Source organism: Drosophila montana, unplaced genomic scaffold, assembly GCF_035044405.1.
Source record: "Drosophila montana isolate Dmon_TW-CO22-7 unplaced genomic scaffold, ASM3504440v1 contig_1688_1, whole genome shotgun sequence".
Taxonomy (NCBI): Eukaryota; Metazoa; Arthropoda; class Insecta; order Diptera; family Drosophilidae; genus Drosophila; species Drosophila montana.
This window is the reverse complement of record NW_026996617.1, coordinates 6,259-273,605: the sequence shown is the minus strand read 5'-3', so window position 1 is coordinate 273,605 and position 267,347 is coordinate 6,259. Positions and strand designations below refer to the sequence as shown.

Here is a 267,347-nt window from a genome sequence, read left to right as displayed (position 1 = left end):
GGCTCAGGTTAACTTCGGCTTGGCTCTCGGCTACTCTTGTTATGATTGCGCCAGACAGTTGATCAGACGGCGAGGGAGACGGAGGAGGTGAGGGAGACGGAGGGTGTGAGGGAGACGGCAAAAGAAAACTCAACTTATAAATTCCGAAATTTTTGCCTACTTTTGGGCGCGTTCAGGCAGCTTCTGTGTGTGCGTGTGTGTGTGTGTGTGTGTGTGGCCCCAGGCCGTTGTTTTTCGCTTTCCTTGGAGTGCAAAGAGAGGGGAGAGGGGAGGCGGGAGGGGGTTGAAAAGCAGGGTACTGACATTTACCTTTTGTTATGCGATATCCTTGCGTCGGTTGCGATTTAAGCATTAATACCTGGCCCAAAAAAACAGAATCCAACAACGACAAAGGGTAAAATTATTCGCAGAATAAATATATTGCTTGGCACAGCAACTGGGAGTGTGCGTGTGTGTGTGTGTGTGTGTATTGGACTGTGTCTGCAATCGAGGCATTTTAATACCCTCAATCCATTGGGTTAAAAAGGGTATATTTGGTTTTGTGCAAAGCCAGAAGAAAGCATCTCCGAGCTAGGAGAGTATTTCTTTTCTGGCTCTGCATTAAGAACCGGGTGGATCAGGCCATGTCTACCCGTTCCTTCCTTCTGGTACGAGGCCTAATCAGAGGCCTGATGTTTTTGGTCTAACACCCAAATGCGGGCAGAGCAACGCTCGTCGTGAATCGGAATAGGTATGAGATGGGCCTCCTGCCCAACCAAGGTAGAAGACACAACCAAACCAAATCGTTTCTTCAATTGCTGCCCGCGAAATCGATCTTCAATTAATCCTTATGTAGGAACCGATCCCAAAGAGCTAGACAAAGAGCAATTGTTAAAGAAGATCCTGCTGTAGAATGTTTGATTGTTTCAAATTATCGATAACTTGCCCCGTTTCCAACAAATCATAACTCAAAATGTTTAAGAGATAGAAAGTCCAACTTTGGAAAGTGACAGAGTTTGGCTCTTAGGAATGAAGCAGCATAGCCGCTGCATAATACAGGGTATCTCCCAGTTGGTCACACCCGAGCAGAGCGCTTAATCGATATCGCCTAGTTTAAGTCTGCGAGAATAAATGAAATTCTCCAAATATTAATTGTTTCAATCCGAAGCACGCAAATGCCGGAAGCACAAGAATCTTTTGGGTTGAGAAAAATTTATTGAACAAGCAATTATATGGGAAAGAGTTGTTAGAGAAAGGCCGCAGATTAAATACCCTAACTCGCGAGTCGAGTTGTCGGCAACTAGGGCAGGGGATGACTAAGTATTTCGACGACTGGCTAAGATAATTTGATAAACGAAGACGATTGTTCATAAAGAACAACTGAAAATTCCAAACCAGCTTGCTGGTTCAAACCGTGAACTGAACCAGCGACCAAACCAGCTTGCTGGTTCGAACCGTGAACTGAACCAGCGACCATTTAGATAAAGATATGTATAAAGTTTGCCTGTTGGGCAACTGAACTAACCAGCTTGCTGGTTCAAACCGTACACTGAACCAGCGACCAAACCAGCTTGCTGGTTCAAACCGTATGGTGAACCAGCGACCAAACCAGCTTGCTGGTTCGAACCGTGAACTGAACCAGCGACCATTTAGATAAAGATATATATTAAGTGAACTAACTAAGAGCAGACAGGAATACATATACTTTACTGGCATAATCATATTAGCCCCGCCCCCTTCATAAGGGCAAAAGAATACACTGCATTTAATTGTTCGTATGCCAGAGCTGAATGATTATGACCTTAAATTAAACAACTAGTTTTAGTGCTTGCCTAAAGCGTTCTAATACGCATGCAAGGCAAATATTTGAAGTGGCAACAACTGTAAACATGAGTGCCGCTTGCCCCTTTGCCACAGCTGGCGGCGCATCGGACAACTGTTTCGCTGATAGATAACGACTTTTTCGACTGATATGAGTTTGATTTTGTATGACACAAACAAATCGCCAAAACGGGGTATATTGGCTATGGGCAAGTTGATGTAACAGGAGGAAGCAATAGACATATATTAAGTCGATCTGTTTCTGAGACCTGAAAATTTCACTGTGATCGGACTATGAAGACCGAAGTTATTTAAGGAAGTATCAGGAAAATAACAAGTCCTAAATATAGAAAAGAACGAAAGCTACAGTTTTGCGCCTTACTACACACACAACCTTTAAGGCCCTAGCTAAGACCTGAAAATTTCATTGTGATCGGACTATGAAGACCGAAGTTAACTAGGATTGCGCTTAGCAATAGAGTATGTGCCAGTCTCGTGTCCATGTTCCTTTTTCATGTTGACTAGTTTTTTGCTTTTTTGCTGATATCTTTTATTCCTTTGCGCCGACCCAGTGCCGAGTGCAGAGTGTAAACAAAATCAAAAATGCCAGCCATGTCCTTTGGCGCTTTTGACGTTATTTTCTATTTTATTTTTTTTTTGTCGGAAGCAGCGCACTTTTTGTCCGCGCTGTTCATTTCAATTGAAGACGGATTGTGGCAAAAATGTGGCAAAAATCATGAAAACAAATATTCAAGAAACATGGACATGTTAAGTTCTCCAGCGCGGAGCTAATGGCCTTGCTTCCTAGAAAGCAAAATGACATAGCTTGTGTCTGCAGGCAGCTTGTTTATAAAATGTGTCCTTTCTACGCGTCAAAGGAACAGGCTGAACAAAGATTCTCCCAGAGAGTTTATATACGAGCCGAGTCGACCGCAAACTAGACAAACTAGAGACTTTTATTTTGACAGCTTTCAGGTTTCTTTCGTATTTAGACTCTCGTCTGGTAAATGCAGACTAAAAGTATTTAATAATGCCCAAAATTGAAGATGGAAAACTCAGTTCAAATGATAGACTCTAACACTTTGGTGTATATGAATGCCACACTTGGGCCTCGAAAACTTCATGAAGATCGGACTACAGAATCCGATGTTATTGAAGAATGCATTTCTTATAAATCGGACAATTGCAACTCTTGCTCGCCTTGGATGCTCGGACTCTTGCCCAGAGTCTTATTTTAGATAATATTTCATTTAGATCGGACTACAGAATCCGATGTTATTGAAGAATGCATTTCTTATATATCGTGTGGCACTAAGAGTTCCAACTCTTGCTTGACAGTTCCAGCTCTTGCTTGCCTTGGATGCTCGGACTCTTGCCCAGAGTCTTGTTTTAGATAATATTTCATTTAGATCGGACTATAGAATCCGAAGTTATTCAAATATGCAAGAGAAATCGCGTGTAAGATTGTGGCCGCAGCTCGGACAGCTCCAAGTTGGACAGCTCCAGCTCTTGGATGCTCGGACTTTTGCCCAGGGCCAAAAGAGACGCATAATGCAGGGTATATTCTCATATCATATCATATTCTCACCTCATCAGGTTTATAGCCCGTTTATGCCCGTTTGGGGCCAGGTCCGATAAATCTGCCGGCCAAAAAATATGTTATTAAGAAAAAGAAAAAAAGCAAAGTTTATTTTCCTGCCGTGCCGATAGATTTACAATGTTTGCGCTTCAATTTTCAATTTTCACTTACATTTTCGTGTTTTTTTTCTCTCTTCTTCTTCTTCGTTTTTCTTACCATGTTTTTGTTTGTTCGGTTTGTTTGCCGCCTCTTGTTGATTTTTCATTATTGAAAGTACTTAGTACAATGCGAATTTTGTTGCTGCCGTTCAAATACTTACATATAGTCCACATATAATTGATATAGTTGTTATTTTTCTTCTTCTTGTTGTTGTTGTTTGGCTTCTTTTTCTGTTTTTGGCTACGTTCTGTTGCATATTTAACATTTGGCCAAAAGGCAATGAAATCAAACTTAAGTATATTGCTATTTTTTTGCTTTTGCTTTTATTTCTTTGCTCCTGGTAGTTTTTATTGAATATGTTCCAACACACACACGCACACATACAGACATATGTAAATCTAAGATGTGTGTGACATGTTTTTTTTTAAATTGAATTTTATGTATATTTATCTGGAGTCCAGATCCATTTTCGTAAGTGTAAGAGTCTCTAAAGAACATTCACAAAAATGACAAACAAGAAAGTTCTTTACTAAATTTCCAACTTTGCATTCCAAATTCTCTAAATAATATAAAATAAAATAAAATATTCCGAATCTGTGCATAATATGCAAGCAGCTGCATCTGCCGAGCTCTGCGAATATTCGAGACAATTCGATTCCAAGGCTGAAAATCGATCTTTAGCTAAACCCTGAAAATGGGAGGAGATATCGAATATTCTCGACATAGGTCGAAATTTCCCACACCCAGAACTCGGCCAAATCGCAACCGATTTTTGTCAGATTTGTCTTTTTCTTCATGGTTTGGCCTCTAGATTAATCTGGCATTTAAATCTGAACACGTATTTTTTAGTCGAAATTCTTGTCAAAATCTTACCCCAAGATTCGTACATAGACATAGGTCGAAATTTCCATAACTCGGTCAAATCTCAACCAATTTTCATAAGGTTTGGCTTTTTCTTCATGGTTTGGCCTCTAAATCAAATTGGCATCTAAATCGGTCAACCTTACTTTTGGTCGTAATTCAAGTATAAATTGTACCCCCAAATATCTTATAGGTCGAAATTTCCCACACCCCTAAACACGGTTAAATCTCAACCGATTTTCATAAGGCTTTGCTTTTCCTCCTCGGTTCTAGATCCATTTGTCATCCAAATCTGGCAACAGTCAGAAATTCTATCTGAATGCGCTCTGCTTACAAGTTTCAAGACTTTTTCAATGCTTCGAGCACATGAACAGATCAACCAATTTTGTCCTGGTCACAGGCATTTAAGCCCTTAAGCATACTAGAGGGCAGAAGGTCCAAAGTCGTCGAACTGTTGCTAATTGTGCAACAGCGCGCTTTTCGTCCGGCACTCGCAATGTAATCCTTCGCCTGGCCTGCAAACTCAAATCTTGTTCAATGTTCTTGGGGCTTAGGCTACGACGTGACCCAAAATCGAATGGCAACAAAACAATTACGACCAGATTCGGCCTCGGCGTTTCAAGGATTCAAAATCCTCGCTCTGGACGTATTTATTAAATTTCTGCCTTGACCAGAAGCAACAAAAAAAGTAGAACCAAAACAGCGCAGTGTGATTAGATTAGGACAATATCAATGCAATTTCTCTGTGGCTAATCTAAATGCATTGCATTACTAATAACAATATGGCAAATATATATATTTGCATATTTATCGATATAATAATCGATAACAGGCCTGAATACATTCCTGCATATTAATAGCTAATGTATCTATAGCTCGAAGGGGTCTGATTGGGATTATGTAAATCCAATTTGCCTGTGGCTAATGTCAATTGAACTATGCATTGCGATTGTAATAATTATATGACAAATATATATATTTGCATATTAATCGACTTAAGAATCGACAACATGCCTGAGGCATGAATATGTTTGTGCATATTAATAGATAATGTATCTATAGCTCGGGGGGCCTTGTGACTTTTGGCCGACTCTGTTAATCAAGCGCGTGTCCCTGATCATGTGTGTGTGTGCGTGGGTGTGCGTGTGTGTGCGTGTGTGTGCGTGTGTGTGCGTGGGTGTGTGCTCGACTATCCATAAACAGCATACGAAATGAGGTTAAGGATGCTCGGGCAAGTGCATAAGGACAAATCGCAGCACGCGTGGCTGCAGCAAATGCAGCCAATGCCACAGGCAAAGTCAATGCAGGCCACCGGAAAAACAGCTCAAGTCGAAATCCGACAAAGGTGACAAAGCTGTGCCACATGTTGCATAATCAAGGATAAGTTCAGGCTGTGCCTGAAGCCAGTTCAGTCAAAGTGTTCTACATCAAAAATGAGCCAAGTCATACGTCAAGCGTTTGCCCTGCTAAAGCTGTCTGAGCGTCGGACTAGCAAGCAGCAGGTCGCCGGTTCAAATTACCATAGCCACTGTCAATTTGCTCATGTTTCAAATTTACAGTCTCTATCTCGTGTATTTGCCCAAATCGAGACGCGATTAGGAGGAATATATCGTTGTTTGATACGAAAAGTATGTACAATATTTGTATGTTAAGCATTTCAGTTAAAGATGAACTTGTGTGAGCATGTACACACGCATGTGTGTGTGTATCTGAGTGTGTCTGTGTGCGTGTGTGTGTTGCAAGTCACTTTACCGACACTTTACAGGGTATTTCCGGTTTTGGCACTCTCGACTGGAGCGCTCTTGGGTTGTTATTGTTTTGTGTGCTCGAGTAGCTGCCGTATGGGTATGAGTGTATGCAATATTGCTGCCTGTTGTTTGCAAGTAAAATGAAAATTGCTGCACCCTCGCACACACACACACACACACACACACACACACACACGCACACACACAGACAGCGAGACATTTGGACGCACAGCTCTGTCTGTTGTTTGTTTGTGCAACTTGTTGTGGTGAGAATTCATTCGCTTGACGCTTGTCTGAAGCGACAGCTCCCATCCTACCCCACTGCTGGTACGTTGAGGGGGTGGAGGGGAGGGGGGGGGGATTGGGCCTGGGTACAGGCGGTATTTTATATGCTAATGCGTTTAAAATCATTCAAATCGTATATGCGTATTTCATGCCATACGTACTTTTCAACTTTTTCGGCGAGCTGTCAAAAAAAGTGTCTCTGTGTGTGTGTGTGTGTGTGTGCGTGTGTGTGTATAAATATTTATGACTGCGACTGTGCGTGAATTTGTTTTAAAGCCGAACAGAAGCTGCCAAAACGCCACAAAAACACAAATCGTTTGCCGACAACTTCTCCTTAAGCTGCTCTGCGCCCTCTGTCCTCTGGCTTTTATTTTTCCTTTTTGAAATGGGTAAGAAAAGTGAAATAAGATAAATGAGCCAATTTGACTTTATGTATATATATACATATGTGTATGCACACGAAAGTGTGGCGGGGCTGAGCTGGCGCATTAAGTTGTGGCGCGCACAAAAGTAGGCAACACTTTTTGTCTGCCCTGCAGATTGATCAACAGTGGGCATTATCTTGGCATCCCGACGCTAAAAAATCCAATCTACAGTGGGTCTATTCGATGCGAGATTAGCTCGATTAATACTAATCAAACACATGCCCCTCTCTCTCTCTCTCTCGCTCTCTCGCTCTGCATATTGCCTTGTCTAAGCGTCTTCTTCTGATAGAAATTAAAGAATATTATTGTCAAATCAATAGCTAAATATTAACTATTATTGTCAAAGCAATTGTTAAATATTAACTATTATTGTCAAATCAAGAGTTAAATATTAACTATTGTTAACTTTTATACAAGTATTACCCAATTCTTTTCTGCTCTTCTTCCTGCTTGTAAATCATTCTATTGATTTCGGAATTACTTTATTTTCGTTTTGCGATTGCAGCTCAATTGCTGACACCTCTGCCAAATAATGGGGCATTGTCGTCTAGTTATGTAGCTTTCTTCTTTTGTTGTTTTGTTGCTTCCTGCTTATGTTGCTTCTTCTTATTTCTGCCAGGGTTGTCATCTCTATTGTGTTGGGCCATCATCATCATCATCATGTAGGTCCATTTCCGACGGCTTAAAGCAGATGTTTGTTGATTTTTTGTACAACTGTCTACCAGCTGCTTGCTCCGCGCATTTGTCTGGCAGTCTATATTGTGAGCGTGTGTGTGTGTGTGTATGTGTGTGTGCGTGTGTGTTGTCTATTGTTTAGCTTGTCTCAGCGGCGCGTTCATGTGTGCCCTAGTGTGAATGGGATTAGGTGTGCGTGTGTGCGTGTGTGTGTGTGCGTGTGTGCGTGTGTGTGTGTGTCTGATTGACTGACTGACTGTGCAATGTTGCAAATTCAGCTATTTTCTAGCTAGACTCAGCTTTTTTCATAGCTCGTCAGCCGTTAACTGCAATTCTGACTACTCTTAAATGGATATAGAATTTTATTTATCATAAATTTAGCTTTTTTTCGAAAAATTGCCAACACTTTCTTTACTATGTGGCAAGTCTGGCAACACTGTTTATCGTTTATCGATAACAAAACTTAACGCTTTTGTCCCCACTAGCGACATGTTTTAAGGGAATTGCTGCGTATGCCCGATTTAAAGTCTGATTCCATTGTGCTCAAAATATGTTACATTTACAAAGTTCACATTCTGCGATTCCATTGGCAAAAGTATGAATGTGAATTGAAAAAGTAAAATAGGGGCTCCATTTAATGGACACTTGGCCAACTCAAAATGTTAAGAACTGTGGAATACAGGCAACATATTTAACATTCGCCAAAAAATGTAAGAAATGTTGACAGTGGAATTGGGCTATCAAACTGTCTTATAGAGCGCGAAGAAAGCAGAAGCTTTGCGATGCTTGGCTGGATATAGATTTCGACTTCAAGGTGTATTTTAGCTAAATATTTTAGCTATTGCTTATAGCTTTTTTTAGCTGCATTTTTGAAGCGCCCGTCGACAGCACTGACGAGTAGAAAGGGCGAGTTTGTGTTCGAGTCTGGCCAAGAGTTGGCCGCAAAATAAAACAAAAACTCGCACGAAAAGCCATTAAGGCGTCGAAGTCAATGCACTGCCACGGCTACGGCTCGCAGTTGGAATTGGAGTTGGAGTCGGAGTCGGAATTGGTTCAGTTCAGTTGGGCTTGGATATTTATTGACATTTAAATTGACTGCCAGCTGGTTGTTGTCGGCCTGCCAGCATCTGTCTGGCCCTGTCAGGGACAATGTCCCCCAATCAATGCAAAAGTGATTTGCAGCGCCGCTTAAAAGTTAGCTACACTCTTTTGTTGTCTTCGCTTGCTTCCCATTTGAATCCAAAATTACAATATAATCTAAGCTTGCAAAACAAAAAACAAAAACAATCGATGCTAAACTTGAGCTGTTTTACCTTTTCCTCATTCAGATGCATTCAAGAAGTAAAATGTTCCTTTTCTCCATCTGGAGAATCTCTAAAATAATTTATTGCTCTCGTCGTTTTCTGCTTATAACTCAAAATCGATATTTATCGATGGAAGCATATTTCGAAAATCATTTTCGTGATTAAAACCGAAGGCAAGGCTTTAAGCCTCGAATGCGAGAATCTCTATAATATTATATTGCTCTCGTAATTTTCTGCTAATAAGTCAAAATCGATATTTATCGATGGAAGTTTATATCGAAAATCAGTTTCGCGCTCCTAAACTAAACCATAATAACAGAATCTCTAATGGGAGAATCTCTTTAATAATTTATTGCTTTCTTCATTTTCTGCTAATAACCCAATATCGATATTTATCGATGGAAGTTTATATCGAAAATCGTTTTCCGTGATTAAAACCGAAGGCAAGGCTTTAAGCCTCGAATGCGAGAATCTCTATAATATTATATTGCTTTCTTCATTTGCTGCTAATAACCCAATATCGATATTTATCGATTATCAGTTTCGCGCTGCCAAACCAAGTGCACGACACAGCTTCAAGCCTCAAACTAAACCATAACTTGCTCTTTTTCCGGTTTAGTCTGTCGCTCGTTCATTCATCAAATTTAATTACGACAATCAATAGCTGGCAAATATGATGTCTTATCGGACACATTTCCTGCCCCAGGCAAAAGCAGCGCTCATTATCATTGTTTCCACTTGTTGCTGTTGCTTTTGCTTTTGCTGTTGCTCTTGCCTCTGTTCAGAATTAATCAAGTGCGGCATTTGTAGTTAATAAACCTAATCAGTATTCCGTACACTCGCACATGCGTTTCAAGTTTACCCGTTTAGCCGTTTACCCGTTTACCCGTTCAGTTAATCATTAGCTCATTTAGACATTTTCGTTTACTAATCGCCGACAACAATGGACGGCTAAAATTAAACGTATGGATATTGTTCAAACTAATTATGAAGTCCACTGGACGCACGCATTGAGCTGTGCCGGATTATGGACTAGAGATGGAAATGGGAAATGGGAAATAGAAAAGTGAAATGGAGAGCGGACATTGAGCTGGACAGATACAATGAATTCAAAGCAGATGCCAACATTTACAACTTTAGACTTCTCTTAAAGACTTTTAGACCTTGCTTTCCAACTAGCTCTGGCTCTCAAGCTCCGTAGCCAACTAAGCTAAATACTCGATAAGTTTAAGTCTTACGAATAATTCTTGAAAAATTATCGTAGTTCTCGATCGTCTTGGGCTTTTCTTTGCAACTAGCGAGCGGCTCTTGCAATGACATATTGGATTCGAACCCTCAACCTCATGCTCAGTCCGTAGCCAACTAAGCTAAAAACTCGATAAGTTTAAGTCTTACGAAAAACTCGTATTGCTCGATCTGAATCGTGTTTCGTGTGCTCGTGCTCCATAAATGCGGCCCGTGGCCATCTCTAGACCAGGACACAGGCCCAGCACGCCGTGCGTTGGCTCTCAGTATATGCGGTATCTTATCTGGCAGCCAGCAGGCGCAAGTATTTTATCTAAACGCGCCCATTGAGGAGACGATGCTCTGCTCGCTCGTCTATGCTAAATTCCATATGTTGTTGTTGTTGCTGTTTCAGTTGTTGTTTAGTAAACAAAACTCGCGCTGCGTTCAACTTGTTAGCGGCCAAAGGACAAAGGCAGTTCAAGCCAATCATAGTACAGAGGTGCGTGTGTGTGTGTGTGTGTGGTTGTGGGTGTGTGGGTGTAAGTGTGTCATGCAAATACAATATTCAACTAATTGTGAGCCATAAAAATCAAAATACACATGCGTACATAAAGACGTCGACAGGCAATTGATCGATATTACACATACGAACCGTAATGCACATTTAGCACATTTGAGCATATTTTAGCGTGACTGTTGCTTTAATATTGATAATACTTATTGGAAATAACAATATTTCGACCTCCGCATGGGTATTATTTTTCGACGATATGCATTGTAGGAAATGTATCTATAACTTAGTTGCATAAACTCTGCGTAAGCATAAGGTCTTTCCTTCATTTTCCTTCAATTTATCTTATTATTTTTTGTTGATAATAGGAGGAAATGTAGAAATGTAGGAAATGTATCTATAACTTAGTTGCATAAGTTTTGCGTAAGCATACGATTTTCCATAATTTTCCTCAATTTTTCTTCATATCATTTTATTTATTTATTGTTGAGAATATTATCAATAACTATATTTCGACCCCTGCATGGGGTATTATTTTACCAAGATATTTATCCGCAAGTTAGTTGCATAAGCTTTGCGTAAGCATACGATTTTCCATAATTTACCTCAATTTTTCTTCATATCATTTTATTTATTTATTGTTGAGAATATTATCAATAACTATATTTTGACCCCTGAATGGGGTATTATTTTACCAAGATATGCATAACGCATTGCAGGAAATGTATCGATAACGTAGTTGCATAAGCTCTGCGTAAGCATATGATTTTCCCCCATTTTCCTTCATTTTATTTTATTTTATTTTATTTTTCAATAATTTCTGACCCCTGCATGGGGTATTATTTTCCGCCGACATGCATAACGCATTGTAGGAAATGTATCCATAATGTGGTGGTTGCATAAACTCTGCGAGGGCATAAGATTTTCCCTCATTTTATTTTATTATTTTTTTATATAAGAAGATGCGTTCATAATCATTCCATATAGAACTTGCGTGTGAGTTGCAAGCGAGCGCAACGCAAGACTTTCGACGGGGGTCAGGGGTCAGGTTATGGGGACTGCAATGCCTGCTGATGTCAGCGCGAGATGGCGACATTCGCTGATCCTTCTAAGGTGTTCGGTTTCACGTGGCCTAGCTGGAAGACACGTGCCAGGTTGATTGTACAACGGGCAGTTGTTGAGATTGTCCAAGCTGAATATCGCTTTACCTTTGGCAAGGCCAACATGAGCTCTTAGGCAACAGCTAAGACAGGGCCGGGCATTACCATTTCAGCTCGTCTCCAAAGTTTAAGTTATATCATGCAAGTCGCAAATATGAAAGTGCATAAGCCGAGTCGATCTAGTCTGTCTGTCTGTCCGCCCGTCTGTCTGTCCGTGTGTATGAACGCAAGGATCTCGTAACCTATAAAAGCTAGAGACTTGAAACTTTGGCTGTAGGTCCTCCTAGTGCACGCGCAGATCGAGTTTGTTTCCGATATGCGATAACTTGCCCCGTTTGCAAGTAATCGATAAAAATATCGATATCGATATCCAGTTTTTCGAGCAATTTCGGCAAATAATATGAGCTAGAGTCACCAAACTTGACAGGTAGCTTCTAGAATATATATCGAGTATCTTTCATTTTATAGCTATCGCCTGTCGGAAGAAGAAGAAGAGGGTTCAGGGTATCCCCTAGTCGTGGGCTCCCCTAGACTAGAACCTCGTACTTGTTTTTGCTAGCTTTATTGCGCTTAAGTTTTTGATTATCACTCGAATAATGCAACTATTGTGCTTGAATATAATTCTCATTGTTCTCGCATAATAATTATTGCTCATACGCCACGTTGCTGCAATATGTAGATAATTATAATTGTAATTATTGCTTCAGTCTCTGTATGCAAAATTATATGATGGCGTTTGTGCGCAACATCTTTGGTAATCCGGCCTTAGAATTAATTGCAATTATCTTACCGAAAATGCACTTTGTGGGCTGTTTTAATCTATTCTGTACAGCTATTGCTTCTTGGTAGCAACGGGGCTCAAAGCTCAAGGCTGGCTGAAGTTTCGAATTCAAATGAATATATAAATTATAAATTTCGATAAATATTCTTTGAGACGTGCTTCACACAAATTTCCTACTCAAAGAGAGCTGGGCAAGGTTATCATATTGCGCATACGACCCGTGCAACCTATTGGTAATTTATTTATTAAAAATTGTCAGCTACAATTAAATGTACTTTGATGCACAATTAATTATTATTTTATTCGCTTGGCCACACGCTCGTGGAATGTCCTTTCGCTGAATTGTTGGGGGACAAAAAACAACTGAACTTTCGATGAATGTGCAGCTGTTTTTTTTGTCTCGATTTTTGATTCGCTGCACTCATGAGCTGCGACAACTCAACTCAAATAGAATGTGTGTGTTTATTGAGTCTCAGCTCGGGCGGCTGTCAGAATCATTTTGGCGTCTCCTTTTGCACATTTAGCGCTAGCGTAAATTCAATTGACAGTTGCGTCCGCACGGAAAATCCGCAAATTGCCAGCTAAAATAATAGAAAGGAATATAACAAAGCTAGCGAATCGGAAACTATACTATATCAGCTAATGCATGGACAATTACGCGCAGCTCGCCTCACAGCGTCATTCGAGCGCATCTGAAGCTGTTCTCCGTTTTCTATTTTGATTGTTATTCCTGTTGATATTGCCACAAAATTCCTGTGAATTTTAATTACAATTTATTAACAATAACAAGCTGCGTTTATTTGCTAGAAAAACGCAACCTTCACATTTATTGCTGAATTGTGCAGTCATCTGTTGTTAATGCTTTTTGCGCTAACATCAATTCAAATAGATTGTAATACTAGGTACTTTGAGCAGGACTTGGAAAATTTCAGCTTTCAATAACCTTGCCCTCTTCCATAATGAAAATAATGTCAACTCTTTCTCGCCTTGCACCTTGATATGAACACCGATATTAAGCACATTTGCCTTGCTCATATGCAGAGTGAAGCAAGAAGCGAAGAAGAAGCACATGTATGTGAAGAATGTAGCTAGAATGTAGCTAGAATGTCTGTATGTGAAGAATGTGGCTAAAATGTTTGTATAGGCAGCTCCGGGCTGGGCTCGGGGCAAGTTCTCTCGACTGGCGACCTCTAACTTGCTTTTTTTGGCATTAAATGTGAGATATGTGCCAAATGTGAGATATGTGCTTCCATATGCTTCCAGTAATTGCAAATAAAAACTTCTGCCCAGGCCAGGGTTATCTATAAGTTACTGACAATATGCAGATATGATCTATATTAATAAAGCTAATCAGCATTATCGCAGATCAAACACACACACATACGCGTGCGTGTGCGTGTGTGTGCGTGCGTGTGTGTGTGTGTGTGCGTGTGTGTGCGTGTGCGTCTTTAAATGTAATCCCATTTAAATGGTGCACACTTTTGCAACCGCGCAATTCTATTAATTCCAGAATAATTTTTGCGGTGTGTGCTGGCACATAGACATAAATAACAACAGAATGTTGAGTCTAGCTGAAAGTGCTCGACCCGAAGATACCCTGTAACCAGGCAGACAACAGGCAGTCGCATGCTTAGTGAACCAGAAATAAGTAAAGTCGTCTTGATGCAAGTTAACCTACAACAAGTCAACTTTGGTGTGCCTATATCTGCGATACACTCATAAGAAATCGATGCTGCTGATCGATATTTATCGATTTCCGGATAGCCAATAAACTTATCGATCATTGCGAAACAAGTGCGCGCGCTATTTGTGGCCAGACAGGCAGCTTATTATTCCATTTATGCTTTAGAGAATCGTTTCAGTCTGCAAAATACTTTTCGCTAACTGCAATAAGCCTCCCCTTTAACCCCTTTGCACAGGGTATAGGGTATAGAAAGAACAAGAACAACAACAACCACAGAGCCCGTAAAGCGTATAAACTAATCAACGACAACATTTCGGATGGTGTATTTAAATATACATGAGCATTACTCGACGCGTGTGTGTGTGTGGTTGGGTGTTAACCGACCGAGTCGAGCGTGTGTGTGTGGTGTGTTTGTGTGTGCGTGGTGTGTGCATAAATTAGTCACATGTTGCTGCGCTTAAAATGGAAAACTTGTCGGTTGGCACCTGCACAACTTACATATTGCCCGTCTGAGACAGCAACAACAAAAAAAAATATCGATTAAATATACTTGGACGTGTTTTCGTAATTAAATGATGAAAAATGTCGCAAATGTCGCACGCACACTTAACGCCCTAAATAGCGGCCAGTGGGCGTGGCTACACTCAAATAATCAATATTTCGCCCAAAAGCGTCCAAACGAACCCAAAACGAGTCGAGAGCAGACTTTCACAAATAAAAGCTGCAATAGAATTCATATTAATGTGCCCGAATTGTGCTTAAGTTGAGGAAATTACCCGGCGTTGAATGAAATGATTGTAGCTGCAAATGGTACCACAAAATTCGCATCAACTTGAGCTGGAATTATTTCCATTCTTTCCTTTACGGGGGACAGCTCGAAAACCTGCTCGGAGCGAAGTTGTAATGTTTTTATACCCTGAACCCATTGAAAATGCCTAAAAAGTGTATAATGTATTTGTGCAAATGTATGTAACAGGCAGAAGGAAGCATCTCCGACCCCATAAAGTATATATATTCCTGATCAGCATCAACAGCCGAGTCAATCTAGCTTTGTCCGTCTGTCTGTCCGTCCGTCTGTCCGTCCGTATGTATGAATGCAAGGATCTCGTAACCTATAAGAGCTAGGGACTTGAAATTTTAGCTGTAGGTCCTCCTAGTGCACGCGCAGATCGAGTTTGTTTTCGATATTCGATAACTTGCCCCGTTTCTAAGTTTTCGATAAAAATCGATATCGAAATCCTGTTTTTTGAGCAATTTCGGCAAATAATATGAGCTAGAGTCACCAAACTTGACATGTAGCTTCTAGAATAGTATATATATATCGAATATCTTTCATTTTGTACCTATCGTCTGTTGGAAGAAGGAGAAGAGGGTTCAGGGTATCTCCTAGTCGGGAGCTTGTTTTCCTAGTGGACTTGAACCAGTGACCTGCCAGCACACTTCTTTGGACATTTTAGGATTAAATAAGTGCAAGTGTTTCCTTTTGTGAATTTTGGCATTAAATCTTTATATATATGCTTACTTAGATACTTGGGCTGGTTTGTGCTTGGGCTTTTCTCTGAATGTAACAGCTTGTGGCAACTTAGAGGAAACAGCTGCACCTGCTGAAAAGTATAGTTAAGAGGGGACTCACTTGAACTTGGGCACACACACACACACACACACACACACACACACACACACACACACACGCACATTTCAATGTATATAGATAGACAGACGCGTTTACCAGAAAGTTCGTGTCAAAACACGTTCGCCTTCGGTGGCTTAGTTTGAGCCCCGGCAAATGCTGCTCCTGGGATTTGGGGGCCGTGCTGTTTACCTGATGGCGGCAAACCGTGTCTAATGCAGCCATATAATTTATGCAAGTCCGCCGTAAATTAGTTGATCCAATCGCATATAGTCCGAATAGTCGGAAATATCACGAATTTTGTTTTAAATAAATAAATAAATAAATTTGTTTTGTCAGAACCCATAATTGGATTTGTGTGCATTTTTAATGCGCGCTGCAAAAAGCCTTCCTTATTTTTTTTTTTTTTTTAAATAGAAAAGTAAAATAAATAGTCTTTTTCGCATAATTTGCAATTATATTCGAAAAAGCGCGCACGTCACAATAATGTTCGTCTATCACAATATAAATGTCAACGATAATAAACCGAGCCATATGCAAAATCATTTAATAATGCAATTTAAATTAGCCGCCACGCGCTTTTCCCCTTTTCTTTTTTCTTTTTTGTAGTCGAGTATCCCATTATCGCAATAAATTCATATTAACTGGCAGACATTTCTGCACCGTGGCATGTTTTTCAGTTTGAGTTCGAGTTGCGTTTTCGGTTCGTGGAAAATGTAATTGGCATCTGAACTAACTCAAGCCATGCCTGACAAATTAGTAGTATAAACTGTGACGAGCCGGAAAACAGGACTTTCGCTTAACAACAATTGCACCTGACTTTGAAAAAAAATGTGAAACACGTATCAAATGCATTTCCACAAACTTCTTTGAGCAAAAAAGTTGCATTCCGCCAAATTGGCGAATTTTCAAAATTCGTTCAGAGACGTTCGTTCGTTGAAAGCAATTTCCTACAAAGGATGTTGAGTTTTTCGAAAAGCGTGATACAGGTCTTCAATTTACTTTGCTAAAGATCTTTGTCATTGAACAAGCGACCCTTTGGTCCACATTATCCGTTCGTTCAGTTACTTTCCACCCCTTTGGGTGGAATTTTTACGAAATGCGACAGCTTTCCAGCTCTAACGCGTTCGACTAGTCAGTCAGTCAATCAGTCAGTCAGTCAATCAGGTAGTCAATCAATCAGTCAGCTAGTCCGATGCATCGCCCGTTGATCCGCATGTTCAACTAATTCACTTACTTTCCACCCTTGTGGGTGGAATCTATCGAAATCTCGCATGAGTATTCATACGCTAGTCAGTCAGTCAGTCAATCAGTTCATCAGTTAGTCAATCAATCATTCAGCTAGGCCGAACAAAAAGCTCTATAGATTTGCTTAGTTATAGGTCGCCCGTTAACAAGTCTCCTCTGAATTTCCACTGACATCTCAGTCTAGCTCCTACGGATTTGAATGAGTGTCGATCATCAATCATCAGTTGGTCAATCAGCTGGTAAAAACATCTGTGTACATATTTAAAGACAGATATTTATGTATTGGTCTTATCGAAAAGCTTTAATTAAGTTGTTCAATTGAGATTTGTGTACACAGTGTGGCATTGAACGTATTTCTGATGCTGATTGATGACGATTGACGACGTCCAACATTGGCGACAGCCCCAACAATCAAATTTGTCATAGAAAACAGCAAAACGAAAAATCCTTTCAAGTCTCTCTATATAATATGCTTACATTTGATTTGTGTATTGATAAACTCTGTCAGTCAGTCAGTCAATCAGTCAATCAGTCGGGTCTGGCAGTCAGGCTCTCATCAGTGAAGGAGTCCTTGTTGGCTGGCTGCCTTCTGAGTATGCTGTGCCGCATCGTTGCCGCGTTTTGTGCAAGATTGTGAATGCGAATTTTTGTGCCAAAGCTGGGGGGAGTTCTGCCTTTCCTGCTGCTTGTTATTTAAATGCAATGCAGCGCGAGGCGGCAGCAACTACAAATGAAGTGGCACAGATGCCTGACAGACGTCGCTCCAAACGTTCCGTTTCCGGCTGCAGCCAACAGGAAGGGGGACAGAGCAAATATCAGGTGCCTAGCCTGGCGGCTCGTCTCGTCTCGTCCCGTCCCGTCCGCACTTGACTCGTCTTTCCGGCACTTGCTTGCACTTTATTATATGGAATTAATTTATATTAAAATTATATTTCGCATTTTCAAAATGCGCTAGGCTTACAAGCTGCTTTACCTGTACGTAATGACATTATTTCAAGGGGACTAAGCACTGGCCGGCTCTGCTCTGCTTTCAATAAAGCACATTCCGCAGAAAACAAGTAAGAGCTATATTTTCGTGAATGCTCGACTAGAAGATTCCCTGAGCCCAACACTGAGTTGACGATGCAAGCAAAAAGAATTTCGATATCGATTCTTATCGATCTCAACCAAATGGGTTAGGTTATCGATGATTTGAAGGAAACAGCAAGCTTTTCGGGTTATCGCAGTTTTGAATCTCTCGCTCTTATAGTTTCTGAGATTTCGATATCGATTCTCATCGACCTCATCGAAACGGGTTAGGTTATCGATGATTTGAAGGAAACTCAAGCTTTTCAGGCTTAGTTTCTGAGATTTCGATATCGATTTATATCGATCTCCCAATCTTTTCGTGTAAGAAAATGAGCTATGGTAAAAATATAAGTCTCTAGCTGTTGTAGGCTCTGAGATTTCAACATCGATGTTTCTGCTCAAAACCAATATACCCTTTTACCCATTTTGAGTAAGTGGAGGGTACAAAATTATTTCCTGGTAGAAAGCAAAGAATGAAAATATTGTTCTACAAACTATGCCTCGCATAGTTGATTACTGTGAATCGCCTACATTGTTAGCATGTAAATAATGTTAGTCTAAAGTCATAATCTGTATTCGTTGCGAGTTCGTGTCGCACGCTTTATGACTTCGTGGGCGGTGAGACGCAGCACGTTGAATTGTGATTCGCGCAAAAAACGTTGTCATACTTAATAGTAATTAAAATAAAGAACTTTTCTTATTAACATTCTTTTAAATACACCAGACGGCTGCAATGCTGGTTAAATGAGTTGCCGTAAGTGAGCCAGTTAGTCGGGCAACTGAACAACGAGCTACGCTAGTTTATGGTGGCTATTTACAGTTTAAGAACTTAAATTGGATAATGAATAACGAACGATAGGGCTCATTCGGAGTCCGAATCATATGTGTATGTGGGGGATTTGTACTGCAATGAGTTGAACAATTAACCAGAAACTGTTAGAACAACAGCTGTTACATGCTGATAATAACATCAAACTGTTCCAGACAAAACATGTAAGCTAGAAAGATAGAAACGTTATTTAAATATCCAGAAAATGTTAGAGCAACAGCTGTTACATGCTGATATGAACATCAAACTGTTCGAGACAAAACATGTTAACTAGAAAAATAGTAATGTTTTCTAAATATCCAGAAAATGTTAGAGCAACAGCTGTTACCTGCTGATAATAATATGAAAAGAAAAAATGTTAACTCGATGACCAGAAAATGTTGACATAGAAATGTTATATAAATTAGTAGAAACTGTTAGAACAACAGCTGTTACATGCTGATATGAACTTCAAAACTGTTCGAGACAAAACATGTTAACTAGAAAAACAGAATTGTTATCTCAATTAGTAGAAAATGTTAGAGTAACAGATGTTAAAGAGAGCTCCTGCAAACATGTTCTTCCTCAAAAGCTGACTTTTTGGTACAGTGCAATTGCTTCAACCTAAAAGCAAAACGAACAAAACAATTTGTATATACCAGCTACTGCATGTTCTCTTTAACTGCAGATTGCATAAACTGAGCACAACTTTCTCTGCCAGAGGCTCATAAATTCGTGTTGTTCTTGGAATCAACGCCTGTTCGTAGTATATGAATAAGTTTACTAATTAGATTATCGGTGCTTATGTTGCAGATGAGTCCGACTAAAAAGTTGTCTGGCAAAAACAAAATGCAAACATCCGAGTTTGTTTAATACAAAAAAGTTGTGCGCTTTTCCCAAATGTGCATGAGGGCTTAAATACGAATTAGCTCGTTTATTTTACATATCAATTATTTCCGTGATAATTGCATAGAAGCCGTTCGAAAAATAGTTCGGCAACAAACAATTTAATTAGTATGCGCCAGGATGTGTGGTTTTAGTTTAAAACTGAGCCGCAAAAATGCAACAAGTTTCGGTACCTGGCTCGGATTTCAGCACGGCGCGCGTGCAGAAATTAATTAATGCATCAGCTGTGCGCCTATTAATTACCGTTAGCTGCTTAACCTTCACACATTGCGTTAATTAATACGTTAAATTCCTTGCATATCAATTATCTATACTAATAACTGTTTCGTTTCGTTGGAAACACATTTCGCCAATTATTAGGTTATTCGATGTGTGTTGAATTTAAAACTTTTCGCATCTGAGAAATTATGGACCGGAATTTGCAAATTGCTAAACAGAGTGCAGAGAGTCGGGCGTGCACGACTTAAAGATATCCTAAGCTTGGATATCTTTCATCTTCCATCTTCGTGATCGGTATTTAAAGTCCGATCAGGGTCTAAATAAGGCACAAGTTTGTATTTTTAGTGGTCATCTTTAGTCACGAAGCTCTTCGAAGTATTCTTGATTTGTGTATACGAATACGTACATACAAAATTAGTTGCATGTAGATTAAATACTTCTCGAGTTATGCTTAAAAAGTATAGCTCAAAATCGGCTGACGACCCCTCTAAATGTAGCTAGAAAATAGCTAAATTCAAGCAGCGAATCGGCTCTTCATGCATACAAAAGCTGACCGCATAAAGAGTGTAGCATACTTTTTGGCATACGAAACCCAGGCGAAATGGCGTCGAAAGTGATTTAAGTGAATTGGAGGCAGGCAGAGGGAACTGTGAGTGTACCGTTATGCTTGGCCCCCCAGGTGGGGCTTTAATTTTGAGGAGTGGGAATGGAAGTGGGAGTGGGAATGGGAGTGGGAATGGCAGTGGGAATGGGAGTGGGAAAGGGCTTGCCAAGGGCGTCAGTCAATCAACTTGGCGTGTAAATTTCAATGTGAATGAAAAGTGAGTGTGGTTTGTTAACGGTTGAGCGCGCGGGCAGGGGGGAAGGCAGTTTGAGGGGCACGGGGCATGGGAGCGCAGTCTAGACCAAGAACAATTTACTGAGCCGTGGACTGAGGTCTGAGCTCTGAGCGGGTTCAATGAGCTTCAGCTCCAGCTCCAGCTCCATCTCTCCAGCTCCTGATGGATCGGATTTGTCAGTCAGTTAAACCGTTGCCGATTTCCGTTTCCGTTGCCGCTCTCGCTTCCGCTTACCGTTACCGTTCCCGTTGCCGTTGCCGTTGCCGTTACCGTTAGCAGCACTCTCCTTGGCCCGGAGCAGCAATTCAACTATACTATATGACAAACTTGGCCACATTTGCAAATTGGCAGCATTGAATGGGCCAAAACAGTTGGGACAATTGTTGCGCGAGAATAGCTTGGGGCCAATCAATGGTCGCTACGGGCAGCGGCGGCGGCGCCTCGGGAAGCCTCTCAAAATTGGCCCACAGCTACGCAGGACACGCATGTCCTTTCGTCTAATTACAAGTACGCTTCGCAACGGGTTGCTGGTTTGCTGCTGTTGTTGTACATATCAATTAATACCGCCCATGGGCGCTAATTAGTGGCAGCTTAATTGCAGCCCAAGCACTGGGCGCATGCCAATAGGTTCAGGGGGGGGCCAGGGCGTAGGGGCTGCTGCTCATCTACTTGAATATCCGATTGCAACGTGTGCCAAATCTATTTGGTTTCCAGTTATTTGAGGGAGAAAACAACCACACATTATTATCATGATTACAAGGTGTTGCCTGGGCTTTGCCTGGGCCAAACATACAATTGATATTTTCTGATTTGATGCAAAGCATAGGAGTTTCATGCAATAGTTGTGCTTCATATATCTTACGGTTTGGGCTGTGCGATGAACATCAATCAGGTCGGTCAATCAGTCAGTCATTTCAACAGCCAGTGCGTCAGTCAGGTAAGACATTCAGTCGTTAAGTAAGTCAGCTAGTCTACCAGCTTGCTAGTCAATTAGTGAGTCAGTTAGTTAAGTTAATCAGTCAGTTAGACAATTGGTCAATCAGCTTGTCAATCAATCAGTCAGCCATTTTAACAGGCAGTGCGTCAGTCGGGTCAGACATTCAGTCGTCAGTCAGTCAGCCTGCTAGTCCAACAGTTAGTAAGTCAGTTCAGTTATTCAGTCGTCAGTCAGTTAATCAATCAGTTAGTCAATCAGCTAGTCAATCAATCAGTCAGTCATTTTAACAGCCAGTGAGTCAGTCGTTTTGTAAGTCAGCCAGCCATGGACTAGCACATCAGTAAGTCAGTCAGTTCCGTTATTCAGTCAGTCATTTAGCTAGTCAATCGGCTAGTCAATCAGTTAGTCAATCAATCAGTCAGTCAGGCAAAACAGTGTTTTATCCTTTCACTTCGGAATTAGTTTACAAAAATCTTAGTTAACAGTCCAACAGTTCAGAGTGGTCAACCTTTATCTTGCTGAGCCAGACGCCATTCGTTGGCTGTTTCCTGCCTCACCTGAGGATGTCAGGTGCTCGAGTGTGGCAAGGCTGCTGCTGCTGCTGTTGCTGCTGTTGTTGCTGCTGTCAACGATGAGACTACGTTTTGTAAAGGTTTTGTTATTGCACTGGGGCTTTTTGTCATCCAACTTTATCTCTGTCATTACAACGCCTTAACATCTAAATCAACATGCCGCAAGTGGCCATTCGAAATGTTTCATGTCCAAAGTCCGATGTCATCATCCGCCCAGTCCGAGGCTGAGTCCCAGCCCAGCTTATATTGTGGACAACAATGCGAAGTGAATGTAAAACACAAACAAACAAACAAACAAAAGACTCGGCATATATGTACACCAAGCCAAAGGCTAGTATAAATGCAGACACATGCGAATCGAGCTGCTTTTTTGTCAAGCAAAATCTGCAAAAAGACTGAACGACCTGATTAAATGACTGACTGCCCGACTGACAGACTGATTGAGTGAGAGTCAGTGACTGAATGGCTAGCTGGCTGCCTGATTAAATGACTGACTGCCTGACTGATTGACTGTCCATCAATGACTGAACGACTGACTGACTGACTGACTGAAAGACTGATTGACTGATAGTCAGTAACTGACTGACTGACTAGCTAAATGATTGAATGACGGAGTGACTGACCGCCCGAATGACTGATCGATTAATTAAGTGCCTGCTTGATTGACGGACTAACTGATTGAGCGACTGACTGATTGATTGAATGAACGATTGATCATCATACAGCACAAATCGAAAGATGTAAATAAACACTAAAGCGCAGTTAAGAAAAAAAACGCCTCACACCTAGACTAAGATTGCTCAGAAACTCGTGAAAATGTTGTTTTCTTAGTTCTTAGTGAAAATTCGTTCGGGTTTCGCATATTTCCTTTTATAGTGTTGAAAAATGTCACTCGCTAGGGTGAAAGATGAGCGAAAAACCGAACTGAACTGAATTCTTAACTTGCTTCAAATTCGTTTTAAGTGTTTAGCGATTTCTGAAAATCCACTTAGCTGCGCGTAAAACGGGTGGAAATGCAGAAGCCTATTTGCTTGCGATAAGCTCCTGTTTCTCTTCTGTTGGCAGGACATTTATGCCGTCAATAGAAAAGCGTAGCGCAACTAAGAAGCTTTTCATCAGCAAACGTGTGTTTGTGTCTCGGAGTGTGTGTGTGTGTTTCGGCAGCTTGGCTGTGTGTTGCCTTTGGGTTATTGCTTTATTCGCCTGCTCATTCATTTCTCTTCATTCATTTGGCTAGGTCATTCAGAGCCTGCTGGACGCTGCGCTTCGCTTCGCTTAACTTTCGTCCTGTCATGTCCTGTGTGCAAATCCAATTTCATTTGCCTTTTTGCAGCTGTTGCTTTTGCCGTTGTTAGTTGCCCCTCGCAACATGCCTCAAGTGGCATTCACTTTCAGTTTCAGTTTCAGTTGCGATTTTGCTTCTTTTTTGGGCGGAGCCCAGCGTGGCATATATTATTATGGGCGAGCTGCTGTTGGTCTGCGGCCTATGCAAACAATTGGCTCCAAATGAAATACCGAAATGTAAATGCTAGCTGCTAACAAAAACAAGTAAGAGGTTGCCGACTAGGGGATACCCTGAACCCTCTTCTGCTTCTTCCGACAGGCGATAGGTATAAAATGAAAGATACTTGATATATCTATACTATTCTAGAAGTTACATCTCAATTTTGGTGACTCTAGCTCTTATAATTTACCAAAATTGCTCAAAAAACAGGATTTCGATATCGATTTTTATCGAATACTCGGAAACGGGGCAAGTTATCGAATATCGGAAACAAACTCGATCTGCGCGTGCACTAGGAGAACCTACAGCTAAAATTTCAAGTCCCTAGCTCTTATAGGTTACGAGATCCTTGCGTTCATACATACGGACAGACAGACGGACATGGACATAGATCGACTCTGCTGTTAATGCTGATCAAGAATATATATACTTTATGGGGTCGGAGATGCCTCCCCTTTGTCTGTTACATACATTTGCACAAATACATTATACCCGTTTTACCCATTTTCAATGGGTTCAGGGTATAAATAAAAACAAATACAAATACATATTTATACAGACACCGAATGGCAAGTGCTCTTGCTCGAAATTAAAGCGTGTTGGGCATGCTAATTAAATATATATTATTATTATTATGTGCATTACGTGCATGAAGTTGCCCGGCAACGCTCGGCTCAATGAATGCAACACCAATTGTGACTGTCCTGCCGCCTTGTTAGCCAGCAGCAACTCGTAGAATTGTGATAAGTTGCAGTTGTCTAATAAGAATACTCGCACTTATGTGTGCTGGTTATGGCCCCGTTGAGGCCAACTTGAGTGTGGCTTGCTTTGTTGGACTCTGTTTCGCATTTGGCTTGCTTTATTTGCTTTCCAGTTGACTGCATTTGTCGAAAGTGGATTTCGCTTCGTCAATCCAATTCTCTCGCTCTCTCTCTTTCTCTCTATCTCTCTTTCAAAGGGAACTGTGTGTGTGCGTGGATTTGTTTGCCAAATCTTTGCCTTCTAATATGCACAAAGCACGCCCCCTCGTAACCAACACAATGTGCATATTCTCACTAATGGGCAGATAGCGTGTGCTACCTATAACTAGCAGGACAACTACTACTTCTCCCCAACAATTCACGCTTCTCCCTTTCGATTCAAACGGACCGCAATGTCTCTTAAAGTATGGTCCAATTTGAGCTGGCATTTACTTAATTTGCCAGCGCTCAACTATTCTGTTTTACAAAGCGTACGCATGAAAGCGAAGCTCGAATTCCGCAGCCAATTAAGTAAAATAAACTTATCTTTGTTGTGACTTTGATTAAATGTACATATGCGACATATTTCCATAATTAAGAGTTTTTTTTTAGACATTTGTTTTCATGTTAACTAAATGTTGGGAGCATATTAAATGTCGCGACATTGTCAGCTTGAGTTTAGATATATTCAACTAGAACATTCAGTCGGACAAATTTATTATTCTTTCAACTCTTTGTTCAAAATTGGCACGTTTTGCTGGAGTTGAGCTGGCGACTTTTTGGCTTGTTGGTCCGACGCTTTTTCTTCATTTATTTAACAATTTATTATTCATTCCATATAATTTTTGCGGCTTGAGTTGAACCAGCGACTTTTCGACCGACTTCTATTTATTTAACAATTTGGTTTGTTTCCAATTTATTATTCTTTCAACTCTTTGTTCAAAATTAGCAACTTTTGCTGGAGTTGAACCGGCGACTTTTTGGCTTGTTAGTCCGACGCTTTTTCTTCATTTATTTAACAATTTATTATTCATTCCATATAATTTTTGCTGCTTGAGTTGAACCAGCGACTTTTTGACCGACTTCCATTTATTTAACTATTTTGTTTGTTTCCAATTTATTATTCTTTCAACTCTTTCCTCAAAATTAGCAAGTGCTGCTCGAGTTGAACCGGCGACTTTTTGGCTTGCTAGTTCGACGCTCGGACACATAAGCTAATTTTTTTAAATCAAATGAAAGCCGCGGAAAGTTTAGATATTAATATTTGCAGATTATTTATCTAGCTCAAGTTTTTGTCGATATGAATTCAAGTGAGTGTTGATTAAATGAATGTCACTTAGTTGCTGTAAATGGCACAGGCACCCATATGGATATGAGTGTGTGCTTGTTTTATTTTCAGTCACTTTTTGGCATTGGCCTACAATTGCTTGTTATGATTGTTCATTCGTTTTTTTGGCTCACAATTCATTTGTCTCATGCATGGCGAGGACCCCGTGCGAGGACCCTTGTACTTAACCTCCAGCTGCTGTGGCAGCTACTTCTACTTATTCTTATTTCAATTCTTGCCTTCGCACAGCTTTTTATATACCCTGCAGCTACAATGGGTCAAAGGGTGCGATGTTTTTGCATAGGCAACAAGCTCTGAGGCGGATCGTTCATATGGTAGAGCTATATAGAGAGGCAGGAAGACAATTGAGGCCAGTTGATTCTGACAAAGAATCTAAGGAATATATGCTAAGCAGAAAACCATCGCTGAGTACAGGGTATCTGCTAGTCAGACATCGTCGAATAGAGCACTGTTGCTGCTATTTCATGGCAATTGCAGAATACCCTCTAAGAGGCCCATTTTGTGGGTCTGACGTTTGTCAAGCAGCCGGGTTCGCTGAGTACAGGGTAGCTGCTAGTCAGGCACTGGCTTAGAGAACACTTCTGCTGTACAGGGTAGCTGCTAGTCGGGCTCTAGCTGGCTCCAGGCTGTTGTCTGCTTTCGAGTGGTTGCCCTTCAGTCGCTGCAGGCTGTCTGTGGCTCACTTATTTGTTGCCTACTTATTTGGGCATGTTCATATGTGTGTGTCTGAGTGTGTGACTGAGTGTGTGTGTGTGTGTGTGTGTGTGACTGAGTGTGTGTGTGGATCATAGAAAGCAATGAGCTGCAATTCTTATAAAATGGGCCAAGTTGTTTTTCTGCCTTTGCCATTTGGCTTTAACATAAAAGGAAAGAACTGGAGCATATCTATTCGATATAGCCTCCTCTCCCTCCTACCCCTTCCCTTAACACCCCCCCCCCCCCTCTTCATCCTGTTGCTGCTCTTAATTACCGCTAATTAAAAAAAATTAGGCATAAATGAGAAAATTTTGCGCATAACTTTTTAGATGCTTCTCGCCCAGACTTGACACGGCAATTGAGGTTAGTTCTGGATGAGAGATGGTCTGTGTGTGTGTGTGTGTGTGTGTGTGTGTGTGTGTCTGTAGAAGGAGTGGGGGTTTTTTAGGAGGGGGGGGGGTGGCACCTGCTGCTCCCCTTTCAAGCTGTACGTAATCAGCGTGAGTGCGCTAAACGCGCCTAAAACACTTGGCGAATCGTTTCTATGGTCTCTGGCCATATATTAAGTTTCCACTCGAGTGTTGCCACGCCCACCAACGCCCACTCTTGTAACGTTTTTCGTTGTTGTTGTTGTTGCTGTTGTTTTTTTAATAAGCTTGGGCCAGGACCAAAAGCGGAGCACTCACACTTGACATCGTTCGTTCCAGCCGTCGACAGCCAGCGAATGTTTCACACACACACGCACACACATACACACACACACACACACACCCGCACAGCCACTTGTAAAAACTTCCGGCAACGCCTTTGAAAATGGCCCCGCCCGGAAAGTTACTGCAAATTGGCGTCAAATGTTGCAAAATTTGCAACATTGCAAAATTAGTGCACATTATTTTCATTACAATTTTTCTAGTTTCCTTTTTTTATTTTTTCCCGGCGTGCCGTTGACCTTTGGCCCCCATTCGAGCAGCTTTGTTGCGACCTTATTGTCGGAATGCCAGACGGGAAGTACGACGAACGCGTCGAAGAACGCGTCGAAGACCAAAACCAGAGCCAAAACTAATTTCCAAAATGCAAAAAAAAATCAAATTTGAGCTCTGAATTGAATTTGCGGTTGCGGCTGTCTGACGCTCTGACAATTCCACGGTTCGACCAGCCGTCCTTCCGTCCCTCCCTCCTTCCGTCTGTCCGTCCTTCTGTCTGTCCCTCCGTCCGTCCGTCCTTCCGTCGGTCCCTCCGTCCGTCCTTACGTCCGTCCAGAGGCAAAGCTTCTGTCTCTTGACTGTTGACAGCTGCGTCTTACTCTTTGCTGCTGCTCATACTTTCGTCAAGTCTCTAGCTATAAAATGGCTAAAAAAAAAAAAAGAAATGCTGAAAATTTATTCGCCGGCATTGCTCGAACTTAGGTCAACACTTTTCCAACCCAAAACCTTCAACTCTCGTCTCAAAAAATCTGTTTAAAAAAAAATTCAAGCATTTATCTACAATTTCGAAACTGAAATTTAGAGCTGTTTCCTATAAAAACTTGTGACTCTCATTTGGGATGAATTTTTTAGAGAAATGTTGAACACATCTTAAAGATTCGCAGAGCTTTAAAATTTAGTCCAAAGTTGATGGAACATTCGAATTGAAATTCAATAAGTTTCGAAAACTGATTTGAACAGCAACAAAAAAAATGCTGTACCAAGCTGAAGATCATTTTGAGTAACTTCTCTGAAATATAGCTATCTTTTGCTAACTGGACTCTAATTTCTGTATTACTTTCGTGCTATGTTTATTGTTTGGAGAGCATTTGTTAGTTGTGCGAATATAAAATTCAATTAAGTGGCCCAAAGTGAATTTGAATTTATTAATTGTGTACTTAATTCAGCTTGAACCGGCGACCTTCAGCCTCTGGCCAGCCTCTCAACAAGTTGACAAGTCCCGACTTTCTAGTGCTTAGTTCGCACTTCTCACTACTCAGTTCGCACTTCTCGCTTCTCAGTTCTCACTTCTCAGTTCTCAGTTCGTCATAAACTGTGTTCGCGCCGCTTGGTTGACAGCCCAAAATAACCGCCGCCCGTCCATTTGCAGTGCATAAAAGTTGTGTAGTGATTCCTCGACCAGGAAACCGCCATTCAAATAACTTTTCAACTTTCCAGGTGAGCATGGGCGTGGCGGGGGCGGGGTCGGGTTGCGGGGACGGGTTGCGGGCGCGACTGAGTGTCTCCCGGTTTAAACCTGGCACTGAGTCGCGCTCTGTATGGCCCGAGGGCGTGGCAACTTTTCAAATTTAGCCGCTTGGAAAGAACTCGACGCGAAAAACACCAAAGTTCCCCCTCCCCCCACCCAACTCTCCCACAGCCGCCGGACTGCCTCAGCTCCATACAAAATGCTCGGCGCGCTTTTGTTCCATTTGCTGCTGTTGTTGTTGTTGTTGTTGTTGCAATCAAGTTAGAGTGCTGTGTCAGACTTGAAGATACCCTGGACTATCTTCTACCATCAGACGAGCCTGACTCTATCGAGAATATGTTTATTTTTATTTGCACAAAATCATTTGACCCTCGTTTGTCCATTTCAAATGGGCAAAGACGCTTCCTCTGGTTAGATACAGGGTATCTGGCAGTCGAGTGTCTTTCAGAGTTGAACTTGTTACCTCTAAACGACGGTTCAATTTGTGTATTCGCTTCTTTTGTTTTGTCAACTTTTATAGCTGACAGGCAGAAAATTGCTGTCAATTTTCTCCAGTCTATGTTAGCTACAGGGTATCTGCCGGTCGGGTGTCTTTCAGAGTTGAACTTTTTTGGTTTTAATCGCCGGTTCAACGGTAAATTTCAATATTTAAAAGCTGACACACAGCATAATGTAGACGGTTCGCAAGACAATGTATGTTTGTTACAGGGTATCTGCCGGTCGGGTGTCTTGCAGAGTTGAAACCTGTTGACTTTAATCAATTTGACAGTTGTTTCTAGCGAAGAGAGGAACTCATTGTTCGAATTCTTAGGCCATTCAACAGTTGAGCGTCGTAATTGTAAAGTGAGCGCACACACACCAACACACACCAACACACACACACACACCAACACACACACACACCCATTAAAACAGTTTGGCGACTTGCGCTGAAAACTTGATACACTTTTTCTCCATTAAGTTCTTTGAATTTCATTCATTTATCTCGCTTTTCTCTCATTTTTGCTTTTGCTTTTCGTTTTGTTTTGCGCTTGTTGTTGCCTGCCGTTAGCTCTAATTACTTGATGTACGTCTTCTATTGCATGTGTTACGTGGGTTAGTTAAAAAAAAAAAACAAAAAACAAAAACCCAAAAACAAAAAGAAAACGAAAACGAAAAATGGATGCCAAAATGGATGCGCGTGGGCAATTTCCGGCCTCGTTTCCGGATACGTTTAAGAATTTCTTTGAAATGATGAACGAAGACGAGGATCACTGCGAACTCTTTGCCAATCTGCTGGAGGATAAGGTATATAACCAATGCCTCAGCCGATCCACCGATCCACCGATCCACCGATCTAACGACCCCCCCGCTCCGCTCCGCTCGTTGTGTCAATATGTACCTTGGTATTGAAACTCTTTGCCCTTCTCTATCTCTCTCTTTCTCTCGCTGTGCGACTGCGTCTTGCAGGTAATACCAAGGAACAGCAAACCGATGAATTCCCAGCGCCAACGCTGCGGCGGCAGCCTTCGGAGCCACCACGGTGGCCACTTGCCACGTGCTTTGAATTCTCATTTTCAGCTATTGCAGCAGGCGCCAGCGCAGCGTCGTCAACAGATTCTTCTACAAGGGGCACCTCCTCGCAGTCGCAGTGGCAGCAGCGGCGACATGACATTAACGATGACCATGACCATGGCAGATGGTCTGGCATTGTCAAGTGTCAGCCCTGTTAATAGCCATAGGATCATTGAGTGCAGCGGTGGTCGTTCCTCTTGTAGATTAAATCGTTCACGGCGCAGCTCCCTGAGCTCAAGCACAACGGGCATTAATCATGTCGGTTTCTGTGGACTCCACAACAACTCAACCAGCTGCTCGAGCAGCAGCAACAGCTTAATTAACATGGATTTGGACGACGAGCCAGCGCATCGCGTCCGCAGCCATCATCATCATCGGCATCGTCATCAGCACAGATGCCGCAGCTGCAGCGGTTCGCTGCAGAATTGCAACCATGGCCACTGCACGCATTCGCGCAGATCGTCGACACATTTGGGCACGGATTCCCAGCAGGAATCCGCCAGCAATCTGGGCGACCCGACTAACGCCAGTCTTAGTCAGCAACAGCTGCAACAGCAGCAAATGCAGCAGCAGCTGCAACAGCAGCAACAGCAGCAGCAACAGCAACAGCAATTGCAGCAACAGCAGCTGCAACAGCAGCAACAGCAGCTGCAACAGCAACAATTGCAACAGCAGCAACAGCAGCAACAGCAACAGCAACAGCAGCAACAGCAACAGGAACTGGACATCCAGCAGCAGCTGCAACACTTGCGTATCGGCCCCGACGGTGAGGACAACACCGTCGGCCTTTTGCCAAGCAACTTTATCATACCTAGACGTTCGTCCGACGGCGCCAGGCAGCTGCCGCGCCACTCGGTCATCCGGGCCTTTGATATTGGTAAGTGTCTTCATAATAACTCTACAAGTAAAACGGTTGATTGATTGATAGATTTCGTTATCACAACAACAATGATATAGCATGCACATGGGGTCTTTGATTTTTTGAAAATCGCATAGAACGGCGACATTTAAAAGCGGCAGACAGATCTTCCTTGAGCGGGCCTTTGATTTATGGAAGTGTCCAAAACTAGGCACAAAGTCAGAGGCTTAATGTATTAGTGTTGATTGATTAAAAAGTTGCTCTTGTCCTGACTGATTGACTGACCGATTGACTGATTGATGAGCATCCTCTTGGTTAGATAAAAGATTTCGTTATCAAGCCATAACGAAATAGCATGCACATAACCAAACACAAAGGCCTGTGATTTTTTGAAAATCGCATAGAAAGGCGCTGGAGAGGCAAACAGAAGTTGTAACTTAGGAACGAGAGAGAGAGAGAGAGAAAGAGTAAGAGAGGAGATAGAGGGAGAGAGAAACATAGAGTGTAATCACGAGGTGTACTATGGTTCCGTTTTTACATTATCGACAAGACAAAAAACAATTTGTAAGCTTTGTTGCACATGATTTAAAACAAAGGCCTTTGATTTTGTGAAAATCGCATAGAAAGGCGTTGTAGCGAGAGACAGAAGGTATGAAAGTGAGAATGGGAGAGAAAGAGGACAGAAGGTAAGCGTAAGAACAAGGAAAGAGAGAGAAGAGAGAGAAGAGAGAGAGGAGAGAGAAGAGAGAGAAGAGAGAGAAGAGAGAGAAGAGAGAGAAGAGAGATAAGAGAGAGAGAAGAGAGAGAGAAGAGAGAGAGAAGAGAGAGAGAAGAGAGAGAGAAGAGAGAGAGAAGAGAGAGAGAAGAGAGAGAGAAGAGAAGAGAGAGAGAAGAGAAGAGAGAGAGAGAGGGAGAGAGAGAAGATAGATAAGAGAGCCATGAAAGGGAAGAGAGAGTGAAAAATATGATGTACTGGCGAAATATGCTGTGGGTCAGTTTTTATATTGTTATAAAGACAAACCACAATTTGTAAGCCTTGTTAGCCTTGTTGAGAGAAAAGAGAGAGAGAGAGAGAGGGAGGGAGGGAGAGGGAGAGAGGGATAGAGAGGGAGAGAGGGAGGCAGAGGGAAGGCATAGGGATAGCTATAAATAGAGACTGAAAGCGAGATATGATGAGGGTCAGTTTGGCGTTGCACATTTCAAAGGCGTTGCAACGGAAAAGGGAGATTGTTGCACGGTTGCGCTTTTTGGGGATTAGGAGTTAGTTAGGACCGAGAACATAAAACGACTATTCCAGCTGCACCCGTGACTTTTTTTTTTACAGTATTTGCATTGGGCTTAGGGTTAATTAGGCAGCGGGATGCCCTTTTTTTAGTTTTTTTGCCTAGTGGATTAGCTCCCATTGCGCTGACTTCCTGCCACGTTCCAGCTAAGAGGCACATGTGGTGTGGATTTTTATATATTGCTGACTGTGCGTGCGTGTGTGTGTGGGAGTGTGTGTGTGTGTGTGTGTGTGTGTGTGTGTGTGTGTGTGTGTGTGGGACTATGACGTGCGACATGCAGCCATAACATTGCGGCTTGGTGCAAGAAAACCTGCCAAACGGACTTACTTTACGAGTTAAGCACACACACACACACACACACACACACACACACACACACACACACACACACACACACACACACACACACACACACACACACACACACACACACACACACACGCACACATTTATATATATATATATATATAATGGTTAGTGGTCTGAGGCTGTTTGGGGAGCATCGCTTGAGCGGATTCTTTGCATGGAACTAAGGGCAGGTCATATCCATATTTCAATTAAAATACACCAATATGCACACACACATACACACACGCACACGCACACGACTACACACAGGTGAATTGCCAGCATGTTTTTTTTTGTTTTGGCATTTCGTGTTTAGCTGCTTTGAGGCGCGCTCGTTAACAGGAATGGCGCCCGTCTTGGTGCTCATCAAAAAAGCATAATGCGCATTAAGTTTTTATATGTACATACACATACTCTCTTGAATGAAATAAAAGCCTGCACACACACACACACAGGGAAGTGGGGCCAAAGCGAAAGTTAAACATCAACTTAAAAAAGTGCCAAATGAACAGCGAACAAAAAAACCGCCAAACAACAAGAAACATGAAAAGCTTAGAACAGCCCAGCCAAGAGCTAAACCCGAACTGAATCGAACCGTTTTTCCCTTTTTTTGGCCGCGTTTAAAACCGGCCCCAAACAACTGCCAACAATGAAACCGGCCAAACGGCTAAAAGAAACACAAGTAAGGAGCACGAGCTCGACCAGGAGATACCCTGTTTCCAGGGAAATGAGGGGGAGGTCATTTCAAAATTGAACTTCATCTGTGGCTAGTAAAACGAGAATCCGCCTACCGAATTTAGTCTCCAAGATATGCTAGTCTGAACATCGATAGTTATCGATTTTAACAGAATACTTATCGAATAGAAAACATAAGTTCGCCTGCTTAGAGTATTTGCTGCTAGTCGTAGCTGTAGTCTACAGTATATGCCTAAGAAATCTACTCTGAACATCGATAATTATCGATTTTTAAGGAATTTTTAGTTATCGAATAGAAAGCATAAGGCAAATGCCTGCTTACAAAATTTGCTACCAGCCGCTTCTTTAGTTTCCAAGATATGCCTAGGAAATCTATTCCGAATATCGATAATTATCGATTTTAATGGAATACTTAGTTATCGAATAGAAAACATAAATTGCCTGCTTAGAGTTTTTGCTGCTAGCCGCAGCTATAGTCACCAAGATATGAAAAATCCTCACTGACCATCGATAATTATCGATTTTAACAGAATGTATTGTTATCGAATAGAAAGCATAAATTTGCCTGCTTTCAAAATTTGCTACTAACCGCAGCTATAGTCACCAAGAAATGAGTTAAAAATCCTGTCTGAACATCGATAATTATCGATATTTAAAGAAAGTGATGTTATCGAATAGAAGGCGTTAATTTGTCCGACTCAGCCTGTTGTCCTGCATTTTTTGAGGACGGAAATGTAACATAGACAAAGAAAAGCAAGCATTTACTCCTTCTAGTCAATTTTCACTGGGTATTAAAAGAACCTTCGAAATGGACCCCGGCTACGTGGGCGAATTCCGGGCTGTCGCAGTCGAACTTAAACATCGTGTAATCGGATCAAAAGGGGAGACGAGAAAAACATCAATTCCTATTAGGAAATATGAACAGATCATTAAATCCACGTAATTCCGTAGATGCCCTCAATAAGCTCTTTAATTATATTATGCTGAAATGAACAGAATACGGCAGTTATATAATTTTGAGCATAAATCGATTATCTTTTAGCTGGAATCAAATTAATTGTATTAACTGTAATTTTCTGGAATTTGCATTCGTCAAAAGGGCCATTGTCATTGTGATTTGTGCTTCTGCGAAGCAGAATTGCCGTCGCAATAATCTAGAATCCAATCAAAAGTTAAATAATGGACAGAACATGCTTAGTTAATGCACATAATATGCGACAGCTCTCAAAAGTGAAAACCCAGAAATGCCTTTGACAGTTATGAAATGATGAGTACATTCAAATCCCATTTACCAAGGCCTCAACGAAACAACAACAACAAAGAGCTACTCAATTGGGCATGCTCGACCAAGGCACACCCTGTTCGCATATACCTGCGGGACTAGGGGACAATTATCGAGCTTATACGAGAATATAAACTCATTATACCTGAACCCATTGAAAATGGGTAAAACGGGCATAATGTATTTGTGCAAATGTATGTCGATCTAGCCATGTCCGTCTGTCTGTCCGTCCGTATGTATGAACGCAAGGATCTCGTAACCTATTAGAGCTAGAGACTTGAAATTTTAGCTGTAGGTTCTCCTAGTGCACGCGCAGGTCGAGTTTGTTTCCGATATTCGATAGCTTGCCCCGTTTCCAAGTATTCGATAAAAATCGATATCGATATCCAGTTTTTCGAGCAATTTCGGCAATTAATATGAGCTAGAGTCGCCAAAATTGACATGTAGCTTCTAGAATAGTTTAAATATATCAAGTATCTTTCATTTTATACCTATCGCCTGTCGGAAGAAAAGGGGTCCAGGGTATCCCCTAATCGGCAGCTCCCGACTAGAACCTCTTACTTGTTGTTATATATTCTGGTCCTTTCCTACAACATAATATATAGAAACTTTCTGCTGATAGAAAGATTTAGTTATATATACTTATAAGGTTCCACCAGTTCTCTATGAGTTCTATTTGTTCAAACTGTTTTCTATTTCATTTAGAATCAGTTTCTCGGTTTGCAGGGTGAGCAGCAACAGCAAGGAAAAACCTCCCGTGAAAATTATTGGGAAATCTCTCAAGTTTTTCCCAGAAACAAGACAGATTAAGCAAGTTTTAATTGATTTGATGGTTGGGTCCGCCATTCACTTCATCCGCCGCCCTTTTGTCTGCTTCCAAGGATTAGGATTTCAATTGGTTTCAGCCTTTTCAAATGCATTAAATACTTATTAATTCAATTTCGAGTCGACTGAGTGTAAAAGTTACCTTTTGAGTACTTGCCAGAAATTTAAATCGATTTAAGCCCAAATCGCGTTAATCTATTGAATGAGCACAATAAAAGACTATTCATATGCCCGGAATTCATTGAAAGTGAATTAAAAAGAGATTATTATGGTTTTGTGCGAATGCATATTGAAGATAGAAGTATATATATCTCCGATTATCATAGCTCTCTGTCTGTATCTCTCCCTCTTTCTGTCCATCTGTCGCGTTGTCTCTCCGTCTGTCTGTCTGACTGTCTAGTTGCTTGGGCGCGTCCATCTCAGAGCCTATAAGAACTAGATGCTTGAAGTATTAAAGAAAGCTTCTCCTAGTCTCCCAGATTGAGTTTATTCTAAATCATCGATAAATCGATCCGCTGCACGATAAACGATAATTATCGTTACGCTATTCCATTTTTGATCCTAGCTCGGCACACACAATTTGGTGTGCAGGCTCTCAGATTTGGAATAAAGCACTTCTGGTCTATCTCCTCCCATTCCTCCAAAAACAAATTTTTCTGGCTACCACAGCCTGGGGCCTCAGTATATATGCACATTTGTATGCTGCGACAATAAACATCGAAGTTGATGAAGAATACATTTTCCATATATATGGGGAGGGGGGGGGGGGGGTGTATGAAAAGAAGAAGCATTGACGCTGTATGTCTGTGTGTGTTTCTTGGTGATATAGAATAACAAATTACAACAGCAGCTCGGTGCTAGGATATTTCCCAGTCGGGCACACCCGACTAGAGCACTCCCCTCTTAGAAGGAAGCTAGAATAAGAGCTAATTACAACAGCAGCTCAGAGCTGGGTGCTGCGTTCTAGGGTATTCCCCAGTCGGGCACACCCGACTAGAGCACTCCCACTTAGAAGGAAGCTAGAATAAGAGCTAATTACAACAGCAGCTCGGTGCTAGGGTATCCCCCAACTAGACCCGACTAGAGCATTCCCACCTAAATAAAACAGCAGCTCAGTAATGAGTTCTAGGGTATCCACCAGTCGGGCACACCCCACTAGAGTACTCCCACTTAGAAAAAAGCTAAAATACGAGCTGATTACAACAGCAGCTCAGAGCTGGGTGCTGCGTTCTAGGGTATCCCCTAGTCGGTCACTCCCACTTATTTCAAATATATCCCCTATTTTTTATGTGATAAAATTTGTATTTTAGACATTTGCTTTTCTTTGGACACTTTAACAGTTCCACAGTTCCGCTAGTCTCTGGGGTTGCCCCAAAATGTAATCGAAAATAAATAAATAAATAAATGGTATTCTGAGGGTATTATGGGGTATTTTCGAATCCACAAGTGAAAGCGATTCACTCGTTCCATCGGATATGGATTTTCTAGAAATAAACCAAATGTGCTCACATTGGGTTAAAATCGTTTGAGAATTACAAGATTAAAGTAACTGCAAAAAATTATAATAAAATATTCACTTTGTTTATGCAGGCAAATGCAAATCATATAATTAGGGTATTTTAGTAAGGGTATTCGGCAGTCGCCAGCTCGAAAAAAAAAAACAAAAAACGTTTTGCTATCTCGTCTTGTTTTGATGTTATTTCTTTAGCTGGCTTGCTCGTTCAAAGCTCTCTAAGATTATTACATTTTGTGTCTACCTAATGTGTTTGATTAGCAGATACCCTATAGAAAATGCTGCTTTAAATTTGCTGTCCACCCAAAATGTTTGACTAGCACATACCCTATACAAAATGCTGCTTTAGGTACAAAAAGCAATTTGCAGCTAAATCTAGTTAACCAAAATTGTGATCGGCTATTTTCTCTGTTCTTTTGCGATGTGTACAGGGTATACAATAACGTTTTGTTTACAAGTTGTGAGTTGTGCCGTAAACAGAACTCGCAAGAAAGCCTTTGGAAAAATGAAGGCTGCAAACTTTTCGACTGAACACACATTCTCATATTTGACTTTGACTTCAACTTGGGAAGCATATTTCTCAAACAAAGGCTCACATGGAATGCGAGTGTGTGTGTGTGTCTGTCTGTCTGTCTGTGTGTGTGTGTGTGTGTGTGTGTGTGTATTTCAGGTGTATTTTGGGCAAACGCAACGCCCACAACATGCACAACAAACTGTCAGGCTGGCCAATAACTGCGCCCAAAGGCCATAGAATACACTCAAAACAGTTGATTTTCCCCAATTTGGGAAAATTGCCATCAAGTTTTTTCTAAATTTTCTTTTCCAAAAAACAAAAAAAAATGACTAGCATGCATATTCTTGGAAATATTTGCGGCATTTATGGCAATTTTTAAAATGCGGCAAATTGTTTATTTAAAATATATTTTCGGAGTGCAGCAAAGTCAGCCGCAGTTGTTCCTTCGACTGGTCGCCGTCTATGTGTGCGTGTGTGTGTATGTGTGTGTGTGTGTGTGTGTGTGTGCGTGTGTATTTGGCTTTTGTCATCCTGAAAGCTGTCATATGAAAACTCTGTTTTGGGCAGTTTCTATTCGAACTCTTTGACAAAGCGTACAGAGAATAGCCATAGTCCCAATATCAAATGTTATTTTTATTGTCTCGAATGTGTCAGATATTTTCGACCCTGGCTGCTTTCAAGCCGCAAATTGAAAGTAGGCTCATCTTTTAATACCCTGAACCCATTGAAAATGGGTGGAAAGGGTATAATGTATTTGTGCAAATGTATGTAATAGGCAGAAGGAAGCCATAAAGTATATATATTCTTGATCTGCATCAATAGCCGAGTCGATCTAGCCTTGTCCGTCCGTATGTATGAACACAAGGATCTCGTAACCTATAAGAGCTAGAGACTTGAAATTTTAGCTGTAGGTTCTCCTAGTGCACGCGCAGATCGAGTTTGTTTCCGATATGCGATAACTTGCCCCGTTTCTAAGTAATCGATAAAAATCGATATCGAAATCCAGTTTTTTGAGCAGTTTTGGTAAATAATACGAGCTAGAGTCGCCAAACTTGACATGTAGCTTCTAGAATAGTATATGTATATATATATCAAGTATCTTTCATTTAATATATATCGCCTGTTGGAAGAAGAGGGTTCAGGGTATCCCCTGATCGGGATCCCATGTTCATATGCATATGTGCTTGCATGCATGTTTGTTTTCTAATATCAAACGCAGGCGAAGACTAATTGTCGCTGTGCCGCAAATTTAAATAAAACGAATTTCTATCAAGTGCTCTACTCCTCGATTCTCAAGAATTCAAGTAGGCTCTGCACTTTTCCATGCTTGGCTGGTAGTGTAGCGCTTTTTTTTTTTGGTATTTTTTTGGCTTTTTTTTTTGTATATATGTATGTAGGTATGTATGTATGTAAGTATGTATGTATGTATGTATGTGTGTATGTATGGATGTATGTGTGGATGTATGTGTGGATGTATGTGTGGATGTATGTGTGGATGTATGTATGTATGTATGTGTGTATGTATATATGTATGTATTCGTGTATGTATGTATGTATGTATGTATGTATGTATGTGTACATATATGTGCAACTATGTATATATAGGTATTCATTCATGGCATGTATGAATTACATGTACGCATACATGCACGTTTACATATATCAAAAAACAAACATGCATACATGTATGTACAAACATGCATATATGCCTGTTACTTAAACTTAAAACTTGGCCTAAAAAATCTTTGAATCGCATTTTCCACCAAGTGGCAATGCATTTTGCGAGAAGTGTAAAACGCCCCTAAAATATATTTTGAACAAAGATCTTCGAAATTGTTTTTGAGGGCGATCGGATGGTAAACAAACAAGTTTTTCGCGATTTTTCCAAACATGCGGCTGGAATTTGCCGCAATGCCGTCTTAACGTGCACCTTTATCTTGTAAGATAATAACAGTGAACATTTCAGCTTCCTAGCTGCAGTCAATCTGTCAAGCAGTCAGTCAGTCAGTCGGTCAGTCGGTCAGTCAGTCGGTCAGTCGGTCAGTCGTTCAGTCAGTCAGTCGGTCAGTCAGGACAAACATAGAGATAGACATTTTATACGTAGCACAGGCAAGGTAAGGGGTATATATATATAACATTTCAGCTTCCTAGCTGCAGTCAATCTGTCAAGCAGTCAGTCAGTCAGACAGTCAGTCGGTCAGTCGGTCAGTCAGTCAGTCAGTCAGGACAAACATAGAGATAGACATTTTATACGTAGCACAGGCAAGGTAAGGGGTATATATATATTTACTCTATATATACATATATATATATGAAGAGGCATCATTCTTTTGCCCCGGCAGTTGGTATATTAATATTGATTTTGTCAATAGCAGACATCAGCTGTGACGAGAGCGACATAGCCAGCTGCAGCACGCCAGGGCCTGTGCCCTCGCCTGCACCGCATCAGTCGGCCTACAATGTGCTCAAGCCCATACTGAAGCAACCGCAGCAACCGCAGCAGCAGCAGCATCTACATCAGCAGCAGCAGCATCTACAGCAGATGCATCCAATGCAGCAGCAGCAACAACAACAGTATCCGCAGCATTCGCGGCATTCGCAGCATTTGCAGTATTCGCAACATTCGCAGCTACCGCAGCCTCCGCAGCTGCCGCAGCTGCCACAGCAGCAGCATTCGCTGCAGCAGCAGTTAATGCCGCAGCATCCGAGTGCATCGGGACATGGACACGTACATCGGATTTTGCCAACGACGCCGACACACGGCGGATTGGGCGCCTATCATTCACGGGACGCGTCGATGCAGCGCATCCAGCAGCAGAGCGGCATTGCGAGTCGCGCCAATTTGTACGGGGAGAATGCGAGCTGCTCGCGCAGCAACAGCCCCGTGCCCGCCTACAACTATAATGTGCAGCAGCGGCAGGAGCAGCAGCAGGAGCAGCAGCAGGAGCAGCAGCAGGTGCAGCAGCATTTGACAGTTGGTGGCGGCTATAGTGCGCCATATGATTGGGATCGGGAACGGGAACGGGTGCTGGAACGGGCGCTGGAACCGGAGCTGGGGCAGGAGCAGGAGCAGGAGCAGGAATGGACCGACGAGCCGAGCACATCGACCCAACCAACACTCAACAGCTATAGCGATTATCTGAATGCCAGTTTCGCGCCAGTTTCTAGTCGTGTAAGCAGCGAGAGGCCCGGCAACTTCACCTCACCCAACAAGCACTAACAACAACCAATCTATAAACTTGTAGCCGAGCTCGTGGGCACCACCGAGGTCACCCATATTGAATAGACGTCGCGGCTCATCGATCGCCTCCAACAGCATGATGCATGCCGCCGATCCTGGCTACGGTCAATACGACGACCAATACGACGACGATCAACAACAACAGCAGCAGCAGCAGCAACAGCAGCAGCAGCAGCAGCAGCAGCGCGGCGGCCGCAGCGGTGCCAGGTAGGAGCCAGATATGGTATTATTCATAATTGCACCATTCCCGAAAATTAGATAGCATATTACCCATATCCCCATTCAGAGTACCGCAACTAAGTTTACCGTCAGCCCTTCTGAAACAATGGCGGTGTAAACAACAGTAACAACAATAACAACAATTACCACAACAACAATAACCACAACTATACAGCTACAGCTACAGCGACAACTACAGCGACAACTACAGCCACGCCTACGACCACGCCTACGATTATATTCACGATCACGACCACGCCCATGCCCACGCCCACGCCCACGCCCACAAGCACATGCACACGCCTGCCAACAGATGTGCAACAATTTGTGATCGCCTCGAAAGTTGGGCTGCGAAAATCGATTCAACGTTTCATAGCACAGAAATGCGAAGCAACCTCTCATCGATTGCTACACACAATGAATTTGGCATTCGAGCTGTGTTCGTATTACATGTATTTTGGCAAAGAATTCTTTGTATACAAATCTAGTGCGATTTTTCAAAATTTCAATTTTCCATTTGATCTCGATTTCTCGATTCTTAACATTTGAAACGGAATTGATTTCACCAAATTATCGATTGTTTTTTCCATCGATTCAATTGGCCTTAAAGTTGTCTCTGTATTATATTGTTTCGCAAAGAATTCTTGTTATCGAAATAAAATCAATTTTCAATGTTTTATCGATTACTTAATTTTAATTAAGTTAATCGATATCGATGTTCGTGATATTTTAACAGAGATCGATTGTTTCTATCGATTCAATTGGCCTTCAAGTTGTGTCTGTATTTTATTTTCGCAAAGAATTCTTGTTATCGAAAAAAAAAATCAATTTTCAAAATTTTATCGATTTCCTATAGGGGGTCGACTTGCTCGAATTATCGATTGTTTTTCCATCGATTCAATTGGCCTTAAAGTTGTCTCTGTATTATATTTTCGCAAAGAATTCTTGTTATCGAAAAAAATCAATTTTCAATGTTTTATCGATTACTTAATTTTAATTAAGTTAATCGATATCGATGTTCGTAATTTGTTAAAGAAGATCGATATGCTCAAATTATCGATTGTTTCTATCAATTCAATTGGCCTTAATGTTGTTTCTGTATTTTATTTTCGCAAAGAATTCGTCTTATCGAAAAAAAAGTCAATTATTAATATTCTATCGATTTCTTATAGGTGCTCGTGATATTTTAACAGAGATCGATTGTTTCTATCGATTTAATTGGCCTTATTTTCGCAAAAAATTCTCGTTATCGAAAACAAAAAATAATTTTTAATATTTTATCGATTTCTTATAGGAGATCGATATGCTCAAATTATCGATTGTTTCTATCAATTCAATTGGCCTCAATGTTGTGTCTGTATTTTATTTTCGCAATTTCTTGTTATCGATTACTCAACTTAAATTATGCAGAATACTTTAATCGATATCGATGTTCGTAATATTTTACAGGGGATCGATATGCTGAAATTACCGAATAATTGGCTGTCGGCTTGTGTCTAATTACATGTTTTATGGAAATCCAAAAATATTCAATCAATTAGCGATTGCATTAATCGATTCACTTATCAATTATACCAATTATACCAATCGGTATCTAATTAACTCTAAAGTTGTGTCGTCCAACACGACTGAGAAGCCAGCAAAAAGGATGTTATTAATTCTGAATGTTATTAATTCATTTAATATGCTTTTCGAAAGCTATTTGAATGTTGGGCAGGCTGCCAACGCTTTTCCTTTTGCCCCTTGGCAAATCAACAATTAAATGCACTAAGCTAGTCGAATTGTTGGCCACAAAAAGGCCAAAACGTTGCGGACATCATGTAGCTTAGATCGAATCGAACCACGTAGCACATGTAGCAAATGTAGCACACCTAACCCTTGCTAGCCTGCTTACACGCGATTTTAGTTAATTGCACGGAATGCGATCGCATATTGAATGAGCTCCATATATACATATAATCGGCGAGTGCTGCCTGCCTGCCTGCCCACCTATTATGAATGCAAACGCAATTCAATATTAACCACCAACTGTCCGACCATCGACTATCAACCGTGGGTCGTCGACTATGTGTGCTCTGCTTTCTAATTGCAGGGAGCGCGTCTGCCTAACCAAATCGCCGCTTGGACGTGCCGGCATCGAAAGCTGCACCTTGCGCACCTTCCAGCAGGCAGCAGCAGCAGCAGCAGGAGTAGCAGGAGGGGGAGCTGCGCCCAATGGGCAGTTGCCAGTCAATGAACTGGACAAATGCCTGTTGGGCTCCAGCGGCGCGCTGGCGGCTGTCGCCGAGGACACAACAACTAGTGGCCCCGATGCCACCGACTCGCCGACAGCCGATTCCAGCGACTACCCGCGCTCATCTGTGCCAAAAACAAAGTTTTCGCAGCAACAACAACATCAGCAACAACATCAGCAACAACAACAACAACATCACAGCAGTCATCACCGAGAACGGGGCGTCGGAGAATCTGCAGCCGGACTTACGGCTGGAGCCGGCGCCACAGGACATCATCAACATGGTAGTTCCGTCAACATTGCGGCCGCCCAGTACGGCAACCGCATGGCGGAACGCCAGCGTCTAAGAACCTCCAGCATGCCAGCGGAGGGTCGCAAGGTAAGGTTATCCAGCTAGCGGTAGAGATTAGATGCGACGCACGCCCAATGCTGGACTCTGCCAGTAGATAATCCACGCTTAATTACTTTAATTACTCGTGCAATTACTAAATGTAATTCATTTCATTACCCAATCATCAGCTACATTTGACTTTTCGTTCAGTTACCTGTCTTTGCCCTTCAATCCCTTCAATTACCAACTTGTGTTAAGTAATTAAGTAATTCCTTATCAAGCTTAATTACTTTAATTACTCGTGCAATTGCTCAATTTAATTCATTTATTTACCCAATTACCAACTATTATTAAGTGACTCTGACTATCCGTTCAGTTAAATCTCTTGCCCAATCTCTTCAATTACCAACTTCTAATTGAGTAATTACTTTAATTACTCGTGCAATTACTCAATTTAATTCATTTATTTACCCAATCACCAACATGACTATCCGGTTCAGTTACCTTTCTTTGCCCAATCTCTTCAATTACCAACTTGTGTTAAGTAATTAAGTAATTCCTTATCAAGCTTAATTACTTTAATTACTCGTGCAATTGCTCAATTTAATTCATTTATTTACCCAATTACCAACTATTATTAAGTGACTCTGACTATCCGTTCAGTTAAATCTCTTGCCCAATCTCTTCAATTACCAACTTCTAATTGAGTAATTACTTTAATTACTCGTGCAATTACTCAATTTAATTCATTTATTTACCCAATCACCAACATGACTATCCGGTTCAGTTACCTTTCTTTGCCCAATCTCTTCAATTACCAACTTGTGTTAAGTAATTAAGTAATTCCTTATCAAGCTTAATTACTTTAATTACTCGTGCAATTGCTCAATTTAATTCATTTATTTACCCAATTACCAACTATTATTAAGTAACTATCCGTTCAGTTACCGCTCTTGCCCAATCTCTTCAATTACCAACTTGTGTTAAGTAATTAAGTAATTCCTTAATTACATCACAGTTCTGCCACTTTTGAGGGATTATCGCTGGATTTAGCGGGCGCAGAACGAGTTCCTGCGGCATTTTCGACAAGAATGTCGCCTTCTGTTTTATTTTGGGACACACACAAAGCTCCAGGGAACAAACCACAAAAGTACTAAGGAACATACTTGTCTATCTTCCTAATCCCAAAGAGCACTCACACACTCACACACACACACACACACACACACACTCAGACACACACACACTCGCACTCAGACGCACACGCACACGTATCTGAACATACAACATTTCCTGGGGATTTCTCTGGCTGTTTGCACTTGGATTCACTTCAACCTATTGCCAAAAAGAAATATAAGTAAAGCAAGAGTGCTCTAGTTGGGAGTGCTCGACTTGGATATACCCTGTTTCTAACCTGTAATCATTCTTCTTCTTCTTTTTTGCTTCTTCTTCCCAGCCCCGTGCATTCTCGGTGTGCGATCTTTATAAGATTTCAACGAGCACTCAAAACTGGCAAAAAGGTTCTAGCTTCGAGCTATGCTCTAAAATCGATATTTATCGATATACCGAAAATTTGAGAATATATCGAGAAATAGTTCTAAAACTCGAACTCGAAGATACTTTCCACTGCCTGTTACAAACAGTTGAACAAAACCAGTCGACCCCCTTTTGAATGGGTGCTGGGTATATGAATCTAACCCAAACCGAATGCCGCATTCAATCCCAGTTGCTTCGTTACCCTTGCGCGTGCCCAGCCTCAATTGAGGATTCCGCCTTCTTGTGTGTGCACAAAAGTGAGACGCCTCCAGGGTGCACTGCAGCCGCAGGGCGTCGGTCGTCGGGCGTCGGGCGCCGGCAGCTCGTTGCAATAGACAAGTTTTTGGCAGCCAGTGCCACAGTTGTTGCCACAGTCCTTTAATACCTTTGTGCCACACACACTCTTGACATTCTTCTGGCTTCAACTTGTGCAATTTATATGGTACTACGCTGGCTGCCAGTGGCATTCGCTCGCTACGTGTTTGCCATTGATTCCACTTTCGGCCCCACCAAAAATGTTGCGAGAGGCAAGAGACACTCAAACTGCGGTCCCATCTGTCGTTTGTCGTTTGTCCGGTTGCCATTTTGCCAGTTGTCAGCTTCAATGGAAAGTGTTGCATGCATTTTGCTGCAGCCACCGAATTTCATATGCGCATCACAAATCAATTTTGATGCTCTGCCCAAAAAGAGTCAACTCCCTGACTGCCTGCCTGCCCGCCTGCTTGCCTGCCTGCCTGCCCCTCCGCGTTTGGCAGGTCAATGTGCCAGTTACCCCTGTTGCCCACTCTCTCAACACAAAACCCATCCATACTAATCCCCCAGCTGCTGCTGCTGCTGCTGCACTCACCATGGGAAGTCAGTTTCGTTTTTCTGGCAATAACATATAATTTTTCAAATATTTTTTTGATGAAAAACTTTGTTAAACTGAAACTTAACCCAATTTTGCTGAGATATCACCTGTAAAGCACATCAAATTTTAATGTAACATGCATTAAATGTTAACATAAAACTAACCTGTTAAGATAACAGCTCTTAATCACTTTAAACTTTAATGTTACATACATGAAATTACATCATAACTCTATCCTGTTATGATAACAGCTCTGAAGCACTTCAAACTTTAATGTTAACATAACTCTAAACTTTTAAGATAACAGCTCTGAAACACAACAAACTCTAATGTTACATGCATGAAATGTTATCAGAACACTATACTGTTAAGATAACAGCTGTTAAAAACAGATCATCTACAGATAGGCCCCTGAATGAATTGATGGTACTTTTTTTTTGGAGTTTATCAATTGTTTTACATTGAATAAATTAAATCTTCTGAAATCTAAGCACACTGTGCTATAAAAAGGAGACGATGAACGTGGAAGACAGAAAGAAACTTAGGGAAGTTATTATATAAAATCTTCCAAATCATTCTGGTAAATCTGGCCGAATCAATCAATAGCTATTACGACTTCAGATTAGTTTAGACATTTTCAAATATTTTAATATATATAATTAGCTGCTTCGCTGACAACAATTTGTGTTCACACGGCAAGAATATAATATTTTCCAAACGAACGATCCGGAAGGATTCTAAAGTTCGGCGCCCTCGAGAGCTGCCCTAATCTTTGAGTTATTAGCTTCTTTTTTTTTTTGCTGCAAAAAACATGTCGAATTCCCCATGGTGCCAGCAACTCCGCATTCCTGTTTGCCAGCTGCTGTGCTTGCACTTTGTGTTGCCTACTTTTGTGCGCCGGCTGCAGTTTTCAGCTTCACACGCGACGCGACGCGAGGCGACGCGACGCACACGCTGCACAATTTGCACTCGAGCAATTTCACAAACTAATTACATTAGCTGCAGCGACCAGATAAGTGCATGCCAGATAGACAATCGAGGGGGGGATTACCCCCTTTCCGCCCCCTAGGAGATGATGTGTGTGGAAGTCGCCGCCGAATAATTATGTGTGGGCACTTGGGGCGTTAGCTGCCATAGTCCTAGCATAAGTTCAAGCGAACTCACACACACATAACTAATATATACATATATATATATATATATATATATATATATATATATATATTGCTTGAGTGTAACTCACCTGGTCGGCCCCGTTTGGCCCGGCTTCAAAGAAGGCAAACGACCGCACTGAAAGCCGAGACGACCCGAGACTGTTGACAGTTGCGCTTAGTCATTGCCAAATGGTTGCCACACACAGTTGCCCTAACGACGCCCCATTAGTAATCTACCCCGCCGACTCTAGCTCCAGCCCCGCCAGCTCTGTCTCTGTTTCGCGTCTTTTCGTATCTCATTTGTTCCTTTCATATTTGGCAGCATGCACTCAATTTGCTCACAGTTGAGTGAATTGTTAAAATAGTCGCCTCACAGACGCCCTCTAACTAAATATATAGAAAATTAGAGCTGCATATCGATATTTATCGATTATTTTGGAAAAATTGTAACAATTATCGAGCGAGTTTTTGAGACTCTCAAGTAAAGCCAGCTCTTTGTATTATTATTCTCGTGCCAATCACATTTGAGTGGAATATCTGTTGTCTTTTTGGTTGGTTCAAATCCCAAACTTCGGTCAGGCAACCATTATAGCCCGCCTCCTCAAATGGGTGGAAATGCTCAACTGCTCGGGTTCACAGGCGCTACAAAGGGTTTAAGTGCGCAAATAAAAAAATATGTCTAAGAGCCGTAAAAACGTAATGAGTAATAACGGGCTGGCAGGCAGGCAGGCAGGTGGATTAGACCTAAGCACTTGCTTTCTGTTGGTCATCTCCTGGATACGAATGTATTCCGTGCAATAACTAAGCACCAACTATTTGTGTCCCAATTGGACAGCACTGACTACACTCTGGCCAAATGAATAGGCTTATCGTTGCTATTAGCAATAATTGAATTCAATTTTATTTATTTGAGAGTGTACGCAAGCTTGAACACGGCTCCTTCAATGACACAAATATCTCTGGCTTACTTCATATCAACAATAACTACCGAAATCCTACTGAAATTGAACTATCTGTTTTTTTAGAGAGTATCTTGTTAAATTTTAAAGAGGGGTCGACTAGAGTACTCTCGTTAACTACCTTTGACTTGCTGAAATCCAACTGATATCCAAGAGCAAGGTCGACCAGAGTACTCTAGGTCGTTTTTGGGAATCCCCTTTTTTTCGACTATATAGCTGGCTTATTTCATATCAACGATAACTACTTTTGACTCGCTAATATCCAACTGATATCCAACTTAAATCCAACTATCTGATTTCATATCAACGATAACTACCTTTGACTCGGTGAAATCCAACGGAAACCCAAGAGCAAGGTCGACCAGAGTACTCTAGGTCGTTTTTGGGAATCCCTTTTTTTTTCGACTATATAGCTGGCCTATTTCATATCAACGATAACTAATTTGGACTCGCTAATATCCAACTTAAATCCAACTATCTGATTTCATATCAACGATAACGACCTTTGACTCGGTGAAATCCAACGGAAACCCAAGAGCATGGTCGACCAGTGTACTCTAGGTCGTTTTTGGAAATCCCTTTTTTTCGGCTAAATTTTCGGCCAGTTTTAGTTCGACTGATTATCAGCGAATCTGAAAGCAGATGGCTAAAAGCTGTATATGGAATTTGAAAAGTAGTTCATGCTCGGGATATGCCTGTTAGTTTGGTATACGTTTTTTTTTTCGTACTGCGAGTGCGCTCACGGCCGAGTCCGGCGAATGTGTTTTATAATCGGCTTTTGTTGCATGTTGGATGTTGGATGCTGCAGCCACGATTAGCTGAGATGCGTCGATCGGTCATCCACTGTGGCGAAGATGAAGATGTGGACTATTATCGGCTTCGCAGCTTTAGCATCACTTCGCATGGCGTTTGCAACCTGGGCGATTCTTTACGGTAAGTGGGCGTGGCATCGCTCTTATACCCTAAATTTATTTATGCAAATGTATATAACTGGCAGAAGGAAGCATCTCCAACCCCATAAAGTATATATATATTCTTGATCAGCATCAATAGCCGAGTCGATCTAGCCGTGTCCGTCTGTCCGTCCGTCTGTCCGTCCGTATGTATGAACGCAAGGATCTCATAACCTGTAAGAGCTAGAGACTTGAAATCTAAGCTGTAGGTTCTCCTAGTGCCCGCGCAGATCGAGTTTGTTTTCGATATTCGATAACTTGCCCCGTTTCCAAGTAATCGATAAGAATCGATATTGAAATCCTGTTTTTTGAGCAATTTCGGCAAATAATATGAACTAGAGTCACCAAACTTGACATGTAGCTTCTAGAATAGTATATAATCATTTTATACCTATCGCCTGTCGGAAGAAGAAGGTTTTGGGTATCTCCTAGTCGGGGGCTCCCGACTAGAACCTCGTACTTTTCTAAGGCTGCATTCCATCTGCTAATCCAAATTCCTCTGCTTTGCCTCGCCTCGCCCAACAACAGCAGTCGCAGGTCACGTTCGATCAATTCCGTGACATCGACGGGAACCGGCGCCACCCACAGCAACGTGGATCGTCACAACAGGTGAGTGCGAAATATGAGTGCGAAATATGAGTGGGAATGCGAGTGTGAATGCGAGTCCGAATGCGAGTTATTCAGAAAGTCGTTGCAATAAATTGTTTATAGAATGACAATAAAGCAGCGCAGAGACGCGCACAAGGCGCAGGGCAAAGTTTATAAGCAGCGACAACAATGGCACGCACACACACACACACAGATAGACACATACCGACACACACACACACACACACACACACACACACACACACGCACAGAGAGACTAATTTCATACATTTTCCACACAAAACAATTTCCGCCAGCTGCAGAGAAGCTTTTCCTGGTTTTTGTTGCGAGGACTCCGTGTTGCATTGTCAAAGGAATTCTTCGCTTTTTATTGTTATTTGCTTCCCACCTGACAATTTTATCATTTTCATTCCTTCGCCTCCGCCCATCAAATCGTAAAATCAAATTCCTTAAATAGGCGGACACATCTCCGACAACAATAAATACATTCGCATTAAATGTCCGACGGTATTTACAATAGTCTGTCCATAAATACATGCACGGTGGGGCTTACTTTAAGCTGGCTAACTGAGCGTATACTTAACCGATTCTCACAGTGAATAAATGCGCAGGCAGAAGCAAGCATTCCCATCAAGTATATGGATTCCCTATCAGGTTTAGTTGATATAGTCATGTCTATTCGGACTTTCGTCTCGCCATCTCAATTCTGAGATACTTCCTCCTTAATTTGTCTAATATCGATAAATATCGATATTGAGATATAATTTCCTATTTCAAGGCATATAAAAGCTAGTTATGCCTAATTTGAAATCAGTTTATATAAGAATGCCAATTCTTCCTTTCGTCTCTCCATCTCAATTCGGAGATACTTTCGCTCGCAATCGAATTACGCGCTTACCGATAACTTCCTCCATTTTCAGAAGATCGATAAATATCGATATTTAGAGATTATTTTCTAGCTCAAAGATTATAAAAGCTAGTTGGCATCATTTTCTATAGCCACGTCTATTTGGCCTTTCGTCTCGCCATCTAAATTCTGAGATACTTACCGATAACTCAATAAGATCGATAAATATCGATATTTAAACATAATTTCCTAACTCAAGGATAGGCTCCCGAATAGTTAATACAGTTGGCAAATATTTCATTTCTTTGATTTACATTTCGCTTCAAATTGAGGTAAACCTTATTTTCAAAAGGTAAGGGAAAAATAGAGAATTCTGGAGGTCGAGTATATAAAGCGCTGAGCATTTCATTAAGATCTGATTATAAATAAAGTTCATCAAGACAAAGTGTGGGACTGGCAGGAGAAGAGCAGAGAGAGAATGGAAATGGATGTTTTTGTGTGTGCGAGAGTATTTTCTAGTCGGATATACGCTCGCCTGTCAGCAAGATTGATGGCATTTGATTGAATTTTTTTGCGGAGTCCTCGCCTTGCCTCGGCTTGCCTTCAGCCTTATTAGATTTGTAAATTATTGATTATAGGCTTTTAATTATTTTTCCTTGTTTCGCTTTTCATGTGTAGCAATGCTTCGGGCAACCCTTCGCACGCTCCGCACCAACATGCCTACAACCAACAGCAACAACAGCAACAACAGCAACAACAACAACCACAACAACAGCAACAACAACAACAACAACAACAACAACAGCCGCAGAAGCCTAAGGAGGAGATTCCGGTCTTTAAAATCGCCATGCTAGGCGGGCCCGGTGTGGGCAAGACAACGCTGACATATCAGTTCACAACATCGGACTACATATGCGCCTACGATTTGAGTCTGGGTAAGTTTGACACGTGCCAAAACTTACATCATTATACCCTGAATGTATTTGTGCAAATGTATGTAACAGGCAGAAGGAAGCATCAGCATCAAGCTTTGTCCGTCTGTCTGTCAGTCCGTCCGCCTGTCCGTCTGTCCGTCCGTATGTATGAACGCAAGGATCTCGTAACCTATAAGAGCTAGAGACTTGAAATTTTAGCTGTAGGTTCTCCTAGTGCCCGCGCAGATCAAGTTTGTTTCCGATATTCGATAACTTGCCCCGTTTCCAAGTAATCAATAAAAATTGATTTCGGCAAATAATATGAGCTAGAATCGCCAAACTTGACATGTAGCTTCTAGAATAGTATATATATATAAAGTATCTTTCATTTTATACCCATCGCCTGTTGGAAGAAGATGGTTTAGGGTATCCCCTAGTCGGGAGCTCCCGACCAGAACCGCTTACTTGTTTAGACTAAAGCTCCCGACTAGAACCTCTTACTTGTTTAGACAAAAGCTGGAGCTTTGCGTGCTCCCCAGCATGGACTTGGACGTGGGTTTGGCCTTGAATTCGGTTGCGGGTTGCGGGTTCGGGTTCGGTTTGTGTCTGTGGCTTTTAATCAGGCGCATTTGCATTTTAATTGCGCCGCAAACTCATAAAATATGAAAAGCGTCTCGCTGCTAATTTCATTAACTTTGCCAACTTAGCAACGCCCCACAGTGGGCGGGGTCAAACAAAAAAACAAGAGTGTCGCTCGGGAGGTGAATGGGTGGTGTGGTGTGGGGATTAGGTCAGCTAATGCTCGTGCAACGCAGAGAGAGCTACTTAAGTCGGGCCACTGTTAATACCATCCGAACCGGAAACCGGTTAAAAAACTGTTTCAGCTATTTGTGCGCTGCAATCGCATGACTTGCGACCCATTATTAAAAGGATTACATTCATTTATAAATAGATGCGGAATAAAAGCATGCTTCATTTCTGACCGTGGCGCAACAAATTGCGCAGTTCGTGCCATCGAATCGCCTCTAAAGTGCAGTCCGGCTTTAAACTCGTTTCGGCTTGAAGCCTTCAGATATATTCCCGTCCTGTCTTCACGGGAATTCAATTCATAGACTTCCTAGACCTCTAAGAGATACATATGAGAAGCCTTTTGGTTGACTATCTAAACTAGATTTAGGAGTTTTAATTCTGTTTCCGTTTCGGCTTGAAGCCTTCAGATATATTCCCGTCCTGTCTGCACGGGAATTCGATTCCTAGCCATCCTAGACCGCCAAGAGATACATATGAGAAGGTTTGACTGACTATACAAAGGAGGAGCTTTAATATTGATAGGCAGCTTCCCATTTATGTTTCCGTTTCGACTTGACGCCTTCAGATATATTCCTGTCTTGGACTTCCTAGACATCCCAGAGATACATATTCCCGTCCTGTCTTCCTGGGAATCCGATTCATAGACTTCCTAGACCTTCAAGAGATACATATGGGAAGCCTTTTGGTTGACTATCTAAACTAGATTTAGAAGGAGTTTTAATTCTGTTTTCGTTTCGGCTTGAAGCCTTCAGATATATTCCCTTCCTGTCTTCACGGGAATTCGATCCCAAGACTTCCTAGACTCTCATATGTATTGAGAAGGTTTGTAGTTGACTATCCAAACAAGATATAAGGAGAGCTTTACCTATCATGGACAGTTTCCCATTTATGTTTCCGTTTCGACTTGAAGTCTTCAGATATATAGAATTCCTCTCCTGTCTTCCTGGGAATTCGATTCCTAGACTTCCTAGACCTCCAAGAGATAGATATGGGAAGCCTTTTGGTTAACTATCTAAACTAGATTTAGGAGGGGCTTTAATCAACATAGTCATATGTTTTTTTTTTTTCAAATTTATTTCTATTACTTTTTCTAACTGCGTAATAACTAATTAGGCACACTGGACTTGAACTGGCCACCTGCAGGCTGCCGTGTGCCGCAACTTTTTTTTGTTGTTGTTTTTGTCAAAGGACCTGCTCTCCTTTGAGGCGAAACAAAGAAATCGCAACCGTTTGGGTCAGTCGGCGGGACAAGCTCTTTTAATGTATTAGGATTAGTTGTTTTTATTTAGTTTTTTTTGCTCGTTTTATTAAGCTGATTAGTTGGCTTTGGTCAGTGCTTGACTGCAATTAGTTAGTCGCTGGCACTTGGCTAATGCATGCACCACGCACACGTGTCCCGGCTTGGCCTGACCCAAAAGCCCGCAGCCCGCAGCCCGTCGCATGTCGGATGTCGGATGTCGGAAGTGCATGCAAGGAGCCGGGACTGCCGTCCTGTCCGTCCTGCGGGCCAAATCGCGCCCGCCCACCGAATGATGTATGACTAAGGGAATAAAAAAAACCGGTGAGAACGTGGACAGGGACCTGGATGTGGATGTGGCTGGGAGCTGGGAGCTGGGAGCTGCAAATGGCACTGGGGCATGCGAAATGTTAGCACGTTGCAAATGTTGCCAGCCGCATTGTTGGCCCAGATCCAAAGCCAAAACCAAAGCCAAAGCCAAAGCCTCAACAGCATGCGGGATGCAGCCAAGCCAAGAATGAAATTCCCCCAACTTTTAATTAGCACTTGAGTCAAAGAGGCAGCTGCATCAGCTGCAGCAGCAGCAACAAAGCAACTTTATGCCACACGCAACGTTCATTGTCCTGCTTGCATTTGTCTGAGTGTGTGTCTGCGTGTGTGTGCGTGTGTGTGTGTGGCACCAGGGGCTATTGTTGGTGTACGTTTAACGCACATAAACTGAACAAGCTGCAAATACGACAGTTGCTGAGCTACTGCTCGGCTCTTATACCCTGTAATCGCTGAGCAGCTGGCAACTCCAGTCGTGATTCTTGGACAAGATTTTCTCTTGACTACTCGATTTATTCCTTGGAAATCGATTGATATCGGTTTGTAGGCTAGATTTGGGAATAAAGGAATATTTTTTGGGAATATTCGGAAAGGCAACTCCTGTCGCCATTGTTAGTCAAAAAGGCTCTCGCATATCCTTCGCAGGAATTTTCAAAAATTTCTCTTCACTACTCGAACTATTCCTTTGAAATCGAATGTCATCGGTTTGTAGGCTAGATTTTTGAATAGAGCTTCGTCCGAGTAAAGGCAAAGGCAAAGGCAAAGGCAAAGGCATCACCTGTCCTCATATCCTTCGCATGAAATTTGCAGAATTATTCCTTTGAAATCGAATGATATTGTTTTGTAGGCTAGCTTTTTGAATAGAGCCTCGCTCGCACAATGCAGAGAGTGCAGGAATATTTGTTTGGGAATATTCGGATAGTCGAACTGAATACAGGCAAAAGGCATTCTTGGCCAAAATGGCAAAAGCCTCTCGCGCATATCCTCTTCGCCTGAATTTTGAACAATTTCGATTTTGTATAGGAGCCTGGCCAGATTTAGCAGGAAGGCTCGCGCAGGCAACAACGCTCCGGCCAGGAATATTTCCTAGTATAATTGCGGGAGAGTTGCATTGAATTCATCTTAGTGCTGGGTATAAGCAATTGTTTTTCTTGCTATTCGCAAGAAATGGCACCACAGCTCAGAGTTCCGGCAAATCCTATAGAAAAGTTGTCACCAAAAATGTTTATTCATTTAGCTTCTGTTTCTGCCCCAAAAACTTGATTAGGGTCCGTTTTGCAATGGCTGCGTGTCAAACTTGAAAATTATTGCAAACTTTCTGCAGTTTATTAGCTTGCACCAGTTAACAATTAAATGCATTCCGAGAACTGCCTTTCCATTGAAGACCCATTTGCCCCAAGTCGCCCGAGTCCGAGTCCGTGTGGAATTACGTTTTGGTTGTCACATCGAATGCTCTTCGCTTCAGTTCCAATGAAGAGCTTATGCAGCTTATGGAGCACCTGCATTAGCGTATTTTTTTTTCCCCCCTTTTTTTTTCTTTTCTTGTTGTTGTTGTTGTCTTGCCCTGGTTACGGTTCGTTTGCTGTGGTGCTTTTGGAGCGCAAAATATACCCTCGACAAATGACAGCTCTAAAGGCGGCAATATTCGGCCACAGCTTTGGACAGGAGCTGCAACTGCAGCTGCAGCTGGACCTGGACCAGGACTTGCCAACTTTCTCGCCACAGTTGGAGAGTCACTGCTGACAGTTTTGGAGTCACCCAAATCGATCTAATTTTCGGCAATCTTTTAGACCCTAAGCTTATGGACATTTTGCCAACTTTCTCGCCACAGTTGGAAAGCCACTGCTTACCGTTTTAGAAGCTATCTAATTTTCGGTAATTTTTAGGCATTATTGAACTTGAAACAGAGTATTGTGTAATCGGTTCACATTCGAGTCAACTCTCGAACATTTTATCAAGTTTATTCGTTCTGCAATATGTCAGTTTTTGTGTTAAGCGGCGGTCACGAAACCGAGAGAGTGAGAGTGAGAGGGAGAGAGGGCGCTGGTTCTAACCCTGAATTCGACACGGCCATTGCATGCTCGGGGCTGGCCACTAATGCACATAGACTAACTGTCGTTTCAAGTGCGCGTCTGTGGGCGTGGCGTGAGGGGTTATGGGGGGGGGGGGGGGATCATGTCTGTCCACCTGTTTGTCTACCTGTTTGTCCACCTGTTTGTCCGCGCGTTTTGTCCGCGTGTGTGCGCACGTGTTTGAAAGCTGCATTGACGTCTTAAGAGCTGCGCGCAAAAAAATCGAAAGCAAATAGAGGAAAAAATGCGAATGTGAATGTCAATGTGAATGTGAATATGAATTTTTCTCCCCCCAATACAATACACACAATATCTGCGTATCCTTCTGCGAATATAAATGACATCAATGGGGCGAGCATCTGCGCCAGCTTCTGTGCCAGGTATCATTGTGCACACATCGCGTATTTGCGTCAATAAATATATGTGAACCTTGACATTTTGAGGCAACTGGAGTTGGCAGCGCGATTTGCAATTAGCATTGTGTTTCATATCTATTAGTTTCGTAACGAGAAAATGGGATTTCTTTAAATAGCGTCATCCGCAATCCGATACCTGTTCACAGTTTTGTCCCCATCCCCATCCTCCAATCCTCCCCCCAAATCCTGTTATCCCCAACAATTTCCGCACTCACACATATGCTTCAATGGTTAGATTATAAGCTTAGATTTATTATTTGCCCTGGTTTGCGGGTAATTGCACTCGAATGCGAGTCCAGCTCCTTTTAGCTGCATGACTAATCGCATAAACAAGCTACACAACGAATATCTCCCAATTAAATACTCTTCCCGACCGAGTAAAGCAATCGAGTTCTCATTGGTTGGCTTATAAGGTCTTAGGTATAATTTTCTGATCCGGCCGACTTCAACGGATTTTTCGGATTGAGTTGGGCTCAGAGATATCTCAGCGAATAGATCTGATCAGAAGAAGAAGTTACCTGGCGTTGCACGGCTCAAATCATTCCCATAGCTAGTCCTAATGATTGTTTCTTCGTGCATAACAACACAAAACAGAAAGTTGAACCGGCGACTTCTCGCTAGCTAATCCGATGCTCCGTTACCTAAGCCACAAACTTTCTTCGATTGGTCAGTTAGTCTAGGTCTACTACTTGCTCCTTCGATAAGTACAGGGTATAACATAGAAAACAATTGAGTTGAACTGGCGACTTCTCTCTACCTAATCCAATGCTCAGATAACTAAGCCGCACCCCTTCTCCTTCTAGTCTAGCTCTACTAGCTGAAAGGCCTATTGCTCTTTCGCTAAGTACAGGGTATAACAAAGAAAACAATTGAGTTGAACCGGTGACTTCTCGCTAGCGAATCCAATGCTCAGATAACTAAGCCAGAAACCCTTTCCGATTGGTCAGTTAGTCAAATCCAATGCTCAGCTACCTAAGCCACAAACCTTCTCCTGCAAGTCTAGCTCCCCCATTGCTGCTTCGTTAAGTACAGGGTATAACAAAGAGACAAATTGCAGCATGCTTTTTTGGGAGCCGCCAACAAAATGCCGCTTTAGTGTTTGCCATTCAATTTGTGTGCAAATTGCTTGCGACATGCAAAAAGGGGAAGGACGAAGCTGCGGCCGCCGCAGCTGAAAAAAACGTTTGATCTAGAGTCCTGCATTGCTTGGCCCCAAAAGGACCTGCAGTGTCTGTTATCTGTTGCAGCGGGCGGTCTACGTGTGGTGGCAAGTGAACGGGGGGGAGCTGGAGCTGGGTGACTTGCACATATATTTTGATTGCAGCACTTTACGACGCCTTTTTTTTTTTGATGCGGTATTTAACCCCCCTGGCGAAATGAAATCACATTGATTACGCGCGCGCCTTTTTATGTGGTCACGCCCAACTCTCAATACTCCACCTGCGATAAAAAGCAAAAAAAAAAGGGGAAAAAATAACCGCGCCGCATTGCAGCTTTGATCGATTCCATTTGCCATTTTTACCAGGCAACTGGCCCGCGCTTCTCTCGACGGGAGCTTAACAGACAATGAAGTGTCCTTACACAGAAAGCCAACATTTGTTCGCCGGAATTCCAATATTACTGGACTTGGCGAAACAATGGGCTCCCATGTGGCTGAGCATATTAATTGCTAGGCATTAAGCTTTAATGCGCCTTTGCGCAGCCAATTCGATAATTAACTCAATTTGAGCCAAGTATCAAGCCAAAGGCTTGCCAATCAATTGTTGGCATCTAATCAAATGCAAGACTTTCAATTCGCGACTCACAGCTTAACGAATCATAATTGGCCATTAAAGTGTTTTGTATTGTGAATATTCATTTGAAGTACTCTCACAACACTGAGACAACGCGCAGTGTTGGCTAGCGCAATAATGAGCTACACTCGAGTGCAGTTTTCGCCGAATCAGCTGCCACTCAAAGGCGGCTTTTGTTGAAACCGAACTGATTGCACAATCTGAATAGAATAATATATAATATAAATGCACAGAAATGAGAATATCGGGCAAAGGCTTGCCAAGCGCAATTGGCATCAAATGCAAGACTTTCAATTCGCGTGCACGAATCGCATGGCTCGCAGCTAAACGAATCATAATTGGCCATTAAAGTGTTTTGTATTGCGAATATCCATATTCATTCATTTTGCGTACTTGTCAAGGATTTTCATAGGCGAGCTGCAAGCTTGAAGTACTAACACAACACTGAGACAACGCGCAGTGTTGGCTAGCGCCGTAATGAGCTACACTCGAGTGCAGTTTTCGCCGAATTAGCTGCCACTCGAAGGCGGCTTTTGTTGAAACCGAACTGATTGCACAATCTGAGTGCGCACTTGTCGAATAGAATCAGATATAATAGATATGCACAGAAATGAGAATAAATTGAGTGTGCACACTTTAATCCGCACAAACAAGTGCCTAGTTGTGCTTGAGCTGGAATGAATCAGGGCAAACCACTCGAGCTGAGAACTTGACTTGAGTTGAAATTGCGATGAAATGCGCTAATTTGCTGTAATCTGTTCGTTTGCTTCTTCTTCCCTCAAAACAGATGATGACTACGGCCGGAAAACGGTCTCCGTGCTGGTCGACAACATTGAGACGGACCTCGAAATGATTGATCATCCGGCCTGTGAAATGTCGGTGAGTATACGGCCAGCTCCGAGGCTCTGAGGATGACTGGGTCAAACATCGACGCTTTCTCGGCTAAGAGCTCCCTCTAGACACACACACACACACACACACACACTAGACACACACACACGCAGACACGCAGACACATATGGGAGTTGTTGGCCGACACTTTTGTCAAATGTCATTAACACTTTTTTTTTATACCAGCTGCTAAAAGGCCAACGCGCATTACATTCTTATAAACGTCTTTTCACACTGGCATGCCGTGTGCGTGTGTGTGTGCGTGTGCGTGCGTGTGTGTGCGTGTGTGTGTGCGCTTTGTCGCCAAATTGCATTGACAATTTCTGTTGCCTACTTTTGCGCGCAGCCCCACAGACCACGACCCCACTCGTGTTTAGTGTAGCAAAACGTTGAGTATTGCCGCTTAAGTGTTGAGTAGCGCAATTTGCTGCTAAATAATGTCAACATCTATTTGTGTATATGTCTAGCTGGGGACTAGCTAATTGTAGAATTTAATGCTCTTCGACCGATTGTCATATAATGACAGCTATATAATGAAGTTTTCCGATTCGACCTCACCTCGTTTAGTGTAGCAAAACGTTGAGGATTGCCGCTTAAGTGTTGAGTAGCGCATTGATTTATTAATGTGTCTAGCTAAGCTTTAAAACAGATGAAGTCTTTTGCATAGAAACAGGGCTTGACTTGGCTTCAGATGCTTTTCAAGTATATATAAAGTATATATTATGTCGGAAATGTTTCGATTCAAGCATTGCATTTGCTATGAGAAAACTATAATTACTTTTACAGGAGTATAATACGAGGATTTCGACGATATGAGTAAAGCTCCTAAACGGAGCAAAATCTTGAAAAATTGAATATAAAAATATAAATACTTCAACTAGATTTTAAGCCCATGATTTCTATGACATCTAGATGATATAGCAGACCTACCCGGTTGATCAAGTCGCATCTACTGCAACAAATAGATGAGTTCTATTAGGATAACAGTAGCGCAGAGAGATTATAGAGGGATACAAATGAAAGTAGCGATGTATGCTTAACTTCTTTAATTATTTTCTACCAATCGGAATCGTAATCGAAATTGTTATCGTTCTCCAATTTAAGACCGAGGCTTTCTATATTATATATAGCTAAAGATGAAAATTGGATGTTTGCTTTACTTCTTTTATTATTTTCTTCCAATCGTTATCGTTATCGTTCTCCAATTTAAGACCGAGGCTTTTTATATTATATATAGCTAAAAATGAAAATTGGATGTTTGCTTTACTTCTTTTATTGTTTTATTCCAATCGGAATCGTAATCGTTATCGTTCTTTAATTCGAGACTGAGGCTTTCTTTTTCTTTTATTATTTTCTTCCAATCGTTATCGTAATCGTTATCGTTATCGTTATCGTAATCGTAATCGTTCTCCATTTGAAGACTGAGGCTTTCTGCGCCACATACAACATTGATCTGTTTGTGGTTGTCTATTCGGTTGTGGATCGGGGCTCTTTCAAGGCAGCCGAAAAGGTGCTGGCCTACCTGAAGGAGAACGACATGCTGTTGGCCCGTGGCGCCATTCTCGTCGGCAACAAGACGGATCTGGAGCGTCATCGCGAGGTGTCGCGCCAAGGTGAGTGAGGCAATCCTTAAACTAAATCCCAGACAGGCTCTTGTCATGTCAGCTTTTCCAGTCGGCCGCAAGCTGGCCAAGGAAATTCCATGCAAATTCATCGAGACATCGTCGGGCATCGATCACAATGTCGACGAGCTGCTCGTGGGCGTTGTCGCCCAGGTGAAGCTCAATCCGCAGCGAATCCGTCTGCTCAGCGACGTGGAACTGCAGCGTCTAAATCTGCAGAGCACAATACAGAATCATCGGCACATGCATTTGCCGGCCCGGCGCATGGTGCGACAGGGCCAGGGCGAGGATGAGGACCTTGGCAGCGATGAGGAGCTTGGCATGGAGCCGAGCACCTCTGCCGCGGCGGCGGCGGCGGCGGCGGCACGCAGCCAACAGGTGCGACGGGCAAACCGACGCGCCCTCAAACTGGAGAACATCCTGCGGATGGGCGAGAGCGAGCTGGATGAGGATGAGGACATGGGCAGCGACTCGCGGCATGGCTACACCAGCGCACTCGGCAAATTCGAGCAGCTCGCCGCGAACATCCGCAAGCGTCGGGCTCGGTCCAACTTCAACGAAAACGGGCCATCCACCTCGGCAGCGGCCGCGGCAGCCGCATCCTCCGCATCCGCCAGGCGCCACTCGAGCGGAGCTCTCGACTTTGACATTGGCCTGCACGACTACGACGACGACGACGACGGCGACGACGACGACGACGACGACGATGATGATGATGATGATGATGATGATGATGATGACTCCAATGCGGCGCCGACCGATTGCAACCGGAAGGTGGTGACCAAGCTGACGGCTAGGACTAGGATCTTTCTGGCCACTGTGTTGCGCTTCAAGAGGAACCTGAAGAGACGCAACTCCTCCAGCTGCAGCGATTTGTTTGTCATCTAAGCGAGAGTGAGGCTAACCTGAGGTAAAGACTGACTATGTATATTGATTCAGCTGGAGGAGTTACGCGGAGGTGCGCGCTTAGGGGGGGGGCTATGGGCCAGGTCAAATTCAAATCGGAATGTGGCTTAGTCACGCTGATATATATATCCTACATCCAACAAATACTAAAAACTAACTAAATACCAAGCATATTGGGTAGATTAAGCTATATAATAGGTTTTTTTTTTTTAGTATAAATAGCATTAGGTGGGGAAACATGAACACTATATACTCACTGGTTCGTTTTGACAGTGTGTCTCAATTGAATCAAATTGAGCATTTTGCATAGAACCATCAGAGATTCTATGTCCATTCGGCGTGCCGATATTTCGAATCCTATAGATTGTTTACAAAATCGAACAAAACTACAGGGAATATATTTGTCTGCTATCCGTTAGTCCAAGCAAATCAAAAACCATCGCTGTTTTTTTATCGTTTCTCTAGTTTGCAATTAATCGATAACATTATCGATATTTTATGCCCCACCCTCTGCCTATGTCATAAACCAAATCAATTCAAATCCAAAATCCGTTTCGTTGCATTACAATTTAAGCTGCTGGTGTTCTCGTATCGTTTCTCTGGTTTCCAATTAATCGATTAGTTTATCGATTTCGATAAAATTCAAATTACATTTTAAATTCATTTTGACCAAATTAGTACAAATATCCGAAAACGTTGCATAAAAATTAAAGGCTGTTGTTCTCGTATCGTTTCTCTGGTTTCCAATTAATCGATTAGTTTATCGATTTCGATAAAATTCAAATTACATTTTAAATTCATTTTGACCAAATTAGTACAAATATCCGAAAACGTTGCATAAAAATTAAAGGCTGTTGTTCTCGTATCGTTTCTCTGGTTTCCAATTAATCGATTAGTTTATCGATTTCGATAAAATTCAAATTACATTTTAAATTCATTTTGACCAAATTAGTAAAAATATCCGAAAACGTTGCATAAAAATTAAAGGCTGTTGTTCTCGTATCGTTTCTCTAGTTTTCAATTATACGATTAGTTTATCGATTTCGATAAAATTCAAATTACATTTTAAATTCATTTCGACCAAATTAGTACAAATATCCGAAAACGTTGCATAACAATTATAGGCTGTTGTTCTCGTATCGTTTCTCTGGTTTCCAATTAATCGATTAGTTTATCGATTTCGATAAAATTCAAATTAAATCTTAAATTCGTTTCGACCAAATTAGTACAAATATCCGAAAACGTTGCATACAAATTAAAGGCTGTTGTTCTCGTATCGTTTCTCTAGTTTTCAATTAATCGATTAGTTTATCGATTTCGATAAAATTCAAATTACATTTTAAATTCATTTCGACCAAATTAGTACAAATATCCGAAAACGTTGCATAACAATTATAGGCTGTTGTTCTCGTATCGTTTCTCTGGTTTCCAATTAATCGATTAGTTTATCGATTTCGATAAAATTCAAATTAAATCTTAAATTCGTTTCGACCAAATTAGTACAAATATCCGAAAACGTTGCATACAAATTAAAGGCTGTTGTTCTCGTATCGTTTCTCTAGTTTTCAATTAATCGATTAGTTTATCGATTTCGATAAAATTCAAATTACATTTTAAATCCGTTTCGACCAAATTAGTACAAATATCTAAAAACGTTGCATAAAAATTAAAGGCTGTTGTTCTCGTATCGTTTCTCTAGTTTTCAATTAATCGATTAGTTTATCGATTTCGATAAAATTCAAATTAAATCTTAAATCCGTTTCGACCAAATACAAATACCCAAAAACGTTGCATAAAAATTAAAGGCTGTTGTTCTCGTATCGTTTCTCTGGTTTCCAATTAATCGATTAGTTTACCGATTTCGATAAAATTCAAATTACATTTTAAATTCATTTTGACCAAATTAGTACAAATATCCGAAAACGTTGCATAAAAATTAAAGGCTGTTGTTCTCGTATCGTTTCTCTGGTTTCCAATTAATCGATTAGTTTATCGATTTCGATAAAATTCAAATTAAATCTTAAATTCGTTTCGACCAAATACAAATACCCAAAAACGTTGCATAAAAATTAAAGGCTGTTGTTCTCGTATCGTTTCTCTGGTTTCCAATTAATCGATTAGTTTATCGATTTCGATAAAATTCAAATTACATTGTAAATTCATTTTGACCAAATTAGTACAAATATCCGAAAACGTTGCATAAAAATTAAAGGCTGTTGTTCTCGTATCGTTTCTCTGGTTTCCAATTAATCGATTAGTTTATCGATTTCGATAAAATTCAAATTAAATCTTAAATTCGTTTCGACCAAATTAGTACAAATATCTGAAAACGTTGCATAAAAATTAAAGGCTGTTGTTCTCGTATCGTTTCTCTAGTTTTCAATTAATCGATTAGTTTATCGATTTCGATCAAATTCAAATTACATTTTAAATCCTTTTCGACCAAATTAGTACAAATATCCGAAAACGTTGCATAAAAATTAAAGGCTGTTCTCGTATCGTTTCTCTAGTTTCCAGTTAATCGATTAGTTTATCGATTTCGATAAAATTCAAATTACATTTTAAATCCTTTTCGACCAAATTAGTACAAATATCCGAAAACGTTGCATAAAAATTAAAGGCTGTTCTCGTATCGTTTCTCTGGTTTACCATTAATCGATTAGTTTATCGATTTCGGTAAAATTCAAATTACATTTTAAATCCTTTTCGACCAAATTAGTACAAATATCCGAAAACGTTGCATAAAAATTAAAGGCTGTTGTTCTCGTATCGTTTCTCTGGTTTGCCATTAATCGATTAGTTTTGTCGATAGTTTATGCCCCACCTATGTTCAAATCTTCATGAAAGTCCCTATCGCGGCGGGACGGCGCTGTCGCTGCCAGCTACTTAAAAAAACGGACAATAATTTTTCAATGAAAACCTTTTGAAATGAAATTAAACAAAACAAAATTCCAAAATTTATCGATATACGATAAGCACACCAAATATCAATGTGAAAACATGCTGGCTGTCTGGCAACGCCGTCAACAACAACAGCAACAAACACAACAGCAACAAAAAGAACAGCAACAACAACAGCAGCAACAAAAACAACAGCAACAACAACAACAGCAGCAACAAAAACAACAACAGCAACAAAAACAACAGCAGCAACAAAAACAACAGCAACAACAAAAACAGCAGCAGCAACAAAATGTTTTTATTTGCATTCTTGATTGTTTAGCATTATATCAGGGTTATAATTTGATTTATATTTCTTTTATTATAATATTTTTGTAATATCTGGCATCAAAATAACCCATTTGGCGGGCAAAAACAGGGTATACGAATAGAAAAGCCCAACGTATACCTTTGCTCGCATTGAACATCATTCAATTATTGGGCACATTTTGTTTAAACAAATTAAATCAAAAAGAAAATGAACGAATATATTCGGCAGGCCGACTATTTAATACCCTTGTAGCACGATTGATGGATATAAACTTGGTAAACCGAAAAAACTTTCTCAGATAAAAACACATTTTTCGACCGATTCCGATGTCAATAGGTTACCCTCTCCTTCAAAGGAATATATTCATATCCTTTTTACTATCTCTCTCTCTCTCTCTCTCTCTCTCTGAGATTGATGGAAATAAGCTTGGTAAACAGATGAAATCATTGAACCGATTCTTCCAACTATTCTCTCTCTCTCTCTCTGAGATTGATGGAAATAAGCTTGGTAAACAGGTGAAATGATTGAACCGATTCTTCCAACTATGCTCTCTCTCTCTCTGAGATTGAAGGAAATAAGCTTGGTAAACAGATGAAATGATTGAACCGATTCTTCCTATACAACAATATGTTATAGTCGTCCGATTTGAATACTTGGGTTTCCCACTCCTTCAAAAGAATATTTTCCATATCCTCTACAAAGGTATAAACAAAAATTGGATTTGGATTGGTTTCGAATGACGAACTCCATTTGTGTGTGCTTGGGGTAGAACCGACTACGGCAATACCCTGCACGGAGTTCGGCAAAGGCGCGTCAGAGCAAACTGACCTAGCGAGACAAGTTTTTAGTCTCATTTTGATTTTTGGAAGATGAGCTTAGCACTCATCCACACTTAACACACTTAACACACCCATGGCTTAATAATAAAAAGAAATATTCTAATATAATTGAAGATAATTGATATGTTTGCACATAAAAGTTACTTTAAGCATAAATATCGCTTACAATTGCTTGTACCGCTGTATTACGGAAATATGAAACTGGATACAGGGATTAGGCCAAGAGCAGGCACATCAAATGAGTCGAGCCCAGGGAACTGTCGAATGTTGGTTAGACTTTAAAGCCTTTAAGCTGGGCCAGCCAGGGCTGCGAAACGTATAACGCAGTTTGTCCCTGGTTTGGTTCACGATTCACGAACCAGACTAGAACCGTGAAAGACGTTTCCCACATAACCGATTCGCCCGATTCGCAGCCCCGGCTGAAGCTCAGCTCATTGCGCAGTTCCCTATTTTGTTTGCAGCCTGCTCTAGCCACATATTAGTATTAAATATGATTGATTAACCTATTGATGTATAATCAAAACAATTATCCATTAACTAAATGTCTAGAGTCGGGCGCATGCTTCGAATTAATGCGCTTGTGCTCAGTACTGTAAACTGTTCAATTACCGATTATAAAATTAATCCTACACTACACCAACAGACGACATACATTCATGCATATATGTACATCACCATCATTGCAACGCAGCCCATCAATCAATCAATCACAACATAGGACGCAAACCGACTGGCAGAGTGCGGCAAGAGGAGATTGGCTGGCTTAGCGGGCATAACGGGATCTTGAGATAATCCTCAGAGATACATACAAGAAGAAGAAGAATGTGATCGAAGAATATGTGACCAGAGCATGGCAAGAAATGGAGACATCTTTCAGAGACACACCGACATACATACATGTATGTATGTAACCCTAAGCCGCCACAAAGAACTGCAAAAGATTGACAGGGGAGTATATACTATATAGATATAGATATATATATGTATATATATGTATATGCCCCGACGCGTGATGGTTGCGATCGTATAATGTTTTTTGAGGTAGCAGCAAAAATTGAAATTTTAATTAGGTCTTATCTGAGGAAGGAATATTGCTCTCGCATGTGCTCGCCTATATATACTATATAGTTCTGGTATAGATATATATATATGTATAATGGGCACAACGAACGAGAGCAGGAAGTGTTTTTTATCGCAAAATATTTGCCAGAGAATTGTCAAGGTGCGTTTTAGAGCTGCGCCATAAAATTAAACAACAACAACAAAAAAAAACTAAAATGGAACTAGAGTAGATTATCCATCGCAGCACTTCGGAGCTGCGTGTGAGTGAGAGAGAGACAGACAGGGTTGGAGCATGACAGCGAGAGGGGGGAGAAGTGAAAGGGGGAATTTTAGCTATTGAGCAAATGAGCGAAGCTCCGGCACAAAGCGCACACGAAACATGAAGAAGCAGAGGAGGAAGAGGAGGAGGAGGAGGAGGAGGAGGAGAGGCGGAGAGGCGGAGAGAAGCAATTGCAAGAAAAGAATGGAAAACATGGCCAATAGGTGAACCGGTCAAGTGAACCGGTCAAGTGAACCGGTTGAATGCACAACGAAGCAAGCGAAACGCTTAGCATGCGTGAGAAGAAGACAACCGCAAAATGGAGATTAGACTAATACAGTTGCAACAGCTGGCACACACACACACACAAAAACACACATGCTTAACACGCGTGAAAAGAGGCCCAACGAGAGTATTGAGGAGACAACGGAAAGTTGGAGAGTAGACTAATACAGTTGCAGCAGCTGGCACAGAGGCACACGCACGCACACACACACACACACAAACACACACGCACACAAACACATATGCTTAACACGCGTGAAAAGAGGCCGAAAAAGAGAGGAGACAACGGAAAGTTGGAGAGTAGACTAATACAGTTGCAGCAGCTGGCACAGAGGCACACGCACGCAAACATATCTAGAAGCCAGACACACACACACACACACACGCACACACACACGCACGCACACTCACACATACAGAGCATATCAGGAAGCCACACGACTCAGCGAATGCATTGGGATTGCTATTTGTAAGGGTATTTAGAGGGCACAAATTTATCATTAAGCCTGGGGATATGGCCATGTTGGCTGTTTCTATAGCGCACGGACTTTGGGAAATAGGAACTAACGACAACAGCACATAAATGCACATCTGCACATCTGCACCTGCACCCGCACCCGCACCCGCACGCACCTGTAAACTTTTTACGGAACTTTTTACAAAATCGAGACTGATTAAAAGGCCACAGTAACTAACCAACTAACTAACTAACAGGAACTTGGATTTGGTATACCTTTTTCGACGAATTTCCATCTCGATCAAACTTTCCCCGACGCATTTCACCAAACCCATTTCGTAGGGGATTACATATGCATACATATTTACACATATATTTACAAATATATTTATACAATATTTATATTATAATATTTATATTCATATGTCGATGGAGATACATATGATAACCGATACAAACACATATACAAAAGAAATATATATGTATATCTATATAAATGTATACAATTTAAGATTATACAAATTTATATACTATATATAAGCTATATATATACATACATAAATCGATCAAATCCTATGAGATTGACATTTTTTTGCTCTTTATACTAACTATAATGTTAAATTAGAAATTAACTTAAGTTTCATATTTGTTGTTTTGACAACAAATCGAAAGAGTGCAAATGAAAAATGTTGACCCTAATGCGTGCTATAGCTGCGAGTTGTGACGCAAACGAAATTATATGAAAACCCGAATTTCGAAATCGAAAATCGTAAGCGAAAGTCGAAAATCGAAAATCGATATCGAAAATCGAAAATCGAAAATCCAAAATCCAAAATATTTACCATATTGAAACTTAATTACGCTCTAGGCGCGGGTTTTAAATGCCCTTTTCGGTGTCTCTTACAAATACTTACAAATATATATATATATACACATATACTTATATTATATACACTTATACATGTTAATTAACCAAATATATTAAATTATTATATATATATATATATATGCGCACTATGGATACCCTGCCGGTCGCTTGAGTATCAGGAAACCGTGGAAAATGTACCCTTTGCCATAGAAGCAAAGTTGCCGCCATATACTAACTAACTAATAATACCTATAATAATACTATATCGGATCGAATCGAGTGAAAATGATAAATACCAATTGTCCATTTTGAGAAAACACTTTTTGAGATCAACCCGTAAGTCGGCTAGCTTCATTTCAAAAGGGTATTTACGAATGCGAATGTGACCGAATTCGAATTCGAATTTTCCACCGTTGCCGAGACGAGAGGACGGGCAGTGTAGACATAGGCAATAAGCATAACGAATACAGTATACACTAAAATCTACAACTTTGGATATGTGAACAATATTATATATGCGATAACCGAAACTCACATTTTTGAACTTTATAAAAGCATACATATATACCACACACACACGCACACGCCCACACAGATATACACAGATACAGATATATGTTCTCCTTCTTCGAAAGCGTATTCAGAGTTCGGCTATGTATGTAGAATGTTAGTGGTTTTTTTTTATATTTTTGTATGGCGCAAGCCAGACCAAAAATCGCACAACGGAATCAATAGGAACGTGTCACACTTGATCGGAAATTGTCGGGGGAAATGGGACCCCAAATGGGGCTCAAATCCACAGCTTGAAAATTAAAAAAAACGGACGGAATTTGCATGGGCATAAAAATTAATGAATTAATTCATAATTGTAAAGAGAGAAAGGCATTTTTGTTCATTCAATCAAATTGAATGCAAAGTTTAGCACAAAAATACACAAACAGACACAAACGCACATACAAAATATTTTACTCAAATGTGTACAATTAAAATGTTTCAATAAAAATTTATATATGTATGAAAATGCAAAAAAAAGTACAAAAAACAAAAACCACAAAAAATAATCTTGTTATACTTTATTGGAATGTCTACTGAAAAAGCGGCTGCCAAGTATGTGGAAATATCAGCACCGAGGGGGGGGGACGATCTGGAGCTGGAGCTGGCCGAGGAGCTGCCATTTATCAGGACTTACTCGCAACTAGCACGCATAGTTTCTAATTAAAAGTTGGCCCATCGCCTCGGAGGCGTCTGCGTCTGCGGCTGCCTTGGCGGCATTTTGACAAATGGTGCGGCACTTAATCTCAGCGCCCGGCTTGGAGCGCCTCCCCATTGCCCGGCCATTGCCCTAGGAACAGGTCAGAGCTGCTCCCAAGGCGTCTTTTAGCTGCCAGCCCCCTGTTCCGACCAGGTCTGGAGTACATAGAGATTACAAGTCGGCGAGGAATGGCAAATGAAAATAGTCCCAGTCGATTTGTGAAGAGCTTGATGTCAATTAGGAGCCTATCAATTCTCTTTTATCGATAACTCCACTTGCACAATATCGATAAGTATCGAAATAGAAAGTAAAAGTAGTCGAAGTCGATTTGTTTAGAGCTTGATGTGACACAAGTTCATACGCGGAAGCCTATCAATTCTTATTATCGATAACTCCACTTGCACAATATCGATAAGTATCGAAATAGAAAGTAAAAGTAGTCGAAGTCGATTTGTTTAGAGCTTGATGTGACACAAGTTCATACGCGGAAGCCTATCAATTCTTATTATCGATAACTCCACTTGCACAATATCGATAAGTATCGAAATAGAAAGTAAAAGTAGTCGAAGTCGATTTGTTTAGAGCTTGATGTGACACAAGTTCATACGTGGATGCCTATCAATTCTCTTTATCGATAACTCCACTTGCACAATATCGATAAGTATTGAAATAGAAAGTAAAAGTAGTCGAAGTCGATTTATTTAGAGCTTGATGTGACACAAGTTCATACGCAAGAGCCTATCAATTACTTTTATCGATAACTCTACTTGCACAATATCGATAAGTATCGAAATAGAAAGTAAAACTCGCCGTGGAATGGTAATTAAAAGTAGTCGAAGTTGATTTGTGAAGAGATTGATGTCAATTAGGAGCCTATCAATTCTCTTTTATCGATAACTCCACTTGCACAATATCGATAAGTATCGAAATAGAAAGTAAAAGTAGTCGAAGTCGATTTGTTTAGAGCTTGATGTGACACAAGTTCATACGCGGAAGCCTATCAATTCTCTTTATCGATAACTCCACTTGCACAATATCGATAAGTATCGAAATAGAAAGTAAAAGTAGTCAAAGTCGATTTGTTTAGAGCTTGATGTGACACAAGTTCATACGCGGAACCCTATCAATTCTGTTTATCGATAACTCCACTTGCACAATATCGATAAGTATCGAAATAGAAAGTAAAAGTAGTCGAAGTCGATTTGTGAAGAACTTGATGTGACACAAGTTCATACGCAAGAGCCTATCAATTACTTTTATCGATAACTCTACTTGCACAATATCGATAAGTATCGAAATAGAAAGTAAAAGTAGTCGAAGTCGATTTGTTTAGAGCTTGATGTGACACAAGTTCATACGCGGAAGCCTATCAATTCTCTTTATCGATAACTCCACTTGCACAATATCGATAAGTATCGAAATAGAAAGTTAAACTCGCCGTGGAATGGTAATTAAAAGTAGTCGAAGTCGATTTGTGAAGAGCTTGATGTCAATTAGGAGCCTATCAATTCTCTTTTATCGATAACTCCACTTGCACAATATCGATAAGTATCGAAATAGAAAGTAAAAGTAGTCGAAGTCGATTTGTTTAGAGCTTGATGTGACACAAGTTCATACGCGGAAGCCTATCAATTCTCTTTATCGATAACTCCACTTGCACAATATCGATAAGTATCGAAATAGAAAGTTAAATTCACCGTGGAATGGTAATTAAAAGTAGTCGAAGTCGATTTGTGAAGAGCTTGATGTCAATTAGGAGCCTATCAATTCTCTTTTATCGATAACTCCACTTGCACAATATCGATAAGTATCGAAATAGAAAGTAAAAGTAGTCGAAGTCGATTTGTTTAGAGCTTGATGTGACACAAGTTCATACGCGGAAGCCTATCAATTCTCTTTTATCGATAACTCCACTTGCACAATATCGATAAGTATCGAAATAGAAAGTAAAAGTAGTCGAAGTCGATTTGTTTAGAGCTTGATGTGACACAAGTTCATACGCGGAAGCCTATCAATTCTTATTATTGATAACGCCACTTGCACAATATCGATAAGTATCGAAATAGAAAGTAAAACTCGCCGTGGAATGGGAATTAAAAGTAGTCGAAGTTGATTTGTGAAGAGATTGATGTCAATTAGGAGCCTATCAATTCTCTTTTATCGATAACTCCACTTGCACAATATCAATAAGTATCGAAATAGAAAGTAAAAGTAGTCGAAGTCGATTTGTGAAGAGCTTGATGTGACACAAGTTCATACGCGAAAGCCTATCAATTACTTTTATCGATAGCTCTACTTGCACAATATCGATAAGTATCGAAATAGAAAGTAAAAGTAGTCGAAGTCGATTTGTTTAGAGCTTGATATGACACAAGTTCATACGCGGAAGCCTATCAATTTTTCTTTTATCGATAACTCCACTTGCACAATATCGATAAGTATCGAAATAGAAAGTAAAAGTAGTCGAAGTCGATTTGTTTAGAGCTTGATGTGACACAAGTTCATACGCGGAAGCCTATCAATTCTTATTATTGATAACTCCACTCGCACAATATCGATAAGTATCGAAATAGAAAGTTAAACTCGCCGTGGAATGGTAATTAAAAGTAGTCGAAGTCGATTTGTGAAGAGCTTGTTGTCAATTAGGAGCCTATCAATTCTCTTTTATCGATAACTCCACTTGCACAATATCGATAAGTATCGAAATAGAAAGTAAAAGTAGTCGAAGTCGATTTGTTTAGAGCTTGATGTGACACAAGTTCATACGCAAGAGCCTATCAATTACTTTTATCGATAACTCCACTTGCACAATATCGATAAGTATCGAAGCAGCTGCCTATCGGATGCGACTATGTTTTTAATAGATGCTGCCGCCCCCTGCTCCGACCAAGTGTGGAGTGCACAGCAAGTAAGAATCGCCGAGGAATGGTAAATGAAAATAGTCCAAGTCGATGTGTGAAGGGCTTGATGTCACACACGTTCATTCGCAGGAGCTTGTCAGTTCTTCTTCTATCGATTTTCATAATATCGATCAGTATCGAGGAACTATGTCTATCGTTTTGCATGATATCGATAAGTATCGAATGACTATGTCTATCGATTTTCATAATATCGATAAGTATCGAGGAACTACATATGTCTTTCGATTTTCATAAGATCGATAAGTATCGAGGAACTATGTCGATCGTTTTTCATAAGATCGATAAGTAACGAGGAACTATGTCTATCGATTTTCATAAGATCGATAAATATCGTAGAACTGTGCCTATCGATTTGCATAAGATCGATAAGTATCGAAAGACTGTGCCTATGTTTTTACTTGACCAGGCATTACAGGAAAATAAAACGAAATGGCCGTGGGCACAAATGTGTGTACGTACGTTTTGAGCATTATTTAATTCGTTATTAATTTAAATAAATTAAATGTTGGATGAGTACAATTTGGGATGATGTCGTGCTCGGGTTCGGGGTATTGCCAGATGGGTCGAATAAATACGTACGTATATATATAAGTATAAATAAATAAGTTAGCAAAATTAGAAACTAACTACTCGGCATTATTCTCTCTCTCGCTCTCACTCGTTCTCTCGCTCTCTCTCTCTTTTGTCGTTCTCGCTGTCTCTCTTTCGCGCTCTGTCCGTAAACGCAGCTCAACGTCGATATAGGGTATTTACAGTGTTGCCAAGCATGTTGGCGAATTCGCGCTGGCCGCTCAGTTGAAAAAATCCAGAATGCCGTTGAGCAGCTCGTAGGCGAAGTCGCCCCCGCCCCCGCCTCCGGCCGTATCGTTGGCTGCCTTCTTCTTCTTCTTCTTGTTCTTTTTCGCCTTCTTGGACTTGGTCACCTTGGCCGTGGTGGCCTCGACGGGCGACGCAGTCACAGCTGCCGCTGCCGGCGCCTCCTCAACCACGGGAGGCGCTTCGCCGGCGGCGACGGGAGTTCCGGCCTCATCCTTGCTCTGGGCCGTATCCGTTTCGACGTGCTCGCGCGTCGTCTGGTCGACGACGGCCGGGCTGGCGGCCGCCGGGCTGGCGGCTACGGCCGGCTTCTTGCTGGGCTTGTCGTCCTCGTCGTCGTCGAGCTCGTCGAGCAGGCCGCCCAGGCTGAAGCCGCCGTAGTCGGCATCTTCGGGCGCCTCAGTGTCGTCATCCTCCGCATAGTCGTCGGCGTCGGCGTCGTCGTCCTCCGCCGAGGGCTCGGCATTGCCATCGCCATCGTCGTAGTCGTCCTCGTCCTCGTCTTCGTCGTCGTCGTCGCCACCAGCTAAAAAAGAGTCGGTCAGGATCGAGATCGGATGCAGGCCTCATCGACTTACCGCCAAAGCCGAAGATGTCGTCATCGTCGTCGTCCTCCTCCTGCTTGATTTTGGTGGGCAGCGGCTCCGCCTCGGCGACGCGCAGTCCCTCGGCGCCGAACTTGAAGCAGGAGATGGGCAGCTGGGCCTCCACCTCGTCCTCGGCGCGCAGCTCGAACGCCAGGCACGCCTTGAAGTTCTCCTTGGCCCGCGACAGACCGTAGACCCGGCCGCAGAATTTCGAATAGCCGCCGGGCATGCCCACGCATATGGGACGCGCCCGCTTGCTGGAGATGCGCCGCGAGGCGAGCGTAATCTCGCCGAACTTGAGCGAGACGCTCATCTCGTCGTTGCCCAGATACGAGATCTTGGCGCAGCCCGGCCCGCTCGGCAGCAGCGGCAGTCCGAACTTCCGGCAGCAGTCGCAATGCGATTCCGAGCACTTGCAGTAACGGCTAATCGGATTCTTCTCCCCATCCTCCTGCGGCTTCGTCGTCGTCGTCGTCGTCGTCGGCTTCGGCTTGGCCGTGGTTATCTCTGCGACGGCGGCGGCGGCGGCAGCTGGTGCCGCATCCACGCTGGCAATCTCGTTGGCGCTCTCATCCACAATTGCATCCACCACGGACGCAGTCTCCGGCGCTGGCAGATCTGCGGCGGCTGGCTTCTGTGGCTCCGTCTCGGGCGGCGCTACATTCGGATCGATTTCCTCGGGCGGCAAATCGAGCTGCTTAAAGTTCTCGGATATCTTGTCCGTGCGCCGATGCACGGTCTTGCCGTCCACGGAAAGCAGCGCGCCGCTTCCCAGCAGCAGCAGCAGCACCAGCAAAAGGGGCGAGCGGCCGAGGGCGTGGCTCATCTTGGAACTGCAACGGAAAGTGGAGAAGTGGAGAATTGGCATTAGGACTCGGTTGGCATTAGGACTCGGTTTGCCCAGTTCCTCTCCCTCTCTCCACCCTATCCGTAAACGTGGAAAAGTGTTGGCAGTGCTGCCAATCAAATTGGCGGTCCCAGAAGCGGGGTTGAGATAAGGCTGAGATGGGGCTGAGAAGGAGTCTAAGCTGTCTCTACCCATTTGCCACTCTCTCTCTCTCTCTCCCCCCTCCATCTCTCTCTCTTTCCACCCTATTCGCAAACGTGGGAATGTGTTTAGAGTGCTGCCAATCAAATTGGTGAGTTCGACCCTGTACTTCTCCCTCTGGACTTTGGAGATGGGAATTAGGAAAAGACTTGAACTCGGATTGAAGCGGCGAATTGGGAAGCGGGCTTGAGCTGTCTCTCCTCCCTCGCCCTCCCTCTCTCTCCCTCCCTCTCTCACCATTCTATACGTAAGCGCAGTTCAATTCAAGTACAAGTAATATGTTTACAGTGCTGCCAATCATATTAAGGAGCTCGTCCTGACCAACACTGGCTACTCTCTTCTTCTTCTACTCCCTCCTTTTCGCCTTTTGGACTTGGAATTTGGAATTGGGAATTGGGAAGAGTTTGTCAGAGGCGACGGCTGAGACGGAAGCTGGGCAAGCTGTGGGCACTTCGTTTTATTTAGCACTAAATCGGCGTCGAGGTTTCACCCAAAAAAGTATTCCAAATGCAAACAAAAAGCCCAACAAAAAATCACTTTCAGAGGCGCGCGATTAAATTTCACCGTTTCGGTTGTTTTTTTTTTCATTTGTTGTTTTTTTTTCGCGTGAACTAAAGAAAGAAATGAATTTAAATAAATATTGACATAATTTCTTCTTCCACTTGCCATGCGCTTCTCCTTCTTCCCCTCTTTCTTTCTTTCTCCCTCAACGAGCCGTGCGAAATAATAAGAGCGTAGCTGGGTAAACGGTGTGCGGGGGGGGGGGGGGCGGAGGGGGAGTATTGCACGAATTTCAAAGTAAACAAATTAGCAGCGCCATCTAGCGGGCAGAGCATGGGCAGCGCATATCGAAATTCGAAAATGCGTAAATATTGTGTCAAATGCGAATGCAAACACACAAAAGAGGCCGCAACAAAAGACAAAAGAGCCCAAGCCCAAGTCCAAGACAAAGGCCAAACGAGACAAAAGCAAAGCTAAGCAAAAGCGAGAGTGAAATCTTAAATGACCAGCAACAGCGAGCAGAAGGAGGTGGAGGTGGGGTTGGGGGAGGAGGGGGAGGAGGAGATGAGACAGCAACGAAGTTATTTAATTGACTATTGATTTGGGCAACGGCTTGTAAGAATGTACCCGCTCCCCCCCCCCCCTACCCCTCCCCCCCTCTCCCCTACCGATGGTCTGCGGCAGCAGCCAAAAAGCTGGAATTAAATTTCCAGCTTGAAGCACGACTCTTTCTGGGCAAAGTGAAATTTTAGACATTGACTCATTGAACCACTTGGGTGTAGCGCCCCCCGCCGGCCAGAAGCGGCATAGTGAGCCCCGCTTGAGAGCTAGAGCATCGTTTTTTCGATCTCGCTTTCAACAGCTTAGACAACTGTCCGCAAGTGCGGCGGAGCGGCAGAGCGGCAGAGCGAAGGAGAGGGAGAGAAAGCTCAACATGCATATTAGCTGTTAAATAAGATTCGAATATTTCGAATCTGGAATCCGGGCGTGAATGTGGAATGCGCACAGTGGTTATCATCCATAACATTTGCTCACTTAAAAAACAATATGTGTATACATTGTATATGTATTCATCAATATATTTCTCAGGTGGGTGCATTATGCGTGTGTAGTAGTGTGTATTACAAGGCTTTTTTCGCACCAAGTATTTTTCTTTCAAAATATTTTCTCCTCCTTATTGCGCGCCTGCACCACAATATGGCGCACCACGGTGCGTTCAGTCAAGCAGGCAGCTTTTCAGAACAAATCCCGAAAATGCACGCGCGAAAGAAGAGCCTGCTGCTGGATGGGTGGAGGGGGGAGGGGTTTGCAGTGTCATAATATTTGTGCAGCTCTTATGGTCAAGCGAGAGAGAGCAAGCGAAATAAAACGAGGGACAGAGACAGGGAGATGCACGCGTGTAATTAGTACAGCTTTGTTTCACAGAATGACCTACCACCACTGGACAACAACAAGAAACGAAACGAAAACCGCAAAAAACAGTAATTTGTAACCCAATTGTTGATGCCGTTGTTGATTTCGTAGTTGTTGTTGTTGTTATTGCTGCTGCTGCTGTTGTCAGCCTATTAGTGGAAAGAAAGTATGTGACCAAATGCGAAAACAAGTCGCGGCAAGTGGCAACAGCAGCAGCAGCAGGAGCCAGAAGCAGAATTGTCCAAGCCGCAATAACAGTAAACATTCAAATGGCCATGGCCATGGAATTCAAAGTGGGACTTTGAATTCAAATTGGAATTGGAATCACATTCATATCGGAATTGATGCGCATATTGTCCGGCACATGCGTGGGTGGTTGGGTGGTTGGGTGATTGGCTGCACTAACTGTGAACAGATTGAAGAACACATATTTGTTTACTGCATTCGGCTAACGAATTTGGGCAGCGGTCAGCGTGTTGTTCAATTGGGCCAATTGGCAGCGGTTCGACATGTGCGCTGCTTCTACCTCCTCCTCCTCCTCCTCTTCTTCTTCTTCTTGTTTACTGCTTCACATAATTTCACTGGCATTCCAATACGTAACAGCCTTATGAGGTTCATATTCGTATTCATAATCAGATTCATTTGCATTTGACGCATTTGGAACACAACCAAAAACATCAACAACAGCAGCACGTGTGTCTGTGTGAGTGCGCGTGTGCATGTGTGTGTGTGTGAGTTTTTTTTCTGTTTGTTTGTTTGATTTGATTTGTGTTGTGTTGTCAGGGCGCATATTTTCTATTTTTGTCAATAAATTATAACGGTTGTGAAAAGTTATTAGCATTAATTAATTATTAAACGCATAGGAAAATAGAAAGTAAGCAGCAACAGCAACAGCAACAGCAACAACAACATTAGCTTTAATCAAAATTATCATAAGACATGCGCCGAGGAGCCGGAGGCGGTGGCTGAGGCGGAGGCGGGGCCACAGGCTTGTTTATCATCGAACTCGAAATCGAAACCGAAAACTGTTAATTATGCGTCGTCTGCAGCGCTTAAGCCAAAGGCGCCTGGATTATCGAAATCAGACTCGAAATCGAAACCGAAAAACGGTCCACGCAGCGAAAGTGTTCACTTTTTGCTTTGCTTTTGTTTGATTTTCGGTTTAAAACACATGCATTTAAAAAAAATAATATATTAATTTTGTTGATTATGCCAAAATCTTATTTTCATATTGCTTCGGACTGCTACGATTATGCTAAACAGCCGCCTTACCGACTTTTACATCCTGCAATGGCTTACATAACTCACACACACACGCACACACACACATCTGGGCAATTTGCATAATTTGCGTGTCACTTTCTTGAACAAGCCCGGCGCTGGATGTGATTCCGCATTGTGGGTGAAAATTGGACTCGATGTGAGCTATCGTAATACCAGAAATTACGATATCAAGTCGAATAGGCCGATTATCGGCACACGGCTAAGTAGCCGCATTCAATGCCGCCAGAGAGATGAAATTGCAAGATTGATGAATGGGCGAGACGGCTTGGACGGCGGCGTGCGAGGTGCGGAACATGGGAATAAGCCAATGCAATGCGGCTGTGCGCCATTTCAAAGGCCCAGCTTAAATGCACTGGCCACACGCACACACGCGCATTTGCGTATTCACAATGGAATAGCAGGTTTTTGTGCATGTTCTGTGACTGGCTGCAGGCAAAAGTTCATTGTGAATGGACTTACATGGATCCGATTTAGCGTGACAGGCAAAGAGAGAGAGAGAGAGAGAAAGAGACAGAGAGAGAGAGAGAGAGAGAGGAAGTTTCTTGGCATAGCTGCGAATGGGGGAGGACAGGCAAGAAACACAAATAAAATATCCTCAAGATGATCAATGCTAGAAAGTAAAACGAGTGCAAAATTCAAATAAATTGCGAAAACAACAACAACAACAACGACGACATTATGAAGAACACCAAACAGAAGCGGACGCTGGCAGCAAACGCGACGTCGACTGCGACTGCGACAGCGACGGCGACGGCGACAGCAACACGCAAACAAACTGGTTGACACAATTTCTCGGCGACTTTTACGTGCATTTGGACATTGCTGGTTTTTGCTTGTGGGTTTCCTGGTCATCGTTAGCTGCGACGTCGACGTCGACGTCGTCATTGTTGTTGCTTTTGGCCAAGGTAAGTGTTCTGCTGGCCGCATTTCACACTTCAATAGCCAAAATTTTAAAATTCTGAATTAAATATTTTTCGAAATTCTTCCAATTTACCTATTTACACGTGTTTTTTTTTTTTATCCTGGCGCCTCAGCAGCAGCAACAACAAGCACTGTTATACTTATTAGTAAAGCAAAAAAAAAAATAGTTCACAGCAATATAACGGCAAAGAATTTGAAAAAAAAAAATATCTTTATAATTTAGATCGGCGCGCGCGCAGAGCTTATCCGTTGGGTGTCGTCGGGTGCCAGGTGAAAAACTTCTTTTTTTTTGGAGTGAACTCAACGTTTGGAGACGCGAAACAGAACTGCGCTGAGAAAACGACATCGAGTCGAGTTATTGGCAATTCGAACCGAACCGAACGAACCGAACTTGCGCCGAAGCTCGACTCGAAGACTCCAAGACAAGGTTGCGGCTCAGCTGAGCGCGGCTTTCTTTTTGATTCGAACGTGTTGCCACCTGCTCGGCCTAACGGAGACGCACGTACGCACACAAGCCTGCAAATGTGTGCGTGCGTGTGTTCGTGTGTGTGTGTGTGTGTGCGTGTGACTTCGGCGCCCTCTGGCTAACGGGCGCAACATGCGAGATGGACATGTTCGGCCGCTTTGCATAATTAACTTTGGATCGAACAGACGGCTGTAATTCGTGCCACTTGGACAATAAGTCAACTCTCTTCCTCTTCCTCTTCCTCCTTCTCTTCTTCTTCTGCTTCTTCTTCTTCATCGACTAGCCAATGGTAATGAGTCGTTGTTGTGGCTTGTGATTTTCTTATTTGATCGTGGAATACGGACAAGGGGCTGCCATTGTCTAGCCACGAGCTCCTTGTGACTCAAACAGCCGCACCCTGGCAGCCTTGAGTCACCCGGCTAGAGAACGCTCTGAACTCTGTTCCCACACAAAGAAGCGACGCTACGTGACCAAAAGGAAATCACATTACTCACACAGGTAAAGTGCGCATTGGCTTCAAAAGACCTTGAGTTTTCGCTGCTGCAATCGCAGTTTCAATGAGCTGCAATTCGTGGCTGGCCAAAGCGATTAATATCTAAAATCATTCTATTATTTTCGCAGAGAATTCCCATTAATATAAGCACTAAGCCAGAATTTCCAGAATTACCGTCTGCTTTTAAATGGCTTAAATCATAGCGCATTAAGATTTATCACGAAATTCGTGGAAAAAGAAATATTTCCGATGCTTAAATTCATTTTTCGCGGGATTCAACCTGAAGAGTTATACAATGCAAGCCTTTTGTACGAAGGATTATAAGTTTTATATATATGTATATGTGTGTGTGTGTGTGTGTGTTTGTGTGTGTGTTTGTGTGTGTGTATGTATGTTTGCATGTTCGTTTTCTAATACCAAACGCAGACGAAGCTTATTTATCGCTGTGCCGCAAATTCAAATGAAACGAATTTCCACCAAGTGCTCTCCTCCTCGATTCTCAAGAATTCAAGTAGGCTTTGCTGAAATTCAACAAGGCAGGAATCGTTGGCTCCAACGGCCTGTGCAGGAGGCCTTGGCGGTGGAGCAGGAGGAGGCAGGGCGGGTATGTAGATATGTATGTAGATGTATGTAGATGTATGCCAATGTATGTAAGTAGATGTATGTATTTATGTATGTATGTATATATGCATGCATGTATGTATGTTTGTATGTATGCATGCATGCATGCATGTATGTATGTATATATGCATGCATGCTAGCATGCATGTATGTATGTATATATGTGAATGTGGGTGTATCTACGTATGTATGTATATATGTGCATATGTATGTATATATGCATGTATATTTTAATGTACGTAAGTATGTACATATATTTGTATGTACACATGTAAATATGCATTTTTGCATATATACAAACAAACATATATACATACATATATTCAAACATGCCTACATTTGCATATGCAGCATGCACACAAACATATATGTACATATGCATGCATATATAGATATGCACATACATGCATGTATATATGTGCGTGTATGTACATATGTATGTGTGCATGTATGCAGGTTTGCGGACATGTATACATATATGTACATGCGGTGGAGCAGGAGGAGGCAGGGCGGGTATGTAGATATGTATGTAGATGTATGTATGTATGTAGATGTATGTATGTATGTAGATGTATGCCAATGTATGTAAGTATATGTATGTATTTATGTATGTATGTATATATGTATGTATGTGTGTATGTATGCATGCATGCATGCATGTATGTAATTTTGTATGTATGCATGCATGCATGCATGTATGTATGTATATATGCATGCATGCTAGCCTGCATGTATGTATGTATATATGTGAATGTGTGTGTATCTACGTATGTATGTATATATGTGCATATGTATGTATATATGTATGTACATTTTAATGTACGTTTGTATGTACATATGTTTGTATGTTTACATGTATATATGCATTTTTGCATATATACAAACAAACATATATACATACATATATTCAAACATGCCTACATTTGCATATGCAGCATGCACACAAACATATATGTACATATGCATGCATATATAGATATGCACATACATGCATGTATATATGTGCATGTATGTACATATGTATGTGTGCATGTATGCAGGTTTGCGGACATGTATACATACATGTACGCATGCATGTTTGTACAAACAGGCATACATGTACATATATGCAAATCAACAAATCTTTGATTCCCGATTTCTTTACACTTGCGAGTGGAAATTCCCGAATTCCCGTCTTAATCACATAAGGTAACTATAGTGAAAATTTCAGCTTCCTAGCTCTTACGGTTTGGGCTGTGCGTTGATCAACAATCAGTCAGTCAATCAGTCAGTCAGTCAGTCATTCAGTCATTCAGTCAGGACAAACAGTTTTATTTATAGAGATAGTAGTCGAATAGATTTGGCTGGAGTAGGATTTGGAATGGAGCATGAAAAACTCATGTTTCCATCATTCGAATGGCATCTAAATCATATCCGTACTCCAATTGCAACCGATTGTTTCTAGAGGTTCTATCTAAAGTTTTCCCATATTAAGAAATGCATACGTGAAAGTTTGGTTGAGATCTTGAGAAACAGAAAAGTTTGCACAAAAAGATTAAAAGAAATAGGAATTGAACATCAACTTGAAATAAAAGGTCGATGCTGACGTTGTGTAAATAGGTTGAGAGCATAATTAAATAATTGTTCATATCATTGGATTGTTTATCTTGGAGCGTTAAGATATGGTGGACTGATTATGATAAGGCTACATCATGTTTCGTCAAGACATATTCCATATTGAGACAGTCTATCTCACATAGGAGTCAGCTCTTTTTTAAATATATATACTTTTAAATGTGTAGAACTCAGCAATGTTTTCATTTTTTATAAGTACATACACTGAAATATACTAAAACAGATTGGTTTATTTTCACAATATGATATATGGATATATATTTTTATTTATATTTATATTTATATTTAATGCGCAGCTGCATGTTCGAAAGAGTTAACAATTGTTTTATAGTAGATGTAATGTCCGAAATCGGAATCGGAATGGGAATGGGAATCTGACGCCCTTTGGAGCTGCGTTGCACCTAACAAGACTTTCGTGCAGCAACAGATTGTTGGAATAATACTCGAAACAAGAATACATATACAATAGTATCATATTATAATAATAATATACATACGTACACATTAACAATTGCATAACAGGGAAACAAACAGAAAAAAAAACAAAAAAAAATTGTATGTTCAACGACACGAAAGAAAAATTGCTTTTAAAAAATATGTTGTATGTGGTGTGGGGGGCCGCAGATCGGATCGGATCGAGGGCAGCTTAGAATATGGGTATATAGTTGTCGATCTTGGCGCGATGCTTCTGGGCGACGCACTCGGCGATCCAGACAATGTTGCGGCACTCCTGCTCCTTGAGCTTTAGGTACGCGTAGAAGACACCAAAGTGGAATTGCTGCAAGAACGCGAACACGTTCAGCTTCACCTCGTGCTCGAAGAACTTGTCCTCGAGCGTCTTGTCGCCCGGATTGTTGCCGGAGCCGTCAAACAGCGCCGCATACTCTGCATAGTACTCGGCGACGGTCTTCACCTGCTCGTAGTCGTCGGCGCGCGCCAACGCTGCCAATCCATCGGGATACATCTTGCCGCAGTTGGGGTACAGCTTGGCGCGATCGTCCTTCGAGAGCTCCGTGCCGAACGAATTGATCGTTATGATGATCGCGCGACGATCAGCCTCGAACTAAAGAAGTACAAGAATTAGCATAGAAATATATAATGGACATCATTTAGACTAGAGCCCGGCATCGTTTAATTGATTTGCAAACTCAGATACTCAATCGAGCCGAACAAATTCACTTAAAGTCAGTTCAACCTGTTCGAGTCAGCAATGTATATGTTCGGGCTTGTTTGTTCGAGTGCGATTGGGTTGACTCGATGCCGGACTTTGTAATGTACAAACTTACGGCCAGAATCTCGCACATGACATCGGCGGTGGAGCCGCCCATGTTCTTGCAGAAGTTGTAGAATGCCTCCAGGTAGGCTTTGTACAGGGTGTTGCGAATGATCTCAATGTTCATCTCGTCCAGATCCTGCTCGGAGATGCAATCAACAAAGAACGGCGCCAGCGGCGTATCCACCAGGACAGCATTGTAGAGCTCAGCGGGCGTCGATGCCACATGTATCGCCTCCATCTGCTCGAAGCTGCCCAGCGGATGGCATTTGGGTATCAGCTCCGAAATGGGACGCTGGTGCAGCGTGCCCGTAATCAGCAATATGATATTATCGATCATATAGCCGTACGTGATGAAGTCCAGGAAGTTGGACAGCGGCTCAACCGCATGGTTGCGCATATGCTGGAACTCAATTACCAGCTTCTCGCGCAGCTTGTCATCGATCACGGACACCGACAGCGGCGACGGCTCGTTGGCCAAAAAGCTGCCGTAGTCCGTGCCCTGCAGATGCAGCTTCAGATCTGAAAGTTCAAGAATAGGTAAATTATGTGTGAAATGTGGCCGCAATCATTTTAGTGGGCGTTATCGACGGATTAAAGCAATATTCTCGCTTTTCGGCATATGAACAGGGTAGTATGACAACAAATCACAAGGCAAGCTTACGCACACAATCAAACACACACACACACACGCATACACGCATACATAGACGAGCTGATAGCAGTGCTTGATTTAGTCATGTGACTGGGCAAACGGAGGCCACTGGAATTGGAATTGGAATTGGAACTTACCCTCCAAGGTCTCGCACTGGACCAGATTCAGGTAGTCCGCCTGCTTAAGTATGCCGCACTTGAAGCCGCGGCACAGGCCCTCCAGATAGCCATTGTCAACGTTGAACATGAATCCCGAGCTGTCCATTATTGTGACTTACACACACGCACGCAGAGGAGGGAGAGAGAGAGTGTGAGTGAGATGGTTGGAAATGCGCTTCAACTGTTGTTGTGGTTGGTGGAGTTGGCTGCTGGTCACAGTTTGGCACTCGTTCGGCTGTTTGAGTTAAATGGAAATTAACTTTTCCAACGTAGCAGCGTTCACGAAATTGCAACCTTTATTATTTCTCTATCGATCGACAAGTCATATGATTGCAACTGTTCTTCTTCTTGTTCGTTTTTTTCACCGTCAGCGAAAAAAGTGCTAAAAATGCCCAACGTCAAATGACCAACAGCCCTGCCAACTTGTGTGCGCGCAGCTCGCGGCGCAGCGTTGGCCAGCCCTGGCAATGTGCATGTGCTCGAAATCATATTTTGACTACGGTCACTTTGAAATGGCGCCAAATTTGAATTGTAAGCGAAAAAGTGTATATATATATCAGTTTTATTTATATGAACATAGATTGAATACTTTTAAGGTTTGAAATGCAATCATACACGATATTTGTATACTTAACTCAATATATATATATATGTGTTGAATCATATGACATTTTAATGGCAAAGTGTGTGTGTGTCTAAAGTATTTTTTCTCCTTAGCTCTCCTCTGCTCTGGTCACACCTAAGTGGCGGTAAATTTGAATTGTAAACTGCACAAACTGCTGTTTAGATTTCAATATTGAATAAATAATTGTAGATAAATAAATTTAAAAAAAATATAATATGTTGCATCTAATGACATTTTAGATTTTTTCGCTGTTTGGATCTGCGTTGGCTCTGCTCCAGAGCCGCTGCCTCATCGTAGCTGATGTAGTAGAAGGCGAACCACATAAAGATGAGCATGTCGACAAACATGAGGCCCGCGAACAGGAAGAACTCACTCGCCTGCGACTCAAAGAACTTGAGCTCGGCAATTACCACAACGATGACATTGCCAAAGGCCACGGTGAGCAGCCAGAAGGCCTGCAGCAGGGATTTCATGCTGGGCGGCGCCTGCGAGTAGGAGAACTCCAGCCCCGTTACGGAGAACATGACCTCGCCCAATGTCATGACCACATACTGCGGTATTAGCCACAACATGCTCATCGAGTTGGACGCCGTCACCTCGAACATGCGCGATACGTAGCCCTCGCTGGCCTGGCCAATGACCAGGGCGTAGACGCCGCCGGGGCGCAGCAGCTGCCGATGGAGCAGCACCTCGCCCGTTAGCACCTCGTACTCAATGGTGCTCAGCTCGTGCAGATCGTGGCCGCGTGCCTGCATATCCAGCGCCGTATTGCCAGTTTTCACCTCCCTCCACTGGATCCGGGTGCTGGCCGGCAAGTTGGCCAGCGTGCGAGCCAGCGCCAGGGACTTGTTCGACTTCTGCAGCTCGTCCACGTACCAGAGCTTGGTCACGGTCTGCGCGGAGCGCAGGAAGAGCGTGTGCGCCGTCGCCTCGTACAGGAGCTGGGTGCCACCGTCCAGCCTGGGACAGCCTGCAAGCAATGCCACCCTGCCATGGATCACTTCCGCTCAATTCGACCCCTCCATTTTGGCCAACTCACCTGCCGTCAGATTTTCAATGCCGTAGCTGAGCGTAAAGCTGCCATTGCCGGTGGCCACGTTGCCGCTGGCGTAAAAGTCGATCCCAATTAGGGTGATGTTGCTCCCGGCTGCCAGGTTGCTGCTCACCCGGTAATCGCAGCCGGGTATCCCGTTGAAGATGCGCAGCTGGGTGCTGCCAGCGCCTGGTACAATCGGATAGGTGCGCTGCAAAATCGGACTAGCTACAGTAAACACTCGCTTGAGCGAAGCCCTTCCACAGCCAGCAAATCCACCTCGAGTCTTAAGATAATTGTCATTGACATTGGATACCATTGGAACGTCTTACCAGGCACTTACATCACACAAGGTGGAACACCATTCAGTCAGTCAGTCAATCAATCAATCAATCAGTCAGTCAGTCAATCGGTCAATCAGTCAGTCAATCAGTCAGTCAGTCAGTCAGTCAATCGGTCAATCAGTCAGTCAGTCATTCAGTTAGTCAGCCAGTCACTCAGTCAGTTAGTCAATCAGTCAGTCAATCAATCAGTCAGTCTGTCAATCAATCGGCCAATCAATCAATCAATCAGTCAGTCAGTCTGTCAATCAATCGGCCAATCAATCAATCAATCAATCAGTCAGTCAGTCAATCAATCAATTGGTCAGTCAATCAATCAGTCAGTCAATCAAGCAGTCAGTCAGTCAGTCAGTCAATCAGTCCGTTAGTCAGTCAATCCGTTAGTCAGCCAGGCAATCAGTCACTCTTTATGCCAGTCAATGAGTCTGTCAATCAATCAGTCAGTCAGTTAGTCAATCAGTCTGTCAGTCAATCAGTCAGTCTGTCAATCAATCAATCAATCAATCGATCAATCAATGAATCAGTCAGTCAGTCAGTCACTACAAACAGCTTCATATATAGAGATATACGAAGATACAAATATGTATTCCCGTACATATTCTTTTATGCGGACAGTAGATAGAGTAGAGCCGTGGCTGTCCGCTCAAGCGTGCATTCACTGTACACCTACCTTGTCTACGCATTGGAAGCTTGAGGGATTTGGAAAACTGTAATCTTGGGCGCTGGGCCAGGGTGCAGATAGGAAAGGGGAGATAGGAAATGGGAGATAGGAGAGAGGTGCAGATAAGATAGAGAAGAGGCATAGAATGGCAGCGAGAGAGAGAGAGAGAGAGAGCAAGAGAGAGATAAAGACAAACACAGAGAGAGACAACTATGATTACAATTTTTGATTTATTTATATAAGATTAGTTTAGTTAAAATTTATGTCTTGGCATATTCAACAACGCCCGACCCGTCCGATCTGCGTGGATCGTTGACCCGGGCAGAGCTTTACACTTACATTGTAAATTGGACACAAAGTACATATATGAATTATCATAGGAAGGGGGAAGGGAGGGTTTTTCGTTTTTATATATATATAATACACAACATTAGAGGAGGGGTGGGGCGTGGCCTAGCCATCGATCTCCTTGCCCTTGTTGTCGACGCCCGTCTCGAGAGCCTTGATCTGGCGATTGTCGCCGTTGGTCAGCGGCTCGGCCTCCTCGACCCTGTTGGGGTCATTTGGCTTGTAGTTGTAGGCCATGAACATGAAGAGCAGCATGTCGACGAACATGAGGCCCGCGAACAGGAAGAACTCGCTGGCCTGCGAATCGAAGAGCGCCGCCTCCGCAATGATCACCACAATCACATTGCCGAAGGCGACCGTAAGCAGCCAGCAGGCCTGCAGTACGGACTTCATGCTGGGCGGTGCCTGCGCGTACGAGAACTCCAGGCCCGTTACAGAGAACATGACCTCGCCCAATGTCATGACCACATATTGCGGTATTAGCCAGAGTATGTTCATCGAGTTGGGCTCCGTGACCTCGACAAGCTTGTAGCTATACCCGCCGGAGGTCAGCTCGTTGAGCAGCAGGGTATAGACGCCGCCGGTGTGCGCGTGGACCGTACCGAGTGTCTGGCTGTCGATGGAGATCTCGTAATTGCCGGAGGAGACGCGCAGTCGGTACGTCTCGTTGGCATTGTACTCGTAGCTCTCCTTGCTGCTCTTCAATACAATCTGTCGCTGTTGCTGGACGTTGCCGACGATGCGGATCAGCGGATAGCTGTCGGACGGTTTGTTCACAAAGTCCTCCTCCCAGAAGGATTCGCCGGTAATGTTGCGCCTGTTCAGGAACAGAGACCAGGCCTTCTTATCTGTTAGGGTACGGCTGCCGCCTGCATAGGCATGGCAAGCGGGATCCGGGCTGCTGATCGTATACTCAAAAAGAAAGGTGTCGGGCACAAATACATCCTTGTCCGTGAACATGCTGTACGGCTCCACGGTGAAGGTCTTCAGCGAGTCGCTGTTGCTGGCAAAGTTGTAGGTGCAGTCCTCGGTGTTGAAGACGCGCAGCTGCGCATTCCAGCTGTAGGGTAATGCGGGATAGGTTTTCTACAGCGACACCAAGTCGTGCAAGGAGCAGAGAGCGGAAGGGTGTGGAAGAGGAAGAGAGAGAAAGAGAGAGAGCGGAAGGTAGAGTAGAACAGTTGGTGCTTTGGTGCAATCAAAGTTGAACAAGAAGCTGACAACGACAACGACAACTGGGCCCCAGTTAACTCACCTCGAGATTGAGCTCCACAATGCCCGAAATGATGAACGCAATGCCGGCCAGGATGCCGCCCATGGTGAGCTTCTGCAGCGGACGCCGTATGCCGACCAGTCGCAGCACCGGATAGAACGCGACATCGTAAAGGGGAATAAAGACCAGAATGAGCAGCGGATTGAGCACTTGCAGCTGATCCGGCTTCAGATCCCAGGAGCCCATATCGCCGTCCATGCGTGTCGCCTGGAACGTCCAGCGGGAGCCCTGCTGATCGAACAGTGCCCAGAATATGGGCAGCGGCAGATAGAGGAACAGAACACGCATCAGGACTTTAACGTCGTCGATCATCTGGCGATCGTACTTGCTGTCCGCATAATCGAGCCAGTGTTCGCGCGGATTGGTCTTCTTCTCCTTGCACTTGGTGGTCAGGGCCGTCCAGATGGTGCTGCTCACCAGCACCACCATATTGCCGGCGGGTGGCTTGATCTTGTAGAGCGGTCGTCCCAGCACAAAGATCACCACCGAGACAATCATGAGGACGGCGGGCACACCGAACGCCAGCGGATAGCAATTGATGTCGTCGAAGCAGTGGACATCCTCGCGCAAAATGGGCGTCACGCTGGTCGAGATCAGCGATCCGGCATTGATGGAGAAGTAGAAGAGCGAGAAGAAAGAGGTTATCTGCTTCAGCTGCTCCGGCACCTTGAACTGATCACCGCCAAAGGCCGACACGCACGGCTTTATGCCGCCCGAGCCGAGGGCAATTAGCGCCAAGCCCAGTATGGTGAATGTTTCCAGCGGCAAGTTGAGCGGTCCAATGGCGCCGAGGGTCAACAGAATCGATCCGCATATATAAACCAACGACAGATACAAAATTGTCTTGAACTTGCCCAGCCACGAGTCCGAAATGATCGCACCAAACACGCACAGAAAGTAGACGAACATCGTGAAGACATGGAACACCACGGTGGCGGTGTCATCCGAGTAGCCCAGCTTTCGGCTCAGATAGAGCACCAGCACAGCTGCAAGAGGTTGGAAAGGAATCAACAGGAATTAGCAAGGTTGTCGCCGGCTTCGGCCCGGCTTCTACTCACTGCGCATGCCGTAATAGTTGAAGCGCTCGCAGAACTCGTTGCTGATGATGAAGAACACCGACTTTGGATAGGGCAGTTTCTGGAAGAAGAAGAAGAAGAAGAAGAAGAACACGCGAATGGGAGTCGATTAGATGTAAACCGAGCTAGGTTTGCGCTTGAGGCAATGCGCCTACCTTTAGCTGTCCTTCCGCCTCGGACACATTGCCGAAATCCTTGCTCTCGTCTGGATCGATGCCATTCTTCTTGGGCTCAACAAAATCGGCCAGAGCCTTGCCATTGCTCGCCGGCTCCTCCTGATCTGGCACAGATCTTGCTGCGGCTGGAACAAGACTTGACTCTACTGCGGGAGCTGTGGCCGTTTCGCCTGACGCTTCGACCGGAAGAGCTCTGGACTCGGACTCGGACTCGGCGCCGACAGTGTCCACAGGATCGCCGCCTGCCTCGGCGGGCTTGATATCTGCAACGACAGCTTGACGGAATTAGTCGGCTTCCAGGCTTGGTTTTCGCGACAGCAGAGCCCACCCAAAAGCGGCACTATCTCCTGAGGCGTTGCCATTGCGAACTGTCGCTGATTTCATCAGCATGGGCAACCCAACTAAATGTACTATGCATACTCTCTATTGGGATGGGGCGGATCGCAGACGTTCATAAACAAGCATTAGACCTGTCAGCAGACATAGCTGAGCGGGCTCCATATATGTATGTACGTCGGGGTATCCAGATAACGTACTCGAACTTGTCTGTTTCTCATATCATAAATGGCCAACACGTATCAACTATCTACGGAAGCGATTTCACAAGCGACATCTATCCATATCTCAATGCAAACAAGCATTGCTGTGAGTAGAGCAAATGCAACTCTGCTCTGCGAGTTTCATAGCAGTCAGCTGCTAGTCAGGAGCAGAAGAAGAAGAAGAAGCTGAGAAGTGGACAGCCATTGCAAGGAAAGGCTTGTTGGAAGGGAAGTTGATAGAACCCGACCAATAAATGTATCTCAATGCAAACAGGATTTGCTGTGAGAAGAGCGAATGCAACTCTGCTCTGCGAGTTTCATAGCTGTCAGCTGCAAGTCAAGTAGCTGGAAAGTGAACAGTCATTGGAAGGAAAGGCTTATTGGAAGGGAAGTTGATAGAACCCGACCAATAAATGTATCTAAATGTATCTCAATGCAAACAAGCATTGCTGTGAGTAGAGCGAATGCAACTCTGCTCTGCGAGTTTCATAGCTGTCAGCTGCAAGTCAAGCTAGTCAAGTAGCTGGAAAGTGGACAGTCATTGGAAGGAAAGGCTTGCTGCAAGGGAAGTTGATAGAGGCCGACCAATAAAGACGACGATTAGCCGCTGTAATCGAGTGCTCGCTAATCGCCTGCACTCGATAAACATTTTTATGTTGGCTTTATGACTGGCATTAGCCAATAATAATGTGCCGAGTTTTACGCACATCCGTCGCCGCGTCACATCGCGGCCATAAAGCGCCGCAGACTTGAGGCCAGGCAATTGCTCTGGAATTTATGCGGCTTGGCTCCTATTCGATTTTCGTGTATATCAGAGCGCTTATCAAAGTCAGGTATCGCGGCGCGGCAATTGTTTGAAGTCGGGCAATCGCAATGTCAATCGCAATGCCAGCCCATTGGAACTATCTCAAACTAATTTGGCCAAAATTAAAAATGCCCATCGACATGTCTCCATGGATACTCAATTGCCGATTGTTAAATGGAAATTAGACCTAGCTAGCTTTACCCGAGCATAACTCGCAGATTATAAGCTTAGCAGCTTTGGGCTTTGGTTTATACACACTTTGGCATGCCATATTTAGGAATTGAGAGTTTCATTAAGATCGGACCATAAAAACCGAAGTTAATGTCCCCTTTATAGTGGGTCGCCAAGGCAAGAGGACGGAAAAGGGGCGAAGAGTGGCGAAAGGCACTGTGCAAATGTCTGTAACAGGCAGAAGGAATTAGATCAGATCCCATAAGCCAGATGCATTTGAAATGTTGAATATAAATAGCCAAAAAGCTAATCTTTTTTTTATCGGTATATATCTAGGAGAATCTCTTTAAACAATATCGATTTTGGGACATGATTTCTTAGGGATATAAATATAGAAATCTTTCTACTTAGGTTCTCGTATATACATATATAAACAGATGGAAAATATTTCAAATTTTGGTTATCTTCAGCATACGCCACAAAAATAAAATTAAAAATAACAATCAAGATTTCCCTTTTGCAGCTTGAACCTTTTGCTTAAGTAAAATGAAGTTAAAATTGCATTTTGATCGGACTATAAGCACCGAAGTTAATCAAGAATGCATTTCCCTTAGGCTGGGGTATTTTAACTTAATTTAAATTCAATTTAATTTAGAACAAGTTTTTCTTTTTTAATTTAAATTTAATTTAATTTAAAACAGTTTCTCTTTTCTAGTTTAAATTTAATTTAATTTAGAACAGTTTTTCTTTTCTAATTTAAATTTAATTTAATTTAAAACAGTTTTTCTTTTCTAATTTAAATTTAATTTAATTTAAAACAGTTTTTCTTTTCTAATTTAAATTGAATTGAATTTAGAACAGTTTTCATTTTCTAATTTAAATTTAATTTAATTTAAAACAGTTTTCATTTTCTAATTTAAATTGAATTTGATTTAGATAAGTTTTCATTTTCAATATTTGTTTTCTTGTCATTCGAATGATTTCATGATTTTCAGCTAGAATAATCTTCTAATTCAGAGTAGAGAGAGAATGTGTCTATGTCTTGGACGGACATTTTCCCAGTTTCCGACACTTTTTGTTGCATAGATATTGAGTTAGAAAAATATCAAACGGGCGACGAAACATTCCCAATCTAAGATTATCCAAAGTAAGCGAATAATTTAAGAGCTCTATTTCGAGCGAGTTGCTAAAATATATACTAATATATATATATATATATATATATATATATTATTTTAATTGATATGTACGGGCTTATTGGTTTTGGCCCATATTTCCTACTTTATGGCCGCACTTGGCTGGGTAATCGCTTTTGCCGGCTGCACGTGCAAATTTGCTTAAGTTTTTATGGCACACGTACTTTTTTTTTGTTTGTTTTTTAAGCCCATTTGGACACATTTTAATGGAGCCTTAAAAACTCAATTTGCCAAAAGGTCACCCAATTTAAGCCAGACAGATGTCTGGCTAATTGATTACGCCCAAATTGCCAGCTGCTTTAATCTTTACCCCTTTCCTCCCCCTCCCCCTCAGGGTAAGCTTTAGAGAGCGTAGAGGAAATATGAACAAGAGCAGAAGTTTATCCGACTAGCAGATACCCTAATAAATGCAGAATGGAATTGTTGCTGACACTCTAAAAAAAAGAGAAAAGCTCGCTCTATATAGAAGGATAGACAAGTTCTCTGGAGAAGATCTAGATCTAGATCTGCGAGAGATATCGAGTTGGATTGGAACTTGGAAGGAAGAGCAGAGTGAGCTCCGCCAGGAGAGTGCCACGTTCTTCTAGTTATTTATTAATTCACTTGTTTATTTCCCATTCCTTTTAATCCCGATAGATATCGAGAGATATCGAGTTGGATTGGGCTATATTTCTTGGAGCTTGGAAGGAAGACTGCCGGTAAGTTATATTATATATGTGTATATATTTATATTTCTTGATTAAATTGTTTATTTGCCGTCATCTAAACTAATCGTATTCTTCTTTATCTTGTTTACAAGCTCATAATGAACATTTTTCAATTTAAGTTCAACAGAATTTTCTTTTGTAGTTCAATTTTCATTGAATTTCCTGATAAAGCCAGTTGCCTGTGCGAACTAAGGATACAAATTAAGTGCGAACTTTTGTAGTTAAAAGTTGGTTCGTCTGCGGTGTGTTCACTGTACATTAATCGATGCATAACAGATGCACGAAATCCTTGAGCTGTGCTTGATAAAAAGTAGGGGTAAAGCCATGTGGAATACTATCTAAAACTCCGGACAGTCGGGACGGTCGGGATTGTCGGGATTGTCGGAAAGGCAAGTCGTAAATTAGAGCTGGGCCAAAATGGGAATACCAAAAGTGGTTAGCATTCGATTTGGCTTATCATTATATGGACGGGCCTTATCGGCGATCTATCTGCGGGGCTATATCGCTTGTTTGTTTGGCTGTGTTGTGAACAGCGAACTAACTGATTTACAAGCGATTAAGCCGGCACTTTGTGGTTACTGACTGGCCATGTTTATGGGTCCTTTGTGCCAGCGATAACGCCAAAGAATTGGCTTGAACTGGCACTAGCCAACGGCACGTACTTTCCCACGCAGCAAACCAAAGGCAGAGCATGGCCCAAGCTTGTGCGTGGCGCATTCCTTAGACAACTCTAACACGTTCCGGATACCCGGTATCTATCGTACATACTCGCAGATACTCGTACATACACGTAGATACTCGTAGATACTCGCCCATACTCGTGCTCGAACATGCGGCTGTGATTGACTTGTTTGCCGTTAATTAACGGTTGGCAAGATGTATTACCAAACTGTGCTCTCGCCTTAATTGCCGGCTTATCAGCAACATTTTGGCAACTTCTGGCTAAAACAATTACTCGAACCTAGCAACCCGCTCCGGCCAGGCAGCAGCTCAGCTGAGCTCAGCTCGAGTCAGTGATTCAGTCGATCCGTTTAGATTGCAGCCAATTAGTCATGCGGCAACAAATGAAATTTAGTCGGGTGCCCAACGCCGGGGAGTACCGATTTCGACTAGAACACAATACTATATGCAAACAGACGACGACAGGCACAATGGGAAAGTGTCTAAGGTAATGCCCAGATGCACTCTGGCAAAATCGAATACAACAAATGCTCCTCAATTGACTTGAACATGACTTTCACACACAAAATACTCTATTTATACTCATTCCCGATCGAAGCTCGGTCCAAGAGACTCAAAGCGAGTACTCATATCCTGGTATGAGACAGAGAGAGAGAGAGAGAGAGAGAGAGAGAGAGAGAGAGAGAGAGAGAGGGAGAGAGAGAGAGTATGCAAATGACTTTAGTTTGACATTGAATGTGAGGCTGTTCGATGCCAATTTTGCGCTGTGCTTATTAGCCAAGTTTGGCATTTGGCATTGTCTTTCGAACCGAACTCAAATCGAGCCAGACCCGAAAACGGAACGAAGCGAACTACAGTGAAGACCCGCTATGAGGCCAGGGCTGGCGCACTTGAGTGCTTATCGGCCAGATAAGATTGGCTCGAATATGATTTAGTGCAGAGTTCTTGGAAACGTGCGACGCGACGGCTCAAACTCAACCTGACTAAAGAAATAACGCCTAATCGCCTATTATATGATAAGACCTATCTGCAATGTATACAGATTATTTATGGGAGAATTACTTAACCTTTTGTTGACAACAAATCAAATCAAATCAATGCAAGCAAAATATAGGGCATGACTCGGAGTTGTTTTTGTCCAGATCTATTCGATCTGTTTGACAGCTTCGTAAATTCTCTCTTTGAGTATTTCATAGTTTATTACTTTGGAGATTACCGTGCATAACTCGAAGATTATAAGCTTAGTTGCCTTGGGATTTGGTATATACACACTTTGGTATGCCATATTTAAGTCTTGAAAGTTTCATCAAGATCGGACCACAAATAGCCGAGTTAATAGAGACTGTATTTTTCCCATATATGGTGGGTAGCCAAGGCAAGAAGAAGCACAGCCGCAGCTTCGACTTCGAATAGCGTCGACTATTTGTCAACTACTTTTTTTTTGTTCTCGCCTTTGTTTGGGGAACCCTTAAGAATTTCTTTGAATTCGAGTTCTTATCGTGCATATAGATGGAATTAATCCTATTTTCAATTAGAATTTCTTTACTTAGAGTTCTTATCGTGCATATAGTTTAAAAAAGTACCGTTTGCATGATCCGTCATGTTGTTACTGGCTTGTAATCACTTCACATCCGTTAGGCAACACTTGAAATCAGAAGAGAGACAATGAGAGAGAGAGAGAGAGAGAAATCAGAACACGATATTTAATTCGGAAAGTTCAAAAAAACACTAAAATTAATTATTTAGGTTTAAGTTGTAAGCAAAAAAAATTGAAAAAAAAAAAACAAACAAACAAAAATTAAATCATTAATTTGCCGCCGAACTGAACTTGAATAATTTATTTCGTTATTGTAATTAGCACGTAAAGCGTTCGCCCGCAGCGAAGCACGCGAAGCAAAACAAAAATGCAATAAAATTAAAATGCAAAAAGTACAACAACAACAGCAAAAAGAAAAAAAAATGAATGTAAATAAACAAAAAGTCAATAAGAGTTGAATTGAGAGCGCGCCTCGACAATATAAAACATGATTTTAATTATATTCGTCATTGCAGCAAGTCGAATAACTCACATCAGAAGCATTTATGGTAACGGAAAACAACAACAAAAACAAAAACCAAAAAAAAAATAACGAAAAAGAACAAACAGTTAAACGCAACAGTTACAAACGCGAAGTGGAAACAATTGTAAGCTGGATGCGCGCGGATTCGTTTGATCGATGCGCGTCCAATTCCGCCAACGGCAATCGACTGACTGATGTCCGATGCGTGTAAGTCAACTAAGAAGCCGTCGGATGACGGACGTCGGCGTCGACGTCAGCGTCGGTGACAACTTCGAGCTTGACGTCGACTGCGCGCGTGCCCTGTGAAGGCGTCGGCGACTACTTCGAGCTTGACGTTGGCTGCGACGCCGACGGCGACTGCGCGCGGTCCCTGTGAAGGCGTCCGTATCGGCGACAATTTTCTGCTTGACGTCGACTGCGACTGCGACTGCGCGCGTGCCCTGTGGCGGCGTCGCTGCAGTCTGTTTTCGGGCACCGTTAAATATGCCGCTAATCGCTTTTTTTTTGTTAGAGAGCTTGGCCAAAAGCTTATCAGCGAAAAAAAAGCTTATCGCTGCAGCTGAAGTATTTACGAGCAGAAAGTGCGCGCGTCCTTCGCAGCTCGCAGGTAATTTACAGCCAGATATCGCAACGATCAGAAGTCCGATATAGTATGTATCTATGTATCTACAACTGCATGCATCGAGTTGGGCTCTATCTCAATGCTTGTTTGGCCAGGGGCATCCGATACCGTTAGCGGCGCCTTATCTGGCAAACAGCAGCCCTTGTCGGAGTCGTGTCTGCGGCGTCATTAATTAAGCTTTTTTTTTGTGTCAATTCATTTCTTATCGCCGCCCGGCAGATAACTTTAACTAGTTGCCAGTTGAGGGTATCTACAAGTACCGTTACTTTTCAATTACAACCCAGATACACACATATACATACATATATTCTTGTCAGACAAAAGGCAAGATATCCTTGCTTCCTTCCTTCCTTCCTTTCTTCCTTCCTTCCTTTCGTTTTCTATTGGCCACAATGTCCCGTTAATGGGCTTAAAGGCCTATCACCAGTTTCTCGCTGAGATCCATCCATTGATCTTATCTAAGGCGAGCGCTGACTTGGCTCTGTTTTATATGCCTAATCGTTCCGGCGATAGCCGATAATCGACGGCCAATACCCGATGGCTGATAACTGTGCATGGAGCGCACATTTACGATTACCCATAATTACGGGCACAAAGATTAGCACATTCATGTGTAAGTACAGGTATGTATATCGTAAACATGACTATTGCATTGTACGACCGAGTGTTATTGGTGTTGTTATTCCAATCGGCGATTTATGGACTTTTTTTTTATACCCTTGCAGAGGGTATTATAATTTTGTCTCGAGAACGAGACATCTCCGAATCCATTAGGTATATATATTCTTGATCAGTATCAACAGCCGAGTCGATATAGCCAGGTGCGTCCGTCCGTCCGTCTGTCTGTCCGTCTGCTTCCATGCGAGCTTGAAGAAGTCCCTCTTCCTGCTGCACGCATTGCATATGTCGGAACCGGCTGGATCGGAGCACTATATCATATAGCTACCATAGGAACGATCGGTCGAAAAGAAGGTGATTGTATGAAAAACTTTTTTGTTTATCAAGATATTTTGACCAAACTCGACATTTATTTGTTTCACTATGCTCCCTATATATATGCAAAATTCTATCAAGATCGAACGACTTTATCATATAGCTCCCATTGGAACGATCGGTCGAAAATTATGTTGTTCTATAGAAAACTTTTTTGTTTTTCAAGATATTTTGACCAAACTCGACAGTTATTAGTTTTACTATACACCTCATATATATGCAATATCCTATCAACATCGGCTCACTATATCATATAGCTGTCATAGGAACGATCGGTCGAAAATAAGGTTATTGTATATCTTAACCATATAATAACTGTTTTCCCTGTGCTTCTTAGATACGAGCTAAGCATTATGTAAAGGTTTGGTCGGCAAGGGTATTAAATCTTCGGCGTGCCTTCTTTCTCGTTTCTCTTTTGTTTTGTTTCTATTGTCATTTGCTGGGCCCAGCGACAAAAGCCAAAAGCGACTTGAATTATTATGAAGTACCCGATCCAGTGTACGTATTCAGGTATATATATGTATATATATATTATATATGTGCATATATGCCATTATGAATGGATTGAGTAACACTTTATTGAAGCTATTAAGAGCAGCGCATGGGCCATATCTAGAATACTCGCACTTGAGCTGCAACTACGGACGTAGATATAGACTTTATATAGAGTGTCGACGGGGTCGTGGAACATCTACATATATTAATATGGATTGCAGCAGAAGACGATGGGCCTGCGCCTCTTGAGAAACGTTTCGATTATCTCTGTACGGCAATCGGTATGGGAGGACTTACATCATGTTGGATCCGATCACATTTTCTGATCTAGCGCGGGCAATACAAGAATCCGCCTTTGTTTCACTCAGTGAATTGGAACAAAGCCGAGTCAGTGTTGTCCCCACCCTATAAAATGATGACATATTAAATAGTATAGTATTTGTGAATAATTTCCCAATAAAGTATACAGCTCTTAACTTTTATAGGCAACCCACTTGAAGAGCTAACCTAGCACGCGTCCCGATCGCGGTCAGCTGACAACGTTTGTCCGATTAGATTGCAATCCATGTGTAAGTAATGCTCGTGGTTAGATTAGCTTAGCGGAAAATCTAGTCTAAAGCTCACTTTGGACTCACTTTGGGCCAGAAGATCCCCTGTGACTGCCCTTTAAGGAGGGTAGCTTGGAAGGAATGGGAACTGTGCTCACAGCTAGCCAGGAGTCTGCTGTCAAGATCCGAGTATTCGCATCTCATTCAAAGTCATATTCATATTTTCAATGTTTCGAAAACTGCGCGAGCGCATGGCCACCCCTCCGCTGAGCGAATCCTCGGCCTGTTGCTGCGGATCCGACAGCTCTCTGCGTAAGTCAGCGATCCTCCCTCTCTCTCTCTCTCTCTGTCACTCAACCCTCTCTCCTGTTCGCTCTCTTTTGTTGGCAGAGCTGCGGTCTGGCGGCGGCGTTGATCATCTGGGCGAAGAGAGCGCCGGCGTCTCCACGGCCCGCACTCGCTACTACGAATCGGAGTTCGATACCAACGAGTCCGAAAGCCAATCCGATACCAACGACAGCACGGACTGGCGCCGAGAATCGTGCGCAGAGGTAAGATATTATCCAACAAAAAACAAATGATAATATGCATAAATCAAATTAGTCGAATGTATGTTAATTCTCTCTAGAGTAGAATGTACACCCTATCGCAATCGGGAGGTATTTTAGCGTGTACATATAGATTCTTGATCAGATATATATTCGTGATCTTAGTTGTTAAAGAAAGTTTAATGCAAGCCCTATATCATTTGTGTGTCAGGAACTGAGCTGTTATTTTTTTTTTAAAGACATTTTTACTAAACTAATCAAATTCGAGCTGCAACTTTGAAAGGGTATTCAATCTGTCGCATTGCATAAATAACTGCGCTCTCTTTAACAACCCTCGACCCGGACAGAAGGGCTAACAGCATAAAAGACAGACACACACACACACATATCTCGCTTTTATCAGCATTGAACTTGCCTAAGCTAGAAGAAGGCGCCGCCGATGCCGACGGCGACTGCGCTGCTTGCCTGCGCTGCGCTGCGCTGCACCAAGCAGCTGACGAACTTACAGAGACGGCGAGCGACAAAAAGAGCGCGCAATCGCGAGAGTAAATCTTGATCTCAGTTAATTGGCGCAGCGATGCCGCTGTCATGCTTATCCCCCCCCTCGCCTCCACCTCCTTCCACTAGCACACAGTTTATTTAAAATTCTCGTTTGATCGCCCTTTTTTTTCTTTTTTTTTTGGCGAGGGTGTCTGCAGGCTTTCGCTTAAAAGCGCAGCTTGCACGGCTCGCACTTCATTCGCACATTTGTCGCTCTGAAGGCGTCGCGTCTCGGTCCGCTGTCGCCTGTCCTCGTCTTCTTCGTTTTGTGGCGCAAACGTGACTGCGCGTCGACGCCTGCGCTGCCCGCACCCGCACCCAACCCCCCGCCAGAGATTAATAATTGCAAGTCGGGCGTGCGTTTTTCGGCAGTTGCGGTAAATTCCAAGCCGTAAATTGAACTTGAGATTAGCCATTTGTTCGTTTTGTGTTCGTTTTCGGCTGTTTTGTTATGTTATGCATTACATTTCGTTGTGGATAGAGCAACAAATCACAAATGAAATCGTCGGACGTGGAGGCAGCAGAGTCTGCTGCCAACGGCAGAGCAAAGGAGTTGGAAGCTAGCGAGAAACAAGAGAAAGAGGTGAGCTTAATGTACCGCTACGTTAAACGATTTACCGCACAATTATGGTGCGCTTGACAGTTCCACATATGTATGTATGCATGTGTGTGTGTACATATGTAAGTAGAAATATGTACATGCCAATTGCAAACATATGTACAATCGTACATTTTTTAGTCGCCGAGCCCTACCTGAAATAAAAATAAACCAGTCACAAATGTCAGCATCAGCAGCAGCAGCCGCATCAGCGTCAGCGTTGACTGCGACTGCGATTGCGACTGCGACTGAGGCAGCGCTGAAGCGTCTGCGTAGCGTCTGCTTATTGTCACTTTCAGTTGACGATTGAGAAAGTGTAATACATACAAGCACTCACATACATACATATATCAAAGCACGCACGTGCAGCATTTCTGAAAGCACTCGCACACGAATGTACTCACATGCATATATGTATGTATGTTTGTGTGTACTTATAAGAGATAAAAACCAGAGATCGCTTGCCAAAGTGGACAAAGCCACTGACCGCTTTTGTCTATATATGTATGTGAGCATGTGTGTATGTGTGCATGTGTGCAATATGCTTGTGTGCGTGTATGCATGCAAGTCGCAATTGCAGCTTAAACCGTTTATACCTTTAAAAGGGTACAAAGTAAATTCCCAAGTAAATACTTTCGAATAACAGAAATGCCCTGTTGGAGTTAGGGAAATATAACGAATATGTCAAGCAAAGAAGGACAATTATTTTCGGGATAGGAGATTTCGAATGTTTCTTCTTTTTTTTATCCATTAGGAGCAATATGATATTGTCACCCAATTTTGATGACATTGTACAGAAACACCCTGTTGCAGTTAGTGCAGGGTATTATATCGAAAATGTCAAGCAAAGAAGAACAGTTATTTTCGGCATGCAAGCACGTAGAAGATTTCGAATGTTTCTTATTGGAGCACTATGATATTGTGACCCAATTTTGATCAAATATTTGCGCATCATATGGTGGAAACATAATTCGACTCGCAAATTGATAAGGATTTATCGAAAAACAAAAGAGGTTAATCGTAAGAAAAACTATGCTCGCTTTTAAGAAAACCCTGTGATATATGATATAGTGGCTCGAGAGATTTATCACTAATTCCAGATCGAATCGGATCTTGATTAAGATCAGCAATCTATATACTTTAAGGGGCAGGAGATGTGTTCGTGGCATTTCGATCGGCTGTCAGCTGTTGATGCTGGTCAGGAATAGCTTCGGAGGCTGGGTGATGCCCACTTTTGTTCGCATACTGACCTTGGATGCCCGCCGATCGCGGCGATCAATCCTTTTATTGCCCGCAAATTGATTGAATTAATCAGCGAAATGGAATCGATATCGATGTCGAGATTCGAATCAAAACAATAGACCCCTCGCTCCGCTGATGCCGATGACCCACTTTACTCAACTCAAGCAAGTTGAATAACCCATTCAGCTGGAGTTACGGGTATCTTGGTTTACCGGACTTGCCTGGCATATCTATATACATACATAGTTTACCTATGGTATTTGTTTTCTAGCCATGCGAGCGATTTGTGTCTAGTCGAACGTTGAACAACAACTAAGCTAAGATATCAGCAACAATTATCGTCGGCTCTGCAATTAGTCGCAGTTTGAATCATCAGGTGGTTGGATATGCATTCCATATTACAACCTATAATTACCGTTCAACCGACTGAGCGTAAAAATACAATAAATTTATAGCGAGAACGTGACGTCACCATTTCATAACATAACCTCTATTTCGGATAGTTGAATTTGTGAGGGTGCGATCAAAAGTGTACGACGTATCAAATAAATTCCCTCAAAAATACAAACGTTTTTCGTTTCCACACTTGCGGGTGGAATTTCCCGATACCCCTTCTTAACGTGCACCTTCATCACATAAGGTAACTACACTGAAAGTTTCAGCTTCCTAGCAATCAATCAATCAGTCAGTCAGTCAGTCAGAAAGTCACTCAGAACAAACAGTTTTATATATAGACATCAGCATCGTTAGTCGAATCAAATAATGCCTTGACACAAATAATCTATCATATATGTATATTAATATTTAACGTTTTTATTGATTGTCAGTCTGACTGATTGACTGATTGATTGATGATCAACTTATATCCCAATCTGTGAGCGATAGAAAGAATTTTACAGTAGTTACCTAATGGTATGATATTGAGAACGGGGCTTAACAAAAATAAATACATGTTGGATAATCTACGTCAAGATTGTATTAACAATACTTTGGCCGGGCAAAGCCGCCTTTTTTTGCAAATGTTTCAACCTTAACTAGACTCAACATTTGAAATGTTGTCTATGTCTTGGACCAGTTAGACGGGCTCACAATTTATAATAGTATATATATATATATAGAGAGAACAACAATTTGATTGGAGCGCAAAGCTTTAATGCAAGTGCGGAGTCCAGAGAGAAAAAGGGAGAGAGAGGCAAAGAGAGAGAGAGAGAGGAAAACTCAGCGAAGCTTGATTCTATTCTATTGTTTTTTCAAAACTATTTGCCAATGTCAAACACTCGGGAGGGGGGGATAAGAAGGGGAATTTTCTAGGTCTGGGTCTGAGAAGCAGCACTTCGTGCTAACAAATACCTTTTTTTTTTTTACATGTTTCGATCGAGTCGTAACTCGTTTTACAGAATGTAAAATTTCCAGCCAAATCGCATTTGAATAAATCAACTTGTGGCTAAAGCTGAAGCCAAATGGCGCTCGAATACCCTGTAAATGGAGTTGGGCTCGGACTTGACTTTGGGTCGGGCATTGCGCGCATGCAGAATTCGCAATTTGATTGGCTTTGGGCCAACAGCTGTTGGCTCAAACCCGTTTATCGTTTACCTTGGCTAAAAGCAAACCAAAACAAAACGAAAGACGAAAAAAAAACGAAACGAAACGAAAATGAAATCGACAAGAGTCCACAGCCAAATACATTCATAACAACAGTAGGTCAGTCTTACTATCTGGCGAATACATAATTATCTGTAGATATTTGTATACCCTGGACAATTGACAATGTGTGCAAAGGGTAGTTTGTTCTTGTGACAAACTATGTAACAGGCAGAAGAAAACATCTCCGAGTCCATAAACTAATCGATCTTCGGATCTGCAATAGCTATAGTATTAATATTTGGGATATATATATTATCAATTACCAAACGCAGAACGAGTTTATTTTCTTTTCTGCTTCCATTTTCATAATATCAAAAGATATACCTGCTACGATAAACACGTAGGTACAGGGTATCTCATAGTCGCTAATTTCCGATTAGAGCACTCTCATTTAAAGGCTTCCCGAGTGCTTAACGTGAACATACCCTGTAATTAAATTAACGAACATGACTGCGAACCCAACAAATAGTTAGAGGGGGATGGAGAAGAAGAGAGAGGGAAAGAGAGAGAAGGTTTGAAAAAGAAGTATTATCTCTTTTGGTATTTCGTAAAACTCATAAATATAGTTTAATAACTCGATTACGCTCGAATGCTCTTCAAATGAAAACGAGAAAGAAGGGCTATTTTCGGCACGCCGAAGATTTAATACCCTTGCAGACCAAACTTTTTCTAAATGCTCATAATTCATTGCTCGCATCTAAGAAGCACAGGGGAAAATAGTTAATGCTCAGTATGTTTAGGATATCTTGAAAAAACAAAAAGTTTTTCATACAATAACTTAATTTTCGACCGATCGTTCCTATGCCAGCTGTATGATATAGTTGTCCGATATGGGTAGGATTTAGTCTATATATTAGGAGCTTAGTGAAACAAATAAATGTCTAGTTTGGTCAAAATATCTTGATAAACAAAAAAGTTGTTCATAGAAGAACCTCTTTTTCGACCGATCGTTCCTATGGCAGCTATATGATATAGTGCGCCGATCCAGCCGGTTCCGACATATGCACTGCGTGCAACAGAAAGAGGGACTTCTGCAACCTTAGCTTTAAGTTCGCATAGATACAGACTTAGGGACGGACGGACATAACTATAACGACTCGTCTGTTGATGCTGATCAAGAATATATATACTTAATGGAGTCGGAGATGTTTCCTTCTATGCGCTGCGCACAGCTCGAGACAAGATTATAATACCCTCTGCAAGGGCATAAAAAAGATTTGTCAGGCATAGACAGGGCCTATCTTCAGTTACGTATATAAAGATACTCGTACTACACACACACACACACGCACACACACACACACACAGATATAGTTGTAGTAATTGGCAGTTGTCGGATTCGACAAGTCAGCAAATGATGCGGCACTTTGCGGTTCCCATTTGATTTGTCGGGCGTAGATAATGACGGGGACAGCTCCAATAAATCGTGCGGCGAAAATAGTTGCAATAATTACGAGTCATCTTACTTGACTATATAATTGGGCTAAATCGGATAACAAGACGCCGATGTCTTCAAAATAAAGATTGTTGTCTAATCTCCGGCTCGTCTTCTTCTTCTTCTTCTTGTTCCGTTTGACAGGGTCCGGAATATCCGAAGTCGGTGGCCTTCATCATTAGCAATGAGTTCTGCGAGCGTTTCAACTATTATGGCATGCGTGGTAAGTACTCCCCGGGATATCTCTATGATCCCCATCTCCTCCTCCTTCGTAGTAGCTGTCCCTGAACTCCGCTCCCAAGTGGGAAGTCCTCCCCGATCTCCGATCTCTATGGCCCCTCCTCCTCCCACACGTGATAAGTACTCTTCGATCTCTATGTCCCCTTCTCCCACCGATCTCTAAGTAACTCCTCCCCGATCTCGATGACCCCTCCTCCCATCGATCTCTATGTCTCCTCCTCCTCTCTCACGGGGTAGTTAGTCTCCGATCTCTATGCCCCCTCCTCCTTCCACACGTGATAAGTACTCCTCGATCTCTATGTCACCTTCTCCCACCGATCTCTATGCCCTTCCTCCTGCCGCACATATAGTAATCCCCGCAATTATTGTCGCCCGCAGCCATTCTGGTGCTGTATCTGACGCACAAGCTGGGCTACGACGAGGAGACGGCAACGGTGCTCTTCCACGTGTTCACCATGCTGGTGTACATCTTCCCCCTGGTCGGAGCACTAATCGCGGATGGCTGGCTGGGCAAGTACAGCACGATATTGTATCTGTCTGTGGTATATAGCTTGGGCGCGATGATAGTCGCCTTTGGGGCCATACCCATAGCCGGCATGCCCGTGAAGTGAGTATCTATCCATCTATGTTCCGTATATGTAACCGTAAGCGTAACCAGCTCGGATTCAGTATGAGTTGTGCTCTTGGTTTGGCAGGGTGGTGACCATTGTGGGCCTGCTGCTGATAGCCGTGGGCACCGGCGGCATCAAGCCGTGCGTCTCGGCCTTCGGTGGGGATCAGTTCCAGCTGCCGGCGCAGGCGGTCGACCTGGCCAAGTTCTTCTCGCTCTTCTACTTTGCGATCAATGCCGGCTCGATGATCTCGACAACGGTGACGCCCATCTTGCGGGCGGATGTGTATTGCTTCGGCGAGGAGGACTGCTACTCGCTGGCCTTTGGGGTGCCCGCCGTCCTGATGATCGTCTCGATGGTGATCTTTGTGGCCGGCAAGAGGCGCTACAAGCTGCATCCGCCGTCGGGCAACATGATCTTCGGCGTGTCGCAGTGCATCACGAACGCGTACAAGGGCTGGCGCCACAATCGCATGGACAAGCCGATGGTGCACTTCCTCGACTATGCCACGCCCGTCGTCGGCCAGCAGATGGTCTACGAGACGAAATGCCTGACCAAGATCCTGCTGCTCTATGTGCCGTTCCCCATCTTCTGGGCGCTGTCCGATCAGCAGGGCTCGCGCTGGACCTTCCAGGCGACGCACATGGACGGCTCGATTCTGGGCTACCAGATCAAGCCCGATCAGATGCAGGTGGTCAATCCGCTGCTGATACTCGCCTTCATTCCGCTCTTCGACTATCTCATCTATCCGCTGCTCGCCCGCGTCGGCATCAAGCGTCCGTTGCAGAAGCTCAGCATTGGCCTCCTGCTCGCCGCCTTCGGATTCTTTCTGTCCGCCGCCGTTGAGCTGCGCCTCGAACAGCTCGAGCCGGCCGCGACGCCCTCCGCCCCGGACATGGCCCATCTCCGGCTCTACAATGGGATGCCCTGCCGCTACGATTTCACCAGCGACCTAGTGTCGGAGTCCAAGTCGGAGTTGGAGTTGGAGTCGGCGCACAGCATCGAGCCGCTGGGCATGTGGTCGAATCTGGGCCTGCATGTGCCCCAGCCCAAGGAGTACGCGTTTGTGGCCCGCTCGCCGACCAAGCAATGCCCCAGCATCGAGGGCAGCATTCGTTTGGAGCCGGGCAAGTCGGTCAGCTATTTTCTGGCCAATGCTGCGCTCCGGGAGTTTCCCGACGGCCTGACCAGTGCCCAGCGCATCAACAGGCCCCCGCTGCTGCGCGCCCTGGTCAACACACCCGCGGACGAGGGCCCCATCCTGCTGAGGGCGCCCGTTTCGGGTGTGCCCGGCGTCCGGCTGGACATCGGCAATCTGACGGCGCTGCACCAGATCTCGCTCGGCTACGGCGAGCTGGACATCAACGGGAAGCGCGCGGCCAGCTTCGAGGCCAAGAACGGCGGACTCTACAGCCTGCTGGTGCAGGGCAATGCCCGCGACGGCTACGTAAGTTCATGGCATTAAGATCTGGGATAGCATCTAATGTAATCTTCTCCTGCTTTAGCAATACAACATGCTGGAGGTGGTGCCGCCGACATCGCTGTCGATACTGTGGCAGCTGCCGCAGATTGTGGTGATGACCGCCGCCGAGATAATGTTCTCGGTGACGGGGCTCGAGTTCTCCTTTACCCAGGCGCCGGTCAGCATGAAGTCCGTGCTGCAGGCCTGCTGGCTCCTCTCGGTGGCCATTGGCAATATGATTGTCGTGGTCATAGCCGAGGTCAAGTTCGTCAGCACCCAGTCGGCGGAGTTTGCTCTCTTCGCCAGCATCATGCTGGTCAATCTCTTGATCTTCCTCTTTCTCGCGCGCAACTACAAGTATATGGAACTGCCGAAGGTCATCAAGGATGAGGAATTCAAGAAGATTACGCTCCACAACATCGAGGGTCACCACAAGCATCTGCCGAATGTGAAGCGCAGCTCAGCTGGCGGCGGCGGCGGCGGCAGCGACGGCGGCAGCGACGTCGGCATAGACACGCCAGGACACGGCAGCTATCGCAATCAGGCCTACGATACTTACCTGGAGCCCTAAACCTCTCAATCTGTGTTAGCTGAGACTGATTCTCGAATATGCTTTTAGCAACCATGTTTTGTTTTATATTTATTTTATGCTCTTGTTATTGTTTTTGTACCATTTTTTTACCTTAGTCAAATTAAGTCTAAGTGTTCGCCAAGTCTGTTTTATGTTTGTTTTTACAAATGTGCTTTTTTTTTTGATGCATGTAAAATATTTAATTAATATATAAGCACATATATCTCTGCAATACCTTTTAATTCGTTAAACTCCAAGTTTCAATATTCCTTTGCAAACTATTTAAATTTCCCGCGCAAGACTTTAAATTTCCCATTCAGACAATTTCAATTACCCGCCCAAAAGTATTTAAATTTCCCATTCAGACTTTCGGAATTTCCCGCGCAAAACATATTATTTATGCATATTTATTTTGAATTTCCCTTGCAAACAATTTATATTTCGCATTTAGGCAATTTGAATTTCCCTCGCACAACGTTTAAGTAAGCAACAATTTTTTTATATTTAGTTTTTGCTTTTGGTATTATTTTTGTACCATTTTGCAAATTAGTCAAATTAAGCCTATGTTATAAGCAACTTTTTTTTTTATATTTATTTTATGCTCTTGTTATTATTTTTGCAACTGTTTTTCAATTAGTCGAAGTACGTATATCTCTGCAATACTATTTAGTTTATTTATGCCTTTGCAAACTATTTAAATTTCCCATACAGACAATTTGACAATTTCCCTTGCACAACGTTTCGAATTCAAATTCAAACGGTTACTGTGGCGCGTCAATTCTTGAGCCTGCCAGGGCTGCATGCCCAGCGCTGCCACCTGGCGTACAGACTGTGCGGCCACACCGGACGTTTGCGTGTGGCAGGTTCTCATAGCGATTGGCAGCACTTGGTTGGTTGGCTGGTTGGCTGCGGCTGTGTTTAGTGCGCAGTGCGCGCGATCGCCCACATTAAAAAGTGAAAAAGGTTGTGGAAATCCAAGTTAAACGAAAATGTGTATTGAATAAATGTGAAAGGTGAATTTCTGTGCAGCTGGAGGCCCCCGTATATTTGCCGAGGCGTCGCCCACGCTCTCTGTGCCTGGAATAGTCCGGCGAGAAAATCGAACTATCGCAGAGTTCTCTATTCAATAAAAAACAAAGTGTGTCTCATGCGAGAAATGGCAGCATTTATTAATTGCAAAAAAATAGAAAGAAAGAAGAGAGAGTGAGTTTATGCAACAAACTGCAAAGTGAGGCGAGTTTTTGCGGCATTGCCAACAGCAAAGGGGAAATTAGCCAGAGCCGAAGCCGAAGCCGAAGGCTGTTTGTCTGTCCATAAAGAAGGAGAAGAAGAAGAAGAAGGGTGGGCTACCTGGAAAGCGTGTGTGTATACCTGAAGAGGAATAAAGCAAAGAAAGGGAAGGAAGGGAAGGAAGGGGCGCAGAAGTATCTGGAAAAACAGGACATGCAGCTGCTGCAGGCGCCTAAAAATAGCCGCCTGTTGCCAGCCGGCTCGAATCCCGAACCCCTCGCGAGGGACAACGACGACGACGAGCTGTTTGTACCTGGCGTATCCTGGCCGAGGCTAGCTCGTTGCCATCCACAGAAGCTCGGGCACAGTCGAGTGAGAACTCTGGAGCCAGCGACACGGTCTTCGTTCCAAATATTTTATTTCAATTTTCAACTAGTTTAGCAAAAAGTGCAAAAAGTATTTTATTGAATTTTCACAGTTTCTTTTATTCAATTTGCAAGTGACATTTATTTTTTTTGTTTTGCTGCTGCTGTTTCTGTCCGAGTTCTTCCGCTTAACAAAGTTACTTGATTGATGTTTTGTTTTTTCCGCGCAACTGTACCCAGATCTTCGCCAGGCCAGGCCAGGCCAGGTCAGGTCAGGTCAGGTCGTCGTTTGCCAGCTGCAAAGTGCGCAATATTCGATGTATAATCCGTGCCAGGCTCATCTATCCCTTTGCCCCCCTCCGCCCGGCCATGTGTCATCGTATCCATCAATTGTCCATCAAACCGATAAACGGAAAAGCTGGAAAAAGCGATGAAAGAAGCATTAAAGCAAACCAAGGCGCGGGTGCCGCGGGTGAGTATGTCTCGGTTTGGGGCTTGTGGTGCCTCTTCCCTCTGCTCCTCCTCCTCCTCCTCGAGAGAGAGAGAGAGAGAGAGAGAGAGGGGAGGAGGCGCGTGCGGGGCGTGTGCGGCTGCTGCGGGCTCAGATCAATCACACTCAGCTCTTGCGGGCGGGTAGCCAGACCGAAGGGGGAAAATGGGGGAACTAGGCACGCTCTTGGCGGAAAGGCGCGCCCTGCGAGCTGGACAAATGGAACAGAAACCGAAATGGGAAAAAGTACATCGAATCGTTTCAGTTTGGTGCCGCACACACGAGATACGAGACGAAGCGTAACCACATACTTCTATCGCGAGTGTGCGCGGCATCACACGGATGCGACTGAGATGGCAATACGAGCAAAAAGCAGAGAGAGCGCGTTCCTCTCGAACACCGCATACACACACAGTACACATATGTCCATCTCGCTCGGCGCGTACCTGCCCCAAGGAGCGTCAGAGAGGGACGACGGTCGCCGCATGCTTATCTATACCCAAGCGCAAGAGCAGAGACTAATCGCAATATAGAATCGAATAGAACGTGAAAGCAATACAAACCACATAAACGATTAACAGTTACACACGCTGCAAAGTGTGTATAACAACATCCATAACTAACGGGTCGAGTACCCCCCCACGCCGCACGCTGCCCCCGCCAACACAGGCCCCGTCCCCCCGGCGCATAACCGAGGCATTCGCACAGCTCGGCGCCAGGTCGCCTTGCGGGCGCTTCCCTAAAAGCCAGCCGAGCACGACTCGCACTCAAATACAATTGAATATATATATGTATATAGTCTAACAAAATGGCGGCCATTTGTGCCGTTAATTAACGTATCCGATCAATTATTAAACGCATAAGCAGCAAAGTGTCATCGTAATATTCAGCCACGACAAATCCATCAAGCCGCATTTCCCTTCGGCACGACTACGTCCAAGAATATTGTGCAGCAACATTGCGTCCGATCCACAGTCCGTTTAGCTAGGGTATTCCTTTAGTTGGTTTTCTTCTTCTTCCTTCTTTTTTTCTTTTTCGTTTAGGCCGTGTCGCTCCGGCGACTGTCACAAGGAGGCGCAGGCAGAGAGCCAAAGAAGAGAGAGAGAGAGCGCGAGAGTGAGAGAGAAGAGTGCACAGAAAGAAGTTGCCAGTCTTAAAATGCCTTCAAATCGCAGCTGCAAGCGTCTTGAAGAAGAACATAGAAGAGAGAGAGAGAAGAGTGCAAAAGCGAGTAGTTGACTAAAATTGCTGCAAACGTGTTGAAGAAGAACATAAAAGAGAGAGAGAAGAGTGCAAAGAAAGAAGTGGTCTAAAATTCATTAAAAATCGCAGCTGCAAACGTGTTAAAGCAGAACTTAAAAGATAAAGTGAAAGAGAAAGAGAAAGAGAGAGAGAAGAGTGAAAAGAAAGAAGTTGCCAGTGCAGGAGTCCTACAATTCATTAAAAATCGCAGCTGCAAGCGTGCTGAAGAACATAAAAGAGAAAGGGAGATAGAGAGAGAGTGGAAGAGGGAGAAGAGTGCAAAGAAAGAAGTTGTATGAAATTCATTAAAAATCGCAGCTGCAAGCGTGCTGAAGCAGAACACAAAAAAGAGAGCGCGAGTGAGAGAGAGAGAGAGAGAGGCGAAAAGTGGACTTCATGGAGCCGGGCGCAGCTTCAATCGTGATGTACCGTAATGTAACGGAGCACAGCACAGAACAGTTTGCCGAGCATAACCTCAAAAATAGTTGTAAATTGTTTGGCTTTGAAATCGCAGCTGGCTGCGTTTGTCCTTTGATTTGATTGCATCAACTCTTGATTTTGCTCCCATATGTACATATGCCATTTGCCACTTGCCATTCCATCCCAACTACATACATAACATACATATGTGCCATATAATATGTACATTGCTTGCAGTTGAGCTTCCGAGTTCCGAGTTCCAAGTACAATGCCTTTTTCAAAGCTGCTTCCGGGTGAGTTTGTCGACTTCGAGACGGAACGTCAGGCCGATTTCTCTTTGGGCCAATTGCAGCGTCGCCTTTGCCAAAGCCCAACTAAATCAATAAACCCGTCAAACAATAATCTAAAATGGAACAAAAATTGTCCACGTTATACGTGGTCTGTACAATTAGCGCTAGGAGCTTAACAGACAAAAATAAAAAAAAAAAAAAAATATATATATATATATATAATAAAAAAAAAATATGCATGCAAAAAAAAAAAAAAAAAAAATTAAAATCAAGTGTGAGGAGAGTTTTCGTCGCGTTTTCGAACGCGCCGTAAACGAAGAATTATTAAAAAAAAAAGAGAAAAATGAGCAGAAAATTGAAATTGAAATCGAAAAAACGGCAAACCAATTGCTCGCGACACGTGTGAGTCGCGCAGTTGGTTTGCCAAGTCAATTTGTAATCGTCAAAAGCGTTGCTTTCGATAGATCGATAACAAGAACAAGAACGAAATACAAAATGGCGCTCAATTGTGCACATCATGATAAACAAGTGGAATTAACGCGGATTAGGGAGGCAGCCTGAAGAACGGGCGGAAAGGAGAGACGCCTGCAATTGGGTCCGGATGCAATCGGCGCGACGTCTTCCCTCGCCTTCTGGGCGAAACCCCCCCCCCCCCCCCCCCCCCCCCCATTTGGAGATCGTGCTATTAACCTATTTGCATGCTGTGTTCTTTCAGATGAGCTTCACTCTCAAGATGAAACTGCCAGCCCAATGGGAGCCAAAGTTTTCATTTTTCTCTCCTTATTTTCCATCCCATTCCATTCCATTTTTTTGTATGCCAAAAGCCAGCGCGATTTCAAAGTCCCCCCCCCCCTCGAATAATTGTCCGAATTCGAACTTGATTCTTGCTCCTCGGCAAACTGTGCTCCTTCTCCTCTCTGATCTGGTCTGGTCCGGTTCACATTCGCTTGCTGCGTCCCTCTGTGGGCTCTCGAGATGCCAGACTATACAAATAATATACATATATAAAATACAAACTAAGTATATGGCCAAAAGGTGTCGCCCTTTTGCAAGTCAAGAAATGTTGCCATATTCGCGAAAGATTTCCACTGCCAAATACTGTAATTTACCATGAAGATGCAATGAGGATTGCCAGCTACTTTGCGCCAGGAGGCGTTGCCATATCAGCGAATGGCTTTTCGCCAAGAAGCGTTGCCGTATATCCATGAAGATTGTGAATTAACTGCCGCCAAGAAGCGTTGCCAGATCCAAGAGAAGATACTTTGATTGATTTACTAACTAATTCATTTTCTATTTACAGCATTTCGATTCTGGTTCCTGGAGCTCAACAATTTTCCCATTTTATTTGTTTATCCGTTTCAACTGTTCACAGTCTCTGTTCCATTCCGTTCCGTTTCGTTTCGTTTCGTTCCGTTTCGTTCGTAGTTTGTGTCTTAACCCGTTCAGTTGCGCGCACTTTTCATTCACACAAGAACGCCAAGCACTATATGTTTTCATAATATATCCTATACACATTATATGTCTGAAATTCTCCTTCTTCTTCTTCTGTTTCTGTTTCCGTTTCTGTTTCTGTTTCCGTTTCTGTTTCCATGTGCCACACAGAACACGCCACATAATCCCATCCACATCCACAGACACCTCACATTCTCAGTCTCACAATCTCACATTCTCACAATCTCACAATCTCACATCCTCTTATCGTCGCCGTCGTTAGGCACCGCGTCCGTTTTTGTTCTCGAAATCCTGTGAATCGTGTCTGCACGCAGATTGTCGAGTAAAAAGTAGTTTTGAATTGCGTAAAATGTTCGTGAGCCGTGCACGAAGCATTCTATAAAATGATGCTTGGAGCTCGGTTCGTATAAACAATAAAAGTATTCAAGTAAATACTGCCGGATGAACGTTTTACGCAGCTCGAAAAAAGAGAGCGAATATGAAAAATGCACAAAAAAAATATGTTGTGTGGAAGCGTTATACGCGACCACACCAAATCGCGATAAAAAAAAATATTGAAAAAATATGGAAACGTTATACGTCCGAGTCGAATCTCGCCAAAAAGCAAAATGTGTATTCAGAGTATTTACTTGAGTGCGAATATCTGAGGCTCGACGCAGGACGACAAACTCCTTTCAATTCCACATTCAAACACACACAAGCATTTTTTTCTTTTTTCTTTTCCTTTTTTTCTTTTTTCTTTTTTGCAAATTAAAAACTTTGATCTGAGCATAAATTTATCTGCGTCTTTTACTGATTGGGAAACACACAAAACAAAACAAAACAATAAACTTTTCTTGCAGAGCTTTAAATAACAGTTATCTAGGATGTAGAAGATGAACAACTGTCGCGATGTCCTTTTGCCAGGCCAGGACACGTGCTCGAAGGGATAAAGGCCATGCCAGATAATGGACATTTTTAAAAATTGTTTAACGCTCTAATCCTTATCTTTCATGTCCTTGCAAGTCAATCGATTGTGTTGGTCCCGAAAATGCAAGGCCATTTGTCTACACACAACCATAACTCGGCCGAAGAAGAGGTCCTCTGGAGTCCTGTCAACTAATACACAGCTTCAAGGAGCCTAAGCTGCCCGAAGAACATCCAAAATAGTTTCTGAATTATAAGCGTTTAGTTTTTTGGATAGCCCTATAATTCTGTAATGCAACAAGGACATCCTTGCCTTGACAGTGCTATTTCTGTTAAGTAATTGGGCTCATCCCAAAACTATACTTTATATTTATAAGAATTTTGAGCAGAGCTGCTTTAACGATTTAGCCTGAAAGTATGTGTATTTTTAAATGATTTGTAATTAATAGTTACCGCTCCTCTTATACTACTCATCCTGAAAGTAGGCTGCGCAATAATTGATTTGCGTGGTACTTTTATTGATTTTGATTGGTTTGTACCTTTGCTTTTGATTCCATGCGGTAACCGATTCGAGTGGTACATATAGTTATATCAGGTAAGGTTTGTGCATTTGCTATTGATACTGCGCACTAATCAATTCGCGTGGTACTTTTATTTATATCAGTTACGCTTAGTGCGTTTGCTATTGATTCTGCGCAGTAATCAATTGGCGTGGTACTATTATTTATATCAGGTAAGGTTTGTGCCTTTGCTTTCAACGCTCATCCTGAAAGTATGCTGTAAAATAAACGACGGGTGGTATTTTATTGTCAAGGACTTAGGATATATACTTTCAAATTCATCCTGAAAGTATGCTGTCCAATAATTGATTTACGTGGCATGCATATTGATTGTCAGGTAAGGTATATTATTTCATACATAATTCACTTTGTGGTAGGCTTAAAAATGACTTCGAGTTTCATTGTAATTCTTAGTCCTATTGAGTTTGTAGACTATTTACCACATTGGCTTAGGTATGAGCCCCCATTGTTAACCCTGTTTTATAAGAATTTTGAGCAGAGCTGCTTTAACGATTTAGCCTGAAAGTATGTGTATTTTTAAATGATTTGTAATTAATAGTTACCGCTCTTCTTATACTACTCATCCTGAAAGTAGGCTACGCAATAATTGATTTGCGTGGTACTTTTATTGATGTTGATTGGTTAGTACCTTTGCTTTTGATTCCATGCGGTAACCGATTCGCGTGGTACTTTTATTTATATCAGGTACGGTTTGTGCCTTTGCTATTGATACTGCGCACTAATCAATTCGCGTGGTACTTTTATTTATATCAGTTACGCTTAGTGCGTTTGCTATTGATTCTGCGCAGTAATCAATTGGCGTGGTACTATTATTTATATCAGGTAAGGTTTGTGCCTTTGCTTTCAACGCTCATCCTGAAAGTATGCTGTAAAATAAACGACGGGTGGTATTTTATTGTCAAGGACTTAGGATACATACTTTCAAATTCATCCTGAAAGTATGCTGTCCAATAATTGATTTACGTGGCATGCATATTGTTTGTCAGGTAAGGTATATTATTTCATAAATAATTCACTTTGTGGTATGCTTAAAAATGATTTCGAGTTTCATTGTAATTCTTAGTCCTATTGAGTTTGTAGACTATTTACCACATTGGCTTAGGTATGAGCCCCCATTGTTAACCCTGTTTAATAAGAATTTTGAGCAGAGCTGCTTTAACGATTTAGCCTGAAAGTATGTGTATTTTTAAATGATTTGTAATTAATAGTTACCGCTCTTCTTATACTACTCATCCTGAAAGTAGGCTGCGCAATAATTGATTTGCATGGTACTTTTATTGATGTTGATTGGTTAGTACCTTTGCTTTTGATTCCATGCGGTAACCGATTCGCGTGGTACTTTTATTTATATCAGGTACGGTTTGTGCCTTTGCTATTGATACTGCGCACTAATCAATTCGCGTGGTACTTTTATTTGTATCAGGTACGGTTTGTGCGTTTGCTATTGATTCTGCGCAGTAATCAATTGGCGTGGTACTATTACTTATATCAGGTAAGCTTTGTGCCTTTGCTTTCAACGCTCATCCTGAAAGTATGCTGTAAAATAAACGTCTTGTGTGGTTATTTATTGTCGAGGACTTAGGATGATATACTTTCAAATTCATCCTTTTGGAATTTCTCGGCCAAATAATGTCCGATTTTGGAATTTTATACCAAATTGACCAAAACTTAGATTTTCATTTTTTTGATGCCAATCGATAGTACTGATCCTTACGAGTCCAAAATGGTATAAAATTCCAAAATCTGACATTATTTGGCCGAGAAATTCCAAAAAAACATCAAAAAAGGTTGACTTTACAAACGAATCGTTTTATGGTCCACCAATTTTTTTAACCCATCGATTTTTAATTTCTTTGAATGCCAATTTATAGTAGGGATCCGTACGAATTTAAAAAGGTATAACATTTCGAAATCGGACGATATATACCCGAGATATTCAAAAAAAATCATCAAAAAAGTTAGGATTTTCGAACCGACCCCGATTTTGAAAAAAAACGTGATGTAACCCCTTGCCATTTTGGTCAATTTGGGCCAAAATTTAGATTTTCATTTTTTTGATGCCAATCGATAGTACTGATCCTTACGAGTCCAAAATGGTATAAAATTCCAAAATCTGACATTATTTGGCCGAGAAATTCCAAAAAAACATCAAAAAAGGTTGACTTTACAAACGAATCGTTTTATGGTCCACCAATTTTTTTAACCCATCGATTTTTAATTTCTTTGAATGCCAATTTATAGTAGGGATCCGTACGAATTTAAAAAGGTATAACATTTCGAAATCGGACGATATATACCCGAGATATTCAAAAAAAATCATCAAAAAAGTTAGGATTTTCGAACCGACCCCGATTTTGAAAAATAACGTGATGTAACCCCTTGCCATTTTGGTCAATTTGGGCCAAAATTTAGATTTTCATTTTTTTGATGCCAATCGATAGTACTGATCCTTACGAGTCCAAAATGGTATAAAATTCCAAAATCTGACATTATTTGGCCGAGAAATTCCAAAAAAACATCAAAAAAGGTTGACTTTACAAACGAATCGTTTTATGGTCCACCCATTTTTTTAACCCATCGATTTTTAATTTCTTTGAATGCCAATTTATAGTAGGGATCCGTACGAATTTAAAAAGGTATAACATTTCGAAATCGGACGATATATACCCGAGATATTCAAAAAAAATCATCAAAAAAGTTAGGATTTTCGAACCGACCCCGATTTTGAAAAAAAACGTGATGTAACCCCTTGCCATTTTGGTCAATTTGGGCCAAAATTTAGATTTTCATTTTTTTGATGCCAATCGATAGTACTGATCCTTACGAGTCCAAAATGGTATAAAATTCCAAAATCTGACATTATTTGGCCGAGAAATTCCAAAAAAACATCAAAAAAGGTTGACTTTACAAACGAATCGTTTTATGGTCCACCAATTTTTTTAACCCATCGATTTTTAATTTCTTTGAATGCCAATTTATAGTAGGGATCCGTACGAATTTAAAAAGGTATAACATTTCGAAATCGGACGATATATACCCGAGATATTCAAAAAAAATCATCAAAAAAGTTAGGATTTTCGAACCGAAGAAAAGAATTGTTTAACGTATATAGCATACTTTTCAGCTGTATTCCAATTCTAAGGAAGTTTATGGTATACATATGTATATATATTATTTAATTAGCGGGTATAGCCCAGCCTTGCCCGTGGCACGTATGTTATAAAATCAATGTTTTCAAATAGCTTTGAAAATGATTTTGAAACTGATCCGACGGGAATCAAACAACTTTTATGCAAATCAGACAAAATTAAAATTCGCCAAAAAAAATCTTTGAAATGAATTTTCCACCGAAGGAGTTTAGATTTTGCGAAATCTGTGAAACCCGTCTCAAATGATTTTTCTTATAGATCTTTGGAAATAAATTTGAACACAAATCGTCATCCACCAAATCTTTGACCTCCATTTCCACCAAGGAGGAACGGATTTTTCGAAAAGTGTGAAACACCCCTCAAATTAATTTGAACAAAGATCTTTGAAAATAAGTTTAAGGCCGATCGGATGGTAAACATAAAAGTTACATCCAAGCGTTTTTCGCGATTTTTCACACTTGCGGGTGGAATTTTTAGAAACCCCTTCTTAACGTGCACCTTAATCACATAAGGTAACTACAGTGAAAATTGCAGCTTCCTAGCTCTTACGGTTTGGCCTGTGCGTTGATCAGTCAATCAATCAGTCAGTCAGTCAGTCAATCAGTCAGTCAATCAGTCAGTCAGTCAGTCAGTCAGTCAGTCAGTCAGTCAGTCAGTCAATCAGTCAGTCAATCAGTCAGTCAGTCAGTCAGTCAGTCAGTCAGTCAGTCAATCAGTCAGTCAATCAGTCAGTCAGTCAGTCAGTCAGTCAATCAGTCAGTCAATCAGTCAGTCAGTCAGTCAGGACAAACAGTTTTATATATAGAGATAATTTGTTCAACATTTATTGTATTTGATTGCATTTCAATTAATTTTACATTCATTGAATCAGACTTGACCAGAGCTAAACCTAAACATGAGGCTGACATTTTTAAATACAAATTTCCAGCTATGCGGAATAGGAATATATATAATAGTTATGTATGTGTGTGAGTTTCATATATATGTATTTAAAGAATTTGTATAATTATTGTATGTGTTTAGATAATGCATATTTGTTAATTTAAAGGCCGTTCCATGGGCGTTTCCGGAAGCTGTTTAGAAGTCGCTGGCTCAATCTCAAGGCGCGTATGCTGTTGCCCAGGGCTGGGCTGCTGTTCAACCAAAAATAAACGAAAACTTCATGTACGAAGTCTGAAACAGGATTGAATGGAGTCAAGAAAACAAACAGTGCTATCTGCGGCACGCCGAAGACTAAATACCCTTGCACACAAAGGTTTTGGACAAAAACTTCAATTTCGACTAATTGGATAGAATTGAATTGAATTTAATTTAATATATCAAATTTTTAGGAGCATTAAATAAATAAGTAGATGAATATGTCGGATCTTTAAAAATAAGCCAGGACTACCAACTGGCCAAATTTCATTTAGATCGTCCTTGTAGTTTAGGAAATATTCAAGGAAATGTGTTTTTAGCCAATTTCCGTGCGCTCCGCGAATCAAATTTTACAAGTCAAACTACAAGTCCTGGGATTCTTAGATCCTAACGCGCCATGTCCTTTGAAAATCTGCAAGGACATGACCGAGTTATGGCCTTTTTCCCTTTCATAAAATGCCTTCATATATTTTTTGCCTTGTTTAAATGTGTTTTTTTATCTTTTCAGACTGACAAATTAGGGACTACAATGAGCTCTAAGGACCTTCACGAGTGGCAAAGCACATTTTTCCAGGATCGGATATAGATATAGTTATTTTAAGTTTAAATAAGCTACAATTTTAATTTATGCTCGATTTGTAGAATTTTAAGAGAAATAATTCAGAAAATACAACATAAATAAATCAATTATTGAAAAAAAACACTGAAATTCCTGTTTTTTTATTTAAAAATTCAAAAATCAACACGGTCTATTTATTGCACACCCGTGCCGAGATTTTTCTTCAAATCTGCCAAAATACCAGGCGAACAGGGGCTTTATTTAGCCATTTATAGCCGTTTGTAGCGGTTTTTAGCTGTCTACCATAATACGTTTGAGACCTTATTTTTGAAATTAAAATTAAAATTGAAATATCTCGGATACCATAATGTCCGATTTCGAAATGATATACCTTTTTTCTTCTCGTACGGATCCCGACTATCGATTGACACCAAATAATCGGAATTCTAAGAAATGGCCCAATTTGAGAAAAACTATCTATGTTTTTTGCAAAAATTACGATGTTGGCTGAAAATGGATGTGACCACGAGTCGAACGAGACCAATCTTTCCAAGATCGGGGCTTATTTGGCCGAGATACAGCAATTTTTTCGTTTTTTTGCGATAATTTGGCTAAAAATGGAAATTTATACCTTTTTGAACTCGTATCCATCTCTGGAATCGACTTGCATACCACGTTTTTTGATTTGGTTTGTTAAACAACAGCTGCAGCTGCAGCTGCAGCGATTGAGTAATAAAGAGAGTCTCTTATTTTGAAATGTTATACCTTTTTAAATTCGTACGGATCCCAACTATCAATTGGCATTCAAAGAAATTAAAAATCGATGGGTTAACAAAAGTTGTTGTATTTTGTATTTTTACTCATTGCCAGTTTGAGCTGCATAACAGAGGAAAAAAATAGATAAATGTAATTAAATTTCAATTTTCAAGTAAATACACATGCTTCTTTACGTTAAACTCTTTCAATCTGGCTGCAGTTTGAACAGCACTGTAATTGGCTTAGTGCATTACAGTTTGAGCAGCACGCGTCCAGCTCTAGTGTGTGCAAGGGAGATAGCAATATGCAAGTGCTAGCAATTGAAGCACAATTTTACAATTTACAGTTTTTTGGTTGTCTGCAGTTTGAGCAGCATTGCAAAGCAGTGTTCGAAAGCGACAGAGAGAGAGAGAGAGAGAGAGAGAGAGAGAGAGGTAGATCTGTGTACATTTACATTTAACTACATATATATTTACTAATACGTATTCATTTTTGCTTTTGTTTGCTTTCAATTAAATTTCCACATTTAAAATATTTTCTTTTTTTTTTTTTTGTTATTTTCTTTTTTATTTGTTTTGCTTCCTTTTTGTTGTTCGGTTGGTTTTCCCTACAGCTTTTTGTGTGGCGTCTGCAAGAAAACAATTAAATAATTGTACATATATTTAACGAAATTTGCCTGTCAGCCGCAACTAGAAACTAAATCGTATTTATATAAATTATAAACTTAAAGTGGCTTCAAGTGTTTGCAGAGCTACTCGTGGAGAGCTTTACTCGTTACTTTATAAATTTAAACTTAAGGCAATTGGGGTTTTAGTTTTCATTTGTTTTGAAAATAAGTTTCAACATATCTTTTAGCCCATTTTTAACGAATTTTTTCCAGCGAGTAGTTTTAGGCGCTTGCAGAGCTGCTCGTTGGAAGTTTTACTCGTTACATTATAAACATTAAACTTAAAGCGGCTTGGATTTTATTAATGTTTGTTTTTTAAATAATTTTCAAAATATTTAGTTCGCCCATTTTCAACGTATTTATCCAGCGAGTAGCTTCAAGTGTGTGCAGAGCTACTCGTTGAAAGCGTTACTCGTTAATTTACATTTTTATAAACTTAAAGCTGTTTGGGTTATAGGTTTAATTTATTTTAAAAAGAAGTTTCAACACATTTTTTAGCCCATTTTTAACACATTTTTTTCGAGCGAGTAGTTTTAAGCATTTTTAGAGCTGTTCCTCGGAAACGTTACTCGTTACTTTAAAAAATATATACTTAAAGCTTTTGGATTATATTTTCAGTTTTTTTTTAAATAAGTTTCAACATATTTTTGTTACACATTTTTTCCAGCGAGTGACTAAGTGCTGGCAGAGCAGCTTATTGGAAGCTTTACTCGTTTTACTTGACAAATTATAAACTTAAAGCAGTTGGGGGTTTAATTTTATTTTGCTTTTAAATAGATATATTTTTTTAAAGCCCGCTTTTCAACACATTTTTAATTTACTCGCTGAAGTTGGTAGCTACTCGTCGGTAGCTCTACTCGTCACTTGAGCGCTGCTGCACTGGGTAAAATGTTACAACATGAAATGCGTTCAAAATATGGCTTTTTAGGAAAACAACTTAGGTGTACAAAATGATAACTGGCTTTTGTGGTATTTGGAATTCTCTGCGTGCGCCCGTATGAGCGTATGTGTGTGTGTGTGTGTGTGTGTGAGAGAGAGGGGGCAGGGCAGGCAATCTAGTTTAGATGATACATATGATATATTATGATAGATATACGTGTATATATATATAGATATATGTACAGACAGCAGTTAAAATGTGACTTAAACAAAGAATTGCCTCCGATTTTTCTCGTTTTCTTTTGTTTAGTTTATTATTATTATTATTATGTTGTTTGTTATTATATTATATTATTATTGTGTAAACTAATACCAAATACAGCTAATTGTGTATTTTACATTTAACAAGGTGCTTGTGTTCTGCAACTAATGCTCCCCTCGTTGTGTACAAGCTCGTGTTTATGTTCAAAGGAATTTACTTGCTGATTTGTTTGCTATAATTGCCTGCTGCCAGTTGTTGTTGCTTGTTTGTTGTTGTTGAATTGTTTGTTTGTTGTTTTCTTTTTGGAATTTAGCACATTTTTTGACCATTGCAATTTCATTTTTGAGTGTCAAATTATCAAAAATCGATTCGGAATAAAAACAAATTGAACAAATGCATATATATATGGGTATATATATATATATATATATGCTATGCTTGCTGCAGTTGTGTGTGTGTGTGTGTGTATGAGGTGTATGTGTGTGTGTGTGTGTGTATGATAAACGACTACAATAATGATTTTGTTGATAATTCCATGTCTACGATCTGTATCTCTGAATTTTTCTGTTTCTGCGACTGTTTGATGTGTTGTTGTTGTTGTTGTTGTTGTTGTTGCTGGTGCTGTTGTTGTTGTTGTTGTTGTTGTTGTTGTTGTTGTGTTGAGGCTTAACCAATCATCAGTCCGCAGCCAAGCTTAAAGTTATTCTTCACATGATTCATGCGTCCGCTCAGCGCAAAGGAGAAGGGCAGCGGCTGCAGGCGCTTTTCCAGCACGCCCGAAATGTGCCAATTTGAGTCGATGGAGCCTGCAAGAAATTGAATATATTATAATATGTTCATACAAATCAAATTTACCAAAAAAAGAAAACCTAGCCTTGTTTCGTGTCTGCGTCTCCAGTTTCATTCTATGTAAGTTTCGATCTATGCAAATGAATTTCTGTTCGCAACGCTTGAAAAGCACGCCGAACTCGAAATACACTTTGCACATAACTGAGAGAAGTGTGAAGCTCGCAATTGCAGAGTTTGGTGCACACATTTTGTAAAACATCAATGTTTGACACATTAAAACTTATTCTACAAGCGTATCTTTTATAGAACCATATGCTAATATTTTATATAACTAGATATAGTGCTTCGATATTGATAAGATCTAGCTTATATAAATAAAAAGCACTCGCAAATGCCAAGTTTGCTTAAGACAACCAGAAAAACGAGAAGTTTCGTTAGACAAGAACACAATTTGCATTCAACAAGTTTTTGCGCATTTTCCGCCAGCTGGCGTGAATTTGCCAAAAACGCTGCGTGCAAAAAGTTTGGCTTACAATTCGCTCGAGCGATATTTAAACTTTCGAATAAACAAACTAAGTCAAAGAGAAACAGAAATTATACGAAGAGTAAATGTTTAGCTAGAATGAATGGAAAACAAGAAAGTTGCGTACACACGATTTTCTCACTATTTTCCAATTAAGTGAGCTTAAAGCTGAAAATGAAACTTTTCCGCGCATCTTTCAGCCAAGGGGCGTGGAATTTGCGAAACGTGTGAAACCCATCTCGCGTGAATTGTCACAATGATCTTTTGGAAGATGTATTGAAAGCTGATCTAAACAATGACTTGAATAAAAACGTTTTCCGCTCATTTTCCGCTATTGTGCGTGGAATGTGCAAGAGCCACGTAACTACAGTAAAAATTGCCTAGCTCTTAGAGCATTTCAGTTTGTCAGCGAGAAGAGTTTTAGATATGGAAGCTATAAGATTCAAATGGCTAACCTCTGAACACCAAATCCGCCTTGGGCAAATCAATTTGATAGGCTATGGTCGCGACGGACTCCTGCATGCGAAGACTTGTTTCCACCTCGACGCCAATTTGCAGCTGCTCGCTGGCCTTTTGATAGTAGCACAAATGCAGACCGCTTGGTCCGAGGGTGCCGGACCAAATGGAGTCGCCATTGGAATAGCGGCCCAGGGCGGAGACAATCGCAATCTGGCGTCCGGGCACATTGGGGCCATACTGATAGGCCACCTCGGCGCCGAGGGCCATGCGCTGCGTAACCGACTGTAGATATTGGCCAACAACAACGCCGGAATTGGTAAATATGCTGGGATTGCCCAGCGTGATCGAGGCGGTAAAATCATTGCCTCGATAGTCTGTGCTCAGCTGTGTGGCCATCATTTTGGACTCCTGAATCTGTAAGAGAGGCACAATTAGCAAATGGAAGTGGAAGTAAAAGCTGCCACTTACCTGGGAGGCGAATTTGCAGCGCAAACGTGATGAGAACTGATGTATGACATTCGCATTCAGATTGCCCGATGGATCAATGTCGCCCAGCAGCACGGGAAACGCCTCGGTGGGGCTGTACTGTTTGGTGCCCACGTAGGTGGCACCAAAGCGATAACCACTGGGCACTGTGGTGCTCATGTTGATCGTGTGCGATACCTGAAAGTGATTGCTCAGGCCCTTGTTCAGCATGATCTTGGCGCCCTCGAACGTGATGGCCTGCACATCTGCGTGAGAATAAAGGTGAGTCGGTTAGAGAAGAATCACAAAGGTTATCCATATCGAAGCAAGTTCCACACACAGATTGAAAGTTCGACTCAGAAACAAGAATTGCATTTCGTTTGTTTACGTTTCGAGCCGGCTTCCTGCCTGTGTATCAGTTCGTCAGCCTCGGTGTCTTCCATGCTCTCAAGGGCTGGTTGCAGTTCGAGCTTGTCATATTTAGCGCAATATTATGAAATTGTAATTGATAATTGCACTTTTTCCTAATTGTTTAATAATTGTGCAACTCGAAGAGAGTATTTGAACTGTACCAGAATGCATGTGTCTCTCATAAGCGGACATCTAACCGAACACCGCAAAGGTGTGTGTCCGTTTATGGGAGCTTTCGCTGTATATGCACTGATAATACATAATCAGAACCCAACGCACACGCACGCACGCACGCACACGCACTCACAAGCACACGTACAGGGGCCGCAGTATGACCCCCCTCCGCCCCCTTCACATGGTTGTAGGTTATGTCATCAGTGCGAAACATTTGCTATTGTGTATTGAATTTACTGAATGACATTGCATACCTTTGCATTTTTTATGCAACTCCTCAACGGTGCCGGGATTTTCCAATTGATGGTCCTTGGCCGCAACGCTGGCATCGGCGGCAGTCGCTGCCGATGGTGTTGGCTCTGTTGGAATTGCGGCTGGTTCCGGCAAACCCAGGCTGGCAGCCACACTGTTGCTGCGCGCCGCCGTTGTATCGAGGCCGGATGATGCCGCTAGCACGTTACCCATATTGGTTATTTTGTCAGTACAAGTTTATTGTGTGTGTGATATTTTTTTTTTTTTGTGTGTGGCCGTCGAAATTAAAAGTGGCACGCGCTAATCTGGAGTATCTGTGTGTTAGACACACTACAAAAAAAAGACTGTTTTTTTGACAGCAAACTCGATAGTGATATGTATATCGATAGCTAAACTGGCATCGATATTTAGCACTTGCCACACGGCCAATGTTGTTTTTTAATTTCAAATTTCACTACAGCCTGACAGCAACAAATCGTTGAGTGCTTATAAACTTATAACTAATTCAATAATTACAAAACATTGCAAATTTTGCATAAAAATCGCTAAATCAGCTGCCGAACAAAAAGTACTCGATGCCCAGGCATTAACAGCTGAGCTGCCACTGTAATACAGCTGGTCAGGGCAAGCGCGTTGCCAGACTGTGCGCCATTAGGCGGCAGCTTTAAAATGTTTGCTGCCTTTAACAGTTATTAATCAATTAAAACGCTGATTAATCAATAAAAACGTTTATATTTCAAGTTCAAGTATATGCATCCTTGCTTTTTATATGTGTATATATATATAAGTATTTCTTGTATAAGTTAATTAGTAGAGCACAAATCTCTGCTACGTATAAAGCTGAAAAAGTTTTTAATCAGAAAAAGAGTTTTGTGAATGACGCTTGGCTGTTTTTTCGCTTTCGGTTAGATTTAGTTTGGTTTTGGGTAAAAGGCAAATAACATATTGTACTTAAATGAGTCATCTAATCGGCCGAATGGTCATCGTCAACGATGCAAATGTTTGTGTTAAAATATTTGGATTAACTTAAGAACGAAACTAAAAATATCTGCAATACATATATATATATATATATTTGTACAATACGCTTGCACTTCCTTATTTTGATTTCTATATTCTTAGTTCTTTTTGGTGCGCTATTAAAAACGAGTCAACAAAAAAAATGTTACAAATCGCCATCAATGCACGTAATATGAGGACAAAGATCAACAAAGTGCACGATCAATTAAAATTCCGATTACAAAAAAAAATAATAATAATATATATATACATTGCATATAATGTATATGTATGGAAACTTGGAAACAAAACAAATCAAATTAAACACACGCCGTCGGTTTAATTTAATCAACAGCAGGAGGATTTTTCGGGCTCAGCCATAACCAGATTAAAGTCCAGACTATTGGGCCGCGCAAATCCCGACTTGATGCCATCCCAGCCGTCCTCGGCCTTGTATTCGCCGGAACGTATGCGGGCATAGACCTCCTGTGTGACCATGCGGAAAGCCTCCTCAACGTTGGCGCCGGTGCGCGCCGATGTCTCCACAAAATGCAAGCCATGCTGTTTGGCAAATGTTTGCGCCTCCTCGGTGGACACCTCGCGATGCCCGCCCGCATTCACCAGATCCAGCTTACAGCCGACTAACGCAAACACGGGCCGATGCGGCTCGATGTGACGCTGCGCCTCCATCATCCAGAGGGGTATATGCTCAAAGCTGGCATGATTCGATATATCGTAGACGAGCAGCACGCCGACCGAATTGCGATAGTAGGACTTTGTAATTGAACGGAAACGCTCCTGCCCGGCCGTATCCCACAGCTGCAGTTTGATCTGTTTGCCGTCCTTCATTTCGATTAGGCGGGCGAAAAAGTCAACGCCCACTGTGGGATCTGATAGCTGCAAAAATGCATATATTAATGAAAATTGGGTTTATCAACAAAAACAAATCACAAAATATGTAGAGTATCAACAATTAAGGGTTTTAGCACAAATTCAAAAATATTTGCGCGCAGTCCAAGGTTGCCACACTTTCTGTTGTTGTTGTTGTTGCTGCTGCTGCGCTTGCATTATCAGTAAGAAACGAGCGCACACACACACACACGACATACACTCACACACTCACACACACTTAGAGAGGCTGCGGCTACAACAGACTTTGTCTTTATTAATAATTTTTCGCCATTTTAGCCACTTAATTATGTAATTGTTATTATTGCGCACAATTGATACACATATTGAGATTACAATTTAACGCATACCTCAGCAAATTTTCCATCTGTAAAGAATTTGAGCAGCGAACTTTTGCCCACTGTGCTGTCGCCGATGAGTATTAAGCGAAATTGATAATCAAAAATAGGCTCAACCATTGTGTGTGTTTTTAGTTGTAGTGCTCCTCCCCTTCCCCTCTCCAACAGCTTCAGAGCGTCGCCCCTTTGCCCCGTTCTCGTTTGTTGTTATTTTGCGTTAATACGCAAATTCGCTTCGAGTCCTTTTTTTTTTCGTTAGACGCGCTTCTGTCTTCCAAAGAGCACACTCAATTATTTAGGACAAAGTGCTGCTGATTTTATTTTTCACAATCTCAGCGAAGAGCAAAGTATAAATAAACTGCAGCCTTTTTGTTTATTGAATTTAAAGTAACTCAGCTGCTCAGTTGTGTTTGTTTTTTTTTTTTTCTAACGCACGTCTATTTTTGTATGTGTGTGTGTGTGTAGGCTGGCTTCAGGGCTGGCAAACGAGTACAATGCGCATGCTAGTACTCAAGTACAGAGTGGCAACGCTACAAATTTAAATTTGGCATCGATTTAACATATACATTTAGGAAGTTTAAAATGTTTTTCGGAAAATACATGAAACCATGAATTTTATAAGCAATTTGAGCTAATCACCTTTAAAGCGGCTGATTGCGCTGCTGCCCACAAATAAACAAACCATTTATAACAGTCGACTTGCATTATTATTGATAGTATCGATATTCGCGTATGCATGTTTCGTTATTATATTGTCATCACTAACTGTCACATTTTGACATTAGTTCGTTTTATTTCGGCTTTATTTTTATATTGTTTTTACTTTTGCACTGCACAAATGTACAATAACAGACAGAGAACAACAACAACAAACGAGTTAGGCGCATACACAACCTACAACAGACGCGCAACGGCGCATGAATAATTGCCAAACGTTGACTGTTAACTGCATAACTGTTAACGTCCATTCGCCACGCTAACCAGCCCAGCGTGTGCGCCGAAGGTTATTGAAAAGACGCAAGATTTTGTGGCGCTGCCGCTAAATAACTCGCATATACATATATATATATATAGATGTTAAGGTTTGCGCTGCACGACGCCATTGGCTATGTGCGCAACAATGTGCGTGATTTCAGTCTCAATGCCCTGCGGCTGCTACCCCAACTGCCCCAACTAAGTCCCTACGATGTAAGTATCGATGCAGCTGTTCGGGTATCGATCCAGCTAACTGTTGTTGTGTTGTTGTGTTGTTGTTGTTGTTGTTGCAGGTGAATATTGCGCTGAAGGAGAACGAGTTTGTTTACAATTTCCCGCTGGACGGCATCATACGCAGCTATGAAACAAATCAGCTCGGCTCCAATTTTCCCTGCGAGGATTCGCGCACCGAGGCTAGCCTCTTGTTCCGCAACGGCTTTATTTGCGGCGTCTTCGATGGCCATGCGGGCGCCGCCTGCGGCCAGGTGGTCTCCAAACGACTCCTGCGCTACATTTCGGCCGGCACGCTGCCGCGCCAGGTGCTCAAGCAGCAGCTAAAACAGGGCTCCGACAGCCAGTCCTTTCTCAAGTGCCACAACGATAAGGTCGACTTTGTCAGCGAAATACGGCCCATCTATGAGCGCAGCTTTCAGCAGTACATCAAGCGTTTGGCCGCGGAGCCGCAACGGGATGTGGCCAGCGAGCTGGAGCACGCTTTTCTCCAGCTGGATGCGGATTTGGCCCAGGAGGCGTTGGACAACAATGATGCGCGCACCATGGGCGTCGCGCTGTCGGGTGAGCTACATATTCTGAAAGCATTTCATTTTCCCAGTTGGAATTTATACTTTTAAACCATCTGGCAGCACCAACAGCAAGTGCATTAAGTTGGCTGCGCAAATCTGTAGAAAATGTTATATCGAAAGTCTCTAGTTAAAGTTAATCCGCACTTTAAAGTGGAGCCTGGCAAAATGTCATTTAGTTAGGGCTGCATTTGACTCAGAAAAATTGAGAAAATTGGTTCATAATTAGAATAACTCAGCATTTTTATACTTTTGAAAGTAGCTGCACAGCGTTGCAATCATGTTTGAATAAATGCGCACTTAACTGGCAGTTAATTTAATTGACGAAAACATCAAATTCGTTGCCTTCATTCCTCACTGTGTACACTTGACTGGCAGTTAAGTCAATTTGACATTAGGATGTGAAAATTATTTAACTGCCTGTTAAATTTGAACGTCAGACACGCTCTAATTGCAACTCTGTTCTTTCATGTTCTTCCCGCTGACAGGCGCCGTCGCCTGTTTGGTGCACTTGGAGGGACTGCAGCTGCATGTGGCCAGCACTGGGGATTGTGGCGCCGTGCTGGGCGTACTGGATCCGCAGACGAATCAATGGCATCCCAAAAAGCTGAACATCGAACACAATGTGGATAATATGCAGGAGGTGAGCCGTATTCTCGGCGAGCATCCGCGCGAGGAGCGCGAAACGGTAATACGAAATGGCCGGCTGCTCAGCCAGCTGGCGCCGTTGCGCGCCTTCGGCGACTATCGCTACAAATGGCCGGTGGAGACGCTGCAGCAGAAGGTGGTGCCCATGTTTGGGGAGCAGGTGTTGCCGCCAAATTATTATACGCCACCGTACCTGACCGCCCGGCCCGATGTGCAGCAGCACGAGCTGTGCGCGAACGATAAGTTTCTAGTCATTGCCAGCGACGGCCTCTGGGATTTCCTAACGCCCAGCGAGGTTGTCAGCCTTGTGGGCGAGCACATTAACTCGAAAAAAACGATGGAGCCGATGCGCCTGCCGCCCGGCAATGTAACGCTGCAGCAAATCTCCGAGCGGCTAGCCGAGCGCAAGTAGGTGCCAAAATATGAGTTAACCTCAAGAGAAATCAGTCTTAATCCGACGTATTTTGCATATTTTGCAGAGCGGGTCTCACACGCAAGCCGATCGATCAGAACGCGGCCACGCATCTGATACGCCATGCTCTGGGCGCCACAGACTATGGCATTGAGCACTCGAAGATCTCGTATTATTTGTCGCTGCCGCAGGATGTGGTGCGCCTGTACCGGGACGATATCACCATCACCGTCATCTACTTCAACTCGGAGTTTATTGCGCGGCTCAAGGGTGAAACACTGCCTCTGCCCAAACCGACCGAGCCGCCGGCAGCGTGATCTGCGTCCAAAATGTGCATCAGTTGTTGATGTTGTTGATAGGGCCAAGTCGAGTCAGTCCACATGCCTGAACCAACCTTCAGACTACCGGGACACAGTGCGATCTATATAGATATATATATATGTATATATATGTATTTATGTATGCATATATGTCTGTTGTCTGTGTATTTATTGGCCAGCGCTAATCTCTAGCCTAAGTTGTTTCGTTTAAGTTTTGTTTACAAATTTTTACAATCTTCAACCTCCAACCACATCCAACCCTCAATTGTTGTTGTTGTTGTTGTTCTTCTTGTTGTTGTTGTTAACTGCTAATCCTGCGCCGGGACGAGAGCCAATCGCAGGCTAAACGCAAATAAATATCAAAGATAATCTATAACAAACTAGTCTCAAACTGAACACCTACAAATTGACTTAGTGATATTTACCATAAGTACAATTTTGGATGCAGCAAAGTTGTTTAACTAGAAAATCGCTACGTTTTTTTTACAAAGTTATGTTAATTTTGTCATTTTAATGGGTCACATTTACAGAGCATTGCGCAGTCGGTTGTACTTGAATAAAAAAATATATGTTAGTCTTAGATTGTTAGAAAACCAAAAAGTTGGAATTCCTCAAAATGTTTCGGATTCTTAAATCATACGTAAATTAAAAGAAAAATTGTTGGTATTTCAAATAATTTGTAGTTCAAATTTTATATGCTTTTTGTCAATGTTTTTAAAAAAAATGAGGATGTCGTATAATTCTATGCGAAAAACTGATTATTCAAACGATTCTCTCTATAAAGCATGAGAATCTATTTCCTGGCCATTCCTTTGACCTTTGACAGATGATATAATGGCTCTTTCCGGTCTGTCGGGACATTTGTTCTTAACGGATCAGGACAATACCTATTTTGCATGGAAACAAACAGACAGACATGTCTATAACTACGTTTGTTCAAGCTGATCAGGAATATATGTATGTATATATATTAAAGTCGTCTTTATCTAACCTTTAAGTCGCATGTTATGTCGCATGTTATTCAACAGTGGCGCGCTGTTATCAACAGATGTGCGCGCTGTTAGGCGACGAGTTAACGGCTTATGAGAGAGAGAGAGAGAGCGAGCGAGAAGGAGAGATGCTGCCGCTTGGCTCGCACGCGTGCAATTGGATCGGTTGGAAGGTAAATGAATATTGCGTTTTTTTTTTTTATGTTGTTTGTTTTTTGTTTACAATTTGAACAGTTTGTTTCGAGAATTGATTAGTTTATTTTACAATTATATTCATTACACTTGAAGGCCGTACATGCTAATTGTTTATGTTTAGGTATTTGTATTTTTTGTTTTTTTCTTTTTTATTTTTGTGGGGTTTACGTTAAAACATAACATACGGATATACAGGTATACACGCATATAGGGATATATATATATATATATATATATGTATATACTATATGAATGCAGGTTAAAGCGAGGCTAAAGCTACAGACAAACACTTACAAAAAAGAAAGCGAAGAAGAAACTAGAACTGGGCAGGGTCACGGGCAGGTGCAGGTGCAGGTGCTTTCCTTTTTTTCTGTTTTCCATTTGTTTTTTGTTTTTTTTTATCGTTTTTTGTTTTTTTATGGATATTATGCTACAAATCTACATAGATTGAAATGAAAGAATTGGGCTTATGGAGCTAATCCTTGGCATCCTGGTCGGCCACCTCCTGCCGGCTGACACAATTGAGAAATTCCATTTGGATGTGCGTGATTTGCGTCTTGCTAAAGTATTGCATTTTCTTTTTGAGAAAATCAAAGAACAAATCGAGCTCATCGCGCTTGATCAGCGCCTGCGCCAACTGTTGCTGTTCATCGTCCTTGATCAGCGTGCTGCTCGAGGCGACACTGATAGAAGAGGCGCCGTTGCCGTTCCCATTGCCACAGCTCAATGCCGGCAGCTGCAAAATAGTTGTCGCCGTCGCAGCACTATTGTACGGCGTATTTGTGGAAGTATTGCACAATGTGGCTGTCGCCGGCACCGCTGCCGCTGCCGCTGGCAACGTGGTGCTCACCGTTGCCGCATTTAACGGAGCCGCCGGCGTGCTCGATATGGTGACACTGGTGCTGGTCGCCTCGGTCACATCGACGAGCGCTATTTGCTGCTGGCTGCCGTTGCCGCCGCCGCCGGCAGCAGCTGGATCTTGGCAGCGCTGGCTGCTCGCTGATGCCGTCGTGGTGACCAGCGTGAGATTCTTCAGCTTGGCGTCCGCTGTGATGACGCCGCCATTGCCCGATAGCACGCTGTTGGTGGCCGTGGCCGTGGCGCTGCTGACGGTCGCTGCGCTGGTAAAATGATGCGTTGCATGCTGGGCATGCGGATGCTGGGCATGGTGTGTGGCACGCAGCGGCACGGCAACGGTGTTGCGCGGCTCGGGCTCCGTTTCGATATCCTCAATGCAAAAGCCATCGGCATCAATGTAATGGAAGCCCTTGCTATCGGTTACATCGCTGCTGCCATCGACGCCCAGTTCGCAGTGCGGACCGCTGGCCTCTTCGTAGAGGCAAACCTCCTCGTAGTCGACCTCGGTGCCGTTGGCGACGCCATCCTCGTCCAGTTCATGCTTAACAATATCGACCACCTGGCCATCATGATCAACGACCTCATCATCATCGTCGTCCAGCCCATCGTCGACAACGTCGTCGTCGTCGTCGTCCTGGGTGATTTGTGACAATTCAATGCTGGAAATGCTGCCGTCATGCTGCGTCTGATGGTGATGATGATGATGGTGCTGCTGCTGATGCTGCTGCTGCTGATGATGATGGTGATGATGAGGATGATGATGATGCTGCTGCTGCTGGCCATGATGTGCATGCTGATGATGCGTGTGCACCGTATCATCAGCCACGCTCTCCTCATAGGCGGTCAATATGAATGTTTCGGTCTCATCGACCAGCGTTATTTGTGAGCTGGCATGATGCGAGGAGGACATGGCCGTTGCGTTCGAGTGCCCATCTTCATCGATAATATCATGATCGACATCGTGATCATGCTGTATGCCATTGACAACATCATCATCATCATCATCGACATCGTCATCCTCCTCCGGCTGCTTTTTGATCTGTACCAAAGCGGCCATCGCATTGCGATGCGCCTTCAGCTTCGGCTGATAGACCTTCGACAAGAAGTCCAGCTGCTTGGCATATCGCCACTTCGACAGGCGTCCCTCAATGCATTTGGGCGAGCGTCGACGGTATTGATGATATGTGTCCCGCAGATTCTTCCACTTGCGTCGCACCTCCTGCACGCTGTACTTGTCTGAAAGGGGGCGGGGAAGCGGGTTAAGTTAAATGTGATTATATTTATTTATCAGGGGATTTTTTACTCACTGCCCATTTGCTGGGAGACCTCCTGCCAGCCGCTGAGTATGTCCGGGCGTCGCCTTTGGTTCGGCTGCAACTTGTAGTTATATAGCGCCGGATTCTGGCGCACCAAATTGATAAGAGTGATAATGTCATCCGTGGGCGCATTGTCCTTGTGATAACGCTTGCGCTCCGACATGGTGTGTGTGTGCGTGTGTGTGTGTTTTGTTAGCTTGTTGCTGTTGTGTCTATTATTTAGCTGACAGCTGGCGTTGTTATTGTTTACGCGCTTTGCGCCTGGCCGCGATTGCGATTGGGTTTTTTTTTTTTTTTTGTTGCGTTTATTGTTCACCTCGGCCGCAGTTTGGTGTCAGTTTTCGCTGTTCCAAGTTTGTTAAAATGGTCTGGCATGCAATAAGTTTGCGTGTGCTCAGGCCAGCCAAAAATGCACACAAAATTTCATTTAATGCACACACGTTTGCCACACAGCGCTTTTGGTAGCCACGAATTGGCCATGTTCAATTACGCAGGAAAAACAATTTAGATAGAAATTTTTGGGCTACTAGCGTTGCCGTACTGTGTTTGTGTATGCTGGGCACCACAGAAGCTGCGTGACGTTGCCAGATGGCTGCAGTGGAATTTTACCAGCGATAGGCACGAACACCAATTAATGCACTCAATGCTATCGTTTCGTGAGGAGCACTATCAACGATAGTTATGTTAGTCTGGAAATTAGCACCGATGTTTAACATCGGCCAAAGGCACCCATGCAGCGATATATCGTAATAGAAAAATATCGATGCAGCCAGAAATTGCGCATCAAATATGTAAAGGCGCGAATATTAATTATTATGTTTTTAATTAAACTACATAAATGCAAAACATAGAAATCATAATTAATAATAATGCTAACCAGTCACAGAAATGTATACAAACGGATGTAAGCTAGCATTTAAGAATTATCGATAGTTGTGGGCAAACGCCAAGCGGACATCGGGTAACAGACATCGATATATCGGTGTGCTCGTTTGCTTTGTGATCTCTAATTAAACGATACTTGTGCATTGATTGGCCTTCGCGACAGGCAAAAATTTTCGTGTTGGAGACCACGAAAAAATCCATAATTGTTGACTGAAAATGAGTACGCCCACAAAAAATGGCACCGGCTTAGAGGATGTCAACATACCTGGTCAAGCGTTTCTGCGTGAGGCACTAACCTCCTGCACAGATCCGCTTAAAGCCATCGAAAGTTTTCAGGTATGTTTAAGCGCGAAATTTGTGTGGGTGTTTTTTTTCCCCTTTTTTTTTGTCCCCTTTTTTTTCCTTTGGTTTTCCTGTTTTCTTTTTCTTTTTTTTTTTGCTAATTGTAAGAAACATATATGTTTAACCATGTGTCCAGTTGGAGAATGGCGTGCTGCTGCCCTCGCTGCGTCCCATGCTGCCGCTGTTGGATTTGCATGGCGTCCGCCGTCTGGATTTTCATACATCCCTTATGGAGGAGCTGCGCGACAAGCTAATCGCGCACATCAACGAGCTCGGCCAGAAGGAGCCGCGCGAACGCGAAAAGAAGCTAAAGGAGCTGCTGGTCAAGAGCTTTCCGGTTGTGCGCGTCAAGTCATTGCGTCCCGTCGTCATGGCTATATTGCGGAACACCCAGCACATTGATGACAAATATCTGCGGATTCTGGTCCGCGATCGCGAACTCTATGCGGACACGGACACGGAGGTGAAGCGCCAGATCTGGCGCGACAACCAATCGCTGTTTGGCGATGAGGTCTCACCGCTGCTATCGCAATATATACGGGAGAAGGAGCATATCCTGTTCGATCACACGAATCTCAACAATTTGTTCTTTCAGCCCACGCCAAAGGTGCGTCGGCAGGGCGAGGTTGTCCAGAAGCTGGCCAATATGATTGGCACCAGCGTCAAGCTCTACGACATGGTCTTGCAGTTTTTGCGCACACTTTTCTTGCGCACACGCAACGTCCACTATTGCACGCTGCGCGCCGAGCTGCTGATGGCCCTCCATGATCTGGAGGTGCAGGAGATCATATCGATAGATCCGTGCCACAAGTTCACCTGGTGCCTGGATGCCTGCATTCGGGAGAAGAACGTGGATATAAAGCGTTCGCGTGAACTTCAAGGATTTCTGGACAATATCAAGCGTGGCCAGGAGCAGGTGCTCGGCGATCTCTCCATGACGCTGTGCGATCCGTACGCCATCAACTTTTTGGCCAGCTCGGCCATCAAGATACTGCAGTATCTGATCAACAACGAGGGCATGGCCAGGGATAATCAGATATTGATATTGTTGCTGCGCATGCTGGCGCTGGGCTTGAGCGCCTGGGTGATGATCGATTCGCAGGACTTCAAGGAGCCCAAGCTGGATGGCCAGGTGGTCACAAAATTTCTGCCAGCCCTCATGTCGCTCATGGTGGACGATCAGTGCCGCAGCCTGCACGCCAAGCTGCCGCCCGATGAGCGCGAATCGGCGCTGACCACCATCGAGCATTCAGGGCCGGCCCCAGATGCCGTCGAGGCCTACATACAGGAGAGCGCGGTGGCCAGCATTTTGACCATGTACTATACGCTGCATACGGCCCGCGCCAAGGATCGCGTCGGCGTGCTGCGCGCTTTGGGCATACTCTCCGTTTGCAAGGACGATCGCGCCTACGAGGATCCCTTCTTGCACTCGCTGATCGCCCTGCTGATACCGATGACCGATGAGTTTGCCACCGAAGACTTTTGCACCACGCTCTTCGATGAGTTCATTTTCGCCGGACTGCAACGCGAGAATGTCACCTCGCGGCACATGCTGAAGCTGCTCTGGTATGTCCACAACAGGCTGCCCGCCGGCCGCCTCGGCACGCTGATGAAGGCCATGCAGCCAACAACGGCGCACAATGAGCACATTCACAAGCTCTACGAGACGCTCCAGGAGCGCATTGGCGCAGGCCCGCCGCCGCCGCTGCTGCCACCGCCACCACCACCACCGCCACCACCATCGCAGCCGACACCAGAGACGCCCGTTGTTGAGGCTGCAACGACGGCAACGACAGCTACGGCTACGGCTACGGTGACAGCGACTCCGCCGCCGCCGCCGCCGCCACCACAGCCGCTGCCACAGCCGGCGGCGGACTTTGAAGCAACCATAAAGGGCGTGCCCGCGCCAGGTCCACACTATAGCCCCCAATAGCCCGAGGCCGAGGCAGCGGCAGCGGCTGATAACGCAACAGCTGCACCTCTTGGATAAACACCAGAATTAACTACAGTATATTGCTCGCATTAGTATCTATATGTAAGCTTTTTTTTATACGCGCGTATCTTAAGCACATATTAAGCTTTGTAAATAGCTAGACTTCTTATCCATATTTATATTTATATGATATATTTATATGTCTCTATATAGAGCCTACCAATGTCTACATATAAAAGTTAATCTATGTCTATCTAAAGCCCACCAATGTCGATATATTAACCAAATATGTGTGTATCAAGACATAAATATCCAGTCAAAGAGCCTATCGATGTCTGAAGATAGTCCATAATTTGTCTATACAGAGTCGATATATATACATATATAACCAACTATGTGTCTATGTAGAGTCGATATATATATATAACCAACTATATGTCTACGTAGAGCCTACCAATTGGGCATATATACATCCAGCAATAGAAACTTATTGTCTATAGATAATCAACAAGTTGTCTAAATGTCTTAATCTAAACTATATATGACAATGTAGAGCCTATCAATTAGGCATATATACATCCAGCAATTAGGCGTATAAATGTCTATAGATAATCAACAATTTGTCTAAATAGATTCTACCTATGTCTATGTAGAACCATAATAAGCATATACATCCAGTAATAGAAACTTGATGTCTATAGATAATCAACAATTTGTCTAATTATAAACTATATATATCTCTGTAGAGCATATTAATTAGGCATATATACATCCAGTAATAGAGCTTATCGATGTCTATAGATAATCAACAATATGTCTATATGTCTAAACATAAACTTTGTCTTAGAGCGTAGAGCATATTAATTAGGCATATATACATCCAGTAATAGAGCTTATCTATGTCTATAGATAATCAACAATTTGTGTCCAAATAAGAATGTACCAAAAAGGTTACATGTATTCAGATATAAAGTCTATCAATGTCTAGATATAACCAACTATGTGTCTATATAGAACCAACCTATGTCTAGATATTTAATCAACTATATGAGTAGACATATATAGCCAGCATATAAATATCTGAATATAACCAACTATGTGTCTATATAGAACCAACCCATGTCTAGATATATAATCAACTATATGAGTAGACATATATAGCCAGCATATAAATATCTGAATATAACCAACTATGTGTCTATATAGAACCAACCCATGTCTAGATATTTAATCAACTATATGTCTATGCAGAAACTACCAATGTCTATATATAGTATATATATATGTATATCCAACTATGGAACCTATCGATGTCTATATATATACATATATATATAATCAACTGTATGTCTATATACAACATACGCATATCTATATAATTAATCAACTCAATGTCTATATATACAATTATATATCGAACTATAAGCCGACATTTTTCAGGGGCTACGCGCGTGATATTCGTACGTTTTTAAAACCAAAGAAAAATTCAATTTTATTTTTTGTTTTATCTATCTCAAGGTCCGATTTTAGAATAGTATTTTAAGACGAATTTTTCTAGTCCAAAAGCGAGTTGCTCAAGTGATAAAAAAACAAAAAAAAAACGAGATTACAAAAATAATAATTCCATTTTACAACGACAATTTCCGCATAATGAAAATGAAGAAAAATCTACAGATTTTTGCACAGTCTATTATATAGTTCAAAAAGTATTCCTATTTGAAGAACTCAAGCTCAACTATGAGATAAGCTATAACATAACCTCAACTAAAGTAAACCTTAAGCTCAACTAAAAGGCGCTCGACAGATTCGAATCGTGTCTAATCTGAATCTGACTTAAAAGTCACATTTTATGTAATTGAGCTCAAATTTTAATACCTAAGTGTCCATATATATAAGATACTCAAACATAACCTCAACAAAGAGCTACTTTCAAATAAAAAATTTGCAAAAAGCTCGAGGCTTACACACTACACAATACCCTGGAATATTGTCCAACTACATTTTAAATGCATTTGTATTCTTACTTCAATACAATTGTATTTTTTTTAAGTGTCTATTATCTTAATAATATTAAATCTTTGTGTCTATCTATCTATAAAAAAAAAAAGTGTTTCTCCTCACGATTGATTGACTGATTGATGATTGACGGGCAGAGCTTCCTTTTCTTTTTTAGTAGCTGTCATTTGTGCTTTAAATAGACGCAATTTTTGGAAAATTCTGAAGGTAAATTCGAAAATTTTTTGAAAAATTGTTTTAATTTTTTGCTCTTATTGGATCCAAAATCTATGTGAACATTTGTTTGGGTCAAATTTTTGATAAATTCTTCTATAAAGCAAAAATGCCAAATCTTTTTTGTAAACTTGAAGTTCGACTGAAAAGCTCTACAAAAGTAATTAATGTGATTCAACGAATTGGTTCGATAACAAATATACACTGACCGCGCAAAGCTGGGTAATTTGAGGAATGTAAAAAAAAGACGAAGTCAAAGTTTGAGCCTGTATTAAGTGAATAATCAGATTTTCCCAATCTCAATCAATATGCCAAAATGTCTTGCGAAAAGGCATCAAAAACTTTTTGAAGAGATCTTCTAGCGAAGATTGTCCCATTTGCGGAGACTATATCGCGTCCCATTTATATCTTAAGGCTGAAATAAAAGTATTCCAGTGCTGAAATTAGATATTGGCTAATACAAAACGTTAACAAAGTGAAGCATAGCCATTTTGGGTTTTCCAGCAAGCAAACTATTACCAAGATCAAATATAAAGGAAAACAAGAGGTTCTAGTCGGGCGCTCCCGACTAGGGAATACCCTGAACCCTTTTCTTCCAACGGGCGATAGCTATAAAATGAAAGATACTTGATATATATATACTATTCCAGAAGCTACATGTCAAGTTTGGTGACTCTAGCTCATATTATTGGCCGAAATTGCTCAAAAAACAGGATTTCGATATCGATTTTTATCGATTACTTGGAAACGGGGCAAGTTATCGAATATCGGAACCAAACTCGATCTGCGCGGGCACTAGGAGGACCTACAGCCAAAATTTCAAGTCTCTAGCTCTTATAGGTTACGAGATCCTTGCGTTCATACGGACGGACGGACGGACGGACAGACAGACGGTCATGGCTAGATCGAGAATATATATACTTTATGGGCTCAGAGATGCTTCCTTCTGCCTGTTACATAAATTTGCACAAATACATTATACCCTTTTTACCCATTTGTAATGGGTACAGGGTATACGAAAAGATTAAATACCCTTATACACAATGGTTATGGCTTGAAAAACCTAAAAAAAAAAAAAGTTCTCCAAGCTAAAACTTATTCTTCGCCTAATCCTATAGAACTAGATGTTCAAGTGTTGCGATTTGGATAAGTTTTGGTTTAAGTAAAAAGTTTGCTTGAACAACTAAATGTGATTATTCATATGAGAGCTATATGATATAGTGCTTCGATCCGGGCAATCCTGAAGAAAGACGGACACATTTCGTGGGCAATATTATAAAAGCACTTTAAGGCTATAAAACCAGAAAGGTTTTACATACAATAACCTATTCTTCAACTAATGCTTCCTATATAGATATAAAGATATATAGTGATTCGATCCGGCCAATTCCAAAGACGCAACATTTCATGGCAAAATAATAAATACAATAGTATAATATAATATAAACTTAGTAAGTTATTGTAGGTAAACAAAAGCTATATGATATAGTGCTTCGATCCGGGCAATCCTGAAGAAAGACAAATACATAACATACGAAAATCATAATACCCCTTTGAGAGCTTAAGCCCAGCAAGGTTTTACATACTGAACAATCTATTGTTCAGTCATGATATTGTGGAAAACAACTGAGAGACAACTGAGTTGACATGCTGACAGACAGACAGACAGACAGACAGACAAAAGGACTTGGCTCTAGGAATATATATAAATTAATTGATTCGGGCAGTTATCTGCCTGAATGAATTATCTGCCTCTCGGCTGAGCGAATTGGGTTTTTTTTTTCAGCTTAAATAGAGACTATGACATTGGTATATATTTAAAACTTTCGCAAGGAACGCTTACAACTAGTTGACAGTATCTGTGTGGAATATCAGCGGGAGACAATAATGATAGTTGAATGGGTTGAATGGGCAGGGACTAACGCTCAGTTCTTGTCCGTTTCGTTGTCGACGGCCGCCGCTGGCTCGGGCGTTGTGGTGGACGCCGGCTGGGAGCATGATGAGGATTCCGTTTCGCAGGCATCCGGCTCGGCGCTTTTGCGGCTCGTAGCCGGTGGCGGTGGCGGTGGAGGCGGTGGCGGTGGCGGCGGCGGTGACGGCGGCGACGGCGGCGGCGGTGGAGAGGATGGCTCCGCTGTGAGCAGCGCCTCGATGGCAGCCGCCGCGGCGGCAGCTGCTCGGGTGCGTGGGCAGGGCGACGATGGCAGCGGATAGGTGATTGCCGATGAGGATTGCGGCGGCGGCGCGTCCGCAACAAAGTTCTCCTCGTTCAGCTGATAGAGCTCGAGATATTCGTTGTAGATGTGCTCCCATTGCGTGTGCGGCTTCAGCGACTCTAGGACGCACTGCATCAGCTCGTGCTTGGGCGCCGACTGCGGCACAGACGGGATCATGTCAAATGGAAGCAGTTGCAATTGACATGCATTTATATATATATATATATATATATTCACCTGCGTTGCCTCCTGCTCCGTATTGTTGAGGAGTCCGTCGAGGAACAGACGCAAACGCTTCTCGGTGCCGTAGGTGGCCAGTTGGAAGGTGAGCATGACATGCCAATGCTTCAGTTCCTCGAATGCCTCGAGAGCCTCGCACAGTTTTATTTGATTCTCCAGGAAGAGCACCTTGGCCGTCTGCTGCCAGCTCTCCGGATCGCTAAAGCCAAATGAAGAAGACGGGACGTAGCTAGATTAGTTGGAGCACAAATTGGAATTAGAAAATTGTCACTCACATCTCGACGGCGCCGCGCAGACTGAGGTAGTTCTGTGTGCTGGCCTGCATGCTGAGCAGCGGGAATTTGCGATTCACATGCTCGAGATCGCGCGGCAGCGAGCCGCGAATGCCATTGAACATGATGGCATCGCCGGTGGCCAAAACCAGCCAGGACTTCAGGTTCGTTGAATACGAATATGAATTGCCGCTGGGAAATCCAATTAGCGGCATGCCCTGATCCGTAATGGCAAACTGCAGGGCCATGCCGTGCTTGTTGAGCAGCTCCAGGCAATTCGTAGCCAGCCGGATGCGTCGCTTGGTTATGTGCCAAATCCGCAGCAGGCCGCATTCGGTCAGCACGCCCACCAGCTGATTGTCCGGACTGAAGGCGCAGTGCACCGCGGCGCTATTCAGCGAAATGGCCGGAAAGATCGGACAGCCCGTCTGCATGGCCAGCAGACGCATGCTGCCGTCAAGGGAGCAGAGCATCACATATTTGCTGCACAGATTCACATTGATCACCGGCGAGCCGACATACATTTCCCACAGCTGTTCCCGGCTCAGCTGGGCGGTCACCTTGGCGACCATGCCGTAGCCCGTCTTCAGATGCCCGTTCTGGACGTGGATGCGATAGTCTTGTGAGGATTTCGTAAATTCACATTTACTATTCGCCGTTATTTGCAGCTTGGGACCGAGCGTATTGCTGCTGTTCAGATCGCAGAGCAACTGCATCGAGCTGCGACGCGGCGCTATCGCAGCCGTTGCCGCCGGCGCCGGCGGCAGCATCAATCGACCCACTTGATCCGCACGCGAGAATAGCGGCTCCGGCATGAGTGGCTCCACGCCCCCAATCGGATGTGCATCTGTTGTTGTTGTTGTTGCTGCTGCTGCTGCTGTCGTTCCTATTGTGCTCCCGATGTGGTTGCTGTTGCTGTTGTTGTTGTTGCTGCTGCTGCTGCTGTGGGGGGTAGAAAATGTGTGAGTCAAAGTGGTCAAGTGCTTGAATGGAGTAAGTAACTGGGAAAGTAGCGAAAGTCGCCCTGCAGCGGTGAAATCACTCGCTTCGAACTCGGATCCTCAATCGAAACTAAACAACAACATGTTCGAGTTCGACCTGCTTCGAGCCAGGCAACATGTTCGAGTTGCAGCAAACTCGGATACTCAATCGAGCAATGCAAACGTAAGTCGACCTGCTCGAGCCAGGCAACATGTTCGAGTTCGAGCTGCCCGAGCCAGGCAACATGTTTGAGTTGCAGCAAACTAGGATACTCAATCGAACCGACTAATCTCTGTCAGCTGGCATGGCCCTGTCGATGCGAGGAGGCATCAACTGTAGCCAGTTGTGCCGCTCCAGCTGCTCCCCGTCATCGCGATTCCTGGTCTGGCGATATTTTTGAAGTCCTTGCAGGAAATAATCCTTTGATTGACCAATGCAGCTGGTCTAAGCAAAGAACTTGAGCTAATCCAAGGCTCTACTGAGGGTTTCTGTCAGGTTCAGACCCCAACTAGATCATAGGAAGCGTCTGCCTAATTGGGATGCACTTGCTCCAAGTCAAGTTCTTAAGAGATGCCTTCTTCATTCTGCCTTCAAGCTCTTCAAGTCGCTTTTAGTCATTTATGCCTTCCTCTCCAACCACCTGCAGATAATGAGTTAACTAAATATTTAAGCACAACCCACCTGTTGTTGTGATTGACGGAGTTGCTGTTGACGCTGCTGGCGATGCTGGTGCTGGCAATGCCGGAGCTGGGCTCGGACATCTCGTTGAGCGGTATGAACATGGGCGTAATCCGTCGCTTGCCGTCCTTGGTGCGCGTCTCTGTCTGTTTGCTGATGGCGCGAGCCGGCGAAGCGGCGCCCGCCTGCGACTGCTGGACGGGCAGGCGGCGTTCCATGGCCGCATTGGGCAGCGCATGGCTGGAGGGTTCGGGCAGGCAGCGCGCCTGCTGCTGCTGCTGTTTGACGGCCAGATTGTCCTCGAAGCAGCCGCCGTATTTGCGCTTGAAAATCGCCTTCTTTTCCAGCTCGGAGACGCGCGAGCCGAGCTCCTCCTCGTTGAACTGCAGGCAGGCGATGGTGCCATCGCCGCTGCAGGCCATCAGCAGGCATTGCTGCGGGCCCCAGGACATGTCCAGGACGCTGTCATTGAACAGCTCGTGTATGACAATCATGGGACGCTGCAGCGCCGTCATCCACACCGATAGCGAGCGATCCCGTGAGCCCACGGCCAGCACACAGTACTGCATCGGTTTGCTGGGACTGTCGCCGGCCATGTGGCGCGTCAGTATGGAGTTGTGGAAGCGCACGCAGGTAACCGCTTTGCGATGCCCAACGAAATCCTTGTCACACTTCCAGCCCTCGCGCTCAACAATCTGGGCGGTGGGCCCGCCGCCGTTCATGGCGTGCGCCGAGACCAGATATTGGCCATCGGGTGACCAGGAGAGGCGCAATATGTGCGTGGTGCCGCCGCATTCCTGAAACGGTTCCGTTATCGTTGTGCCGCACGACCAGTCCATGGTGCGCCAAATCTTGATGCTGCGATCATCCGATTGGGAGGCCAAGAATTTGCCCACCGGATCCCAGGCAACGCCCTTCACCAGGCCCGTGTGTCCCTTCAGGGTCTGCAGCATGTTGGGCAGCGCACGTGCATCCCACACAATGATGGTGTTGTCTATGCTGCAGCTGGCCAGGAAGAGATCATTGGGCGACCAGGCCAGATCCAAAACATCGCCATCATGGCCGCGCAGCGTGTGTATACATTTCCACGACTCGTGATTCTGTTGCATGCCGCCGGTGCCAAAGACGCCGCTGGGTCCCTGTGCCTTCCGCCATATCATGATCAGTTTGTCATCCGAGCCGGAGGCCAGCAGCTGTCCATTCTGCGACCAGCGCACACAGTTCACGCACGCCAAATGCTGATCCATTTGGCAGAGCATCCGGGGCACCGATGCATCGTTCTCATCCTTCTCGGAGAGCACCGGCTTGAGATTCCAAATGACAACACGCCCGGAATCGTTGCCCTGACCGCCAGTTGCGAATTTTGTACAATCCTGGTGCACGTCCACCGAGAAGATGGGTTTTTCTGTGTAAACAAATCAAATTTCCGGATTAACACACAAACTGGCTGCTGGGCGGCTGCGGCTTACCATCATGGTGCACCCAACCCGGCTTCACGAGCCTCATTAATGCGGCTGCTGTCAGTTGTTTGTAAATAACCGCGGTTCCAATTGCCGCTCGGTATTATATTTGCCGGCAAATAGGGATGTAAATAACATAACGACATGTATCGAGTAGATTGATTCATGCGCTAGGCCAATCCATGAGCTACAAGAGTATCGATATATATGCAAAATAATTTATGACAAATCAAACTGATATCGATATAGTTTTTATAACAACTTTATTTTACTAGCTATAAATGTCACTCTCAATCAAATAGTTTCAAATGCCAATTTTAATGTACATTTTTATAGATTAATGTGTTTAAAGCTCAAATTTCTATTGTTAATGAGATCTGTTTATTGGCAAACTCACGCCCAACACTAGTCCTATGACAATGTGTTGTTGTCATCTCTAAGCAAATACGCATGCGCGCTGATCTTGCAATAATTAGCACTGAGTATTTGCCGCCAAATGTACTCGTTATCGATATCGGCTGTCTGGCAATCGATAGACTCATTGTGTGAAATTTTGCGGTATCCAAGACAGCGGTGTTGTGCTTAACCAAGATATCAATTAACAAGTGCAAATTGAATGAGTGCAGTGCTTAAACTAATCAAAGAACGACTTAAGGAATTCAACAAATTTTTGGCAGCCATAGTAGCTGTCAATATAAGTGCAAAACGATCAAAAGGGTAAGAAGCAGAACACAATGAGCAATTTATGTACATATATAGATAAGTGTCTGCATGCCTGTTTGCGTATGTTTGTATGTGTGTGTGTGTGTGTGTTGTGTGGTACGTGTGCAGCCCAAACATTCAAAATAAAGCGAATGAAAATGCATAAAAGCGAAGGTTAAGCACAAAGCGCACAGATAGAACATACATACATTTCCATGCAAACGCACGTATGCATGTGTGTGTGTGTGTGTGTGTGCGTGTGTATCTGTTCCAAATGCGTAGATAAAGTTGTTACCGATTTGTTGTTGACCTTCGCTTTGCTAATCAAACGAATCGGCGGCCGCAAACCAACAATGAACTCTTTCAATGGCAGCGCAGCGGCAACTTAACCTCGTTCACAACCAGCCACAAATGTGCGGAAATACATCGGCATATATGCGTGTGTGTGTGTGTGTGTGCAAGTACAATTCAAAAGGCAAAGCGGCGCAAAATTTAAACACTAACTACCGCTGTCATTTCATGTTATACTTGGTTTTTTTTTAATTAGTGAATCTGTTTGCGCGCGCTTTCTCTGCAGGCACACACACACACACACACAAAGGGACATATGGTGGTTGCCGCTTACACACACTTTATGCATTCATACATGCACAGAATTCAGTCTATTACTTAACAGGCAATGCGATAAAGCAAGCTGGCCGCTGTTGCTCGCCCGCTCGCTCACTGTGCCAAAATGAGCACAGCGTACACATCATACAGGTGAGCGAGAGAGCGCGCAACCTACTTCCATTTTTGGTGCGCTCTGCTCTTTCGCAGGCTACGCAAGGCGTAAAAGTGTGTGTTTTGGTGTATGTTTGTCAAGAAACAGTTATTCAAGCCGAAATCAAAATGCCCAAAGTTGCATTTTTTTTTTTAAGATTTTTTACTTTCTATTTAAGTTGTGCTTTTTGTTGTTGGGTATTACGCTGGCATTCATTTAACACTGAATGTGAGCTTGTAATACCGTTATTTCGAATATCGCTCGCCGCTTTTGTTGTTGGTGCTGTCGAAAAGCTTAGCGGCAACCTGTTTCACGCATTGCTCTCTGCCGCACTCCTTGTATTGCTGTTTTTGTTATTGTTATTGCTGTTTTCACATTCTTATGAGAATTCCAATAAGACAGGCTTGTCTTTCACTTTCGGTCAGACGCAACATGTGTGTGTATGTGTGTTTGTGTGCGTAGGAAAGTTGATTTTTTCATGCGTGCCGCAGCAAAAACAAGGTCAGCGTTAATTATGCGCAGTATACATATGTATGTACATATGTATATGTGTGTGTCACAATAAACAAACATCTTTGACGCATATCTCTATTTATAATAAAACGATTTTCGCACTCGCCCACCCAATTCTTTGCGGCATTTGCTCATATTTACCCCACAACCCTTCCTCACCCCCACTTCCTCATTCGCAATCAATTACCACAAGTACAGTTTTTGTTTTGTTTTGCAATGAAATTTGATTGGTGTAAAAAGAGGCAGCTAAAGCAAACACACGCACACAAGCGCATTGCCGTTGTCTTACATAAAAATGTGCTAAATTTTGCCAAATGCCACTGCTTGCATATTTGCTTTTTTTTCATGCGTTTTAATTTGCATTTATATGAGTTTTGCGCCACTGCCACTTGCTGCGCGGTGTCTTTAACATCGTAAACAAGAAACAAAATCTGGCTGCGCCGCAGCCACCAATAACGAGTGCATTTGACCTAAATTTAGGCCTTTTTGGAGGCGTTTTTTTTTTTTGTTTGTTGTTGTTGCTAGCGTTGCCACTGGCACGTAGCGCACACGAAGGAAATACGCACATTTTTTCCATGCGTTTGCGGACACTTTCGCCTGGGCAAAACAAGAACAACAACAATTTGTTGCACTGTAGTGGGTGGCAGTGTTGAAAAGCGTGTAAACAGCTGGCGGCGTTGCCACTAAATATGCGCAATGTTTTCCAATAGGGACGAGTAGTTTTACACAGCTGATATTCAGTGTTTTATCAAAATTGTACTTTGAATAGGTATCATAAATGTATGTCTACATTTTTTCCAACAAAAACGCCAGCCATTAAAAGTAACAATTTGTAAAAGAAAGATGCACCATTGGAAAAATAAAGTACCGGTTTTGGTGCATTTGTACTACATGTGGCAACTGTGCTTACATCTCGTTTGTCACGTATTACACTTTTGCTCTAACACCGATATTGTTGTCCGGGGGTGGGGTAGTCTATAAATATATACAAACAAGCATAGAAGCTTCTGAGTATGCGTGTGCGAGAGAGAGACTGTGACGCTTATTTTGAATTGCGCCTTAAACATATGCATGTATTTACATACATGCATACATACATATGTAGCAAGAAGAACCGCAACTACCACAACAACCAAACAGCGTCGCTTATCAGTTTCTGCTCGCACACGTTTTGCCGTTTTATCAGTTATTGTTGTTGCTGCCATTTCTGTTATTTGCGTTTTATGCCACGCAAACAATAACAAACTGTATGCAACAACTGCAGGCGAGCAACACAAATGAAACAACACAAAGCATATGTACATATGTACATACATACATATTTTTTTTTTTAAACGTTTGCCTCCTTTTGTTCTGTGCAGTGTGGCAACGCCGTCTTGTTATGCAAATTGTTTCTCTCACTCGCTCACACTGTATTTCAATATCTGCCGTTTATGTGTGTGTGTGTTTCTTTTTTTTCACAACCGGAATTTTTTCGCTGTTGCTTTTGCTGCGCGCATTCTCACGTACACAAGAGCGTTTGGTTTGCGCTCAGCTGCTACTGCCGCCGCTTTACGTTGTTACTGTTGTGTTATCACTGCATTTGCTTTGTGCTACATATTCTCGACGCTGTTTGGGTTTCGTACATTTTGCGCTGCAGTCGCACTCACACACACATACGCATACACAGGCACTCACGCGCACAGATACGCACACACACAGCGTCGAATGTGTACGAAAAAGTGACGGCTGAAAAGCGGCGTCGTCGGCGTCGGCAGCAGCAACATCAACGCAGCGCAGCGCAGCGGTTTATTTTATTTTATTTTTTTTGTATTTTCGGTTTGTCAGTTTGCCTTTGTGTTTCTTGCGTGCAGACGCGTTTCGTTATTTCGCTGTAAATGAAATTTGCGCTTTGCATGCAATTTGGAAAATAATTTCAATATTTACTGAAAATAAATGATTAAAGTGATTTGTGAAATAAGTAAATAAATAAATAAAATACGCATATCCAGTGAATTTTAAGTAATCTCGACTTGTTACGGCGCAGGTAAATTGCTGTACATTTCAATTTATGCCTAAATATGGCTACTAAACGCGACTAAATAGAAAATTTGCCAAGATCAAAACATGATTTTTGTCAAACATATGAATGTCTGTGTGTGAGTGTGTTCGTGTTGTGCGCGCGTGGCGTGGGCAGCTGCAGCAGCAGCAACAACAACAACAACAATAATAATCTAGTCGGCGTCCGGCACTAAATGAAAAATATCTAAGAGAAAAAATACAGTGTAAACCTGTTTACGCAGTAGGCGCATTTTCACCAAACCAACTCTTACGCACACCGACACACACACACACACGTACTAAGTAACTGAGCAACTAGAAGAGAAGGTGGTCAAGTGTCCCCCTCCCCCCTCTCTTTGCCCTCTCTCGCAGGCTCCAAACTCCTCCACACACGACAATTGAGCTAAATTTTAAACGTTTAAATTTGTAACGTTTACCAACACGTAATGTCCCAATATCAATAGCCTCAAAGACGATCACTCACACGCACACAAAGATGCGTAGATGTATATAAAGTGTGTGTATGTGTAGCTCACACGCCGGTGCATACATACAAGCATGTACATATGCATGTGTGTATGTACGTACGCACTTTCAACTTGAACGCCAATGTTCAAAAATCAGAGTGTCCCCAAAAATAAAATAAAAAGCATTTAAACACATACACACTTACACTTATGCACAATGACAACGCGCACCTGGGAGCAAAGTGGGCAGCGCTGCTCGAAAGTCACGTCACTAGCTCTGGGGTGAATATCGTGTGTTGTTGTTTTCACGAGAGTGCAACGAGCGCGCGCGCCAATGCAATGTGTATGCATGTATATATGTTGTGTGTGTGCATGGATGTGCGTATTTCTTTTTGCGCGACGCTTTGTTTACGCGTCCCCAAAGTGCACGTATACATGCACAAGCATGCGTAGAATCTGTGTGTGTGTATGTGTGTGTTGTGGCTTTGCTATATACATGTAATGTATGTATGTATTCAGTCAGCTGCTTTTGTGGCTTGCGTTTGCCTGTACAAAATTTAGCATTTAATTAGCATTATATACATATGCATAAACTTACCACCTGCTAAATGTTGATAAGAGACAAAAGTTGCTTTAAGTCATATTTCTTTCTTTTGAATATTTTTGATTGTGGGGAAAAACACAAGTACGGCAACACGATGTGCTACTGTTGCCAGCTGTTACGTGTTAATACATTTTTTAAATTTAACTGTAAGGGCAATCTTTTTATTATGCGCACGTATTTTCATCTTTAAATATTAATAATTTATTAACATGCCATATGTGCACTTAATGTGCAATGTATGTACATGTTTCTTTAAGCAACGAAATCAGCGAGTAACAGTTTCGCAGCGTTGCCACTTGGGCAATAGACTCGACACGCCTCACAACACTGTCAAGCTCAGCTGTTTTTCCGCTTTGGCCGTTTCTAATTTGAAATGATTTACTTATAATATTTATTTTCTTGTATGTATTTTTGCAGCAACCAAGCTTTACAAATGCAGCGCAAAATATCGCAACGCAGACGATGGATGATGCCCGAGCTCAGCATAATAACAATAAGGGCTGTGCACAAATAGCAATTAATCAAATTAAAACCAGTGAAAAATAACAACAACAACAACAACAACAACGCACAAACTTTAGTTATTTGAGTAAAAAGAACTCTTTAAACTGTAAAAAAAAAAACTTTAAAAAACTTAAAAGACTAAAAGAATTGTTTAGCTTGTGGCAAATCCGTTACACATATCTATTTACAACAAACAAAATACAACATCTACCGCCGCCATGTTCAATTTCCATAAGCCACGCGTCTATCGCTCAGCGGACGGCTGCTGCATTTGCCGCGCCAAATCGAGCAGCTCCCGCTTTACAGCCTCGCGCAAATACGAGAAGGAGTCGATGCAGTGCTTCAATCTGCACGAGCCGCGCAACGGTGAAATCTGCAATGCCTGCGTCCTGCTGGTCAAGCGCTACAAGCGGCTGCCCGTCGGCAGCAAGCGCCATTGGGGACATGTGAGTGCAGCAAGAAGAAACCTCAATGCCACAGAAAATAATCTCATTTCTCTCTTCTTTTTTTTTTCGAACAGGTGGTTGATGCACGCGCCGGACCCGGCACCAAATCGCTGGCCAAGCAGAAGAAGCGCGAGAACGAATGTGATGGCAAGACGGGCGGGGGCGGCTCTTTTATACCCGAAAAGTTTGCCAAGATTTTCAAAAAGAATCGCAAGGGCAAGATAACGGCTGCCGCATCTGTAGCGCCATCTGTAGCCAGTCAGCAGCAACTGCAGCAGCGCAATGGCAGCAGCCACGAAAGTTCACCACACTCCGAGGAGCAGCCGAGCGATTCCAATGAAAGCCACGACGAACAGGAGCAGCAGCTGCAACATCAACAACAACAACAACCACAACAACAACAACCGCATCAGCTGATCGCATGTGTTGCCGCAACACCGTATCAGACGCGCAAACGGACCGCTGCAGCTGCGCAGCTGGCCACAGCGACAGTGCTGAAAAAGAGTGTTGCACAACGTCTGCGTTTGACTGGCAGCAAGCGAAGGCGCATGCTGGAGCCAAAAAAGCATCGTCGCGCCGTCGACAATGTGCCGTTCTTTGAGGAGCACGATCTGCTGCGTCTGGACGTGTGCTGCGGCACCGTATTCCAGAGTCTCAGTCTGGGCAGCGCTTGTTATATAATTGATCCGGAGCTGTACAAGCCATGCGAAAAGCACCGCAGACGCAGGCAACAACAACAGCAGTCGCAGCCGCAGCCGCCGAGGGAATTGGTTCAGCCGGTGCAGGCGGCGGAGCTGGAGCCAAAGGCAATCAGTCAGAGCATCAGCACGCCGGCGTTAAAAAAGCATCATTTGTATTTTAAGCGACAATCGGAATCATTTCCACAGGGCGAAATACATAGAATAAGTCCAGTTCCATTGAATAAGACTGAGGCCATGCCGAACCCAACGCCAGCAACAGCAGCAACAACAACAAACACTCTACAACAACAACAACATTCCACAGCCAATGGCAGCTTAGCGCTCGCACTCAAACCAACACTGGCAACGGCAGCGGCATCTGTGACGTCATCAGCTTTGCATGCGAGCATCTTAACAACCGCTGTGGGCGCCGCTTCGCCCTCATCGCTATCTTCATCCTCCAATTGCTCCACCTCCTCCTCGGTGGCCACCAAATTCAATGACAATTCCTCGGACTCGGGCTTTGATGAGCATGTGCTGGAGCGCAAATCCGTTAGTCCGCCAACGGTAAGTGCCAATTAAGTTCTTATCATGTTTACTATTGTCGTTTCTTGTTTACTTCTGGTAAACAGCATACTCGCCTTAAAGCAGCAGCAGCAGCGGCAGAATCGGTGCTTATCGATACTCATTTGCTGGCATTGCCATCTCGCTTCAATGCAAGCGTCTATGCCAGCTGAGTGCATTTTGTTTATATTGCTCATTGAGCTCGTTCTAATGATATTTGCCAGCTCTTATTGCCATCTCGCTTCGATGCACATGCTTGACTCTAACTTTGCGCACAGTGTTGCCAGAATTTGACAGCTTTCGCTGATGCAAAGTAGCTAAAGTTCTAGACTAGAGAATTTATGAGTGAAACATTTATATGCATATTTTTATATTTACATATATTTATAGAATATATTTTTAGCTATTCAAATATTCCATTTGCATTCAGCTACTTCTTATGCCCAGGCGCCCAGGCTACTGTTGCCAGCCTGTTCTAATTCATATGAGTTGAACTTTTGCTAACAATGATGCTCAAACTGTTTTTGCTTCTTCTTTAACAGCAGGACGAACTGCAGCTGGAGAAGAAGGCGGCACGCGGCGGCGGCAGCGTCCAACGTTTAATCCTGGCCAGCGGTCTACCCATAAGCGGCCAGGCCCAAAATCTGGTGCTGACCGGCAACGAGTTTACCGCGCGCTTTGTCCAGCGACAGCAGGCGCCAACGCAGGCGCTCAAAATCAATGTGCTGGCGGCCGGAGCAGCAGCAGCAGCAGTAGGAGGAGGAGCAGCAGCAGGAGGAGCAGCAGTAGGAGGAGGGGGAGCAGCAGGAGCAGCAGCAGCAACAACAACTGGATCTCAAAGTAGTGGCAATAAAATGCGTGCAATATTTAACAATGCGAACACAATCCAACATGAGAACGGAGTGACCACCATATTGCCGGCATCCTCGCTGGCGGCCAGCAACCAGACGGCGGCCATGAATGCCATTGCGCCCAGCACGGTGACCATAACGCCAGCCAAAAAATCAACAATCAATCCAACACCAACAGCAGCATCAACAGCAGCGGCTGTCAATCCCAAGTTTATACTCCTAAAGCCAGCAATTGCCAGCAAATTTGGCAGCAGCAGCAGCAACAACGGCGCGAATCCGGCGCTAGCTGAGCTGAAAATAGCTTAAAAAATGTATGGGGAACGGCGGGAACTAGCGCATCGGCACGCCGAAGATTAAATACCCTTGCAGCAGTGCAGTAACCCTTAACTCAGCCATATGCTAAAGTAGTCCGAAACTGTTCCAAACAACAAAGTTGTAAAATAAGTCAAATTTCAACCGATTGTTCGTTCCAGCTATATGGCAGCTACATATATGCTATAGTGCCTCGATCCTAGCCTTGTCTAATTTCAACCAGAACTCGCTTCTAAACATTTTTTTACTGTTACCTCTGCAAGGGCTATAAAAGGCTGCCATTATGTTAAGAGAAACAAAACCAATTACATAGCCATGTTAACTGGCTGTTAAAAACTTGTTGATTTACATGCATATTGTAGCGAGTATTTACTGTAAGTGACAAAACAGAAAAAACAAAAAAAAAAAACAACAAATTGTGTCTAACATTTGTATATATATTATGTAGAGAGATCTATGGATATACATATAGCTCTAAGTACAACAACAACAATTCGTTTCATACATTTCACAACATTTTACATATATATATTAATATATATTTTTTTTTTGATTATGATTAGATTGATAATTTTTTGTAAACAATTATTTTGTAAGCGCCCATACTCAGCAGCAATTTCTTAAACTTAAAATATTTAATTACAATTAAATTAAACTTTACCTTAACATTTACATTAGCATTTACATTTAGTTTACACAAGCATACACTTTTAATAGTTTTACATGCACCTTGCTGCGCTCTCTCCCTCTCTCTCGCTCTCTCGCTTTAAGTTTAACAGTGTTTGCCTAGCATAGCCATCTCGCGCGCTCGCTCATCTTAACAGCGCGCTGTTAAAGGAGCCGCCGCTATGTTAAGCCCGTCTATGTTCGTTCTTTATTTTTTTGAAGAAAACTCGCTCTTAAGTACTTTAAAGTACACACAAAACGATAAGCAATAAAAATAAAACTGAAAACATAAAAACTTAATATTAACTGAACCACAAAATGCCACAAAATGTAGCCTTAGAAAAAGCGCCTAAACTAAAAAAAAAAACAATTTATTGCAGCATTTGCGCATATTTTTGTGACTTCTGTGACAAAAAAAAAAACAAAATAAGGCAATGTTTTTCTCTATCTTTTTTTTTTTAAAATCAAATAAATATAAAAAAAGCGTAAATTGAATTAAGCAAAGTTTGTTTTATTGAAAGTGTTCCCACAAAACCCAAGAGCTTTGCATGCACAGAAAGCTTTGATAATTTGCATTTATTTCCAGTGTTAACAAACGCGCGCAGAGCAAATTGAGCTGAAAAGCTTTGTCAAGCTTAAGTTTAGTTTGTGACACAGCTTTAATCAAAAGCTCTTGCGAATGTGCTTTGCAAGCTGTTGACTAAAGAAAGTAAATATAGAAAAAAAAAAGGAAAACAGCTGCAGAAGATGATGAAAAGCAAATCAAAATGGGAAACTTAAGTTCAGTAATTTAAAATTGATTTAAAAAAAAAAAAGAGGAAATTACGAAAAAAAAGGATTTGCCGAAACCCGGGATTGAACCGGGGACCTTTAGATCTTCAGTCTAACGCTCTCCCAACTGAGCTATTTCGGCGCCTGGCGGAGGGGCGGCCAAACGCGACGATTTGCTTGCGGCTCGTGAATCATTCGAGTACATTCGACTGCAAATCTGATGCCAATCAAAATATGACTAGTTCAATTACGTTAAATAAAAAAAAAAAAAAAGTCCGTTTAATGAACTGCGCAGCGTTAAAGTGAACCCATTTCTGTTTTTTTTTTTTTATATTCAACTTTGTGTTATTTTGCACGCTTTAGTCATTTATTAGCGTGTCGTTCGTTCGGGGGATTATGCCCGTCAGAAAGTTCCTTCTGCTAATTGGACCAATGCCGAGGCGGGGGTCGCGGACAGGGAGAGAGAGAGAGAGAGAGAGAGAGAGAGAGAGAGTTAATGTGGACAGCTCGTAGAAACCGGTTGCAGGTGCCCAAGTCGCAGGGCCTCCATCCAGCCAGCCGCCTTCTTGGGCGATCCTCGGCCTCGACAAGGAAACGCAATTGGAAGCTCTTGCAGCTCGTAAAATATATGCGTGTAACGACAGATATTTTTAATATGTCGCCGCCAATCTGTGTGTATATCTGTGCTTATATATCGCGTATATATATATATATATATTCATGATTCATGCAGAAAATGCAGGTGTTTGAGCAAATGCGAGCAAATGCGTTCATAATTGCGCTTAAACTTTTTGCATTCCAAACGAAACTGTACAGCCAGGATATAGATGGAGGGAGAGAGAGGGAGAGAGAGGGGGGGGGGTAGGGGGCGGCGGAAAGAGAGCGAGAGAGGCTGAGAACTCAAAGTCTAGGCTCAACTTTAATACCCTAACCAAATGTAGATCCCGTTGGGGTAAAGGGGGGGGGGTGGTTAGGGGGGGTTGGGGGATTTATCCTTGTACATGCTGTAGAAGAAGCTATAAGAAACAAGTAAAGTGTAGCTAGCTCTGAAAGTATTTCAATTGATGCGCAAAAAAAACCATATCTCAAAATCGATATTTATCGATCGGATCTTAAAAATGGAAGCTCGTGCTGCGATGGGTCTAGACGAACATTTATAATCAATATATATATTATATAATATGTATAATTGAACAAGTAAAAGTGCTTCAGTCGGAAGTGCCCGACTAGGCGATACCCTTCTTCTACCAAACCGAAATGCAGTTCGCATTTGATGAAAGATACTTTAGCTGTTTTTACTATTCCAGGAGCTGCATGGCAAGTGTGTTACCTCTAGGCCTAAAAACTTAAGAGACTTGCTCAAATGGGTTTTCGATATCGATTCTTATCGATTGCTTGGCAACGGTGCAAAGTTATCGATTATCGAACAGAAACTTGTATTGAGAGGGCGCTAGGAGAATCGATGTTGCAAATTTTGAAGTCTCTAGCTCTTATAGATTCTGAGATCCTTGGACGGACGGACGGACGGACGGACGGACAGAGAGACGGACATGGCTAGGTCGAGCTGGGAGATGCTTTCTTTCTGCCTGTTACAAACTTTTGTACAAATACAATATGCCCCTTTTGGGATCGGAGTATAAAAGATTCAGGCTATAAAAATCAATTGATATACTTAGTTAAATATTGACAAAATTTAGGCTTTAAAAGAGGACCGAAACTCTCTTAAATAGTCTGATTCGATATGATATATGTATGTATAATGTATCCCTTTTGATATATAGACTTATATGGACTTATCTGAAGTCAAATAGAATTGAACTCTCTAAAGCAATCGAGTTTTCCCATCATCGATTATACGATTCGATTGTTATCGGATTCGATTGCTATCGATTCTTTATATGAGAGCTGTGTTTTGGTTCCAGTTAATCGATCTGGCTGATTCGATTGTATTTTTATATCTCAAGCCTTGATCAACAGCTGTACACAGTCTCAAGAGCCCGGTTAACTACAGGGGCTAGCTGTAGACGCCTTGAACGAACTAACTAACCCCTTACGCCCTATTCTAGGGTATTTGCCATCAAGGTATCTCGCTGTAAACGGGCCGAGCATCGCCTTGAGAATCGCTCAAGCAAAACTTACAAAAGCGACGCCACCACAAAAACCCAACCACCCACATAACGGGCCAAGACCCCCCCCCCCCTCTGGCACCCCTTCACCACCCGCCTAGACAAAACCGGTTCGTCGTTGATGACGTCACGTAGCACAAAAGTCAAATAAGAACTTAATAAGAATTAGCTTAACAAGAAAAAGACTTTAAAAAGTTTCAACACCTGAAAAAATATAATAATAAAATCAATTCAAAATAATTAAAATAATAAAAAAATATAAAAATAAAAATAACAATAAAAAAAATGGAGAATTGAACGAAAATAAAAATCTGCGTTTCGCCCATTGGAAACCCGTTTTGCTGACTTCAGTTCTCAGTCTTCAGTTCTCAGTCTTCAGTTCTCAGTCTTCGGACTTCGGAGTTCTGTGTGTGAGTCAGGGCAGGGCCTAACCCCCCCCCCCCCCCCCCCCAACCACCCTCCGTCCCCTCCTCCTAGTGCAAGTGCAAGTGCAGTGGAAAAAAATCCCCATTTAAAAGAAGAGAAGAACTAAAATGAACGTGAACGAAAACTGGATCTGGACATGCCCTTTGCGACGGGTATTGTCATTTTTATTAAGGACATGCGCTACAGTCGAACGGGTCCTACCGACTCTCAGCTCCACTATGCTACAGTGAACGCACGCTCGTTGGAACTATGCGTGTCGAGAAATAAAAAAAATGAAAAAAAAAGAAAGAAAAAAAATTTGAAGTCTTGCCGAAACCCGGGATTGAACCGGGGACCTTTAGATCTTCAGTCTAACGCTCTCCCAACTGAGCTATTTCGGCGCTGGGTTCAAGGCGGCTTAAACGATGTCAAGTTCGCCAAGCAAGCAAACCAAAGCAAACAGAATCAAAGTACATGCATAAAAGTGTAGATAAGTATATATATATATATATATATTTATATATTACGTATTTGTACTAGGAATATGAACTAGGTATATATAGTAGCTATATGCACAAGCGATAAGAGAAGAGACGCTTGCTGGCCGTGGGAAAAACAAAACAAAATATTGTGAATGTATAATATTTTATTAGATAACTGTATTATTTGAGGAACTCTCAATGAGAAAGGTTCACCAGGAAGAATATTTAGCATAAAATATTTGTAACCTGAACCCTTTAAAAAAACAAGGTTTACAAATGCTGCTGGGTAAATGTATAAAACAAGCACATATAAGATATATTATTTGAGAACTAGTTCCTCCAAGAAAGTTTGACAACTAGTTCTTCCTAGTGCAAGAACATTTGAGAACAAGTTCCTCCTAGTGCAAGAAAATGTGTGAACTAGTTCCTCATAGTGCAAGAGTTTAAGAAAATTGGAGAACTAGTTCATCCAAGAACATTTGAGAACTAGTTCCTCCTAGTGCAAGAACATTTGAGAACTAGTTCCTCCAAGTGCAAGAAAATTGCAAAACTAACTCCTTCTGACGCATGAAAATTGGAGAACTAGTTCCTCCTAGACCAAGAAAATTGAATAACTAGTTCCTCCTAGCTTCAGAATAATGAGAACTAGTTCCTCCTAGCTTAAGAACATTTGAGAAATAGTACCTCCAAAACAATTTGAGAACTAGCTGCTCCTAGTGCAATATTGGAGAACTAGTTCCGCCTAGTGTTGGAAAACAACGATATAATTTCAAATCATACAGTTTTCCTCGATCTTGCAAGCGTAAAGGACGCCAAACTAAGATTAAACATTTTTGTTTGGTTATCTGCCACATTTCCTAACACTATTTTTTTTTCAAGGTGTGTGCACACTATTGAATGCCATATTTAAGTACTGAAATTTTCATAAAAATCGGACTGTAAACACCGAAGTTAATCAGGAACGCCTTTCTCATAGAGTGGGGAGGGGGGGGGTTGGGGGAGCAGGGTATCTGCTAGTCGTGCATAGCCTACAAGGCCACTTTAAGTTGTTGTTTTTTTTTTTGCTTTGCGTTTGTTATTTTTAACGACTTCTGCGAAAGTCGAGCAAAGAACTAACTGTGAGCGGTGGGCGTGGCAACACGAGAGCCTCAACTACGCGGAAACCCTAAAATCTCGAGTTGCGACCTGTTGATGCTGATCATGATGACGACGATGTAGATGATGATGATGATGATGAGTTTAATGATGCTGATGATGATGATGATTCAGCTAAAGTTGTTGTTTAACAATTGAGGGGAACTACGAGCAGGTGACGACAATGTTGCGTGGTTTTTACACAATCCGAACTGGTTTTCTTTTCGCCAGCCCCTCCTCTCTCCTCTCCTCTCCTCTACCACCTCCTCTATGCCCTCGCCTTTTATTTGCATTTAAATTTGCAATTTGTTTGCGTAGCGTGCGTTATGAGCAATTGATAAACGTCCAACAAAACGCAGTCACCAACAGGCAAATATATATAGTATACATATAACAAATTGAGCTTGATTTTAAAATAATATTAATTTGGCTGATAATTAATGCGGCGATTTGTGCAATTTTGTCGCCTGTTGTTCGGCGTTTATCTTTGCGCCGATCTCTGTGCGCATGTTAAACATTTGTTATTGATCCTAACACGGGCGAGGATGCGGCACAGTCGCCGTCGCCGTCGCCGTCGTCGCAGCAGAGTCTTCGCCCACCTGCGTATTCGTCAGATGAACGTTATCGCCGCCGTTACATTTTGGAGGCACGGCGAATCCTTTGTTGTTACTATTTTTGGTATTTTTTCGTTCTTTCGCCGCTGCAAACGGACTTAATTGATGGGTCTGGCGAAGAAAGCGCGACAACAAGAAGAAGAAGAAGAACAAGAACAACAACAACAAACAACAGCCGCCAGCAGCAGGCGCTAAACAAAGAGAGCGCCACGCACGCTCTCTTCGCCGCGCGCGCTCTTCGCTTCGTTTCGTTTCGTTTACTGCTGGCGGCTGCTGGCTTTGGCTTGCAAATTATTGTTGTCGTTGTTATTGTATTGTTAACGGCGACGGCGACGCCGACGTTGACGTTGACGTTGACGCCGACGCTTGGGCTTGGGCGCAGTTTTCCTTTTTAAAAACCGACGCTGAACGAAGCCGCGTTTTAGTTCTGTTTGCAAAACGCAGCCAATTGGACGTGGCCAAGAGCAGGCACCAGGGCAGCAAGAAGCAGAGCGTACGCGGCGCACAAAAACAAACTAACGGGCGTACTTTGAATAATTTCCGTTTTCTTCTCGCGTGTTCTGTTTTCTTTACAAGCACCAAAAAAAAAAAAAAAAAAAACAAGAAGAATATTTGTGTGTTTTTTTTCTTCATACGTTCTTGTTCTTGTTGTTTGAGTAAATCGCCGTTATCTTCGCGCGACAATTGAACAGCGCTTGTAACAAAACAGAACGAAAAAGAAAAACAATTTTTTATTGCGTGTTTCGTTCGCGTTTCAATTGAATATCATTTAGCCAATTGATTGAGAAAAATTGTTTATTATACAAATAATTCCGACATACATTTTTTTTTTTTGGAAAACGCCGCGCGTTTGTGTGTCAGTGCCAACAACAACAACAGCAACAACAACTGCAACAACTGCAACAACGACAAAGTGTAAGAATTTATTTATACTATGTAAGAAACGAAATTGAAGAAGATCAAAGCTCGCAAAGTTGAGGCCAAAGTTGAAGTTAATGAGAGGCGCAAACAAGCCCGCATTGAGGTTAGGCACACAAAAGCTCAGCTAGTTAACCGTTAAAGCTTTCAAGATGAGCCTCTGTTTAGCTGGGCGTAATACTTGGGCCATGTTCATCAATTCGAAAAACATTTAACATTAATGTTTGGGGCAAACAAAAGCTCTTGTCAAGTTAACTAGAGATCAAGGCAACTAGAGATCAGCAGTAAAGCTTTACTCTGAAATCATGAAAGAGCGTAAAAGTAGAAGGAAAAGGTAATGATCTTTTACTTTACAAAACTATCAGAAAAAATCAGAAATTTGTAAAAATATGTAAAATTCTCAAGCTGTTAAAACACAGAACTCTTTAACTGAGCAAAATATTTTAAATGCTTGAACAACATTAATATTTAAAAAAATTATCTCTTAAAAAACAATATAAATTATATACTTTATTTTTATTAGGCGCAATTCTGGCTACTCAGTTTTGAAATTCTTAGAACACAGATTAAATAAAACGAGAAATTAAGTTATATATTCGGCATGCCGAATACTTAATATCCTTACAGACATTTGCCTTGGGGCTTTGGCAGATATGTGAGAAGAGTGAAGATCGCAGATGCTGAGTTTTATGTAAAAAACTCTGCGAAACAAAACGATTCTTCCTTTAGATCTATATATTATAGACTTAATAAGACTTGGTTCAGTTATAGGCAGAATAGTTAAGTCAGTTAATGTCGGTTCTCATCCAGATATCTTGATTAACAAAGAATGTATTCCCTACAGCTATATGTTATAGTGCCCCGATCCGGCAAAGTTTCAAGACGAAAGCTTTAAAACTGAGCAACTTGTTTGCATAGAAAACAGACAGACGGACAGACAGTGGAGCGTGGCTATAACGATTCGGCTGTTGATCAAGATCAAAAATTGAAAGTAGAAAACGAAGAAAGCAAGAATTTAAAAAGATATACCAATACTTACTAACAATCTAACAGGATAATGATTTGATTTCGAAAGTGAACAAAATATGAAAAAAAGGCTTGAATTAAGTACGAAAAAGTTTGAATTAAGTACGCAACAGCTTGAACTAAGTACGAAATAGCTGGAATTAACAACGAAATAGTTTGATCAAATTACAAATTAGCTATTACAGGAATTTACATGCCTAAGCGACGCACAAATTTTCTGAAATGCTTTGAATTTGATTCAATAAAAGTGCTTAAAACAAGAATTTTGTCTAAGTTTAAGACAATTCGGACTTGGTCGAGACTCAAAAACGTTTCTCTTGGATATTAGCACAGAATTCTAGCTATTGTTTTTGTGTGTAAAGATCAATATAGATATCTTATGATAACCAAAGAATTTGAAGTAGACAAAAGATTGATGATTGAATAAAAGAACTGATTGATTGAAGAAATAAAAACTTAAAGCAAGAAACTTTTAGCTTAAGCAAAAGCTGAAAAGAGGAATCATCTGGGAAAGTACCAGAATATCGGAATGATCAAAAATGATGCACACACAATCAAGAAGGGTCGCTCTATGAACTTTGGGCAATTTACTTAACTTAATTTGTTGCAATTTGTTGCTGTTAAATATTTGCGAAAGCAAATTGTGTATGTACACAAATTACAAATAAGTTGGCGACAATCAGCGATATCGAAAGCTACAAATATAACATAGTTGACAAATTTGCGAGTAATTTGACAAGCGCGCCTTATCAGCGGAAGCTGGCCTGGCAAAGACAAGAAGGCAGAGAGAAACAATCAGATATCTAACGTCTGGAGATGTGAGACTCATCATCAATGGAGCGCTGGCAAAACTTGTTAGATAAATGATTCGACATTTGTTTAATAACAACATGAGTGGCTGGCAGGCATTTAAAAAATATTTATTCATTTCCATTCAAATTCACATTCGGCAATTTTAAGCAGCTTCTTGAATGCCCTCCCTCGCTCTCTAGAGAAGAGACTCGTCACGAATCTCGCAACAATTCGTGCATTTATAGCATTTACATTGCATAAGTGTGACTGCATTTGATTAACATTCGATTCATAGTTAATATGTTATTGTTAATTTCCATCAGCTAACTGAAGTCGGCGGGGAAAGTGAAGCCGAAGCGCCGTCAATTTAAATAGCCAATCAAAAGGGCATTATTATTTTTTCTCGATATGTTAATCGATAACGATATTCTCATCGTTGACTTTTCGTGTAAATTTATTTTAATCCGGTGAATGTAGAATGTAAATTTAGAATTCGCATGAAACTCAGCTGGCAATTGCATCTTTATCGATATGCTAAGTACTTGGAATCGAAGTGAAACGTTGAATTTATCGATAACAAAAACGATTCTGATGCTCACTTAACTGCATGTATTTCATGCCAGTTTTGAATAGAATCGATTGTTATATTTATCGGAAAGTTATCGGATATTCTTTATCGGAAATTTATCGATATGAATCTTCAAGAGATCGAATGAGTAATCAATTTATCGAATAAAGTACAAAAATGGCAATATGCTGAGCGCCAGCTATCTTTATTTATATAATTGGAATATATGAGTATTATGGAAATGGAATGATAATAATCGATGAAACGCCAAGTCGAAATGAAATATTATACACATAGCTGCAGCTAAATAGAATGTTGAATTGTAAAAGGTTTATCTTACTATAAATTGACGTGAATTTGGAAGAAATATTCCACAATACGATCTATCGTAATGCTGACTGTAATATAAATGATCGATAAAAATAATGGATCTGCTATTTCGATTTGGCGTTTATACTCCTATATTCTAAAGGAAATGGAATAGAAATGAAATACTATCGATATACTGTAAGCGAAATATTAAATAATCGATCATTATCGATGCTCTAAATTGAATCTTAGTATAAGCTATCGATATAAATAATCGATATTTAAAAATGACTGAAACGATATTCCCATAGCATATTCATATTCCGACTAAATCTATAAGGAATCGAATAGAAATGAAATACTATCGATATACTTTAGGCAAAATATTGAAAAATCGATATCGTTATCGATATTCTAAAGTGAATCTAAAACGATCAGCACACGTGTGAAATGCATTGTTCAGACTCTTCGAACTAAGCCAATTAGGACAAATCCAATGCGTATTAATTAGACGACAGATCGATTATTTATCAGAATGTCGCCTATTTATGATGCATTAGAAAGGCCTAATGATTAAATAGTTGAGTTCTTTCTATTTTTTTTTTTTTTTGTGGATTATGCGACTTTATGTGATGCTAACAAAAAGTGACAGCAACTGCATTCCAAACTAATCGTCTCTAATTGCGGGAATAATCTATTTCAATAGATGTCAAATGAGATTCCATTAGTCGAGCTCGCAATTTGCAAATGCGCACAACCTCTTACTTTTCCTGTAGTTAGAAAACAATAACAACAGATCATTAGAGCATTAGATGCCTAATTGATCGTAGACTCTCCCTTTGCTGCCCAGGTGGCATAATTATTTGCACAGTGCCCAAGAAAAGTACTCGCCCACTTGCGACTCCGGTTTCTAATTATGATAGTTCAGCAATTATTGCTATACGCGTCTTGTTATTGCCCCTGATATGCATCGAACTGCTCAACTCAACTATCTATCTAACTATATGTGGCATTTATCGATAATTTATTGACCCGTTCGCATTAGCAGGTGTGCACAGTTCGTCGGTCGGTCGGTCGGTCGGTCGGTCGGTCTATAGGGTCTGCACTCTCAGCTCTGAACAATTATATTTTAATTAAGTATAATTAATGTCCATATTTTTCTTTTTGCCTTGCCAATTTTAGTTGCCGTTCTCAATATTGGTTTCTAATACACTTATCATGCTCTGTGAGTATATTTTTGACAGAGTCCAGCTTAACTGAACTGAGCTCTCCGCTTGTCTAGACTCGCGAAACATTTGAAATAGTTGCGGCATATAGTAAGAGGTCGGAGTTTAATACTTTCAGGAATTTTACAGGAATACGTAGTCGAAATTGTGCATAGTTGTCTTTAATCTTAAGTTCTGATATTGATCTATATCTTTTTCTGACAAGTTGCAATGGATGTGGACGATTACAAATATAAAATGACAAATATTTTGGACGACAGGATCCGACAACGAGTTTACAGACAAAGAATAATAATCACCTTGTGACACAATTATTTAAGATGGGACTTATTTCAAAGGACGAAAGAATATATCCGAGGATAAATGGACTACCGAAAGTTCACAAGGTTCCCCATCATATGGACTATGCAAATATATTATACAAATATTAAGAAATTTGACCAAGGACTTTAAATACAACATTAAGAATTCGTAAGAGTTCAAAGACAGAGTCTTCAGGGAAGACGAAATATTAGTATCTCTTCCTGTTTTCCAGCATACCAATGTAATTGGCAATGGACACAATTCGACGAAAGTGGACCAAATTAATAGAACTCACAACTATACCCAAACAACTATTTATGGATATATAATAGTTAAATTCTGTATTCAAGACATCTCTTCTGCCGCTTCGATTTGCATTAAATATTCCTAAATTCTGACCAAAAAAAAAAAAGAAAATAAAAAAAAATTATGTAGCTTGCCGAAACCCGGGATTGAACCGGGGACCTTTAGATCTTCAGTCTAACGCTCTCCCAACTGAGCTATTTCGGCGCTGGGTACAAGTTGTCTTAAGCCAGTTCAAATCCTCCCAGCAAGCAACGCTCTATACACAGAAGCCCCAGCGATAAGAATTTATGTTTGGCTAATCTTTTTTTTTTGCATGTTTTACACCTAGAAATAGACAGAAAGTTCTGCCATGGGGGTTGAGATAAGAATAAACAGAAGCCTAGGAGAAAGTTTTTTAGTTTGTTTATTATAGATATAGAAATAGATATAGATATAGATATAGATATAGATATAGATATAGATATAGATACAGATATAGATATAGATATAGATATAGATATAGATATAGATATAGATACAGATATAGATATAGATATAGATATAGATATAGATATAGATATAGATATAGATATAGATATAGATATAGATATAGATATAGATATAGATATAGATATAGATATAGATATAGATATAGATATAGATATAGATATAGATATAGATATAGATATAGATATAGATATAGATATAGATATAGATATAGATATAGATATAGATATAGATAGATATATTGTAGACGAAAGGTTTATTTCTATTAGAGTTTTCCTTGAGATTTTGCCTATAAAGTCTTCAAAGCTGGAATAGACGTAGCTCCAGTTGGGCTAGGTCAAAAATATAGAAAAACTCTGCCCCTTTTGCTTGAAAAGTTAAAATTAATTAAATTTATAAGAATTAAATGAAGCCCATGAAACGCTCGAAAACTGATTTTTTGTCCGGGCAACTTTTTGGACTTCTTCCAGATATATTCATCTATTCTATTTATTCTTCAGATATATGCTTCTCTCTTCTTCACATGTCTGGTTAGGGTATACACGCCTCTTGATTTGCATTTGTGCGACATGCGCAGACGTCGTAATTGCCCCGTAATTCGGGTTATACCCATTCAGAGATCGACTCGATCGACTTGAGATGCGATTAGAACTAAGCGAATGTGCGATATATGTGCATGACTGGCGCTTTTTCAACATTATTATTTATCATCATCTCTCTCTCTCTCTCTCATTCCTTCCCTCTCTCTCTTTGTCTGGTTCACTAACTCAGTTCTTAACTAGAATTTTATGCAAATATCGGGCATTTAAACAATTAAACGCCCTTTAAGTAAAATGTACCCTGAACTAAAACCCGTTTATGCCTCGCTCTCTCCCTCTCTCTCTGTCAGCGTTGCCATCGTGTTTAGCATATAAGGGTTGCCACGTGTTCACGATTTCACAGCTTATTCTCACTTGTTGACAATTTCCAGTTTCCAACTCTATCTTTCGCTAAATATAGATTTTATTCTGCGATCTACAAACTGAGCTCTTAGAAACGTTTCTTTTGAATCGTTTGGATGCAAATTTAGACAGCTTTTCGTAGTATTTGATCTTTTCGATTTGATATTTGCAATCTTTCCACTGACTGTTCGTTGAATTTGTGTTCTGATGTGCTCGGTTATATATATGTATATTCAGTGGAAAGTCAAGTGAGCATCTGTCATCTAATACAACTTGTTTTGTATATTATAGAGCTGGCCAAGACTTGTTCTTGTTTATGTAATGTCGCCAGTAAATACCCAACACCTGCTTCTAGCTTCCAACACAAAGCTTCAAGAGTTGAAACAACTATTTTTATTATATATATGTATATATATGTATCTTTTATTAGCTAGAGAAAACTCTGTATGTAATAAAGAATCATACAAATTGGAAGCTTTGCTGCAGCTTTGAACCAGCGACCAGCCACTTGCTGGTTCGACGCGCAAACAGCCCTGGCGGGGGCTCGATCCTCAAACTTCAAACTAATGGGCTAAAAATGTAATAAAGAATAATATAAATTGTGAGTGTTGCTGCAGTTTTGAACCAGCGACCCGCCACTTGCTGGTTCGACGCTCAGACTGTAGGTTGTATCTGCGAAAAGCCTCTGTTGCTGCTCACTTTTGTTCCAAGAGGAAGCTTCAGTAGAAATTCCTAACTAGTTCTGGCACGGATCACCTTTGAGTCTGATAACGATATATATACATATATATATATATATATATATATATATAGACGATAATTAGATATTATTGTAACTGTGTTGTGATCGATTGAATGCCTTGTAACACATTGCCTGAGCTGGAATTTATACGAAACAGTTATGCAAATGAATCTTGCCAATATGGTTATAATGTGCTGATCAAGTGCCTCAACGATTTATGGTTCAGTTACGGTCTTACCGAGAGAGAGGGGGGGGGGGGGAGGAAAGAGCGGGTTTGGGGCTTAGCCTTGTTTTCATTTGTTTTTGTTTTTTTTTCCGGTTTGCATTGCGCAATCGCGGAACATGTCAGCAGCTGTTACTGACCATCCATAACACCAGGGCCGGAGTTCAAGACGCGATCATATTTATTTAGGCCAGTTTGTTGTTGCCCCTACCTAATTTTGATTCGAAGAAGATGAAGACGAACTGCAATTGCTGCACGCAAAAGTAATTAGTGACAAGCGCTGCAATTTGACCGCCAGCTAAAGTGGCTGTTAATTTGCGGTGGGACACCTGCAGCTCATCGTTTTGGTCTGTCGCACTGATTTAATAAAGATTTATGCGCAGCTGATCAAGACTAGACAAAGCGCCATCTGGCGTTTGTAATGGAAAACTTGTGCAAAAAATATGAATTAACAATTGTAATTCTTGTTTTTCTTTCGTTTTTTTGCATTAGCATTTGCATGCAACGGTGTCGCATTGCCAGCTCGTACGCCCCAACAGCACGCTCTCTTCCCCCCTCTTCCCCCGTCCCCTCTCGCCTCTCCCCTCGCACAAGTCCCCCCTCCGCAGCTAGCTGGCCGCCTCAACACAATGGCCAAAGCAGCCGCCGGTTAACCTTGACTGCGGTTACAATACGATCAGTTGCCAGGCACTTTGCAATGGACTCAGCACCGGCTACCGGTCGCTCTGCGTGGGGAAGGGGAAAGGGGGGAAGGGGTAGGGGAGGGGAGAGACTCTGCTTCAATCAATGTTAAACCGCATTTTTAGCCAAGTTAGTTAATATAGCAATATGCTTGGCTAATCGCCGGCTCTGAGTGACAGACGTTATATGTGTGCTTCAAGTTTTTCGAAAAAAAAACTTAACAAAATAATAATAATAAGAGCCCCAATTATCGTCTGGATGGGGAAACGTCTCTCGCAGACAGGCTGCAGAGTGACTCAGCTAAATGTGGAAGACTCGTAAATTATATATAAAGCAAGCGAGGTTTCTCGTTTCATGTCGTGAGACATAGCTTGGCTTGAGCCATAAAGAAAGGAAAACCTTATTTGAGAGTTATAGATACTAAGAGGTTAGAGATAAGTTGAAGTAAGAGATTTACTATTCACTTGAGAGTGCTGCATAGCAAGAAGTTCTTTTTTTTTTTTTGTGTTAAAATTCTTTTATTTATGGCTAATCTTCTGTTACTCTTGTTTAGCAACTTTTATCAGCGTGTGTTTTGATTAATGATAGCTTAAATTAAATATTTACATAGTGTGTGTTTATGTACATGTTATTTTGCTTCATTAAAGGCGGCGTTTGGCCAGGTCTATTGGATATGACTTTTTAAGCCTCCTTCTTCTTCGCCTCCTTAGCAGGTTCCTTGCCAGGACGTTAGGGTGGTTGCGGAGCTTAAATAGGTAGCTTGTTGCTTGATTGTTCATTACGTCTCCTACCATAGGAACCTTAAGGTCCTTTGCGATGTCTCGTGTGCGAATATACCATTCGGCTCCAGAGATTGTTCGCAAGGTCTTAGCCTGGATGATACGAAGTTTGTCTAGGTGCGTCTTCGCGGCAATTCCGTAAACCTGGAGCCCATATCGCCACGCAGGGGCAAGGATTACTTTATAGATAAGTACTTTGTTTCGGAGCGAGAGTTTGTTATTTGGGTTAAGCAACCAGCTCAGACGTCTGATTTTGCTTTTCAAGCTGTTGGTAACCTCGGTGACGTGTTTTTTGAACGTAAGTCGGGTGTCGAGTGTGATCCCTAGGTATTTATGGTCACGCACCTGCTCTAAGAGCTCGCCATGGAGAAAAAGTCCGGGGCTGGAGTCCTTGCGCAGGGTGTGAGTGACCGTGGCACATTTTTGAGGGTTCACTGAGATATTCCACCTACAAGCCCAGTTTTCGAAGCGCTTCAGATATTCCTGCAGTATGTCCGTTGCTTCGTATACGCAATTATTCTTGGCAAGGATTGCCGTGTCATCAGCAAACGTAGCCACCAGGAGATCCTGCCGACTGACAAGGGCCATTTCACTTGCCGTGGGCATATCGTACGTGAAGAGGCTGTATAGTGTGGGACCCAAAACGCTACCTTGTGGAACGCCCGCTCTTATGCGTTTGGTATGAGAGGCTATGCCATCCTGTACCACTCGAAATGTCCTCTCGTTCAGGAAGCTTGCAATGATGTTAAAGAGCTGCGGATTTAATTTGCCCTTTATCTTGGAAGAAGTTCTAGATAAGTAGGAGCTATGTGATATAGGAGATATGTTTATATCCGAATTCTAGATACTAAGAAGTTCTTGATGAGAAAAAACTAACTAGAGATCTTTTACAAACTTCAAAAGTTTTAGTTACCAGGTTCTAGATAAGTAGGAGCTAACGGTCTTAAAGATCTACTATAAACTAACCCGCTATTATCCTATATAGTCAAAAAATTTTCCACCCAACTTGGTCAAAATTTGAGCGATTTTCATAAGGTTTTGGCTTTTTGTTCAGGGTCTGACTTCTTGATCAGTTTGGCATCTGAATCTGGCAACATTTTTCCTGGTCAAAATTCATTCGAAAAGGGTCCCCTTAAAAATCCTATTTAGATATAGGTCGAAATTCACTACGCACTGTGGAAAATGGGTGAAAAACTATATTTGAGAAACACAAGAAAATGTGCTTTCTATACGAAACATAAATGGCTTGTATTAGTTTTCCTTTATAACGCGTAAACCGACCTAAGTCGAAAAAAATCCACTCCAAATTGTGGAAAATGTGAAAAACATGTCCTCATTTTGTGTCAAGTAATTTGTTAAGATCTATTTGAAATTACACTTGAGATGATTTTCATCGCAGCTTGGTGAAATATGTGAAAGTTCCTTAAAGTGAATGCGTTTTGCAATTGCATTATCATTTAGCTGGCTTAAATACCTGAGCGTGTATTTGGACTGAAAGCATTTAGAATAGAATGTATCGGGCTCTGATATATGCCCGTGTCCGTGTCCGTGTCCGTGTACTTGGTCCAATCTTGTCACGAATATGCACAAGTATCAGTACCCAGCCTCAATGTGCGCGCATGACTTGACTCTGGCTTGTCGCTGCTGTTGTGGCTGGCATGTGACATTGTATTTGCAACTTGGTTGCAATTTGCCAGCAGCTTGCTGTGGGCGGCGGCAGTTGTCGATTGTCGACCGGACATGCGATTGATAGTCAATCAATTTGACAGCGGCTACACTGTAAGAAAAGTGCGACTGTGAGTTGTTAAAGCGTTTGGTAATACTTGTAATAAGCTAGGCATAGGCAAGAGTGCGCAACTAGCAGATACTCTGTTTTGAAAGATTCAAACTTAAATAACCACTGTGAAACTCTTTAACCTTCTAGAAGGCATTCGAGTGGGTTTATCATCCAAAAATCAGGGCTGTCAATAGGTCGAGTCTAGTTAGGGGCAAGAAAAACATCATTCTTGACTTAAGAGTACATTTTCCGAATTGTACAGCTCTTATATTCGTAGAAACTGGCTTTCAAGTCTATATTAAATATTGATAGTTATCGATTTTGAGTAAATGTTGTTTATTATCAATCATTTTCAACAAATCTTTAACAGTTTAGTAGAAAATATAGCCTAATTTATAGTCTCTAGTTCATTTTATTCGCGACATGTGCGCAGAAACTAACAATAAGGTATATGTTATATATCGATAGTTATCGATTTTGAGTAAATGTTGTTAATTATCAATCATTTTCAACAAATCTTTAACAGTTTAGTATAAAATATTGCCGAATTTCTAGTCTCTAGCTCATTTCATCCGCGATATTTGCGCAAAAAGCAGAGACTAACAATCGATATTTATCGATGTTGAGTAAATGTTGTTAATTATCAATCATTTTCAATAAACTTGAACAGTTGAGTAGAAAATATAGCCTTATTTATAGTCTCTAGTTCATTTTATTCGCGACATGTGCGCAGAAACTAACAATAAGGTATATGTTAAATATCGATAGTTATCGATTTTGAGTAAATGTTGTTGATTATCAATCATTTTCAATAAACTTCAAACAGTTTAGTAGAAAATATTGCCGAATTTCTAGTCTCTAGCTCATTTCATCCGCGATATTTGCGCAAAAAGCAGAAACTAACAATCGATATTTATCGATTTTGGAATAATTAAAGAAGCTTTTGGCTTAAGTAAATGTTTACTCTTTAACATGTGACTAAACTAAATTGCCATAACCCAAACTTGTCCTCAGCTCTTAGACTTCCGCAGATGCACCATTTTTTTCGCTCAGTGTAAAAGAAAAGGAATTTGTCAACTGCTTTGAAGAATTAAACAAAAATTATGAAGCTATTCACTTAGTTTACGGGCTGTAAATAGAGCTCTTTTTTTATACGGGGCGAGCTGCAAAATAATTGCATATTAAAAATAAGAAAAACAACTCAAATAGAAAACTTAAATAGAAACCATTAAAATATTGCATTGTTAATTGCGCTTGCCGCTAATTAAATGCAAATTAGATGCCAAGTGGAATAAATAAAATGGGGCTGAGCTGCACTTAACACAATTCCATGTCGATTGTTCGCCTGAGTCAAGCATAAATTGAAGAAGAAGAATAAGAACATTAAGTAAGCGGTTTTCGGTTTGGGAATCGCTTCAAAAATTTAACGCCTGAATGCACTTCAAAAGCAACTTCGCTGCCTTTTCCCCTGCCCGGCGCATGCATAACTGCACACGTTCGTTATGTTTAGCTGACCTTGGCAAAGAAAGCGTCACACACACACACACACATACATACATACGTGTTGGTCGCCGCGCGTCAATGGCAAGCGACTGGGGCGACTGGTTCGACGCGGCGAATTGGCAATGCGGCGAGTCACGCACCCGTTCGCGTAATGGTCTGGTCTGGTTTTCTCTGCTTGGCTTAGGTGCGTACCGTTTTGCGCCTTGACATTGAAAACTAGATAAACACGCAGCTCGTAAACCCACACGTAATCCGATTCCTTTTCATTTATCGGGTAGCTTTACTTTGCCGTACGCTCTGTCTGTCAATATTTAAAGTCAATTGCCTGTCAAAGTTCATGTTACCTGACAAGCAGTTCTAAAATGCTTTTAATCTTAAACTGGGAAAACATTTAGCACAACCTTCTTAAATCTTTTTATAGCGGGCTCATTACATCTTCCTGTCAAAGCTCATGTTAGTTGACAAGCAGCTCTAAAACTCTTTTAATCTTAAGCTGGGAAAACATTCAGCAAAACGTTCTGAAATCTTTTTATAGCGAACTCATTACATCTTCCTGGTAAACTTCATGTTTGTTACCAAGTGGTATCAACTACCTGTCAAAGTTCATGTTAATAACAATTGATTTATTTACAATAAACATAGGGAAAGATATGGCTGCAATCGAATTGGTTGACGAAAAATAAGGACACAGTTTTGAGGCAAAGTCGCAGTTTAATAGGAATAGTTAATTAATTAATTAATATTATAAACAACTTGAATATTAAGAATGAATCCAATTGAATGAAGAAAGGGAAGAATGCGGGTTCGGTGTATGTATGTGTATATATGTGTGTGTGTGTGTGTGTGTGTGTGTGTGTGTGTGTGTGGGGGTGTGTGTTAGTGTATGAATGCATCTATGTATGCATCTATGTAAGAACAAACGTAGACCAAGCTTATCTGTCGCTGCAAATTTAAATAAAACGAATTTCCACCAAGTGCTCTCCTCCTCGATTCTCAAGAATTCAAGTAGGCTCTGCAGTTTCCATGTTTAGCTAGTAGTGTAGTGCTTTTTTTTTTGGGTTTTTTTGTAGTTTTTTTTGTATGTATGTACATATATATGTATATACGTATGTATGGATGTATATATATATGTATGTATGTATGTATGTATGTATATATGTATGTATATATGTATGTATATATGTATGTATGTATGTATATATGTATGTATGTATGTATGTATGTATGTATGTATGTATGTATGTATGTATGTATGTATGTATATATGTATGTATATATGTATGTATGTATGTATGTATGTATGTAGGTATGTATGCATGCATGCATGTCTGCATATATACAAAACATACATGCATACATGTATGTACAAACAAGCATACATATATGTTATATGCAAACTTAAAACATCGCCAACAAAATCGTTGAATCGCATTTCTACCGAGGAAGCTTAGATTCTGCGAGTTTGTGGCCGATCGGATGGTAAACAGAAAAGTTTCATATAAACGTTTTTCGCGATTTTTCCACATATGCGAGTGGAATTTGCCGAAAACCCGTCTCAGCGTGCACCTTCATCACAAGAGGCAAGTGCAGTGAAAATTTCAGCTTCCTAGCGCTTAGAGTATGGAATCTGCGTTGATCAACAGTCAGTCAGACAATAAGTAAGTCAGTCAGTCAGTCAGTCAGGACAAACAGTTTTATATATGGTATAGAGATAGGTATAGTTGCAATCTAGTTTGATGGAGAAAAGAAAGAATGCGGGCTCAAATCCCCCAGAAAATAGTGTATGATTGTGGCGTGGTCTTAGTTTAAAGCGAACTGACATAGTCCATATTTGGTGAGAGTATCTAAGCGTCATTTGCGTAGAGGATCGCGAATCTTTGCCGCGGATCATGTGACTCGCTGCGAGCGCGTGGCCCGAATCGTGAGCCAAGTCGAACGGGTATTCGACATCCAGTTATAGTCGGGCGCCAATTAAAAATTTGGGTAAAACCTATTGAGGAAACAAAATGCCAATGTCCGAGGCTTACAACAGAGAGGCAATTGCTTACCACTGACCATTTCTGGGTCATATTATGACAGATTGAATGCTCGGCTATCAGAAATCTTAGCTGGCTTATTTGAAGCATTTAACGACTTAAAAAATTGAAACGTTTCGTGGTTTTTACAGGGCTTTGTTGTCGCACAGTTCTTTAACTGGTTTCAATTGCCAGCATCCGCATTCTTCACGCATATCCGATAGATACAAAGCGGCATAGATACATTGCCAATAATCGTTTAGATACTTTTTCCAACTGCCGCTCAGCCTTTGGCCTTGGCTGCGTTCTGTACCCTTTTAGTCGACCTTGGCAGCGACTAAATCTAAAAGATACCTCTCTTTTTCCCTCTCTCTCTTTATTTTGGTTATGCATAGACACACGGCGACACGTGTTTGTATCTGAGAGGTGTAAGCTGGTGCCAAACACTGAAAACATGCCAGGCAAATTAGCCAGAAACTTGATTGATTGAAGACAAAACAAAAAAAAAACATTCGGAAAGGAACTAAATAAAACAATAGTGTGCCCGACTTGGAGATACCCTAAGCCTAGATTCGAACTACTGAAAAAACTCGCCGTTGGCCCCACACTTTATATGGGCAAAAATATTCTTAAGTAAGTTCGGTGCTTATCGTCCGATCTCTATGAAATGTTCAGGGCTTACACATGTCCCACGAACGTGTGTTTATATCCAAGCGCAAGGCTCTAGCTCGAGAAAATTTTATCGAGAAGAAAAGATAAGCTCGCACCAATTCAACTGGCTTCGGGGTATTAAAAAGAGCTAAAAATTAATTTCTAACGCTCTTCGACTACAGCTGAGTGCTTTTTATTTCTCTGCTGTGTGTGTGTGTGTGTGTGTGTGTGTGTGTGTGTGTGTGTGTAGTTGGCTTAATGGCATTTGAGCCAAAAACAGAAAGAAAAAAAAATTGATTTAGGCAGGTTTCGTAGACAAGAAGTTGAAGGGGCGTTTGTTTTATTGATGGACTTCGTCTTGACATTGAACTTCCAAAAATATGCGCACATTAGATTTGACTACCCTGTAAAGTCAGGCAAGGGGCATGTTAGGCGCCAGGCGAACGCCTAAAGCAACTCAGAGAGGAAATGGAACTCAGAGATCGTAAGAGCTAGAAACGGAATATTTTATCACTAGCAATACCCTGTACTACAGTTTTGCTGCTCTTCTTAATATTGACACAAAGAAAAGAAATAGAAAAACATATTAGATCAATCCAAAAGTCGATCAAGTCTTAATTAAACTCTCTAACGCGGTTAGACTTAAGTATATTTGCCTGCAGGGTATCGCCTAGTCGAGCACTTGAAAGCGTTCGTACTCGCCTTTGTCTAAAGATTAATAAACTTCCGTTTCGCTCACAATACGACTCATAAATCATAAAAACGTCGCGTTACGACTACGCCCGACAAATGCCTTGAAGTAACGACCATCAAGAATGTTTCAGATGCCTTTCACAAATCTGATTAAGCGCGGGCTATATATAGACTTCTCAAGTGTTCTATACACTCTGTTTAAAACCAGATCTCGACAGGTGCAAAAGTATCTTCCATTGAAAGAACTCTTTTTGCTCTTCCCAACCGCAACTCCATTTATTACCTGGAATCGAATCGAAAATAAATCTATAAATGAATATATGTATACTTATATATGCCGCATTTCTGCTACTTCTTCTTTTTGCTCCATGCTATGCAAGTGAAATGAATTCTTAATTAACTTCGTTCGGTGCTTAGAGTCCGATCTCTATGAAATTTGCTGGGCTTAAGCATGAGCTGCCAAAGTGTAAGGAGGAAATGGAAAAAGTTAAATAGCTCTTTATCTATATTATATATATACGATATTGACAAGAGATATTGATAAACTTGTTCTGCATTTGGCAATAGGAAAACATATATCAAATTGCAGCTTTCTAGCTTACGTAATTCCCGAAATCGACAGCCGATAGACGTCGACCTGATCAAGAATATATATGTATATGCCTATGGGTTAGAAGCTATCTTCTTCTGCCTTCGACATTTGCACTTCTTTTTTAATTTTCAATAGGTTAGGAGTAAAGCAAAAACAGTTAACCGATCCTCGAACCAAACCCCTCAACCATGGACTTGGACGTGAGTTTGGGAATTGGGTTTATCGAACCGAACTTTGACTCGAGTTCGAGTTAACAATGATGAGATATGATGAGTTAGAACAAGTTTGAAGTTACATATAATTAATCTAGTATAGTTGATTTGATAACCAGTCTTGGCTGGCAATTTGAACACGCAACCTATTTCACAGCTGCCCAAGTAACTTGTTTGCTCGGGCTTTTTTTTTTTTGTATTTTTTTTTTGACGGGCATTCGAACATTCTCCAGCTTTAAGTATTTACCTGTAACCTTTTCAAGGGCTTTCCACTTCAATTGTCTTGTCTCCAAGTGGAAGATTGAGGGTCTTGGATGAGACCCTTGGGCCCCGTCAATCAGGCCCCGATTAACTGACTTACAGCTGTGGTTTTAATTTTGTAACTCAAGCAAAGCTTTGAAAGCTTTCCGAAAGCTCTAAAGCTCACGCTTAAAAGCAGCTGCAATTTTTTGTTGCGAGCTTAACTATATCTGTATTAAAACTCAGCCTAAAAGCTTGCTTGAAAGCTTTGACCAGCTAATATGGCTCGCTGCTGTAGGGTATTTAGCCGTTTAGGATACACGACACGTTCATCTCACCTTCACTTTCACTTCGGTCGCCTGCTTGAATTTGATTCAAGTCACGATCTCCAGAACTTTAGGGGATCAATTCATTTGTTCTCAACATATTGTGCAGTTATCGTCAGACGTCGGTGACAAGGCTGATTAAAAGGCACCGCACCGATGATTATTTATCTATAATTATAATTGTTCGTCACGCTTGTCGCTGCCTGATTACAAAAATGCCCAGATAGACCTTTTTAATTTATTCGACTTGCTTTTATCATTTGCAAACCTTCGCCTTTGCCTTTCATCTCTTCCAGCTGCTCAGATGCATACCAATTGCAGAGCACTTGTTTCGACTGCTTATCAGTTCCTCGATAGAGCATCGTGCCACTACTCTACTCGGGTTGCGGGATTGTGGGGATTGTGGGGCGCCGAGTTAACTGTGGATGAAATCCAAGAGTTCCTTGGTAAAAATTGGCACATTTTAGTTACTTGATCTTACACTTTTTGCTGAGTATCAATAACTCTAGGCTAAGAAATATATTGATATATTTTATTCCAAACATCTGCAAATAGATGGGAATAAATTACAATTTCCTAAATAGGTACTTGAGGCGTTTCTTAACTTTGATTTCCCCGAATATTCGCATTGGGAAGTAACTAAATATAATCAAAGGAATAACGAGTCGATTAAGGATATACAGTAGGGAGCAAAAGTGTTTCCATAGTTGACACTTTGAACTTTGTGAGTCAATAATATCCAAACGAATGAAGCAAATAAAAAAAAACTTTTTTATCCAATAGTATGTATTCAATTCTTAACAAATTGCCGTATATAACAAAAACAAAAATAAATCAGCAAAATATTCAAACAAAAAAAACTAAAACAAAACGCATGTGTACAATTTTGCACCTTCAGTGAAAAAAAATTAATTATAATTTATTATTAATATCAATATTTTGTCCACAGACCCTTTTTAGCTATTACACTTTTTATTCTACACTTTTATGATCCAGAAAATCACGTGTTTCTTATTATTCGAAGCAGATTTGTTGATTTTACCAATTAGTCTATAAAGTACCGCGAAAAAATGAAGAAGCTTTCGTCAGATGTCGAAAATAGTATTATTAGCCTAACTGAAAGTCGCCGTTCGACTCGTAGTATTGCAGATCAGCTTAATATTTCTCATTCAGCGGTGTCCAAGGTCCAGAAAAGACGCAAAAAAATAAAGGCCGCAAACGCCTCTTAAAGGACTCTGACGCCAGACTAATGATGTCGAAAATGAGAATTGATAAGTTCCTAACACCGAAGAAGGCATCTATGGACTTAGGAAAAGACCTGAGTCGGTGGACGGCTAGAAGAGCACTAGCTAATGTTGGATATGTGGCAAGTGTGAAACAAAATAAACCAGCTCTATCCGAGAAGAATGTCAAGGCTCGATTGAACTTTCGCCCGGGAACACAAGAACTGGACTGTAGATGATTGGAAACGTGGTCGGATGAATCCAAGTTCAATCGTTTTCAGTCGGATGGCAAGCAATACTATTGGCACAGGCCCGGGGACAAGCTTCAAAAACACCATGTGAAGCAAACCGTTAAGCATGGGCATGGAGGAGGCAATGTCAAAGTTTGGGGATGCTTTACTTGGTGGCACATTGGACCATTGCATAAAATTGATGGTATAATGTTCAAAGAAGACTATCTCAATATTTTGCAAACCTATCTAGCCAATTTTCTGGATGGGGACCCGAAGCACACTGCCAAAATTGTCCGCGAATGGTTACAAAACCAAGATTTTATGCTGATGGAGTGGCCAGCTCAAAGTCCCGACCTCAATCCGATTGAGAACCTGTGGGCAATATCAATCAATGCCATCCAACCTAGACGATCTTTGGAAGCGTGTAGAACTGGAGTGGAAACGAGTTCCAAAGGAAACCATAGAGAACTTTGTCTCGAGAGTATGCCAAACCGAATAAAAAGTGTAATAGCTAATAAGGGTCTGTGGACAAAATATTGATTTTGAATCATATTTAAAAATAATAAATTGTTAAGAACTAAATAATTAAATCTTAAAGCCCTTTGGTACGCCCTTACCAATATGGTACCTCCGTGGGTTTTAGATAGATATATGGATGTCTGCTTGATATTTCGAATCAGGAATAGATGCTCAAGTTTTCTATTGTTAATTGATTTGGGTCCCAGCGCCAGGTCCTTTCAGGACCTTATAAAACGAATTCATACTAAAAACTTTTCTGAAAACTGAAGAACAACCAAACTTATGTATCTACTATTACAATAGTTAAATTATTACAAGGTGCGCCGACGGGTCTTAAGGATTACCAGTTGGATTACCAATAAAGGGTTCTAACTTTCCTTCTTAAATCTGTTATCTTCGATGTTATTTTTTCAAACATTGATTGTTATTGAATCGAAAATAGCATAGATTTTGATGAGAACACAGTTAGCTTAGATGATGTTCCGCCAAGCCTGGTCGGGTCCTCAGGCTTTATGTATCTATATAGATCTATTGATGCTTATTTGGGTACTAGTGCTTGGAAGGGTGGTATAAGAGCAGTCCTGGCACAATATGTTGGATTAAGTCCTAAGATTTAACGTTTGGAATACCATTACTGAGCTCTACTTATCTTATTGAGTACTCGGTCTTCCTGGTGTAGTATAAAAGAATCCTCAAAAATATAAATGTCAACCTTTACAATAGATTAGATTGTAGTTGATAGCAATGATTGTGGAATACCCTGACAGAGCTCCAACCAAAGACTTTACTTAATTGTAGTTTAAGAGGAATTCTAGCATCATATTGTAGATGGAGTTCTTGGGATTACCGAGTCGAAAGCCATTAAAGAGTTCAACTCTGTTGTCTTCAATCTATTGATGCTGATTTGGGTACTAGAGCTTGCACAAGCTTGAAGATAGCAAGTCCTTATACTTATCCAATGCAGAATTTAAACTTTCTTTAGTAACTCTACTTAGACAAATGCCTCCACAAGATGGTAGTTGGATAGAGTCCTTAGGATTACCAGGTGAAATACAATTAAATAGAGTTATGTTCTAATCCTTTGTAGCTCATCAATGTGCCATCTATTTATATTGATAGCCAATTGAAATATCAGTGCATAGTTCTAATCCGCTGTAACTCTTCCATCTCGTTGCAATAGCTCTGACGGCCGCAGGATGATTCCAATTTTGGAGAAACTGAGCGGCTTCTACAGCAGCTATGTGCTGGGCATACTCACCATTGGCTATATACTGGGCGAACTGGGTCACTATCTGATTGGCGTTACGTCCAAGCAGACGGCCATTGAGCTGGACTACGGCGATCATGCCTGCCAGCAGAACAGCAGCCTGTTCACGCGCCACGAGCTGGTCACCCAGTGTGCGGACGTTAAGAACGAGACCAGCTGCTATGCGCTGGACATGAACGGTACCGGTTACTGCGAATGGAACTACAATGGGCTGGGCATCGATTATCAGATATTGGCGGGACCCACGTTCATATTGGTCTTCACCATAGCTGGCGTCTTTATGGGCTTTGCGGCCGACAAATACAATCGGGTCAAGATGCTGACCGTATGCACCATCATCTTCGGTATTGCCATTCTGCTGCAGGGCACGGTCAAGGAGTACTGGCATCTGGTGTTGCTGCGCATGGTTATGGCTGCCGGCGAATCGGGCTGTAATCCCCTTGCCACGGGCATCATGTCCGACATCTTTCCGGAGAACAAGCGCGCCCTCGTCATGGCCATATTCAATTGGGGCATCTATGGCGGCTATGGTATTGCCTTTCCCGTCGGCCGTTACATCACCAAGCTCAATTTCTTTGATATGGGCTGGCGTGTTTGCTATTTGGGCGCCGGCATCCTAACGATTATCGTTGCCGGACTGACGGGCACCACGCTCCGCGAACCGGAACGCAAATCCATTGGCGAGGGCGATCGCACCTCGGCCAGCGGCAAACCCGTCACACTGTGGCAGGTCATCAAGAGTCCGGCCATGATAATGCTAATGATAGCCGCCTCCATACGTCACAGCGGCGGCATGACCTTCGCCTACAATGCGGATCTCTATTATAATACCTATTTCCCGGATGTCGATCTCGGCTGGTGGCTATTCGCCGTCACAATTGGCATTGGCAGCGTCGGCGTTGTCGTCGGCGGCATTGTCTCCGACAAGATTGTCGCCAAAATGGGCATACGTTCGCGTGCATTTGTCCTGGCCGTGAGCCAATTGATCGCCACACTGCCTGCCTTTGGATCGGTCTACTTTGAGCCCTTGTGGGCGATGATAACGCTCGGCCTGAGCTACTTCTTTGCCGAAATGTGGTTCGGCATTGTGTTTGCCATTGTCGTTGAGATTGTGCCGCTGCGCGTTCGCTCCTCGACAATTGGTGTCTTCCTCTTTGTCATGAACAACATTGGCGGCAATTTGCCCATTCTGGTGGATCCTGTCGCCAAGGTCATCGGATATCGCGGCTCCATCATGATCTTCTATGCCGGCTTCTACGGTGTCAGTAAGTATCTCAATAATTGCTTTTTATTTATATTCATTCCACTTTCTTTATCCTCTTGTTAACTGAATTTAACAAGCAGTTTAAATATTACCAGTATTGCCACCTAACTGCAAACTGCACCACACAATAACTGTAACTGTCTGGCCTTGCCAGCTCGTCCACTTTTTCCTTGGCGTTGCCACCTAGCAAAAAACATCAAAACAATAGAAAGTTAACCGTTAGCTGTGGTGAAGACCAACAGAAATATATACATATAAAATACGTGACTTGAATTGAAAGCTGGAAGTTCAATAAATTGGGTGACCCCAGCCTTGGAATCTAAACTTTCAGCTGGAGGAAGATGGATTGGGAACATACAATGTTGTATTTATGGGCAGGTAGTGCATTAATTAAGAATCAGACAGAGAAGAGAAGAGAAGAGAAGGAAGGGGAAAAAGAAAGTAGAGTGCTTCAGAGAGTGTCCGACTAGGAGATACTGCGTACTCAATACACTTTTACTTGACCTCCCCAGCCCCCCACTATGAGAAATGTATTCCTGCATAACGTCTGTGTTGATTTCGCGATTTTCAGATCTTAATAGAGACCTTACATTGGGTTTATATGCCTCTAATTGAGGCCGTACCTCTTATAATGATTATAATGATTTGGCGAGTGGGAAAGGGAAGAACCTGACTTAATATTAATATTCCTCAGTCTGTTAAATGCATTTGCAATATGGAATACATATAGAAAATTGTTGTATGGAGTGGGACTAATAATGGGCATATATAGACATTATATATTTAATATTTATAATTTCTCACCTTTTACGACAGCATTTCGCTATTGCTTGCTATTGCTAGGTATATGAATAGTTGATTGTGATAGGGCGATTATCAGTAATTGTGTCTATCATGTGTTCCAAATTTTCAACGGTTATTCACGTGGTAGGGTCAGCCGTACCAGCCGCGGCACTGAGCCACAGCAGTTGCTAATTTGTACACTTGCTTCAACCCCGACAGGCTCCATACTGTTCCTGATCACCTGTTTCCTGCTGGAGGGCAAGGCCAAGCCGAATGCCACGGAGCAGGAGTCACAGAAGACGCATCCGGATGCGGTATTGAATGCACGCCAAATGCACGGACATGACAACTCGGTGTTCAGTGTGGACGAGTCGCTGCCCTCGAACGGACGACCCGTCCAGCTGCCGCAGCACCTCCAGATGTCCAGCAACGGCTACGAGAAGTCACAATCGACGCAGCCGCGTCACAATGGTGCCGAGAGCAGCAGACTGTAGTATTATGACAAGTCCAAGTGTCAAAGTGTCAGACAGACAAACAATCGAAACAGATTTTAATTAACAATAATATGGCAAAGTGCTTCTTTTTTCTTTTCCTTGTTAAAATATGTGTGCAGACCGTGTACATGTTTATTAATTTCGAAAATTTAACCAGATGGTACAGAAAATTGGCAAGTATAAAACATGTGTATATAATAAAGATTATATATGATATTCAGGAGCAATCAGCACAAATGAAATATTTAAACATGCCTAGATTAGTTAAGCTTCGTTCATTGTAACAAAAAAAAAACAAAAAACACAACATTTCCAATGCAAAAATAATTCAAAATCCGAAAGTTTTTAAACTTAAACCAAAACATAACTGCTGAAAATAATATGAATTGGATTCTGCGAACTATAACAAAATGTCCAATGCAAAAATAATTCCAAATCAGAAAGTTTTTAAACTTAAAAACTTAACTGAACAAAAAAAAAATATACACTGGATTCTCTTTCTACGACTTTGCTGTGTTAATCTTCGGTTGAGGAGACAGCATAAAGTGCAACTAATCGAATATCAATAGCTTCCAATTTGTTTTTTTTCTTTTAATTATGAAGCTTACTTTTTGTTCTTTTATAAATAATTGATTTTGATCACTCAAAGTAGAGCGCAAGTAGTCGTATTGTTTTCTTTTTTTTTTTTTTTATGTATTAATATTATGATTATAATTATGAAGCTTATTTTTTGTTCTTTTGTAATATAATTGATTTATATAACTTTTGTAAAAAATTGACTTAGTTTTAAGCGAGAGATGATCGTACCAGTTAGTCTTAAGCCCTGTGGACCAACTCTCTCTACCTACCTTGGGATGCGTCCATACGATCTTTCCCCTTTGTACTTAATTTGATAAGTTAAATCCATATGTATGTTATATGAAAATCACGAATAAAACCTGTTTTGTTAATTCTAAAAATGAACATAAACTCGGTAGTGCAGTGCAGTCGGGTACAACCGACTGCGAAGATTCTGTTAACAATGTTTTAACCGGAACTCCTTTCTGTTAGCCGAATCGCAGAAATTCCCAATTTTGGATCTTCAGAGAAGCTCAAGAGCAGTCTATTTGTTAAATTTGGTGAATCACTCTGTAAAACTGTCGGCAGTTACGACTTCTTGAACTTTGACTGCCTCACAATGGGCGTTGCGCGCTGTGTGATTCGAATATATACATACATACATATATGTGTATATACTTCACATATCATGTGTCCAGCTTCGTAAGCGGTTAATACGACCAAAGATAAACAGAGGAAGAAGAAGCAACAACTGCGCGCATTAATATGTGTCCATACATATGTACCTACCCCGAGCTCTTGAGAGCGAGATAACGTCGACTTATTTTATGGGTAAGCAGAGCTCTCACGACTGACTCTTCAGATCCTCCACCATGCAGAAGTTGCCAACTATTGTTTTATGACTGGAGCAGCATTTCAATATATGTACACACACACACATGCATGAGCATGTGTGCATGGGTGTGTCTGCAGCGCTTGGCAACAACAGACGATTGGTTCTGTTTAAAGCGCAGACGACGACTGGCAACGAAAAGGAAGCAGCAATAGCAGGAGCAATAACAAATAACAAGCGCTGGCTGCGGCTGCGGCGAATTCGCCAAAGACCGGCGAATTGCGTCGTTTGCCTTGCGTCTGCTTTCTGCGCTGTGCGTGAGTATGAGTGTGTGTTTGTATACGTGTATGTTATTGGTATGCGGCAGCTGTGTGAAGGTTGCGGCAAGAAGCAGTGTTGCCACACTCCACACTTTTGCGCATTTTCGTTTGTTTAATGTTGCTGCGTACAATTTTGGTGTGCAAATAATTTCGTTATGCATAATATTATACAATAAGACATTGAAAACTGTATATAAGACTTACTAGAACCACAGATACATAACTTTGTCTGTTGGTTGTGACGTCACACGTTCGTTTTGATCCAAACTAAGCAACCTATTCGTTTTTGCCAACCATGCCAGGCACAACGAAACACATATCGCTTGCCGATTGCCGTCATTCGAGTTCCGACTTCAGAAGTGTGAACCTCGCCAAAGTGAGCGTTGCAGCGGACGCTGTTTTGATGCAACAACAACAAGAACAACAACAATTACAACTACAACTGCCACTGCAACTCAATGGAAATTTAATATCCACACAATTACGGTAAGTTGCATAGATTAAGGAATATTATTAAATGGTAAAACGGTAATATTTTCAAGCGGTGGCTGTGGACATATTGCTCTTGTTAATAATTCAATATGGCATAAAATACGTTTGCGTTCGTTCGGTAATTTTTTCTGTTTGCATGTGTGCGACTGTACGTACATAAATGTGTTCGTGTGTGTCGCGTTAATGTGCGTTTGCGTCTGTGTATATGTGTGTCTGTGTTTCTTATTTTGTGATTATTCTTTCATTGTGGTTATGTTTCGCGTTTATCAAGTGCGCTGTGTTGATCAGTTTCGTTTTAATTTCATTCTTTGGATAGTTTTTTTTTTCTGCTTTTTAAAAACAAAATGCTTTACTACTATTTCATCATCTTTCAGTGATCGCGGCGTTTTTTAATGTACTGGCAAGTGTTGTAAAAAAAAATACTACATTTGGTATTTTTGAGTGGCTTTCAGATCAAATTGCTTTCTTAATTTTCCTTCTTGGTCTCCTTGGGAAAGCTTTATTCCAAAAAAAGTTTTCAAGTTGATCAAGAATTTAAGGCCTATAAAGTTATGAAAATAAAAAAAGGGAATCAAATGCTTTTTACAAACTAGAAAGACACGTTTTGATCGCATTGTCAATTGTTGCAAAGTTTGGTATTTTTGGTATTTTGTTTTTTTTTCCAATTGACGGAAGATAGAATTGCAATCATTGGATTTTTTTCAGAGACCCTAACATATTCTAGTTCCGAAAGAGTGCTTATTTGAGAGAAGCTTTTGCCGCTTTTGCTGCCTGTCTAGAAGCTCTGTGATCAACTACAGCTCTGTTGATCGGCAAACAAACATAAGCATGGAAATGTAAATTGTGCATTATACAAAATGGCGGCACATCGTTGTCTATCCCAAGCCAAGCTACTATTTCACCTTTCAGAGATCCAGAGGCCTACAACGCACAGCCAATAAAATCTACCGAAATGTAGTATTTGGGGCAGAAACGAATGGGTCACATGCGTGTTTGTCAGTTGGCAGATGAATGGTAACTAAGTCATCCCGTATTCCATTGGATCTTTTTTTTTTATATAATTTGATTTATTTTGCGCTGAAATCGATCGATAATCTTCTGATCTCTACCAAGCCAATGTATGTAACTTATGCAATATTAACATAGAGGGATATTTGAAATGAAGGGTAAGGAGGTATTTAAATGATTCGCCTCGTAGATAGGTCGCCGGGGTGGAGCCTTTGGAGGCGCCTCTCTCTTCTGGGCTCAGCCAGGACACTGGCATCCGCGTTCGGATGCAGCAGCAACCTGTCGGTCTGAAGAAGCTTTTCTGATCTCCGACCTTTGTTAGGCGGTGATCGCATTCGACCATTGGATCTACATAAATTATGGTAGTAGATGCATAAATCTCATTCAATTACTATCATTTCCACAACTCCATAATTTTGTTTAAGTTAACTATTCGATAATTCCCAATGTTCTGAAGCTTTCCTAAATAATGAGAAAGGCTAAATCGTTCAAAAAGGCTCATGCCGTATTGGACCCGGTTGATAGATACATTTAGGGGTTTTCCTGATGGACGCTACCTTCGTAGTTGTTATGGCTACTGCTAAAGTTCTCTGACCTTGTCTAGACTTGTTGTTGGCCTTAGTACTAAGCTTAGCTCTATAGAAGTAATAGATCGCTTTGAAATTTATAGGTACTCTGCATATAACAAAGCTGGAAATGATCGATTCTCGGAATATAGAATTGCCCCTCAGTAAGTTTACTTAAGTTACTAGGTTTGGGAACCTCTGCTATAGGACATGCGGTTCACAGGAATTCCGAATGACTTTCGGAATAGTTGATGTATATGTCGGCTTTCAACTCGCCCGGCCATCAAATTCCATCGCAAAGTTCCATTAGGCTGAAATGTTAATATTGGATTTACTAAAGAGGAAGAAATAATGAAATGAAAATGGTGGAATATGAAACGCTGACAGATTGAAGCGTGGCAAATAAGCAGGATTCAACAAAATGAAATACAGATTGAAATGTGTAAAATGAAATGAAACGAACAAAATAACGAAGACTCACAAGCTTTATTAAAACCTACCTATCAACTCTATGGGTCAGACTTGCCCAGCGAGTAAATGGAACAGGAATTAAACATACCAAAGTTGCAAAAGAATTGGCATAAAAAGAAAACCAAAGGGTGTGACCAATAAATATAAATGACAATTGCCAACATCCCGTCCACGGAGACTTAACCGATTCCATGGTTAATCGTTGAAGTTTTACGGGAAAGATGAAAGTGGTGAAAGTATTGGCCACACATTTTTTCTCTGATCCTGTGCCTTATTGGGATGATAATGCCTATTAAAAGCGCAGAGCTATAATATATTGTAGAGCAACTAAATCCGAGTAATAAAAAAGTAGAGTACGCTAACTCTCTTCTGCACAGCCTTAAAATACCAAATCTTAAAGTAGAAGAAATACTTTTGGCAAAATAAAAAGCAGAACATTTGAAATCCACATATCTAATGTGAAATTAAAGATTATTCAAATAATTTAATGGAGCTTTTTGCTGACGCTGAGCTTGTAAGCTATAATCTTATCTGTCACGGGTGTGTTGACAAGTCTCACCTATAAATAAATATGCTTTAGATGCAATTGAAAGCGACCAAAGTATATATATATTCCTAATCAGAATCAAACATATTTAGCAGTTGCGGCTATAGAGGAATATGCCCATCACATCGTTTCCCCAAGTTAGAATGGTCTAAAAAAAGCTAAAAAAGAATATATTATCATGGGCGAATACATAAGTCGAAAGCGTATGCATCGCCAAAGTACTTTTAATTTGCTGATGCATTACTTTTATGAATACAATATGTATATATATTTAGATTAAAGTCTTGCAAGTTGTAAAAATTCAAATCTCAAGTCGCATTTAAATGCATAATCCGTATATATATTGATAGTTGTATGTGTGCAATATCCGGACCGCCTTTAAGCTCTTATCATTTGTTGTATTTTTTTTTACTCTATTATTTTTTGCTACAGATTATCAACATCCTCTAGTTGAGGGCAACACCCTTTAATCGACCGTACCATATCGTACAACACTTCGTCCTTTCCGGGCAGAAGGTCGAAACGCGTGTGTCCAGAACATCTTACCGAAGTGTAACCGAATCGTACCTCCATTAATGTCATAAATATATTAGGGCAACAAACCAAAGCGGGTCACGGTTCAAGCCAAAGCCCCTTCTTAAAGCTCCGATCGTGAACCTGGTTTCTTAAATCTGCTAATCCAGGTTTGGAGTCGCACAAAAGAATTTATTCAAAGAAATTGTACTAACATTGATTGACTTATTTAAATTATCAAGATTTGTATATTTAGAATACTGAAGCTATTGTTAGGGGAATGCTCAACTTCAGCTTTTGCAACAACACGTTTAAAAGAAAGCAAAAGCGCTCTAGTCGGTAGTGCCCATATAGGGGATACCCTGAACCTTCTTTAACCAACACCAAATGCAGGTCGCGCACTCGTTTGCCTTGGTCTTACCATTTCCCTACCTATTTGATGGGTAAAGGAGTATTCCGGCATTATTCAAATTAGATTAAAAAAATATTTGAAAAAAACTCACAACTACCTTCGTTCGACCAAACGATTTGCCATCGTCCCATGCCTCACAACCATTCTAATTATTGATTTTTAACACTAACCACACAACAAACAGATGGGACAGCTGAAACACAAAAGGGTAGCCACTCATTTTCTGTGCGTCAGGTCCCGCATCGACTTCATTTTGGCCCGGGGTTCGTAACTCTCTCACATGCTCAGAGAGAAAGAGAGTTGGAGAGCCAATATGCTTTGTGTTCTTTCGCTCCCACTACAGGTAACTGTTTTGGCTAACTCTCAGTGCTCTCAACGCTCGCTCATTAATGTCAAAAGATCGTTTAAATGTATCTATGTGTGTGTAAGAAATTGAATTTTTCTCAAATTTCGGTCGCATTTCTTTCATTTTGATGGAACGAGTGATATGAAATGAAAGAGGCGAGGAAATGGTTATTGTTGTAAGGCAAGGATGCCCAAGTAAAAGTTTTTGGAACTTCTGAATTTTCAGCTCTACACACACGCAGCTGTACGTGTGTGTGAATGACCCTAAGATGATGGAAGCATCGAGCCAGTGGTTGATTTGCAGAATGACTGTTGACCCTTCGCAGTAGCCATAAATTGAAAGATACCTGATCCGTATTTACTATCCTAGAGGCTACATGTCAAATTTGGTGACTCTAGCTCTGAAAAACCTAAGGGATTTGCTAAAAAAAACAGAATTTCGATATTGATTTTTATTGATTGCTTGGCAACGGGGCATATTACCGACTATCTCGAGCTTTTAAAGGTGCTGACATAGCGTGTAGGATATATTGGTCTTGTGCAGCCGTATGTAACAGGCAGAAGGAAGCAACCCGGAGAGTGTATATATATTCTTGGTCAGTAGCAATAGCCGAGTCGATCTGGCAATGTCTGTCTATACGTCCCTCCGCACGAGTTTCTTTCATATTATCGATAACTTGGCCCGCTACCAATCAATCGATAAAAACCGATAAACGAATGATCATCATTAAGAAGAAACTGCGGTGTATTTTCTAGTTGGGCACTTCCGATTAAATCACTTTTATTAGTTTTTTGGGGCTGTGTTGGTTATGTATTTTACAGGCAGCAGAATAAGATTTCTCTGAAATTTCCGAATATATCAGTCGAATACTGTCTTCTTGATTATTGGACAGGCGGAATGTTTTTGTGAAACTTAGATAACTCCACCACTATTCTACCAAGCTTTACAATTGTGGGTTTTCTTTGAGGACGATTGTGAATATTGGTGTTCAAAGTATATAAGGTTCAGCTAGACATAGGCTGAGCTTTTCTGAGTTGTCGTGTGTCTGACTCTCAAGCGGGAAATTGGCGGTTCAAGTGCCGCCAAATAGGTATTCAATTAACCCCTACAAGTAACTTGCGAAGCGTAGTGACCTAAAAGTCGGCTCGTCGATCGCGAAGTCCGTGGTTCAAACCCTGATTTTTGTCGGAAGATGTAATTTGGGTTAACGTTAAAGATACCCTTTCGAGTCCAGGAGCGTTTGCAAAAAGTGTACCCGTATTGCGAGGTCTTGCAAACTTTCAAAGCCAAGCGAAAACACAAATATTTTTCATTTTAATACAAATTAGAAAGTTTGTGTTTATTTGTTCTTAAAGACATTAAAGCAATAAGAATAAGAAAGTTTTCCAACATGAAAAAAAAAAACAGGAGACATCAATGGAAGCAATCTCGGACTTATGTTTATGTTTTATCTTCTTCGCCCACTACAATTCTTGAGCTACCAAAAAAAAAAAACAAATTTATTTATACTTTTCGAAAACTTTTTGAAGGTGGCACAAATCAGACAAACAATGAAATATTCATGGGACCCATACAACGCCGGGTAATATTCGCAGTAATTGCGCCTGTCACCAAACCAAAGCTGAGCTATGAAATGATTCGAGTTCACGAGAAAAAAGAAACGGATATCTTAACAGTAGTTCAAGCATAAGCATATGCTCATACACATATACACATACACGCGGACATATATACGTTTGTGTGAGTGACGAAATTTCATGCACACACACACACACGCAGGCTGCCACGCCAAACTTGAAGGCGAAGGAAAGAAAATAGAAGAATGTGAAAAAAATTGGATTTGCGCATTTTAAAATTCAACAGATCTTTGGGAAGCGAACACAATTTTTCTACCCTAAGAGTGCTACGCACACACACTTACGCAAGCGCACACAGACAAACACACACACATGTATATGTATAAACAAAACAGCGCGAACGCCAAGCGGCAAACTGCGGCAACAGCACAAAAACGAGCCAAACAAACCGACAACCAAAAGAGAACCGATAAAAAAAAAGAAATTAAATGCGGCGAATTCGTTGGCAGCATCAGCTGTCAGCAGCTGACGGCAAGCGGCAGTGCGTTGCCACATTGTGCACAATACCAATAACAATACGAAATATATGAAATTCAAATTTTATTGATAACTATAACAACTGGCATGCGCATTTATCATTGAACAATATTATGCTTTTGATGTAAGTGTTGCCACTGCAACTCGAATTGTTGCACTAATTAATGTCTGAACACGAGGTGGCAACTCGGTTTGGCTTGCACCATGCTTGTCTTTGACTCAATTGTCAGTCGCATTTTCACGACGTAGGAACAACGCATGAACTTCCCAAGCGCGTCGTGTGTGCGTCTGTTTTTTTTTTTTTTTTTTGTGACGCTTTGTTTTCAATTGTAAACACATTTTTTTTTTTGCCAATTTTTTTTAATGTGCGTTGTGTTTTGTTCTTACTTTTAGTTGTTGTGTAGCTCCTATCGAGTATTAGAGCATTCGGGTTTTTAAACAAATGCTTTGCCGCTGCTGCAAACGTCGCTGTCAATTGCCGTTGTTCCCTGTCGCCGCCGCTGACGCTGTTGCTTCCACTGGCAGCGGCTGTGCTGCTGCTGCTGCTGCTGCTGCTGCTGCTGGATACAGTGGTGTGTACTAATATCATTATTAAAAAAAAAACAAAAAGGAGCAGAAGCAAGCGTCGCATATGCAGACCGCAGACCGCAGACCAGCTCACATGTGAGCGTGCGGGTGTGTGTGTGTGTGTGTGCGTGCGTGTTGTGTCTGTGCGTTTGATTGTATTATTAGCCTGCATAGATACGTAGCTGCATGCTTGACAGTTATTCCAGGTAATGCACAGTTGCCAGGGACCGAAAGCTTGGCAAAGCTTCTAATGCAGCCTCCCACTTGTTTTGCCCCGGGCAACATAATGCATGTACAATATTGCAAAGCCGTGTCATATCCGGATCAAGGCCAAGAGGCACGCGAATAGGTTACACTCCAGCTGCATAACTTGATGCGCATCAAGATCGTGACATCATATCCTAACTGCGATATTCTTTTGTATTCTGCAAGTATCGATACACAGATTACAAGTTTAAGAACAATTTGCAATTATTACAAAACAAAAATAAGTGCAGCCAAATGAAATTTCATCATTTTGCAAAAAACTCCGCAAGCAACAAAATGGAAAATAGTTTCAATTTTAAATAACCTTAAAAATAAATGAGGACTTCAGTCGAAATCTCAAATGGTCCTCTAGAGCTGGCTTGAGGTCTTCTTATAATCGATCTTGGATTCAACATTGTTTTGGGAGCGTGGGAAATTAAGTAAAATCGACTGTAAATCACGCGACTGCAAACATCTGCTCACTGGTCACATCTTTCAAGTTGTCACTCGACCAGCAGATACCCTGTAATCAGCTGCCCATTTGTACATATTGTATGTTAGTAATTTCTGTGCGTGTAAAAAAAAACTGAGGGCTTGTATCCTTGTTAACATTTTTGGTGCAGTCGAAGAGTTATTTCGTCAAAAAAACATAACAATCAAATCTGTGCCAAATGTAGTGTCAACCTCTTCAGATCTTCAGAACTATGCTCAAAAAACCAGGGATGCAAATCGATATTTATCGATATTTGTGAAATGTTACATTTACATAATCTACATAAAATATAGTTATTCTGCATTTTCCAGTTCTTATCATCTTCAAGATATCAGATACAATCTTCAAAGTACTACATATCGATATTCATTGATATTGAGTTTTGAAGGAGTTATATCTAAATAAAAAAATCATACATAATAAGAAACTGTATGCCAAGAAAGTCAGGAGTCAAGCTCGTAAGATATACGGGAAATGTTCGAAAAATCGATTACTATTGATTTTTGGCAAATAAATAATTTAGAATGTTATTAATCCATATTTGTAGATTTTAAGGAAGGGTGGGAAAAGGGTGGATTGTTAACGTGAAATCTTTAAGCCCTGTCGTCTCTAAGATCTAAGTCTCCAAGCACATGGACATGGCTAGGACACGAGTCAGCTTGTCGTCCTTTTAGGGAGTTGAAATGTAATAACTATTAAATGAGTTTCCACTTAAGATATATTGTAAATTGAAAGCTTAATGCTAATTGATATATCGTAATCTAAATACTTGTCAGTTTTTGACAATACTCTATAAAGTTCTCTTCTATCTTTGACAACTTCGCTAAAGACCTAATATACTTATAACTTATTTGATTCTCAAAAGAAAAATCGTTTTTTTTTTGTATTATTCAAAGAGAATATTTATAATTCCGACTAGATCGGTAGGTAGGTAAATGCTAGAAGGTTCAAATGATTTGAGTGAGAAACAGTTTTTCTAAATGATAGAAAACATTTCATATATTATTTTAATAAATTTCATTTGCTTGTCTATTCCATCTAAAGATTTATTACTTTAAGTTAAATGGCCGATGCAGATGTTGCCGATAAGCTGGGCGGGCGAAGGGAAAAGAACACAGCGGTTCACATAGCCAAGGTCGAGGAACTGCGCTCCTGTGCGCCCTTCATCAAGAATGTGGTGAAAACCTATGGACGCCAGCTGGCCCAGGAGCAATATCGCAAGCTCAACATGCTCGTCGAGCTGCTGGAAAGCGAGTAAGTGCACATTTAAACATAATATTTATTAGATTTTGGGCCTTGCCCGTGGAACGTTTCGATATTAACTTTCCACTAAGTACACGCCCATGGAATATGGAAATCTACCCATCTTGATCTCCACATCTATTTGAAAATATGTTTATACCCATGTTAGTCTTGCGGTGAGAATCTTGAAGCTGAAAATTGAAATCTGATTTATAAAACCTTTGACCCGCCTTTGCCACCCAAGAACGTATCAAAGCCGATCGGATGGTAAGCAAAAAACATGCATACAAACGTTTTCCGCCAATTTACCACTGTTGTGGGTGGAATTTACCAAATCGCTGATCCGGACAAAACTTAAAACTTTGCCCAACAAATCTTTGAATTGCATTTTCCACCGGGGAAGCTTGAATTCTGTAAAACACATCTTAAATGATTTTTCATATAGAAATGAATTGGGAAATGAATTTAAGCGTGAAACGTCTTCCACCAAAACTTTGAACTCCATTGCCAGGAAGGAGAGATGGATTTTTCGCAAAGTGCGAAACATGCCTCAAATGAATTTGAACAAAGATCTTTGCAAATGCGTTTCAGGCCGATCGGACAAAACCTAAAAAGAAGAATAATGTTGACAAAATTTGATCTGGAGGCCAGAGGCCATGAGAAAAGAGCACAAAACCACGTACAAATCGGATGAGATTCGACCGAGTAATGGGGGTGGGAAATTTTGACCTATGTCTATATAGGATACTAGCGGGTAAATCCCAGATTTGAATTCTGAATGTTTTTCCCGATTTTGCCAGACATGAGGGTGAAATTTCACGACATCTTCATCACATAAGGTAACTACAGTGAAAATCTGTCAGACAGGACAAACAGTTTTATATATATATAGAGATAAGGATCAATAAACCAAAATGTGAGCAAGTGGAGTCTGTGTTTAGCTATATATGTATCAAGAGCTTGCTGGTTCTAACTTCAGCAGACTTTGCCTTGGGCTATGCGAGGCTTAAACTTGTTGTGAATTTTAGCGCATCGAACAGCAAAATATCTAAATGCGAGTAAAAACAAGCGCCACCTTATGTGAGCTGTACTTTGATCAAATATATTCATATAATTTAATGTTTCAATCCGTCTATGATTTTAGAATGCCCGCCGAGGATTTCTATCGTCGCTTTCCCGAGGAGAAGCTGAGCAAAATCGAGGGCGTTATCGATAAACTGAAGGCCAAATTTGGTGCCGTAAGTAAAAGTCAATATAAACTAAACAAAATGACTTTTTCAACTTAATAAACAATTGCACTTTCCATATTTGCAGCTCCTCAATCCCAGCGAGATAATTGTCATTGATGCCGCGGAACCAAGCGAGCTGCCAAGCACCTCAAAGGCAGCGCTCGAAGTTGTCCACAAATCGAATCCAAGCGCAGCGAAACCTGCTGCCAAAATTGTGACAGACTTAACCAAAACGAATGGCACATCGCCCTCGCCCAGGCCAGACGCTGTGCACAGACCAAGTCCAGCTGCAGCCGTCAAGAGCTCAACGGCGGACTTCGAGCGCAGATCGAATCCGCCCATGCCGAGCGCAACTCCGTTAAATGCCGAACTGAGTTCACCGCCCGCTGCCAGGGCGGGCTACGAGCGTAGAGCGCAGCCGGCCAGCCTGACCGTCGATCTAACCTCGCCCATTGGCAGCAGGCGGCAGGATTTCACCCGCAGAACCAACCAGCCAACTGTCACAACAACAGCAACAACAACAACACCGCCGCCCGCAGTTGTCCATGTGAGCAGTGCCCAGGCGAGGTCGCCTCTGATGGTTTTTGAGCGTCGCTCAAATCCGCCGGCACCGTCCGTCGAAGCGAACGCCGCCGCCGCCGCCAGCTCTGAGGAGGAACAAACCAAGCTCAAGTCGCTGGAGGAGGCGCGCAAAAAGCTGGCCGCGTTGCGCGGCAACAGCGAGACAATCGCCCCCCAGTTGGCCTCCAATTGTAACGATCCGCGCGGACGCAAGCCCGTCTATGTGAACAATCGCTTGGAGCAGCGTTCGCGGTCGTCGTCGTTGTCGCCGCCGCCGCCGCCGCCGCCGCGCACATTTCCGTCAGCCGGACGGAGTCAGACGCGCCCTCCCCCCCAAACGGTTAACATTCCACGTGCTGCTGCTGCTGCTGCACAGCACAACATTCCGATGCCGCTGCTCCGGACACGGGCGCCGCTCAATCTCAACACATCAGCCGCTGTTGCCGCCGCTGCAGCAGCTGCTGCTGCCGCCGCGGCCGCTGCAGCCGCTGCCAGTGCCGACTTTCAGTGCAGTCCCAATGAGCCGCTGATGCAGGCGCAGGATTTCAATGAAATGCGGCGCTACAATAATATGCCCGGTGGCACGGAGCTGCGCGATCCGCGCTGCAACAAGTGGGGCAACAACAACAATAATATTAATGTGCCATTGCTGGCAAACCCAACAGGATCTCAGCAGCCGGGCGGAGCACCAGCAGCAGCTGCTAATCATCAGTATCCGGGCGCAGTGCGTCGTCCGGCGCCCTACAAGGACGTGCCGTACGCTGGCTTCGAGGACGCGCCGCCTGGTCCCAACTGGCAGCCAGCCAACAATAACAACAACTATAGCTACAACAACAACAACTGGTCCAATAACAACCACAACAACAACAATGTTTACAACAAACCCAACGCCAGCTTTTGCTACCGCGGCGGCTACAATCGCGGCGGCATTGGCCACAATGGCAACCCGCGCTTTCCCCCTCCCTCGGCAACGGCTGTCCACGCCGAGCCGCGCACCTATCGCGAGCATCGTGAGGCCAAGGCCGCAGCCGCCAAGTTGCAGGCGGAGAAGCAACGTCAACTGGAGTCAGCCGAAAAGCAGCGTCAAATCGAACACGAGCCGCCGCCCGGGCCAAAGCAGACAACAGTCGATGGCGATCGCGTTCAGCTGGACACATCGTATCGCGATGTGGCTGGGACGACGACCAACAAGAAGCTCGACTTTAAAATACCCAAAAAGGTGCACGCGGACAAGTCGAGCGGCGTGACGAGAGGAGAGACAAGAGGGCAGAAGGCTGATAAGACAAATAGGTCGGATGAAGTGCAGGAGGAGGAGGAGGAGCAGGAGCAGGAGGAGGAGGAGGAGAACTGGAATGATATTGATATGGAGCAGGAGTCGGGCACGCCGAAAGGTATTAACGGGGAATCGAATAAGGCACAAAAGAAGGGAACGGATAGGTTAAATAAGGTTAATAAAGCGGATAAAGTGAACAAAAGGGATAAGTTGGATAAGTCTACGGATAAGACGTCGGATAAGGCGGATACATCGGATAAAGTGGCTAAGCCGGATAAACCGAATAAGTCAATTAAAGCTGACAAAGCAGATAAGACGGATAAAACAGATCAACTAATAGATAACACGGATAAAGCAGATAAGTCAAATAAAATGGATAAACCGGATAACGCAAGCAAAACGTATAAATTGGATAAGAAACACAAATCCGACAAGGAGCACGCAAAGCGCGACAAATCGAAGCACAGGGATAAGAAAGGTGAATCGGATAAGGATAAACGTGCGCCGAAAATGGATAAACCCAATGCGGATAAACCCAAAGACAAAGATGAAAAGGAGGCCAAGAAAACGGATAACACGGATAATGTAGAGAACGAGCCGCCATCGCCAATGGAGGAGACGTCCGAAAAGCGCGCAGAGGCGGAAGATCAGCCGGAAAGACGCAAATCCAAAGGCGGCAGCAAACTGCCGGAGCAGGAGCAGGAGGAGGATGGAGACGAGCAAGAGCAAGTGGATCCGGAGGCGGACAATGAGGACGCGATTGTCGATGTGGAGCAGCTGTCCGAAGAGGCAAACTCCGAGTCCAAAGAGGCGGACAAAAAAACTGAGACCGAACTCTTGCCCAAGGTGCCCAAGCTAAAGGTGGTGCTTGGTCCCAATGCGCACACCATCACAATAATACCGAGATACAATAACAACGACGACTCAAAGATTGAGTCGAAGACAGCGACGGCAGCGGAAACGGAAGCGGAAACGGAGACGGAGCCGGAACTAAAGCGGGTTATGAAACGTCGGAAATCGATGATGCCGCTGGCCAGCAAACCGCTGGTGGATAAATCGGAACTGTTTACCGGTAACAGTTTTGTATACGAGGACGTTGTGGAGCACCAGCGTCAGCAGCAGGAGCAGCAGCAGCAGACGGAGGAGGAGCCGGAGGAGGAGGAGCAGGAGGACAGCAATGCCAGCCGGCGCGCCAACCGGCATCTGGCGAATATGTTCGAGAAGACGAACGACAATTGCAGCATATCCACGCACAATATACTCGCCGGCAAGCGGCGCTCCTGCTTCAATAATCTGGCCATGAACGAGACACAGCTGAGTCGCAATGTCTTCGGCCTGGCGTCCGGCTCGAAGACCAAACCAAAAGCCAAGTCCAAAGAGCAGGCGCCGTCAACGGGAACGGCAACGGCAACGGGAACGGCAACGGCAACTAAGCGCAAACGGGGCAGGCCGCCGAAGGCTTTGACGGAGGAGCGGGAGCAGCAGGTGGAGGAGCCGGAGCAGCAGCAGGTGGAGGAGGAGGAGCCGGAGCTGCCGCCTGCCAAGCGCGTCTGTAACGAATTGGCGGCTTCGTTGCCACCGCCACGGCGCAAGCCCAAGCGCAGCGAGCTGGACAAGCTGAACGAGGACATTGCGCACATGTACTATGCGGACGATGTGATGCGCGCGACCGGACGTAGAGCCTGCACCGCACAGAAGCAGAACCAGAAACAGAAGCAGAAGCAGCTGCATGAGAGCAGCGGCGCCTCCAGCCTGAGCAGTCGCCGCAGCAGATCGAGCAGCGGCAGCTTTGCCAGCCACGCGGACATGGCGCCCTTTATACGCAATGTGGCGCGCCGTGGTCGACGCTTTATGGGCGCCAGCAGCGGCAGCTCGGGTCTGGATCGGGCCAGCTTCAAGGCCAAGCAGCTGGCGGCGGAATCGAGGCGCTGTCAGGTGCGTCTGCCGCGCTGTGCCCAGCTGGAGGAGCTGATCCGGGCGCAGTGCAAGCCAGCGCAGCGCAACAAGAAGAAGCGCAAGGCGTCCGTGTCCAGCCCCATTAAGAACATAAATCCCTCATGGCATGCCATGTCCACGGCGCTGACCAGCTGCGTCATATGTGCCAAACTGTTGCGCTTTCCCCTGCTGCACTATGTGCAGCAACACGAGGAGCATTTCGGCTCCCGGCTGCCGCCGGGCATCCTGCAGCAGCTGCGCAACAACCAGGAGAATCGGCCCGTTTACGGCCTGTCGCTGCCGAGCAACGCGCAGGGCGTCCGGTATGGCTACAAATGTCCGTTTTGCCGCAAACATTTGCAGATGACCAATACCGGCTGGGTGGAGCACTTTGCTCGGCACACGGGCGAACCGAATTTCCAGTGCTCTCGGTGCAAGGTGCCGCGGCATCGCCTCAACGAAATCGAACGCCATGTCGGAGGCTGCGGCGCCGGCGCCCGTGTCGTTGTCAATAACAATTACAGCTGCCGGCTGCCGGTCAGGATTCATGTGTGTCATCTGTGCGATTTTGTGCAGCTGAATCGTCAGAATCTGGAGCGGCACTGGAAGCATCAGCATGCCTTCACGGACGAACCGTTGGCTGGCCTCGGCCAGAAGCTAATCATCTATCATACGGCCGGGGTGCCAATTGTCAAGTCGCAGGCTTTGGCCAAGAATCTGTTGCGGCGACACAATTCGCTGGCCAATGATGCAATGGCCAAGTCGAAGGGCAGCAAAAAGAACAACAACAAGAAGAAACAGCAAAAGCCCAAGCAGCCGACCAAGGTGGAGCCAGAGCAGGAGTCGGAGCAGGAGTCGGAGCAGGAGGTGGAGCCGGAGCTCGAGGATGAAAACTCGTCGGCGTGCGTGGATGTGCTGACAATGCCGCCGCCCACGCTGCCGGAGGAGGATCAGCTGCTGGTGCTCAACGAGTGCAAGCTGGAGCAGGAGGAGGAACAGCGCCAGCGTGCAGAGGAGCAGCAGCAGCTGGTGGAGACGGAACAGCTGCATGGGGAGGACAATCTGTCCGGCATTGGCTCGGATAACTCCGACAACGAAAAGGAACTCGACGAGGGCATGAACACGCCCAAGCAGCGCGACGAATGGATCGATGTCGAGTGCAGCAGCGGCAGCGTCCGCCAAAAGTCAATCTTTCGCAATTTTCACAAATTCTGCAGCAAACTGGGCAACGGCAGCCCCGCCAGCAAATCGAGCACCAGGTCAACCAAATCCGCGGCGAGCAGCTGCTGTGACGGCGACGTCGCCGACTTGGATTCCGTGCAAACGTCCGCGCAGGCAACCACGCCTACGCCTACGCCCACGCTAATTACGGCCACACAGTTTAGCGTTGAGAATGTGGCGTATCGTTTGCGTGCAACGTCCGAGCAAGAACGGCCGCAACCCGCTTACTATTGCAAGCAGCCCGGCTGCAAGTTCTTGTTCTCCAACGAGCTGGAGGGCCTAGAGAATCATTTTGTTCACGAACATCCGCTGGTGCGCTGGACCGGACACTGCGCCACCTGTACGGAGCAACTGACGCATCCGGAGCCGGAGCTGGAGCTGGAGCAGCGGACGATCAGCGCGGAGCTGCAGCATCTGGTCAGCCGGCACATGACAGTTCCGGCTCCGGCTCCGGTACAATCGGAGCCCGTCGTCCTGCCCAAGCTGCGCGTGCGACGCTTTACCGGAGATCGTCTGGCTGCCGAGTTGGAACCGTTGCCAACCACCGCCCAGCTGGACCCCGAGATGGATCCGGAGCTAATGCAGTTTAATCAGGTCAACACAAATACGATGCTGCGCGAATTGCTGGTCGCTGAGCCGCGTCCGCCCAGCCAACCGCAAGTGGAGTCAACTGAGTTCCCAGCCGCGCCCAATCTAAAGCCTAAAGCTACGAGCGCTGCGATCGTCGTCAATCATGCGTCCGAGCTGGGCCTGGCCATCGATCAGGTGTACAGTCTGGCTGACGGTCTGCCGCCCCAGCTGGCCGGCGAAACCGTGACGCTGCCGTCTGCCGTAACCAATGGCCGATTCGTGCTCACCCAGAACGTGGCCCAGCACTCGGCCGCCGAGATTAACATCACCATCGAGCCACAGCCGGAGAGTGCCGCCAATCAGCGGACCACGCGTCTTGTCGCCGACCGATTCCGTTGCATGGCGCCCAATTGCAATTTCTGTGCGCACACGGTCCTCTGTATACGCGAGCACATGAAGTTCCATTGCTATAGCTTTGGCAGCAAGGATTATCTGCAGTGCGCCTATTGCCCGCACATTGGCAACGATGTGGATGACTTTGTCAATCATGGCGTCATCGAGCACGGACTCGCCTCGCGCTCTGAACTGCACGAAGCGAACGTTTCGCCCCCCACAGCACCCACGGCCCCAACGGCCACGTCGGTCAGTCAGCGTATTCGCGATCTGCTCAATCAGCGCAACGGCACTAGCTCCACGATAGCAACAACAGCCACTGTTTCGCTGGCATCCACATCTGTTGAGGCAGCTCCTTCGTCAACCTACTTCGGGGCACTGCGTGACACCAACACACCCATATCCAGTGTGTTGGAGGAGCTGCTCAAAAACACCGGCTATGATGGTAAGTAAAGACATTTCTTAGCTCAATTAGTTGAATTAGTGGAGCATTCGGATTGACTGGGAGCTCTAAGTGGGTAGTTCGATTCTAGGATTTTCCTTAACATTCAAAAGAATTGCTGAAATAGTGCGACAATTCGGTTTAATTGTGTGGAAGATCATGGAATATGGAAGATCAATTCGGCAATTTATTGCCGATAGAATAGAATATAGAATATATCAAGTATAGAATGTATCAAGTATCTTTCATTTTATAGCTATCTCCACCTCCCCGCTACCACCTCAAGGCTATAAATCAAGTTAATAATCCAACTTGTATAGCCCATCAATTAAAGCCACAATTTATATGCAATTGACTTTTTGAGAATACACAAATATTCTATGGCACAATAAGATGTATTGTCGAAAATTTCATTAAAATCGGTTAAGAAACACAAAAGTTATGTGCGCACGTGTTAGCAGCAGCTAGCGCAAATTCCAAGAATTTCTGTATACATGTACACGCACACACATCCTCACCAAAGTACATTGGAGTTGTTTTGGCATTAAAGTCTCCAAGGCAATCACCAAAAAAGATGGGTTTCGGATGGGTTTGGCTATCTTCCCCTGTCTTTTTTGGTTAGCAGAATATGTCAGTGCTTTAACAGATAAAAAGAGTTGTCGTAGCAACTCCACTGGAAGATTGAAAGAGGACTTTTTTTTTGGCACGGATTCCGACGCAAAGTTCGCCGCTCAAGCGATCGGGGGTTGTATATCATAAAAATGAATAAAGTTCATCTTTCTACTTGTTAAATAACTTAACAATTCGAATAATAAAGGTATATCTTCACGTGCTAGTCCAATTGCCAATCAAAGGAGGTAATTTCGACGGTGATTATTTTGTGAATATATGTTACATCAAGCATGATTATGAGATTAGTTAAAGAGATGAAATATCATCAAGAGTCTGCTGGACACTGGAATCTCAGCCCCAATCGACCGTACTCAAAAGCAGAAGTCCGGTATAGGGCAGATAAGAAATATAATAAGTGACCTTTCTTGTGTACGAATCATTTAACTCCCGACCTTGTTGACAACTGTCGTAAAATGAGAGTCGAATTTAAGTAATCATGATTTATGATCAAGAACTACGCGTAGAACATTGAATTTACTGTCGGAATAGTTGGCACACCCGCGTTGTAAGCTGTAGGAAAGCAAAAGGGTCATTCCCTGAAAATAGCTTATCTGTCGAATGTGGTTTCTGCTAACAGATCTCTGTTTTGTGGCTGAGTAGAGCTGTGGGGGATTCAAGGCATTGCGGAAGATTGGAGTGCGCAAATTCCTTAGGTTGTTTGATGGAATATCTTGGGAGAAAGATTAATTTGGCATAGGATTTCAGGTCAACCTAACTGCATTGCATGCCAAGTATTTAGTATTTAGGCAAATGTTCTCCTCCTTAGTCTACTGATAGGTCGGGCACCTTTGAGGTTGCTGGCGAGCCTATTCGCGTGTGTGGCTAGCCGGTTGTTGTATCCGGCGCAGTTGGTCCTAATTTGTTCTTCGACCCAGGGAATCTTCAGATCTCTATGGAGAACGCTGTTGCGCTCGTAGTATGGAGCTCCTACCATCCGGCGGAGAGTCTTGCTTTGAAGAGATTGAACTCTCTTTCGGTTAGAAGGAACAGCCAAGAGAGAGATCTGTAGGGCGTATCGCCAGATGGGTGCCACAGGGATAGTTTGCTGCGGGGGTTGAGGAGCCAATTAAGCTTGGTCAGTTTATTTCGACAGCGTTGCACAACTCCTCTAATGTGGCTCAAGTATTTTGTCTCGCTCTCTTGGGTTAGCGTTAGTCCGTTTAGCCTCAGCGCTGGCGGTACTCCTCTTCTAATTGTGAAGCACACAGTGCTGCTTTTGGCAGGGCTTAGTTTAAAATGTTATCCTATCTCAACTTGCATGGATTAAAAAAGGATGTCATTAACTTCATTCCCAACAACCTTTGTTTCCTTTGTATCCAAGCTGTGCAAGTCACGGAAAAGCGTTTATCTGTGCTATTACTCGAAGATAAAAAAGGTGGAAAACCTAAGCTGTATTTCGCCGAAGTCCATGGAAGATCTTTTTTGGGACAAGTCTAATCGAATCAAGTAGTTGAACCCATCAGCAATTACGTTTACTGGTTTTATCGATTAGCTTTTACTAATATACGCTTTTCATAATGTAATGGAATTGTTAGGGAATTATGATTGGGTTACGCGAAAAGGAATTTGATTTAAATGGGTTCCAATCTGGACCGCAAAACTAATCACAATTTCAAACCGATTCCAGATAACAAGCTATATGCTTGCCCCTTCAAGGCGTGTAGCGTGCCGCTGACGGAAGACGCCTTTGTCAATCATGTGCACTTTCACATGGCCAGCAGTCCGAATATTGGTGCCCTTACCTGCAAGTTCTGCCGACAAACCTTCGAGCGTCCGGCATCGTTGCGGTCGCATCTGCAGCAGATGCACGCACGGCACAAATACTTTTGCAGCATTTGCCTGGAAACGACGGCGAATCGAAGGCTAATGCATCAGCATCTGTCCAGCCAGCATGGCGAAGAATATCGTCTGGTCAATTGCCAGCAGCAGTTCATTGAGCTGCCCACACAGCCGGAGGAACAGCCGGAGAATAGCAGCGAGGTGGCAAAATGTTGGGTTTGCGCCGTCGAGCAGCCTTTCGGGAAAAAGCAAATGGAAGACTTTGTCAATAAGCTGCTGGACGAATGGCTGTATCGCCGCCAAGGCACCAAGACCATCTATCGACCCTCGGAGCTGAGTTTGCTGCCGCGCCAGCGCTCATTCGCCCAGATGCTAATGTGCGCCGAATGCCAGTTCCAGTCGCAGGAATACAAACATCTGCACAACCATCTGCAGCAGCACAGGGAGAAGGCGGTGCTCGTGGCTTACCATAATAAGCCGACGACCAAACAGCCGCCGGCATCCACATCATCCATCAACGAGGCAGCTACTAGCACGCCGGCGGAGTTGGCTAGCTCGGCACCCGCAGCCGCCAGTCAAGATGAAACGGGCAGCCATGTGCCACGCATACCCAAATGGAATTATGTGCCAAAGGCTGATCGGTTCGTTTGCTGCATTGCCAAATGTCGTGTCCATCTGGCCACGGAGTCGGCGTTGCGGCAACATTTCATGACGGAGCACAGCTATGGCCAGCTATACAAGTGCGTCCACTGCCAAGCTGAGGACAAGTTGTCCACCCTCGAGAAGCTGCTCGAGCATTATGCCTATCACAAGCGATTCATTTACCAGTGCGGTCTCTGCTCTGCGTTCCATCCCAAGCGGCTCTTCATCGAGCGACACATTCAGCGGCATATCGGGCAGAATGTCGACTTGATTATCCACAGGCGCAGCGACAACTCCCTCAACAGCGAGATCCGTTGGATTAAGTCATGTGAGTAGAAGAGTCGAGGACAGTATCTATGAGAACTTACCTTTAATCTACAAATGATCCATTGAATCATTCAAAAAAAAAGAAGGGGTTCAATTGATTAAGACGACGAGTTGAGTCAATTTAGCCTTGTCTCTTTTTATGACTGTATCGACCGCATCGAATTTGAGCTCAGATCGATAAGTATCGATTTTGAGCCGCATCGAACTTGAGCTCAGATCGATAAGTATCGATTTTGAGCCATAAATATATAAAAGACCATTGAACCTTTGAAAACGGATTAAAGTATTATTGATTAAGACGACGAGTTGAGTCAATTTAGCCTTGTCTGTTTGTCTGACTGTATCGACCGCATCCAACTTGAGCTCAGATCGATAAGTATCGATTTTGAGCCGCATCGAACTTGAGCTCAGATCGATAAGTAACGATTTTGAGCCAGAAACAGCTCTTTCTCTGCCCGTCTGAGAGTCCAGTGGAAGAAGCATCCGTATTTATTCCGATCGTCAACCAGCAATAAGGTCTCTCTGTTAAGAACTGTCGCCTATCGCTCCAAGGGATGGCCAAGCGGCTGGAAGTTCATCTCAACAAGTTCATGGCGCCGGAATCCCTTCTCCGAATCCCTCATCTGCGGTGATTAGAACTTGGGTTCAACAATAACTAGCTGCAAGCTCCTATTCCGAAGACATTTCAAGCTTGCTAGCCCAACAGACTTGGGCGACTCGCTCCATATGCACACACATATGTCCAGCATTAGCCCGAGGCATCACTAGACTCGACTCTCTAGAGGCTCTCATGCCTCTGGATCTTTTTTCTCCTAAATCGAATTCGTTTTAGATATCGTTTCCTTGGAACGTTTTTCCTTCTGGCTAATAGACATCATCCGTCGTCGGCTTCCTTTGTATGTTTTTAAGGGGTCTGGGAAGAAACGGAAGAAGCATCAATTAATTATGATCTCTATTTAGAATATTTCACATTTGACCCCCTCCTCCACGACATTTATTTCTGGCATTGAATTGAACTCATTTGAATTTTTTCAGCCCTGGTCTTACGCACCAACCCTGAAGATTGGCTATGCAATCTGTGCACCGTGGTGGTGTCCAGCCAGGGCCAGATATTGGCTCACATGGCACAGGTGCACGGACGCAAACATCAGTTCAGCTGTGCGTTTTGTAGTGTGTGCGATAAGGATGTGACGGCAATGATCCAGCATATGCGACGCGAACATCCCGAGCAGCGGGTGCAGCCCATTAAGAACTATCAGCGGTGCAAGGTGAAGAACTGGCATACATTGGGCTTCCATTGCAATTCGTGCGACGGGGCGGCCAACAGTTACCAGCGTATGCGTAAGCACTGCGAGACACGGCATAAGATTGGATTTCAATATAAATGTGCCCACTGCCCGCAGGGGCATGCCTTGGAGCGCGTCATCATTACCCATATGCAGGAGAATCATTTGGGCAAAAAGGGACTTGTCCACCAGCAGTTCGAGCGGGTGGCCAACGAGATGCCCGATAACGATTATTGGGCTATGGCCCATGCCTTCGATACATCGATGAACACGATGCCCATCGCCAACAATGCCGGCAGCAGACGCAGCAGCAGCAATAACAACAACAACAATGACAACAGTAATAACAACAAAACCTGCACCGTCACGAGCAACAGCAGCAGCTTCGCCAATGAGCCCACTATTATCGATGAGATCGAATTATTTTCGTCGGATGAAGAGACTTATGAACAGGTAAGTTGCATTTTTAATCGCTATGCGCCATTTAACTCAAGTGCGTGTTATAGTCGTGAGTCTTGGTCAGGCCAACTATCATATGCGTTGCTTATTCCGCACTATTTATCGATCGTTGTTCGTGTTGTGCGTGTCATAGTCGTGAGCCTTGGTCAGGCCAACTATCATATCCATTGCTTACTCCGCACTATTTATCGATAGCTATCGTACTTATGAGCCATGGTATCGAAATCGATGCTTGCGTACATTTACTTATTGATTTTGCATATGTGTGTGTGCATGTTGTTTTTCAACATCAAACAAACGGTCAGAATGACCCAGCCGTGGCTTATCGGCTAGCATTGTATTAATTATATTTTCAAATGCCTAAAAAGGACAGAAAAGACTTTCGGTGAGCTAAGCTGCATAGTTTTTGTTCTTAATTTAATACCAGATTTTCTTACTCCGAATATATGTTTACATCCTGCATCAATTGGAAATGTATCAAAAGAATATGAAAGAGCTTATTTTCTCGATTAGCCGCAACAGCTGAGCGAATTAAGTAATTTCCGTATCTGGGCAACTAGAAGTTTCTCAAGGCGTTCAAATTTGTGCGTATATCGATAGATTGCCTATCGATAAATTGCAACGGTGCCTTTGAGAAACCACAACTAGGATAAGCAAACCCAGCTTAGTTTATTCAAAATAGATTGCTTTTTGTTTATGATTATCGACAAAGCGATTAATCGATTGTTATCGTTTGCTTGCAGAGAACATACGAATTCACCTGTTCCCACTGCAACGAGACGAGCAGCGATGTTTTCGAGCTGCGCACCCAGCATTGGGCGGAGAAGCATGCGGAGCATCCATTTTATTTTAGCGTACAGCCGCAACTGCGCTGTCCGGAATGCCGGAATTTTGTGGGCAATGCAAAGTCCCTGCTGGAGAATCATCTGCCCAATGTGCATTCCATACGCAATCTTGTGGCCTGCGATGTGAACAAACCGAACGAGTGCGCCTTCTGCCATCATCGTTACCAGGGCTGGTTGGGTCTGGCCCAGCATATGGTGACCGAGGCGCATTTGTCCAACGATCTGAAATCGCTCAAGGATCGGGAGCTGAACGAACTGCTTAAGCTGGGCGCCGTCAGCCAGCGGGAGTCGCGGGAATCGCCCGGCGAATATCCCAACGAGTATTATCAGTGCAACATGTGCCGCGTGATAATGCCCACAAATGTGGCAATGGCGCAGCATGGACGTGTGGAGCACAGCGGATCGCCGGAACGCTTCTGTTTCCGTCAGGTCAAGGATCTGCTCATCTTTCACTGCTCCTTCTGTATGTTCGCCTCGACCACGGAAATGGAAACGCTGCGTCATATGCTCGATCATTATAAGAAATTCCGGCACTGCCATTTCTGTCAGACCATTCAAAATGATGGCTTCGAGGAGTATATACAGCATTGTTATACATTCCATCGGGATGCCGTGCATCGCTTTCAGGAGGTCCATCCGTATACGGATCTGAAAAAGTTCCTCATGCAGGTGCTCTACCAATTCCAGAACGGTCTCATCATTAGCAAGAGCAGCCTGCGCCGCACACGCTTCAGGGACGAGCGCACCATGCTCAAATTGTACACGGAACTGATGCGCAAAGCCCAACAGCCGCCGATACCACGTCTGCTGATCAGCCAGCTGCTCAATCGCAATGTCACGGCCACTGCCACATCCACATCCACATCCAACGGCCGGCAGGAGCAGCAGCCCGGGGAGGCGTCTGCAAAGTTAATCAAGCGACGCAAAACCCTCAATCCCGATGATCTGAATGCGCGCCTAAATGCCACGCCCAGCGTGCCACAGCAGCAGCAGCAGCAGCAGTCGCAGTCGCAGCATAATAGCCGCACCTCTGTCATCAATTGGCACACATCCTTCACGGGCGGCAATCAACTAGCTGTCGCTGCTGCTTCTGCTTCTGCTGCTGCCACGCCCACATCCACTGCCACGGCAGCGAGCAGATCGACTCCTCCTCCGCAGCCGATGCCCGCCCTCGAGCGCATCCTAAAGCGTCGCAGCACCTTTGTGGACATCGGGCAGCTGGCAACGACGCCTGGCCTGAAACGCGGCTGCCCGCCAGATCGTGATGCCTAAACGGACGGACTCCGGCTCCGTTTCAATTGTATATCCCCACCCCGCCTAGCAATACGTAAAGACGTTCTAAGGACTGCCAACAGTATTTTGGCCAATTGTAAAACTGACATGATAATAATGTTACCTAGACTTAAGGAATATGTATTGATAATAAATATTCGATTCCAATGGCAAAGACTGTGCCGTCAGAGTGCAGACAAACAGTCCACATTATGAACAAGAAACTGACTCTTTTTTATGGCTATATACCCTGTAAATAACAAAAATGTAACGGGGTATAATAAACTTGTACTTTTAGGGGTAGAGAGAGAGATAGATAGGAAAATATATAGATAAATAGATATGTATATAGATAAACTTTCCGTTTGCAGACATGTTAGCTGAGCGTGTCCCTGTCCTGTGCGTCAATCATCAATCGTTCAGTCAATCAATCACATAAAAAAAAAACTATCTTTAGTGGCGCTTTCAGCGTGTATTCTGCTTTAAGGCATGGCAGCGCGTATGCTTGCCCTATGCATCAATCATCAATCAATTAAAGAGCAGCATGCTTACTAGCATTATGGTACAACAGCTGAAAGATAAGCATGCCCCTAGCCTCTGCGTCAATCATCAATCAGTTGGTCAATCAATCAAACGAAGTGCAGCTCCTAATATCTCCGATAACTCTCTAAGCGCGCAATCAGCATGCAGATATTATATTAGCTGAAAGCTGGGCGCGTTCCTGGCCTGTGCGTTAATCATCAATCGGTCAGTCAATCAATCACACAATTAAAATAAGAACCAACTAACTATATTCTTAACTCTTTCAGCGTATGTCTTGTATCCAGGCTTGCCAGGCGTGCATCAATCAGTTGGTCAATCAATCAAACGGAAAGAATCTAAAGAAGCACTTTCAGCTTGCATTCTGCTGGCTGGCATTATGGTACAACAGCTGAAAGCTGGGCGTGTGCCCAGTCAATCAATCGGTCAATCAATCAATCACACGATATAAAAAGGAACAGAACGTAAATATAATTGTTTTAGCGTGTATTCTGTTTGCAGGCATTGTGGTACAACAACTGAAAGGTGGGCGTGTCCTTGCCCTGTTGGCGCTCAACATTGGCGCAGCGCAGCTGATTGAAGAACTCGCAGGGCGTGGCATAGGTGATCAGCTGGTCGTTGCGACTGACGCAAACGGGACGATAGTAGCGCGGACAGCTAAACTCGCAGCTGTTTTCGTCCAGGCCGATGGCATCGATGTTGTTGCCAAGGGATTGTGCCGGCGCCTCCTGCTCCTCCGCCTCCTCCTCATCATCATCCTCCTCGTCGTCATCCTTCCCATCATCTAGATCCAAGTACTGTGCATCTTCCTCCTCCTCCTCCGCCTGCCCGCTGTTGGCCTGCAAATATATATCCTCGCTGCCCGCTGTGGCATAGTCGTCCAGTTCCGCCGTGGATAGCTGCTCGGCAGCTACTGCTGTGCTGGCCAGCAGGGTCATCAATAGCCAGGCTGCCATTGAATGCATCTTGGACGCCGCCTTAATTCAATTTTTGAACTGTGCTCCCAACCGGCGACGCGTTCGCATTTTATAGTCCGCCGTTTCCAGCCAACAGTTGTGCAAATAAAAAAAGCCAAAAAACAAAAAATACGTTGAACCACATGTGAAACAATTCTTAAAGCTATTTTTTTGTTGTGGCCTTAGATAAATATTCAAATGTGAATCAAGGGCAGCTTTGGCTTTGACTGATAGCTGCTCGAATAAACGCGTATTCCGCCGGCCAATTGTCAGGAAATGTGCCGCAGCGAAGTATTCGTGAGTTGAGCCAAGCCAAGCAGAGAAATCGGCCGGATCTGGGAAATACATATATCCAATAAGTACCAAGACGAGGAATCCATCTATAGTGTGAAACGGGCAGAAGAAAGCATTTTTCTAGTTTTACAGGGTATAAATTGTCGATCAGGTCGACGAGCTGTGTCGAGCTCGTGCTGTGCTAATTGCTTGAAATATGAAATCGAAATGCCTCGAAATGCCAGTTAACTCCTTTCATGTTCACAAAATCGATAAATATCGATCTAGAAACATGACTGACTACAATATAATCTATAATATACAATTTAAGAATATTAAACTTTTTCGAATAACAGAAATGAAAATAAGTTCTAAGTAAATTCCAACAATAACGATCAGACGATTCTAATCTTTGGTATATTCCTGATTTCAGGGCAGCTATAAATTGCGATCGATCATTTTATCAGCGATCGTAAAAACCTGTTGCTAACTTAAACAATTTAAACACAGTTCAATGTGCGTAAACGCATTTAATTCATGATAACAATTAATAAATGTGTAAATATTTGTGCATAGTTTGCCTTAAAATTAGGCTTTGCCTTTGAAACACACATCAAAATATGTTTCGAATTGCACTTCAATATGGTTAACAAACAGATTATTGCATATGTGTGTGTATATATATAGTATATAGTATATATAAAACTGATCCTGTTCCGAATTCCGTTTCAATTTTTACAATTTGGCATTTAAAGTGATCTAATTTACATAGTTTTACGTTAAGGCACATTTTGTTTCATTTTCACTTGTTTCTAACCACAAATTGTACAGTTACAACTTAGGTACAGCTACGCAAGTGTTCCATTTTCACTTGTTTCAATATAAGAACACTTTCTGAAATTTACCTTTAAACATTATTTGGCATTTATATTCAATAATTTTCACTGGTTTTTTTTTTAAAAAACTTAAATGAAAACTGGAAGACAATTATGTTTCACTTTCATGTTCATTTTCTATGAGAAAAGCTATAAATGGAATTTTTGGCGTTTCATATTCACTTGTTTCTATAAATACATGAAACCAAGTTTTGGAATGGAATGGAATGTAAATTTTGGCACAGCGCATTTCATAACATATTTTGGTAACATGAATTCGGTATTCGGAACAGGCTAATTGATAAGATATTGATAACAGGGTTTCGATAGTGCGTGGAACATGTGAGACAAGGCCGATAAGTGGAAGAAGAATTTTAGCTGATTGCTGCTCCAATCTACTCCAATCAAATCCAGTCCATGTAGCCCTGCTCGAAGGCGTGACGCAACACCTCGAATATCTGTCGATTGGCCGCGTCGCCGGCAATGTCCATGGATAGCCTGTAGAACTCGGCGCCGTGCATTTGCGTCTCGAACAGCTTGGAGAGCCGATCACAGTCGGCTTTGCTGCCCAGCAGCCAGGGCATGAAGTGCATGCAGATCATGACGCCGTAGAAGGCATAGCGCTTGAAGTGCGCCTCGAAGCGCTCAAAGCTGGAGAGGATTCAACATGTTTTAGGCTGCAATGCAGGCATACAAAAAGGCACATCTCACGCACCTGTAATCGCTGAGCAGCTGATTGATTTTCTCCTCGGGCAGCGTATCGTGATTGCGCTGCAGCACCAGCTCCAGCGTATCGTGCATATGCTGATGATATAGACGCAGCAGCCGGGCAAAGATCGCGGCACGATCCGCGGCCGGCGTGTTCATGTACAGAAAGAAGCTGAGATCGATGGCGACGGTGCTGTAGCGCATCTCCTGGAAATCAATCATCCGGATATCGTCGACGCTGCCCTCGTCATTTTCATGGAACAGCACATTGTTGCGATTGAAATCGCCGTGCAGAAACGTGCTGAAATGCGATTCCGGCTGCGTCTCATCCAAGGCGTGGCTTCGTATATGCTCCAGCAGCTCAACCGGCTGCTCGAAGTACTTGTCCCGCAGTCGCTGCAGCGCCTCCGCGAAGCGCGTCTCCTGCGGCTGCAGCAGCAGCTGATCGCGGCAGCGATCGTAGAACGCATAGAAGCGATCGAAGGCCACGCGATAGAGCACCGCATAGAGATTGGGTGAATTCGCCTCAAAGACGAACGGCAACGTGATGAGCTCGCCGCGCAGCCGCTCGTGCAGATGGGGCTCCAGTATGCGCAGGGCATAGCCCAGCGCATGATACGGACCCAGTATGCGGCACATGGCCGCCAGCTGATCCGAGCGCAGCGTCAGCCGCGGCCCCAGCTCATAGCCCGACGGCTTCAAATGCTGCAGCGCCAGCACCGACTCCTTGGCCGTGCCCAAACCTATTGGATACAGAGTTACACAATCGTGAGGCAAGTAACAGTAGCGCGGCGCTCACCCTCGATCACACCAAACTTGGCGCAATAGACGCGCGGCACCAGCTGCTCGACCAGATCCGTGTTCAGTTTGCTGCTGCGCAGCAGATTCTCATAGGCGGGCAGCAGCTCCGCATAGACAAAGACCTCGTTGGCGAACTGCGTGTACGACTTGCTCGAGTCACGGAACTCGGGGCTGCCCTTCATGAACTTGACCAGCACCAGCTCCTGGCGGGCGCTGAAACAAAATTTTGACAACTGTCAGTTTTTTTCTGGCATTAAACTGGGCCACACTCACTTTCCGGCGATTTTCATGTCCAGCTGGACTGTGTAGAGCGCCGACATGAAGCCGTCCAGGCCATTGGAGCACTCGATGCTGTGCGAGTCGAGGACCGCATCTTTGCCAAAATACTTATAGATATCGTACACCAGATATCTTTCCATATAGTCCAATTGCTGTTGTTGCGTCGACATTTTGATCTTCAGCTGCTTCACCTGCTTCACCTGCTTTGCTTGCACTGCGCCGTTTGACTTTCGCTTAATCGGCTTTTTATAGCGGCCTTTAATTATCTCAAGTACACGTATGTACGGTATTTCGTATCTGGATTTAGCTGCGATCGCGAATCGACGAATTCGTTTTTTTTTCTTTTCTCTCTTTTGTTTGTTTCAAACTGAAACTCGTTTTGCAGCATTGCATCTGGTTATCGTTATCGATAGCCCTGAGCCCTGTCCCGCGCAACGGTTTTCATTTGGGCGCCAATTCAAATGCGAGATATTCATCTGCATTTTATTTGAATTCGTAGATGTTAATAAGTTCAATTTTTAATAGGTGTTGTTTAAGTTTCTTGGTCGATGGATATGCAGTGAGTAAAAAACCATCCTTAAAAAATTACCTACCTTAAAACAAAAATTATCCACCTTCATAATTTCTTAAGAAAGACTAACGGAAATTTTCTTGTTATTGTTGTTTTTTTTTTAAATTTATAAGTTGAGTGTTCTTCCTCCCGCTAGAAAGAAAATTCATTCTATAAATTAATATATCTACATTTTTTTAATGCACTTGCTTGATTTTTATTTCTAATTTTATTAAAGTAAAAAAAAACACACCATATAATTACATTAAAATATCTTGTTAAACATTTTACATATTTAAACAAACTTATTTAATATTCCTGTCATATTTTTAGAAATTTTTAACAAATTAATTTTGCATTTAACGTTGCATGATGTTATTGTCATGCATGCTCGGCACTGTGTATCGATATGTTTGCGATTAATCGATAGCATACGCTGGAGTCCTGGCAGCGCAGTTATTGGCGATTGCCAGCCCTGCTCTTGTGGAGTTATAAAAATAAAACAAAAACTGTTCAAAAAACGAAAAGTCTTAAGCATACTAGTGGAAAATTGTGCGTTAGCATATGCACATATACCTACATATGTATGTCGTATACATGAGTGCAAGCAGTAATTCAGCATAGCGTGAGTGTTGGTGCGTCGGGCGTGTTTTGTGGCCGCAGTGTTGTCAGCTTCTGATTACAAGAAAAGATGGAAAAATGAAATAAAAGTGGCAAAAAAAAGCGTCAATTTTGAGCCATGTTTTTTTTAGCCGCAAAGCAAATACAATTTAGTGGACATCTGTGCAGCGTTCAGTTGACAACACTGGTGCATTGCCCGGTTGCCAACCAAAGCCAAATAATAAAATCAAAACAAGTATACTAGCAAGTAATGAGCAGCGTGTGTGTGTCTAGTGTTAGTGTTGGTATGTGTGTGTGTGTGTCAACGCTACGAAAGGAGCTACAAAGCGAGTGAGCAAATAAACGTGCTGGAAAAACATAAATGCAAGGCAACGCTGCTCAACACTGTCGCTATCGCTGCTGCTGCTGCATTTAACAGCACTGTTCCCACACTGTACATATAGTATTTTTTTGTATTTTCCATGCCGCTGGTATTTTTGTATTTTCCATTTCTCTTCATTTTCGTTTTGCTCTTTGGTACGTACAGACGTGTGAGCGCGCGTTTTTTTGTCGCCATCGTCGTCTGTTGTCGTCATTTCGTCGTTTCGTGTGTGGCAACAAAAAATATTTCAGGCTATATAAATCAATTAAGCCAACCAACAACAAGTCAAAGCATATGTGAAAACGCATTTAGTTAACATTAGCTCATTTTTTTTTTGTCGCTTTTCTTGCGCATGTTTCGAGCGCTGCAGCAGTGGCAGCAGCAGTAAAAAAGGTTGGTGAAAAAAAGCCGTCGTCGTCGTCGTCGGCCTGTTCTCGTTATCGGCTGTCGTCGTCGCGCCGTTCCACCGTTATACGAACTGTGTATGTGTGTGTGTGTGTGTGTGCATTTATTTTTTGTTATTGTGCTGCGTCTTTTTTTTTTATTTTTAATAAATATACACATCTATGTATATTTTTTAAAAGCAAACAAGCATAAAAGTGCATTGAGATCAAAGAAGAAGAAAAAGTTGCAGCGCTAGTTATCGAAAATTAATCGTCGCCTCGCGTTGCGTTGCCTGTTTTTTTTTTTGTGCTCTTTTTAGTGAGCATTTTTTTTGTACTCCGCCTCCGCTGTTGCGACGCGCTCTTTTGTTAGCCGCAGCGTCGTCACCGTCGCATTTCGCTGCCTGTGTATGCGTGCGACAGCGCTTTTTTCATGTTGTTTTTTTTTTTAGTGTGCTAAAAGTTATTGTTGAATATGTTTTAATATCTCTTTCTCTCTCTCTCTCTCTTTCTCTGCCGCTCTATATGTGTCCATATACATATGTATGTTATTTATGAAACGTTTCCAGCAGCAAGAAACAACAACAAACGTAACAAACAAAAAAAAAAAGCAAAATTGTTTGTCAGCTAGTGTGTACATACATACGTATGTATATGTGTGCATATGTGTCCGTGTGTCTGTGTGTAAGCAGCAGCAGCAGAAGCAGCGTCGCCGTCGTCTTTAGCTTCAAGTGAAACATGTTTTTTTGTATGGCGCTGCCCACGGCGACAACCACAACAACAAAATTGACAACAATTTATAACAAAAACAACGACTACAACAACAACAAACAGTAACAGTCAACATGTAAGTGCAGCCTTTTATTTATGTATGTATGTATTGATATGCACATATGCATGTGCACACGCTTGCCTGCGTGTGCGTGTGTCTGTGTGTCTGTGCTGTGAGTCGCTGTCTCGGCCCAGCTAGTCAACAGCATCAAATTTGTTTGGTTATGTTGAACGCGTTGCCGCTGCTGGCGTCAACGTCGCTGCCGGCGTTGCCACCGTGTTACATTTTGCGCGCAGACGGTGGCAGCGCCACCGCCGCCGCAAACATATTGGATTTGCCGGCATTTTCTGCTTGTGCACTTCTGTTTCTGATTGGGAAGGCATGTGGTTTTGCGGTCCGCAAATATGTATGAGTGTGTGTGTGTGTGTGTGTGTTGTGCACGCCAGGTAGCAACATTCAGCCGCATATACATGTGCTCAAATGCTGGCAAAAGGCAAACAAGAATTTTAAAAAGCCATTGACGCCGCCGCAGCAGCAGCGCTGCGGACAGCGACGTTTGACAGCATACACAGACACAGACAGACCATACACTTACATATACATATTTAGGTATATGTAGACGGTCCGTGTACAGCTACAGCCGCAGCGCTCTCACGCTGCTTTTTCCGCTAGCCGCTGCCGACGTCGACGCTTTGTCTGCACAGAAGCGCAAATAGCAGCGACGCGGGCAGCGCTGCTCTTGTTTGTTTAATTTTGATAAAAATGCGTTTAATAAAATTACAACCAAAATTCTTGAATTTATAAATGCAATATGTTTGCCACGCGCGCTCTCTCAAACTTCACTAGACTCTCTCTCGCGCTCTCTCAATCTTTCTCCCTTTGTCTTGGTGCATTTTAATTACAATTTGTTGTTTAGCCAAATTCACCAACAAATCGCACGCTGTTTTCAGCCATTGAGGGCGAGAGAGTGTTAACACGCGCTCTCTCTTTCGCTCTCTCGCACTGCTGCTGCCCGTTTGAACAGAAAACTTCAACAACGTTGCCGGCAGGCAGCACCCAGCAACAACAACAACAACAACAACAACAATTAGAAACGCTCTCTCCCTTCTGCTGCCGTCCTGTCGTGCGAGTGCGAAGGCGAAGGCCCATCAACAGCTGGAGAGAGGCGCGGGCAGAGGGCGCCAGCAGCAGCTGTTTTGGCAATTGGCAACATTGAACGGTACACGACGATTCCGTTAATCCACTCGTTCCCTTCCATTTCATTTCATTCGATTCCATTTCGTTTCGTTCCTTTCCGTTTGGGTCATTTGCTTTTGCCCTTTCGCTAAAACAATTGCACTTTATTTGCCCTTGTATCTTGTTTATTTTTGCCTCGCCTTGTTGTTCTTTCTTCTCGTCTGCTTCTGGCCATTTTTCGTAAGAAACGCTCACGCATTTGCGCAAAATATGCAAACGATACTTATTTTTTTTTTTTCACATAAACATAGACAAAAACGCAAAACGCAAATGCAAAACAATCGCGCATGTGGCGTCAGGTGCATCAGCGCCGCATTTCCTATGAACTTCACATTCAAAACAAACACACTGAGATCTTTTTTCACTTAATCGTTTTGCTAAAATAGGCATGCAAAAGAGTAGACGACTGTTTAGATACCCTTTAATAGGGTTTTAGTGGTTTATTTGAAGAAGGCTGCCCATAGATAGGCTCGTTTCCATTTGATTTTCGTGAATTGGCGCGGAACGCGTGAAAATATCAAAAATCACAAATAATCTTAAAAGGCTTAGGACACCCTGTAACCGATTCTAGCTGTGAGTTCTTCTCAGTTCGATGAGAGCAAAGATTAACGAGGAGACCTTCTTTTAAGTGGTTCCATGCACACATTCTGTTCCATTCGATATTCGTGAATTGGCTCGAAACGCGTGAAAACATCAGAACTGAAAAATAATCTTCATATGCTTACGATATCCAGAACCTACCCTACGCACCAACTTTTCCAACTCTAGCTCCGGCAGTTTCTCATGCACTTTTCAAAGATAAGAAAAGCTTTGTGAGCACGTAAAAGCTTAAATTAGTTTTGAAAGCTCGTGGAATCAAGAAAACTAATAATGCTAAAATGGGCATTTAGATATTGATATTTGCAATGAAAGCTGAAAGCTTTTGGGAGCTGCGAAGCAGGTCAAGCTGAAAAGCTCATGGAATGTGGGAATACAAAACGCAGCTTTTATGCTTAAGCTTAAAGCTCGTATAGAAGAGGAAGTTTTTGTAAGCAACTGAAGGCTTGATTTGAAAAATATAAATATACTTTGTCTGATCTAACAAACTTGAAAGCACACAAAGGGATAAAGCTGCAAGCTTTTGGACGATGCAAAAGAGCTTAAGCTGAAAGCTCACGGAAGAGGAAGCTGAAGGCTTCATTTGAGAGCTCATATGAATATGCATCTCCTCATCTAACTTGAAAGCACACAAAAGCATTAAGCTCAAAGCTTTTGGAAGATGCGAAAGAGCTTAAGCTGAAAGCTCACGGAAGCGAAAGCAGCTGAAGGCTACATTTGAAAGCTCACGATTGTTGATCCTCTGACAAAGCAAAAAGTTTTTTTTATTTTATGCACAAAAATTCGCTTGAAAAGCTCTTAAAGAAAATATAAAAAAAAAAGCAGAAAGAAAAGTAATTGAAGGCAAGTGCAACAAACGAAATGGGAGTTATCGCCCGATCGATCAGATATATGTATATCGCTCGAAATGTGCGCTATATATACGATTGTAGAAGAGCCTAAAGATTTCGCTGCTGCTGCTGCTGCTGCCGCTGGCGTCGTCGGCGCCGACGCAGGCTGCTGCGATGCCTGCCGCTCTCGGAGGTGTGTGCCGCCTTCTGTTTGGCCTCGACGGCCGCACAGGCGGCCTGATAGGCGGCCATTTTCACCTGTTCGTACTCATCGCGGGCGCACGCGATTTCCTTCTGAATGCGCTCGCTGCGCTCCTTTGCGGCGATCAGCATCTGCCGCTTCTCATTGTAATCGTTCTGGGCCAGCTCATTTAGGGCGTCCACGTCCCCGACGCTGCCGCCGATCAGCTGTACGATTTCCGTGAGCCGAGCGAAATGCGCCTCCGCCGATTTGGCGGCGCATTCGGCCCGCTGCGTGTTCGCTTCGCTGTTCTGCAGCGAGGCGCTCAGCTTGGAGAGCAGCTCCTCGGCGGCGCGCAGTTCGCGCTGGATTTTGTCGAGGAGCGCCCGTTTGCCCTCGAGCACCGCCTGGACGGCGCGCGACGCCTGGACGGCCTTCTCGGCCAGCTGGATGCGCACCTCCTTGGCGGCGCACTCGGCGGCATTCGATTGGGCGTCGTTCGCGGCGGTTGCCACTTGGGCGGCCTTTGCCGCAATGCTCGCCGCCATTTGGGGGCAGTTCTTGCCCGATATTTGTTGTGACATCGATGCGCATGTTGCTGTTGCTATTGTTGCTGTTGTTGTTGACGTCCCGTCGCCGTCCTCCTCGCGTGCCAGGCCCGCCATCACGTTCTCGCTCTGCAGCTGTTCCGGATCGAAGTCGTCGTCCGCGCGGCAGAGCGAAACGAACAGCAGCAGAGAAAAGCATTTCCATTTCATTCTGACAGCACTTTTCGATAACAGTGTTGGTTAATGTCACACTGTCGGCTGTCAAATTTAACAACTCGTATGCTGTTCACCCTTTATGATAGGGGAAAAAAAAAACAAAAAAAAAACTTGAAGCTAAATTTTAAGAAAAAGTTTTTTTTAAGTGGCGACACTCTCCTTCTCCTATTTGCTGGGCTTAAAGATAATCTTCATTAATGTGCATATACTCAATGGAATTTCAAAATGTGAAATGTTATTAATCTGCGTGTTGTATAAGGCAACCTATACATATGTTAAATTCTAGAGCACTACCTTTTAAAATCTTTGAAATATGCTCGGTAAAGCTCTGGCGAAAATTCAATAGTTATCGATTTTGAATAGAGCGATCAATGTTATCGATAATGCTGCTTCAACTTGAACTTGTTTTGAATCAGCCGGACGAACAGAGAGAGGGAGACGAAAGGAGACTGCTTTTGGACTGATCAGGATTACATTTGCCCTAACTTGTGGCTCACTTTTGTTAAAAGACGTTTTTGCTCAAATATCCTTAACTAAGCCTCAGCTCTCAAGAAAATCGACAAAAAAAAGCCAGTGTTAAAAGTGTTAGTGCTGTAAAGCGCAATAAAAATGAACGGTATATGACGTCTTTAAAGCTAGTTGTTGTTATCATAAATTCAATTTTATTTGTCAACTTTATATTCGAATAGGATTTATATCAATTCTACCCAAATGCCAATCGCATTTTATTCAATACAAATCGTTCAGAGCGTCTTTAAAGCTGTTAACTATGCTCTCCATTACCCTAACATAAGACAGTTAAGCTAGCAGCTAAGATAAGACTGTTAAGCTAGCAGCTGTTAACAAAGAGCTTGAATGTTAAGCAGAAACTGCCTTTTTTTGTATTCCTTAAAAGTAGTTTCTAACTATGTCATACAATGTGTTGCTCCTGACATATCAGCAAAATCGTATCAATAGCGATTAATATTTTCACAAAGCTCCATTCCATTGATAAAAAGCAAGAGTATTTCCTCTTCAGCATGCCGAAAAAAGGCTGTTCTTGTTGTTCATTTTGTTTTATCAGAGCGCAGGATCGCAGTGAGAGAAAAATAGCCTCTCCTTCTGCCTCTCTTTTGCTGCGGTTCGCGTAGATTTTAACTGTTGTTGTCGCTGCTGCAGCTTTAAGCGGCTGGAGGGGGGGGGAGGGCAATAAAAGCGCAGATTAGTTAAATGCGTTTTCAAAAAACATTTCAGTTGGCATTGCTTTTCCCTTCTTTTTTTTTATATTATTATTATTATTGTTAATATTGCGCAGCAATTGTGCTGACGACGCTGCCAAATCAAATAACTGTGAAAACAACAACAACAGCAGCAGCAGCAGCAGAAGTAACGGCGGAGTTGACAACAGCGCAGCAGCAAAAACGTGAGTCTGGGGGGGGGGGGGGTGTAGAGTAGGTGGGAACACTGCGCTGTACGCTCAACGCGCACACAACACAGAAGAAGCTGGCGCCATACACGTGCTGCTGGCATTTGCGGCGCAATCGGTGGGTGGGTGGCGCTGACTAAAAACTGCGCTTCAAATATTTGAAAAAATAAAAAAATACCAATACACACACACGAGCCACACGAGTCAGAGTCGAAAAACAGCCGCGTCATTGTCGAAGGCAGTTGAGGAGGCGGTGAAAGTAATTCTTTTGTTGTGCTATTCTAATCAGCAAGAGCGACAGAGAGAGAGAGAGAGAGGGAGAGAGCGAGCGCAGTCAGCTGCATGGATATGTGTGCGTGTATGTAAACACTTGCAAATGCGTGTGTGTAATAAACCGTAATAAAACAACAATGTGCAGCAATAATAACATAAACAACATTCTTGCAAAGTCGCAATTTCGCAGCGCGCGCGTGTAAGCGAGAACGAGAGCGACAGACAGGAGGTAGAGAGAGAATGAGTCGGAAATTGTCTAATTGGAATTTATTCTTGTTGCGCAGGCAGCGCGCAATTGCGACGCCGACAGCGACGCTTGCATGATCAGAAACACAGCTTGTTGTTGCTGCTAGCAATTTCAATGCCACTGTCAAAGTTGCGCGTCGGCGTCATTGATGAACACACGCACACGCACACACACACACACACACACACACGCAAGCGCCCCGTTTCGTGTTCTCACTCTCACGCATGCATGCCATGGCATTTGGCCGATGCAATTTATCGATTAAAGCTTTAAATATTTAATGCAACATTTTTGCACACTTTTTGACATTCGCTTCGAGGGCTGCGCACACACACACACACACAGTCACAGACACGTGCTCGGACAGAGGAGCAATATAATTGTAATTGTCATTGCGCAAACCTTTGCAACGGCTGCTGTTCTTTTTTTTTTTTCAAAGATTTTTTGTGTTTTTTTTGTCTGTCGTTTAATTAATGCTTATTATTTGAGTGTTATTGCGTTTTAAGCAAAAAGGCGAAAAAACTCGATTATTGCGTTGACCTTGTCTCTGTGCGTTTGGCAAACGACGACGCCGTCGACGGCGACTGCGTCGCTGAATTCGACGCGGCGAAATCGGTCATTGAACTTTGAACCAAACAAAAGGCGAGAGAGCGTATGTATAATAAACGTAGCGAGAATGTAAATTTTGCCGTTGCCGTATGTCTCTGCCTGTGTGTGTGTGTGTGTGTGTGTGCGTGTGCCAGCGGGCATTCCGTTACGCACTTAACCAAAAAACGAAATACAAAGAAGAAATAAGAAAAAAAAACAACAAATGAAATGAAAGCATTTCTCGTTGTCTCTCTTCGCTTTTTGCGCAAGTCAAGCCATTAAAGAAGAAAAAAATGGAAAAGAAACTTAAAAGAAAATGCTTTCAAAAGCGCTGTCTGCTGTCGTTTTATTATTATTTTAAATTTGTTTTTTTCGGGGCTAATCAGCAAGCAGCACGGCCCGAAAACGCCTACAAAGTATTTTTAGTGCTGCGCGCACCCAAAAGCAAAAAAACGGGAACACACACACACACACACGCACAACATTTATTTACTGTTGCGCAAAATACTTTCTAACAATTCATATACATATATACTATGTATTTCTGTTAAATATTAATTGCATTTGTTTCATTTAGTCGCTGTGTGACCATCAAGAAGAAGACAGAAAAAAAGTGAAGCAGCAATGGCGGCTATTTGGGTCACGCATGACGCGCGCGTCTGCGACTAGAGCATGCGTCCGTGCGTGCGTGCGTGCGCTGCTGTCTTAGCAAACAAACAAGGAGTGTGACAGAGAAAACAAGAGAGTCTTAGACCAGTGTTGCCAACTGCAGCTCAAAAAAAAGAGCTTAAAATAGCTAAATTAGATGATAATAATAATACAAGTTGCTAGCCAAAAACAGCTAAATCAGCTGAGAGCTTTGGATGAAGGCAAATTTAGTTAGACTATTTGATATTTGGCAACACTGCTGCCCAATAATAGCCAAACTCACTCGCACTGAAATATAGCCATAAAATGGCTGTAACTAATCAGAACTGTCCAAAACGTCGCCAGCACTTACTCTTCATATACATTTACATCACAACAAATCATCATGCACAGTTGAGACTCCCAAAGTTTCCATTTGTTATTATTTACTGCGAAGCTAACTTCCATAAAATACATTAAATGTTTTGACTTTATTAATTTATCCACCCCATTCCATCGCCATTTCATTCGAAATCAAATAGCCAGATTTTCAGGCAGTTGTAAAATAAGCAAGTTTGCAAAAATAGCTAAAATGTCAACACTGATAGCGCCGGGCTGCGCATATGTGTGTGTGTGTATGTGTGTAAGCTTGTGTGTGCAAAGCGAAAGTAGAAGCACACGCCCGCGCTCTTCCTCTACCTCCCGCTCTCGCTCTCTCCCTCTCTTATTGTGTGTTGACGTCAAACGTTGCTGGATCGTTAGGTTTTCGTTTAGTTTTAGAAAACTACTGCCGCCCCGCGAGAGATAGATAGTGAAAGGGGTGAAGGGGGGAAGCGACCACCCACTAAATGCAGAGTTGCCAGCTGCGCGTGAAATTTAATTGGCGCGTCGTGTGGGATTCTGCGTGGGGGCTGCCGATGCCGTTGCCTTTGCCTTTGATTTCGCTCGTAGACCAAAAATAAATTATGATGCATGCGAAAAGTTGTTGCTGCCTGGTTAAAAATAAACACACACACACACACAAACACAAACACCCACACATATGTATGTGTATATACAAACAGTTAGTTTGGCTTCTCTTGATTGTTGGTACATTTGTGACGTCACAGCGATCGGTCACAAGCACAACTCGTGCAATTGATAAGCTGTCTTGACTGATGGCAACGCGCATAGTTTTTTGATTGATGGCCACACTCAACTGTGTGTGTGTGTGTGTTTGTGTGTTTGTGTGTGTCCACAGTCCATGAGTTGCATGCTGCTCAGTGTTGTCAAACTTTGTCAAAACAAAATGCAAATACGCTAAAAGCTTGAAAACTTTGTTTTATATTTTTTTGCTCTTGTCATTTGGGAAGTGAGCTGAATGGAATTATAAATATGAGTTATTTCAATTTGAAGTAATACATTAAATCAACTTTTTATGCATAGCAATATTTATTTAATGCAATTAAAATTTTAATGGAGAATGAATAAAACATACATAAGCAAGCTGACATATTTTGTATACATATATGACAGCTTATGTGCTATATATTTAACTTTTAGCTCTTAACAAGCTTAAACTAGCTTTTTTGCGTGTGCGCTTCTTTAAGAATTGGGGCAACACTGGTGATTAATGCTCATGACTATCAGATGCCATTTGAATGTCGTCGCCGTGACGCATACGCCAAATGTGGCTTTTTGATTTTGTATATACTTTTGTTGTTGTTTTTTGTTGTTTTTTGTTTTTGCAGCGTGTGAATCAGAGAATTAAAAAGAATCATTGATGATGAAAACTGGTTTTCGGCTTGCACTGAACTTGTGCCGGCTGCTAATGTATGTATGTGTGTGTGTGCGTGCGTGTGTGCGTGCGTGCGTGCGTGCGTGAGTAATGTGCCTTGCTGCAGCATTTGCAATTATGTGGCAACACTGTTCATTCAATTTGCATGGCAACAGGCAGCGCAAACAAATGCCAAAAAAATATATCAGAATAATAGCAACAACAACAGCAACAAACACTTTCACCGTGCGTGTGCGTGTGTGTGTGTTTGTGGGGTGACTGTTAAACATATTAAAACATTTGCGCACACATTTAATTAGAAAAGAGCACAAGCTTGGCCTGGCAACAACAAAGGCGCTTAACAGCTGTCAGCCATAGCACACAGCTTTAAGTCGGGCTTTCTATGACTGCTGCCTATTTGTGTTTGTGTATGCGTGTGTGTGTGAGTGCGCGTGGCGCTCAAGCTTCTTAGCCGCGCTGCTGCTAGAACTCGCATGCGCTCTTCCTCTCACACACACACACACACACACACAACAGACGGGCAGACTGACAGACACATGCGTCGCGTGTCGTTCGTTCACCTGCCGCGCTTGCCAGAATACAGTGTGAGAAGAGAGAGAGAGAGAGAGTGAGAGCGCGGCAGCGCTTTCGCGTGCATGTGTGTGTGTGTGTGAGTCCAGCGTGTGAGCAGCGCGTGTTTTTTTTTTCCTTTATTTGGTTTCTTTTTTCTTTTGCGCCGCGCAAAATGTTATTGAATTGTATTTTTGCGCACACACACACACACACACACACAGACACAGATACCTACGTTTATTTATTTGTATATATAACTGTAATGAACTGTTTATAAAATGTGCAACTAAGCTTTTCTCTATTCTGTTTCCTTTTGCAGCTCTCCAAGACGACATCAACAACAAAGCAGCAGCAGCAACAACAACAGCAACAACAACAACAACAACAGCAGCAACAACAACAACTGTGTTCAGCGTTTATGTCAAAAAAGAGAAACAAAAATCGTGCGTGTTATTTTTGTTGTGTTTCGTTAATTCGCTCATGAAATGTTTGTTCCCATGCAAAATGTGCAAAACAGTACTTTGTATTAACAACAACTACTACAACAACTTCAACAACAACAACAGCAACAACAACAGCAACAACAACAGCAGCAGCAGCAACATTAACTTAAAGACAACAACAACAATAACTTAGTTACAAAAACAAACGTTTTTTTTTTGTGTCCGCCTTTCGCATTTCTCTCGCTTCGCGCGTGTGTGTGTGTGTAGGGGGCAGAGAGAGAGAGACTGAGAGAGAGAGAGAGACGGAGAGAGAGTTTTTTGTCTTGCGTTTTTGGGCGCTTGCGCGCGCACACACACACACAGACATTCACAGACACACATCTATATATATGCACACAGACACACGTGCGCGTAGGTAGTGTGTGTGTGTGTGCAATGGATTTGCATTGTGATTGCAAATGCATGAACTTGCGTGTGTGTGTAAATACGTATGTGTATATGTGCATAAATGCGACGGTAAATAAATGAAAAACGCAAAGTCATCAGCATTAGGAGCAACAAAAACAGTAACAACAATTAATCGACGTGCATGTGTGTGTGTGCAGCGGCAACAACAACAACAACAACAGCAGCAGCAACAACAGCAGCAACAACAGCCGCAACAACAGCAGCCACAACAGCAGCAGCAGCCACTTAACAGCAGCAATAACATTAACATACACATAACATAGACGTAACATTCAAAGCAAATCCAACAAAAGACTTGAAAAGTGTGTTCATTACTTTAAAGAAAAACAAACAAAACAAAAGAAAACAAAAACAAAAAAGGAAACAGCAAATAAAAAAGCAAACGCAAAATAAATTAAAAAAAAATTATACATATATTGTCTAACATAACATACACACACATATATATATATATATATATATATATATAAAAGAAAGATAAAAAACAGCCCAAAATATATGAATTATATATACCCAATATACATATACAACAGACACACGAACAAAAATAAAAACAAATTCAGCAAATTCAGTAACCAAATTAACAACGAGAGGTAAATAATTAATTGCCGCAACAAAGTTAATCACTAATTTAATTTAAACGAACAAGAACAACAACCAAATCGCAAATCATTTACAATTTACGCAAATTATATGTGAACAAAGAATACATATATATATATATATATTTATATCTATATATATATATACGTAACACATATATGTATATGTATATCTATAGATATATTATAAATGCCCATATACCTGCATCTAGGTATACATAACATAATTCAGCATTAAGCATTAAACCAACAACAGAAGCCACATGTATAGATTGGAGGACACGAACAGCGGCGCCGTTATGGATAAGAACAAGCAGAAATGTAAGTAACAGCTGTTAACAGTTGAATGTTAACTCTTTAACATGGGGCCTTTATTAACCAATTATTATTATGTAAATTATAAACTGTTATTCATCTGGAATAGAAAGCTGAACTAGAAAAAAGAGTTGATAGACTATCGAAATGTTAACTATTTTCTTTTACTATCGATTGTACTCCTTATACTAAAACTGGCATTATCATAATGCATTTGTTACTTTGCACGATCTTCCAGTTGTCTCATTAAATTGGTGTTTTTTTTTTTTTATAGCTCTATATGAATATCCAATTTTGGATTTTTCATATTAATTTATTTCAGTTCGTTGACCCATAAACACATATTTTCAGTTTAATAAAACTCATACTATAGAAATGTACCTGAAATTATCGAAAAGAACCAAATTTTCCTTCATCGATGGTTTAATCGTTGTTTTAATAGCTCTATTAAAAAGATTTATAGCCTGATTCCACTATGCTCAACATTTGTTGCATTTAAAAACGTCATATTCTGCGGTTTTTATATGGGACGTACAGGCAACATATTTCACATTCGCAAAAAAAAAAAGTGAGAAGTGTTGATAGTGGAATTAGGCCAAGTTCGAAGTCGAAGTCGAAGTCGAAGTTCAACTCCAACTCAACTAAGCTATATAGAATGCCAAAGTGATACGATCTTTGACTGCATACGAAATGCGTACTCCCTGCTCGATATCAAGGTGAAGGAAACTTCAATTGAAAGATTAGCTATATTTGAAGTCTAAGTTTTTACTTTGATTTCCACGCAAAGTCTGTCTTTCGCCTTTCTCACACAGTGAGCACTCGCAAACGAGAGCGTTTCGATTTTCAGAGCTGCAGATCTACAGAAAATAATTATTAAAATTTAAACAATGAATATTTGTTTGGCTCAAGGTTCGGCGTTATTTTATTCAAAACAAAAATAAACACAATTTTGTTGAAATTTCACTTTAATTTCAATTTAAATGTTTATTTTAGTTTCTTATTATTTGCATTGTGGTTCGAGTTCCTTTGGAATGAAGCTTTGCACAAATGAAGCTTTTTCATTTAGCGAACGATCACTGTATTCTGCGTGCCGAAATGTTCTCTCGGCTCTCACACGCGAGTGTCATAGCAGCCAGCTGCTGTTTAGATGCACTTGTTGCTGTCTTCTGTTCTCTCGGCTGTCACACGCGAGTGTCATAGCAACCAGCTGCTGTTCAATTGTAACTGTAGATGATTTCCTCTTTAGACAACACTTACGTGAGAGAGCGAGAGAGAGAGAGTGTGTGTGTGTGTGTGTGTGTGTGTGTGTGCGCGATTCACTTATCAGTTAGCTCTTGATCGGCTTTTGAGAGGAGGAGCTAATTTCGCGAGTAGCTGATTAATGGACTTCCCCTACTTCTCCCGTACTTTGGCTCGATTTGTTTAGTGCATTTGAATTCCGCGAATCGCTTTATCACTGGCGCCGTCCGTGTCTGCCCCTCAATTTGTCAGGTGCTTATTACAATCCGCAACAGCAAGTGCTCTGATAACGACTAGCAGATACTCTGTAAATTTGTAATCTATATAAATATATATACATATATATATAAGCTGTGCTTCTTCTGCTCTGAGCCCTGTGATTTATTGTTAGATAACTTTTGTGTTTATTTACCGATTGTTACGAACTTTTCGATTCTTAAAGTTGGCACTTAAAAGTGTGTTTATAGCAAAAATTTGGGTCTCTTTTTCAGTCGTTAAATAGAGGAGAATAAGTTTAAGTTTAATAATATTCCCAGTAAGAGAACCTTTGACATTTCTGAGAATGGGAAAGGGTACATAGATAGATATAGATAGATAGATTCTAGTTATACCCTACTCGATCAACTTCATCGGTTACAGGGTATTAGAGCAGTCGCACAATTGCAGCCATTGTTGGGCCATATGCGTGATTCACTTGACAGGCGGACGTGAGTTTCCACTAAGCCAGTTTTGCTGATAAAAAACGTTCTTTGGATATTGCTTGCCCGCATTTAGCATCGATGCGAAGCGAATTCCTTTCCCCGTCTGAGAAAATGTCGTCGAGACTATTTTTGGCCGTGCCGGCGACGACCACACATTACAGGCAAGACCCAAACGGACCCCCGATCCTATAAATAGTCGCACACTTGCAGCACATCATCGTCGTCGAGATGCAGGCCGGCGGGTTGCACGCGGATCAACCATTTAGCTCCATAACCCAGCAAATTGGCAAGTGATCAACTTTGATTTAATAATAATAAAACGAGCGGCAAACTAAAATTTCTGATCTGCGCAATGCCGCTGCTTGAATACCCTTCAAATGGGCGCTCAACTGTCTCGAGGGGGATCCAAATTCAAGAGATCTTTGCCTTGCCATCTATTTGGGGCAAGTCTTGAGAGCAGCTAGACAGAAGCCAGATCAATTTATTGTATTTACAGTGAACACTCGCGAAAGCGAATTTGTTGCCAATTTGCATAACATTTTCTCTTTTTACTCCAATTAAGGCACATGAAATACTTTAGTTCAATGAGAAAGCAAGCCGAATATCTCATACCCTTTCTTGACATTTGCCTTACACCTTTGTAGCTATGGGAGGCTATAGTGAAGCTCGCAAATGCGATTCTTCCTATAGTGCTATATAATATAGTAGAGGAGGGATATTGTTAAGACTTGGCTCAGCTATAGGTAACTTAGTTAATCCAGTTAATGTCGTGTCTAAGTAAGATATATTGATGAACAAAGAATCTTTTCCATGCGCGAACTTCATTTACGAATGTTGCCTTCTATGGCAGCTATATGATTTAGTGCTTCGATCCGATCAGGTCCGATCTATGAAAGACGGATCTAGCAGAGAAGTAGACGAAAGGACGGGGAAACATGGCTATAACGAATCGATCGACGAATGATCAAGATCAAGTATGTATATGCCTTATCGGTTCGGAGATGTCTTCTTCTATGCGTAACACATATCATGACAAAATTGTGATACTCTCTACGATACTCCCTATAAAACGGAGGGAATTTTGGATGGAAAACGAGTCATATAAAAGGAGAATGATTCATCAAATTGCGGGACGAGTGTAATATCTGAAAGCTAGAAACAGTTTTTTTTTCAGAGAAGAACTCAACTCTTCTAGCATTAATAGTTCGAGCTCCGGACCAGAGTGCAAAGTTGATCCAGAGTTGCCCTGGCAATTGTAATCCCTGTTATTTACAAGCTAAATGAATAGTTGATTTGGGAGCAAAAATGTTGCAAGTTTTCATTTATTTCTAGAGCTGAGAAAACAAATGGGGGTTACATATGTATGTTGTGGCAATGTGGCCATGCCCCAAATGTTAGGGTATACAAATGCACGCACAGACAGACTGCATTTGTCGTCGTCGTCGTCTTTTTAATCCCATTTCTGGCGTTCGCTAATTTGTGGCATTAATTAAAATTAAATAAATTTCGCAATTGCTTTTGTTTTTCTCTCGGCACTTCCTCATCGAAACAGAAACAAAGGAAAGTGTATAGGCGTGTCTGTCTGTCTCTCTCTCTCTCTCTCTCTCTCTCTCTCTCTCTCTCTCTCTTTCTCAGTGTGTGTGTGTGCTATATTCTGGGAATTTCGTTATCTCAAAAGTCTATTTCAACTGTTAACCAAAAAAAAAAAACCAGCTGAAAATGGATCACGAAACAGAAAAGAAGAGCTTCCGCTTCGTGTGAACGTCGAATGGAATTGCGGAAAAACAGCTGTTGTTTAATTAAAAATCAGCTGTTCGTGTTTTTCTTTTTTTTTTTCCTAAATAAGCTGCATACCAAAGGAAAGAAATACCAAATGTTAGTCACTCGAGCTACCAAGAACTGAGAAACACAGCTGAAAGCAAAACAATTGAAGAGAACTTAACAAGTAAAAAAAAATAAACAAGCCCGGTGGGTGGCAACTCTGGCGCGTAGAGTGAAATTACAAGTTTTGAACTAAACTTAGAGCTGGCAAGCTTAAAAGTTCACATTGGAACTCTAAAAAAAAAACATACTTAATTGCAATTAAACTACTGAAGCGATGGCAGCTCTGGTCTAAGAAAACGCGAGTGAAAGATTAAACGATTCTATGTAAAAAGAGATACTCAAAGTGTTGCTTGAGTGGTTGGGTGGCAACACTGGCCAATAACCTAAGTAATGGCAACTCTGGCCTAAGAAAACACGAGAGACTGCAACTTTAGCTTAAATCTTCAATGATTTGATGTTAAAACTAAACTGAGGCGGCAACACTGGTCAATAAAGAAGCGTAGATCATGTGGATAGACAACCCTAAAACTCTGGCTTAAAGCTTAGAACTCTAAAAAGTGTATTGAATTAAAAAAAAAAAACAAAAGTGATGGCAACTCTGGCCTAAGTTAACCTGAGTAACTGCGCATAATAAAGAAAAAAACGACATAGGAGACGCCCCAGAGTCCCCCGACTTACCTACGTGATGCTCCAGCCTTATTCAAACAAGCCGCCTTTGACCTTTGTCCACGATAAAGCCTGAAAAAAGCCCAACCAGCCTTGGCCCAAATATCACCTAAGCCAACTGTGTTGTAATAAAAATTGATGCTATTTTTGATTCAATACAATAAACATTTATACCAAAAAAAAAGTACGTTCAAGCAAAGTCAAGCTTAAAGCTTTCAAATTGAACCTGAACTGATTGCCACAACAGAATTTGCTGTGCGCTGGCAACTCTGGCTCAACGAACGTGCCATAATGCGGATCATCATCATCATCATCATCATCATTATCATTATCAACGTCATTATCATTATCAACGTCATTATCATGATCGGGTGCCGTATTTGATGGGTTCAGGGCGCATATCACGCTTGGCCATCGTCGGCTGCAGCCCCCCCCCCCCTTTCCCCCCTGTTTCCGTCCGTGCTGAAAATTTGGCAACGGAAGAAGAAATGCAGCGACAAACGTCTCGGCGTAAAAATAAAACAGACGCGCGTCCAAAAGGCTGAGCAAATAATGTTGCTGTGTCTGTCTTCAAAAAAAATAAATTGACGCAGTTCGCGTTGAAATCTCACGCGACGCAGATCGCGCGAGCCAAGCCGAAAGAACTATATAAACTATACACTATATAGTATATATATATATATGTATATTTAGCACGGAATGGATTTCAAATGGAATGCATTACAAATGAAAAGAGTGCATCAAATTGATAAATCGTTGGAACCAGCCAAAAACAAATGCCGCAAATTTCATTGAAAAGAAAGTGAAATAATTAGAAAAAAATAATAATAATAAATATATATAGAAAAGTGTATTTTTATGTGTAGAACTGTGTGTGTGTGTGTGTGTTTGCTTCTTTTTTTTTTTTTTAGCAGTGTGTGAAACGTAAAAAACGGGCAGCGAGAAGCGCAAGAAGCGAAGCAAAAGCAAGAGAAGCGCATCGCAGAAAATATATTTATATAGTCATTAATAACACAGAAACAGAAACAGAAACCTCCTCCCCCCTTCGCCAAGGAGGGGGCGGCGGCGGCGGCGGCATCTTCGCACCTGACTCAGCCAAGACTCGTCAACACGAACCGAACTCGAAATGTCAACGGCTTTGGTCTACTGGCAGTCAATGAACGCCTCGGCAGCTGGCCATGAGCCGGTCGCGACCTCCGCAACGGCAACGGCAACGCCAGCTGGCGTCAACGCTTCTTCCGCCTGGCCAGCTCCGACGTGGAGCAACTGGAGCAATGGCAACGGTAACGGCAACGGTAACGGCAACGGTTATCAGATCCATTTGCAGCTTGAAGAGCCGCATTATCTGGCCCAAATCGATTGCCAGCACACGGTCAAGAGTTTCACCACGAATCCCTGCTCCAAATTCAGGGCAACTACTGTCACCAGCCAAGCGAGCGGCAAGCGATCGGATTATCCATCAGCAGCATATTGTTGTAAGCGCAAAGAGTCCGCAACAGGCTAAATTCCCTTCCCTTTCCTTAAATTTCCTTTACTTGGTTTCTTGCTTATAGATATTGTTTCTTTCCTCGTTGCTTCAATGAAAGAAATCCCTCTGTTACGTTGCTTTCTGTTGTCTTTATGCATTTGAATTTGGCTTTCTTAAGTTGCCTTTAATATTTTGCATTCTCCACGACATTTCCTGACTACTCTATTCGATTTTAAATTACCTCGCTTTGCGCCCGCTTTTTCTAGTCAAAACAAAGTATAACCCGAAGAGAAAGAAGAGGAACAATAATAATCTCTAATAAAATGGTGTCATCTTCCACTCCAAGGCCATGAGGTAGAAATCTGTAATGAGAATAAAAATGTTGAAGAGCACAGATAGGCTCAAGCTTCAAATATGCAAGCTTTCATATTCTATTCTATTAAAGCTTAAAGCCTAAAACTTAAAGCTTAAAGACAGCTTCTTTAAAGTTTAATCTTAAAGCTTGATTTTGTGCTCGAAAATTAAGTGAAGAGAACTTTGGGCAAGAAATAAGTGACAATTAAATAAGCTTATTTGTATTTAATGATTGATTAGGCAAACCTCAAAGGCTCGTAAAAGCTTGAATTTACGCAAAGCTCGTTTTAGTTCGCTTTTGGGCAATCTAAGCTGCAAGCAAGCTAATTTGTGTTACATCAGTACGCTTGATGCGCAGTCTTCATGCTGAAGTTCATGTTAAACTTCATGTTAAGCATACCCAAACAGCTATTAAACCTGAAGCAAGCAAAAATGTATAATCATAAGCATAAAACTCTCATTAGCGCTGTTAGATTTGTATTCATGTTAAAGTTTATGTTAAAGTTCATGTTAAGGTTCATGTTAAGCATACCCCGAGTGGTTTTGAATGCCAGTTAAGTACAGATATTAAACTTAAAGCAAGCACAATTCTGTTAAGCAGCTCGCTAAAAGCGCGCGTCAGTGCTTTAGACTTGTTTTCATGCGTAATAGTTCATGTTAAACTTCATGTTAAGCATACCCAAAATGTTATTGAGCACCGTTTTCTGGCTTATTGCGAGGGGCGAGAATCGGTCGGGGCGCTGCCTTGTCGCGATCTTTGTTATGCGCAATGAAATTGTCAATTCATTTGCGTTGCCCCCCTCCCCCCCCCCCCCTACCCTCCCTCTTCCTCTCAGCCTCCTCTTTTGCTCATTCAGTTGTCAGCAATTGCGAAATGCAATATCTGTTTCAATGCCCCCGCCCCGCCCCGCCCCGCCCCTCGAACTGCCGCCCATTTCCAACTGTGCGCTGACTACCCTTTTGAGCTATTTTTGACTCGCAGCAAAACAGAGAGACGAACAACTATCTATATATATGCATGCATGTATGTATGTATGTATGTATGTATGTGTGTATAACGGTGTCTGTGTGCATATTGTGTAATAATTCTTATTGAACGTTTTTTGTTGTTGTTGTCTAGTTCTAAATTTAAGTAGGAAAACGTAATTTGGGCGGGTTTTTCTTCTTTTTTTTTTTTTTTTGGGTTCGGGGCTTTGGCAGCAGGCGGCCTCAGGTGTGCGCGACAGGTGCTGCAACACTTGCCCAGGTAGACTCGGTCAATGAACTCACATTCTCTCTCCCTCTCTCTCTCTCTCTTTCTGATTCTCTTGCAGTATCCGCTGGCTATGGTTCCAGTGGTGGCGCCGTGGACACATCGCAGGGCAGCGGGAGCGGCGGCGGCGGCGGCGGCAGCGGCAGACAGCGCCATGCGCCGCTCTACGGACGCTTTGTGGTCGAAGAGGAACTGCCCGCCACGCATCGTGATGTTATGCATCATGTGAGTGCCATCTATAATATATATATACTATAATTAATTCTAATTGTTATTCGTATGCTGCTTCTCCCTAACCTCCTCCTCCTCCCTAACAGCACTCTAGTCCTTCGTCTTCGTCGGAGGTGCGCGCCATGCAGGCACGCATACCCACACACTTTCGAGATCCGGCCATGGCGCCGTTGCGCAAGCTGAGCGTCGATCTGATAAAGACCTACAAGCACATCAATGAGGTAAGTAGAGAAGCCAATTGTCACTCTCTCACTCCCTCACTCCCCGACTCTCTTGGCAACCTTGGCAGCCTTGGCAGCCACTTGGCCGGCCATCATTGATCAGCGAAATTCGACAATTAGCGCGTGCCCGTCCTTGACCCGGTTAACATGCAAAACCCAAACCGTCAACTGATTTGCTTGTTGACAAACACGCAACTGAAATTTTGCCAAATGCGACGGGGCTCACATGGGTTTTTTTTTTCAACTATCGCATGGCAGCAAGAATTGGTCGATGCGTTTCGCGGTTTGCTTGATTTTAGACAAAAATTAGAGCTCGAAGCCATTTAAAGCCTAGAAGCCCAGCCGAAAAAGCAGCTTACATAGACACTTAACATTGGCCTGCTGTTAGCTTTTGCGTCATGTTAACTACAGCAGACCTCAACAGAAATTAGCAGAGGATCGCCAGTTAAAAGAAATGAGCGCTTAAAGCAGACTCTCCCCTTCTCTCTCGCTCTCGCTCTCTGCGCTCTTTAACTGTTAATATGCAAATGGGCAAGCGAATGCGCTTCTTCGTTTGTTAAACGGATTTTCACTTGTGCGCCGCATAAATTAAGCGTCGAATTGTACGAAAATGCAAAACTGCAAATGCCCAACTTAATGCATGAAAAGAGCTTTAAAGATGTTGTCCAAAGTGAAAGTCGCGATAAAATTGTCTGATAAAAAAAAAAGTAATTAAATGAAATGAAAGAAAAAAAAGGTTGATTAAATGATTAACCCATGCAACAGCAGCTACAATTAATTGGCCGGCAAAATGTTGCACACGCACGCACACACACACACACACACACACAACCAGCAGCAGAACCAAACCCAAAGCGCCTGAAAATATGCCCCGTTACTTGTTACATTGTTCGAGCTGCCTTATCGGCGCATTTGCAGGCGCTGACGCTGACGTCGACGCTAACTGCGCTGTTTTGTATGCTACACAAATGCACACAAGCACACGCACACACAAGCGAGAGAGCGAACAATTAACTGTGACGTTGCGTCGGCTACGGCCCACAGCAAACGTCATTGCCAGGCAACGGCGGCAGACGCCGCAAAGTAGCAGCAGCAACAGCATCAGCAGCCGACGCAGTCGACGTCGACGTCGCCGTCGGCATACACCCATTTTCGAGCATTGCTCTCAGCTCGACAACGACGCGCTCTGCACGTTTATTTCTACAACGTTCGGGTCAGCACAGCCGCAGCCGCAGCAATTGTTCGCAGTCGTCTTTTAGGCGTTGTTGAATTTTCGTCTCTCTCGTTCTCTCGCTCTCCGTCTCGTTACACCAACGTACATTGTGTTCTCGCAGCTCGCCCTCGCTCTGTTCAACATGCTTGCCAGAGCAGCGCTCTCTTTCGCACCGACGCTCGCATGCGGGGTTAGCAACAACTTTTTTTTGCCAAGCCAGCTGCATACAACGTTTTTCGCCAAGCCAATGAGCTGGCTGTGGGCAGCAAAGAGACGGGCAGGGGGGGAGGTAAGCGTGTTACCACAGTGAGTCAGGGGCAGGTTAGGGAATGGTAAGGGGGAGACACAGACCGATTTTGTATAGAGGTTTGATATTAATCGGGTTGGGGAAGAGAAAAGTACAGAAGTAAGTGAAAACTTTACAAACTAGCAACTAATTAATTAAAATTGCAAAGAAATTTAATTACTGTAAAAGTTGATATGTGTGAATAAAGGTATGCATACATATATATAAGCTGCAAAAGTAACTGAAAAGTAAATAAATGTAAAAGCCAGACAAAGCATAGAAAGCAATTAATTAAAGCAGCTGTTAACGCAGTTTTGCGTCAGCAGCGAGCGCACGTTGAGCTGACTGTAGATTAGCATAATCCTGTAAGAATTAACGAAACCAGCTGCAATTATAACATTGCTGTAGTCCGTGACCTTAAATACATTAGAAAGCAGCCAATATATGATTGAAGACTTACTTACTTAAAGAGTTAATAGTTCCTGTGGGTAATGTAGGATATAGTAATTCGATATTGATCAGAACTTGCAGAATGAGATGACTTGTATCTTTGTCAACTGTGGAATATAGAGGCTGATCATGTATTTAGCCAGTAATGAAAAGAAGGACTTATCATATCTGGCTAAAATGATTTTCAATCAAATATATTTATGTGAATATGCGATAAGTTCTGTGACTAAGATAGAAAGCTCTCGGCAAGGATATAAACAAAAAGAATATAACACGCTGTTAACACAAGAGCTGCAGCTAACAGAGCTCGCTCGCTTATCGATAACAGCTTAAATTACCGTTCAATCGTCTCGATTAGGCGCGCGCACTTTTAAAATGTCTATTTTGATAAGCCACTTAAACTTTTCGCCAAGACATTTAATTGAATATAGACGAATAACTAAAACAATTTCGAAAAAATAAGTCTATAAATATATTTTTATTTTAACTCTAGGTATACTACGCGAAGAAAAAGCGCCGTGCCCAGCAGACACAGGGTGATGATGATTCGTCAAATAAAAAGGAGCGCAAGTTATATAATGATGGTTACGATGATGATAATCACGACTACATCATCAAAAATGGCGAGAAGTTTCTGGATCGTTACGAGATTGATTCACTAATCGGTGCGTATGACTTAAACCTAGTTGAAAATATAAAGAATATATATATATATGTGAATTGATTGGTAAAAGCTAGTATCTAGTTCATTTCCATGCATTGCCCACCCGTGGAAAAATGACAACTTTTCTATATGACTGGCCAATCAATCAATCAACATCATAGCTTACATCACAAAACAGTTGCTAACTACAATGGAAAGTTCAGCTTCAGCTGGGCTCTAAGAGCTTAAGCTCTGTACTGATCGTTAGCCAGTCAATCAATCAATCAATCAATCAACATCATTGCTTACATCACGAAAAAGTAGCTGACTACTGTGGAAAGTTCAGCCTCTTAGTTTTGTTGGGCTCAAGCTCTGCCTTGATCGTCAGTCAATCAATCAAAATTCAGCTTCTTGGCTCCAAGAGCTTTAGCTCTGCCCTAATCGTCAGTCTGTCAATCAATCAATCAAACATTAATAATGAAAAGTTCAGCCTCTTGGCTCTTAGGATTCAAGCTCTGGTTTGTTCGTCAATCAATCAATCAATCAATCAACATTACTTACAAGCAGGCAAACTTCTGAGTAAAGTTCAGCTTCAAGGCCTTTAGGATTTAGACTCTGCTTTGTTCGTCAATCAATCAATCAATCAATCAATCAATATTTGTACCTATCTAATAACAAATTTTGCTTCTCTTTACAGGCAAAGGCAGTTTTGGTCAGGTGGTTAAGGCCTACGATCATGAGGAGCAATGCCATGTGGCAATCAAGATAATTAAGAATAAGAAACCGTTCCTAAATCAGGCACAAATCGAAGTCAAACTGCTCGAGATGATGAATCGTGCGGATGCTGAAAACAAATACTATATCGGTCGGTACAAAGAGCTTTAAGCTTAAAACTCAAAGTTTAATTCCCTTTCTTCCTCTCTCTCTCTCTCTCTCTCTCTCTCTCTCGTCGACTTTCTCTCTTGCAGTCAAGCTCAAGCGCCATTTTATGTGGCGCAATCATCTGTGCCTCGTCTTCGAGCTGCTCTCGTATAACCTGTACGATCTGCTTAGGAACACAAATTTCCGTGGCGTCTCGCTGAACCTCACGCGCAAATTTGCGCAGCAACTGTGCACGGCCCTCCTGTTCCTGAGCACACCCGAACTGAACATAATACACTGTGATCTGAAGCCCGAGAACATATTGCTATGCAATCCCAAGCGATCGGCCATCAAAATTGTTGATTTCGGCAGCTCCTGTCAGCTGGGACAGCGCGTAAGTTCAATCTTTCCGATATATTATGTAGAGATAATCTAATGGGTAGTCGAAGGCGACTCTCGAATCTATAAAATATAACATAAGTTAAGTAAAGAGCGCAATGTGGTTGGGCATCTACCTCCAGTATGCTTAGAAGCTTCAGCTTCAGGAGTTCGTCCAGCTGAGTCTTTCCAGCCTTTTGTCCGTCTGTCCATTTGCGTTCAACACACGACAGAAGCTATCGATATGCATTTTAAATAGTTTAACGTCTCTTTTCGATAAATGCTGTCAATTTCATTATATCGATAAATATCGATTTGAAAGGAAAAGTTCAAACCCAGCTCGCAGCCTTGGATACTCTTTATCAGAGCATTAAGCCAGTTGAAGGTTCCGTTTATAGTAAAAAATAAAAGAAAAAAAAAAAAAATAATTTGAACCGTTAAAGTTCAAACCCAGTTTGCAGCTTCCGGCACTCTCTACCAGTTAAAGGTTTAGTAGTAAAAAGAAAAGAAGAAAATAGGAAATGAAATAGGAACCGTTAAAGCTCGAAACCAGTTTGGAACTCTAAGAACTTCTGACTTCTGGCATTAAGCCAGTTGAAGGTTCAGTTCATGGAGAAAAAACAAGAAGTAAGGAAGAGATAATTTGAGCCGCCAAAGTTCAAACCCAGTTTGCAGCTTCGTGCACTTTCTTCTAAGAAATTGAGCCAGATGAAGGTTCAATTCGTAGTAAAAAAAAATTATTTGCTTTGAACCAGTAAAGTTCAAACCCAGTTTGCAGCTTTAAGAGCTTCCGACTAGAGCATTAAACCAGTTAAAGGTTAAAGGTTCGTAGTAAGAAGAAAAGAAGAAATTAAGACATAATTTGAACCAGTAAAGTTCAAACCCAGTTTAAAGCGAGAGTATTCAGCCACAATGGAGTTGCATTTTTAGATTATAGAAAAATCAATATATCAATCATATATATATACATATATATATAGATATTTGCTTTGAACCGTTGAAAGTTCGAACCCAGATTTGCAGCCTGGATTCATTCTATTAAACTCCATCTAACAGTCTCGTCGTCTTTCGCAGATCTATCAGTACATCCAATCGCGCTTCTATCGCTCGCCGGAAGTGCTGCTTGGAATACAATATGATCTGGCTATCGATATGTGGTCGCTGGGCTGCATTCTGGTCGAGATGCACACCGGTGAGCCGCTCTTCTCCGGCTGCAACGAGTTCGATCAGATGAACAAGATTGTCGAGGTGCTGGGCATGCCGCCCAAGTATCTGCTGGATCAGGCGCACAAGACGCGCAAGTTCTTTGACAAGATTGTCACCGATGGCTCCTATGTGCTAAAGAAGACATTGAACGGTCGCAAATATAAGCCGCCCGGTTCCCGCAAGCTGCACGATATCCTGGGCGTCGAGACGGGCGGACCGGCCGGCAGGCGCCTCGACGAGTCCGGCCATTCGGTATCCGACTATCTCAAGTTTAAGGATCTGATATTGCGCATGCTCGACTTCGATCCAAAGACGCGCGTCACACCGTACTATGCCTTGCAGCACAACTTCTTTAAGCGCACCACCGACGAGTCGACCAACACGAGCGGCGCGGGCGCCACTGCGAATGCCGGCGCCGGTGGCAGCGGCTCCGGCGGCTCCTCATCCGCTGGCGGCAACAGCGGCAGCGGCAGCGGCGGAGCTCCAACTGCCACCGGCAACAACAATGCCAGCAATGCCAACAATGCCAGCAATGCGAACAATGCCAGCGGCGGCGCAACTGGCGGCGGTGCAGCGGCAGCAACTGGCGGCGGACCCGGCGTCACCAACAACAGCAGCAGCAGCAACAACAGCGTTGTCTCCTCCAGCGCCGCAGTCGCAGCCGCCGTCGTCAACAACAACAACTCCTCTTCGTCTGGCGGCAGCAGCAGCAGCAACAGCGGCATCGCCGCCGCCGCCGCCGCCGCCGGCGGCGCCACCGGACAACAGCTGCAGCTGCAGCTGCAGCAGCAGCAATCGCTCGTCTCCAGCAGCAACAGCGGCGCCATCGATCCCCAATGTTTGGGTAAGTGACACCATGTCTCTCTCTCTCTCTCTCTTGCTCTCTCTCTCTCTCTCTTGCTCTCTCTCTCTCTCTCTCTTTATCACACTGTTGCTTTGTAGAAATTGTTTAATTTTGTTATTGTGCGTGCTCCTTCTTCCTTATTTATTCTATTTTGTTTTTTTTTTATTTTTGCGTGAAAAACCACATGAAAAAAGTAGTGAACTATTCATGTGGTTCCTTTTTGAAAAGCGCTGCACAAATGTTTATCGATAAGTATTACAGAGCGTTGCGTACGTCAATCGATAACTAGTTTGTTTTGCATTCAAATAATAATATTTAATAATGCTAATCGATAAGTTTGGCAAAGCATTGCATCTTGTTATCGATAGCCAATTTGTTTTAGATTATAATAATATGGATTTATCGATCAGTTTTTTTAGAGCGTCATATCAGTTAATCGATATATTTTTTCTTCTTATCTATCGATATTGCGATATGTTGCATTTAAAAAATTTTTTATGATTCATCGATAAGTATTTCAAAGCTTTGCATACGTTAATCGATAAATAATTTGTTTTAAATTTTAAAAATATTGATTTGTCGCTTATCGATAAAATTGTCAGCATTGAATCTGTCAATCGATAACCAATTTGTTTTTTTTTATTTTACTAATAATTATTTATCGCTGATCAATAACTTTTTCAAAGCGTTGCATCTGTTAATCGCTATTGTCATATATATTTTACCAATCGATATTTCAACGTTTTTGTCGGTTAATCGATAACCATAAGCCGATAAGTATTCGAATGCTTTGCATCTTTTAAACGATAAACAGTATTTAACACTATGAAAATATTCATTTATCGTTAATCGATAAGTTTTTCAAAGCGTTACATATAAAGAAATGTTAATCGATAGCTATTTCATTTGGTTGCATTTCACAAATATTTTGTATCAATCGATGAGTATTTCAACGCTTTGCGTCTGTTAATCGATAACTTGTTTGTTTTGTTTTTCTACAAATGTTTCATTATCATTAATCGATAAGTTTATGAAAGCGTTTCGTATGATAATCGATAACTATTTTATTTGCATTAAATAGATATTTATTTTTTGACGTATCGACAAGTATTTTAATGCGTTGCATCTGTTAATCGATAACAGAGATTAATCGCATCTGTTTATCGATCAACAGATTAACTATTTAACAGTTTCCCTAATTATACAAATAATATTATTAATTACATCATATTTGGAATATGTTCCAAGCTTATTTTTGTATAAACTTTGTTCATTTTAGTTAAAAAAAAAAAAAACAAAAAAATCTCTTTTTTAATATTGAATGTTTTTTAACGAAGTTTTTCTTAAAATGAAAATAGTTTTCGATAGTTTTTTCTGCGGAATACAAATACGAATATGCATTATTTTTTTTTTTTAATCCGCTTTCTCTGTAGTCTAAAAAGTTAATCAATGTATTCTTAATATTTATTTTTTAGTAAATAGTTTAGTATATGTGTACATATGTGTGTGGATGTGCCACAACAATCTGTTGGATTGTGGCCATTTTTACTTTTTTTTTGTTCAACTGGAAATTGCACAACACTAATTTTGCGTACTTATTTTTATAGAACGTATTATCAAACATTGGTGCTATTTATGCAGACAAATTCCATGAATCCGATTGGAATCAAGATTTTGTTTACTTTTTGCTGCATGCCTGGCCTGTGTGTGTGTGTGTGTGTGTGTGTGTGTGTGTGTGTGTGTGTGTGTGTGTGCGTGTGTGTTTCTGTGTCTGTGCGCCGCAGAACGAAATTCGATTTGATCAAATTTTAAATGTTTTGTTTTCGAAAAATTTGAAAAATTGTTATGGCCAAAAAAAAAATAATTGATTAAAATTGTTTGTAGCTAAAAATGTTTTAAAAAACTCTGTCTTTATTTATATGTATATGGATAGATGCATATATAACCGAATTATGATTTCTGGTACTTTATACGACAAAAACTTAGTTGCATTTACGTACTACATATTAAGCATCTGTATTATTATTAAATATAAACCATGAGTGTTCTTTCGTAGCACCCCTTTCGATAAAAAACAGTGTTGTGAAACGTAGTATATATTTTTTTTTTTTTTTTTTGATTATTCATATTCATTTCTACTTACAAGGCAGAAGCAGGCGGAAGCCGACAAAGAAAACCAACTAATTTATGCCCCCAAACATATGCTCTCTTTTTCTAAAAAAAAAAAAAAAAAAAAAAAATTAATAATACTAAAAAAAAAAAAAAAAAAAAAACACATGCATACAACAAAAAAACATACACAAACGCTGCACAGACGAGCGTCGATGACCAGCAGCGGCGACTGCAGCAGCAACAACAGCGACAGCAGCAACAACAGCAGCAACAGCAGCAGCAACAACAACGGCAGCAGCAGCAACAACAACAGCAGCAACAACAACAACAACAACAGCAGCAGCAGCAACAACAGCAACAGCAAATTAGGCATCTAAGTTCTCAGGATAACATTAACAGCGACTGCAAAGCGCAACAGCAGCAGTAGCAGCGACAGCAGTGGAAGATGCTCAGCAACATTAACAGCAGCGTTAACATTTTACAGCTGCATAACAGCTGCATTAACAGTTTAAGAGCAGCCGCTGTTAACGACATGTTTGAAAGCGTTTCCACTACGCACGTTAAGGTTCTCGCCGTCTATTGTAAATAGCCAGAGGCTCTGCAGCTACACCCAACACTTTATTTTCCTAATGTGTGGCGTTTCGTTTATTTATTTTTTTTTTTTTTTGATATACATAATTATATATATGTATGTGATTATATATATAGAAAACGATATATATATATATCAATTTTTTTTTCGCACCTAGTATACATAAAATATAAACAAGTAAAATTTAGACACGATCCAAAAAAAAAAAAACAGATTATTAATAATAATCGAAAAAATGTTGTTTTTTTTTTTTTTGGTAACTTGTTTCGTTCAGTTTGAGTTTTGTTTGTTTAATATATATATTTTTTTTTAATTAATGACGCTAACAGCTAAGCATTTACTTGTAAGCAATTAGGGCCATAGTATTGTAAATTAAGGCAACGTAAGAATAAAAGAAGAAAAATACAACATCAAAAATAAAAGAAGTTAAAATTTAAATGATGAGAAAACTGTTAAAAATATAAGCAACACATTAAACAAGGAATCCTTAACGACTTTCTTAATGACTGCCATACATATATATACATACATACATAAAGACAAAAAAATAAAAATAAAATATATATAATATATAATATGCATATGCTATATACATATATATATTATGTATATAATATGAAATAAAATTATAAGTTAAACAGTAAATTTAACATCACAGCGTACATACACACACGCATACATATTCTTATATATACACATATATATACATATGTGTATATATATATATATATATGGAAGTGTGTACATAGGCTATATACTTGTGTGTATGTATTGATAATAGAGAGAGATTGAGGCAACAATTGCACACACATAGCTGATAGTAACGTAAAGCATTCAAGTCATAAAGAACAGCAACAGCAATTACTTAACAGTTCTATGTAATGTATAACACACAGACACACACTCACAGACGCTGTCAACTGTCAAAACGTATTTATATATATATATATATATATATATGTATATATATATATTGTTGTCATGCTTGCCTACTCTTTTGGTTGTTTACGCTTTTCCCACACACAACAAACACAAACCCAACACCCAGCACCAAGCTCGTTTCCACTCCCCAACGAGTTAACAGCGCACTGTTAAGCTGTTTACAGCACTGTCGGCGATCAGCACTGCACTCTGTTAATGCTCTGTTCACAAAGTAATTGGAGAAATCTTGAGACTTGCAACTAGAGACATGTTATAGAGACACGTGCTGCTGTCAGGCTAGTTCAAAGATTGAGCTCGAGCTCGTTGCCGACAAATTGAATCAAAGCTGTTAGCTGCTGATACGCTGTGAACAGAGCATTGCGCAGTCGGTTTTACAGTTGACTTGTGTTTAGGCGTTATTTACTGAGACTGATTCTACCACATACACATAGTTGTAAAACGGTTCACAATGCTTCCAAAATGAAAACGAAAACGAAAACGAAAACATTCAAAGGTTGATCTGCCGCCCACAAAACAAAACTAATATTGATGCATGCTTTCATCGTCTTTTCCATTTTATATTCATTTTGATTGGTCGAGTGTTTTTTCTCAGTTCTGTCTTATACAACACTGGCGATTTTTGTGATATTTGCATAGGAAGTGAAGAACCCAAAGCAAGAAAATGTTAAGACAAAAGAACGCTCTTTCACACACTTTGTCACTTTTGCACTCTCTTTCACACACACACACACACACATACGCACACACAAGTATTGTTAAGCTCTACTCTCGTGCAACCTAGATGCAGCTATCCCAAACTCACACACACAACATTCATTGCGCATACGTAAGAAAACTCTTGAAAAACAAAATTGTGCTTATTCAAATGTAAAAGCAATGTTAAATAACGAAAGCAGCTAAGCTGTAGCTTAACAGCTGTTAGCTAACAGCTTTGGCAAATAACAGTAAATAATTGAGCAAGTTTTTATTGATAGGAAGCAGAAGAAGAAGAAAAGAAGAAAATACGAAATACCAAATCTTAAACACACAAATCATAGTTTTAGGCGTGTGAAAATAGCAAAAAACTAATTTAATATTAAATAAAAAAAAAAAAAAACGAAACAAAAAATGGGCATGCAAATTAATTAACGTTACAAGTTTAGCGTTTAGGCATATTAATAAATAATAATATTGATAATACAAATAATAATTCAAATGGAAATCGTTTGCATAACAATATAAAACAGTACTAAAAAGAAAACTCTAGCATTTAACAGATACACACAGACATACACATACATATGTACATACATACATATACATGTGTAGACATATATGAGATAAATTATGCAAAATGAAAGAAATCAATTAATTTTTATTAAACTCGGACAGAGACAAGCAGATAACGAGATATAGAGATAGAGAGCGAGAGAGAGGAAGAGGAAGAGGAAGAGGAAAAGTTAGAGTTGGAGAGAAGCGATGTGAGTTATATATTTATGTGTGTATGTATAATTCAAGAATTTAGTGTTAGCCCCCGAGTAAACAATTCAAGAATTTAACAAATAATGCATAAATAAAATGAGAAACTTTAAAAAGTTGTGTAAAATACTTAAAGCAAAAGCCGAAAACAAGAGTGTTTTAAATTTAAGTTAAATTACAAGAAAGGAATACGCATCCACACACACACACAACCACACACACCACCACACACACACACACACACACACACCACCACACACACACACACATAGTTTAGTTGAGAATATTGCATAAAGCGCAGAAGAAAAACGAAATATTAAATAAAAGCAAAACTTGAACATGAATTGCAAGCATTTAGATTTAGGCCAAATGTGGTATACCAAAAAAAATTAAATGCATATTTAGAAATCACGCAACAAAATTTAACAATACCCTAAAACGAAAAAAAAAACAAAATACAAAAAACGAAAAACGAAAAAAGAAAACTAAAATAAATAAAACGCAACGCAAAAAGTGTCAAGTGAGAACGCCTCAAAGTATGCAGCAGCATTTCATGTTAAGCCCATGTTAACTAACAGCGAGCGGCCCACTAAATATGGCGTCCCAGCGTACATACACACACACACACACAGTCATACACAAACCCACACACACACACACATACACAGACACGCGCGAATGCATGCATGCATTTTCGTTCTGAACGACGCAAAATACACTTAACGAAAACAGTATAGCAAAAGGAAATTCAAAAAAAATAAGAAAAAATAAAAGAATAATGCTAAAGAAGAAAAACGAATAAAAACTGGTTGGCAATGAAATGCATTTAGTTGTTTAAAAATGTATTAAAAAGCATGGAATAAACAAAATACATAAATACACACACAACACACACACACACACACACACACGCACTCTCACGCATATGTGGCATTTATATAAATATATAACATAAAAGCTGATGGTTTAAGTTTAATGAGTACGAAATAATTTATGAATGATTACTAATTAATAAGTTAAAAAACCAAAAAAAAAAAAAAAATCAATTTAAAATGCAACCAAAAAAAGAAAGAAAACTAAAAGCAAAACAACAAAAAAAAGCGTAAAAAACCCTTCAATAAAAATTTATGATATAATCAACAAAAAAAAAACAAAAAACACCAACAACAGAAGCAAACTCTTGCAGTGTGGCAACCTTGCACTGGCGCTCGCTCTTATCATTTACAGCTGCAATTTTGATTGAACTCTTTAACATTTGCCTTTTGCAGGTCTGCTATTGCATCACACAAACAACAATCACAGCAACAACAACAACTCGACAGTTGCGGCGAATGCGATGAACTTTTCGGCGCTCAGTCTGCAGCCGCAGCCAGCGTCAACAGCAGCGACCAACAACAACAACATTAACATTAGCAACAACAACAACAACAACAACATTAACAGTCTGAATAGCTTAAATCACAGCAGCGGCGTCGGCGTCGGCATCGGCTGCAACAGCGGTCGCCGCAACATTTACATGGGCAACAGCTATCCGCACGCCATGGACTGTGATCCGCCGCTGGCGCAACAGATGCTGCCGCCGCCGCTGCCGCCAGTATCGGCTGTGGCTATGGCAGCGGCAGCGCTGCGTCTTGGCCAGCCGCATTTTGGACGCATGCGCAGCAGCGGTGTCGGCGCTGGCGTTGGCGTTGGCCCGCATCAGAATTTCAGCAGCATTAAGCATAACGGTGCAGTGCAGCCGCAGCCGCCGCCACCGTCGATGCTGCTGCCGCCGCTACCACCCGCCGCACATCAAATGCAAATGCAACCGCAGCCCCAGCCGCATCACAGCTTTGCGCCAGCTTCGCTGCCGCTGGACCTGATGCATCATTACGGCAACATGTCCGCAGCTGCGTCGCATCTGATGATGACAGATTCGAGCGTTATCAGTGCCTCGGCTGCCGGCGGTCCGGCTGGCTCGGGACCGGCCTCCTATACGGCGCTGCTTTATCATCCGCAACCGTTGGCGCCGCTGCCGCTGCCACTGTCCATGCCGCTGCCAGCATCTGCATCAACGTCATCATCGTTGGCTGCGCTGCCAGCATCGGCAGCAACGTCCGGCAGCGGCAGCGGCAGCTCAGCAGCGGGCGCCAGCAGCGATGCCTCCTCGTCGTCGCCCATGGTGGGCGTATGTGTTCAACAGAATCCTGTAGTTATACATTAGCGTTACCTGCCGTCTATATAAACTATAATTTAACAATTTTATTTTATTTGCTTTTTTTTTTAAACCACACATACACACACAAACGCACGCACACAAACACGTCTGAGCCGCTGTTGTGCTCCTCTCTTTTTGTGTGCTGCTCTTCCGTTCTCTTAGCTCGCCAGCAGACACTGCTATTTATTGCACATCCATCCACCCACACCCACACACACACACACACAAACACAAACATTCATAGCTAGCTAAAATTTACACACACACACACACACCGCATCGGTTTATTTAAATCACGCTCTCACCATGCAGCCGTCTCGCTCACACACAAGCACACACATCGCTTATCGCGTTTACAGTTAGCAAGAGTGTTCTTATGAATTAGAACAGTTTTTTTTTTTTACCTAGTTTTAATTGCATAACTTTAATGTAACCATAACGAAATAATTTTACTTATACAGAATCAAAAGTAAATTTTATTTAATTTTTAATTTAAATTATGTAATTTTATTCAAAGAGCAATTGCGCAGTAATTTTTCAAATGAAATCCAATTTTGCTTTATTTAAAAGCAACAAAAAAAAAAAAACGATTGCCACAAGTTGTATATTTCGTTTCCTTCTGATCTATGATCTGACTTAAATGAGCACCTGGGCACGATAGTGCTTCTGCAGCTTGTTCGCCTTGGTGCCCAACTGCATCTGCCACTTGGACTGCACGCGCTTCATGAGATGAATGTCGCGCGCCTTGCGCGCCGCCGCCTGCTGTTGCGTCTGCGTCCAGCCGAGCGCCCGATATTCGCTCAGCACGCGATGCAGCTTCCGATCCGATTTCTTGAGCGCAACTGCGCGCGTCGGCTGCAACCGCTGCTTATAGTAGCGCAGCAGCGAGCGATGGCCGATAACTGCGCCGGATGGCAACACCAGCTGGTACTCGTCCCCGTCAAGCAAATCGGGCACAACCTCTTCGTCAATGTCCACGCCCTCTTTCTGTGAGCGAAGGAAGAAATAGAGAGGGAGAGAGATTTACAATAGGTGGCAACTCATTAAGCAACGGGATGAAGCTTCGCTCTCGAGCTTTGACTCAAATTGGACCAATCGAATGTGACGTCACAGAAAATTCGAGTCTTATTATCGATATCGGATAACTTGGGATACGTACATGATCCGGATAACTGGCACTGTAATCATAGTATTCGGCATACTCGGCCAGGGCGACGCCTTCGTGCAGCATCTGACAGTGTCCCTTATCGACCATATGTTTGCGTACAGCATCCAGGGAATAGAAGGTCTTGCCACGATCGTTGCACCACAAGCAAATGAAGTAGTTGGCCACCTTTTCGCCCAGGTAGTAGAGCAGGCCCTCAATATCTGTGCAGTAGTCGGTGTCGGGTATGAAGAACGAATGCTTGACGGACATATGCTTTAGGTTCTCCACCAGATCCGCGCTCTGATGGCTGCAGAACAGGCAATCGCGTTCGGTCAATGGATTTTCGGCCAGTTTTTCCCACTCATCCGAGTCGATCTGGAAAAAGTAGCGCTTAGTTTAATGGCATTCAGCTAGTGTTTAGCCGCAGACACTCACCTCCTCCTCTTCGATGTCCTCGAAGTCATCGTCGTCGCCCTCCTCAGCCGCATCCACTTGCATGGCCCGGTCCGCAAATGCCAGACGTCCCTTGCCCGCGGCAGCTGCCGCCAGCGCGGGATGTGGCCGCGGCTCGACAATGCTCTTGACGCAAACGGAGAGCGCACCCGACGTGGTCGCATCCGTTGGTTGCTGCTGCTGCTGCTGCTGCTCGAGTCGTGCGAGGGATTCCTTGTGCTTCTTGCTGTTCAGATGATTGTTGTGGGCCTTCTGGTTGCCGAACTGCTTGCGGCAGGCGGTGCAATAGACGCTCATCTGCTGCTCCTCGATGGCTGCCTCCTCGGCCCTGCGTGCGCTCAGCACGCGCTGCTGGAACTCCTCGGCCGTAACGGGCGGCAGCTGCGCCACGCGCCTCTTCAGATTGTAACGGTGCCAGTCGGTTTTGTAGTGTTGGCCCTGTGCATCCGCATTGGCGAAGCGCGCATCGCAGTTCATGCACGTGAAATGCGACATTTTCTGATGGCTTCTTTTTATGTGTCTGCTAACTTATCTGATTTTGGAATTTCACAATGAGTTAATGATTAAAAAACAAAAGACGCAGCACGTTCCTTGAGACTGTGTTATCGATAAGGCGATAGAACGTGACGAAATATCGATATGCTAATGGTAAGCACAAGCTGGAAGCTGCGTGCTGTGAGACTCCGAACCGTTCTCACTGCATTTCTTAGCATCTTCTTGTTCAGCATGCGTCTGTTAATCGATTCACATAATTCTCTCTCTCTCTCTCTCTCTCTCTCTCTCTCTCTCTCTCTCTCTCTTTTACCTTTCATAATGAAAATAATAAGGTATAGTAAATAAAATTAATCTTTAACCATATAAAAATATATAACTATTTTGTTTAATCTAGAAGTATTTTCAACTATGGCAATACCGAGCGTTAAGAAAAGGCAACACGTCTGTTAGTCGATTGTTAATTGTTTTTCTCTCTTTTCACCTTTAATAATGAAAATAATAAGGTTTAGTAAACAAATTTAATATTGAACCTTATAAAACAAGAAATATTTTGCTTAATCTTAAATTATTTATTTTTGGTTATGGTCACACCGTGCGATAGGAAAACGCATGCAGTGGAAACGCAGCATTGGCGCGCACAGTTGTTATTCGATTCGATAAAAGCGAGTACGATGCAAGCCTTAAAATATTTGCACCGGCTGTCGCGGCCGCTTGAGCAGCTTTTCATTAAATAATGCAGTGAGTAGCCGTCAGCGCGATGGGCGAAAAAGCCAAGCTAAACAAGTCCAATTGCAACAGGCGTTCGCGGGCGAGCAGCACAAGCAGCGGCCGTGCGCCGCACCAGCAACCGCCCAGCCAGCCGCTGGAGGCGCCCAAGATAATCATAATTCATCCGGGCTCACAGCATTTGCGCATTGGCCGCGCCGCCGACCTAAATCCGCTGACAATGCTGCACGCGGTCGCCTACAGGCGCTCCTGCGTCCAAGTCGGCGCCGATGCGCCGCATCACGATCCGCTGCTGCCGCCGCTGGACAGCGTCCACGCTGCACGCCTGCAGTCGGAGTTCGAGGAGCAGCGCCTGGCCGTGTCGCGGCTGCTGCAGCATTGCGTGGTCGATGAACAGAATCGTTTGCGTGTCGCCACGCCGCCGCAGCAGCTGGCGCACTTCAATCGCAGCAGCGTTGCGGAGCAAGTGCCGCCGCCCGTGCCCGCCGATCAGCAGAACAGCTGGCACAGCGAGGCGCCCATGCTGTTTGACGAGCAGATATTGCGTTTGAGCGGCCAGGATGCACAAAACTACGACATACACTTTCCCATCAGGCGCGGCGAGCTGCACGTGCATGGCGAGCGCGGCGGCTCGTTGCAGGCGACGCTGTCACATTTGGAGCGCATCTGGTCGTATGCACTGGAGCGGCGTCTGGGCATATCGCTGCGCGAACTGGACACCCACAGCGCCGTCCTGGTGGTCAACGATGTCTATGTGCGGCGACATTTGCGCGAGGCAATGACCCTGCTGCTACAGCGACTGGGCTTCCAGCGCTGCTTCCTGGTCCAGGACAGCGTGGCGGCCACCTATGGCGCCGGCATTGGCCACGGCTGTGTGGTCGATATTGGCGCCCAGAAGACCTCCATTGCCTGCATCGAGGATGGCATCTCGCAGCTGGACGCCCGTGTGCGCCTCAGCTACGGCGGCGGCGACATCGACCAGGTGCTGCTCCAGCTTTTGCGCAAATGCGGCTTCCCGTATCGCGACTGTTGCGTCGAGCAGAGCTATGTGGATGCCCAGCTGCTGGACGAGCTGAAGGAGCGCTTCTGTCACCTGAATGCGAACGTGTGCGGCGCCCAGGAGAAGCACTTTACGCTGCGCCAGCCGCACGGCCAATGGCTGCGCTATACGCTGCAGGTGGGCGACGAGGCCATCATGGCGCCGCTGGCGCTATTCCACACCGAGCTGCTCAATATAACGGGCAAAACGCGCGCCGTGCACACACAGCAATCGGCGCAGGAGCAATACGACTGCGAGGACTGCTTCGATGCGGAATATCTGCGCGAGACGGGCCGACGCAACGGCGTCCGAGCCGGCGAACTGAGCATGGCGGGCAACACGGCCACGCCCACAGTCAAGCCGGCGGCGGCGGCGGCACAGCTGCCCATCACGGCCGACGACGAGGAGCTGATTGTGGTCGACCAGGACGAGACGACGGTCAGCAGCAACAGCAACTCACAGCAGCAGCAGCAGCAGCAACAGACACAGCAACAGCAGGACAAGCAGCCGCTGCCCAAGTCGAGCAATTCGTGCTACTACAATCCGGGCGGTCAGGTGGTCTCGCTCGACCAGGCCGTCATCCGTGCAATCGGTCGCTGCGGCAGCTATGAGACGCGTCGCAAAATGTTTGGCGCCATTCTCCTTGTCGGCAGCAGCGCCAAGCTGCGCGGCCTCGCCGCCTGGCTGGAGCAGCGCATCAGCCAGCAGGTCCCCTCCGGCCTCGAGGTCAACGTTTTCAGCAAGGGCATGGATGTGGGCATGGTCGCATGGAAGGGCGCCGCCATAATGTCGGTGCTGGAGTCGGCGCGCGAACTCTGGATCACACAGCGCGAATGGCAGCGCTACGGCCTGCGCATCCTGCGCGAACGCTCGCCCTTCCTCTGGTAGCCAGCCCATTATTCGCCAGATTCTTAGCTATTAATTTAACTAATTTTGTTTTTTATATCGAATTTTTGTGTAGCCAATTCAAATTGTGTATTTATGCATTTAACTAATTGTCGTAAGCATCGCAAATCATGTGCCCAATCCCGAGCTAACGTGTCTGGCTGAGGGACATGCTCGATGACATGTCAGCTATTTCGTCTTGTACCATAATTCAAATACACGAATCAGCTACAAAAAGTAATGTCAGTTCGAGCGTGTGGCTTTATGATTAAATATGTGTATTAATATTAATATTTTTTTCCAATTCTATCTAAACTATGTATCAACTGCATGAGATCCCACAGCCCGAAGTTTAGTATAGCTAGATCTTATACATTTTCGAGAATTGCTTAGAAGACAACTTCCCAATTGGAACCAATTGGAATCGTAGTTGGACAGCGACTGGTGTTGGTAAGTGCGCATTATTTAGTGCAAGGTCCATCTCTAAATGGCGCAATGTGAGATAACGATAATGTTATCGAAGATCATTGCACTCTTTCAAGATCTGCGGTAATTTTGTAAATATTTTTTATAACATGCACTCGATTTTGGCCACAGCTATTGCTTGATAAGCCTGTCTATTTATACACTCCTATTTCGTCAGGCACTACCAAATTTAGTAAAAAAAAAGTGTTCGCTAAGGCCCAAATGATCGTTATCGAGATCTCAAGCGCAGCAGTAAAAGTGGTTTGATTATAAAAAGTTTACACATATAAAAACATGTTTATATTTTAGCAAAATAACAACAACAACAATAGTAAAAAACTATGCCAAATATTTGGGCGCACTGGAGCCCATATAATGGTAAAGATCGCCCAAAGTGGAACGGACTAGTTTCGCTTTTATGGTTGCCCGATTGAGACGCTTGTACGCCTCGAACCGATGGCAGCCGCCAAAGCTGAAGTAATAGTCGCCCCCCTCGCTGCCGGTTATCCACAAGATATCAACCGGCGGCACATCGACCTCGCTGCGTTCCGACTGCAAGCAGAGCAGCAGAGAGAGAGAATTGATCAGCTGCGGCTGCTTAGTAAAAGCGTCCGGATACGCACCTTGATGGTGTCCATGAGGGACTGCACCTTCAGCTCGTCCAGGACGGAGGGTATCGGTCGCTTAATGACGCTCATCGGCACATTGTGCACCTCGTCTATGCCCGCCGAGTGTACGCTAGAGTCCAAGCTGGCCATTTGCTCGCCGTCGTCTGGAATTGGTTAACTTTGTCAATGTTGTAAAATGCCATTGCAGCTAACTGTCGGCGTTGCCACCCCGCTTACCGTGCTGTGTTGTGAGCGATCGCCGCAATTGCTGTCCGCTGCGAGAAGAAGAAGAATAAGAAGAAGGAGCTGCTGCTGCACTGCGTCTGCTCGGCTGCAAGGCGAATTGCCTAATGAAGTTCATGACGCGCGGGCCAGCCAACAAATTGCACGCAAAACTTGTTTCTGTTTTTCTCTTTTCAATGTGTATGTGTGGCTTGTCATACTCTCGTTTGTCGTTTGATTTTTTGCTTTTTTGCCTATTTGAGTTTGTTTTGCATAATCGACAATCTTGTTGGCCCACGGCCCCAAGTGCAGGCAGCCATAAACAAAGGCAGGCGCGTTCTGATAAAAGTCAATGAAAACGAAAACGAAATTATAATTCAGTACAATGTTCGAAGGCTTGGTTTGTTTTTTGTACATATACAACACAAATACAGGCGTGCATCTAGAGATGGGCGCGTGCCGACCAGACACGAGCACGAAACCAAACTTTCACAGGCACGCACGACGAAAATATGCCAAAGGCACGAAGCAAACCGATCGAACCACGTTCGAGAATCACTTTAATTTTGACATGCGTAAAATAGAATTTTATTCAATCAAATACTAATTAATCAATGTTGAAATGTGCGTGATTTCAGTCACAAAGCTAGCTAAATATTTTTCATTTCTATATATTTTATATGTATTCTACTTCGAACAACTCGAATGTCATGTTTTATCGACTTGTTTGCTTTGGAGCGAGAGTTTTACAGCTTGTCGTGTCACGGCCCATGCCCATCTCTAAAAGCATGTACGCGAGCGTTAAACACGAGCATATATGTATGTATGTATGTGTATGTATGCAATCTCTCGCACACAAATAACGTTGTTTTTACCAAACGGTTGCCTATCAGCAGATGTAGATAAATACATATGTATATAAAAAACAATGCTGGCGGGGGGTAAGTGGGCGCCAAATCAGCTTTACCTGCGCATTATCTACAGTTGAAACAGCAAGAGTTTTATTTTTAATTTGCCTACTGATTAGTGAGAATGCGGCAAATGTTTACAGCACTGGCTGCTGCACTGGCCGCTGTGCAACACTGTCCAACAACAAACAATGCGGCGGTAAGTGGGCACATATTCTATAAATACAACACGAATAGCTTATTTTTGATCACTAATTAAATAAAAAACATGCATGCTTGCAGCACTGGCCACACTGGCTGCTGCACTGACCGCTGTACAACACTGTCCAACGGATTTCAATTCAAATTGAAATGCGCGAATATATTGTGACAGTTGGGTTAAATTTGATCATGGGACTTGACCAAGGCGAAATGTTTGCACATGAAACGGGGCCAAGGAAAGAAGCGATGCCATTTTTTTTTTTCTAGATGGTTTTTCCCCTGACATTGAATCAGCCGTTGGCTGCGGTTAGTCGAGCATTGGAAATTAGAATTTTGTCTATTTTGTGTATCTGTGTGTATCTTGGCGACAAATTCTACTGCAATCGCGAACAATCTTCAATTAACCATTACGAGTTGTACGACAAGCGAATTGCGAGCAATTTCATGAATGTTCATTTTGCTAACCGCTTACAAAAAGGTAACCGACGGCGGAAATCGATCAACAGTTATGTGTTGGCATTGCCGCAGCGAATATACATAGTACCAATTCGTAAAGCTATTTATTTTGTTTCTCTCTCTCTTAGTTTCTCACTTGGTATAATGCAAATCAGCCTGGTCAAGACGATTGTTTTGATTAGCAGCCTGATTGTTGTGCAAATCGATGGCATACAAGGTGATTCACGATAACCGATAGTCGATTGTTATCGATAAGCGATAGTCGATAGTTATCGATAACTGTGCCATTCTGGTCATTGCAGACGCCGACGGCAAACGCATCGTCAGCAATTACGAGCGCATCAAGCAGCTGTACCCGCAACTGACATCCGCGGAATCGACACAATGGCGCTACGCGGACAAGGACCTGGAGCATCCGTGCAGGCGCGACTGCGTCGAACAGCAGCCGATGACCTGCTACTACTATATGGTGGTCCATTATGACGACACCATGTCGGAGAGCTGCAAGCGCTATCTGCAGTCCAAGTATCGCTACAGGCTGAACGGCAAGGAGTATATCGATAGCTTTAAGCTGTCGGAGCTGGACTCACGCAGCGATGACTGCAAATACGCTGACGGCCTCGAGTCCCAGATCATGGTCGTCAACGGCCAGCTGCCGGGCCAGTCGATCGAGGTCTGCTACGGCGACACCATCGTTGCGGACGTCATCAACAGTTTGCACGAGACGACAACGATCCATTGGCACGGCATACACCAGCGCTCGACGCCGCACATGGACGGCGTGCCGCATGTCACCCAGTATCCGATTGAGGCTGGCCAGGCCTTTCGCTATCGCTTCGAGGTGGATCACGGCGGCACCAACTGGTGGCACAGCCACACCGAGCATCAGCGCGCCTTCGGACTGGCTGGCCCGTTGATTGTCCGCCAGCCGATCAAGCTCAATCCGCATTCGCATCTGTATGACTTTGATCAGTCGGAGCATGTGATCATGATCCAGGATTGGGTGCACAATTTCGATGAGAGCGTCGCCGAGAATATTCTGATCAATGGCCGCGGTCGCAACATGAAAAAGGACAGCAAGGCGAAGCCGACCCTCTATGCCACATTCGGTGTCATTCGCGGCGGTCGCTATCGATTTCGTGTCATCTTCAATGGTGAGTCACAGGTACAGTGCTCCCTCGATAGTCGCAACTTGTATAGAAGTGGGGTGACAAACATTGCTACCATAAATTGACTCCATTAATTCGCCTCAAAACCCGTTAAGACTTGATTCAAGCATGAAATTCGAATATCAAGCATAACTTTTTAAGTATGAAAATACTTGAATCAAGCTTTGTTTGTTATTACGCTGAATTTAAGAACGGAATGGCATTGAATCAAGTTCTAATGTAAGACGAATACAGTCCCAGTTTGAGGTTTATAAACTCCATTAATTCGCTTCACAAAATAGAATCAGTGTTCCATTGCGCGAGCGATCACTGTAGCTAGCATGGAACTCGCAATTAAGTCGAGCGCAGCTTACAGTTATTCTAAGCTCCAACACACACACGCAGCACACAGACGCGCTCGCTTGGGCTCAGCCGCAGCCTCGGCTGTTAAGCACACTAATACACACGCACACACTTACTAATATTAAGGCTTGGATTTGCTTGCAGGCGTTTCGAATTGTCCGATCAGCCTGAGCATTGACAATCACGACCTGGTGGTGATAGCGAGTGATGGCAACGACATCGAGCCGGTTGAGGTGCAGAAGATCATGTTCCATGGCGCGGAGCGTTTCGATTTTGTGCTGCACGCCAATCAGGAGGTGGCCAATTACTGGCTGCGCATCAAGGGCTACAGTTTCTGTGCGAAGAATCAGCTGCATCAGGAGGCGGTGCTGCACTATCAGAACGCCGATCCACGCGATCTGGACACAACAACGCTCAGCTATGCGTACGATGCGCCGGGCGTGATGCTCAACGAGCTGGGCGACGATGCCGCCGAGAGCATCTCGCTGGTCAGTTTGAATGCACAGCATGTCCAGCCGGCGCTGAATCCGGCCGTGACCTACTACAGCAGCATGAACGCGTTCGAGCTGCGCGGCGAGGGCTTTCGCTTCCAGATGGACGACATAACGTTCAGCATGCCGAAGATGTCGCTGCTCCAGACGCGCAATCTGGGCATTGGCCGCTTCTTCTGCAACAGCACGCAGCAGGCGGCGCTGGGCTTTAACTGCAAGAGTCGGCACTGCAAGTGCTCCAATGTCATCCATGTGCCGGCCAACAAGAATGTCGAATTTGTCATTTCCAGCAAATCGAATACCGCCCATCCCATACATCTGCACGGCTATACGTTCCGCGTGGTCGGCATGGGCGTGCTCGGCGAGCAGCGGATTGGCCAGATTGAGGAGATCGATCGGCGCACGCCGCTGCCGCGTCGCGGTCGCGGTGCGCCGCTCAAGGACTCGGTGCAGGTGCCAGCCTTTGGCTATACCATCATACACTTCAACTCGGACAGTCCCGGCTACTGGATGTTCCACTGTCACATATCGCCCCACTCCGAAAACGGCATGGCGGCCGTTGTTCGCGTCGGCGAGGATATCGAAATGAAAATGTGCCCCGTCAGCAATTGTGGTCTCTGCAGCTCGGTGGCCTAATCAACCTTCAATTAATCAAATATATATAACATTTCCTATCAATTTAATTGCCCAAATAAACCCTTGAGTTTAGTGGCTATCGTTGGCGATAGTTCGCCTGCAAACCAATTCGTATTTAAATTATTTCATATCAATTAAACTGTCCAAATAAACCGTTTAGATAAGGCATGAGCATGCCGTTAACCAGTGTTAATTAACATGCTAAAATCTGTTAACGATAGTTAATCTGCATAGCAACATTTCCGTTGAACATTTAAAAATACGATACTTTTGCATGTTTCGATACTAACACTTTCATTAATGATAGCTTTAATATATATTGAGATCAGTTAGCATAGAAACAGACAGCTTCATCGGCTCGTATGGTAATAATTAAATACTCTCTTCTAGGCCATTGAAATCGTGGTGCAAGCTGCACACAAAATATCGTGCTCATGTTATCGATAGCGCGTTATCCTTATATCGCATCTGGTCACACTTGCTAATCGGACAGCCGCCATGGAAACTCTCCTCTTCGCCGTTGATGGACCCGCCATATTCGAATATCGGACACTTGACCGAAAACGAAAGTTTCCAGATGATTTGCTGCAATGGCAGACACAATTCAAAAGAAAACTGAGTCTACTGATCAACTGTGAAAAACAAAAAAGCAAGGCAAAGAATGAAAGAATCGTGTACAACTTTTTCGGGATTCGAACTGTTGTCTTGATTGACCATTAAAGTTGATCGCAAGGAAGCGCGAGGACTTGGAACCCGTTTTTCACTTCGATGTCTCTATATCCGATACGGAATTTTATGTTATTGATGAATCCCTAAAAGATAATGGCCCCAAACCAAAATGGCGTCGACTACATAAGAACGAAGAAGCCTTTTTATATTACCACCTAACGTCAATCAGCATTGACGTTATCGGAATCAATATGCTCAATATTTTTATTATTATGTCAATACCTATATTATATGTTTTATCCATTCATGTTATACCATTTTGCATTCGTAGGGATGCCTACTATCAATCTGCATTCAAACATTTTAAAAATGGATGGGTTAAAAAAATTGGTTGACCAAAAACCGACTCGTTTGTAAAGTCAACCTTTTTTGATGATTTTTTTGAATATCTCGGCCAAATAGTGTTCGATTTGGGAATTTTATACCTTTTTCGACTCGTAAGGATCAGTACTATCGATTGGCATCAAAAAAATAAAAATCTAAATTTTGACCAAAATCATCAAAATGGCAAGGGGTTACATCACGTTTTTTCTCAAATTCGGGGTCGGTTCGAAAATCGAAACTTTTTTGATGATTTTTATTGAATATCTCGGGTAAATGCTGTCCGATTTTGAAATATTATACCTTTTTGAATTCGTAGGGATCCCTACTATCAATCTGCATTCAAACATTTCAAAAATCGATGGGTTAAAAAAAGTGGTTGACCAAAAACCGATTCGTTTGTAAAGTCAACCTTTTTTGATGATTTTTTGAATATCTCGGCCAAATAGTGTTCGATTTGGGAATTTTATACCATTTTCGACTCGTAAGGATCAGTACTATCGATTGGCATCAAAAAAATAAAAATCTAAATTTTGACCAAAATCATCAAAATGGCAAGGGGTTACATCACGTTTTTTCTCAAATTCGGGGTCGGTTCGAAAATCGAAACTTTTTTGATGATTTTTATTGAATATCTCGGGTAAATGCTGTCCGATTTTGAAATATTATACCTTTTTGAATTCGTAGGGATCCCAACTATCAATCTGCATTCGAACATTTAAAAAATCGATGGGTTAAAAAAAGTGGTTGACCAAAAACCGATTCGTTTGTAAAGTCAACCTTTTTTGACGATTTTTTTGAATATCTCGGCCAAATAGTGTTCGATTTGGGAATTTTATACCATTTTCGACTCGTAAGGATCAGTACTATCGATTGGCATCAAAAAAATAAAAATCTAAATTTTGACCAAAATCATCAAAATGGCAAGGGGTTACATCACGTTTTTTCTCAAATTCGGGGTCGGTTCGCAAATCGAAACTTTTTTGATGATTTTTATTGAATATCTCGGGTAAATGCTGTCCGATTTTGAAATATTATACCTTTTTGAATTCGTAGGGATCCCTACTATCAATCTGCATTCAAACATTTCAAAAATCGATGGGTTAAAAAAAGTGGTTGACCAAAAACCGATTCGTTTGTAAAGTCAACCTTTTTTGATGATTTTTTTGAATATCTCGGCCAAATAGTGTTCGATTTCGGAATTTTATACCATTTTTGACTCTTAAGGACCAGTACTATCGATTGGCATCAAAAAAATAAAAATCTAAATTTTGACCAAAATCATCAAAATGGCAAGGGGTTACATCACGTTTTTTCTCAAATTCGGGGTCGGTTCGAAAATCGAAACTTTTTTGATGATTTTTATTGAATATCTCGGGTATATATATTATACCTTTTTGAATTCGTAGGGATCCCTACTATCAATCTGCATTTAAACATTTCAAAAATCGATGGGTTAAAAAAAGTGGTTGACCAAAAACCGATTCGTTTGTAAAGTCAACCTTTTTTGATGATTTTTTTGAATATCTCGGCCAAATAGTGTTCGATTTCGGAATTTTATACCATTTTTGACTCTTAAGGACCAGTACTATCGATTGGCATCAAAAAAATAAAAATCTAAATTTTGACCAAAATCATCAAAATGGCAAGGGGTTACATCACGTTTTTTCTCAAATTCGGGGTCGGTTCGAAAATCTAAACTTTTTTGATGATTTTTATTGAATATCTCGGGTAAATGCTGTCCGATTTTGAAATATTATACCTTTTTGAATTCGTAGGGATCCCTACTATCAATCTGCATTCAAACATTTTAAAAATGGATGAGTTAAAAAAAGTTGTTGACCAAAAACCGATTCGTTTGTAAAGTCAACCTTTTTTGATGATTTTTTTGAATATCTCGGCCAAATAGTGTTCGATTTCGGAATTTTATACCATTTTCGACTCTTAAGGATCAGTACTATCGATTGGCATCAAAAAAATAAAAATCTAAATTTTGACCAAAATTATCAAAATGGCAAGGGGTTACATCACGTTATTTCTCAAATTCGGGGTCGGTTCGAAAATCGAAACTTTTTTGATGATTTTTATTGAATATCTCGGGTAAATGCTGTCCGATTTTGAAATATTATACCTTTTTGAATTCGTAGGGATCCCTACTATCAATCTGCATTCAAACATTTCAAAAATCGATGGGTTAAAAAAAGTGGTTGACCAAAAACCGATTCGTTTGTAAAGTCAACCTTTTTTGATGATTTTTTTGAATATCTCGGCCAAATAGTGTTCGATGTGGGAATTTTATACCATTTTCGACTCGTAAGGATCAGTACTATCGATTGGCATCAAAAAAATAAAAATCTAAATTTTGACCAAAATCATCAAAATGGCAAGGGGTTACATCACGTTTTTTCTCAAATTCGGGGTCGGTTCGAAAATCGAAACTTTTTTGATGATTTTTATTGAATATCTCGGGTAAATGCTGTCCGATTTTGAAATATTATACCTTTTTGAATTCGTAGGGATCCCTACTATCAATCTGCATTCAAACATTTCAAAAATCGATGGGTTAAAAAAAGTGGTTGACCAAAAACCGATTCGTTTGTAAAGTCAACCTTTTTTGATGATTTTTTTGAATATCTCGGCCAAATAGTGTTCGATTTCGGAATTTTATACCATTTTCGACTCTTAAGGATCAGTACTATCGATTGGCATCAAAAAAATAAAAATCTAAATTTTGACCAAAATCATCAAAATGGCAAGGGGTTACATCACGTTTTTTCTCAAATTCGGGGTCGGTTCGAAAATCGAAACTTTTTTGATGATTTTTATTGAATATCTCGGGTAAATGCTGTCCGATTTTGAAATATTATACCTTTTTGAATTCGTAGGGATCCCTACTATCAATCTGCATTCAAACATTTCAAAAATCGATGGGTTAAAAAAAGTGGTTGACCAAAAACCGATTCGTTTGTAAAGTCAACCTTTTTTGATGATTTTTTTGAATATCTCGGCCAAATAGTGTTCGATGTGGGAATTTTATACCATTTTCGACTCGTAAGGATCAGTACTATCGATTGGCATCAAAAAAATAAAAATCTAAATTTTGACCAAAATCATCAAAATGGCAAGGGGTTACATCACGTTTTTTCTCAAATTCGGGGTCGGTTCGAAAATCGAAACTTTTTTGATGATTTTTATTGAATATCTCGGGTAAATGCTGTCCGATTTTGAAATATTATACCTTTTTGAATTCGTAGGGATCCCTACTATCAATCTGCATTCAAACATTTCAAAAATCGATGGGTTAAAAAAAGTGGTTGACCAAAAACCGATTCGTTTGTAAAGTCAACCTTTTTTGATGATTTTTTTGAATATCTCGGCCAAATAGTGTTCGATTTCGGAATTTTATACCATTTTCGACTCGTAAGGATCAGTACTATCGATTGGCATCAAAAAAATAAAAATCTAAATTTTGACCAAAATCATCAAAATGGCAAGGGGTTACATCACGTTTTTTCTCAAATTCGGGGTCGGTTCGAAAATCTAAACTTTTTTGATGATTTTTATTGAATATCTCGGGTAAATGCTGTCCGATTTTGAAATATTATACCTTTTTGAATTCGTAGGGATCCCTACTATCAATCTGCATTCAAACATTTCAAAAATCGATGGGTTAAAAAAAGTGGTTGACCAAAAACCGATTCGTTTGTAAAGTCAACCTTTTTTGATGATTTTTTTGAATATCTCGGCCAAATAGTGTTCGATGTGGGAATTTTATACCATTTTCGACTCGTAAGGATCAGTACTATCGATTGGCATCAAAAAAATAAAAATCTAAATGTTGACCAAAATCATCAAAATGGCAAGGGGTTACATCACGTTTTTTCTCAAATTCGGGGTCGGTTCGAAAATCGAAACTTTTTTGATGATTTTTATTGAATATCTCGGGTAAATGCTGTCCGATTTTGAAATATTATACCTTTTTGAATTCGTAGGGATCCCTACTATCAATCTGCATTCTGCAATCTGCAAACATTTCAAAAATCGATGGGTTAAAAAAAGTGGTTGACCAAAAACCGATTCGTTTGTAAAGTCAACCTTTTTTGATGATTTTTTTGAATATCTCGGCCAAATAGTGTTCGATGTGAGAATTTTATACCATTTTCGACTCGTAAGGATCAGTACTATCGATTGGCATCAAAAAAATAAAAATCTAAATTTTGACCAAAATCATCAAAATGGCAAGGGGTTACATCACGTTTTTTCTCAAATTCGGGGTCGGTTCGAAAATCGAAACTTTTTTGATGATTTTTATTGAATATCTCGGGTAAATGCTGTCCGATTTTGAAATATTATACCTTTTTGAATTCGTAGGGATCCCTACTATCAATCTGCATTCAAACATTTCAAAAATCGATGGGTTAAAAAAAGTGGTTGACCAAAAACCGATTCGTTTGTAAAGTCAACCTTTTTTGATGATTTTTTTGAATATCTCGGCCAAATAGTGTTCGATTTCGGAATTTTATACCATTTTCGACTCTTAAGGATCAGTACTATCGATTGGCATCAAAAAAATAAAAATCTAAATTTTGACCAAAATCATCAAAATGGCAAGGGGTTACATCACGTTTTTTCTCAAATTCGGGGTCGGTTCGAAAATCGAAACTTTTTTGATGATTTTTATTGAATATCTCGGGTAAATGCTGTCCGATTTTGAAATATTATACCTTTTTGAATTCGTAGGGATCCCTACTATCAATCTGCATTCAAACATTTCAAAAATCGATGGGTTAAAAAAAGTGGTTGACCAAAAACCGATTCGTTTGTAAAGTCAACCTTTTTTGATGATTTTTTTGAATATCTCGGCCAAATAGTGTTCGATTTCGGAATTTTATACCATTTTCGACTCTTAAGGATCAGTACTATCGATTGGCATCAAAAAAATAAAAATCTAAATTTTGACCAAAATCATCAAAATGGCAAGGGGTTACATCACGTTTTTTCTCAAATTCGGGGTCGGTTCGAAAATCGAAACTTTTTTGATGATTTTTATTGAATATCTCGGGTAAATGCTGTCCGATTTTGAAATATTATACCTTTTTGAATTCGTAGGGATCCCTACTATCAATCTGCATTCAAACATTTCAAAAATCGATGGGTTAAAAAAAGTGGTTGACCAAAAACCGATTCGTTTGTAAAGTCAACCTTTTTTGATGATTTTTTTGAATATCTCGGCCAAATAGTGTTCGATTTCGGAATTTTATACCATTTTCGACTCTTAAGGATCAGTACTATCGATTGGCATCAAAAAAATAAAAATCTAAATTTTGACCAAAATCATCAAAATGGCAAGGGGTTACATCACGTTTTTTCTCAAATTCGGGGTCGGTTCGAAAATCGAAACTTTTTTGATGATTTTTATTGAATATCTCGGGTAAATGCTGTCCGATTTTGAAATATTATACCTTTTTGAATTCGTAGGGATCCCTACTATCAATCTGCATTCAAACATTTCAAAAATCGATGGGTTAAAAAAAGTGGTTGACCAAAAACCGATTCGTTTGTAAAGTCAACCTTTTTTGATGATTTTTTTGAATATCTCGGCCAAATAGTGTTCGATTTCGGAATTTTATACCATTTTCGACTCGTAAGGATCAGTACTATCGATTGGCATCAAAAAAATAAAAATCTAAATTTTGACCAAAATCATCAAAATGGCAAGGGGTTACATCACGTTTTTTCTCAAATTCGGGGTCGGTTCGAAAATCGAAACTTTTTTGATGATTTTTATTGAATATCTCGGGTAAATGCTGTCCGATTTTGAAATATTATACCTTTTTGAATTCGTAGGGATCCCTACTATCAATCTGCATTCAAACATTTTAAAAATGGATGAGTTAAAAAAAGTTGGTGACCAAAAACCGATTCGTTTGTAAAGTCAACCTTTTTTGATGATTTTTTTGAATATCTCGGCCAAATAGTGTTCGATTTCGGAATTTTATACCATTTTCGACTCTTAAGGATCAGTACTATCGATTGGCATCAAAAAAATAAAAATCTAAATTTTGACCAAAATCATCAAAATGGCAAGGGGTTACATCACGTTTTTTCTCAAATTCGGGGTCGGTTCGAAAATCGAAACTTTTTTGATGATTTTTATTGAATATCTCGGGTAAATGCTGTCCGATTTTGAAATATTATACCTTTTTGAATTCGTAGGGATCCCTACTATCAATCTGCATTCAAACATTTCAAAAATCGATGGGTTAAAAAAAGTGGTTGACCAAAAACCGATTCGTTTGTAAAGTCAACCTTTTTTGATGATTTTTTTGAATATCTCGGCCAAATAGTGTTCGATGTGGGAATTTTATACCATTTTCGACTCGTAAGGATCAGTACTATCGATTGGCATCAAAAAAATAAAAATCTAAATTTTGACCAAAATCATCAAAATGGCAAGGGGTTACATCACGTTTTTTCTCAAATTCGGGGTCGGTTCGAAAATCGAAACTTTTTTGATGATTTTTATTGAATATCTCGGGTAAATGCTGTCCGATTTTGAAATATTATACCTTTTTGAATTCGTAGGGATCCCTACTATCAATCTGCATTCAAACATTTTAAAAATGGATGAGTTAAAAAAAGTGGTTGACCAAAAACCGATTCGTTTGTAAAGTCAACCTTTTTTGATGATTTTTTTGAATATCTCGGCCAAATAGTGTTCGATTTCGGAATTTTATACCATTTTCGACTCGTAAGGATCAGTACTATCGATTGGCATCAAAAAAATAAAAATCTAAATTTTGACCAAAATCATCAAAATGGCAAGGGGTTACATCACGTCTTCTTTCTCAAACATTTTAAAAATGCGATGAGGTTAAAAAAAGTTGGTTGACCAAAAACCGATTCGTTTGTAAAGTCAACCTTTTTTGATGATTTTTTTTGAATATCTCGGCCAAATAGTGTTCGATTTCGGAATTTTATACCATTTTCGACTCTTAAGGATCAGTACTATCGATTGGCATCAAAAAAATAAAAATCTAAATTTTGACCAAAATCATCAAAATGGCAAGGGGTTACATCACGTTTTTTCTCAAATTCGGGGTCGGTTCGAAAATCGAAACTTTTTTGATGATTTTTATTGAATATCTCGGGTAAATGCTGTCCGATTTTGAAATTTTATACCTTTTTGAATTCGTAGGGATCCCTACTATCAATCTGCATTCAAACATTTCAAAAATCGATGGGTTAAAAAAAGTGGTTGACCAAAAACCGATTCGTTTGTAAAGTCAACCTTTTTTGATGATTTTTTTGAATATCTCGGCCAAATAGTGTTCGATTTCGGAATTTTATACCATTTTCGACTCTTAAGGATCAGTACTATCGATTGGCATCAAAAAAATAAAAATCTAAATTTTGACCAAAATCATCAAAATGGCAAGGGGTTACATCACGTTTTTTCTCAAATTCGGGGTCGGTTCGAAAATCGAAACTTTTTTGATGATTTTTATTGAATATCTCGGGTAAATGCTGTCCGATTTTGAAATATTATACCTTTTTGAATTCGTAGGGATCCCTACTATCAATCTGCATTCAAACATTTCAAAAATCGATGGGTTAAAAAAAGTGGTTGACCAAAAACCGATTCGTTTGTAAAGTCAACCTTTTTTGATGATTTTTTTGAATATCTCGGCCAAATAGTGTTCGATGTGGGAATTTTATACCATTTTCGACTCGTAAGGATCAGTACTATCGATTGGCATCAAAAAAATAAAAATCTAAATTTTGACCAAAATCATCAAAATGGCAAGGGGTTACATCACGTTTTTTCTCAAATTCGGGGTCGGTTCGAAAATCGAAACTTTTTTGATGATTTTTATTGAATATCTCGGGTAAATGCTGTCCGATTTTGAAATATTATACCTTTTTGAATTCGTAGGGATCCCTACTATCAATCTGCATTCAAACATTTCAAAAATCGATGGGTTAAAAAAAGTGGTTGACCAAAAACCGATTCGTTTGTAAAGTCAACCTTTTTTGATGATTTTTTTGAATATCTCGGCCAAATAGTGTTCGATTTCGGAATTTTATACCATTTTCGACTCGTAAGGATCAGTACTATCGATTGGCATCAAAAAAATAAAAATCTAA

At 42.2% G+C, this 267,347-nt stretch overlaps 22 protein-coding genes and 3 non-coding genes across 40 annotated transcripts; 10 read left to right on the top strand and 15 right to left on the bottom strand.

The window, feature by feature from the left end:
* The first annotated feature begins 29,995 nt into the window (after nucleotides 1-29,995).
* On the top strand, nucleotides 29,996-67,563 carry LOC135440904 (putative uncharacterized protein DDB_G0271606). 4 transcript variants are annotated; one of them, XM_064700316.1, is made up of 12 exons: nucleotides 30,000-30,173; nucleotides 30,336-31,317; nucleotides 40,133-40,932; nucleotides 41,006-41,208; nucleotides 43,313-43,832; nucleotides 49,092-49,216; nucleotides 49,765-49,845; nucleotides 51,371-51,627; nucleotides 59,049-59,140; nucleotides 60,573-60,765; nucleotides 60,827-61,684; nucleotides 66,374-67,563. In XM_064700316.1, the coding sequence occupies exons 1-11, from the start codon at nucleotides 30,045-30,047 to the stop codon at nucleotides 61,660-61,662; spliced, it is 4,218 nt and encodes a 1,405-aa protein (XP_064556386.1). In that variant the 5' UTR covers nucleotides 30,000-30,044; the 3' UTR covers nucleotides 61,663-61,684; nucleotides 66,374-67,563. The 4 variants fall into 4 exon arrangements, with proteins under 4 accessions (XP_064556388.1, XP_064556386.1, XP_064556389.1 ...); XM_064700317.1 differs by lacking the exons at nucleotides 30,000-30,173; nucleotides 30,336-31,317; nucleotides 40,133-40,932; nucleotides 41,006-41,208 and adding an exon at nucleotides 41,314-41,659; XM_064700319.1 differs by lacking the exons at nucleotides 30,000-30,173; nucleotides 40,133-40,932; nucleotides 41,006-41,208; nucleotides 43,313-43,832 and having other exon boundaries at nucleotides 30,745-31,317.
* Nucleotides 67,564-73,363: 5,800 nt separating this feature from the next.
* Nucleotides 73,364-75,063, bottom strand: LOC135440908 (uncharacterized). Its single transcript, XM_064700322.1, has 2 exons — nucleotides 74,229-75,063; nucleotides 73,364-74,176 (listed from the first exon to the last, which is right to left on the bottom strand). The coding sequence occupies exons 1-2, from the start codon at nucleotides 75,061-75,063 to the stop codon at nucleotides 73,626-73,628; spliced, it is 1,386 nt and encodes a 461-aa protein (XP_064556392.1). The 3' UTR covers nucleotides 73,364-73,625.
* Nucleotides 75,064-83,225: 8,162 nt separating this feature from the next.
* On the bottom strand, nucleotides 83,226-85,045 carry VhaAC39-1 (V-type proton ATPase subunit VhaAC39-1). Its single transcript, XM_064700337.1, has 3 exons — nucleotides 84,664-85,045; nucleotides 83,885-84,393; nucleotides 83,226-83,661 (listed from the first exon to the last, which is right to left on the bottom strand). The coding sequence occupies exons 1-3, from the start codon at nucleotides 84,788-84,790 to the stop codon at nucleotides 83,245-83,247; spliced, it is 1,053 nt and encodes a 350-aa protein (XP_064556407.1). The 5' UTR covers nucleotides 84,791-85,045; the 3' UTR covers nucleotides 83,226-83,244.
* A 299-nt stretch (nucleotides 85,046-85,344) lies between these two features.
* LOC135440906 (solute carrier family 15 member 1-like) lies at nucleotides 85,345-86,661 on the bottom strand. Its single transcript, XM_064700321.1, has 2 exons — nucleotides 86,349-86,661; nucleotides 85,345-86,279 (listed from the first exon to the last, which is right to left on the bottom strand). Exons 1-2 carry the CDS (start codon nucleotides 86,659-86,661, stop codon nucleotides 85,534-85,536), a joined length of 1,059 nt encoding a protein of 352 aa, XP_064556391.1. The 3' UTR covers nucleotides 85,345-85,533.
* Nucleotides 86,662-87,555: 894 nt separating this feature from the next.
* On the bottom strand, nucleotides 87,556-96,550 carry LOC135440919 (peptide transporter family 1). Of its 2 annotated transcripts, none has more exons than XM_064700336.1 (6): nucleotides 96,461-96,550; nucleotides 95,900-95,960; nucleotides 90,197-90,480; nucleotides 90,024-90,102; nucleotides 88,948-89,951; nucleotides 87,556-88,778 (listed from the first exon to the last, which is right to left on the bottom strand). In XM_064700336.1, exons 2-6 carry the CDS (start codon nucleotides 95,916-95,918, stop codon nucleotides 87,798-87,800), a joined length of 2,367 nt encoding a protein of 788 aa, XP_064556406.1. In that variant the 5' UTR covers nucleotides 95,919-95,960; nucleotides 96,461-96,550; the 3' UTR covers nucleotides 87,556-87,797. The 2 variants fall into 2 exon arrangements, with proteins under 2 accessions (XP_064556406.1, XP_064556405.1); XM_064700335.1 differs by lacking the exon at nucleotides 96,461-96,550 and adding an exon at nucleotides 96,386-96,457.
* A 2,720-nt stretch (nucleotides 96,551-99,270) lies between these two features.
* Nucleotides 99,271-108,096, top strand: yin. Of its 2 annotated transcripts, XM_064700333.1 has the most exons (6): nucleotides 99,271-99,346; nucleotides 99,425-99,585; nucleotides 105,186-105,264; nucleotides 105,660-105,888; nucleotides 105,977-107,339; nucleotides 107,398-108,096. In XM_064700333.1, exons 1-6 carry the CDS (start codon nucleotides 99,286-99,288, stop codon nucleotides 107,923-107,925), a joined length of 2,421 nt encoding a protein of 806 aa, XP_064556403.1. In that variant the 5' UTR covers nucleotides 99,271-99,285; the 3' UTR covers nucleotides 107,926-108,096. The 2 variants fall into 2 exon arrangements, with proteins under 2 accessions (XP_064556403.1, XP_064556404.1); XM_064700334.1 differs by lacking the exons at nucleotides 99,271-99,346; nucleotides 99,425-99,585 and adding an exon at nucleotides 100,319-100,705 and having other exon boundaries at nucleotides 107,398-108,092.
* Nucleotides 108,097-121,904: 13,808 nt separating this feature from the next.
* Nucleotides 121,905-125,729, bottom strand: Tom40 (Translocase of outer membrane 40). The gene is made up of 4 exons (XM_064700310.1): nucleotides 125,386-125,729; nucleotides 124,550-124,812; nucleotides 124,078-124,495; nucleotides 121,905-123,116 (listed from the first exon to the last, which is right to left on the bottom strand). The coding sequence occupies exons 1-4, from the start codon at nucleotides 125,594-125,596 to the stop codon at nucleotides 122,977-122,979; spliced, it is 1,032 nt and encodes a 343-aa protein (XP_064556380.1). The 5' UTR covers nucleotides 125,597-125,729; the 3' UTR covers nucleotides 121,905-122,976.
* Nucleotides 125,730-126,702: 973 nt separating this feature from the next.
* Rab39 lies at nucleotides 126,703-128,064 on the bottom strand. Its single transcript, XM_064700291.1, has 2 exons — nucleotides 127,642-128,064; nucleotides 126,703-127,279 (listed from the first exon to the last, which is right to left on the bottom strand). The coding sequence occupies exons 1-2, from the start codon at nucleotides 127,747-127,749 to the stop codon at nucleotides 126,731-126,733; spliced, it is 657 nt and encodes a 218-aa protein (XP_064556361.1). The 5' UTR covers nucleotides 127,750-128,064; the 3' UTR covers nucleotides 126,703-126,730.
* A 328-nt stretch (nucleotides 128,065-128,392) lies between these two features.
* Nucleotides 128,393-131,164, top strand: Pdp (pyruvate dehydrogenase [acetyl-transferring]-phosphatase 1-like protein, mitochondrial). Its single transcript, XM_064700290.1, has 4 exons — nucleotides 128,393-128,817; nucleotides 128,898-129,399; nucleotides 129,893-130,460; nucleotides 130,532-131,164. The coding sequence occupies exons 1-4, from the start codon at nucleotides 128,704-128,706 to the stop codon at nucleotides 130,779-130,781; spliced, it is 1,434 nt and encodes a 477-aa protein (XP_064556360.1). The 5' UTR covers nucleotides 128,393-128,703; the 3' UTR covers nucleotides 130,782-131,164.
* A 1,162-nt stretch (nucleotides 131,165-132,326) lies between these two features.
* On the bottom strand, nucleotides 132,327-134,711 carry LOC135440916 (dendritic arbor reduction protein 1). The gene is made up of 2 exons (XM_064700332.1): nucleotides 134,134-134,711; nucleotides 132,327-134,062 (listed from the first exon to the last, which is right to left on the bottom strand). The coding sequence occupies exons 1-2, from the start codon at nucleotides 134,303-134,305 to the stop codon at nucleotides 132,444-132,446; spliced, it is 1,791 nt and encodes a 596-aa protein (XP_064556402.1). The 5' UTR covers nucleotides 134,306-134,711; the 3' UTR covers nucleotides 132,327-132,443.
* A 441-nt stretch (nucleotides 134,712-135,152) lies between these two features.
* On the top strand, nucleotides 135,153-138,973 carry NELF-B (negative elongation factor B). Its single transcript, XM_064700331.1, has 2 exons — nucleotides 135,153-135,363; nucleotides 135,506-138,973. Exons 1-2 carry the CDS (start codon nucleotides 135,244-135,246, stop codon nucleotides 137,300-137,302), a joined length of 1,917 nt encoding a protein of 638 aa, XP_064556401.1. The 5' UTR covers nucleotides 135,153-135,243; the 3' UTR covers nucleotides 137,303-138,973.
* Nucleotides 138,974-141,323: 2,350 nt separating this feature from the next.
* LOC135440913 (protein HIRA homolog) lies at nucleotides 141,324-145,565 on the bottom strand. 2 transcript variants are annotated; one of them, XM_064700327.1, is made up of 5 exons: nucleotides 145,388-145,565; nucleotides 143,922-145,323; nucleotides 142,263-143,198; nucleotides 141,985-142,186; nucleotides 141,324-141,903 (listed from the first exon to the last, which is right to left on the bottom strand). In XM_064700327.1, the coding sequence occupies exons 1-5, from the start codon at nucleotides 145,422-145,424 to the stop codon at nucleotides 141,457-141,459; spliced, it is 3,024 nt and encodes a 1,007-aa protein (XP_064556397.1). In that variant the 5' UTR covers nucleotides 145,425-145,565; the 3' UTR covers nucleotides 141,324-141,456. The 2 variants fall into 2 exon arrangements, with proteins under 2 accessions (XP_064556397.1, XP_064556398.1); XM_064700328.1 differs by having other exon boundaries at nucleotides 142,263-143,195.
* Nucleotides 145,566-145,861: 296 nt separating this feature from the next.
* LOC135440914 (coiled-coil domain-containing protein CG32809) lies at nucleotides 145,862-154,272 on the top strand. Of its 2 annotated transcripts, none has more exons than XM_064700329.1 (4): nucleotides 145,862-146,095; nucleotides 150,882-151,414; nucleotides 151,489-152,661; nucleotides 153,201-154,272. In XM_064700329.1, the coding sequence occupies exons 2-4, from the start codon at nucleotides 151,187-151,189 to the stop codon at nucleotides 153,813-153,815; spliced, it is 2,016 nt and encodes a 671-aa protein (XP_064556399.1). In that variant the 5' UTR covers nucleotides 145,862-146,095; nucleotides 150,882-151,186; the 3' UTR covers nucleotides 153,816-154,272. The 2 variants fall into 2 exon arrangements, with proteins under 2 accessions (XP_064556399.1, XP_064556400.1); XM_064700330.1 differs by lacking the exon at nucleotides 145,862-146,095 and adding an exon at nucleotides 149,249-149,379.
* Nucleotides 154,273-155,327: 1,055 nt separating this feature from the next.
* TRNAF-GAA (transfer RNA phenylalanine (anticodon GAA)) lies at nucleotides 155,328-155,400 on the bottom strand. Its single transcript has one exon. It is a non-coding gene; the product is annotated as a tRNA-Phe (tRNA).
* Nucleotides 155,401-158,117: 2,717 nt separating this feature from the next.
* TRNAF-GAA (transfer RNA phenylalanine (anticodon GAA)) lies at nucleotides 158,118-158,190 on the bottom strand. The gene has a single exon. It is a non-coding gene; the product is annotated as a tRNA-Phe (tRNA).
* A 2,267-nt stretch (nucleotides 158,191-160,457) lies between these two features.
* LOC135440902 (putative metabolite transport protein HI_1104) lies at nucleotides 160,458-183,640 on the top strand. The gene is made up of 3 exons (XM_064700314.1): nucleotides 160,458-160,934; nucleotides 180,484-181,835; nucleotides 182,837-183,640. Exons 2-3 carry the CDS (start codon nucleotides 180,500-180,502, stop codon nucleotides 183,109-183,111), a joined length of 1,611 nt encoding a protein of 536 aa, XP_064556384.1. The 5' UTR covers nucleotides 160,458-160,934; nucleotides 180,484-180,499; the 3' UTR covers nucleotides 183,112-183,640.
* TRNAF-GAA (transfer RNA phenylalanine (anticodon GAA)) lies at nucleotides 165,599-165,671 on the bottom strand. Its single transcript has one exon. It is a non-coding gene; the product is annotated as a tRNA-Phe (tRNA).
* Nucleotides 183,641-185,151: 1,511 nt separating the features above from the next.
* sov (small ovary) lies at nucleotides 185,152-208,968 on the top strand. 2 transcript variants are annotated; one of them, XM_064700278.1, is made up of 8 exons: nucleotides 191,544-191,572; nucleotides 191,684-191,862; nucleotides 193,641-193,850; nucleotides 194,983-195,076; nucleotides 195,153-201,465; nucleotides 203,762-204,883; nucleotides 205,918-206,621; nucleotides 207,371-208,968. In XM_064700278.1, the coding sequence occupies exons 3-8, from the start codon at nucleotides 193,660-193,662 to the stop codon at nucleotides 208,742-208,744; spliced, it is 9,798 nt and encodes a 3,265-aa protein (XP_064556348.1). In that variant the 5' UTR covers nucleotides 191,544-191,572; nucleotides 191,684-191,862; nucleotides 193,641-193,659; the 3' UTR covers nucleotides 208,745-208,968. The 2 variants fall into 2 exon arrangements, with proteins under 2 accessions (XP_064556347.1, XP_064556348.1); XM_064700277.1 differs by lacking the exons at nucleotides 191,544-191,572; nucleotides 191,684-191,862 and adding an exon at nucleotides 185,152-185,307.
* A 2,654-nt stretch (nucleotides 208,969-211,622) lies between these two features.
* Nucleotides 211,623-213,529, bottom strand: LOC135440909 (uncharacterized). Its single transcript, XM_064700323.1, has 4 exons — nucleotides 213,171-213,529; nucleotides 212,896-213,110; nucleotides 212,104-212,839; nucleotides 211,623-212,039 (listed from the first exon to the last, which is right to left on the bottom strand). The coding sequence occupies exons 1-4, from the start codon at nucleotides 213,344-213,346 to the stop codon at nucleotides 211,793-211,795; spliced, it is 1,374 nt and encodes a 457-aa protein (XP_064556393.1). The 5' UTR covers nucleotides 213,347-213,529; the 3' UTR covers nucleotides 211,623-211,792.
* A 2,131-nt stretch (nucleotides 213,530-215,660) lies between these two features.
* Nucleotides 215,661-247,953, top strand: mnb (minibrain). 7 transcript variants are annotated; one of them, XM_064700263.1, is made up of 10 exons: nucleotides 215,661-215,938; nucleotides 225,260-226,444; nucleotides 226,666-226,774; nucleotides 234,334-234,497; nucleotides 234,590-234,724; nucleotides 237,167-237,338; nucleotides 238,014-238,181; nucleotides 238,285-238,571; nucleotides 239,630-240,605; nucleotides 246,978-247,953. In XM_064700263.1, exons 3-10 carry the CDS (start codon nucleotides 226,717-226,719, stop codon nucleotides 247,910-247,912), a joined length of 2,895 nt encoding a protein of 964 aa, XP_064556333.1. In that variant the 5' UTR covers nucleotides 215,661-215,938; nucleotides 225,260-226,444; nucleotides 226,666-226,716; the 3' UTR covers nucleotides 247,913-247,953. The 7 variants fall into 7 exon arrangements, with proteins under 7 accessions (XP_064556333.1, XP_064556332.1, XP_064556334.1 ...); XM_064700262.1 differs by having other exon boundaries at nucleotides 225,260-226,774; XM_064700264.1 differs by lacking the exon at nucleotides 215,661-215,938 and adding an exon at nucleotides 220,752-220,873 and having other exon boundaries at nucleotides 225,260-226,774.
* LOC135440905 (uncharacterized) lies at nucleotides 218,635-219,465 on the bottom strand. Its single transcript, XM_064700320.1, has one exon. It carries the CDS (start codon nucleotides 219,463-219,465, stop codon nucleotides 218,635-218,637), a length of 831 nt encoding a protein of 276 aa, XP_064556390.1.
* Nucleotides 247,954-248,376: 423 nt separating the features above from the next.
* Nucleotides 248,377-250,109, bottom strand: LOC135440877 (cytoplasmic 60S subunit biogenesis factor ZNF622). Its single transcript, XM_064700269.1, has 3 exons — nucleotides 249,489-250,109; nucleotides 249,066-249,428; nucleotides 248,377-248,893 (listed from the first exon to the last, which is right to left on the bottom strand). The coding sequence occupies exons 1-3, from the start codon at nucleotides 249,999-250,001 to the stop codon at nucleotides 248,543-248,545; spliced, it is 1,227 nt and encodes a 408-aa protein (XP_064556339.1). The 5' UTR covers nucleotides 250,002-250,109; the 3' UTR covers nucleotides 248,377-248,542.
* A 527-nt stretch (nucleotides 250,110-250,636) lies between these two features.
* Arp8 (Actin-related protein 8) lies at nucleotides 250,637-252,942 on the top strand. Its single transcript, XM_064700312.1, has 2 exons — nucleotides 250,637-250,739; nucleotides 250,800-252,942. The coding sequence occupies exons 1-2, from the start codon at nucleotides 250,735-250,737 to the stop codon at nucleotides 252,652-252,654; spliced, it is 1,860 nt and encodes a 619-aa protein (XP_064556382.1). The 5' UTR covers nucleotides 250,637-250,734; the 3' UTR covers nucleotides 252,655-252,942.
* Nucleotides 252,943-253,378: 436 nt separating this feature from the next.
* Nucleotides 253,379-254,358, bottom strand: Srx (Sulfiredoxin). 2 transcript variants are annotated; one of them, XM_064700293.1, is made up of 3 exons: nucleotides 253,962-254,358; nucleotides 253,740-253,888; nucleotides 253,379-253,668 (listed from the first exon to the last, which is right to left on the bottom strand). In XM_064700293.1, exons 1-3 carry the CDS (start codon nucleotides 254,083-254,085, stop codon nucleotides 253,456-253,458), a joined length of 486 nt encoding a protein of 161 aa, XP_064556363.1. In that variant the 5' UTR covers nucleotides 254,086-254,358; the 3' UTR covers nucleotides 253,379-253,455. The 2 variants fall into 2 exon arrangements, with proteins under 2 accessions (XP_064556363.1, XP_064556364.1); XM_064700294.1 differs by having other exon boundaries at nucleotides 253,740-253,902; nucleotides 253,962-254,098.
* A 1,240-nt stretch (nucleotides 254,359-255,598) lies between these two features.
* Mco4 (Multicopper oxidase 4) lies at nucleotides 255,599-258,257 on the top strand. The gene is made up of 3 exons (XM_064700292.1): nucleotides 255,599-255,728; nucleotides 255,814-256,665; nucleotides 257,167-258,257. The coding sequence occupies exons 1-3, from the start codon at nucleotides 255,656-255,658 to the stop codon at nucleotides 258,147-258,149; spliced, it is 1,908 nt and encodes a 635-aa protein (XP_064556362.1). The 5' UTR covers nucleotides 255,599-255,655; the 3' UTR covers nucleotides 258,150-258,257.
* The last annotated feature ends 9,090 nt before the right edge of the window (nucleotides 258,258-267,347 follow it).

What these genes read in the sequence shown, in the direction of transcription:
- mnb (XM_064700261.1), top strand. Translation starts at nt 232,325, where the DNA reads ATGTCAACGGCTTTGGTCTACTGGCAGTCAATGAACGCCTCGGCAGCT. An exon ending in CCTACAAGCACATCAATGAG is followed by an intron (nt 234,725 to 237,166) that starts GTAAGTAGAGAA and finishes TTTTAACTCTAG; the next exon opens with GTATACTACGCGAAGAAAAA. An exon ending in CGAGATTGATTCACTAATCG is followed by an intron (nt 237,339 to 238,013) that starts GTGCGTATGACT and finishes TTCTCTTTACAG; the next exon opens with GCAAAGGCAGTTTTGGTCAG.
- LOC135440916 (XM_064700332.1), bottom strand. Translation starts at nt 134,305, where the DNA reads ATGTCGGAGCGCAAGCGTTATCACAAGGACAATGCGCCCACGGATGAC. An exon ending in GGTCTCCCAGCAAATGGGCA is followed by an intron (nt 134,063 to 134,133) that starts GTGAGTAAAAAA and finishes GCCCCCTTTCAG; the next exon opens with ACAAGTACAGCGTGCAGGAG.
- Rab39 (XM_064700291.1), bottom strand. Translation starts at nt 127,749, where the DNA reads ATGGTTGAGCCTATTTTTGATTATCAATTTCGCTTAATACTCATCGGC. An exon ending in CAGATGGAAAATTTGCTGAG is followed by an intron (nt 127,280 to 127,641) that starts GTATGCGTTAAA and finishes GCATTTTTGCAG; the next exon opens with CTATCAGATCCCACAGTGGG.
- Srx (XM_064700293.1), bottom strand. Translation starts at nt 254,085, where the DNA reads ATGAACTTCATTAGGCAATTCGCCTTGCAGCCGAGCAGACGCAGTGCA. An exon ending in ATCGCTCACAACACAGCACG is followed by an intron (nt 253,889 to 253,961) that starts GTAAGCGGGGTG and finishes AACCAATTCCAG; the next exon opens with ACGACGGCGAGCAAATGGCC. An exon ending in CCCTCATGGACACCATCAAG is followed by an intron (nt 253,669 to 253,739) that starts GTGCGTATCCGG and finishes CTCTGCTTGCAG; the next exon opens with TCGGAACGCAGCGAGGTCGA.
- LOC135440919 (XM_064700336.1), bottom strand. An exon ending in CAACTATTACGGCATGCGCA is followed by an intron (nt 89,952 to 90,023) that starts GTGAGTAGAAGC and finishes AACCTCTTGCAG; the next exon opens with CTGTGCTGGTGCTCTATCTG. An exon ending in TTGTGGAGCTCAATCTCGAG is followed by an intron (nt 88,779 to 88,947) that starts GTGAGTTAACTG and finishes GTGTCGCTGTAG; the next exon opens with AAAACCTATCCCGCATTACC.
- Pdp (XM_064700290.1), top strand. Translation starts at nt 128,704, where the DNA reads ATGTTAAGGTTTGCGCTGCACGACGCCATTGGCTATGTGCGCAACAAT. An exon ending in CCCAACTAAGTCCCTACGAT is followed by an intron (nt 128,818 to 128,897) that starts GTAAGTATCGAT and finishes TTGTTGTTGCAG; the next exon opens with GTGAATATTGCGCTGAAGGA. An exon ending in GAGCGGCTAGCCGAGCGCAA is followed by an intron (nt 130,461 to 130,531) that starts GTAGGTGCCAAA and finishes CATATTTTGCAG; the next exon opens with AGCGGGTCTCACACGCAAGC.
- LOC135440902 (XM_064700314.1), top strand. Translation starts at nt 180,500, where the DNA reads ATGATTCCAATTTTGGAGAAACTGAGCGGCTTCTACAGCAGCTATGTG. An exon ending in TGCCGGCTTCTACGGTGTCA is followed by an intron (nt 181,836 to 182,836) that starts GTAAGTATCTCA and finishes CAACCCCGACAG; the next exon opens with GCTCCATACTGTTCCTGATC.
- LOC135440905 (XM_064700320.1), bottom strand. Translation starts at nt 219,465, where the DNA reads ATGAAATGGAAATGCTTTTCTCTGCTGCTGTTCGTTTCGCTCTGCCGC.
- LOC135440904 (XM_064700316.1), top strand. Translation starts at nt 30,045, where the DNA reads ATGGATGCCAAAATGGATGCGCGTGGGCAATTTCCGGCCTCGTTTCCG. An exon ending in TCGCGCCAGTTTCTAGTCGT is followed by an intron (nt 40,933 to 41,005) that starts GTAAGCAGCGAG and finishes ATAAACTTGTAG; the next exon opens with CCGAGCTCGTGGGCACCACC. An exon ending in AACGTGGATCGTCACAACAG is followed by an intron (nt 49,846 to 51,370) that starts GTGAGTGCGAAA and finishes TTTCATGTGTAG; the next exon opens with CAATGCTTCGGGCAACCCTT.
- LOC135440908 (XM_064700322.1), bottom strand. Translation starts at nt 75,063, where the DNA reads ATGAGCCACGCCCTCGGCCGCTCGCCCCTTTTGCTGGTGCTGCTGCTG. An exon ending in CGACATCTTCGGCTTTGGCG is followed by an intron (nt 74,177 to 74,228) that starts GTAAGTCGATGA and finishes ACTCTTTTTTAG; the next exon opens with CTGGTGGCGACGACGACGAC.
- VhaAC39-1 (XM_064700337.1), bottom strand. Translation starts at nt 84,790, where the DNA reads ATGGACAGCTCGGGATTCATGTTCAACGTTGACAATGGCTATCTGGAG. An exon ending in CCAGTGCGAGACCTTGGAGG is followed by an intron (nt 84,394 to 84,663) that starts GTAAGTTCCAAT and finishes TTGAACTTTCAG; the next exon opens with ATCTGAAGCTGCATCTGCAG. An exon ending in TCATGTGCGAGATTCTGGCC is followed by an intron (nt 83,662 to 83,884) that starts GTAAGTTTGTAC and finishes GTACTTCTTTAG; the next exon opens with TTCGAGGCTGATCGTCGCGC.
- LOC135440913 (XM_064700327.1), bottom strand. Translation starts at nt 145,424, where the DNA reads ATGAGGCTCGTGAAGCCGGGTTGGGTGCACCATGATG. An exon ending in GGGTTGGGTGCACCATGATG is followed by an intron (nt 145,324 to 145,387) that starts GTAAGCCGCAGC and finishes TTGTTTACACAG; the next exon opens with AAAAACCCATCTTCTCGGTG. An exon ending in CGGAGCAGGAGGCAACGCAG is followed by an intron (nt 141,904 to 141,984) that starts GTGAATATATAT and finishes TCTGTGCCGCAG; the next exon opens with TCGGCGCCCAAGCACGAGCT.
- Tom40 (XM_064700310.1), bottom strand. Translation starts at nt 125,596, where the DNA reads ATGGGTAACGTGCTAGCGGCATCATCCGGCCTCGATACAACGGCGGCG. An exon ending in GCTGCAAATTCGCCTCCCAG is followed by an intron (nt 124,496 to 124,549) that starts GTAAGTGGCAGC and finishes CCTCTCTTACAG; the next exon opens with ATTCAGGAGTCCAAAATGAT. An exon ending in GGCGGATTTGGTGTTCAGAG is followed by an intron (nt 123,117 to 124,077) that starts GTTAGCCATTTG and finishes AATTTCTTGCAG; the next exon opens with GCTCCATCGACTCAAATTGG.
- LOC135440877 (XM_064700269.1), bottom strand. Translation starts at nt 250,001, where the DNA reads ATGTCGCATTTCACGTGCATGAACTGCGATGCGCGCTTCGCCAATGCG. An exon ending in AGGACATCGAAGAGGAGGAG is followed by an intron (nt 249,429 to 249,488) that starts GTGAGTGTCTGC and finishes TACTTTTTCCAG; the next exon opens with ATCGACTCGGATGAGTGGGA. An exon ending in GTGCCAGTTATCCGGATCAT is followed by an intron (nt 248,894 to 249,065) that starts GTACGTATCCCA and finishes CTTCGCTCACAG; the next exon opens with AAAGAGGGCGTGGACATTGA.
- yin (XM_064700333.1), top strand. Translation starts at nt 99,286, where the DNA reads ATGGCCACCCCTCCGCTGAGCGAATCCTCGGCCTGTTGCTGCGGATCC. An exon ending in CGGATCCGACAGCTCTCTGC is followed by an intron (nt 99,347 to 99,424) that starts GTAAGTCAGCGA and finishes TTTTGTTGGCAG; the next exon opens with AGCTGCGGTCTGGCGGCGGC. An exon ending in CAACTATTATGGCATGCGTG is followed by an intron (nt 105,265 to 105,659) that starts GTAAGTACTCCC and finishes TGTCGCCCGCAG; the next exon opens with CCATTCTGGTGCTGTATCTG.
- NELF-B (XM_064700331.1), top strand. Translation starts at nt 135,244, where the DNA reads ATGAGTACGCCCACAAAAAATGGCACCGGCTTAGAGGATGTCAACATA. An exon ending in AAGCCATCGAAAGTTTTCAG is followed by an intron (nt 135,364 to 135,505) that starts GTATGTTTAAGC and finishes CCATGTGTCCAG; the next exon opens with TTGGAGAATGGCGTGCTGCT.
- LOC135440906 (XM_064700321.1), bottom strand. Translation starts at nt 86,661, where the DNA reads ATGGTATCCAATGTCAATGACAATTATCTTAAGACTCGAGGTGGATTT. An exon ending in CATTGAAAATCTGACGGCAG is followed by an intron (nt 86,280 to 86,348) that starts GTGAGTTGGCCA and finishes CATTGCTTGCAG; the next exon opens with GCTGTCCCAGGCTGGACGGT.
- Mco4 (XM_064700292.1), top strand. Translation starts at nt 255,656, where the DNA reads ATGCAAATCAGCCTGGTCAAGACGATTGTTTTGATTAGCAGCCTGATT. An exon ending in GCAAATCGATGGCATACAAG is followed by an intron (nt 255,729 to 255,813) that starts GTGATTCACGAT and finishes TGGTCATTGCAG; the next exon opens with ACGCCGACGGCAAACGCATC. An exon ending in ATTTCGTGTCATCTTCAATG is followed by an intron (nt 256,666 to 257,166) that starts GTGAGTCACAGG and finishes ATTTGCTTGCAG; the next exon opens with GCGTTTCGAATTGTCCGATC.
- LOC135440914 (XM_064700329.1), top strand. Translation starts at nt 151,187, where the DNA reads ATGTTCAATTTCCATAAGCCACGCGTCTATCGCTCAGCGGACGGCTGC. An exon ending in GCAAGCGCCATTGGGGACAT is followed by an intron (nt 151,415 to 151,488) that starts GTGAGTGCAGCA and finishes TTTTTCGAACAG; the next exon opens with GTGGTTGATGCACGCGCCGG. An exon ending in AATCCGTTAGTCCGCCAACG is followed by an intron (nt 152,662 to 153,200) that starts GTAAGTGCCAAT and finishes CTTCTTTAACAG; the next exon opens with CAGGACGAACTGCAGCTGGA.
- sov (XM_064700277.1), top strand. Translation starts at nt 193,660, where the DNA reads ATGGCCGATGCAGATGTTGCCGATAAGCTGGGCGGGCGAAGGGAAAAG. An exon ending in TGAAGGCCAAATTTGGTGCC is followed by an intron (nt 195,077 to 195,152) that starts GTAAGTAAAAGT and finishes CCATATTTGCAG; the next exon opens with CTCCTCAATCCCAGCGAGAT. An exon ending in GATCCGTTGGATTAAGTCAT is followed by an intron (nt 204,884 to 205,917) that starts GTGAGTAGAAGA and finishes GAATTTTTTCAG; the next exon opens with CCCTGGTCTTACGCACCAAC.
- LOC135440909 (XM_064700323.1), bottom strand. Translation starts at nt 213,346, where the DNA reads ATGTCGACGCAACAACAGCAATTGGACTATATGGAAAGATATCTGGTG. An exon ending in GACATGAAAATCGCCGGAAA is followed by an intron (nt 213,111 to 213,170) that starts GTGAGTGTGGCC and finishes ATTTTGTTTCAG; the next exon opens with CGCCCGCCAGGAGCTGGTGC. An exon ending in CAAGTTTGGTGTGATCGAGG is followed by an intron (nt 212,840 to 212,895) that starts GTGAGCGCCGCG and finishes TGTATCCAATAG; the next exon opens with GTTTGGGCACGGCCAAGGAG.